At 41.5% G+C, this 213,261-nt stretch overlaps 2 protein-coding genes across 5 annotated transcripts; one reads left to right on the top strand and one right to left on the bottom strand.

Moving 5' to 3' along the window:
- The first annotated feature begins 64,512 nt into the window (after positions 1–64,512).
- On the top strand, positions 64,513–127,655 carry SLC44A3 (solute carrier family 44 member 3). 3 transcript variants are annotated; one of them, XM_067538432.1, is made up of 16 exons: positions 64,513–64,677; positions 65,397–65,504; positions 67,791–67,933; positions 68,432–68,568; positions 77,316–77,409; positions 79,058–79,227; positions 81,981–82,070; positions 82,761–82,885; positions 84,411–84,597; positions 99,201–99,366; positions 108,778–108,934; positions 110,596–110,679; positions 122,820–122,957; positions 123,704–123,940; positions 125,732–125,830; positions 125,969–127,655. In XM_067538432.1, the coding sequence occupies exons 1-16, from the start codon at positions 64,651–64,653 to the stop codon at positions 125,978–125,980; spliced, it is 1,974 nt and encodes a 657-aa protein (XP_067394533.1). In that variant the 5' UTR covers positions 64,513–64,650; the 3' UTR covers positions 125,981–127,655. The 3 variants fall into 3 exon arrangements, with proteins under 3 accessions (XP_067394533.1, XP_067394532.1, XP_067394534.1); XM_067538431.1 differs by having other exon boundaries at positions 125,732–127,655; XM_067538433.1 differs by lacking the exons at positions 125,732–125,830; positions 125,969–127,655 and adding an exon at positions 124,252–125,055.
- An 8,303-nt stretch (positions 127,656–135,958) lies between these two features.
- Positions 135,959–176,206, bottom strand: CNN3 (calponin 3). Of its 2 annotated transcripts, none has more exons than XM_067538430.1 (7): positions 176,075–176,206; positions 142,629–142,750; positions 142,110–142,176; positions 140,695–140,832; positions 139,385–139,501; positions 137,844–137,990; positions 135,959–137,062 (listed from the first exon to the last, which is right to left on the bottom strand). In XM_067538430.1, exons 1-7 carry the CDS (start codon positions 176,129–176,131, stop codon positions 136,715–136,717), a joined length of 996 nt encoding a protein of 331 aa, XP_067394531.1. In that variant the 5' UTR covers positions 176,132–176,206; the 3' UTR covers positions 135,959–136,714. The 2 variants fall into 2 exon arrangements, with proteins under 2 accessions (XP_067394531.1, XP_067394530.1); XM_067538429.1 differs by lacking the exon at positions 176,075–176,206 and adding an exon at positions 174,548–174,850.
- Between the last annotated feature and the right edge of the window lie 37,055 nt (positions 176,207–213,261).

Here is a 213,261-nt window from a genome sequence, read left to right as displayed (position 1 = left end):
TCACCAGTGCAAACTCACTAAAGATAATGGCACTGCACACATGTAACTGAGGGCCTAATTTGGTCTGCAGAATCTTTATTACTGGTGCAAAAGGAGGAAAGAGTGCAATGCGACTGTCAGAGATCAGACTTAGCTAACTTTTTCTACTTGTAAAATAAGCACATTTGATATGGAAATAATTGACACAATAAAAGTCATTCATACAGAGACATTTTTCAGAGGAGAACTGCACTTTAAGGCTGAGATTTTCAAAGCCTTATAAGGATTTTAACAACCCAACCCCAATAATTTTAATGGGAATTGGGCATCCAGGTTCTTTAAGGAATCTTTGAAAACCCAAGGCTGAATTTTCTCTGAAGATTTTTTTCTTGTTGCTGTGCAGAATGTTTTGTTGCAATGTTATACTGCATATGGATCAACATGCCCGAGATCTGGAGTGTAGTTAATGGTAATACTGTTTTAGTGATAGAAATGCATCACTGTGTTTATAGACAGGTTATTTTCTATGCTCATGCTAATGACATCAGAGAGAATTTTTCAAATTATAGTGTTATTCTGCTTTCTTATTTTATGGTATTTATTAACTGATTTTAGATCCAAAAGAGTTACAGTGAAATAGCTGAAATTCCTTCCCCCTAAACACGAAAGGAATACTTAAACATGCTCATTATGCTCGTTATGCTTTTCTAATTAAACAAATTAGTTCACATGTGGCATAGAAAAAAAAAGTAGTAGTCCTACCGCTCTCTTGGCAACACAGAAGTCACCTTTTGGATTCCCTGGCAAGATCTTTGCCTCTAACTTTCTTCCTTTAATACCTCATACCTTGCTCTAAGCCCTTCTTTCTGTACTGGAATTCCCCATTCCCACTTCCTCCCAAACTTACCACATCACTGAAAACACTGCTGGAGCTTAATTAGAGAAAAGGACAAAAGTTTATTAATAATGAAAGTATTTTCTTCATGTTTTTGAGTTAGCTATGGGATGGAGTAGATCTGCAGATCCTCTAAATATGTGGTGGAGGAGAAGTTGGACTGTGACACACAGGACCTGTGTAATATCATTGACTTCAGTGGAGTTACCCTTTATTTATATTGGTGTAAGTGAAGAGAGACTTAGACTCTATATCTTTTGTTTGTGGCTAATATGATGGGTACAAATATATGGATATACTGAGATTATAGTTACTTTCATGTCCCCAAGTACAACCCTTCTTTTAATTCCAGTCCTATTCCTCCCTCCGCCCACCTCCCGGTTCCAGTTTCCTTGCCAGCCAGTCCAAATATCCCCCTCTACACCACCTCCCAATTTCTCTCTCTATACCCCCTCCAGCCTTCAGTCCAACTCTCCCTCCTCCTCCGTTGGTCTCCTTGTCCTAATCTACTACCCCTGTTCTTTCAGCAGATCTGGTTCTTGTCCTCACAACATTTGAATCAGTCAGCTTCCTTCTCCACACTGCCTGGGTGTCAGGAGGGGGTTGTTGGGAACAGAGGAAAGACAGGCTCACTGCTCTGATTTCAGGTGTCCAGACTTGGCAAGGCCTGCAGAATCCCAGAGCTGCAATTGCAGGGAAGTCCTGTTCAGCCCCAGGCTGGAGCAGGCCCAGAGCAGATGGAATCTTCAGGGGAATTTACCTGCTAAATTTTAGGAAGTGTCTACTGAGCATGAGCTTTTCAATGGCTCAAAACTTGGCAGATTTTCACAGGGACAGCAAAAGGCACATTCCTGACACACTCCTGCCAAATGTCAAGTCCTTGCTTCGAAAAGGATGGGGGTGCTAGAGCTTTTCAAAGAAAAAAGGTCTCCAGAATTTTTTAAGCTGGACAATATAATATCGTTTCCCAAGCCCTGTTCTCAGAAATGCATGTACAGTTGACTGAAATTAAAAATAATAATAATCATAATTCACTGGCAGACACCAGGCTGGTAAAATTTCAGCCCAAATGGTTAAAGTTTTGCAAAGTTATAAGCAACTGAAAACTGGATCTTATAATGGGAAGTGCCAAGGAGCCCTAATAATATGCAATACTAACATTCTCACTTGTAATTAAAGCCCCCCCAGAGAATCGGAGATGTACTAGTACACAAAGTTTAAACCAAACTTTAAAGCTAAACTGGGGCCAGCCCAGGTTCAACAAGCTCAAAACTGAGCAGTGAAAAGCAACCCACAAGATAGAGATTGCAACATAAGGGGTCTTTATCGATGGAAAGAAAGAGAGAAATCAAAGCCATAATTAAAATCATAACTATCAAAAATTGGTTGGGACTCTCCAATTGTTGAGGCATCATTAGAAAATGATTAAACAATATTGGAATAGAGTGAATCATGTTTGGTTAGCTGATGTCAATTTGGCAGTACCTCTTCATCATTTGACTAGTTCACCTGAGAAATGGATAGGTTTAATCCCTGGTATAAAATCTGAATAGAGTTAGATTACTTTACCTTCATAATGCTTTCAAAAGCTTACTTCAGGTTATACAGATAAGTCATAAAATAGAAATAGACAGTGGCATATGTAACCAGAGTATAGAAAAAAACCAAATCTTTTTTTGCTGAAGTCTAAGTCTATGTAATATTTAATATTAAGAAATGGCAAATTGAAAAAAATATTTCTAAATAAATACATTTCTAAATAAAAATAAACTTAGTCTATTTATTAACTATTTATTAAAAAGTAAACACCAGAAATGTATCCACCTCTGTTTCCAAGACAATAGCCTCTTTTTTAATAACTGAAAAAACCAAAGCATTGCAATGGTACAGCCAGAATTAGGTCTGGGTTTAAATTCTATGACAATATTAGACTAACTTCAGTTATTAAAAAAGAGGATATTGTCTAGTAAACAGAGGTGGATAAATTTCTGGTCTTTACTTTTTACAGTTCATCCAAGGAAATAAGGATGAAACTTCCTGTTAATTTTGAAGTAAATGGGAATTCTGCCTCAGTACCAACTGAGTAAGACCCAAATTCTGCTGTCCTATTTCCGGATATTTGAAACACATTCATCTTTTTCCAGGCAAACTTTCACAGTTCTCGCAGATATATATTGGTTGTGTTGGTAATCTTAACCTGAGCTTTATGATAAGGGAGTATTATTGTTACTTTATTTGAATAAGATGATAAAATGATCAGGAATCCAACACTAAAATATGGTCACCAATTTTGTGTAAGGTAAAAGCATATTTATTACTGGAATGGATTTGCAGTTCCAAACTCTCCCCATGGAAATACCAAACCACATTTTAGAAATATATGAATAATAAAACTTGTTATATGAAAACAGAATACATTTTTCGACTTGCCATTCTTAATATTAAATATTACCAAGCCTATGGTACCCTTACTACTATATTTGGTGAATACTTGCCTTGAAAAAATTCCCTTACCAAAAAAATTTAAATAGTGCAAAGTAGTTTGAAATTTGGTTAATAACTATCCAGCAGTAATGACACAGTTATGTTCATTTTTTGTTTTGTAATTCATTATTGTTGTATCTTAAATTTAAATAAATAATGATGGATAGCAACTGTGGGCCATACTCAGGTGTGTAACACTGGTGTAAATAGGGAATTACTGCTCTGAAGTCAGTGGAATTACACTTGATTCATATAGGTGTAACTGAGATCAGAAACTGGCAGTATGTTTTTACGGTATTTCCTTCTTTTTGTATTGGTTTCCAATTATATTCATAGGAAAATCCCAGTAAATAAATGTTTTTCTAACCTCTGTATACTGGTTTAGGATGTTTTATTTGGCTCTGATTCATTCATATATTTCATTTGTATGGAACAGTGCCACATTTCAGATCCAGATTTCCTTTTCTCTTCTATGTTGGGTCATGATGTTGGGTCACTTTTTATTTTTGTGAATTACTAGCATGGCAAGTGCTGAACTATTAAAACACAATTACAGAAAAAGTTTACCCACATTTAAAGAAATTACTGTCACATCAAGAATCGTTTCCTGCTTTTCTAATTCCCGTTCAAGTTCTGTCTCACTTGTTGGTATGTCTGCCAGTTGGTGACCAGACCTAGCGGATTTAGTCATTTAGGAGAGATCCTAGATTTTTCTATGTATGCAATAGGCACACATAACTTCATTCAGGATTCATACCGGCATCCTTGTAGTCCTTGGGAAACAGCTACACCATGTGAGCTAAAGGAAATCTTTACAGCCACTATACTTTTCTGGTTATCATATTTGGACACACAACACCAAGTAACCTTTGAGAATACCAGCATATGTAATGGGAGTTCAAGAGGAAAGTTCTGCTGCCATTAGACTTTTGCGTATGCAGTACATTGTGCTCGTTAACTACGTTCATTGGGTTTCCTCTTCAGTGTGGCCCAAGGTGTGCCTGAGTGTTCTTGTAAATATCGTACAGAACAAATACTTTTGTAACCTCACTAACTGTCTTGTTAACCTCAAAAACACAACCAGTCAGAAATATATTTTAATTTTTAGACCTTCATTGTCTATATAGGTTTGATAATGGTTGATCATTTTAACTTCCACCCCTATATGTAATTATTTTATTATTTCTACAAAATAAAAATGTTGAATACAAAAACCCCAGCCAACCAAATTGTTTATAATGTTATTTCACTCGATTTTATAAACAAATGAAATAAAAAGGCCCCCAAATCAGATATTATTGTTATTATTTATGTCTATTATCATAGTGCTTAGGAGCCTTAGTCATGGTTAGCAATAGTTACAACAATATCCCATGCCCAGAACAATATGATTGGCATAAAGTGACTTCATAATATTAGATCCCAAGAAAGGGAAAGTGTTTGTGTTATTTGGCATGTGGTATCTGTAGTTGCCAATGCACATAGCTCAGGTCTATAAGGAAATACATCCTTGTCTCTGTGGATGTGGATGGCGCCTTCAAAATGTAAAGGCCTGATTCTGCCACTTTTAATCACATTGAGCAGTGTTTCCCTCTGTGACTAGTCCTGAATGAGTTTAGTGGGACTGTTCATAGAATAAGACAATAATTGACATGAGTGAAGAGAGGCAGAATCAAAACTTTACTTTCTTGGGAAGCGAAAAGGTACATTTCCGAACGCTTATCAGCACATTTACAGTTCTGGAAAAGACTCCACCTCTGGATGTAACTGTGGATTCCATTAAATGCTTTAGTTGTTTATATTATTGTCAAAAAATAAAGACCCAAAAGGATCTCTTATAATGAGAGCTGACTCATTTTACAAGAAACTGCAGCTAGTTTTTCCTGCTCAGTACATCTGCTTTCAAACTCCAAATCATTTAGCATGTAATTCCCTTCTCCATCGTAAATCTGCAGGTTTTGGAAATAATATTTAGCTGTTCTTTTTTTAAATTAAGTCCCAACAGACTACCATTTGTTCAAAGCAAACCCAATATAGTTGCCTTATAAGGAATTTCGTCATGGTTCAAATGTGTGTCATAGATGAAAATGGGAGCACTAGTGATTTTCATCAATCGTACCATAGTAGTATGAGTCAGATCTGTGATGTCTGAGGACAGAAGTCCTACTGAGTTATTTTTTTAAATAGTGTGAAATAAAAATAGATTCAGAAAATCCATCTTTTCACAAGATGGAATTATTTCCTCTTGCCTTTATACCATAACACTGTCTAATATCCTAACATATTATTTCATTCATAGTAAAGAGTAATGAAGGAATCAAAATTCCGACTGAGATTTTACTTCCCCAGAATTTGTGTAAGTGTTTGGTTATGGATACAGCTGGTCATGCAATGTCTTTTTCCCCTCTAAAACATGTTAAAAGAAACAAAATGTTTGTGGAAAATTTTAAATAAAAAAACATTTTCAGGTTTTTGTTTAAAACAAATGATTTTCAATTTTATAATGAAAAAAGTCAGTTTTTGGCAATTTTTATGTGAACTTGTGTATTTTGGTTGTACATAAATTTTACGAGTATGAAAAATTTGGATTTTTGACCAAACCCAATTTTTTCAATGACAATTTTTTTACTAAGTCTTGTCATGGGGTTTCATCATGGGCCATTATACAAGTAAGGAACAGGAATGGATAGACCTACCGATACAAACTTCCTCAGCATTTGGCTCCTTGGTTTTGGTTCAGCCTTCGTAGATACAAGGGCAGCTGCAAAGTTTAGAGCTTGATGTGAACAGACTTTAAGTATGTGGAGTGTTTGGAACTGGAATTTTGGTTTGATCTCATGGTCTAATACAGAGATTTTCAGAGAAGAGGGAGTCATGTAATTCAGAGGGGAAAAATGACTACTTCTCTCTTAGGGCGTGTTCTAAAGCTCATGGAAATCAGATGGAGTCTTTTTCCATTCACGTCATTAAGCCTTAAAATCATACATAGTCTCTGTTGTTTTCTAGCTAAGTCTATAGGCCACAGTGTAACAAAAGTTTCAGATAATTGTATGTCATGCCAAGAATAATGAAACAAACAGAGATATTGATCCTAATAGGAACAATAGAAAACATCTTGTATAAGAAATACCCCCAACAAGCCATGGGAAACTTACATCATTAGAAGTTTGTTCTCCACAGGACTGAATCATTACAGTAGTCAGATTTTTTCAATAAAGAATCAGTAAGTACATTCTGTGAAATTTTGTGAACTGGAGGTTCATGGCCAGAAGGCAGACCATACAAAGCAATGACTTGGATTTATATAATTATTACTGGCATCCTCAGCCTTCCTGCACTCCACCCACACAGAGTTACATGGGAATTTGGGGGAATGAATTTCATCCTCAGTGAGAAATAATTCCAAATATCTGCAGAGGATAGCACCTTTCAATATATTTAAATTATTTCTGCCACTGAATTACATTCAGACTGTTTTCTCACAACTCAAACTTACACAACTAACCACATGTCCAAGCTATTCATTTCCATAGGACACAGTGATTTTCCTGAGGATGAGCTGTTAAATAGTTGTTGAAATATTTTTAATAGGAATTGGTTTATTTATGACTCCAGTGACTAAGCACATAGATTATGATACTCACAAGAAAAGCCTGTTGGTGTGGGGAGTCATGGTATTCTGTGTGGGAGTGACTAACAGCAGTTTTTTTGGTGCACAGCTGTAAGACATCATATCTTATCTCAGCCAAAAAAGTACTTCGTTTATAATAGCCAGATGTTACCTCACACAGAATGAAACTTGCTTATGAGAATCTCATTCACACAGGCCTCCTACATAGAAATCTAAGAAAGTGACTATAACCACTTTCTTGAAAAGGAGTTTTAAGATTGAGGGAACTTGCAAATATATTAGATTTAAAGCATAAACAAATGGGGCTAGTTTAATCCCTTATGCAACGTCTTTGAAATCAGTAGACTTGTTTCACAATTAATTTAGTCTGACCCATCATTTTAGAATACATTTACTCTTAGAGATCAAGGACCTGAATAAAATCACAAATATCACATCAACTTCCTGGGGGAAGACACAGAAGGCAAAATTAACATTTAGATTTGAATGTGCCCTTAGTTTTGTTTCCACATTGGAACCACAACCAGAACGGGCCTATTTTCTGGAACTGGTTTAGATGTAGCCCAAGATGGTGGAAATCTTGCGAGAACAGTTGATCAGCCATTTGAGGATATAATCTCAAAAGAGATGCTGATGAAGACCCAAACCCCAGCCCTGATTCATTCTCAAACCCAAATGCAAACCCCAGCCTAAATGTAATCTATGTCCTAACACTGCTTCCCTCTCATATTTCTACTAATTATTAAAAAATGGGGTAAGCGAGATGGTCTTCTCCTTGATCAATAACTGGTTAAAAGATAGGAAACAAAGGGTAGGAATAAATTATCAGGTTTCAAAATGGAGAGAGGTAAATAGTGGTGTCTCCCAAGGGTCTGCACTCGGACCAGTATTGTTCAACATGTTCATAAATGAACTGGAAAAAGGGGTAAACAGTGAGGTGGCAAAATTTGCAGATGATACAAAACTACTCAAGATAGTTAAGTCTAAAGCAGACTGAGTTACAAAGGGATCTCACAAAACTGGGTGACTGGGCACAAAACGGCAGGTGAAATTCAGTGTTGATAAATGCAACGTGATGCACATTGGAAAACATAATCCCAACTATGCATATAAAATGAGGGGGTCTAAATTAGCTGTTACCACTCAAGAAAGAGATCTAGGAGTCATTGTGGATCGTTCTCTGAAAACATCCACTCAATGTGCAAGCAGCAGTCAAAAAAGCTAACAGAATGTTGGAAATCATTAGGAAAGAGAGAGATAATAAGTCAGCAAATATCGTATTGCGTCTTTATAAATTCATGGTACACCCACATCTTGAATACTCTGTGCAGGTACATTGGATACATTGGAATTGGAAAAAGTACAGAAAAGGGCAACTAAAATGATTAGGGGTATGGAAAAGCTTCCATATAAGGAGTGATTAATAAGACTGGGACTTTTCAGCTTGGAAAAGAGACAACTAAGGGGGATATGATAGAGCTCTATAAAGTCATGACTGGTGTGGAGAAAGTAAATAAGGAAATGTTATTTACTCCTTCTCTTAACACAAAAGCTAGGGGTCACCAAATGAAATTAATAGGCAGCAGGTTTAAAACAAAGAAAAGGATGTATTTCTTCATACAACACATAGTCAATCTGTGGAACTCTTTGCCAGAGGATGTTGTGAGGGCCAACGCTATAATGAGGTTAAAAAAAGAACTAGATAAGTTCATGGAGGATAGGTCTATCAATGGCTATTAGTCAGGATAAGCAGGGATTGCTGTTTGCAAGAGGCTGAGAATGGCTGAGAGGATGGATCACTTGATGATTACCTGTTCTATTCTTTCCCTCTGAAGCACCTGACATTGACCACTGTCAGAAAACAGGATACTGGGCTAGATGGGACTATTGGTCTGACCCAGTATGGCCATTATTATGTTCCTATGTAAATTATTTGTATTTATACAAAAATGTCCTCCTCCTCCAGTGCATCTTCTCTCCCATTTCATCTTGCAGTGAAGACATATTGCTGAATTTTAGGATGTTCATACCTTTGCAATATTTTTGTGATGTCATACAGACATGATCACAGCTTCATGTAAAATCAGGCTGGAGAAGCTGAGCCCTGAACCAGTAATATCTTATCCAATGCAAATATATGAAATAATAGCAAAAGGAGTGCGATGATAGGTCAGGTAATATTTTATATGAAAAGTGATTCATTTCTCAGCATTCCAGGTTTTTCCAATATGAAAATCTTCCTTTAGCAGGCTGCACAGGAATGTCTGTGACAACATCAAATTAGGGTTGGTGGGTAATGTATAAAGTATTCTTTACAGAGAAACATAAGCCTAGCTTAGCATTCTTCTTCGAGTGCTTGCTCATGTCTATTCCATTATAGGTGTGTGTACGCCTCTGTGCACGGTTACCGGAACATTTTTCCCCTTAGCAGACCCCGTAGGGCTGGCTTCGATGCCCCCTGGAGATCCACGCACATGCTGCGGTATATGAGGCACTGCTGGCCTTACACCCCCTCAGTTCCTTCTTTCCGCCGTGACGGTTGCTGGAACTGCCTTTATTTTCATCGCAAGTGTTTCATTCCCCATTATTTGAACTCTTATTGTTGTTTGTGTTAATTAGGTAGTTAGATTAAGTAACTGTTAATAGTGGTAGTTAGATACTTAGGATAGTCCTGGCTGGGACTTTGCCGAGACTGGGGTATGCCCCAGTCATCGGGCTTCAAACTGTGTGCCTTCTCCGTGAAGGTTTCCCACTCAGTGACCCCCATGACAGCTGCCTGAAGTGCTTGGGGGAAGCCCATCATAAGGAGAAGTGCAAGATCTGCAAGGCTTTCAAACCCAGGACTCAGAAAGACAGAGAAGTCCATTTGAAAGCCTTGCTCATGGAGGCAGCGCTCCATCCAGCCTCCAAGCCAACCCACTCTGTCTCGTTACTGAGTGTGGGGTCAGTACAGAGTGCACCATTGGCACTTGGCTCAGTACCACGCCTCATTTCCGATGCCAAAGAAGAAGCGGAAGCAGCACTTGGAATGCGGTCACTCCCCCGCACCATCCAAGCAGGTGGGGTGAGCACTGAACTGCACTGGGGCTGGGCCATGGAGACCCGCTCGACGGAGCCAGCGTCTCCAATCAGGGAGCCACCCCCGACTCCTGGAAGGAGAGGAGTCCCTCTGCATCTGCCGGCACCGTCGACACCGGAGGCCTTTCAGGTGGCAAGAGCCTTGTTGGCCTTGCCTATGCTGCCTCCGCCCTGACCTCCACCAAGGGAGAAGGGACCAGTGTCGCAGGGAAAACTTGCGCTGGGACCCCTTGAATGGCTCAGGAGATCCCCAGTGCAGGGAGGAAGATCTCTGGCTTGCCAGTCATCTAGGGTGGAGCAGCGCTGCTCTCCTAGAAGTTGTTCCAGGTCACAGCTGTCGGGCTGACTTCCATTGAAGCGGGCAACGGAGTCGGCCTCCCGATATTGGTATCAGTCCCCGGCACCGGGAGAAGTCCACCACAGGAGGTGGCACCGGTCGCGGTCGCCAGCGGGGCACCGCTCCGTAGATGGAACCCGCTGTTCCCGCTTTCCGGCACTGAAGAGCTCTCCCCCACCGAGGTGGCACAGAACCCGGTCGCCGGAGACAGACTTGTCACTGAGGACTTTGCCCGCACCGAGGCGGCGCTGAACACAGTCGCCAAAGTCTGACTCGGCATCGAGAGGCAAGAGGCACTGCAAGTCCTTGGTACCGAGACGACGCTCTGGAACATCCAGCTCCTCGGAGCACGGTTCTGTGCACTGGCACCGGCTGCGGCGTCAACGTCGGACCTCGTCGTTGTCGAAGTTGTCATCGAGAGGACGCTCTCCGGAGTGATGGAGCACCCGTGGATCGGGGCACCGCTCCCTCCAGGCTTGGTACCACACAGCAGGTGCTTCTGAGACAGCCCCACCGTGGTCTTCTGATGGTGCCTCAGTGCACAGAGCAAGAGTCACAGAGCAAGTCACCGTCTACAAAAGGTGCAAGTGCCCCTGGTAGCCCCCAGATTGCCTCAAGGGCAGTGGTCACCCCAATGGCCGTATTGGGGCCCCTTGGGTTTCCCGGTGGGAACGGGACCGCAGTCCATCAAGTCCTCAGGTGTACAGTCAGTGCCACCAGTACCGGGGAAGGGCCACCACTCGCCCTCAGACAACAATTCAGACTCACAGGAAGGAACTTCTATGGGGACAGCTTGTCAGTGGGAAGGGATGCAGCCTCCCGCTATGCCCCTCCAATCCTCCTCCTCCTCACCGGATGAAGCAGTCTCCCAGGGTCACTCAGCACCCCTGGATGATTTCAGAGCGCACCAGGAGCTGCTCAAGAGGTTGGCCTCCAACTTGGGACTGGAGGTGGAGGAGCTAAAGGAGGCGTCGGACAGCCTCTTTAATGTCCTAGCAGCGCTCTGACCCAGCTTGGGTAGCCCTCCCGGTCCATGAAGGGGTGCTCAAAATAGTGAAGGCCTTGTGGCAAACTCTTTCTGCTGTAGCCCCGACATCTAGAGGGGCCAAAAAGAAATATTACGTCTCGGTTTTAATACCTGTTCGCCCACCCCTCCCCTGGGACCCTGGTGGTGGACGCTGCCAACCAGAGGGATAGGCAGGGGCAGCCAGGATCTACTCCAGAAAACAAGGACAATAAAAAGCTGGACTCGTTTGGGAGAAAGATTTATTCCATGGCAAGCCTACAGTTTAGGATTGCCAATCAGCAGACTGTCCTGGGCAGGTATAATTTTAACCTTTGGGACTCACTGAGACACTTCACTGATGCTCTACCCCAGAACCAGGCACTGGATTTTAATACCATTGTGGAAGAGGGTACCACGGTGGCTAGAGCAGCGCTCCAAGTGTCCTCGGATGTGGCTGACTCGGCGGGCAGAGCGATAGCCTCCGCCATCTGCAAGCGCAGATACTTGTGGCTTCAATCCTCTGGGCTGTCCCAAGAGGTCCAGCAGTCCATCCAGGACCTTCTCTTTGATGGGTCAACCTTGTTCTCAGACCAAACAGATGTAAAGTTGCATGGTCTGAAGGCCTGAGGGCCATGCTTCGCTCCCTGGGCATTTACACGCTGCAGCCCTCTAGGCGTCAGTCAGGTCCCCAGGCACAGCAGCAGAAGAGGTATCAGCCTCGGCCATTCATGAACTATAGACAACGGGATAGAAATAGGGGGTCTAGGAGATGTCATCCACCCCCAAGTTCTTCCTCAGCCCCTCAGCAAGGGTCACCTATGCAGTCGGGCAATTAAAGGAGGCCCTTTTGAGGGTGCGCCCAAGAGTGGCACTCCAGCCTGTTTCCTAGATCGCTCCCGCCCCTTTTTAAACTAACGAGCTCCCTTTCGAGCCAAGTGGGCCAAAATTACTTTGGACCGCTGGGTCCTTGGCATAATTTTGGTGGGCTACGCCCTCCAGTTTGTTTCTTCCCCTTCCAACAGCCGTTCCCCTCCGTCTCTTTTCAGGGACCCCTCTCATTAGCAACTCCTCATTCAAGAGGTGGAGACCCTCCTCAGCCTGGGAGCAGTGGAAAAGGTCCCTCAGGGCATGGCGGGAAGAAGATTCTACTCTATTCCCAAAGCAAAAGCGGGTCTAAGGCCCATTAGACCTGCGTCGTCTCAACAAATATCTCAAGAGACTCAAGTTTCGCATGGTCTCCCTAGCCTCCATAACCCCTTCCTTGGATCCAGGAGAGTGATACACCACCCATATATCTATTCTCCCCAGCCACAGGTGCTTCCTTCGCTTCATGGTGGCAGGCTCCCACTACCAATTTACAGCTTTACCTTTTGGCCTGTCCTCGGCCCCAATGGTGTTTACTAAATGGATGGTGGTGGTGGCTGTGCAACTGAGGCGAAAGGGGGTACAAATTTTCCCCTATCTGGATGATTGGCTAATCAGAGACAGGTCCAGTCCCAAGTTCAGAATAGTGTGAGCCTGGCACGCGCTGCTTGCTGCTGGCTGGGCCTGCTGATAAACAAGCAAAAGTCCACTTTAACACCTGTGCAGCGCATAGAATTCGTCGGTGCAATCGTGAACACATCCCAGGCCAGATCCTTCCTGCCCCAGCCATGCTTCGAGGCAATGTCCTCCATTATTGCCCGCCTGCACCAATGCTCTACGACAACAGCCAGGCATTGCCTATAGCTGTTAGGACACATGGTGGCCTGCACCTATGTGGTGAGGCTGGCTTGCCTGAAGCTCAGACCACTTCAAGCATGGCTGGCCTCGGTGTACATTCCGAGCAGGCACCTTCTGGATTGGGTGGTCACAGTCCCCCCACATGTTCTAGCCTCCCTAGACTGGTGGAGGACCCCACAGGCAGTGTTAAGGGGCGTTCCATTTGAGGAGCTAGTTCCTTCAGTTACCCTGATATCGGACTCCTCGGACATAGGGTGGAGTGTCCATATCAGTGCTGACCTCGGCACACAGGTGGTCTGGCCAAGGGAAGAGAGGCGCCTGCACATTAATGTGAAAGAACTGCGGGCCATTCGCCTGGCGTGCAGAGTGTTCCTCCATTTCATTGCGGGCAGGGTGGTACAGGTGCTGACAGACAACACAGCGGCCATATACTACTTCAGCAGGCAGGGGGGAGCCCATTCCTCAGCCCTTTGCAGGGAAGCTATTCATCTGTGGGACTTTGCGGTGAAACATGATTTTCACATGATAGCCTCTCACTTCCCCGGTGTCAGGAACAATGAGGTGGACCGTCTCAGCAGGTTGTTCTTACCCCACCATGATTGGTCGTTACACCCAGAGGTGGCATCTATGATCTTCTGGAGGTGGGGCTTTCCCAGGTGGATCTGTTCGCGTCAGCATGGAACAAGAAGTGCCCACAGTTCTGCTCTCTCCGTGGCCGAGAGGCCGAGTCGATCTCCGACGCTTTCCTCCTGCAGTGGTCAGGGAGCTTCATGTATATGTTCCCACCCATTCCCCTCCTGCTGCGAGTCCTGCTGAAGATAAAGAGGGACAAAGAGGACATTATATTGATCGATCCAGCCTGGCCAACCAGCATTGGTTCAGCATGCTGCTGGACCTCTCGATCGCCCCTCCTCTGGAGCTTCTGAGACGGCACGATCTCCTGTCCCAGGATCATGTTGCACCCGGACCTGGACTCCCTGCACCTCATGGCATGGAGGCTTTATGGCTCAGCAAGGATGAGCGAGCCTGTTTGGCGCAGGTCCAGCAAATCTTGCTGGGTAGCCGGAAGCCTTCCATGCAGGTCATGTATTGGGCTAAGTGGAGACGGTTTACCTGCTGGGTGGAGTCCCGAGGTATCTTGCCTAGTCTCTCGCCAATACAGGCGATCCTGGAGTATTTGCTATAGCTAAAGCTCCAGGGGCTGACGGTGGCCTCCCTGAAGGTTCACCTAGCGGCTTTATCGGCCTTCCATCAGCCACTAGAGGGGAGATCGCAGTTCTCCCACCTGATGATGATTAGATTCCTGAAAGGGGTGGAGAGGCTCTATCCGCAGGTCCGTGACCCAGTGCCTCCCTGGGATCTCAACCTGATCCTTTCACGCCTCACAGGGTCCCCCTTTGAACCCATGGCTTCATGCCCTCTGCTCCTGCTTTCCTGGAAGGTGGCCTTCCTTGTGACCATCATCTCAGAAAGGAGGGTCTCTGAGATTAGGGTGCTGACCTTGGAAACCCCCTATACTGTATTCTATAAAGATAAGGTCCAGTTGAAGCTGCACGCGGCCTTCCTGCCCAACATGGTTTCCCAGTTTTATTATAACCAAGATATTTTTCTCCCCGTGTTTTTTCCCAAACCACACAGTTCGGAGGAGGAGAGAAAGTGGCACATGCTAGACGTAAGACAGGCCCTGGCCTTCTACATCAAGCGCACGAGACTGTTCCGGAGATCAACACAGTTTTTCGTCACGGTGACCGACTGGATGAAAGGTTCACCTGTCTCCACCCAGCACATCTCCTCGTGGATAACTTCCTGCATGAAGTTCTGCTATGAGCAGGCAAAGGTGCTGCTTCTGGGAACCATCACAGCACACTCAACCAGAGCTCAAGCTTCGTCTAAGGCCTTCCTAGCGAGAGTGCCCGTGCAGGACATCTGCAGAGCTTCTACTTGGTCATCAGTACATACCTTCACATCCCACTATGCCATTGTTGAGCAGGCGCAGGAAGATGCAGGCTTCGGCAGAGCGGTGCTGCGGGCAGCTCATCAGTAACTCCGACCCACCTCCAAGGTATTGTTTGTTACTCACCTATAATGGAATGGACATGAGCAAGCACTCAAAGAAGAAAAGAGGGTTACTTATCAGTAACTGCTGTTCTTTGAGATGTGTTGCTCATGTCCATTCCATGACCCACCCCCCGTCCTCGCTGCCAGAGTTGGTGGAAAGAAGGGACTGAGGGAGCATAGGGGCGGCAGTGCCTCATATACTGTGGCATGTGCGCGGAGCTCCAGGGGGCGCCGAAGCCGGCCCTACAGGGTCTGGTAAGGGGAAAAATGTTCTGGTAACCGTGCACGGCGGCGTGCCCACACCTATAATGGAATGGACATGAGCGAGACATCTCAAAGAACAGCAGTTACTGGTAAGTAACCCTCTTTTTCTGTGTATTGGAAGTTCCTAATGAAGCTATTTCCAAAGTTTTTGCTTGATAGCTTTATGCTTTTGGTATCTGTGTAATAGTTGATGGAGCATGGAGGGTGTTGAAGTTGCTGGACCTGTAAATCATGGTGTTTATCTTTGTCAGTTTAAGAAGAGCATTTTAAGGTCAATTTGGACCCCAGATTTAGCTCTTCAGGATAGGGATTATATCTTTCTGTTTGTACAGCACCTGGCAAATGGGGGCCTCAATCATACAGGAAATAAATAATGTAATGTAATTTAGAGCTTATTGTAAATATAAGGTTCTTACAAAATCTATGCACAGTTTTGTTTTCAATTATATGGAAGAGTTCACACTTGATACTTGGTTGGTGAAATATAATTATAGAATTCATAACCAGTTTGGGGTTTGTGCTCTGCTTCTTAACAGTCTGCCCTGAAGTTGATACTCATGCTCCTGAGCCACTCCAGATAGCTTGACAGCACCACTGACTTCCCTGTCTATTGATAATATGGACATCATCTGGACAGAGAAAAAAGGGTGATTAGGGAAACATTAGATAGAACAATAGAAAGAAGCCAAATCAGTCAGCATGATACTCAGAAGCCTGAGCAGATCAACACAATAGGGAAGTAAGTGGTATAAACTGTTGAATGCCCTATGTATCTAAGTGTGGAAGGATGAAGAAAGGATATACTGACAATGTAATGCTCTCTGCCATGGAAGTGGAGAGCTAGCAAAGGACTAACTAGGAAGGGCAAGCAGGGAGGAGGGGGGCAGATCTATGTTTCTTCTTCCAGACTGTTTTGTATGCCACGCTATCTCAGAAGTAAGAGCTGTACCCAGAGGAGCGTCTGGAGTAGATGCCATAGTGCATAAGATTGGGCCAGCCACTGGAGAATAAGTTTGACTCGCTGGCCCAACTGGATCCTACCTTCCAGCCACCAGGAGCCAGCCTGAGGAGCACACAAACCACTGACTGGGGGGGGAGGCAGACGAGATAGGGCATGGTGGCAGGAGGCACCCAGGCTCCAGCCACTTGGGTGAGTGCATAAGTGCACAGTGTGCCAGCTGCCAAGGTGGAGGGGCACGGGTGCCTGGCACCAGCCACTGTGGAATTGCAGTAGGATCAGCATTAGGAACTACCGTTCCCCACAGTCCCTCTCAGTTGCTCCCATAACTCCCCCTCTTATCCCTCTGCCCCACCCCACCCCATTCACAGAGAGCTTCTGACCCTCTGCATGTAACTTATATCAAGAATTTCAGTGCTTGATCCTGCAAACAATACTGAGTATAGGGCTTATTACTGTCAACAGGATTATTTACAGACCATACCCTTGTTTATTCCCCCTCTTGACTCTTCAGATCAGACACCACTCCAGATAAAGGGTCTTTTTCCACCACTCTTATTTCCGTTGAGTAGTAATTTTATGAATATTTCCATTGACTCCAGAGGGACTTCTTGTGGAGTAAGGTATTACTCAAAATAAGTAAGAATTGCCTAAAAAATTATAAAGGGCCTAATTCTCCTGACACTAAGGCCCCTCACAGTATTCCAGTAGGGTAAAGGGGCCTTAAAAGGCATGTAAAGTTATTTTCATTATCTTTAAAACCCCTTTACACTGTCAGAGTGATGTAAAGGGGCCTTAGTGTGAGCAAGGATAAGGCCACATGAATTTGGCTGTGAGCATATAGATTTGTGATGAATGGAAATTATTTTGAAAGATCTATCAAAAGGTGTCTCACTCATTTCACTTTCCTCTGAAAATGTAAGCATAATTTCATGACCCTCCCCCCACACATACTCTACAACTATTTCTGCCTATTTAGGATTATGTTGATCATAAAGATTACTTCAACTGGAAAGACTGGTGGTTTGTTTTGAATTATATGAAAGAGGTGACAGGAAAAAGCTAGACTTACTTACTTTTTTTATTTAATTTTAATTCTGAAATTGGAAGTAAAAGACAATTTACTCTACACTTCATTTCTATTCTTTTTTCCTGAATTCTGGTCACTGTTATTGTTGTTCAGTCATGGAATTAGTCACAAACTTCACTAACTGGTTACCTCAGTAATTTGTTTTCAAATAGGGATTAAGCAATTCTTGATTAAACTTCAGAACAGCTGCTGATTTTTTCAGAATTAATGATATCCAGTCATGTTCGTTTCAGTGTTTTAACTATAATCTTACTCAAACAAAACATTTGTTCTGTATCATGCATGTAATATTTGTCAACAAGACAAGACACGTTTTTTATTCCAGATCTGTTAAATAATCCAGTTTGGATAATCAGATATTTTGGGTCGTAGGTGCTAAGTTTATGAGATTTCCTCTGATCGTAGTGTTTTGTATCTGTAGAAAGGCTCATTTAGTATTAAAAATCAGGAAACAGACACTCAGAGATTATAGTCTGACAATGTTATAACAAAAGGATGACTGCATTTTTGGCTTAGCACACACAAAGCCATCACACAATCAAAGAATTTTAGACACAGTTATGTATACATGTCAGTCAGACATTAGATAAAGCTAGTACCACTTCTTTGTGGGATATTGTGCCTATATTACTCCTGGGGGAATTCTGCACCAAAAAATTAAAAATTCTGCACACAATATTTTTAATTGTGCAAAATTCTGCATATTTTGTTAAAATAACACAATATAATCAAACCAGTTTCAATTATTTTGGTAATTTATTTCAGAATAACTGTCAGCAAGTATGTCTCTAACAATATAGACAATAAAAAAGATTTCCCCAGGAGTAGAGCTAAAGAAACCCGTATGACAACCCAGTTCTTGTTTCTCAGTTATGCTTCTGTTGGGCACCTAAATCTGGGTGCATCACACATGCTAGCTGGGCACATCTTGGGGGAAAATACTGCTCCTCCAGTCTCAGGAATTACACCCCAGAAAATCCACCGAAGGCGGTGGGTTTCATTATATCAGTAAAGGGCAAAATGAGAATGACTATATTATAATGTAATTGAGCCAACTTCAGCCCTGCTGTAACTCCTCCTGTTTAAACAATGTTCAAGTTGTAAACACAGGCTGATCAACTATCAAACTGACAGTTGAAGTCTATGCATTTTCTTCAATTTATGTGTGGTTTTTTTGTTGCTTTTGTTTTGTTTTGTTTTTTTAAGCAGCACAACAGCATTATCTAAGGAGACAGTGCCAGCCAAGACATTGAACTTTCTGGCTTTGTAGCAATGTCTCACCCTTATTCATTTTAACTTTTTAATGTTCAAACTCTAAAATGTGTTTTAATCAATCCAGAAATTCATGTTAACATATTTATATATACATATCTTTATAAAGGGGGATTTAGTTGGGGTGGTCCTGCCTTGAGCTGGGGGTTGGACTAGATGACCTCCTGAGGTCCTTTCCAACCCTAATCTTCTATGATTCTATTCTTATCTGAAATTAGTTGTCAAGCAGTTGCATACTGAATGCTCTCTGGTTATTTATTCTGTCATGTACTGAATTAACAGGAGTTCCATGAGCTGAATGAGCACAGGATATGGCCCCAAAATGTGGTCCTTTGTTATCCCTGTTTTATAGCTAAGTTGAGTTGATTCTGATTCTAGTCTCACCAGTGGTATGATTCTTTTCCCTGTTCTCGTAACAGGATCATTAAAATATGGTAGCTTTTAGGGACAAGAAGGCCTTTGATGAATTGTGGAGAGACTGAATTTCCTGGTGTTGTAATAAAGAGGACAAGAATAGAAAAGATGAGTAAGTGAGCGCACTCCTTGGGAGGATGGAATTTTACTGAAGTGTGACTTGTGATAAACTGTATTCTTAAGGATTATCAGCCCATTTCATGAGCCCATTGAACTCTCTGTACAAGTTTAGTCAGATTTTATGAGGGGTTGTGTTTCAAAACTTACATTTAGGCTTCTATCCTGCTTTCACGTAAGCAATATCAGGGCTATGTATTCCAGGAAGAGCATTAGAAGAAACAGCTAGATTCCTACTTTGAACTTTTAGTAACTGTCCATTCCAAACCTAATAATTACTGAATAATTGAGGCTGAATTATTTTCCTGTATCTAAATCCAGTCATAAAACTAACATTGATCTGAATACCCAACCACAGATTTGGTGACTAGATGTGTTCCTTCATTAAGACTGATTCTTTGCAATTCTCCAACACTGAGAGCTCTTCCAGTCTCTGTGCTTTTTCCCAGGCCATCATCCATTACACAGTGACAATGAGGCCACTCAGTACATATGGAAATTCCAGTAATTACCACAGATTGAGCAGAAAGACCATGGTTAGAGCATACATAGGTCTCTGAGTGACCACAGTAAGAGGAAAAAGAATTAAGGGAGAGTCAGCCCACTATCTGGAAACAGTTCAAATACTTTGGAACATTGGGGTTACCCACAGACCATTGGTATGCTGCAGATATTTTAATACCAAAATCAGCCTACTAATCCCAGAAGTAAAGATTCAGTTAATCATTGAGTCATTCAGTGGGGCTGGTTATACTGCTGAAAGAAAGATTTTACTAGAAATGTTTAGTTTACACCAGTGACCATCACACACATTGGACTAATGACTGAATATTACTGAGATCTGGATGGGAATTATTTCAACAGTCCTGTAGCTTTGCATGTCCAGAGCAGGCTAAACACAAGGGGGCAATTTCTCCCTGTTGTATGGACTTCAGTGGTACCAAAAACTAGCCCAAATGTATATTATCCTCATATTAGAGAATGATTTTTAATGTCATATTTAAAATCATCTATACATTTCCATAGTCAATGAATATTATGCTCATTATCTAATTTAGTACCAACTGTAGCTATCCCTTCTATAGAATGAAAAAATACTGTTATTGACTTTCTAATCACCAAGCCAGATCAGTGTGCAAGCAGCACACCCAACACAAAATATTTAGATCTCTAAACAAATTTACCAAGTTCAATGTACAATTATTGTTCAGGCACAGCAGCTGCTTTTAAAAACAAATTACAGATAATGGTCCTGATTCTCCTCACACTTTCATAGGCATAAGTCAGGACGAATGCCACTGAAGTCAATGGAATTACACAATATTTTTCATCAAGAAGCTGAAAATGAATAGGACACTTTACCAAAAATGAGTATTTATTTAAAATATATAATTACAAAAACATGGTAGGGTTTACTTATAGAAAATAAATCCTATGTATATCTTTGAAGGGTGCAGTACAAGTTTTAGATCCATGGTTTATAATGACCACATTACCCACACATGGCAAAGTAGTGAGTAAGTAAAGCAGTCAGTGTAATGAGTAACACTTGTAGCCTCTCTTCCTGCCTGTCTGCATATGTGTGTGACCCAAGTAATGCAGACTCTGGTACATTTTTTTTTTATAGTAAGAGTGCCTTTCTTGCTCTTTTTTACTGTTTCACTGGAACAGGGAGGAAAAAAGAGACAAGGAATAAAAGCGGATTTGAGGAAATTATAATACTTCCATGCATAAAAAAGAAAATATATGAAAAAATTGCCTTAAAAAGTACTCTTAGATTTGTTCACAGCTATTTTACTAAGTCCTTTGTACTTAGATACTACTGTGATGGACAATATAGATATTCTCACTACATTCTGTCCCACAGCTGAGCCCTGCATTATTATATATTCTCTCACCATCAAAAGGAAGTTAGAAGAATCCTACCTTTACCAAATTCAAGTCATGTTGTAAAACACATCTCTTTACCATAGCACTCCTCCAAAGAACGAAAGCAAAAGAAAATGCAACAATCCATTCAGGAATAAGTTTATCACTGCAAGTAGGACAGGAAACTGATATCATGCTCAAAATTAGCAACCCTCCAACTGCATTTAAAGATGGAGAATTGACTTCCCTCTCAGGTAACTTTGGCCATATCTCATTATTCTTACAGGTATATGCTATGATGATAGGGGCTTTAGTAAGACTACCACTTATAATGCATAATATATATTCCTATACAGAAGAGATATCCATATAAATAATGCATTTATCATGCACCTTTGGTGGTTTTAACCACCCTCTGTTCCCTAATCTGCCTCCAATGGTATGATACTTACCTTCCCTTTGTACAGCAATTGAGATCTGTGGCAGAAAAGCCATGTATAAGAACTATATATTTTTAATTGTTATTATGTTAAAATCCCAAATCCCTGAGCTGCTTCAGACACTGTTAAAGAAAAGAAATCAAACCTGCCACAAAGATTTCCTTCTTTTCCCCCTTTTCTCATTAAATGTGGAATAACTCCGCCTCCAGATCTACACTTTATATCACCCCAGTCCATTAGTTACTCATTTTTATACACACACATATGCAACACAGTGGCTGCTCTTAAAAAGTTGGCATTTGCTAATGAATTCCTCGAAATTACACTTCCTCAATTATTTCATTTTCCAAATGGAGAGAAGAAACTGTCATCTCACTGTGGTGACAGTTGGTAAACTTGTTAGGTGAGATCACAGTATAAACACACACCTGTTAAGGCTATATGAAATATTAGCATATAAAATTAAACAATCTAGTAATATCTAGTAATATGATTATGGATAAAAAGTTAAATAAAATCTAGTAATAAGATCATGGATTTAACATGAATTGATAAATGGCCTGATTTCACAAAACAAAAAGCAAAATATGGGAAGGAGAAAAACCTTTCTCCCCTCCATGAGAGGACCAATTTGAGTGAAATTGAATACTTTTGAATTTTTAAATTTGAAGTTCTCCTTTGTTCCAGTGTTCTCTGTTTATATTAAAAAATAAGTATTTGCTTGCAACTTTGACAAGTTGTTAAGTTGTGTAATTGCATAATTTTATAGGATATTCTGTGAAATGTGCTGTATTTGGTAACATATACAAGACTTTTTGTATTTTTTTAATTATTTGTTTCTTAATAGAAATAAAAGTATCAATCACAAAAAAGATACAAATATTTGAATGAACCACAAAATGGTCTGTTTTGTAAAATTTTCATTTAAAGCAACTTTTCTGGGTTACAAAATGACTTGCCTGAACAAAATTGCAAAATTTTAGATCAATTTAATTAAATATACTGTTATTTATGTTTGGAAATTCCTCGGTACACTGATGGTATGTGCATGTGAAGTGAAATGCACATAGAACACGCAAACTCATATGTGTATAACATTTTTCTTGTTGTCCACAATTTTTTCTCTCCTCCCTCCTGCCCCCAGGCATTCTTACCTCATTCTTGCTGAGTTGGTGGGTAGCATTTCTAATTACATGAGTCAGATGCTGCTGTTATTCCCCCACAATCCTCCCACTGTATATTAATCTTTTCCAGATTCATGGAATACAGAAATATACAGCACATGAGAACTCAGAGGTGGTGTCATGAAATAAGCCAAATTTTAAAGCTAGTAATTAAAATCTTTAATTTGTCTTGCAACCAAGACCTGGATAATCTACTAATATAAATTATATATTTTATATTGGTGTGTGTTAGCTACTCAATGTGCCAAATTATGGAGTCCAAGAGTAAGGTATAAAGTTAAAAAGAGCAAAAGAGAGGGAGTATATTCTAAAAATTCCCATTTCTCACACAGTACGAATGGCAAAACAGTATCAAAGAGAAATACTGCAGCTAGCATAATTAGAAATTCTTGTAAATCATATTAGCCCAGGTATTCTGAAACTTAAAAACAGACTGTGACACATAATGAAAAAAAGAACATTCTGCATAAGCACTGAACTAGAAAAACTTCCAACATTTCTCCCATTTTTATTGTGTTTTTTGCACAGAAACCTCAGTTAGGAAAAATGTGTGGTTTTAAAAACACCATGGGATTTTTAAAATAATCTTAATTTAAGAAATCTATCCATTTTCTTGGGCATAATTATATTAAAGCTTAATCCACAGATGAAACATGTAATTCATTTATGATAATCTTTAGTACACATAACTCTAGTTTGGGGAAAAAATAGCATATGTTAATCCCTCCTAGAACCACGTGGTCAGTCATGAGTATTCTGCAGCCACTTGTGAAGTCAGATGAACGTATTACTCCATTCCCATGCTGGTAAAGGGAAAGAATCTGTGACAGACAAATTATTGATGAAGAATAATTTGTACCAGTATGCACAGAGAACCTGATTAAAAATAGCTGGATGGGTCAGTGCCATTTTTGTTTCTAATAAATATAGGAGCCACTATTTTGGCATATTATTTCCTTGACAGCCCAACTTTAATGAATGTTCTCAAATGCATTATTCATTCCACCATAAGTGGTATGTTATGGATATAAGTCTGGTCAGTCCTGGCCATGTGCTGATGCAAGATTTGCTGAATACAAACGAGATAAAGCTCTGTTGAACAAACACAAGGCTGTAGGAAACATAGAACAGTGCCATCAAATCCAAGCACTGCAACTGCATAGGATGTGCCATACAAAGCTTTAATACAGAGTTCTGAAGTAGGTAGGAAGTTCACAAAACTCCCTTTTGGACACAGCAGGCTGGATTCTGATCTGTTATACTGGTATCTATTCCCAAGCCTCTTCATCAGGGTAGTTGACAGCAAGCTTTGGCCCCATAGGGCCAGATTATACCTGGCTCTTTCATGGGTACAAGTACTTCTACTCCCTCTTGCCCCTGTTCTCCCTCTGCCCCATACCCTCTGTGACTTGAAAAAGCACAAAAACTGCTTCCTTGGAGTATACCAAAGGCCACACATCATCCCAAAGGGACCAGGCACCAAGGAGAGAAGCCTGCCCTATCCCTATGCAGCCTCCACTCTCCCCCTGTGGACCAGGGAACATGGAAGGAATCACACCTCCCTCATTATAGTTGAGGATTTGCACCTTAAAGAGCCTAAAAGAAAAAGTTAAGCAGGGCTGTGTGGTTCCATGATTGGGGCGGGTAGGGACATGGCAGTGAAGCAGACTGGCCATCTGGATAAATGCTGAGCCTGTACAAAGTAAAGGATGTAATTTGTGCGTTGGTGGAATTCCAAAAAACATTTTCTCCCAGAAATTGGAGGGGCCAGAAGCAACATTGGGAAGAAAGACAGTGACTCAAGAAATATATCCTGACACAGTAGGCCAGCAGGGATCATTTCGCCAAAGTAATCAAACATGCTGATAACAAGCAGATGTTTTGTAAAAATTACAGCCATGCTGAAATCTTTCTAAATTCAAAAGAAGCTTCACCTTAAGGGCCAAATCCTGCTTTCCTTGTGTACCCCAAATTCCCTCAGAGATGGAGGAACCTCAGGCTCATTCTGTGTGCATGTTCAGCTCCACTAGCGTTAGCAAGGCATACCTGGCATACATGGGTCCTTGGCTGCCACAGGTATTTTAAACTTGTTGTTGATTAGACCTGCGTTGAGCAGGATTAAGATGGCATGCTTGGAAGGGGTGAGGAAATATCATGACTATAAGCTTTCTGCTGCTCTGACTGGCCCTACAAGCAGCTCACCCCTTTCTGCTTCATCCCAAACCAGACTATACCACATGTGTGGTACATTTGTTTGAGACACCTACATAAAGACTTAGATACAGAGGTTCTTCATCCTGCTGAAGTAATTAGAAATAAAAATCTATTGAAAATCTTAAAGTTTTCCACATGTATGGATCTATCACCTCACTCTATTTATGTATTGAGAAAGATATATAATGCACCCATGAGATAATCTCTAGCCAGAGTGTAAAAAATAATACACAACATGTTGACAAATATGACCATCAAACAGACTCACCCAAATAAAGCTGAATATAATTCTCACAAACAAACCCTCTTGCAAGAAGCCCATGAAAACAGATGAACCAAATAGGATACCATTCTATCAAGTCCAACAAGCTGGGGCTGTGTCAGACCGTCAGGTGAACTGAACTTCAGAGATGTGGCCACTCCAGTCAGAATGCATTGACTCTGTTCTCCAGATATTAGTCTTAGCAAAAGCATTCCAGCTGATATCAAATGTCACAACTATGTGTAAAAGTGATCCTTAGTAGTCAAGACACAAACCATGCAGATCTCAACGACCACCTGAAATTGTGCTCAGAAGTGATCTAAGAGAGCAAATATAATGCGCTTCTTGTGTCTAGCACCCCTAGTAATCAGACAGGCACATTGAGCCTCAATTTGTAGCCGTTCTGGATTTACACTGGTATAATTGAAACCAGGATTTGGCCTTCATGCTGTACTCCATGTAGTTCATGTTGCAGTCTTTCATTACAGAGATCACAAAGGCAGGGCCGGCCCTAGAACAAATGGCACTCCAGATGAAGAGTGTCTTTGATGCTACCCCATTTGTTAAACTTTTGAATACCTTATTTTTTATTGCACTTAAAGCCCATTTCATGACTTTTGATGCACGATGTGCATGTATGATTTGTCTCTGTCATATAAGATAATACATTTGCACGCTAGGATCTGTAAATCTGCATTTATTCATGATATATATAAGCAAATAAAAAATTACTTAATCTAAGCTTATAGAAACTTTTTAATTTTAAGAATAACTGAAATGGACTAACATCAAGAAATTGGACTATGCACCAATATTGGACCAATATTAAATAGTGTTACAATAGGTGACAGCCTTAGATTGTTAACCCTAATCCTTTAGTTCAAATAGTCACTTTTCTTGCTTTTGCCCTCGCAAACTAAAGCACAGCATCAGAGAGATCCAAAGACTTGCCAATGGCATTTTCAAGCAGTAAAATAGCAAGCAATGTCAGTCTCTCATTGGCCATCATCGATCGAAGATATGTTTTAATGAGCCTGAGCTTCAAAAAAGCTGTGCTCATCATTCACAACTGTGACCGGCAGCATGAGCAGAATCCTCAAAGCTATTCACACATTAGGAAAAACGTCCTTCAGCTCTGCATCATGAATTGGAGAACTTGGAGTGGAGAATGCTTCCTGTGTGGCAAAATGTGATGGAAGTTGTTCTATTTGACATAGAGGTCTTTATCACTAATGTCTGAACATTCCTCATGTATCAGCATCTAGTGAAGGTCTGTACAATTGTTCAAGAGCATTTTCCTGTCTGCTGGTAGCTTACTAAGATCATACAAAAACCCTCAGGTCTTTTCGTGGTGCTTCATTTGTCCAAACCTTTCCTCAATGGATACTCGAGCAGTGTCAACGAATGAGCAAAAAAACTGCCTCTTGAATTTTTCTTCCGAGCTTCCCATCACCTCATCTCTACCCTTGGAACCAAACTTCCAATGAATACGAGTTTCCTTGAAGACAGGTTCAGCTCTGCCATCTTCAGATCAGTTGTCTCTATAGGCCTCAATAAAATCAAGGCAGCTTCTCATCGAAATATTAGCAATTGCGATGTCCATCGACTGTAATGTCTTGCTTACAACATTTTACTTGGAACAGGCTTCTTCGAGGGCATCTTTTATTTTCTATAAGAGAGAAACAGACAGTATTAGGGGAGCAAAAGTCTATATTCCGCAGTCTTAGAATGTCATCAAACATTACATATTAAGCATGGCAAAAGAAGTAACACTATTTCTTTTATATGGTTGCATAAAGATAGGGGTTCGATAGATATCTCTGACATCTCATTAAATATGTCCTTTATTAGTTGCTACTTACACAAATCTTAAAACACAAATGCACATTCACAATTACACAATAAAACAAGGTTCTCAATATCGCAGCTGGACTCTCACTTCACTTCACTCTTATATTTTACTGACTGGCTGGTGATGCCCCACCTCTTATATACCTACAAGGACTGACAACATTCTAAGAGGTTCAAGAAAAAATGTAGTTCTCAGAAAGTGTGGAAGGTTTCATGATATTCTACAAAGGTGCAGAGCATTCTAGGAGGTTAGTGAAAAATGAATCCACATATGGAATACCTGAAACATTTTACTTCAAACATTCTATTTTCCCTTTTGTCACTAACAACAAAAACAGCACCCTGGAGCCAGCCCGCCCTCAAGTCCAGCATCCCAGGTTGTCGCCTGGATCGCCTGCCCCTAAATCTAGCCCTGTACAAAGACATAGCTAATTGTTACAAGATCTGCATCTGAGGGAAATGCTTGCAATAGGGTAAGCAAATACAAGTGGAGAAAAGCAACTCCCAGCACTACATAGGACATTGGAAGCACTCAAGGAATCATATTGCAGACTCCTATATAAACCCTAATGATTGCTAGTGCAGCTTCTTATAAACTTAACATAACATGAACTGCTTAGGTCTTAACTGCTTAGAACACCAAATTAAAGAGTGCTTTGTTATAAAAAGGATAAAAGTGATTTGGTAATATCTGCAGAAACTTGTGTTTGTGCTTAAGTTTCAATTGCTCCTTTTATTAGAAATGATTTCCTGTCGTCTGAAATTTTTGCACAATCATTGTAAACCCACATGATTTTTCAAAAATGTTGTCTATAGGCTAGAAGAAATATTGAGAAGAGAACTTGCCCAGAGAAAGGTCACTTTAAGATGAATTGCCTGTTACTGTTACTATTTCCTGTTTTTCAAACAGGCAGTAAAGATGCTTTAGTGTTGGAAAATTAAATAAAGTAAAATTCCTCCTCAGACCTTGCTTTTCCTTAGTCAAACTCCACTCTCCTTGTTGCTTCCGCCAACACAGAACTTTTCAACAGTCTTTAGTAGCAAACAGCTGCAACTGCAGCACTATAGCAGGCCATCTAGCATGAACAACACCAAGCTGCCTGGCATAGTCCAGCCAATGTACTTCAATTCTGACCCAATACCCTCCCTGTTCCAGTCCTAGGAGTCACCAGAGAAAAGACTGTCCATTACACCATCTCTGCTAAGTTTTATGATGTGAAAAAGTGTTCATCCTGGACTAAATTGAAACCATCAAACTGATTTTGCATGTGATCCAAGCCAGATTTCAGTCAGTTCCCAGAGGTTAAATGCTATTTCATTGAATTACCCCACCAAAATGTAGAATATATTTTTTAAAAAGCAATTAAACCTCAGGTTTGTGGGTTCTGGCCAGAATCAGGACAGAAACGGAAAATTTACATTGAGAGAGAATGTGCTCATGTTGTTTCCAACATTACTATAAGCAAAAGAAGTACTAGAAATGGCTTGGAGGCAAAAACAAACAAAAAAACCCCACTTCTTCTCATGAGCTCTCCATCCTAGAAATCTTAGTAGGTTCAAAAAGTTCAGATAAACATCTAAGCTTGGGGTTGTTTATCAGAATCAAGCCAAAATTCTAACCCATTTGAGATTTTCCCATCATTGGGTCTGATGCCAAGTGCCTCCTGTAATGTGCTAAGAACTTCCAACTCTCAGTGGGCCTACTTCTCCCTATCTCTTACATGAGTTAATCCTGAATTACAGCAGTGAGAAAGAAGGACCAGGTCCATTGACATCAGAGGATCTGCAGGTGCTCAGTACCTTGCAAGACAGAGCTCACTAACAGGGGATGTCATTCATGATTTTTTGTTACATTGCAGGAAGGGCATATTAGACATTTTGGAAAAGGCAAACCAAGGACATAATAGTAACAATAATTTGCATTTTTTCATTTAAGGGTCTTAAAGCATTTTACAAAAGGGAAGTGTCTCCCTTTTACAGATGAAGAAATAGAGGCATAGAGAGGTTAAATGACTTGGCCAAAGTCATGCTGTGAATCAGTCACAGTCAGGAACAGAACCTAGGAGCCGTGGCTCTCAGTTATCAGTTATCTATTGTGACTACTAGACTGGTCTGTCATCACAAGTTTATCTTAACATCATTTGATTAAATCCTTAAACTAACAGTAGTTTGGCTAATAGAAATTTTAAAAACAATAGCCTCTATCTAGAATTTCTGTCTAAAATCTGTATCTAGAGTTTATATAGACGTGGTACATTTATCTACAGTATGTATTGCTCTAGGTACAGTATAAGTATTTTTCAATAAATATTTCATACAAATGTTTGCTCAACTCAAAAGTGGTGGTAAGTGACCTAATCTCTTCTCACATTACCTGTATGGTAATATAAATAACTATATTTCCCAAGGAAGAGAAATAGTTTTTGACTGGAAACAGCCAAGAAAACAAATATTTAAGAAAGGAACCCACAAAAGGAGCAGTATATTACCTTTACTAAGCATTAACTAATGTGCACACAGAAAAGAACTTTTATGGAGAATGGAAAAAGCCTTAGGTAAACAGACTGAAACCAGCAAATATGGACTGATCTGGAGACTGCATAAAGCATCATTCTTCGGTTAAACAATCAAAGAAAATTCATTCAATTTAAACATATCAGCAGTGCCAAACATTCAAATAAACCATTATGTAGGGAAGAATGATTTAATTAACAGAATGATCCATACCATTGCCAGGCAAACTGCACCTCTAACACTTCCTGATATCTCCAACTGCACCCCCTTTAGGCTTTAGATCTCAGGCCTTGAGCCATCACTTCTTTCTTGGGATGGAAGCAAGCCTTTCTTCACTATCAGACCAGGTGCTGGGTGACAGTTCCCCGTGTATCAGTTATGATCACTTTAGAAAGCCTGACTTAGGCCCAGACTCTGCAGTTCTGCTCCCTCCAGGACCTAACAGTGGCAATATATGAACCACTTCCTTAAGGCCAGTGGCTGCTCTAGGCATAAGCAACCTAGCCAGCTGCCTAAAGTGACAGATTTTGGGATCTTTTCCTGGTTCCCTTCATAGACGGCAGTGGGGGGTGGGCTGGCCTAGGAGAGGGGGCATGTGCCAGCTGGGTCTCCTAGAAGCAGGAAGCAACCCGCAAGGAGCTCTGAGGAAGCGCGTCTGCCCTCTCTGCAGCTGCTCCACACCCCCAGTCATTCAACTTGTGGCCACAGCTCAGACGCTGAGCTGCTCAGGGCTGCTTCTAGTGGCATTATGAGCACTGCTGGGCTTCGGCCACAAGCAGAACGACTGGTGTGGCTCCATGTCAGTGGCCAAACTGCACCTGCCATGTCACACCCTGCCCCCACAGACTCTGCTGCCCAAGCAGACACAAGCAGGCCCTGGCCCCTGCTGCTGCCTCCATCTTAGATAGTGGCCACCCCATGCTCTGGGCATGACAGTGAGGAGTTCATCCAGATAGGGGTGTGTGTGATCTGGGGTAGAGGGTGCAGGCTGGGATGGACTGGCGGGGCACGAGGGGAGAGTGCAGGGGGTCAGGCAGGAGTATGGGCTTGGGTTCAGGGTGCCTGGTTCCTGTTGTGGTTGAGCTGAGCAGTTGCATGGGGAGCAGTGGGGCAAGTCCCTGCAAGGATAGGATAGGGGTTGCACACTGAAGTTTTGCCCAGGGCGGTAGATTGACTTGAGTGGCCTCTGCTTAATGCCAAGTATTATTTAAGAGAAAACATACCTTAAAAACAATAAAGCATACTGCACACATATCTAGCTCTTCCCTAAGACTTACTATTACCTGCATCTGCGAGGCCCAGTTCCTTCAGCCTCCTCCACTGAACCTGTCTGCCCGGATAGCTGTTCATAAGTGAATCCACAACAGCAGAGAAGACATGGCAACATGAGCTTCACATCTTCATTTGTTGTGTGGTGCTATTTTGATCTCCAGTTGCAGCCTGATATAACAAGATTTACCGCATATTGGAGACAAGATACAGGACCTCTGAAGCTAATAGCTAGCCTCCGTTGACTTTCTTGTATGTACCTAGGTATTCTTGTCTGGGAAGCCATTTTATTGCCTTCTGGTACAGTTCCCATTGAATTCAATCTTTGTAGGTGTATAATAAACTAACCCCAATACAAATTAGATCAATGTATTCATATGGGAAACTCTTTACCTAATAAAGAATAACTTACCCTCACTGATCTGATCACGTACAGTGTTCAGATCATTATTGTATGTCAGTACTAATAGATTAATACATAGAAATTTCTTCAGCATTCATATAATGTTATTACATATCCACTCCACTTCTGTCATACCATTACTAGCAATTTCTGACACAGTACTTACTATAAACATATAGTGATGCAGCTTTGTCTGGAGCAAATCAAATAAACTGGAAAATGTGTAATCTTAGAAACTGAAAGAACTGATAGAAAATACCACTGCCACTGATGTTACATGAGAAGATTCATCAAGATTTTTGACGTGGAGAGGATGTGGTCTGAATGAACAACAAGCAGTTTCCAAGAGTATGGACAGCATTGTTATTTTTATGGGGCTAACATTATTCAGCAAGTCATATACACATGGTCAAAATTATAGTATTACAAGCTATTTTTGGTCCTGTGGGTTTTTTTGTTGTTGGGTTTTTTTTAGTTTTGCCTTTTAGTTCCTCCTTTAAGAACACTGGCAGTAGCAGCACTCATTACAATTAATGAAAAGCCCTCTACCAAGATACTTCTTATACCAGATTTAAGTCAGGTACAATTTCTGCCAAATTTCTACCATATAATTATATTTAAGTAATCTACTGAATTGGGCCCTGGGGGTAATAACCAGAGAAATGGAAAAAAATAGATAGTTACTTAGCAGTGCTTATGTTTGGAATACTGTTTTACAAATGTGTTAGGGATCAACCACAGAGAATTTTTTTTAAGGATAACTTCAATTTTTACAGTTTAAAAAGAGAGAGAAACACTTAGAAAGTGAGGTATGTAGGGATTTTCTGCATCTGTTGAGAAGAGAAAAAAAATCACACCCAGCAACTTGGATAGAATACTTGGAAAAGTAACAGGTGGAAACCATGGACGTTTTAACCTAACGGTTACAAAACGGGACTACCTGGGTCAGGAGATTGGTAATTGGCTAAGAAATCTTTCATAAGTAAGAATCCATCCCAGATGGATAGTGACTGAAAATTACTACCAACTGAGAGTTTTGTTGGCTTACGTGAAATAAGAAAAGTACTACTGTATAAACTACATTCAACTACTGTTGAATTTTAACAATATTTTTGATTATCCATACCACCCTAGATGTAGGTGATCAAATCTTATGCTGCAGGGCATAAAATGATCTCAAGAGGCTTCAAACAAGAATTCCTTTCATCCACCTCATCTACAGCTTTGCACAACTGTTTAGTGTCTTGTGAACAGGTTCACCTCCCTCTGAAGCACTGTGCATCAGCTATTGCTAGGGGTAGGATATTGAATTTGATGGGCTGATGGCCTAATCTTGTATGATAAACTCTTCGCTTCTTATTCTACTGTCATGGTTAAAAAAACCCACAGATACACAAATGCTATAATGTTTTGGTCAATTACTGTAGATTTTTAAATTATGAAAATGGAAGAAAAATATATAGCCACGAGTCACACATATGTAGATTAAGCACGACGTGGGAAACTGGTCTCAGGTTTGCAGTTGTTAAGAGACCTATTCTAACTGCATTGACATGGGAGCAGGAGCAGGCCCTAATTTCTCAGGGCACAACTTTTAATGGGAGATGCAGTTGTTCAGCACACCTTTCAGGATCATGCCCTAAAATTGTCAGCATTGAGCTCATCATGGTGGCTATGATTGTGATTATGAAAGCACAGAAATTTGCATGGGGAGATGTACTGCTGATACTGCCTTTAAACAGTTTTTAAAAACAGCTAGATTTCAAATTGATGGTGTCCCTTCAACACCATTAGTTAAATGCAGCTCAGATATAAGTGGTGGTGACGCCACTGAAGCTAATAGACATATCAGAGCATATTTTTGTCACTGCTCTTAAAAGAGACATTGTTAAATTAAAAGTCATACACTTAAAAACAATGATGTTATCAGTGAAAGGCAAAGGGAAGAGGTATGGTCTAGAACATAAACTACCATAAGTCACTTTGCCTGTCACTTTTCTTTTTGTTGCCTGTTTTCCCATCTGTGAAACTGGGATAATACTTACCCACCTTTGTAATGCACTTTAAAGAAAAGTGGTAAGTTATCTGCTAATATTTTAGGGCCTGATCCTACTCCCATATTACTTTATTATGTAAAGTTCAAATCCACTAAGAAATTTCAGAAAATTCAGTGGGAAATTGTGGGATTTCGAGTCACTTGTGGAAATATCAGAGAGAAAGTATTTAAAGAAATTGTTTTTTTTTTTAAAACACAAAAGATATAAATTATACTAAACTAAATTATATAAATTATATATGAAATTATATGAATCTCAACAACTAGTTTACTTTTTCCCATTTATGCTGAAGTCAATGGAGTTGATTCCACAGGTACCCTTGTTTTAAAATCAGAAACCTTTGTTTCTCTCTCTTCTCCTGGTTATTATTGATTTTAATAACACTGCTGTGGGTGTTCCTAGTTTATTTTTCTTCTTCCTCTGTCATCTTAAATAAATGAATGCTTAAAGGCCATTTTACACCATAAAGCAAAAAGTATTAAAGCGTAAGCTGAGCATGTACATTTTGGATCATAGGAAGGAAAAGAAAAAACATGAATTTGGCAGTGGTATCCTCGATCTTGACATATGTCAGGAAAACAAACATTCCTTCTCTCTAAATTACATTCCCAACCTCAAGCATGGCATGTCCTAATGTTACCTTGAATCAGCATTACAGATGGGGCTGAAGTCAAAGGTGGGAGCAGAATCCAGCTTCCGCTGTTGTTTGCATCCAGTCCAATAAAAAGAGAGGTTTTGAGTCTAAAGTTTCATTTGCAGATCCAAACTTCCTCCAAATTCTGGAGAGTTAAGATCCAAGAGAGAGAATATGAAGAACAACTGCTATTCCGTACTAGTAGAATACTAGATTAAATTTTTAACTCTTAAGATACAGGATTCAGATAGATATTATTCAAGCTGATGTTTATACAGAATGAATCCGTATCAGCTAACTAGAGCTGAGCAAAAATCAGAATTCCTGTTGTGTGGTAAATGCCAGCATTTCAACTTTTGTTTTCCCCAAACTGGAATATCAACATTTTTCACAGACGGAAAAGTTGTGAAAAATTTTGATTCAGAAATGGTGAACCATTGCATTTTCAATCAAAACAAAACATTCTGATGTTCCTGAATCAAAACATTTCATTTTGGCTCGTTGAACTGATCTGAAACATTGGTTTCTTAACAACGCTTCTTAAAAAACTCCTAAAATTCATTCATATTTTTCTGGCTACATTTTTCCTCTCAGTCAATTTCACTCATAATTTTCCTCAGCTTTGGTAAATTAGCCATTTTGAAGCACCAAATATTTTATATATATATATATAACTAGTTGGGATTAGCCTCTGTTTGCCCGTTTTGAATGTAATCAGGTCATAATCACTGGTCCCTAGACAACCACCAACTTTCAGTCAAGTAATTAATTCATCTTTCTTCATTGTAATGAGGTCCCAAATAGAATTACCTCATGGGTACAATACCTTTTGTGTTAGAAAATCATCTCTAATTTTTGGAAATTCTAGTGATGTTTTACTACTGGGCTGCCTGAGATCACTGGCATGTGTCTCCCAAATTGAAGGCCCCACAACAACACAATTTCTCTTTCTGCACATTACAGACAGTTGTTTAAGCAGTAACTTATTCCGTTTTTTAATTTGAGTTGATATTCTGTTACCCCTCTCCTGGGCTTTGTTAGTTAGCACATTGATCCATATGCATTCAAGATCCTGCTGGCCTGAGTTATCAACAACGCTGAAATAGGTAATGGCATCTTTAATGCAGAGTGTCTCCCCTGCACACATCTTTTACTTTGTCCTTCCTAAACAGATTTTAACATTCCAGTCACACAAGTTGTGCAGTAGGTTTCAGTAATGCCAATGATTTCAAAGTTTCTCTCAATAAGAATTTCCAGTTCCTCTTGTTTGTTATGCAGACTCCTAGCGTAGGTAAGTAAGCAAGTGAAAAATATCTTCTCTTCCCATTTACTGCCACCTTGTTTCAATTTGTTTATGACATACCAAGTTTGAGTTTGTACCACATCTGCCTCCTAAACACCCTCCCTTTGCTGCTCCAGCTAGTCTCCAGCTGAGAAGATTAGTTCCTCTACCTGAAGAGGCAGGCCATCCTGTTCAAACAGCCCCCCTCTCCCACTGGAATGTGACCCTTTGTAAGTCCTTAGAGATCAGTTCCAATCTTTGTGCAACGCTATTGACTTTAATCGAGCCATACCAGAGATGATTTTGGCACAAACATTTCAGTTTGGAAACATACGCTGGTTCCCTCATGAAGTAAAAGAACTAATTAGTGGCTAAGAGCATCACTTCTCTCCTTCAAGTCCTTCCTTCCACACACTCATCTACAACCTGATAAAGGCTAGGTAAATAACGGCTGTGATCATTACTATTGTAGGTCTGAGAACAGTCCGTATTTTCTTATATTTATTTATACTCTTGTATCAGCTGCCTCTCCTGCACCTGCTTGTTTATCTCATCTAGTTTATTATGTCTTGTCTTTCAGAATGTAAGTTCTTAGGGGCAGAGACTGTTCATTATGTCTGTATAGCCCTTAACACAAATAATTAATAATAATAATTTAATTAATTAAAATGTTATTCACTGGTAAAATTCCAGGTTGGGTTAATTTTCATTGTTTTTTTTCAGTGGGCCTATAGTTTTACAAGCAACAAGTTTTACACACATGCAAAGAAACAACAACAAGCCAAACAAACAAGGTTGACTTCTGTATGCAGGAGTAACTTAAGCCAAGGGAGTGTCTTCTTGTTTGTTTATCTCGGCTGTTTGGCTTTTTTTATTAAAATACAAGCAGGAACACCACAGTCAAAACTGGCTAGCTATGTGAACATCAAGAGTGATTGTTCCCAAAATTAACTCAGTAAGGATTATTATTAACTAGATATTGTGAAATGATGTTTAAAACACTTGAAAAGATTGCATGGCTTCTTACCACATTATTTACAGTCTTATGAATAAGTCCTAGATTTCGTCATCCTCTGGTAGGTCAGCCAGCAAACTCATCAAGACTATAGTTGAGGCTATGCCTACCTTATACACCACTGGCAGTGACATGTAAGGTACGTGTCACCGAAGTGAACAACAGGCTGCATCTGCTCTGCAGTGTGTAGCTACATATCAGAGAAAGGCAATGGGGGAAAGGCTTCAGCAGCTCCCTGCTGCTTAAGCCCTTCACTACAGCGAGGAAAGGCTCTGGCAGGGGGGAGTCAGCCTCTCCGAGACCAGAACCTTTCCCTGTGGCGAGAGTCTTCCTGTTGTGGGGAAAGACTCCAGCAATTGGGAGGTGTCAGAGCCTTTCCACACTGCCTCCTCGCTGTCAGAGCCTTTCTCCACTGCCTCCTCGCTGCCAGAGCCTTTCCTCAGGAGGGAAGGGGCTCAGCCATAGCAGGACACTAAACTGCTAAAAATAGCAGTATAGATGAAGAGGGAAACCTTAGGAGAATAGAGAGCTGTATAGATATGTACTTGGGTACACACCCTTCAGGTGTGTCTGTACTCTACTTGTTTAAGCCATGCCTCACTGTCTACACTGCTATTTGTACCAGTGCTAGAGGGGCTATCCGTGTATGTACTCCACACGCCACCAAAAGAAGCGTGCTGTCTAGAAGTACCCAGAGAGAGAGAAATGATAGGAATTTTGATCAGAGGATCAATGAATTCAATTAATATTTAAATTAAATACTAAATATTTAAGTTAAAATTCAATGAATATTTTTATTTAGCATTTTTCAGAGGACGTTGAGTTTGGAATAGAAGCTGTGAGAACATTTACTTGTTGCTGTTTCTCAGTTCATCTGAGTGCTCTCCCCACTGAACTGGAGAGACTAGGTTGTGAGCTCAGATCATTGTAGTGACTGGGGACATGTATGAAATTAACTACTTGTGAAGTTGGTATTGCTCAATATAAGAAAGGATGGGCCCTGGGAAAACTGGGTGGGGAACAGGAAGTGAGTGATTTGCTGAGGGTACACAAGAAAGGTAGAAAGCAAGAGGCCAGCTAACAGTGGAAGTTAAATAGCAACCAAGTGAATCCAGTCAATGAGAGAGCTTGATCTGAGTGGAAGGTGGGGGTTAATACTAAACTGAGGAAGCAACTAACAAAGACAGGAGCTAGTGAATGTAAACTGTAAAGAAAAGGGAATGGGAGACTTGTAAACATGGGACCTCTGAGCATCCTAAAGACAACCTAAAGAAAGAAACAACAACTGCTACAAGGAATGGAGATTGACAGAGCCAGTCCATTTTGGTGTGGATTGTATGCTCAGATTCATGGATGAAGATCACAAGGATTATTGAAGTATGTACTTTTTAATTGCTTCTGGCCTAGAGGAAAATGGAGCTAGATTGGTGGTTGAAGTCACTGGCCCAGATACTACAGTAAATTGATGTCACTTCATTGAAGTCAACGAAGCCATCGCTGTTTACACCAGCTGAAGATTTGATCCTCTGAAAAAGACAAAAATAGCCTAACAAATATTCAGTGAGCAGAGAAACTTAGAATGTAGTAATGCTGACAGAGACTTTGGAATGATAGCGGACAGAAAATTGCATGAGTTTGCAAGGGTATAGTCAACAAAATTGGCCAGTGTAGTTTTTGCCTGCATGCAGAATCATCACGTCATGGAGCAATGATCTAAAGGTCCTTCTCCATACTGCTCTGGTGAGTACTACATTCAGTCCTGGACGCCTCATTATAAAGTATAGGGAAATTTGAGAAGGAAAACAGTGGAGTGGGCTACAGGGATTGGTTCACGGGGAAAGATTAAAAAGTGAAAAAATTTATAGCAGGCCAAATTCTTCTTTTAGCTAAACCTGTGTAAACCCAGCATAACTCTACAGAACCCAATGGAATTACTATTGATCGACACTGAAGTAAGTGAGGTCATATTTTTAGCTCTTTGTCTTATTACTATGGGGATGGGGTGGGATCATAACAGCCATAATTTAAAAGTATTAAGGAGCAAGAGGCATTATTTTCGGTGGTGGCAGGAGTAATGTGCAGGAATATTCAGGATAAATATCAAGAAAAAGTTGGTAGGGAGATCTGTTGGCTGTGGAATATTCACCCAAGGAAAGTGATGAAAGTTCCATTACCTGACCTATTTCCAAACTGGCCTGGATAAAGCCCTAGAAGATGTACTGTAGGTAGCATTCTGTGTTTATTGGTGGAGGTGGGAGTGGACCTGATGACCAAATAAGTCTTTTTCCCCCTAGCTTCTATGGGCTGGGTGCATTGGTGTTTGCCCAAGGAGCGAAGGAGGCGTTGTATTTGTTCTGCTTTTGAGACAAACGACTCACTTATTCCTCCTGCCTTGTGACCACACAGAAAGTGGGGGATGGGATGAAAGGCATAAGATTTCTTTTCACTCTATACAAGCAGCAGGACAGGTTCACTCCATACAAAGCACTTGAGAGCAAGGAGGTTTGGTTAAAGAATCATGGGAGTCTTTCCATCAACTTCAGCAGGCTTTGAATCTGGCCCTGTATTCTCAAGGGGCTGTGGTCTGAGCTAAAGAGCACATGCAACCCCATTATGCTAGTTAGCAGACTTGCAGATGGGGAATGGGCACATTGCAGCAAAGTTGACCTCATATCAGAGTCCCATCGCATGCCCTGTGTAATCCTGCCCTGGGCCAGAAGAATCCCAGTAGCCAAGGACACACTGGTCTGTGGACTGCTCCCTATCACTGCACTGGCTAGAACAGTGTTTGATCTATAGCAGCATTTCTCAAATGCGGCCTCCAGTGGTTTTTCCTGTGGCCACAACAGCCTCCTGGGCAGAGATGGGGGAGGGGCAAAGCAGCGGCCCCTCCCTGCAGTGCCCAAGGGCTCCAGTGGAAGACTTCAGACCCTCCTCCCTCCCCCATCTTCAGCTGCAGGACTCCAGGGGCAGGCTTTAACCCCCCCTTGCCTGATTCAGCCAGAGGCTCTGAGGGCAGGCTTCAGCCCAGGCTTATGGGGCTTCAGCAGGGCTGGCTTTACCAGACACCGTGCTCCAGAGGCAAGGAGCAGGATGAGCCTGCGATGCGAAGCTGCGGAAGAATGCTCAGGGCAGTGGCAGGGAGGTGAGGGGCAGGGGGTCGGTAGGGAGCCAGGGGAGGCAGCGGGGGCCAGAGGCACCAAAATACAACAGTACATTATTTTTATTATTGAGACTGCAAAAAAACACTCTTACATAAATAAATTACAATGATTTTGACATGTGTATGTCCATATTTATTTGTTTTTCCTAATGTTAATTAAGTATTTTAGGAAAATTTGTCAGAGCAGTCAGTGAGAGTTGGTGGCTGCACTCTGAGGCCACCAAAAATATTTTTCTGAGCACTCCTGGCCTAGAGTACCGCAAATACTAGGGACATGATCTGCCCAGCTCTATTTATTTTTAATTAGCATTTTCCTAGGGGTTTTTTCACTTTATCCTTTAATTTTTTGTTTTAGTGAATTTACAGTAGCTCTTGTGAAAAGGACCAGAAAAGAGTTATCTGTTTATCCACAGGACAGTATCAGCATGAGCAATAGCAGTAAGCTGCCCCACACTATCCCACCAGTATGCTTCAAGCCTGATGGAACCCTGGCTAAGGATGAATCATTCTCTACCACCCATTCACCTTTGGGCCCCCTGTGCTTTTTTTGGAGTGTGTGTGAAAAGATCAAGGAAAACACAAGAGTGAAGAATGAAGTTATTAGCAAAGGAAACTTGAGAGCCCATGGGCGGGTCTGTTCTATCATCTCTCCTCCTGATGTTTTTCCCCTTTGAGAGCATAAAACAGAAAAATAATTCTTCACTTCCCTGAATGCAACTGGTGCAGTCATATGAGTCAAGGGTAGGAGGATACGTTTCCTTGTCTAACTGTCTGTTTGATTTCCAGGCTTGCTGTGATTCTGCTGTGAGTGTGAACTCCTCTAACACTGAGTGCATGCACTATTGTACCCAATAATCTCATGTACAATGCCCTTTGCAATATTAGGCACAACGCTGAGTGAACACAGCCCACACACTACATACTTAGGCTTGGCAAAACTTGATTTTTTTAAAAAATGGGGTTTGATAATATTGTGACTCATATTTAAGTATTTTTTAATGATCAAGTTAAATTTTCACAGTTGCAGAAAGTTATGGGGAGAGTCAGACAACAATTATTTAATGACAGTAGATGCTGAGATTCAAGAGCTTTATGACAATTAAAACACAAAGTATCAACATTACATGCAAAATATACGAAGTAAATATCCTTTCATCAAAATAAAGTTCTCAAGCAGCATTTTTCTTTCTTTGCCTATCTGTAAATTGATCATCATCAATGGAAATATTTTCTCATCTGTTTGTGTGTGAATGGTGAAATCAACATTTACTGACCTTTGCCAATAAAAATCTCATGCTTCCAAGCCTATAGATACGATAAGTATAGTTTTAGTTAAGAGAGTCCTTTGTCTTTTCTCTACCCTTTAAAATTACAGCCAACTTTATCCAATCATTCTCAATATTAACAAAGACTATATAATAATTTGTTAGGTCATAAGAGGAGATGGGTGAATGAAGCAAGATATTTTTCATGAATGTTCAGTTAAATTTGTGAATATATTCACTTTGATCATGTTTGCATCCCTCTTGAGTTGGTGTTCCAGGAACACACGAGAAATTCAGTTTGTTGGCACCAAATCCTTCTGGAGCATGAATTTTGAAGCAATTGTCAGTATTCGTGCAAGTGAAGGGCAACACTCATTAGCAGTGCTGCCCAATGTTCAGGCCAGGATGTGGCAAGTTGTCTTCCTGCCAGGCATTCTCTTTTCTCATTATAATACCACTGTGTGTGAGTCTGTACTTTTAGGGACTCAGCTCTCTGGCCAGGTCAAACATTCCAGTCCATCCCTTTTGGGGTACACATAAAGAGTTGTGCTCCGCAGAGGCGGAGGGTTCTTATTTTTAGATCTCAGTGGTGAAGAGACAGGCGTACAGGAAGTGCCCATTCAGCAGTTTATTCAAGGCAGCACTTAAGTTACGAGAGTTACAAATTTTAAGCTATTGCAAGCTGTTAACAGTTGGGAATCAGGCGCTTACCAGCACGAGGGTGGGGAGGCCCATTCTCCACCCTATAAGCGAGTTGCAACCAGGAAGCCGACCCACCCGGGGCATCCGCTAGTACCTCCACGGATCCACGGAGAGCCTCAGGGCAGGGCGCACCTGGAGGTCCTAAAATACCCCCTTCCCCATTTCTAGCAATAAGCTTATTGGATACATTTCAATCCTCTTGGGGATTGGGTCTTAACACTTGTTTCCTGTTATTTTATTGGCAGTTAGTTAGGGCCCAATCCGCAATAAGGTGACGTTAGTTGTTTATTACTAGAGTTGCTGATTTGACTGCTAATGCTGCTAATTTTTTGCTGACCCTATGGTCAGCTGGCTTCTATATTAATTTTAAGGATATTTTCAGACCTGGAGACAGTTCCTCTTATTCCTTACAAGTCTGGTTCTTGAGAGGCCTAACTTTTGTTCATAAGCCTGCTGCCACTTTCAGGGCCTAGCTCTTGCCATACTAAGCTGACCTCGCATTACAAAGTCTTGCGCACCCTGACAAGAGTCCAATGATGTAAAAATCTTCAGATGTCAGTAAGGTCTTCCCCCTTGGGTTGGGGTCTTAAGCTCTGGCCCCTTGCACCTCCAAGATTTTCCCCAATTAGATTCCCCCCCAAGGGATAGACATTTGTCATAGTTCCCTCCTTAGGGATTGGTTAAAGAGCCCAGGCCCACCCTTTACACTGGGCTCTGACAGATCCAGGGCCCCAGGGTAGGAAGCTAAGACCTGCACTTTGGCTGCTATGTACATGCCTCCCTGGATCACTTCCCATCACTGTCTCCTCTTTCCACAGGAAAAATATAGAATCAAACACCAAATTAAAGTTTCTGACCTTCAGAAGTCACCAGCCCCTCCTTTGCAGGCTTGGTCAGATCAATATCTGCAAGCCTCAGGCAACAAGAGCTCCTGGAGTATTCCTTCCCAAGAGCTCAGAGCATAGGTCAGGTCAGGTCAGGTCAGGTCTGCTCTGCTTTGCTCCCTTCCACTCTCTTTAGGCTCCTGCTTGTGCAGGCTTTTTAGGTGCAGCAGGGTGAGGCCAGCTGGACCCACAACTGCTCCTTAATGCTTTCTTCTCCAGGGTTGGTTTGTACACTTCATCACAATGCCATAAAAGCTTGCGCATTCATATAATTAGAGAACAAACAATAGTACATGATTTATCTGGCCAACCACAACTGCACAACTCAAATTCAGAATATTCATGATCAATCCACAGAATAAAAAATTCAAAAAGTAATTAATTTGAATAATGTAAACAAAAAAGTTTGAGGAAATCTTCACATGAAAAGTCAATGAGCAGAAAAAGAGGTTCAGTTCAAATAAATTGTTCACAGTAAATTATTTAGTTAACTCCAGCTGTAGTTCAAAATATTTGACTCTACCTTTTTTAAAATATCTTTTTACAGACTGTCAATGCCCCTGTAACCATTATTTTTCTTCAAGTGCTTGCTCTTGTCCATTTCACTATAGGAATGTGCACGCCTCCGTGCACGGTTACCTGGAACTTTTTCCCCTTAGCAGATCCCATAGGGCTGGCTCCAGCACCCTCTGGAGCCCCGCGCACATGCCGCGGTATATGAGGCGCTACCGGCCCTACTCCCCCTCAGTTCCTTCTTTCCACCCATGACGGTTGCTGGAACTAGCCTTGCTCTCAGCAAGTCCTATTCCCCTTGTTTGGACTTGTTGGATACAGTTTACAGCTACCTCCCCCCAACAACCCTTCCCCTCCGTGCCCCTTCAGGGACCCCTCTCATGAGCAACTCCTCTTGCAGGAGGTTGACACCCTCCTCAACCTGGGAGCGGTGGAAATGGTCCCTCAGGACAGAAGGGGGAGGGGTTCTATTCGAGGTACTTCCTCATCCCCAAGGCAAAGGGGGGTCTGAGATCCATCTTAGACCTGCGTCGTCTAAAGAAATATGTCAAACGACTCAGGTTTCTCCCTAGTCTCCATAATCCCTTCCCTGGGTCCAGGAGACTGGTATGCTGCCCTCGACCTCAAGGACGCATACTTTCATGTGTCTTATCTTCCCCAGCCACAGGCGTTTTCTCCGTTTCACGGTGGCTGGCTCCCAGTACCAGTTTACAGCCCTAACCTTTGGCCTATCTTTGGCTCCAAGAGTGTTCACCAAGTGCTTGGCGGTAGTGGCTGCCCACCTGAGATGAAAGGGTGTGCAAATTTTTTCTTACCTGGACGATTGGCTGATCAGGGGCAGGTCCAGGTCTCAAGTGCAGGAAAGTATGACTCTCACTTGCTCCATGTGCAGCAGACTGGATGTGATCCGTCCATGCCTAGGGTAGCCACCTGAAAATGCCAAGGTCAGGACAGGCTGCAAAAGGAGAACAGATTTCTCCCAGCACTGGTGGGTGATACTGAAGTCAGACATCCCACTCAGCCACGAACAGTGCTTCTGGTTCCCCACACTAGTTATCAAGAAGCCAAAATAAAGATATACACAGCCCCCTTTACTGAATTTCAGTCTCCGGCTCCCAATCAGCCACTAGGTCCAGTAAAGAGACCAGTTATTTAAACTCTATGCTCTTTAGCAAAAAAGTTTCTCCTGACCCCAGAGGGTCAGCCACAATACCAGATCAATATAAGCTTAGATCTTACTCAAAATACCACGCTGCCAGCCAATCCTTTAGTAAATAAAACTAAAGGTTTATTATAAAAAGAAAGAAAGAAACTATAAGAGAAATGTTAAAGGATTAAATGAATCAGATACATACAAATGATTTGAAAGTCCATATATATCAGGTTTCTAGATGAATTGTGGAGTTTGCAGGCTTGTATAGTCCCTCTGGTATACATCCAGTACCTGGATGGGTCTCAGTCCTTTGTTTCACAGCTTAAGTTCAGTTCAGTTGTAGATGAGTTGATCCAGAGGTAGACTGGAGACTAAAGACAGAGTAAAGACTGGTGACTGAAGACAAAATGAATCTTAGGCAGATGCCTTTTATGTCCTCTGGTCTATACCATGCTGCTTGTGGAATTTTACAGGAACCAAAATGGAGTCCAGAGTCACATGAGTAAGTCCTGGTGACTCATCAGGTATATCCCTGGCTTCTCTCCCTGGGCCCCTTGTACTTGTGAATTTCTTAATGGGTCATTAAGCAGGCTATTGTTCTGCAGCCATCCTGTCTGGGGTGTGGCCCAGACACAGCACAATTTGAAATACAGATATATCAGCCATATCCATAACTTCCATTACATATATAACGCATGAACATAAACATTATCATCTTACTTAGCACATTACAGCCTTTCTAACCGTACCTGACATGGCATATCTCACATGAATTACTATGATTTTGACATACTGATGTTAAATAATATAATAAATGCCTCCTCCCCTCCCCCCAATCCAGCCAGCATGACACCCCCAATGAGAGATTGGTGTAGAAGGGAGTAATCAGAGCTCCTAAGTACACCTCAAGGGCCCCCCTAATCCAGCCAGCGTCACACTAGGACTACTCGTAAACAAACAGAAGTCCACACTAACCTCAGTGCAACGAATAGAATTCATTGCAGCTACCATGGACACTTCCAGGCCAGTGCCTTCCTGCCTCAGCCACGTTTCAAGGCGATGGTCTCTATCTTCTCCCAGCTGCACCGATGTCCCACGACAACAGCCAGGCACCGCCTACAGCTGTTAGGCCACATGGCGGCCTGCATGTACATAGTGAGACTAGCTCACCTAAGGCTCAGACTGCTTCAGGCATGGTTGGCCCTGGTATATGTGCCAAGCAGACACCCACTAGCCTGTCTTAGACTCCCTAAACTGGTGGCGGACTCCCAGGGCAGTGATGAAGGGCATTCCGTTCAGGGAACTGGTGCTGTCGGTCACCCTAATTTTTGACGCCTCAGACGTAGGATGGGGAGCCCTCATCACCACCAACGTAGGCACTCAGGGGCTGTGGTTGGGGAAAGAGAGGCACGTGCACATCAACGTGAAGGAACTGAGGGCCATTTGCCTAACGTGCAAGGTGTTCCTCCGATTCCTGACAGGTAGAGTGGTGCAGGTGCTGACGGACAACACCACAGCCATGTTTTACATAAACAGGCAGGGGGCGAGCGCGCTCCTCGGCTCTCTGCGAGGAAGCTACCTGTCTGTGGGACTGTTGCACCCGGACCTGGACTCCCTGCACCTCACAGCCTGGAGGCCCTGTGACTGACGGAGGGAGAGAGAGCCTGCTCGGTGCAGATCCAGCAAGTCCTGCTTGGCATCAGTAAGCCTTCTACACAGGTCGTGTATCGGGTTAAGTGGAGGCGGTTTACCTGTTGGGCAGAGTCCCGGGGTATTCCGCCCAGCCTCTCACCTATACTGTCTGGTGCTGGCCTTGTTGAAGGTTCACCTGGCGGCCATTTCAGCCTTCCATCAGCTGCTAGAGGGGAGATTGCTGTTCTCCCATCCCATGCCAGTCAGGTTCCTCAAGGGGGCAGAGAGGCTTTATCCACAGGTCCGTGACCCAGTGTCTCCCTGGGATCTCAACCTGGTCCACTCAAGACTCACGGGGTCCCTCTTTGAACCCATGGCTTCATGCCCTCTGCTCATCCTTTCATGAAAGGTAGCCTACCGGTGGCCATTACCTCAGCCAGGAGGGTTTCTGAGATTAGGGCCTTGACCTCGGAGCCTGCTTATACAGTATTCTATAAGGACAAGATCCAGCTGAGGCCGCATCTGGACTTCCTACCAAAGGTGGTTTCCCAATTTCATTGTAATCAAGACATTTTTCTCCCTGTGTTTTTTCCCAAACCTCGTGATTCAGAGGAGGAGAGGAGATGGCATTTGCTGGACGTGAGATGAGCCCTGGCCTTCTACATCGAGCGTACAAAGCCGTTCTGGAAATCAACGCAGCTCTTCTTCACAGTGGCCAACCGGATGAAAGGCTCAGCTGTCTGCACCCAGCACATCTCCTCGTAGAGCATACCATGCATCAAGTTCTGCTATGAGTAGGAGAAGGTGCTGCTTCTGAGAACCATCACAGAGCACTCAACCAGAGCTCAAGCCTCATCTACAGCCTTCCTGGAGAGAGTGCCCCTGCAGGACAACTGCAAAGCTGCCACCTGGTCATCAGTGCATACCTTCATGTCCCATTATGCTATCGTCCAGCAGACGAGAGAGGACATGGGATTCGGCAGCGCAGTGCTGAGGGCAGCTCACCGGTAACTCCAACCCACCCTCAAAAGTATTGCTTGTTAGTCACCTATAGTGGAATGGACATGAGCAAGCACTCGAAGAAGAAAACAAGGTTACTTACCAGTAACTGCTGTTCTTTGAGATGTGTTGCTCATGTCCATTCCACAACCCACACCCCCATCCCCACTGCCGGAGTTGGCAGAAAGAAAGGACTGAGGGGGCATAGGGACGGCAGCGCCTCATATACCGCGGTATGTGCGCGGGGCTTCAGGGGGCGCCAGAGCCGGCCCTACGGGATCTGCTAAGGGGAAAAAAGTTCCGGGTAATGGTGCACGGAGGTGTGCACACACCTATAGTGGAATGGACATGAGCAACGTATCTCGATGAACATCAGTTACTGGTAAGTAACCTTGTTTTATAGAGCCTCCAGTGTGACTCCCTAAAAAACTGGATGATACCATTTAATAGAGATGGGACTAGATCCAAAACCACAAATCCAAATACCCACAAACTTTGCAAAGGTTCTAATTTGGATCTGAATTAGATGTCCTTTATCTCAATGAGCTGAACCAAACATCCCTGAATTTAGAACTTTGATTTTAGGATGGGGTCCCCATCGAGTATGGGTTGTAGTTGTTTGATGATACTCCGTACGGGTTCCACTGTGGGGTGGTAGGTGATGACTAGAGGTGTGCGGTTGGAGGGGAGCTTATTTCTGTATTGAAGCAAGTCCACTCAGGGTATTTGGGTGGCCCATTCCATGATGAGATCTACTTCTCTGGTGGAGTGTTCTTATTTGGTGAAGGTGGTTTTAAATGTGTTAAGGTATATATCCTGGACTTTCTCCTTGGAGCATATTCTGTGGTATCTGAGTGCCTGGTTGTAAATAATAGATTTCTTGGTGTGTGGAAGTGTTTACTGGCTCTATGGAGGTAAGTGTGGTGATCCATGCATTTCTTGTATATAGTTGTCTGTTATCTTTGTTAAATTTATTTATACTTTTAAAACAGACAGTGGGAGTTCAGAAAGATGATCACTTATTTTTTTGGTCACTATTCCCATGGTAAAAGAAACACATTAAACTTTCTTTGTAATCAGACCTAATCAGAAACATCTTAGCAACAGTAAAACTTAAAACAAAAGATGCATTAGGATAATTTATTTTTTAAAAAAATGGGCATATAATATTCTTTTCCTCTGGTCATTTCATGTAGAGTTGTAGTAGCAGTAATTTACTGTTTAATTCTTCAGTTGTTGGGGGAGGGAAACAACACAAAGATCTCAAAGATGCTAAATATAGAAATATATAGTAAGCTAAATATAGTGTCCCAAGGAAATGATGACACAAACCAAAGAAAAGTGTATATGGATATGGAAAACACACTCTCTAGGTGGAAAGTCATTGAACTTTGAGAACCAGGGAACATAAGAGAGTTTAACAGACTTTTCCTGCCTTTCCTGCTACTAATAAATCTCTGTACAGTGGAAAAGTTTAATACCTTTCTCTTCTCATTTTGGAGCTTGTCACTGCCATGGAAAGAACATATTAAACACTGATTTTTTACATTCAGAAGCTTTAGATTTCTAGACCAATGAAATAGGGAACTATAGTTTAGTTATGGTTTACTGCAGAGATGGTCTAGAACTGCAAAGTTCAGATGCAGATGAAATCTTTCCTGACCCCCTCTTCTGGCTTGAAACAATCTCTCAACCTCTCCAAGCTCATCATCAGAAGCAAGCTCTCCACAGACGAGGACACACCAACTCAAAGCGGCACCAGACCCTGCCAAAACAACAGACACAAAACCTGCAGATGTATCTCCATTGCTACAATGATATGCACCCCCCAACACACCTTTCAAGATCTGTGTGTCCTACAAATGCCCATCACAACATGTGGTGTACCTCCTCCAGAGCTCTAAATACCCCCAATAACAACTATGTGGGTGAAACCAGACAGTCACTGCACTCTCGAATGAACTCACACAGGAAAATGATAAAAGACAAACACACACTATCACCTGTGGGTGAACACTTTTCACAAAGCGATCACTCTATATCTGACCTATCAGTCCTCAACCCCAAAGGAAACCTTCACAACATTTTCAAAAGATGAGCCTGCAAGCTTAATTTCAGAACTTTGCAAGTCACTAAAAATCATGGACTAAATAGAGACACCGGATTTATGGCTTATTAAAACAATCTATAACCCTCTAACAACTGCTCCCCAGCTGCTTTTCCCCCTTATGACTGGAGGGGTGTTAACGGGCCACTTCACTTTGAATGGCCTCTTGAAATATGTGTTAACTACTTATGCTAAACAATCTGTTCCACTTTCTATTTAGCAGTGATACTGTACCTTTCCCAGACCTGAGGAAGAGCTCTGTGTAATTCAAAAGCTTCTCACCAACAGAATTTTGTCCAATAAAAGATATTACCTCACCCACTTAGTCTCTGTAAAGATAACAGGAAACTATTTCTGAGACTTATCAGATGACTCCACCTGTCCTTCAAAATTCTGTTTCCTGTTTGATGATTTCAAGCTTTAGGATCTAGGTCGTGTTCTGAGGCAAGGAAGGCACATTATTTCTACAGTGTTCACTTTTGGACCAGCTACAACAGGGTTCTCACAACAAATTTTTTGGTGGCCTCAGAGTGCAGATACCAACTCTTGCTGATGACTGCTATGACAAATTTTCCTAAAATACCTAATTAACTTTAGGGAAAACAAATAAATATGCATATGTACATGTCCAGACTATTGTAATTTATTTATATAGGGTCTTTTTGCAGACTCAATAATAAAAATAATGTACAGTTGTATTTTGGTGCCTTTGATTCCGCTGCCTCCCCCAGCCCTTCACCCATTGCCTCTGGCCCCGACTGCCTCCTCCTGCCCCTCTCATGGGTCCCCACTGGTCCCTGCTGCCTCCCTTGGTCCCCCACCACCCTCAGGCTCCCAATCGCCACTCCCTGGGCCCCATTGCTTCTCCCCCCAATTGCTCGAGCTGCCTTCCACTGCCTCGCACCAAGGTTCACCCTGCTATTTTCCTCTTGATCATGTGGTCGAGGGGGCCTGAAGCCAGCTCCCAGAGCCTCTGGCTGAGCCAGGGAAGTGGAGTTGAAGCCTGCCACTGTAGTCCATGGGCACTGCAAGGAGGTGCTGCTGCTTTTCCCCCTCCACCATCTCTGCCCAGAAGGCTGTTGTGGCCATGGGAACAGCCCCTGGTGACTGCATGTGGCCATGACCACATTTGAGAAATGCCGAGCTAGGATGAGCTTTATTATTGCAAACCTCCTCATGTGCCTCTAAGGGATAAGAAGAAAGATCTTCTCATGGATCAGTAAATGGTTAAAGACAGGAAACAAAGAGTAGGAATAAAGTATCGGTTTTCCAAATGGAGAGAGGTAAATACTGGTATCCCCCTGATGTTTGTACTGGCACCATTACTGTTCAACATATTCATTAATGATCTGGAAAAACAGGTAAACAGTAAGGTGGCAAAATTTGCAGACTATACAAACTTGCTCAAGATAGTTAAGTCCAAAGCAGACTGCAAAGAGTTACAAAGGGATCTCACAAAACTAGGTGACTGGGCAACAAAATGTCAGATGAAATTCAGTGTTGATAAATGCAAAATAACGCACACTGCCAAAACATAATCCTAACTATACATACAAAATGATGGCAGCTATATTAGCTGTTACCACGCAAGAAAGAGATCATGGAATCATTATGGATAGTTCTCTGAAAACATCCACTCAATGTGCAGTGGCGGTCAAAAAAGCTAACAGATGTTAGGAATCATTAAGAAAGGGATAGATAATAAAACAGAAAATATCATTATGCCACTATATAAATCTATGGTACACCCACACCTGGAATATTGCATGCAGATCTGTTCGCTTCATCTCAAAAAAGATATATTAGAATTGGAAATGGTACAGAGAAAGGCTACAAATGATTAAGGTATGGAACAGCTTCTGTATGAGGAAGGATTAAAAAAACTGGGAGGTTTCAGCTTGGAAAAGAGACGACTGAGAGGAGATAAGATAGATGTCTATAAAATTGTGATTGGTGTGGAGAAGGTGAATAAGGAAGTGTTATTTACTCCTTCACATAACACAAGAACCAGGGGTCACCCAATGAAATTAACAGGCAGAAGGTTTAAAACAAAGGAAGTACTACTTCATACAATACACAGTCAACCTGTGGAACTTGTTGCCAAAGGATGCAGTGAAGGTCAAAATTGTAATGGGGTTCAAAAAAGAATTAGATAAATTCATCAAATGTTAGCCAAGATGATCAGGGAGGCAACCCCATGCTCTGGGTGTCCCTGGCCTCTGACTGCCAGAAGCTGGGAGTGGATGACAGGGAAGGGATCCCTCAATGGTTGCTTGTTCTGTTCATTCCCTCTGGAGCATCTGGCATTGGCCACTGTCGGAAGACAGGATACTGGGCTAGATGGACCATTGGTCTGACCCAGTATGGCTGTTCTTATGTTCTAACTTGGAGCTTTAGCTTCTGAGACTTTAGTTGTTCTAGTCCCTAAATTCCATCTAAAATTCCAGTTGGAATCATTTCTTCTGATTTATGCCTCCACAGTAGGATAATGTTTGTGCCTTTGTACATTAATCAAATCTTAACTTGGGGTGTGTTGCAGACCAAGAAAAGAAAAAGCTTTGAAGTGGGTCAGAATTAAAAAAGCTATGACCTTGCTTGCTGAAAAAGAGTAAGGCAATGGCAGACCCAACACTTCCTTCAGACTGCCTTAAACACTGAGAATACCTCTGGAACACTAGAGCATGTAGGTTCTGCCATCTTAGAGTGAAAAACATGCAGCAACAGGACAGACTGGTAATATATCAATGTGCAAAATATATTAATATACCTTACAAACTGTAGCATAAAGAAACATAGATTGTTTGTTCAGACTGTCAGTTTATTTGGAGAGTAAATATGCTCATGCTTTTTATTACTTTAACCAGAGGTTCTGGGGCATGCCACAATAAGAAGAGCTGAAGCATAAAGCAGAGTGTCAACACAGATAAAAATATGTGAAGCCACATTCCACAAACCTGAATTTCTGCCAGTTAACATCCTACACATTATACACATGGTTAAACAGCTGCTGAATTAATATTTACTTTGGAACCTGCCATCACTGTAGTCCACGCACAATTGTATAACTTCAGTCAAAAGTAATGCAGGTTGTGAGTGTTAGTGCTTCCTTGGGGACTGCAACCATGTCTGCTACATAGCATCAAATGAAAATACACTGCTTGCTTCCCTGAGACTGAGCAGTGAGAATGGAAATTGCATTATTCTGAGAAAAACTCATGCATCACTATGGGGTTTTTCTACTGTTGGACAAAAAAAATCAAACAAAACAGGAAACTGTCATCTTTCACACTTCATTTATGGGCACCAGTACGTGAACCTGGAGATTCTCTGGTTTATAGCAGATTCCTAGAGGAAAATATATTAATAGTTAAATGTATTTAGATTAAATTTTAAATAAAAATCCTTTTGAGAAGGATGCATATTCTTCTGGCACAAAAAATAATTTAAATTAACTTCATTCTAAATCTGGTAGAAAGATAAAATAATATGCACACATACCGGTTGGTAACTTAAGAACTTTTACAGCATTGGTTCAAGATATACCTAGGATATAACTTACTTATGGGTTTGTTCTTTCTACATATTGTTTGCTATAATTATCTGACTCCATGATAGATCCTGCACAAATTAACATAATAAAAACAATTCTCAGCATAACTTGATATAGCATTTTTCATCCAAAGATCTCAATGAAGTTTACAAGTGTGGATGAGCTCTTACCACCATTTTGCAGAAGGAGATATGGAGTTCAGAATGGTAAAGGGACTTGTCTGGGACCACTAGCTAGCAAGTCAATGACAGAACTGAGATAGAATACAAGGGTCAGATCCTCAGGGCCCCCATACACAGCCCTACCACTTTATGCAAATTATTTCTGCAATAATAGGATGAGCAAAGGAGAATTTATGGGACTGCAGAGAGATCAGCGTGTATATGCATTGAAAGATGCAAATTACCAGTATGCTACAGGACTGCAAGAGTCTGCTTTGGAATGACAGCCCTGCAAGCCAAAGCCACTAATGACCTGCAGAGTGACATGTCTATGGATTCAGAGGGAAGCCAGAAATGGAGTAGAACTGTTGTCTGCTCCTGACTGACTGGCCTTTCCAATATTGCTATATTCATACACCAAAAGCTGAATTTCAACTCACAGTTTGCTGAGGTATGTTATCAGCCAAACTTGAGAGAAGGCTGGATTACTATTGGCTATACAGCATGCTATGTTACTGTAACAGTCTGTAGAGTAATGTGTTTGATGGGTTCACTGGATGAGAAAAGACTAAATCACAAGGTTTGCATAATTAGGTCCGTGGTTGCTAATTCCTTCCCTTGGATCTAAGAATTCCATTTCTGATAGTGACCAAGAAGGATCAAGGGAATTCCCACAGTCGTATGCATATCCTTTGGGTTTTATAAGCTTTCCTAAGCAGTTCGTGTTAGCAATAGTGTAATGTTGTGCAAAATGTATTACGTGAACAGGAACTGAATTTTATTATACTGTAAAAATTGCCTTGCAAAACGGTCACTGCACACCACGCTTAGGCTTTTAGTCATTAAAAAGAAAAGCAACATCCTGTTTTTTAAGAATACATCTTTCCCTTATGAAATATGCAGTGATTGCTACAGACCGGTGTTTCCTCAGCAGCCACACACTAGAAAGATATAGATATTTTTACACTCCATCAAATGTTTTTGTATCATATATTATATAATAGTGTCATTCTTAAAACACAACTAATAAGAGAAATTGAGTAATTTTGTGTAAAAACGTTTTGTAGAAAAAAGAGAACATTTTCTTTTATCTAGTAAAATTATATTTTCCTTTGTTGCATGAACATTAACATAGTCCAGTAGCTAGCTAGTAACTTCAGTGATACTGTAATAATGTAAGCAGCCCTGTTCCATTGTTTAAACATAATAGTAATGAATCGATATACAAAACACATGAAAATTTGTGCAGCTGATAAATAATAACCAAATAGTAATAATATTTACCACTTATATACATATTTTTTCTTCTGTAGATTTTTAAATTGCATTTCAAAGGGAAAAAGCATAATTATTCTCATTTTTCATAACACCACAAAAGTGCTAAATAAAATTACTTATAAATACAAAAAAATCAATATGAATGAATATGAAGCTTTCAATTTTTTCAGATAAGCCAATAATAAGCATAATGACCACAATATTAATGAGTGAATTATTATCATAGTAGCAGTTACCACTTAAAAACTTGCCTCAGAGGAATAAAGTTCCTAAATCTAAGATTTAAAATAAAACAAGTTTAGTGATAGTACCATAAAAATAGTAAATTTTAATCTTACTGCTTTATAGGAAATCTGATTTTTCTTTCACTTTTAAACTGTTCTGTATTCATGTTTCAACCGATTTTTAACAGACATTTAAATCTATGTAAAAGTTATATTTGAAATTATATGAGTGATATTCTTACAAATACTTTATTAGCCTATGGAATACACTGGACAACTGAACAGAGCCATCAAGTCAGAACTCATGTGGCCACCAAAGTGAAACTATACGTCTCCACTTCTACCACCCAGCAACAATAACCATATGAATCTGATACATATAACCGAGGATACGCAACTTTCACCTTCAAAGTGCCTGACTTTTAAATGTAGCAATGCTGACAATATTATTTGACAATAGGGATCATATTAGTTAAGATACAAAAAGACATTATCTCCTCTTTCGTTTTAAATTGTGAGAAATTATGGGAAGTCATGACTATTTTATGAAAACCACTTCTATAGAAAGGTTTTGCAAGGTAAATCCACAGTAGATTAAGCAACAGGTCAGATAAATAAATGCTCCATTGGCCGTGAAGCAGTTCATTCTGACTAGCCACTTTGCAAATGTTGATCAAACATCTTGATTCACCAGTATTTTAAAAGCAGCTTGCCACTCTTTGTAAAGGAAGTATATTATCACTGAACAAATATGTCACATTTCCTTCAGCTAATAAGATAGTGATCCAACAGGATGTCATATATGATGTTCTGTTTTCAAGCACTAAAAATGTGATGCCTGTGACTTGCTCTAACCTCCACTGCAATGAAATTTTGGATGCAATTCTTGTCTTTTACATTCATTTGCAGAAGTGATACGGAAAAACAAAAACTACAAACTAAAAGCTTTATCCTGCATTGAGGTACTGCTCTCATAAGTAGTAATTATTCACATTAGTAACTGTTGTTGGCTCAGGCCCACACTGTAGTTTGATTTGCGATGTTAATACAATAAGATCTATAAAACATAAATGGAACATCTTGCACAAGGTTTTACTATGTCCATTTATTTGAGAGGATGGGATTTTGGAATATGAGGAAAACAATTTGGGTTTCATTCGGCTGTCACTTACCCAGAGTAAACCCGGAGTAACTTCATCAAAGTCAATGGAGTTACACTAGTATAAAACCAGCATAAATGAGAGCAGACACAGGCCCATTATGATCTAAGCTATACTTTCACTTTCTTAAATAAGATTTTGTTAGCACCATAAACCACAGTACTTTAAAGAACATGCAAAAAGGCCAGGTTCCTACACCTAGAGAACTTACATTCTCATTCTCAATATGCTACCCAGCGTAACAGTTCTATCTACCTAAGCACTTACGGGTTGCTCATCAACACATTGTCCCAGAACCAGTTCAAGTATGAAACAATGCAAAGACATAGGGCCAAATTCACTTTTGCCAGGGAATGATGTTCACCAACAAAGAACTACATCCCTGCTCCTAGTCAATAAGAATGTGTTATTGTACCAATTCCAAACTGAGAGCCTGAGGCTGCAAGCTCTAATGTAAGTAGTGCCATAGACTTCAACAGGATAATTTGTGTAAGGACTCCTCACGTCACTAAGGGTTTGCAAGATCAGGCCCTAATTTATTTTACATAAGTCTTTGGCAGAAGTCAGAGATAAAATTAGAAGAGTTCAATGTTTTTCTATACTTTATAAATAAACATCTGTAGTAGCAAAGCTATGAGAAAGCTTTGAAAAAGCTGGCAGATAGTGTGCATCACATTTACATAATTGCCCAATCCTGCAAGATGCTAAATACCTCCTTTAGAGACCGGTCCAAAGCCCATTGAAGTCCAGTGGAAAGACTCCTATTGACTCCTGTGGGTTTTGGATTAGGCTCTTAAGGGGCTGAATACCCACATCTCTTATTGGCTTTGCCACATAAGAGGTGTTCAGCGCCTGGCAGGATTGGACACACACTCAGATACATTTATTTTGTGTGTCTGAATGTGCATAGTTTCTTCTTCCAAAAGAGAAAAGGGATTGGAATCTGTGATGTTTTGTAGTTATCATATTATTTGAAATTGCACCTCACTGGGAAATCAGGAGAGAAAGTTATTGGATTTTAACTTTGAGCACAGTCTTTGAACTTTATATTTTCTTAAGATAGCACTATTTGTGCAGTTGAGCCAATAGAAAGATAAACTGGAACAAATTCATAATAAAAGTTAGTGGAAAAATCCAAATATTATTGATGTTTATTCCAACAGGGATGGTAGCACAAAACATCTTCACAGATTCCTACAATTCTGCCAATCAAATAAAAGTCAAGCATTTTTAAGGAAAAGTCAATACACGAGATTATTTACCATCCAGTTTTCTACCTCAGAAGGATACCAGTTAGGTATTTTAATATATTTATACAATATAATACCTAACTGGAATCCTTCTGGAGTAGAACAGGTAGCACATATATTTTCTTAGTTGATCTGATAAATATAGTATCTGTTATTAGGTTAATAACTAATATAATCCCTAGGCTGAGAATCTGTGCTGTGCTGGCTGGAGGTGATTAGGTCTGTGGTTTAAACTTTCTCCCCATCTATGTCCACAAGAGAGCCAAAATAGGGCTTGGGGTGGGGAGGGAAGGGAGATGGGAAGAACTGTACTGAGCCAGCTAACTGATAAGTGTGCCTTCCCCACACAAAATAAATTGATTCTGTGCTTCAACCATACAAGATCCCCTCTGCTTCCCACCTCTGTTTTCTCCTCCCAAGGTGCCCTCTGTTCCAGCCCATCCAAATATCCTCTTCTCCCTCAAAGCTGTGCCTTTATACTCCTGCATTGGGGGACGGCTGGTGTGTGGCTTCTCTTCCTCCCTCACTTGTGTCCAATCACTTCCTCCTGCCCAAGTGCAGCCCAAAAAGAATTGAGGGAGTGCCCAGTGTTGTTGCAGCAACACAGCTCTCCTGAGACTGCCCTCCTATTTCCTTTCTTGATTCTATTGCATGCCCCACACAGAGAGGGGCTGCCCATCCACAGCCACCTGAGTTTCTGGACAACCTCCCTGGGGCCATTGTGACCGATAGGCTGGGGAATCCTGAATGGATTAGATGATCTAATTCAACAGGTCTTCATAATTTATCAATTTGAATATTCATAGTAAGAAAGGAAAGAAAAAAGATAAGCTGCCACCCAAACGTCACTATATGTTGCCAATGCTTTTATTTTTTTAAACAAATACATTGTGAAAGTGTAATTCTACATGCTACCAAAGCCCCACATGGAGGAACCAAAGTCTAGATGCATTCCTCCATGCTATGGGATGTGATAACTGGGAAAACTCATAAATAGCCACCAAAGGAATCAGCAAAAATCATTTGCCTGGTTGGCCTATAACTAAAAATCAAGCAAAACTACTAAAAACCACTTGGCGATATTTTAGCAACCACTTTGAAGGGCCTGCCTGTTTGAGTTCATAGTCCTTAGTGCTGATAGCACAGTAGTTACATAATACATCTGATTAATCTGCCTTATGCTGACACCTTCTGGGGGAAATCTGTAACCACAATAATTATTTCAGGCAGAGAGTTTTAGTGCTTCTACTAATGCACCAGCTTAAAGCCTGAACTCCAACCTAACTCTTTGGATTCAACATAGTTACTCTTCATAGCTAAACAAGTTAGTTACCCACTTGATCAAAGTGAATTGCTCTTAAGAGAAGGAAATTACTTACGAAAGATCTTACGCTTGCCCAAAGGGCTTCCTCTATCTTTGATAAAATTAATGTGTTCTGTTACTCAGTAATCACCTGCCAGTTGTTTTGTTTAAAGCTTGCCCAGTTCAGGCAGAGTCCTTTGAAATGAACACAGTATTGGTACAAATGCAGGTTGCTATGGTTTCCGTCCAGTGGCCAACCGGATGAAAGGCTCACCTGTCTCCACCCAGCACATCTTGTGGATTACGTCATGCATCAAATTCTGCTACGAGCAGGCGAGGGTGCCGCTCCCGGGAACCATCACAGTGCACTCAACCAGAGCTTAGGCCTCATCTACAGCCTTCCCTGGAGAGAGTGCCTGTACGGGACATCTGCAAAACCGCCACCTGGTTGTCAGTGCGTACCTTCATGTCCCACTACTCCATCATCCCAGCAGGCGAGAGAGGACGCAGTATTTGGCAGAACGGTGCTGAGGGCAGCTCACTGGTAACTCCGACCTACCTCCAAAGGTATTGCTTGTTAGTCACCTATAGTGGAATGGACATGAGCAAGCACTCGAAGAAGAAAACAAGATTACTTACCAGTAACTGATGTTCTTCGAAATGTGTTGCTCATGTCCATTCCACAATCTACCCCCCATCCCTGCTGCCAGAGTTGGCAGAAAGAAGGGACTAAGGGGGCATGGGGCCAGCAGTGCCTCATATACCGTGGCATGTGTGCGGGGCTCCAGGGGGTGCTGGAGCCAGCCCTATGGGATGTGCTAGGGGGAAAAAAGTTCCGGGTAATGGTGCACGGAGGTGTGCACACACCTATAGTGGAATGGACATGAGCAACACATCTCAAAGAACAGCAGTTACTGGTAACTAACCTTGTTTTGCTCATTGCTCGCTGCCTCCCTGATCTGGTTTTGTCTCAACTCACTTTCCGTATCGCCCTTTTTCTAAAGGGCTCCTTCCATCCCTCCCTCCTGTCATGTAATTTACAGAACAAAGTGGCCTGGAGGACTTAGTGAAATTCCCAATCTTCACTGTATTTGTGGGGTGGTTTCTTTGGAGCTGTGAACAGTTCACTTTCATCTCCTTTGGCATGGCAAGGCACAAATAGCAAACAGAGCATCAGCTTATTTCTCTGGACTTGAAATGGACATTGATACTCTTAACATTCCAAAAGCTTAAAATCAAAGCCCTTTCCTTGGTGCCAGCAGTGTAATTTATTATTGAAGACGTTTCATATACTCTAAATCTGACATTTTGCAAAGCTACAGGATAACCCTAATTCCCTTGTTTGGGGTTGTAATTAACATGGCATGTAAGGCAGAGAGCATTAACCCTGAGACACTAACTTCCTTAGCATATTATGAAAGGCTTGAAGCGAGTCAGTTATAAAGCTAACTATCACTTTCAATAAAATGGATGCATTCTAACAATATCTTACGTCCAAATGGTGCCCCAATGGTTTGCATGGTAGAGAGGGCTCCCCCATGAGTGAATCTACCTTTGTTTATGTGGAAACAGGAAAGAAAGAAAAAAATCTCTGCAGCACAGCACTGCCCACTGCTTTCCTGAGTGATTCATGAGATCAGGAATCTGCAAGTGGGAAGATGCAAGCAATCTCTCTATTAAGTGGTATCATCCAGTTTTTTAGGAAGTCACACTGGAGGCTCTATAAAATGAGGTTAGTTACCAGTAACTGATGTTCTTTGAGATGTGTTGCTCATGTCCATTCCACTATAGGTGTGTACATGCCTCCATGCATGGTTATGTATATAAATATCATGAAGAGTACACTACATTATACCGTGCATGGTTACCCAGAACGTTTTTCCCCTTAGCAGTTGTGGCTGGGCTGTAGGTAAGACATATTGTAATCCCTTCAGCCCCTTAGGGAACCTGCTCAGAAGTTAATACATCCTGAAAATGGAGGCTCTTTGTGCTGTGGAAATCCACATTAAGGAAGATGGGATGCTGTTGCAGAGGCAGCTGGTAGCAGTGGAAGGTATGGGGTTATTAACTGAAAATTGTTACATATTGACTGTTACCTGTATACAGAAAGTCAACTTGTAAAGACTAGCAAATAGTAAAGCATGTATTCATTACAATAGTGTTATAAGGCAGATATATAAAATGAAGTGACATTATTATACATGAGTTGGTATAAGGTACTGTACTCTTCATGATTCACCCCCATGTCAGGACACTGCATTGCAAGAAGTCCTCTTTGACACCTCCAGTAGCCACTTACTTGGCCCTTCTTAGCTTCTTGTCTTCTCTCAAATCTCCCTTAGGATGGTCTGTGGCCTGGCCCTGCAGTTAAATTACATAAAAGTTCCTTCCCTTTCTAGTGTAGTGTAAGGTCCAACTGAAAGTCCAAATAAATATATAAACTAATAAGTCTTCCACTCTTCCTGGGCTCCACTGAAGTTCTCTAATTGGCCCTACCTCAGGGCTTTCCCCACAGGAGCCTGACTTACTCCTGGAGAGTTCCCCTTCTGCTGCTTCTTGTCCTGTTGTAATATAAATAGTCTCTAAATTTCTTACACACATAAAAACTACATGAAAAGAACATTATTAAGGTTGCAAAGTCAAACACTCAAAAGTTAAGCACATGTGAGAATGAACGTTGCCTTAATTCAGGATCCTTGTGTGTATGCATTATGATACAATCTTTAATTACATGATTACGGGGAAAAATAAATTGAATGCTTGACTTGGCAAACTTGATAATGTTATTTTAATATAGTTTTTTGTGTCTCATTTCCTACATTTTTTTAAAAACAAACCGAAAAAACAGAAATTCCATCATGTGGCATCATATTGACACCCACATGGTTCATTAGCAAAGTTGGAACCTTTAGAACCAGTGCACAGCACTCTGCCAGTTAAGCTAATAATAGCAGTAGTGGCATATCATCCTCTGTGTCAGTGGTTTTCAACCTTTTTTCATTTGCGGACCCCTAAAATTTTTTGAATGGAGGTGTGGACCCCTTTGGAAATCTTAGACATTGTCTACAGACTCCCAGTGGTCCACGGACTACAGGTTGAAAACCACTGTTCTACGATAATGACAAACTTTCACGGATCCCTTAGACATAGTCTGTGGATCCCTGGGGTCCATGGACCACAGGTTGAAAACCACTGCTCAGTGTGGACCAGCAGTAGAGCGGGATGAGACACAACTTTGCTGGTGGAGTCGGGTCAAATCCATGCTGTTCAGATTCAAATTTCCTCAAAATCCAAAATGTTTAGATCTGGGGATTTGGTTCAGGCCCATCTCTAAAAATAAGTACTGCTGTTATAATTTGGCAAGGGACTCTAGACACTAACTTCCTGGACATTCTCCTCAAATCAGAATACTGAGATCCCCAAGATATATCCACTCTGCAAGATGTGTCTGGAGCAGTCTTTAACCCATGCTCAAATTTTGGAATGTAGTATTGTAAGGAAAACAATGCTCTTCAGATTTGACACATTGGATCAAGTCCTTACAAAGGACCCTGTAAGAGTCACTGAATTCATTCTTGAACTTCATGGCCTGACATGATTATTGTGAGACAAGACAGCAAGAATAACATACTGAGATCCTGAAATGTAACAATTTTCTAATTGATAATCCACACCTCATTACCTTATAATTCAGCATGATGAAAAATGGTTATATTTCTAAGCAGTGTATTAGAGCATCACTGTGTGGCATAGAATAAAAGTATGCATCGTGTTACTAAATTGATAACATGATTAATGATTTCTCTGATCGTGTTTAAAATTCTGGGAAATACTGTAGTTAAAATTTTTCATTTAGTTTCCTGCAATTACAAATGTAAGGTCTCATTCTGTAAGTACTTACTACCAAGCATAGTATTTGCTACCATGATTGAAGTCAAGTAAGCATTATGTTCTGTAGTGTTTACCAGAGCAGGCCTAAATTACTGATTTGTGAGCCTTTCCATTGACTTCACGTAGCTCTGAATTAAGTTCTTATTGAAAAAATCATTGTTTCATTGCTATTCTCCTTTCTTTACCTAAAAAATGTAACATAACACTTCAGGAAAATTGCTCAAAAAAAGGTCATGCCTAATATGAAATCTAAAATTGGAACCTGGTGAAGAAAGGCGAAATAAAACATACATGGCTATACCAGATACAGGATATTTGTAACCTTTGTGTCAACATAAGTCACAAATGTATTAACATTTTCTCTGATAATTTTCCATGAGGAGATACATTTTCAAAATATTAGCATCCTCTTAAATGCACACTTGTTAGTATCATCTTGTGAACTTTCATAGAAATGTATTATTCAAAGGGAAGCTAACTTTTTTTCTAGTTTTTACTGCTTATTTTGAAAGTAGGAGAATGCAAGACTATAGACAAGTTATTGTATTTCCACTAGTCATATTTCATTTATCCATCTAGAAAAAATACATTAAAGACAAAATTCCTTTTGCAAAATCCCTTAGCCCAGAAGATACAAATATAAAGCTTTTTATAAATTATGAAAATAGCATACAATAAATGGACAACATATATATGGAAAACTATAAATTGATTAAAATCATAATTATACGTGAATGATAACTACATTATTTAGCACATCCTTTGTAAGGCATTTTAGCTAAAATTATTTCCATTGAGCAGGAGTTATTGTTAGAGATAACACACCTTTTACTCAAGATTGTAGCACCAGGTAGCAAAAGCTATAGCCTATGGTCAAGCTTTCATTAGATCAGTCTTAAAAATTATTTAAAAAACCCCTACGTTTTGGGCTGTTCTTAGACCAAAGTCGGTTTTCCCTAGAAAAGAGTCTGGACAATGAAGTTTCAATCCATATTTCAAACATCATATGTTTTGGGGGTGTCTGTGTCCAGGGCTTTAGTTTAGCTTATTGCATAGATAGGGGCCAATTTAAAAATTCAGATATGGACCTGTGTTTGGATTCCAAACCACCTGAATGTTTCCCCAGAGTTAGATCAGGATTTTAGCTTTGGCTCCTCCTCTTCCTAAACCATTCAGAATAATCCTGGGAAAATACAACTTCTATTAATTTAATTGGAAACTAATCAGTCTCACAAAGCATGAATCAGATCAAATGCTGTGTGACACACAAATAACTAAATAAAAACGGACCTCCAATCAGAGGTGACATATAGTGGGCGCACACAGGATCACATACTCCCCCGCCCCCGATTTCTGTCTTCTATTTGGCCCTACTCCCTAAAGTGCTGCTATACCAGGGCAGAGCAGTGGTGTGTCTCCTTGGCTCACTGCTTCCTGCTCATGGAGTCAATGGCCGTGAGTAACCCCATCTAAAGGCCGGGAGAGATTCTCTTCTGCAGTGATGCTGCAATTTTTGGTTGCATCCTCCTTCCTCAACTGGGTGGCTTGCTGAAGTGACTCAGGGGGTGGAGGTGGTGTGCCCTCCCTGAGCCCCACTGTGTGGGGCTGGAGCTGGTACCCAAGCCCAAAAGCCTGAGCTCCGCTGCCCGGGGCAGAAGCCCAAAACTCAAGCTCAAGCCTTCCCACCTGGGACTGAAGCCCAATCCTTGGCGGACCCCCTGAAACCTGCTCACAGACCCCCCAGGAGGCTATGGTTCTCTAGTCAAGAACCAGTGGTCTAGATGGCAGGACTTCCTACCAAGGGACATGGGTCGGACTTAATGGAGGAACAAGTCATGGACAGCAACAAATGGTAATGCTGTACTGCTCCCCATGTCTGCAAAAATGCTGTGAGAGGAAAAGAAAAATTCTTAAATGATTTTTTTAATTTAAAATGTAATGGATTTTAAGAAATCTTTTACACCTGACCGGGGCATATCACCATTTCAGGTCAGACAAAGGGAGACTTAAGAAAATTAAAAAATCAACTTCATATGCATTTTAAACAAACAAGCATGCACCTGAAAATAGTCATGCCCCTGCGAACCCAGAACTGATGTCACACTAATGCATCTAGAGTATCAGGCTCTTGTCCACACACATGAACTTTTACCTATTAAAACTATTTATGCAAAGTCCTGTATGGACACTCTTATTTCAGTTTAAGGGTGGCTTATTTTGGTTTAGCTTTGCTTGTAAATTTACTAATGCAAACTAAACTAATATAAGACTGGTTTAAACTAGGCTTGTCTAAACACAATTTTTAGAAACCAATATCCTTAAAGTGAACTGATATAGTTAAACCAGTATAGCCCCCTAGTGCAGATGCAGGTATTCAGATACAGAAGTATTTATACTGGTAGGCTTGTTTTGGTCCTTTTATAGCAATATAACTCTGTCCACACTAGGGAGTTGCACTGATTTAACTATACCGGTTTCTAAATGGATACAAAAACTGTGTGTAGACAAGACCTAGGAGGCCTTTTGCGCCAATTTAAGTACATGGATATAACATCAGTCACATTTTAAAGGGGTGCAGCTCTGAATGCAGATAAGCCTGGAGAGGGGGAGGAGCGCGTCTGTTCTGGGGGTATGCCCTGATTTCAGCCAGCCCCGATGTAGCTGGCTGCACCTGTGCAATGCAAAGGCTTAGCCACGGAAAGCGGCTATGTGCGAGTGTGAAGCTCGTAGCCGCCGGCAGGAAGAGTAAGCTCTGCCCGCACATGGCAGCTTTCCCACTCAGGCTTGGCCGCCTGCAAGGGAGACAAGCTCCCAGCCTTGGCTGCCCAGAGTGAGGCACAGGGGCGCGCGGAAGACTCGCAGTCCGCGGTGCCGTTTGCCCGAGGGCTGAAACAGAACACCGGCCTTGGCAGGGGGCGGGGCGAGAAGGCGGGAGGGGGGGTGGTGGTGAGGGGGGTTTGGAAGGTGGAGGTGGAGCCCAGGCAGCCTTGCGCCGCAGCTGGACGCTACTGAGCTCGGTAGCAGCGCGCGCCACGCGGCCCTGCACTTTATCCTGTTATCCTGCGCCGCTCCGGGCGGGCAGGGGACGGCGTCGGGGGAACTAGCGCGTGCGGAGCATGGCTTGCTGCGGGGGCGAGTACCAGGTAGGGGCCTGCTGCGCGCGCGGCCGCGGTCTCCGTCTCCCAGCTCCTCAGTGGGACGCCCCAAGGGCCTGAGCTGCACCGACCAGTTCCAGCTGCAAGCACCGTGGAGGAGCGGTAGGCTGCGTGGCCCCGCAGTGAGAAATTGCTGCTGCCCCGCCCCTCCTGGGAGGTAAAGTCTCCCGCTCTTGCAAGAGAGAGGAGAGTCTGTGGCAGAGGCAAAGAGGCTACAGGGCGAGCCAGGAGTATGCACCCTCTGTCCCCTGCGGGGGGAGAGCACGGGAATCCTCTACAAATCTCTACAAGAGTACTTAGGAAAAAGGAGGAGGGGAGGTGTTGGCTTAAATTTGTTCGGCAATTCTTTGCTCAGTATAGTCACATACACAGAAGCTCCTCAGGGTTACTCAGCGGGCCAGGTCTTGCGCAGGAGTATCTAGTCTCTAGTCTCTGGATGCTGGTGTCAGTGGCTAGCTATCATTTGCCTGGATGTGTCCCAGTTTCCCTGCACTGCAAAGTACTCGCTGTTATTTGGAGGGAGTTAGATGATTTGGTATAGTAATGTTGTGCACTGTATGTAAAAAAAAAAAAAAAAATCACTATTTTTAAGAATACAAAAATTACCAAATGTTTGCCATTGTGTGCACACCAAGAGTTACTTTTTCAGATGTTTGAAACTGAGTACTATACATTTAATTGCACTTAAATTTTATTTTTAATTTTAGGTTTCTGTAGATGGGATTTCTGGACAAAGAGAGTGGAGACCACTAATTTATAGAAAATGCACAGATGTACTCTGGTTGATTTTATTCTTTCTTTTCTGGGCTGGTTTGGTAAGCATACTATCTGTTGAAAGAGAAGTCTGATTTAGAACTACTGTGGAGATGAAAGTGATTCTGAATAAAAATTCAGGTGACCTCACTGCAGAAATTATAGGGCCTTGATCTTGCAGTCAGATAAGATGGACCTTTGTGCCTGCACAAAGCCTGGTTGAAGTCAGTTTAGCTCCACACACTGGTCAAAGGGTCTCCTGGCCCAATGGAAAAATCATCTTATGCTTAGAACAAGCTCTTTGGGGCACTCTGTCTTTTTGTTATGTTTATGTACAGTGTCTAGCACGATGGGACCATACTGCAATACAAACGAATAATCATAGTCTTGTATTCAATTTTCGAACATCTTTTTAAAAAAAAAAATTAATGCAAAAGAACTCTTCAGAAGTCTCTTGCACACTTCATAAACAAAACTGACTTGGGATGCAGGATACGTTTTGTATGCCTCCTCATGTTTAATGCCCAGGTAGATATGGCATGTCAGCAGTTTAAACATGTTAAACCATGGTGGTTTCCATCAAATTTTTTCTTTCGTCGTTCTTATTGCTTACTCTCTGAGATTTTATTATTCACATTTGAATTATAATTTCCTTTTGTTTGAAACAAATTTGTGGTGACATCCAGTGTTTTGTTCACATAGTGAAACAACCTGCAACAAAGCCAGTGCTTATCTGGAAGTGCACCTTCTTGGCACACCGTCTTGTAATGATTTAATGTTTACAGCCAACCATTTACTAGCAGTAGTTGTAGATAAGATTCAGCGTGCTGAGCTTTTCTCTTAGTTTACAAATAAAGTTCTGTTGGACTTAAAATTTCCATCTGTCAAAATTTTTCTTTTAAGTTGTATTTAGAATTAGGGTTAAAAAGGCACTGCTTCTGAGGTGGCCATCTGGTTGCTAAAAGTATATTTACTATATAAATAAACTGGATCTAAAAATATTTTGTTATTGTAACAGTTGAGATGTACATATACATAGCAACCTTAAGGATAGAATCACTACTATTGCCATATTAAGACAAATTACTATATACGAATTCAGTCATAACAATAGTCATGTGATATAAATCACTAGACTGGAAAAATACCTAAGTACAAATTGCCTATTCATATGATTAAAGTAATGAGTACTTAATTTATCTTAACTTAAAGTACTTAATTCCTTGCAGGATGAGGCTCAATTCTGCACAGACTAATTACATTTAAAAAAAAAAAACTTTAAAAGAATATTTAAGTTGAAAGTCAAGCACTTAAAAGTTAGGAAATGCAGAATTAAGATTGCCTGGGCCTTAATTTGGTGCTCTTATGCATATGCATTATGCTACAGTCTTTAATTATGATCACAGGCTGCTTTTTTTACTGGCCCTCAGCCTCCTTCAGTGAATGACTAGTTAATCAATATTTCTTTTTATCCTTCTCATTCAGTATGGGTCCCCAAGTCCTATTTAACACACATACCATCCAACCCCTGCGCTAAACATACAATTATTAAATTCCTCATGGGCATTGCTGCTGTGCTTTGAATTCTATGGTGAGTGCTTTGCAAATATTGATAAATTCATCTTCACAACACCCTCTGATATTCAGTGCTTTTATTCCCATTTTATGAGAGAGGGACTGAGACAGAGATCAAGGCCAAAATTGTCAAGTGTCCACTAATTTTGTGTGTCCAACTTGAAACATTTAGGGCCTGATTGTTTTTTTTTGAATACTTTCATTTTTACAACACTTTATATATTCTGTCACAGCTTCAATTAACTTCAGTTGCTGCTGTGAGTGCTCAGAGCTTCTGGAAATCTGGTCACAGGTGTCTCATGTTGGGCATCCAGAAAATGAGGAATACACAATTACTGTGCACCTGTGAAAAGTCTGGTGTAAGTGACTTGTGCAGCATTATACAGGAGCTCTATGGCATTGGCAGAGTTAGAATGCAGTTCTTCAGGGTGTTCAGCTTCTTTAAGCACAAGACCATCCTTTTCCTGTAATCCCCTGCCTCATTAACTACACACCTTCCAACTTCTGGAACAAATGATGGAAGGGTCCTAAAGACAACAGATTATAGGGCCTGAGTGGTCCAAAGGCCTTGTTCTCACCTACCATGCAGAGGTGAATTTCATTCTGAAATATTCATTACAGTGTAAATAGCATCTTAAAATTTTATACCTTGTTTCAAGCACCAGACAAAAATTATGTAGATTAAACAAGGAATGTTTATTGAATGGTGGAGGAATAAAGTATAGTATTGTGTATCATGAATTCGGAAGAAAAAATGTGTGTATTTTTAATAGATGTTTATAACTGGCTATGCTGTAACAGCTGGAGCTGCAGAAAGACTTGTATTTGGGTATGACAGCTATGGAAATATATGTGGTAGGAAGAACATTCATGTTGAAGGTGCACCTCTTTCTGGACAGGATATGACAAATAAAAAGTAAGTAGCAGATTTTTAAATGAATCAAACACTTGAGATTTGGTCACTATAGATGTGATAAATGATCTGTAGGAAATAAAACTTAGGTCTGTTAAAGTCTCATCTTGCATATAGGCACTTTATAAAAAGATACACGTAAGAGAGTACAAGAATACTATATAGTAGCAATTGCAAATAATTAAGGTCATGATCCTACCATTGGATTCATGTGTACCATGGAATTCCATCATAACGTAATGGTCTGCCCATGTGGGTTAGTTGCAGGTTTAGAGCCTGTAATCTGATTTAAGATTAAGTTAAAATACAGTGTAAAATGAAGAATGTGCTAGAATCACTTTTTAACTTTTAGCTTCAAAATCCAGATGTTCCAATTTTGTGTGGAAACACACATTACCAAACATCATGTTTTGTACAGCTTTTAAAGATAGTAAATAGATTCTAAGTGATATGAAAAATAGAAATTTTGCCTTAAAAGAGAATTCTCTTCCTCCTTCCTAGACATGTGTTTTTTTTGAATTCGTGCAGTCTGGAAATGAAAAACCTTAAAATCAATTCAATCGCCTTGTGTGTATCTAGCTGTCCTCAAGAGCAACTGAACTCTCTGGAGGACATCCAGCTTTTTGCAAAGAACAATGGTATGTAGTAAAGAGTATGGATTCCTTAATCTATGGAAGAGTTAAGCAGTTTTTGATCCTATAAAATGGACTCCTGTTTGAAATATGTTGCTGTGGATGTTTATTTCCTTATCCTTAATTTATTTGAGATGCCATTGTCAATGGGAAGCATGTTCTAGTAACTAGTTCATAGGCTATTTAAAAGTTATATTTATCAGATTTTTTTTGGACCTCTTCTGTTTATAAAACTGTTAGATGTATTTCTGCACAGAACTGGATTATTCAGCAGAAAGATGGCTGTTGAGGACAAACTAGTTCAGGTTGGAGGAGGTATTAGTGAACAGATGCAGTTCATATGCCATGTGAGAAATCTGCATTGACTTTGAATTGGATCCTTCAAATCCAATTATAACTATAGTGACGTACTATTATTCCATTCACATATCAGATCTGTGATCCCTTTACATGTAATGAGTTTTGTTTTCAGAGCCAAAGTAGAATTATTTTGATTTTATTCTCATAATCTAAACAAATGTTATGACAAGTAGCTATTGTGCAAACGTAATTACTCCTTTTGCATTGCTTTTCAATATTTAAATATAGTAAGCTGTAATTGATCCCTACCTCAGTGGTGCATTACACAGCTAAGACTCCTTATTCAAGATACCAGGGAATCGATACACAAAAAACAACTTGTCCTCTACCCAAAGCTGAATGTGGAAGTCTGAAATGCTCCTTGGAGAAGCCCACTAGGCACAAATAAGAAACCATTTATATGCTAGTCCAGAGCATTTTGTAAAAAAGTCCAGGATTTGAGTTCTGTGGGTACAAGGCAGGATAGTTCTGAATCTGGGGTTTTGGGGTGGGGTTTTTTTTGGTTAAACTATAAATCAGCTACATAAACCTGGCCAACACTGTTCTCTGAATACACTGTTAGATATTTGGCAGGCAATGACTAGTGCTCTGGGAATTGTTCTGTTTGGTTTTCTGAGCTTGGATGGTAAGAATAGCTATTTACAATGAGGGTTTTTTAAACCTAATTTTGAGACATTTGATTATTATTCTATGCTTTTTTATGTGTGTAAAGAGCTGTGTACCCCAGTGACGCTCCTTAAATAATCTCAGCATAACTGCATTAGGTTACATGAAACTCCATCCACATTGAAAGTATTTGCATACCTCTCACTTTAGAGAGCTGACAATATTGCATTTCAATTGCTTTCAGGACATCCAAGCGTTGCTTTTTCACAAGCATTGTGGCAATGTAGTGTTTTACCAGCAAAAGGCCTAAAGTTCTTAGGTCTGAGGCTGGAAGAAATTTTATTCTATTCTAAATCATTAAGGGCTCAATTCTGCTTCAGTTTACATTAGTAAGGTTTTTGCTATTGTCTTAATGGAAGTAAATGAGATTCTAAATACTTAAACATGGGGGTATTTGTGTGCCTCCAGTCTGGAGGATTAATGATAGTAGTGAAATGCAGAAGATAGGGTGGAAATAAAGCTGTGCTCATTTCCCTTAATAAATTTGCCTAGCTGTGGAATCTAAATTTGAAAGGTTCACTGTTAATGAAAATGAGAATTGGGGCCAAATTCTGAGGTGAGTCTAGAGGGAGCTGAAGTTGGTGTAATTCCGCCATTTTCCTAATCCTCCAACATGTATATTGCTCCAATTTAAATTCTCCATAGGCTTCCTTAGACTTACCCACTTAATTTACATTTACATTAAATTATAATTTACATTCCCACTTAGATGTCGTCTGTGAATGTGACCCATTGGTTCTGAGGAAGTGTAGTTTGATGTAACTTGTACACCAACGGGTTAAAAAGAGAGGTGTGTAGCAAGGAAAAAAGCCTTCTCTCCTGCTTGAACATACACATCGGTACACCTTCTTCTGTCTCCGTAGTATTTAATTTACACCAGTGTAGCCTCCATTACATTGTTTTACACATCAGCAAATGAGTGGTGATGATGCTAATCACCGTGATATTGAGGATGACTTTGAAATCCCAGATTTTACTAATGCATGTTTGCGTGACTCCATATACCAATTTGGGAAGAACAACATTTACCACATTGGCCATGGAGCCTATTTGCCTGCTTGTGTTGATTGAGCTGTACATTGTTTCTGTGCCTCGGGCTGTGCTTTCAGTTGCTCAGCATGATTCTTCTCAAAGTCATGGACACCCTGCCTTTATCGTGTGGCTCAATATAATATGATCCATCACCAGTTGCTCAAAAGTTGAGTCAGAATGTTCATTTTGTGCGGATTTTATTTTGGGGTGTCTTTTGAAGCATTTCATCTGCCCTCTACATTTAAGATTGCTGGAGTTTAATTCAGAATATATGACTTGTTTTGATAGATGGGTCTCAGTCATATGAATTACATGGCCAGTCCATCTCAATTGGGCACTGATCAAATGAGCCTCAATGCCAGCTAAAGCAGCTTTCACCAGGACTTCGGTGTTGGAAACCTGGTCCTGCCATTTGAGGCCCAGAAATCATTGTATGTGTCACAAATGGAAATGGTCAAGCTTTTTAATGTACCATTATTAACTGGTCCATGTTAGGCACCTGTAAAACAATGTCATGAGGACAACAGCATTATAGACTTCGATTTTTGTTGTTGTTGTTGTCTGTAGACATATTCCATGTTGCTTCCAAATTCAGCGATTAAAGGTGATCATATACATTGCCAGCTTTCTTAATTTGCCCATCCATGTTGTGGTCGATTTGCACTTTGTTGTTCAACATGCTGCCGAGATAAATAAATTGTTTGATGACTTGGAGTGTGGTACCTTCCAAGCTCATTGATGCGTCTTGGTAAGGTTGTTGAGGAGCTGGCTGGTACATAACCTTGGTTTTTGATGGGCTGATGGTGAGGCCAAAATTATGAGCTGCCACAGCAAAGCAGTTTGTGAGGTCTTTTAGTGCAGCTTCAGCCTGTACTATCAAGGACCAGTCTTTGTCATAGAGCAATTCCTGGATCAGCGCTTCTGTCAATTTGGTGTTTTCATGTAGATGAGAAAGATTGAAGAGTTTATCAGTGCAGAAGTGTGTAAAGATGCCACTTAAAAAGCCACAAAGGGCTTCCTCTAGCATTGCAGCAAATAATAGACCAAAAAGTATGGGACCTTCATTCCGTACCAATTAGAAATGAGTCTTATATCACCACCAATGCTAACTCTTCCAGCTGTGTCTTCGTGGAATTGCCGAGCAATGTTAATACATTTCCTGGACATCCAAATTTATCAAAGAATTTCCCGTGGGCAGTGCAGTTGCCTGAGTTGGATGCCTTGGTTAGATTGAGAAACATGGTGTACAGAGGATTGTGTGGCTCATGACATTTTGTCGAATGATGTCGAATAATGAAAATCATCTCAACAGCGTTCTGTCAAGCACAGAAGCCGCACTGTGACTCAGAACATTGTCCATGATTTGGGTCAGGAGTTGGTTCAGGAGGACCCATCCAAGAATCTTGCCAGCCACAGAGAGCAAAGAGATACTGTGGGTAGTTACCACAGTCGCTCTTTGATGCTTCATGCTTATAGATGGTGACGATGTTGGCATTTTTTGGTTGTTACTGTTTGATTTCTCGATAGCAGACATAAGAACAATTCAAAAAGCCTGTCAATGAGAAGATTTGCTCCATCAAGACTAGGAAATTAATTGTTTTTCGTTACTTGAACAGCATTCAGTGCCTGGGCTCGTGTGAGTGGTTCGGCACATACATTAGATGTGGGCTATTTGTGGCCATTGTTCAGTGACTCATCAGAGATAGAAGATAAGTAATTAACTAAAATGCTTATGCCACAGTTGATGAATTGCAATGTGATGAGAGATTTACCATCAGCACTTGTTAGTAGCGTGAAGGCAGATTGACTAGGGCTCTACATAGCTTTGCCCACATCATAAAAACCTTTGGAGTCATGTTTATCAGCAGGGCTCTTAGTTAATTCGCTTTACAGTCAAACCACATATTTTGCATTTGGCAGAGTTTACGTTGAACGTGCTGCAAGCTGCCCTATATCTGACTTTTTTTGACTCAGGAAGCAGGTCGACTAAGAGCACGACATGTGCTTGTCGCTTGACAGCAAGAATATTCAATATTCAGGAGCATTATCGTCGAACCAATCTGTGAGATGTCGTTTCATATGCCCAGTACAATCCACAACAGGTTATGAATCGTGTCACACAGGGATACCCATTTAGCAGATATGTCATTGCTGATCATTGGAAGTTTCTAAAACAGTAATTAGTTGTGTTGAGTATTGTTTGGTAATTGAAATTTCTTTCAGCCTGGCAATATTTACATGCTTAATTGATGTTTTTATAGATTTTCTCTCGAATAGAGAGGGAAAGCTTTGACTGAACAAGATGGTAGTCAGTACAATGAACAGCTCCACATAATATTTGAGTTATGTATGCATCTTGTATGTTGTGCTGTCACATAGTCGATAAAATGCCAGTGACATGAACGAGTGTACATTCAGGTCGTTTTATATTTGTCCAGGAGTCAGAAGATAGTGTTTTGTAATAATTAGATGGTCTTGACATGTCATCAGCAGAAGTTAACCATTGTTCATCTTGCTTATGCCATGTTTGCCAAGTACATCATGCCATGTAAAATCATCACATCCAACACAAGCACTGAAGTCACTTAAAAACAAACAACTTGTTTTTATAGGCAGTCAATTGGATCAAGTCATTGAGTTCAGAATAAAATTGCTCCTTATCATCTGAGACACAGAGGTCCATTAGTGGTTCACTACGCTGTGTCAGCAACTCCTTATTTGGTCTGACATACTAGCTACACCTAACACACGGTTGTCATGATGTACTCCCCAAAAGTGGCATGTAATATCTTAATTAATATTCTTGTGTGACTTATGCACAGTGTGTGTACAAAGAGCTATAAATATACACTAGAAATATGTTCTTAAAATGTGCTTGGTGAGCAGTGCATAAACACAGTCTGCCTTAGACAAAGGAATGTGTAATTTGCTTATCTGACCAGCCTGGTTGTCAGGCAGATATAGTAAAGGTACATTTACGTGCAAGGTAAAAAGCCATCAAGTTAGCGAGCATGGGAGATAGTCTCTTAATTATAAAGATGGGGTTCTGCACCTCAAATGATAAGCAGATGAGTCAACTGAGTGTGTCTTCTAAAATAGTATAGAGTAAGGTCTTTTGTGAAAGCTGGTGACACACTGGTGGTGATTGATGTCATTGTGAAATGTATGCATTATCACTATATGAGGAATTACGGATACTCACTGATATTATGTTTTAAAGTCTGTGACCAAACACAGGGAGAAACAGGTTTTCTCCCAGACAGGAGGAAAGGCTCTATCTGCCTGTCTCTATCATAAATTAAACTTTGTGGAATCAAAACAATGGAAGCTCCATTTAAATAGAAGTCATCAAGAGGCTGGGAAGTCCACAGGAAGGGAAGAACAGAAGGAAGCCTTCTAGATTCTTGAAACAGAGATACTTAACTGTGTGGTGATACAAGGAGGGCAGAAAGATATGAGTTTTCCACCAGGTGGGGGATTCAAAGGGCTAGAGCCCTTGAAATCACTGACCACTGGATTCTTTAACCAAGGGGGTTGAAGTTTCTGGGAACTGAGTTCAGTGAGAAACCTGCTTAGGCAAAGATTGTAACTTGCTGAAATTGTTTTAGTCCTAGAAGCATATTTTTACTTTTGTTTGCATGTAACCCTTTTTCCTTTATTCCTTATACTTGGTATCATTTAATCTCTGTACTTTTAAAAAATAAACTCGTTTTACTATAAATCAATTCAGAGCTGTGACTGAAATCAGAGTGTTTCCAAACCCCAGTTAAATTAATGAGTTGCAGGGTATTTTCTCTTTAAAGGAGCAAAAAAATTAAGTTCTGTGAATGTTCCAGGAGACGGTTGTAGGGAGACATCTCTGGGGAGCTCAGGAGTTAGGATTCACTCTTTGTTACTTGTAGGGCAAAGTTTGGATTGGCAGAGTCCCGAAGAGTTTGCTGGCAAAGCAGACAAGCTGGTGTGTCAGGGAGTTGTCACGCATCTTAGCAGTAGCAAAGCTCCCACTTGCTGAGTCAGAAGCAGGTAACACAGCAGATTGCCACATTGGCAGATGATTTTGGGGAAATTTAGGACTGAAAAGGTACTGGTCATTCTGCAAAAAGTAATTGGGTGGTGAAAGCCAGGATGTGGCCTGCATGCTTGTGTGTGGGGTGTTGGTGTCAGGACTGTGAGCCGCAGCAGCATAGCATTTAAGGCAGGTGCAGGGCAGATGGTGACATAACCCCTTACTGGTCTGGGTTGAACTCCAGTGTCACCCTCATCAGAGTTAGTCCTTGTCAGGGTGTAAGCACTGATGAGTGAAGCGTAACATCCACCTCTCAGGGTAGTCAGATTTCCCAGTCTGTCATTATACCTAGGGATAGGCGCTGTCCAACCAAGAGACAAAATTCCTTCTGATTACAAAGCCAGCTCCCGTGTCACGGGGCTAATTTTGTGTGTGTCCCTTCCAGAAGAAAGTGTACCTGGCATGCTCCTCAGTCAGTTTGACCCTCTTCAGCAAGTCACATTTTCTCAGCACTGCAGCATTGATACAATATTCTTCAAGCTCTTGAGCAACCAGAGCAGTCCACCTGGCAGGATGATTAGTTGGATTTGGACAGTCAGGTGTACAAACATTCCACCTTGCAACATTGAAACAAAAGGAAACTTTCAAGGCTTGTTTGAATTTTGACTGCCTGGTTGGATGCCCTCCAGCTTCGGTGAGCTTGTCAGGGCTGTTCAGGCTGAGCAGTTTTTAGAAGAGCTTTTCTAGCCCCTTCTTTGGATTGAGGTTACCTGTGCTATCCCTGAACAGAGCAGCTGAGATAATCAAGATGCTGCTGGACTATGATGTCATCCCATGTCAATGCACAGTCTTGACCTGCACACACATGGGTTCATGACTGACTCCCAGCAATGTCCTTCAGCTGTCACTTTTGCCATTTCCCCCATTTCTCTGGGATTTATTAGATTGTCAAAGGCTGTGCCAGAAACTGTTTAAGGTAGAGGAGTGCTTGCACGCCAACTTGCATACTCTCTTGGTCAACAAGACCATTTCCAGTGCCAAGGTAACTGAGACAACTGAAGGACTCGTTGGATGCATGTTTATTTTCAGAGTGACCTTCTCTTAGATCAGTTGCCCAATTGCCTAATAAGCTTGATCTGCCCAGCAAATGGGTATAAGTAGTTCTAATTTATACCATGTTAGACATCACCTCTAAATTTTGGCCCCAAGGGGAGGCTTCTGGACATATAAGAAATGAGAGAAAAGAAAATATAATAATCTGAGTTTAGTGAAATTTTGATTTTCCAGTGTTTCAGTTGGTTGTACATACATCTCTTAAAACAAGTTACAACAATTTACTGATTGTGGAGGATGTGGCCCATCCTCCCTGTCTGTCTTGGAGGGAGGCCACAGCCCCTTGCTGTCACACCTGTGTAGACAAACTTTCTGTAGGGGATTAGCTCTTCTCGGTCTGTGGCCCTGGCCCTCAGGCAAGTGGGGCAGGCAAAGCAGTCTCTAGCCTGAGTCTGGGCGAGCAGTCTATGGGCCCCCGGCCCTCAGGCAGGGTAGGACCAGCACAGCAGTCTCTGGCCCAAGTCTGGTCAAGCAACCCATCTAAGGCCCAGGTGGCTGCACCAGCCGAGGGGTGATCACCCCATGGTTGGGGTGGAAAGGGGGGAGGGGCATGCAGGCCCACCCAACTCCACTGCGTCCCAGCCCAGGGCCCTAGCAGTGGCAGGGTGTCCTGCCACTGAGTCAGCAGAGCTGCAGCCAAAACTTGCTGGCTCATCTGTAGGCCACAACACAGCCAGACTCATCTGGCTTCCCTGGGCTCCTTCCTTCCCCCCTTTCCCTGGAGTATCTGGCTCTCATAGTCACTCTCTGTCTCTTCAGGGTAATCAGATAGGGGTAGGCTCCACAGCCCCTCAACATCATCGACCGGCAGCAGGTCCAACAACTCCTTGGGGTCGCCGGCAGATGGCAACTCCTCTAGGTCACAGGGCCCATGTAGTTCCTCGGGTTTGCAGGACTCAGCCAGTTCCTCCGCAGGGTAGGGGCCCGGTAGCTCCAATAGCTCCCAGGGCCCAGGTTGCTCAGGCAGGGCCTCCAAGCCCCAGTCTGTCAGCAGCCTGGGCAGCTTTTCCATAGGGCAGCAATCAGGTTTGGGTCCCAGCATCAGGGGGTGAGACATCCTTCTCCTTTGGCTTCTCTTCCCCAACTGGGTAGCCTGGGAGTCCCGCCCTTTATACTTCCTATTCCTGTCTGAGCCCCGCCCCTCTGCTTCCTGCAGGGCAGGCGTGGCTTCACTGGTTCTGCTTTCCCCAGGCTGAAGGGCCATCCCTCCCTGTCTGTCTCGGAGGGAGGCCATGCCCCCTTGCTACACCGATAAAAGCGGGAAAAACTAAAAATATTATTCCCTCTGCAGAGAATGGATAGGGGTTTGATCTTGATCCAAAAAATTATCTGGGCTGTTTAAGATTTTAAACTGTCTCCTAAACAGCACAGTGTTTAGCATTACGGATTTTTTAAACTTTAAATACAAAATTATTGAGGAAAAATTAATACACTGCAGTTTTGTTAACTAAAATTTATGATGCCACACAAGTGCTATTTATATAGATTTTTAGTACTTTTTAAAAGTATGTTTTCTGTCCAGAAATGGATGTTGACCAATAACAAGTTAACATTTGTGGGGTTTTTATTGTCTTAGGTTCTTGGCTTTGTGTTTATAACTTAAACGTTTCCAGTTACATGCTAAATCCAGAGGCAGCTGAGCTGTGTCCCACTCTGCCAGTTCCAGCAAGGTAAGAATTATGATCTGCTTTACTGCACTGTCTATTCAAGACAGCTTTTCAAAGATTGTCCTTTTCACATTTTGTGTTTTTACTTTGTTTAATATCTTTGATTTTATTATTTTTGAATTCCCACGTGCACATGCGCACACTGTTCTTCATTCCATTTCTTGGGCTGTGTTCAGACTCTTGTTCAGCAGAGTACTCGAGTACATGCTTAACTAAAAGCCCCATTTCTTCCTGAAGACATAGCAGAGAATAGGGCTCTTTATGCTGCCCTACTCCTCTGCACAAAGAAAAGAGAATGAGAGACACTTCAGAGATGAAATATAAAATGAATAGAAAAGAGGGCACCTCACACTTACTTCTTTGACAATCTGTATTTTCTCTCTGCAGCTTGAAATCCTTGAGAGAAGTCTCTGTTATGTATGTGATCCTTCCTCATAAAAGCAAAACTGGTCGAAGCATTTTCCCTAGTAATAGTCACCATTTACTTATTAATTAGGGAGGTGTATTATGCTGATTGACTGCTCTCTCCTTTCAGACAAATACCCAAGTTTGTCTGAGATCTAAAACCCTTCTTGCTATCTTAGTGTAGCAGTGCCAAGACTAGAGGGACAATACATTTAAGACACTTGGCTAACAGTGCCATATGAGGTTATTTTTATATGTAAATATTTGACTGGACTAACTGTACTCTCAAGCTGGTCGGTCATAGCTCAACACACCCTTAAGAATGTTTGAATATCTTAAACACCATGGTGGGTGGGTGGGTGTGTGTGTGTGTGTGTGTGTGTGTGTGTGTGTGTGAGAGAGAGAGAAATACCTACAATGAATAATATTGGTATAGCCCACAGCTGTACCAACTTGGGCTTTGATCCTATCCTCTCTCACAAATTAAGCCAAGCAAGCCCAGTTCATATTTGAATATGCCCCACAAAGGAGCAGAAAATGCTATTGGTGTTCAGTAGATGGCACTTTTCCTGAGTCAGTACTGCACCAATAGCCCCACATGGTATTAAGAGGCACTATGTGGCTAGAAGTGCTGTCTTTCAGATGAAATATAGCTGACATGCTGACTATTTGTGGCCATGAAAGATCTTGTGGGTCTTTCCCTAAGAGTAGGGGTATTAATCACAATAACCTGGGCAAATTCCAATTTGCCTAAATATGTTCAACCTTCCTAAATCTCTCCTGCACTTTTATTCAAATAAAAATACTCATTTTCAGTTATAAACTGTTACACAGTGTTGCTGTGCATTGTTAAACTGCTGCACTATTTTACCCCAGAAGTGACTACAGTTTAGTGGGTAGAGTGAAATGATCTCTGTGTATATTGGCTTAAGTTCTGAAAAGTGTTTTGGGACAATCTGAAATAGTTCGGGTAACTCTAAATTTCAGTCTAAATATTCCAAATTTAGCATAAACTGCTTACCTTAATTTAGAACTGTTTCTTTATTTTGGTGACAGTGATAACATTTTATTATATTTAATTTTTACTAAAAAGCAAACAAACAGTAGTACTGCATCTAAACCAAACACAGAAGCTTGAGTGGGAGTTACTCTTGTGTTGGGACTGTGGGATTGATCCCTGAATGGATCTGAGTTCTTAATCTCCATTAATCAGCCTTTTCCCTGACCTTTGTTTTTAACTTTCCAGCAAATCCTTCCCTTTGTTTAATCGATGTGTCCCACAAAACCCTGAGTGCTATTCCCAGTTTGCATCCGTCTTGATAAATGTGGTTAACAAAAGGGATGTTTTTCATCGTATTCTGAGTGGAATAATGGCAGGAAGAGATGCTGTACTAGGACTGAGTGGCCTTGCACTAGGTAATGTTATGAATAGAAGATGGATTTTAAAAAATAGTTAAAATAAAATCTCATGTTTCAAACCTTTGTGGAGAGAATGTGATTTAAAAAAAAAAAGTTGAATCCTGATATTTGCTGCATACACAAGTTTGTTTAAGAGAGAGAACTGCAATTTGCTTTCACAAGACATTGAGTAGACTAGTGAAATTCAGATTTATAAAAACCAGACTGCAAACTTATTCTGCATCACTTGTTTGTTTTTGTTTGGCTCCATTAGAAACTTGAGGTAAAAAAGTTATAAAATCAGAATTTATCCTAGCATGAGGTATGTTTTAATGATATATATATATATACTATTTCCCCTCTTGTCATTCTGAGGGGGCCATTGAGGTCTTAGAAACTAGTTTCTTCTTCGAGTAATTGCAGATATATATTCCCCTTGAGTGTGCATGTGCTGAACACATCAAAGCCAGAGAACTTTACCTAGCATTACCTGTAGGGATGGCGCTGGTGCCTTCTGTCCCTTAGCCCCTGCCCAGACTGTTTAAGGGCAGCACCATTCTGATCCATCTCCGTTCCTTACCCCAAACATTAAGAATTGAGACTCCGATGCAGAGGGAATGGAAGTTGGGTCATGGAATACGCTTCTGCACCTACATCTCGAAGAACATTATAGTACAGGTAAAGTAACCATCCTTTCTTTGAGTGATTGTAGACGTGTGCTCCACTCAGATGACTTACAAGTAGTATCAGAAGGAAGTGGGGCTCAGAATCTGCTCAAGACTGCCTTCCCAAAATGTGCATCTGATCTGGACTCAGTTGTAATGTTTGGTTAAAGTACATATGGAAAATCAGTCAGAAGCCATGCAAATTTTGCAATCTCGAAACACCACTGAGAAATGAAAACAATGCCATTGGAACCTTGTCAAGTAGCTCTTAACCTGTGCAGAGGCTGTTTTAATAAAGGATATTATCCACCTAGAAATCATCTGCATGGAGACCACTGGATCCTTCATGCAATCTGCAAGGGAAACAAACAGATGAGATGGTGAATGGAATGGTTTAGTTCTCTTCAAGTAAAATGCCAAGCATGGTTTCACATCAAAGGAATGAAGATGCTGTTTGTCAGTACTTGAATGAGGTTTGAGGGGAAAAAAATACAGGTGAATAAATTGTTTGATTAAGATGAAATTGTGACACCACCTTAGACAAAAGCTTAAGATGGGGCATCAAAGCGACCTTGTCTTTAAAAAAACTGGTTATACTAAGTATAGGCCATTAGGGCCTGCAACTCACTAAGGGCTGGTCTACACTTACCTGGTGATTCGGCGGCAGTCGACAGGAGTTACGCAAACTACACAGAGTAGTTTGCATAACTCACGTCGACTGCTCTGCTTCCCTTTTGCGCGCTGTCCCTTCTGTACACTGTCTACGCTTCTTGAGGGGGTGGATTTACTCAATCAACTTCCTGATCGATTGAGCAGGTCTACATTAACCACTCAATTGATCCAGAAAGATTGATCTGGCGGCGGCGAATTTGCCGCCATCCGTATATAGACATGGCCTAACTCAACTTGCAGAAGATATGGCCACAAGAAACTTTCTTTTGGCATAGTAGAGACCGAGAACAAGTTGCAAAGGTCTGAAAGGGTAGGCCCATGAGGACAGCCAGTGCTGTCCTGCTCAGTGCTACGGTCCCATTGATGAATCACTTCCTTCAGGGGTGGGAAGAGATGAGTGACCCTTTTCAGAAATCTGACTACCATGGAGTTCGAGAAGACTGATTTCCTTGGATGGAGGATGAAATGCCAGAATCACTGCCCAAGTGGACCTTCTGCAAACAGAGACAAACCAAAAGACTGGAGGTGCAACAATTACTCCAGAATGCTGGATTGCATTGGTAGACTCCCCCAGACTAGCGACCAGACTGAAAAATGTTTCCATTTAGCCAGATAGGTATCCCTTAGTAGAACCTGACGAACAGCTTCAGAGCAGTGCTCTTCTTCCTTGTCTAGCCATGCAGCATCCATGCTGTGAGGTGCAGGCTGTGCAGTGCTGGATGTGAAATTTTACTGTGATACTGAATCAGTAGATTGGGATAAGAAGGGTGAACAGAGAGACTGAGGAGATTACCCCAAGCTAGCATCACCCCTATAGGTGTACTGCTAGGCAAAGTTCTCTGGCTTTGGTGTGCTCAGCACACATGTCTGAGTGGAATACACATCTGCGCTCACACCTTGAAGAGCAATAGCTGCAGTACAGCTAGGTAACCGTCTTATTGATAGAAACTGAAAATTTTTGATAACTCATGATTCCAAATCTTAAATATTTACGTAACTAAGCTAGTATTAATAAGTATAGATAATTGTACATTTTCAATGTTTTAAAAAAAAAAGCCTTTTGTTAGCTTTGATTTCATGTTTCATGAACAAGTTGAAATTGACAAGAACTAGCTTCAGAAGTAGAAAACAGAAGACAAATACACCATAGAGAGAATGGGCTTCCGAAGGCAAGGGTTACAGCAGTAATGAAGTTCTACATAATTGCTAATTCTGGTCATTTGAGGGTCTGAATTTTGAACATTCTTGGTCAAAACAGAATCTCTTCAGTTTTAAATGCTGTTGGTCTCTGCTTTTGAGATCTATGTTTATACATAGAAATCCAGATTGTAGAAAAATCCTAATTTTCCATGTAAAAAAATTAGTTTGATTAAATGGATCATAAGTCATCTGAAGTTAACTCTTTCTATATATATTTTTTTTTTAATTTTCCAGCCTTCTCTTTAATAATGGTTTTAACCTTCAGATTCATCACCACACTTCTGGTCCATATTTTCATTACACTAGTTGTGTTTGGATTGTTAAGTAAGTATATTTATCTATAATGGATGTTTAATTAACATATTGTTTCACTGAATTGAAGGAAAAACATAAAGGCAAAACAGCAAACCCGTTTCTCCTCAGGTAACCTTTTGTAATCTAAATTGGGTCACAATTTTGCAATCAGATCAATGCTAGATCCTTACTTCTCTGTGGATGAAAAGGTCTGACTATGCAGGTCTAGCTGTAGGATCAGGGTGCTGGGAGGTTTTTTGTTTGTTTTTAATTATATATAGATGTCTGTAGATTGACTTTCTTTTGACAAATGATTTGAGTATGAGCAGTGTTAATGTTTCCAACAAAGTTAAATAAAGAATTTAACAATGCACACTTTATAAAGGGAGAACTACTAAGAATGATTCAAGCCTGAAATGTGATCTACCTTATAAATTCATGTTTAGCTCTTGCAGTGAGGCTTGTAACTTCAAAGCTGTAAGAAAACCAAACTTAATGTTGACTTTGACCTTAAAATAGCAAACTAGCTGCACAATTTTTCTTTGTGGTCACGGATATGTACATGTACACCTAACGTTTCTCGCTCTGTGCTGCACTAGTCCATTCTTCAGTTTATCTGGCATTTGAGAGGAAAGGGCAACAGAGCCATAGACATGTACACATTAGCTTGCCGGTCACTTGTGAAGCACTGTCTGCATCTTCATGTTATGTTTGTTCTAGTTGTTTCAGGTGTTCTCTGGTGGCTGTACTATGACTACACCAACGACCCAAGCATAGAACTGGAAACTGAAAAGGAAAATGTAAAATTTTTACTTGGATTTGCTATTGTATCTACAGTGATTACGGTGAGAAATTTTACAGAATAATTGTTAGAAATCTTAGTGTTAGGGATTGTAATCTGAAATCTTGAAATAAAACTATATTACAACAAAGTAAGAGCATATGCTCCCTCATTTATTTAAACTTTTGAATAATTGAAAAGTGGAAACTTCATTGTAGAATAACTGAGGCTGTGTCGTCATGATTCAACCTTTGTCAGTTTATCCCTTTGTGGATTGCGCTCTAGTGCATTCTGTTTTCTATTTGCAGCCAAATAAGATCTGTTTATAATTATTTGCCTTTTCTTACATTTTTATGGTGAAATTCAGCTGTGTTATGTAGGGTCCGTGCAAGGCTCTCCACAAACTTAAATCCTGTGCTAGGACTATAGGACACGTGCCAGCAGAGCAGCAGCTGTCCTGGTGGACTGATGCCCTGTGCACACTATTGCAGTGTGGGTCTATAGGCCATTCTCAGTTAAGTTGATGATGAGTTGACTGTATCCATTTCAGTGTAAATCCTGTGGACTCAACGTATATTGTAAGTGGCACAAAAGGGCAGCAGCCTACAGTGGGCTGGAAGCTTGGTGCTGCAGGTCAGTGTTTTGACCACAAGCTGTGGTGCTGAATTTTTGCCTTCCTGACATCCATTTCCTGTGCGCACACAGCCTGACTACTATGGCTTTATGCTGTTAAAGTGAATGTTTCACCTTATTTAGCTATGAGAAGATGCTCGCAGCCCTGTATCAGTGTGTGAACACTTCATACTTTTTGGGAAGTGAGTCAGTTACATTAATGTTTCTTTAAAATAAAATGTGCTTACACACCATGTACAGTCTGTATTGTGTTAAAGTGACCTAATATAATCGTGATACACACTAGATTGCTTGCATAATCTCTACATTATCAGACAGCAGGCTCTGCACTTCTTCTCTATTAAATAAAAGAATAAGAAAATGTTTCTTTGAATCCAGATTTGTTCTAGTGTAGTGCTTTTGCCATTTGTAAAACTCTGAATACATCCACTGCTCCTGGTTACATCTTTGTAGAACAAGCTAGAAAAGTGGTGAAGCAACTTCTATTATGAATGTTTATTACTTGATAATTTCTAGTGTACTGTGTCATTTAGCATTGTTTACAGTTCAGTGTTAAAGATCAAGGACACAAGTTTTTTGGAAGAAAGTTATTTCTTCAAACAGGGTGCAACTTTGCATGCACGTTTCTCCAAATGCAACAGACAGATCAATTTCTTTTAAGTCCAGTGCTCTCCCATATAAAAGGTCTTATCATGCTATCAATGGTAAAACTATTGATTGACCTATATGGAAATAAGATTGTCTTCCGTGGTCTTAGAAATCTGTTCAGCTTGTATAGTGTTTCAAAGAGTGTTTTTAGTGCTTCATAGTTTTATGAAAAGAGATGTTCTGCTGCAGTCTCTTTGTGAAATCTGCACCACGCTCCCCCTACAAAATCTGACAATTTCTGATAATTTGTTAAGAAAGAAATTTTTAGTTTACTCTTTTTCTGATTGGTTTTTCATCTCTTTTAATAGATTGTTCTCCTTTCCCTCATATTTGTACTAAGGGACAGGATTCAGCTGACTGTACAGCTCTTTCAGGTTGCTAATAAAACAATTAGCAGCATCCCTTCACTACTGTTCCAGCCACTGTGGACCTTTTTGATTCTCATTTTCTTCTGGGTGTTCTGGGTTGCTGTGCTACTTAGCTTAGGAACTGCAGGTATGTAATTGTATTTTCCATGGTCATGGGTGTACATTATCTGGTTTTTAAATTTGGTCTTTAAACACGGGACCTATGGTGTTAATGTACAAGGTGTAAGATATGTTGTGATATACCTGTGTTATGATCTTGTTTTCTGTTTACTTCACCATTCCATTTGTAGGAGTACTGCAAAAGTGGCTACTGTTTTGTGAGGCATAGGTAATATAGCATGTTAGAGGAGAGAGACACTTATGCACCCACACAGAGACTTTTCTTTTGTTCTTTATTGTTCTCATAATCTAAAGTGTCATTCTGGATTCAAAGTATGTGGTTGCTTTTTGTAAGTGGGGAGCATAACAGAAAGGGGGAGTGTTTTGATTTAGTACAGCTGTTGTGAAATTAATGTGTTTCTACTACGGGAACAACAAAAAAGGGCCTCTCCTCCTGTGAAAGATGTAAAATTACTCTGAAGAATATTGCTGTAAGAAATTACAAAATGGCATTCCAGCAGAGGACTCAGAAAGAATGACTATATAGATAAGATAGGAGAAGGAGGAGGAGGGATGAGACTGGGAGAGATGGAGCTCATATTTTAAACCTGTGCTCTGTCAGGCATTTGTTCCAGTTCTAGGGAAAAAAAATTAGAAGGGACTTGATAACTCTTGGGCTGAAAAGGGCCAGAATACCAAACCAAAACAAAAACCTTTCATGTATGAATTGCAGCCCAAATTTGGCTTAGGTAAGGTTGGTAGTGATCAAAAGGCATTACTATCAAATGAGGGTGCATGTGAAACAAGAATGGTGGTCTCTGTTTAATATGTAGTGGACAGGTAACTATATCACAGTTGGCATACTTGAGAGCAGTCTCAGTAGAGAGGCCAGGAACTGAGTAATCTTTTCAGAAGAGGCGTGAGGTACAATTGATGTTGTAGTGGGGAAGCTTGTACTGTTACTGTGGATGTTGTACTTCTTCCGTGGGTAAAGAACTTGGAGTTCTTGCGCTATAGGCTTTGTCTACACTGGCAGCGGCACGTACATGTAGCTACATGCCATAGTGAAAAGCAGGCTGCGTCCACACTCCTTATGGAGTGTAGCTGCACACCACAGTGAAAAGGCTGCAGCAGCGGGAAGCTGCTGGAGTCTTTCTCCGCTGCCTCCTGTCTGCCAAAGCCTTTCCACTCTGCTTCTCTTTCCCCCACCCCGGCGCCAAAGCCTTTCCATGCTGCTGGAGCCTTTCCCTGCAGTGGGGAAAGGTTCTGGTAGCAGGATACTACTATTTTTAGCAGTGTAGATAGGGGAGAGGCACTGCTTTGGCATATAGAGAGCCATAGGGTATGTGTAGGTTCAGGGATATCTTTATTCACCTAAGCAGTGCCCCACCATCTACACTGCTACTTATATCCAGGCTAGGGGGGCATGTAGTATATGTACTCCACATTCTGCTGTAAGTGTGGACATAGCCTGAGATTCAATGCCTTCTATGACCGCAGCATTCAGACAAAAAGTACTTCCACATACCACAGTCAAACTAGATAACATGCATTTTATTGAAAGCACTTACAGTTCTCATTCAAGGCAGGTGAGTGAATAATGAATACTGAGTAAAGAAGGGTAGCCAGTGTCCAGAGCACTTCTTAATAACATCTTAATAAATAGCAAAAATAACTGCAGACTTTCTGGCTTGTGTTTAGATTAGTAATGAAGGAGGGAAATACAATCAGAAAAGTTATCCTTGAGTTGTGAATCCACTGGCATACACAGTAGAGAGTGAGAAGGTTAACAAAAGAGGGCTGTGAAAGGAAAGATGAATGCAGTTAAACCAGGAAATGGGGATTTTAAGTCTGCTATAGGGACAGGCCAAAGAAACAGGTGGGGAGATGATAGTGATGTGTGTGAGGGGTGACACACAGGCCTGATGGCATGAGAAGCTATAATTATTTTGGCTGGTATAACAGAAGCAGTTTGAGCTAGTTGAGTGATTCCTCTGTGCTGCTTCAAGCTTCCCAGAGAAGTCAGAGAAAGTACCATAGAGATTTTTTTTTAAAAGTATATGTAATCTTAAAATAAAAGGCCTGTAAGAAGACCAGGAGTTTGAACATGAAAAGATTACTTAGGGCCTTGTCATTATGAGGTGTTCTCCCCTTCTGAAGTGGATAGAATGTGGAAGGTTCTGACCCTTGACTTTGCAGCAGGCTGCCCTTGTGAGGTTGGCTTCATGTGCGTCCCCATAGAAGGAAAGTGAGCTTAATGGGAGGTGTCTGTTCTCTGGGGGAAACACCTCATGCAAACGGCTGGGTATGTAGTTATGCTTTTGTTTTCTGTTTGTTTTAAACTTACAGTATCTGCTTTCTAGAGAGGTAGCTAGTCTTTTGTGGAATGGAGTTGATGCAGAATGTTACAGAGGAGAGATGCATTATGATTTTGTCATGAAAATTTTACTTTTGTTCATTCATATGTTATTTGAGAGTAAGGAAAATAAGTCATTCGGGCTGTGAGCAACCATATTTGCTGTCTGTGTATGGAAAAACAGAACATAAGCAGGCTCTGTTACATCTTATTAAGGATATGTTGTTGTCTTCATCTCTTCCCTGTCCTCCTTCCCTATAACTTCCCTGTGCAGACCTGAGAGGAAATGGACAGGTCTAGGACAATCTTTTGTTTTTAGTATAGAGCATTTGGGGATGTCTGTCCTCTCATAATCACTAATAAAGTGTGGTTGAAGGGGCCCTCTCTTCCCAGCTATTGATGGAAAACTCTGCAGGTTTGTGGAGAGATTCGCTCTTTCTCCCCTTCTTCCTGCTCCATCCCCAACTGTTGAGGTATTTCAGAAACACTTGCTTGAAGCATTTGTCTGGTGGGTGACTTGCTGCTTCTTCAAAGTTGTTCGGCACAGAGGCACCAAATTTTTAGCCCCAGTAGCCTTTTCATGAATCTTTCCTGGCTAACTGAACATCAGTTCTCCTGGGACAGATTTGCTTTGCTTTGAGATGTCATGGATGCTGCTTCAGTGCACTCCTCTTAGTCTGTAATTTTTGCCCCTTATTGGTGATGTTCACATGTGGCCTGGGAATGCCAGACACTGCATTATGTGGTTGTTACTGAAAGAGAAGCATGGCTTTCAGAATCAGGAACGGTCTGTGCATTGGTGTATCTCAGGAGGCCATCGGAGCTTTAGTGGTCAGTTTGATTCAGGTTAAGGCCTTTTATTAATTTGGATAAAGGTTGTGCATTAAAGCTGTAAGGGTGTAACTGCTCATTGTTAGGTAGTATAGGATTGCTTTTCATGCCGTTTGTTGAACAGCTCTACTTGGTCAGAGGTTAGATCTAAGTACAGGGTATTAGTCACATAAACCACAGTAACTCTAATAAAGCTGGTAGCAGTAAGGTAGAATGAATCAGAATGAACTAAATTTGAAATATTAATGGCCAGGAATGCTAGAGGAAACAACACAAACATTCTTCATTTAAGCAGAGCTGATTATGAGAGAATGCACAAAACCCAAAGGAATCTTCGCTGTGATTCTCTATTATGCAACAAAAGACTGAGTGGGAAGTTTGTTCTTGTTAAATCTAAATTTGGAAAATGCCGAGTGAGTCCAACATGTTCAAAAAGTTTTAGTCTCTTAGGGATACAAAAGAGAGTTGGAGGCTATAAATATTATAGCTAGTGTAACAGAATCAACTTGATGAGAAGTGAAAAATGATACAGTTGGGTGTTTCCTAAGTGTTGCTGCAGGCTTCGTTATATTTCAATCTATGTCTGGGTTGTTTTTAAAAGATGTGTCAATAGTTGTAATTTTCAGCCATTTAGTCAGTTAAAGAATTAATATTTACAGTGAGACTGTGCCTGTTACTTAGAACAAACTGAAGTGACAGTGCAAGTGTTTGAAGTAGGTGCTAGAATAAGTCAGTGGTCCCCAGACGTTTTTGGTCCATGCCTCCACCTTTACCTGGTCTGTGCTACCCCCACCCAGGAGCCAGGGGCTAGCACCGGAAACGGGACCGGGAGCCAACACCAGGGCCCAGCTGGGAGCAGAGCGGGCTGGGTGGTGCTCCTTTCCCGCCCCATCTGGGGGCTGCCTGGGCCCTTCTGGGCCCCCCTGAACATTCTTCTGCATTTCCTGAGGGGAGTGCGCCCCACAGTTTGGGGACCACTGGATTAGGTACAGAAATATCAACCAATGTGTTCAGTTGTTTTTCCTAATTGCAAATGAGCTTTTATCAACTTTAATTCTGCTTCTATTCAGGTTATAACATTACAGTATATCACAGTGACTATTGTTAATTCAAATGATATTTGTCTGTTACTACCAGTTCCATTTTCTTTTTTACATTTACTACTATAAATACCTGATCACTGTAGTAACACCCATAATCCACTAGATGCCATTAATGTAGTTTGAAAAACATTCTTATGAGTAACGCATTTTCATTCCTCTTCCATTAGTGCTTGAACTGTTACAATTCTCATATACTTTATTCAGATTAATATTATTTTGCACTTATGTACTGACTTTCATCAGAGGAGTTCAAAGTGCAAAGGAGTTCAAATACAGAGAACAACTGAGCCTCCGAAAATCCTTTTTACACAGGAGGGCAGTAAGAGCAAAGAATATAATAGTCATTCTGACTCCCAGTGCCATGTTCTAACCATTAGGTAACAGTTCAGGTGTTCATATTTCAAAATCATTAAATCCTGAGTGTTTAATCCATATGCTGCTCTGTAAGAGCCAGTTCCTGACACCCTTACTCGTGTTGGCCCTAATCCAAAAAAGCACTTAAACATGTGCTAAAATCATTTGCTGGGTCAGGGCCATGTGATAGTTCTTCACAGGATGTATTGATTTAAATCAAAGTAATTTTAAATCCGCAATTTAAATAATAATTTAAATCCCCAAGAGAAAAGTCTTGATTGAAATCATTGATTTTAATCAACTTTTCCATTTGTATTTCAGCTGTTTTCTAAGGTGCATTCTCATTGGTTGATATCACCATTACAACTTGTTGATTTGCAACTAACTGGAGCCTTTATACTAGATTTGATGCATTTTTTGCTACCTAGGAGCGTATGCTATAACTTGATATATTTATTTAAGCAGTTCTATAGCTTAATATTTTCAGATTCTTATTAATTTTACATTTTTAGTATGTTAGAAAATGGCAAATAATATATTGCTTATTGACTAAATAACTTTTTGCTCATGATTTGTGTCAAGCTGCATTAGGATGGTAACTAGAATTTAATTAAACACATAATAGCATATACCATTTATTTTTATTAGATAATACTGAACCAATTAGCACAGCCTGTGGGTCCCCCCCAATCTCAAGCCCTTCATATGGTACATGACCTGTTGTGCCATATTTATAATGCTTGTCCTCAAAAATTAGATGGTTCCCCCCTCATTCTTTCTATATAGAAAAGCAACCTTTAACTCTGGGTTTTTGGTAAAGGCTCATGGATGCAGCATATTTATTTTTTATTTAACTTTTTAAGAGACTATAATAAGGTTGGGTCTTCACATGTTTTGGATTAAATTCAGATTTCATTTTAAACAGCTTTATTTTAAAAAGTAAAGCTAAATAATATCAACATTTGATTTAAATTTTTTTTTCCAAAAAATTCATTTGATTTTTATCCATCCTTGCTGTGCAAATAGCCCCACTGATATCAGTAAGACTACGTGGTGTGTAGTAAATTTCTTCATTACATGACTACGGGTGTGAAAATCTGTCCTAAATGGAATTAGGGTTGGCAGAAGTATAATATGATGCTGTGCTCTATTTATCCTAATGTGTTTCATAACTTTTAAAGCTTATTTGATAAATATCTGCATAGTCAATTTGAGAATACTGCTGGGGGATTGACTTGCTTGCTCCTCCTTTAATGTTATAATAGGTTAAAGGCACAATGTTAATTTTAAAGATACGTTTTTGTCTGGATGATTTCTTTACCTCTTACTCTGTTTCAAATAACACTTAAGATTATTGTAACTGAAAAAGATTAGAGTAAAATCAGTTTATTTTGTGCAATGGACAGCAAATTTTGTGTAAATCAGTTTAACAATTTTCCTGATTAATTCTGTATATTTCTTGCATGTGAGGGAGAGAAACTTTTTTTTTTTTTTTTTTTTTTGTGTAAATGTAAAATGGCCAAAAGTTAGCAGGAGATTAAGGGTGTAGAACCTGACTACTCCATACAGCGGAGGGCAGGGGGAGATCTTTCTACTCTAAAATAAATAGTACTTTGACAGTCTGCAAATATATATATAGTTTGTTTGTTTTTCAATACACTTTTTACCATAAACTGTCATCTAGGTTTTACAACATTCATGTTCCATAGTATATTAGCCAAACAGCTTTGTATTTCCACTCTCCAGAATCAGCTGATGTGGAGATGGAAGAAAACTTTTTCCTGCCCTTTGATTTTTCTGGGTTTTTTGAGGGAGATCAGAATACTTCTGTGAACCTCCAGGTGCTGATCATTTGAGAACTCTGGCCTTCTGTGTTTTTTTCAGATTGGGCTCAGTTGGTAAAATTTTTACCTTTCTGTTATAGCAGTTTATAATTTTCAGATAAATACTCACTTACTTTTACATGAGGCTTATCATTTTGAGAATGATGAAAATATGTATGATAACATCAGTTAGTTATTTTTAGTTATGTGCAGCTTGACAAGATGGGCTAGTGAAACTGGATTGCTACTGTACTGCACCTGTTCTTAATGTTTCCCTTGTGCTGCTTGTAGTTCTGTAATATTTACAGTCTCTGATCCATTTTTCACCTGTGATCTTTGTGCATCCATACAGATCACCTTGTTTATGTCATTCTTAATATCTACTGTTATATTGAGAAGAGGCTAACTCCTTGGGATAATCGCCCCAGTTGAGCAAGGTACTTAAGCACATGCCTAACTTGGAATACATGAGTAGTAGTCTCACGGAAGTAAGGTTGCTCATGTATTTCAAGTTAGGCACTTGCATAAGTACCTTGCTAAATCAGGGGCTATAAGAGCAGCAGAAGCCAAGTGAATTGCAAACCCATATGACTGGGACAAATGCCAGATGTTAGTCAGGAGAGATGCCAATAGACTGGAGTTAGCACAAAAATTAAGTGGCACCGAGAGTAACTATATATTCTAATGGGAATGGAGCTCAATGGAGATTTGGAAAAGACGATAGGGATTATGGTATAGCATCACATTGATTGATGCTACTTCATCAGGCTTGTGCTGTGTTTTATTGTAGAATTAGAAGTGGCCTTGTGATATTCCAGTAGTGGTACTGCAATATATGTTCTTATGTTTAAATCTGATGTAAACCATGAAATCCACATCAGGAATAGGATACTGAGCATAAGTATAAGATAAGAGTGCTAGATGAGATTTTCACATAATGAAAATGTATCTCTGAGTATAATGGGGAGTAAAACTATCACAGTAAAGATGTGCTACAGATAAACCAGTTGTAAAAGCAAATTTCTTGAATGGTCTACAACATTCCAACTAAATCCAGCTAACTTTAATTGTAAATTCTGTCATGTGGAAAAGGTGCAGCTACAAAGTACATTCAGTTGGGAGGAAGCACAAACTTTATATAGAACAATAGTGAAACCTTTCCCGACTTTGCAGCAGGAAGCATTAAAGTGGAAAATACTTTCATAGTAGCAACAACTGGGAAATTGGTTCTGAGTTACTACTTTCTGGCCAATTGTTCTTTGTTGCCAACAATGGAATTGATAAATTGAGGAAAATATTATTCCCAGTTCCGTAGGCGTTCCAACCATTTAAAACTTCCTTCTGCTCTAGACCTCAGCAAAAGCTCCAACAACCCCCGTAGAATATCTGACACAAATCACAAAATATATTGTATGTTCTTCAAGTGATGGTCCCTATATGGATTCCAAAAGTGTGGGTGCACATGTGTGCCATGCGTCGGAGCCGGAACAGTTTTGTAGTAGAGTCCATTGACCAGCACGTGCATTGTCTGCATGCACTCATCTGAGGCTATAAAAGACTGTGCGGGTCAATGCCACACCAGTTCCCTCCTTCTGGCTACAGTTGGAATCCCTATTCCTCTGTGCTTTTAGCTTGCTAAGAGAGCTGACTGTCCATTTTTCCTTATATATAGTTATTTATAATCGTATGTAGTATCTGATTGACTCGTCGTTAATTAGGCTCTTTCTTGTACTTCTTTCCCCATCAGGGAGATCCCCCCCCCTTGCAGGGGATTATGCCCCAGCAAGTTGGTTTAAAAAATTGTGCTTTGTGGCCACGCTCCTTCTTTGTGAGCAATGTGCACCAACAGTGCCTTTACTGCCTCGGCAAACCCCACATTGTCACCCGTTGCACTAGCTGCCGATTGTTCCCGCTCAGGACGTGAGAAGCTAGAGAACTTCATTTCTGCAAGTTCCTAATGGAAGAGGCTATGCGTCTATGTGCACAGTTGGATCTGGGACCAGTGGATCCGCTGGAACTGTGTCCCTCACCACTGGTGAGTGCCCCTCCATCTTTCTGCTGGACACCAGAGCTATTGGTGCTGCCACAGCCTGTGAAGACCCACCATGAGCATAAGAAGCCTGGACATGAGCGTAAGTGCAGCTCCCTAATGGGGTCTGTCCCAAAACACAGCACTGCCTCCCTGAGCCAGGTCGGGTGAGAAGTCGCATGACAACCAGCAGCTCCAGCTCCCAAGAAGCCTTGAATGGAGCACAAAGCGAAGCACTGACATGATTCACCAGTGCAGCCTTCAGCCATTGTCACCAGTCTAGCACCATCGTCACCGTCAATGCCACCAGGCCCCTCCAGACTACCACATGTGGTTCCCCACATGCCCGGATGTCTGGAACCGCTGATGCTGCTGATCCCATAGCCAGGTTCCCCACTGCTCTCCAGTCCCCCGAGCACCTTGGTCCTGCCTTCTCTGGAGGATGACCCTCTCCTGCCCCTCTCTGAGCAGAATGCTTCTTCCACTCGCTTTGCACCACTGGCACCGTTGGCTCCGCCCCTACTGGACCCATGCACCGAGTCCAAGTGCTTCTCAGAGCCAGATCCCTCCTGTTCTCCTGCCCAATCTTGCAGCCCGGTCCCAGGTGCCAACCACCCTATCCTCCGGTCTATGACCCTAACCCAAGCCGTGCTTCAAATATCCCCAGGGACCATTGATGCCCGGAGACCCATATGCTTGGCCCTATTGGCCTCCCTGGCACCCGTATCAGGACTGTGGGGTTCCACCGGTGGCATCTTACTGACCATCCCCTGCTTGTACTGAGCCTTCCTTCATTTACAATGAACCCGAGGAAGACGTGCAGCTAGTACCGTTGGTACTGCTGATCCCTACTGGAGCCTCATCATCGCTGGATGACATGCTGATTCCACTCTCCTTTTCCCCTCGTGGTGACCATAAATAATACCACTACCTGCTTCAGCGAGTGGCTACAGCTCTCTGCCTCATGGTGGAAGTGGTCCAGGACCCATAAAACCAGCTCCTTGATATTCTGCAACCACCAGCGTCCTCCTGGACTGCCCTCCCCATTCATGAGGCCATCCTGCAACTGGTGCAGTCAGTCTGGCCTACACCAGCCTTCTATGCTCCTAAGCGCACAGAGGGATGATACTTTGTCCCATCTAAGGTCATGGACTTCCTTTTCAGCCACCCAACCCTCAACCTGCTGGTAGCTTAAACTACATGACGACTGAACGCGCTCACCAACAACACCTCAAATCTACATCTCTGGCCAGAGCGGCAAAAGAACTGGACATTTGGATAGAAAAGTCTACTCTTCTGAGGGACTCCAGTTCTGTATCGGCAACTACCAGGCCCTGTTGGTGAAATACGACTTTCTCACCTACTCCAAGCTCTCAGAGTTTCAGGCTCTTCTACCTCCAGTTAAGCAACAAAACTTCCAGATGCTGCTGGAAGCTGGTCACCAAGATGAGCAGTGGATGCCACCGACACTACATCACGGTTGCTGGCAAACAGCCTCATACTCCAATCAGACTCCTGGCTTCAATCGTCTGGGTTCCCTAAGGAGGTCCAGACCACACTTGAGGATCTCCCCTTTGCTAACCAAAAACTTTTCAGTGACCAGACAGATGAATCCTTACATTCACTCAAGGATTCTTGTTCCACTCTGCAGTCTCTTGACATTTATACCCTAGTCCTGACCTGGAGGCAGCAGAGGTCGTCCTTTCGCCCACACGCCCTACCCACTCTACTTTCAAAGACAACAGGGGCCATCCTGATGTCACCACCATGCTCAGTGGCTCCACTACTCTGCTCCATTGACCCTTCTGCAACGTCAATCTAAGCAGCAGTTTTGATGCATTCATTGAGAACCACAAACCTCCTCCTATCCTTCCACGGTGCCCCGGGTCATCTTGCTGTTCTCCCACAATTGGGGTAAGATCACCACAGACCGGTGGGTGCTGATCATCGTTCACCAGGGGTACTTGGTTCCAACTTTGTCGCCTGCCCGACGATGGCCGTGGAGATTCCTCCCATCAAGATCTGTGAAAGGAAGCAGATGCCTTCTCCAGAAGGGTGCCATAGAGTGAGTCACCCTGTATTACCAAGCCTGTGGATTTTATTCCCCGTATTTCTTTATTTTGAGATAGGGAGATGGCTACTGACGTTTTCTTGACCTCCAGTTACTCAACAGGTTCATATGAAAATTCACGTTCTGGATGGTCACATTCCCCCTCATTATCCCTTCCCTATCTCAGGGAGCCTGGTTCACAGCTCTCAATATGAAAGATGCATATTTTCACATCGACATTCACCTGGTTCTCTGGAAATTTCTGTTTTATGGTTGGTCACTCCCATTATCAGTTCCCTGTCCTCCCCTTCAGTATCACCACCACTCCCTGGGTATTCACAAAAGTCTTTGCCATTGTTGCAGCCCACATGCTAGGCCTCGGCCACTCCGTTTCCCTACCTGGATGACTGGTTCCTCATTGCAATGTCACATAACCACCTCCTCTCAGCTGTCCAGACACTTTATGATTTGCTTCCCGATCTGTGCATTTGTATCACCGAAGAAAAATCAGTCTTCGTACCTACCCAACAATCATCTTTATTGGGGTGAGGCCATAGGGGCATATGCACCCGCCCTTTGGGTGGGCTTGCCCCCTCCGCATCCACCTAGATCTCTTCACATAGGCGCAGGGATGACTCCAGCCTGAGCCTGCTCCACCTCATGGTTTGGTATTTGGATGGAGCTCGCATGTAGACAGGGTATGCTCCATCTTGCTACATGATGTCCTCGTGCGCAGCAGGAGGCCATCCACCAGAGCCTTCTCTCAGGCAGAATTGATGTACCTCACCACCTGGGAACACTGCCACCATTATCTGCTGGATTTCATCTCCATTCCTATCCTCCTAGATTATCTTCTCCAACTCAAATTGTCGGGTCTCACCCACTCCTCCACACAGGTCCACCTGGTGTTGCTCAGTGCCTTCCTCCCCACAGTGAACAGTTCCTTCATCTTCATTCACCCAACCTGTTCGTTTCCTCATGGCTTTGCTCAATGCCTTTCCACCAGTGCTAAAACCTACCCCTTCTTGGGACCTGAATATCGCGCTCTGTGCTCTCACTGAATCACCCAAATAGGGACCACACATCTCGAAGAACCTCCAGTTACAGGCAGGTAACCTCCTCATATTGCACATCTCTTTTGCTTTGACTGATACAAGGCTGTAGTATTGTGCTACTGAATCAGATGGAGGAACTTTTCAAAGTCCTTCTGAAAAATGTTATGGCAGCATCTTGGTATTTGACCAATGCTTTTCTGAAGTATTTGCATCAGAGCAACAAATCTAAGAAAAGTATATATACATTGGGCAGCTTTCTGCAATGTCATGGCTCAACAATGGGGATTTTAGTCACTTATTAACCACTTGGAATTGTCAAATGGCTGCACTGGCAAGATTGATTTTCAGTGAATGACCTCTGTTGTTGTTCTACTGCTGGAAGAAAAATGTTCTGCAGACAAAGTAGAACCATTCTGAGGTTTTGTTCTGTTTTTTGTGCCTTCATGACCAGATCACACTGGAACAACGAGAAGAGGAAATGTAATTTTTAATAGGATGTCGGAAAGATCCGTGCTGTTTGAGCTATGCTACCAATATATTCTCTTTACATATGAAAAATAATATAGTTCACGATTCGGTCATCAGATTTGTACATGCTTGGTAACTATAGACACAAAGGGTATCAGTCAGTCACAAACATGCACCAAGAGGGAATACAGCACATTATCTTTGGCTCCTCTTGCTCAGCAAATAAAGTGATCACTGACACATGATGACATCCAGCAGAGGGCAGTGATACACATCCACCCAATACTAGCCTGTGGCAAAATCTGTAAAGCCAAGGCTGTTGTTGTTAGTCATTATTTTAAATGGCAGTGGCTTGGTAAGAGCAATGGAATTACAGTTTACGATGCAGACATTTATTAATCAGTGTAAGTAATCTATTGATGCAGAGGTAAAATATGCTAACAATTTGCATGATAGGTAAGTTCATAAGTAAAGGTTGCACACCAGAAAAAAATCCTCAGTTCTGCTATTGAAGGAAATGACCTCTCCAAATGAAATTGAAGACTGAAGAGATTTCTGTTTATCTTATCTACTGCATCGTTTGCACAGTTGCCACTGGTAATGATTACTATTGATGTCTGAGCATGTTTGGCTCGTTGTACATGTAAGAACATAGGACCCTAAAAGTGTAGAAAAAGTTAAAGGAGTTGAGAAATGCTCAGAAGTGAGAATGAGACTCAAATGTACAGTGTAGCTGATGAAATTTACTTTGATGGCTTGTGGAAATGTGCTCCACTTCAAAATTGTCTGAGAAAGAAAAATAACTCTTGGATCTGTACTTAAAATTAAAAAAACAAAAACAAAAACCACAAGAGATAGTACCAGAGGTTTTTCCACTTGTAAAGTAACTTGAATTTTCACAGATCTAAAAAGCATTGGAACCAAATTTCAACAGCAATATTCCAGTGAATGAATATTCTTACAGCGGTGCACAATACGTAAGTTTTCCAAGGTCAGCAGAGGCCTAACCTCTCTAAAATGCCTGTACCTCATAGTAGTGCTTTCCTGTTTAGCTAAAACTGAATACATCTTTCTGGACATGAAACAACCAGAGCATGTGTCAATGTCTTCACTTCAACAATTGCCTCACAGCAACAATTAACTAGTCAGTGTGAACTTTTTTTAGTAGTCTCATCCAGCTGCATCGTGTTGCAGGGTGTGACTCTTAATTCAGGAAACAATGAGAACAAGATCTACATGAATTTGGTAGAACCCATTTGTTTTGACTCCCAGTTCTCTGCCCTAACCATTAGACCATAAACTAAAACATGAAATCTATGGCCATGGGAAAAATCTCTAAAACAAAGAAACACAGACACACCATACTGTCTATCACTTTATATCAATATTGTTTATAAATATGGACCCATTGCACAGGCCTCTGGGCAATCTTACAGGAATAAAGCACAATGCCACACTAGGTAGCATCAGTAGACAATTCCTTATATTGCCCTCCACTCATAGTTGACATTGACAATAGCAGTACTGTACTGGAAGTTAGTACCAAAGAATCCACAGCTCACCCTTAGAGAATTCCTCCCTTGGGTGAACAGATGCATCCTTAAGGTCAGCAAATTTGAGCCTTGGCAAATCAATAGAGAGTAAGTTCCAGATCCAGTGACCCTCCACCAAAAATGTTCTGTCTCTAATCCATTCTGCTCCTAAACAAAAGTTCAAATTCAGGTGTTATAAATGGGAATGCCCAGCTTGATCTCAGCGTTGGGACTATACATCACTAATTTTGTTTGTAGCTACTTTTAGGCTTTTGTGTAAGGTCATCATTTGTTTAACAAATATGCTCACCTTTTATCAACAAAAGTGGAGAAAAAATTTGCAGGCATAATTAGATGTGAAAGTGAGTTAGTGTTCTTCAAGTGTACGCAACTGATGCAAATAACCTTAGAGTTCTTATTACCTAAAAGATGTCTACATTCTGTTTTTAAAAATAAAGCAATATAATTCACTTTTGGATTGGTTTTTGTTTATTTTGTCTGTTATTTTGTCTGTCTAAAACCTAGTTTTGTCACAGCTATAACACATACTTTATTCTATTTTATTTCAATAGTACATATGTATCCTTAATCTTTTCCTGCAATCTTTATCTTCCTGCTCTTTTAGTATAATGTTGTCTGCATAAATGAAATCTTAATTTTTAGACACTTTTGTAATTGATCTTTAATCTCATTTCAGATTTTGATCGTGAAGAATTTTTGTTTATTTCTTAAGTATTAATTTAGAGTACATCCTGAAATTCTTACCTGGTTACTCCTAAATCATTACTCAGACACAGTTCCTGTTGACTTAATGGCAGCTTTAAAAATGACCTGATTTAAAACTGAGGCATTTGGTCCTATTAGAATATTTTTCTCAAAATGATTTGTGTGCTTTAGTAAAGATTGCTAGAATTAAATAACAGCTGGATTCTATTTATAACTTAACTGAAGAAAAGTGAATATGGGGCATATGGGACATGTTTAAGTTTGCTGAGTTATAATTAATATTGTGATATCTTTGGCTTTTCAGGTAGTGCACGAGTCATTTCAGGAGGGCAAGTAGAATATACAGTTCTGTCTGGCATTCGCTACATGTGGTGGTACCATTTAGTTGGCCTTATCTGGACTAGTGAATTCATCCTGGCTTGTCAGCAAATGACTATTGCTGGAGCAGTGGTTACTTGCTATTTTAACCGGTATGTGCAGAATTGACCTTCTTGTGTAGTTTGTGTTTTCTTAGCATTTACTTTCAGTCTGTTTTTAAGAAAACCACTATAAAATGTCTTGAATTTATTTTTAGGGTAATATCTTGGGAGCTAAGTTATTCTAAGAATGTGAGACTAGAAAGTCAAGCAGCTCATTGCAATGTCTCGAATGAGATCTTATGTGACATTAATATGGGTCACCACTTTAAGTTCTAGAAAATACTGGGCCAAGTTAAGCCCTGGTGCAAGCCAATGCAACTCAACTGACAAAACCCAGGTTAATTTTAACTTTTTCTCAGTAAACTTCAGTAGTTCTAAGTAAAAATGTAACACACAGCCCCAGAGTAATTCACAAGTAGTGTGACTTGATTTCTTTTCCGTCCCTCCCGACAGGCTTTTCATCTGTGTGGCTAAATAAGCCTCTAAAGTTTGTTCTTGAAAACAAATGAAAATGTTTTGTCATGCTGTGCAAATATTTTTACTTGAAGTGTTGTTAAAGGTTCACTACTAAGATTTTAAAAAAGTATTCAGAACCAGTTTCCTTGGTTTTTTGTGTTACCAAGACACCACCTTAGCTAGATGTGCAGGAATGTAAAAATTTCATTTATTCCTCACCATTTATCCTGTTTTATTTTTTGCATTTGATTCATATTGGATCACGAAACAAGACAGATTTCATTCGGTAACTCAGTGCAGTTTTTGTTCCGATTTCCGACACTGCAGTGGAATGTTTTTGATCTTCTAACCACATTGCATTGTTTCCTCTACTCCATTCCACACAAATGTGGTAACACATTTTCTGTTCTGTGAAAGTCAGGCTTTTTGAAAAAATTCTTGTTCCATAGTGGAACATGCGCGCACAAAAAAATCTTGGAATTTTTTTTGCAGAATTGCTGTATGGCCAGCGGGAGTGTCCTTGGGAGCTGCGGGGTCTGTAGCAGCCACGTGAGGAACCCATGGAGCCCACCTGGCAGGCTGTCTCAGATCTGGGGACTTGAGCTGTTTGGGACCTGTGGCTCTCAGGGCATCCAGGCTTTTAGTTCCCTGTCCACCTACTAGGCAAGCTGTCAGGAAACCAGCCTGATTTCCGTTGGAATTTCATCCAAATCGAAACAATCCCACGGAACATTTTGGTTTCGACAAATCAGCGTTTTTGGATAGAAAAGTGTTCTTTTGGAAAACTGATGAGTTCTACTCCCTCCCTTCCCACAGGAAAACCTGCTTAGACTTTGTCCACAACAGGGATTTTTTTTCCAAAATTTTTCTACTGTTGCTAACACTGGTTCCACTCTGCTGGTGTTAGCAATGATGGGAGCCCTAGAGGAGACAGGCTGCCAGCTTCCACCACCATTCTGAGCACTGGGTTTTTTGTCCCTACTTAAAGTAAGTCTAATCAACACAGCATTTTAAACACTGTCAGAAGCACATCGACTCTAGGGCTGTCAGTAGAGGTGAGGCTGAACTGGTGTTAGCAACGGTGGAGATTTTAAAAAAATGTTTCTAGACAGAATCTAAAATGCCCATTATAAAGGGTTTGGGGAGGGGATCAGTGTGCTGATATAATCTGTTACCGTTTCACCCACTGTGTCAGGACTAGAGGTTCACACTTCGTACTTAATCTCCTTTCCCTGACTGTAGGATCAGCCCAGGTAACTAGTGTCCCTACAGAGCTGTATGAAGTTCAGTGGCCCTTTGCGCCTGAAGGTACAGCACGGCATGCAGTCCTGTCAAAGAAGGGCTCTGCTATTGAAATCTGAATTTTTCAACCTTCAACAATGAATAGTTACACTGGAGGGCCAAACCCTGAGGTTTTTACTCCATTAATTTTGGTTAGCGATAATCATTGGAAATTAGCACTGAATGCCAGCAGCCCCAAGGACTATTCTGGAAGCTGGGGATCCCCAGAATGAGGAGACGACCAGGTCATACCTCCTACATCCAGGGCTATAAAGGTGGCATTGAAGCTGCTGTGCTGGCTTCCCACTCCCAGAGGATTCCTTCACACAAGGTAATCCTCAAAAGACTAGACCCACCAGCTTTCCTGCTACTTTCCACCACCAGAGTGAGGTCCAGGTCTACTCCAAGGATTGGACTCTTGGAGTAGACATGCTCTGTGCTCCAAATTCCATTGAAATCTCTCTCCTTACAAGTACTCCTTTTGCATGGCAGCTGACACACATCGTGTTGAATGTTGTGCAAGGGAAGGAAAATCCTTTTATTTATTTGTTTGTTTGTTTGTTTAATGGTGGTGATCCCTCTTCCTCTCCCTCGATCTGCCAGCACAGATAAGTATATAAACTGAGGCAGTCAAGTAATGGAGATAGAAAGGTGAGTGGCAATATTAATGAAATCAGACAGGGCATTGAGCTATCTTAGTTCTTACTGACAACGAAGAATTTGCCACCAGGAATCTGCAGTGTGATTTTTAATGTAGTCTGTGGTGCAGCCTCATAAAAGCTTGTCACAAGAGCTTTGTTTATGATACCCCATGAAGAGGCTTTCCTTCTAGTTAGTGAGTGGCCATAGGAAATGGAACAGCCTTTCCTTGAGGAAACCTGCTTCCTCAGCACACACAAAAATCCATTAGACACGTCACAGCCACTGTCCATAAGCAGAGTTAAAAAGGGGGAGGGCAGAGAGTTGTTTCAGCTGGATTAACTTTGCAGGTGACATCTGTTTGACCTAAAACAACAATACTGAAACTATACTTTGTTTGCTTTTATCTCAGATAAAACGGCTACTCTTTTATCACTTGCAAAAAGAGCTTACTCTCCTGAAAACCCATTTTTATGGAAAAAGCCCTTTGTGGAAATCATTAGTTTGTTTTGTTTTGTATAAAGATTTATTTTCAGTTTGCTGTGTGGAGGGGTTAAGTGTAGTTGTTGCCTCCTCACTGTGATCAAACTTCCCCCCATCACTGATTTAAAGAACGTGGTTTTATGAATTTGACTAGTTACCCAAAATTACTTACTGAAGACCCAACTCTACAAATGCTCAAGCATGTTGAGTAACTGTATTCACACAAGCAGTCCCATATGCCTCTTGTAAATAACTTTACTCACATGCTTAAGCGTTTCTAGGATGAGAGCCTGCAAACACTTACATGCTTAAAATTAAGAGTGTGCAAAAATGTTTGTAGGAGCAGGGCTTTAGGAACTGATTCTAAGGGCATGTCTACACAGCAGCTATACACCCATAGCTGGCCTATGCCAGCCAACTTGGACTATGAGGCTGTTTCATTCCTGTGTAGACTTCTGGGCTCAGGACCCTTCCACCTCACAGGGTCCTAGAGCCCAGGCTCCCGCCCGAGCCCAGAAGTCTGCACAGCAATGAAACAGCCCCACAGCCCAAGCCCTGTGAGCCTGTCAGCTGGCATGGGCCAGCTGTGGGTGTCCCATTGCTGTGTAGACATACCCTGACAGGTGCTGTTGAGCACCACAACTCCTCTTGACTTCAATAGCAGTTGAGAGCATCTCTCAGGATCAGGCACTTGGGGCTTGTGAACATGGAGAATTAGTGCATGGCTAGCCAGGGCATGAGTCTGAAGTGCCCTAGCTTGCTGTGCACTAAGTGGCTGCATGGATCCCACTACAAAACTTTCAGTGTTTGGTAGCAGGGTCGGTCTGCATGGCTAGTTAGTGTGCAGTAAGCTAGTGCGCAGCAGAGTCACACCCTGGTTAGCCACACACTAACCCTCTGGGTAGACAAGCCCTTGGTTACTAAGGAGGTCATACATGAAGATCAATGAGGACTTCGTCTATTTAAAGTAATATCTGTAGTATCTGTGAGCATGTTTGTTCCCATGATCATAAACTTGCCCCTGTACATGTAAAAGGTCAATTCAGTGTACAGTTACTCAAATTAGTGTATTTGAGCAGATAAGCAAACGGTCCTGTAAATATTGATAGTAGGTTTTTAATAGTTGAAATTTGCTGTTCAATATAGTGTTTACGGATAACATGAAAAATATATATTCTGGGAGCTTTTCAGCACTGAGAAGCAACTACACGTGTTACTCAGATCTGTCTGTCCAAAGACTGTTGTTTACCCTACTACAAATGTTATATTTTATTGCACTGGTCTTTTTCAAAATGAGATTCGTACGTTTCACTAAGTTATTAGTGATTCCTTAATAGCTTTTAAAACTTATGTTTACATTCCCACTCTCAAACTCTTTTATAAAATGCTTCATGAGCTGAATGCAACATAGAGGTGTATTGCAACTGCAAGCATTCAAAAATCATGAGTCTGGCTTAAAAATCATGAGGTTTAAAAAAAAAAAAAAAAAAAAACATTTTGGGTTCTTATTTCCTTTCTTGTTTCTGAGCCTTTAGGATGCACTGAGGTCACATTTTCAAACTTTGTTCTATAACCAAAAGAGCTAGAACTTTTTTTTTTTCTTTCTTTTTTTTAATGGAAGCTCTGGCTATCCTGTAATCATTTAACTTCAGGAGCTATGGCTTTAAGAAATACACCAAATATCAAAAGACTTGCTGTAAAATCATGAGAATTGGCAAGACTAGAGAGCTGCACTTGTGCGTTTTATATCTGGTGTGGTATTAAATACAGCTTCACAGAAATTTGGTGCAGTGTGTTCTGTATACATCAAGAAATGCATAGGCAATGAAACAAAAATGTCAAAGGAGAATTCAAACTAAGGCCTCAGTCACACAGTGAGGTCTGTGCAGGCCTACCGACAGCAATTCCAGGCCCCAGGGCAGAACAGTCAATAGCCCCTGCCCTGCTACAAAGGGATGGCTGAGGTTTATGACCATGGGTGGCGGGTGAAGCTTCCCCTGCAGGAGGCTAGCACCCCGTATCACCTCTCCCACCTGCAGCCCTGCCCACACCCCTCCCCCCATTCTGCCCCAGGCCCTGCTCCCACTCCACCTCAGGTCCCACCTGCTCACTACCGTGTCCCTCCTCCCCCTCCTCGACTCCCTCCTCTCTTGCACACACCCTCTTCCCCTAGGTTGCCTGCGACAGCAGGAGGGGCTGAGTGGGGGAGGAGGAGGGATGCTGCAAACAGTGGGGGAGGAGAGAAGGAATGCATGCAGCAAGCTACGGCCAGGGAGGAGGGGGGGCTGAGTGTGGAGGGGTGGGGGCGGAGCAGGGGTGGAGTGTGGGTGGGGCCGTGGGTGGAAGAGGTGGGATAGGGCCTCTGGGCCTTTGCTGCCCTCTGCCCTCATTGGCAGACCTGTTTTTGTGCAGGCAGACTCCTGTGACCACTTGGAGCCCTACTGACTTCAGTGAGGCTCCATGTGGGTATGAGAGCCACCTGCATAGAGCTCATTGCAGGGTCTGGGGCTATGGCTAGAAACACTGATGCTTATGTATAACTTTATGCACATGAATAAGTGTTTGTTTGCAGAACTGGGTTCTTCAATAATAAAAATGTGTGAAATTTTAACCTAAGTGGGTGAAGGAACAGAATGTGATATCAGGAATGTGTAGACCTTGGAAATGGATATGTCTGAATCCATAAAGATAAAATAACTGATTCAAGGCAAAACAAATTTTGAGGCACAAATATCACTATCATGGTGGTGGACCTTTTTTTTTTTATTTTAATTTGGTCATTTCCTTACACTTGGCACTTCCTGCTTTGAGCTGGGATTAAAAAGAAAATATTTGTTCAGTTTCCGACATGTCTGGAACCCTAAGAACATTGCACTAGAACAGCGGTTCTCAACCAGTGGTACGCGTACTACCGGTGGTACTTCAAAGAAGGCTGGGTGGTATGCGAGCCGTACCAGGCCGCTGAATGTGTCGTTCCGCGCCCCCCTCCTCCCCCCCGGGCTGCGAGACCCCGCCGCCGCCGAAAGTCCGTGTCGTCCCGTGTCGTCGTCCCCCCCGTGAAACCCTGCCGCCGAAAAGGGGCAAACGGCCACGAAACCCTGCTGCCGCCGAAAGTCGTCCCCCCCCCCCCCTTTTTTTTCCTTTTTTTTTTTTGTTTTTGAGAGCCGCTGCACTAGAACATGAGAATTCTCAGCTAGACTAAGAAGGTTTGCAACAGGCTTATGCAAACCCAACTTAACTTGTTAATCAGTACTGTTAAAAGTACAGTACTGTTAAAGTATAATTTCCCGTCTCCATTTTATCTTCAGCAGCAAATGAATTATTAACACAGCTGTAAACTTTGCCCTTCCTTTATTTTCTAAACTTGGTTAATATTTTAACTTGCTGTGCTTTAATCTTTTATTTTCCTAGGTCTGATTCTAAGCTATCGTGAATAGGAAAGAATAGTAGTACAGGGGTGAAATTGTTAGTTTATCAATACATATGTATTTCTGACACATAAAAAAATGACTTTAAGAAAATATGTTTTGCTCTACATAAAATATATCCGCATCCCTCAAGCTGCTCCCCGGCCATAAAATCAAAACTATTACATACTAGCAACTGCTTTGCTGGTATTTCCTGTTTAAAAGAATGTGGTGCATAGGCATATAAAAATATAACTTTATAGCTGCAAAGTAGTTATTGCTATGAAAGGACTGTAGTGATATACTCAGGATTATTGCAGCACTGTAGTACCTATCTTGACTAAGCTGTGTAAGGTTTAAATCCCTGCTGTGGTGAAGATTTAATAAAAATGTGTTTGCAGACTTTCCTTTTCTCACCCCACCCAGTTGCACGCACTCTCTTTCTTTCGTGTGCAGACACATGCTTTTTATGCTCTTATTTTTTCTGTAACTATTCATTTTAAAGTTGATGCTTTTGAAGGATTCATTTATGAAGAGGGAACATTTTAGTTATGATTTAGGATCTGATCCTTACTTAATTTCTTACTCAATGTAGTTTCCCTTAAGTAAATATTTCAGGATTGAGCCTATTATTTAGGGTTTGCTCATAAATGGGTTTCATTGCCTTTTTATGCTAGCAGAACTACATTGAATAGTAATCAGTGTATCTGAGTCCCCAAAATGGTTTTGGGGGAATTTATTGTGCTGAGAAGATTGATTTCAGTCATTCATTTAATTTTTTTTAGTTCATTTCCCTGTTTTGGAGCGTTAATTAGTATAAATTCTTGAGCTGTGTCATGCCATTTCTTGTGAATGATTCTTGTTAAACTGATCTTTAAAATGCAAACCAAAAAAACAGTGTATGTGAGATTCTGACATCAGTTTTATAAGACAAAACATGAGGTTAATTTTCATGTGTATATTTAGATTTTAGAATATTTGTTATTACCTCAAAACATGCGAGCTAAAATGTAGTAGAATTATGCATTTTTAGTTATGAGTAGACCAGATATTTTAAACGTGTTAGGCTAAATTTTGTATCTCATACTTTCTTGTGCATCTGAAATAATCCTGTTGAATGCAATATAATTTCTGTGGAGTTACATCAGAAAAATTGGAAACAAAATTTGGCCCAATCACTACAGTGACACTGGAGAGTAAATCTCAATTTTGCATGTAAGATCTTGCCAGACTACTTATTTATTTTAGTTTGGCCACTAACTGAGAACGACTGGACCCAGTCCTGCAGATTGAATTCCTCTTGTAACAATGTGAGGAGTGCAGTGGGGCTAGAAAAATGACAAGCAGGACAAAGGCATTTAAAGGAAGTATAATTTTCATACATTTTGTTTGTTTACCTTTAACATTCCTTTCCCCTCCCCCACCCCCAATGGTTCGTTTTCCTGTTATGATGTCTGTTACTGAGTCTACCAAAATAGTCATTGCCTATGTATTTAATTAATCAAATAGAATCATAGAGTTGGAAGAGACCTCAGGAGGTCATCTAGTCCAACTCCCTGCTCAAAGCAGGACTAACCTCAGCTAAATAATCCCAGCGAGGGTTTTGTCGAGCCGCAGCTTAAAATCCTCTAAAGATGGAGATTCCACCACCTCTCTAGGTAACCCATTCCAGTGCTTCACCACCCTCCTAGTGAAAAACTTTTTCCTAATGTCCAACCTAGATCTCCCCCACTGCAATTTGAGACCATTGCTCCTTGTTCTGTCATCTGCCACCACTGAGAACAGCCTAGCTCCATCCTCCCTGGAACCCTCTTTCAGGTAGTTAAAGGCTGTATCAAATCTCCTCATTCTTCTCTTCTGCAGACTAAACAAGCCTAGTTCCCTCAGCCTCTCCTCATAAGTCTTGTGCTCCAGCCCCCTAATCATTTTTGTTGCCCTCCGCTGGACTCTCTCCAACTTGTCCACATCCTTTTGGTAGTGGGAGGCCCAAAACTGGACACACTATTCCAAATGCGGCCTCACCAATGCCGAATAGAGGGAAATAATCACTTCTCGCGATCTGCTGGCAATAAAAGGTGTAAACTTGTTTTCCTTCATGTGGACTAAGGGTTTGATCCAACTCCCAACTGAAGTCAATAGAAGTCTGGAGTTCTAAAAGAGACACCAGATTAATCATAGAGATATAGGCTGGAGAGGACCGCTAGAGGTCATCAAGTCCAGTCCCCTATGCTGAGTCAGGACCAAGAAACCTAGACCATCCTTGACAGGTGATTGTCCAACCTGTTCTTAAAAACCACCACTGATGGGGATTCCACAACCTGCCTCGGAAGCCTATTCCAGATCTCAACTAACCTTATTATTAGAAAATTTTTCCTAATATCTAACCAAAATCTCCCTTGATGCAGATTAAGCCCTTTATTTCTTGTCCTACCTTCAGTGGACATGGAGAACAATTGATTCCCATCCTCTTTATAACAGCCCTTAACTTATCTGAAGACTGTTATCAGGTCTCCCCCCTCAGTCTTCTTTTCTTAAGACTAAACATGCCCAGATTTAGTCATGTTTTCTAAACCTTTTGTAACTTTTGTTACTCACCTCTGGACTCTCTCTAATTTGTCCCCATCTTTTCTGAAGTGCCTGTGGCACCCAGAATTGAACGCAGTACTCCAGGTGAGGCCTCACCAGTGCTGAGGAGAGCAAGACAATTATCTCACGTGTCTTACATGTGACCCCAGAATATTAGCCTTTTCTGCATTACACTGTTGACGACTCATATTCAGGTAGTGATCCATGATAATCCCCAGATCCTTTTCAGCTGTGTAACCAGTTATTCCCCATTTTATATTTGTGCATTTGATTTTTCCTTCCTAAGGGTAGTACTTTCCACTTATCTTTACTGAATTTCATCTTATTGATTTCAGACCAATTCTCCAATTTGTCTAGGTTGTTTATGAATTCTAAACCTGTCCTCCAAACATGCTTGCAGTCCCTCCCACCGTGGTGTCATCTGCAAACTTCATAAGCACCGGACTCCGCACTGACCTCTGTGGAACTCCATGAGAGATGCCCTCCCAGTAATACTTGTCATTATGAGAAACTGAACCAATTAAAGATATTACTTGTTAAACAACAGTAGAATTAGCTGTATTTTCTGTTTTTTATAACATTTTTAAGTGCTGTTTTATTTTCTTCCTAGAAATAAGAGTAGCCCACCAAGACACCTGGTCCTGTCTTCCATATCAGTTCTTTTTTGCTATCATCAAGGAACAGTTGTAAAAGGGTCATTTTTAATCACAATAGTGAGAATTCCAAGAATTATTCTGATGCACCTTTATGATGCACTAAAAGAAAAGGTAGGTACAAACTTGTGTAACACCATAGTACAGTAGTGAAGGGGGGAAGTCCAAAAGAGAAATTTACTGAAAAAATGTCTGTGCAAGAAATAGAAATGTGATCTGTAGTGTGTTTTATTTTGGTTTCTTCATGAAACAGTGTCTTGTCTGTATGACCTCCTTTTTGTTTCAGCTCAGATTTTTTTAACTTCAAATAAGAAAATCAAAGGTGATTTTGATGATTGATTATTTTTATTTTTTTAGTGGAGTAAGGAACAATTTACAGTTGGCAGAAAGATTTTTTTTTTTAACTCACATCATAATCATTTAAAAAAAAAAAATCCAGCTTACCAAGAATGGCACTTATTTTCAACTTGAAAAGGACTCCTTTCTAGGTGATTTCACCTGCCTTGTGATATGAGGCACTAGACTAGAGTATATAAAAAGAATAGATAAAATAAGAACTAGCTCACATTTTTGTCCAGAATCCCGACCATATCTTTTAAAGCATATAGAGATGTGATTAAGTGTTCTTGTTGTTTGCTTGTCTTTTTAATTTTCATGCACCTCTGTATTTCCTTGCTTCCACTGTAAACAGAAGTACCATAGTAACACATGAATACTAGTTGTAGTTATGTCTCGAAAGCTCATGGGAGAAGCTGACTCTCGTGAGATGTCCAGCTCTATTTCTAGATCAGAGGTTTGAAATAAATATTTAGATAAAAAATTTTCAAATTGTAGATCCCTGAAACTGGGTACCTAAATCCAAAGTTGAGTCCCATGCACTTTAATGCATGTAGGTGCAGCAGTGTGTCTGCATAAAGCTCCACTGACATCATTGGGGCTCTATGTGAGTGCAGGAATCCACTGCAGGCCCCTATAAGTACTTACATGAAAGGCACTTGATGTTAAGATGTGCTGAGCATCCATAACACATTCTGAAGTCAATAGGACCTCTGGATCCTCAGCATCTCTGAAAATCGTCACTCTTATTTAGGCGCTCAAGACAAAAATAGCACGGGACTGTGGTCTCATGAGCGGTGGCTCAGGCTAGCCACTTGAGTACCTACCCAGGGGGATGGTCAGGTTTGTACTTGTGCAGTTAGGCCACGCTACTATTTTTAGCACACTAATTTAAGCAGAGCTAGCACGTCTGTCTACCCATGCTAGGAAGCATGCTCCCAGCTGCTGTGTAGATATATCCTGTGGCACACATGCACTTTGATATAAATCTCTCCTTTTTTTTTCTGTCAGACGGGATTCCAGTTATTTCAAAAACTTGAAAAATAGCTCCAAAGTAAAACTAACATTTGTATGAATTACAAAAAAAATACTTTATTTTTAAATATACTCTCTCTTGGTCAGTGATCAGTACCCTAAGGGTTACTAATTTGCCTGCATGTTTTATGTATATGCAGCTGTTAGCAAACCAAAGCTGCTTACGGCAGTTATTTTCTTTCCAGAGAAGAATCTTCCATCCAAAGGAAAAAAAATTTCAGCTCATCAATCATTAATACTGTAGGATCTGAATTAAAAACAATTCCCAAAAGCAGGAAGGAAATCTGTTTTTGAAGTGAGTGGTTTGTGAGAAGAACTACGGTGTCCTGTTAAGCAAGTTCATGTAAAATGTCAGTTTTATATAAACTCTGTCCATACTAACTAGTTACTTCATTTCCTTGCAGGAGAGCGCATGTGCAAGATGCATGTTCAAATGCTGTTTCTGCTGCTTTTGGTGCCTAGGAAGGTGCCTAAGATACTTTAACCAGGTACAATAAATTATATGAAGTGCATTCTTAAAGTATCCTGCAAATAAAGGTAGATTCAATATAGCAAAGACTGTATATAAATGAATTATACGCTGTGTCCTAGAGTTCATTTCAGACTGAATCTTTGTCTGCATTGTATTTAGCTATATTAGTTCAAATGATATTGAATATCCCCTACAGTATGGGAAAACCCTGTGATATACATGCACAATCGTGGTGTGTAAAATCAGGAAAATAAATGTAGATATTCCAGATGAGTGATAAGACTGATTTAGCTTAAACTAATTGTTTGCTGGTTAACTTCAGTTAGCTAGCACATTTGTCCATGCGAGTCTGGATGCTCCACAAACATTTGTGAGGTGTCCAGACTAGTATGTACAAGTGGGGTAGCTAACCCCAGTCACTTGGCACTCAGTTAACTTGAGTTGTAACAAATAAAATAAAATTGAGGGTAGACAAACTGAAGATGGGTGTTGGCAACATTTCTCCAACTAGATTTGAAGACTTGTGCGGGTTGTTTGTTTCACTAGCTTATCCAGAGGTGCCTGTGGCAAAGCAACTGGGAGATTACAAACAACTACAAGTAGCTGTGTGTAAGGGATGGTGTAGCAGATCCGATACTGAGGAATTTATAAAGATCTTATAAGAAAAACTGCAGTGGGCCTTTTCCCCCCTTCTTCGTCTTCAAGGGTTAGAAAACCAGGTGCTTCTGAGAGTCAGCTGACACAGGCTATTGAGATGCAGGGTGTCCAAGTGCGAGGATCTAGACCAGTGGTTCTCAACCAGGGATGCATGTACTCCCGGGGAGTAGGGTGGTAGGGTATGCAGAGGTCTTCCAGGGGGTACATCAGCTCATCTAGATATTTGCCCAGTTTTAAAACAGCACTAATGAAGTCAGTACAAACTAAAATTTCATACAGACGTGACTTGTTTATACTACTATATATACTATACACTGAAATGTAAGTACAATATTTATATTCCAAAGGATTTATTTTATAATTATATGGTAAAAATGAGAAAGTAAGCAGTGTTTCAGTAATAGTGTGCTGTGACATTTCTTTTGTGTTTTTATGTCTGATTTTGTAAGCAAGTAGTTTTCAAATGAGGTGAAACTTGAGGTATGCAAGACAAGTCAGACTCCTGAAACGGGTACAGTAGTCAGTAAAGGTTGAGAGCCACTGATCTAGAGGAAGCAAGAAGCCTAACTGAAGATGATGTCCAGCTTCCTGCTGGCTCGTGGACACTGTGGTTTATTATTTATTATTGTGTTTATATGACAAATAGTACTTAGAGGCCATACTCACTCAGTACAGGAGACCCATTGTGCTAGGTACTATACAAACTATAGCAAAATACATGATACCTGCCCTGAAGAGTTTATAATACAATCCAGGTGGATAAATAAGTGTCCAACCTGGGAGCTGCTACTACAAGAAAAAACTCTCACTGGCCTTTTCTGATTTTCAGTATGACTATATCTGGAATGTAAACCAAAATGGGGCATCCACAAAATACAACATCCCCTTTCCTAGAAAGACAACTTTTTAAAACTGTTATTTTCCAAGGTGTTTTTATTGGAAATAACTGATCTCCTACATACGACCAGTTTTCAGATACTTGACTTCTTCTCTTTCCTTCCTGATCCTTTCTTCCACATTTTTCCCGACTCCATCTCCATTCTCGTCTTTACTTATTTCTTGTGTTTTTAAAATACCCCATCATCATCTAGGGTGGTGTGACAATCTGAGCCATTAGAGTGGAAACATAAAAAGATCTTGTTCATCCTAAAGACTGCATATGGTGTTCTTCAGGGTTCTAGTTTCACTCCAGTTTCCTCTTATACTTTGTATGCTACAGTTTTGGAGATGCCATTAGGCAGTACAAGTTGAGCTTTGATAATTCTTAAATCAGATTCTGATAGAGCTTTGCTGTTTTAGAGTAGCTGCAAGAGTGAAACTGAACACTGCATGGCTTGAAAGAAATAGTATTTGCCTTAAGTCCAGTCCAGACTAAATTCTTGTTCAACAAAATCATTAGTTCCATGGGATGAACTTTCCAGGTTTATATTCTGGGGGTAGATCTCATGGTCACTGACTTGGCTAAGAACCTTGGAGTTAGTTTGAACTCCAAGCATGTTATAGTTACCCCTCACCTTGGCTTTCTGCCCTTCAAAGAAGATAGCCAGCATGAAAATGTTTGCTTTCTCCAGCTGCTGTTGTATGTTATTTATGTGTTTGTTACAAGAATACTTAGATATTGTGATGATGCTATTTGCTTGGGTCAGAGGCTCGTGTTTTAGTTCTTACTCTGTTAAACGATTTCCTGTTATTTGCCTCGGCTATTGTAATAAAAAATGGATCTAAAAAAATAAAAAATGGAGGTTTTTTTTAAAATTCAAAATCATAATACTGTGCCCGTTGTTAAATAATTGTTTGTTTGGGTATGTTTTTTGCATAGATGACCATGGCTCCAACTTTGCAAACCAGGGCAACATAGCATATGGGAGAAAGTTAGGGAAGATAACCATAAACCTTTTGTAAGGTAATCTATAGAAGTTATAGCTCTATGAAAGAGTAAGAGTGAGCACGGATTAGTGCATTATACAGGATAATTAATTTGTCTTACCTCCCTTTCCCCCAAAACACATACAAACAATAAGGTGTATGCAGGTTTTGGAGTTTTTAGGTAAATAAATATGAACCAGGCTTCAAGTTTGCAAAATCTGTGACCAAGATTTTCAAAAATACAAGCCTGATTTTAGGCACCTAAATAAGTGACCTGATGTTCAAGAGTGCTGAACACTCAGCAGCTCTCATTGAAATCAGTGGAAGTTGCTGAGTGCTCAGCACTTCTGAAAATGAGACCACCTATCTAGGGGCTGGTTCACACTTACCGCGCAATTGGGCGGCAGTTGATGGGAGTTACGCAAACTACGCAGAGTAGTTTGCGTAACTGACATCGACTGCTCTGCTTCCCTTCTGCGCGCTGTTCTCACCGAGTTCCCGTCAGCTCAGCGCTACGCTAGTTGAGGGGGTGGACTTACTCAGTCGACTTCCTGATCGATTGAGCAGGTCTCACTGACCGCTCAATTGATCAAGAAAGATTGATCTGGCAGCGGCAAGTCAGTCTGAACATAGCCTAGTTCCTGACTACGGACCTAGGTTTCAACCTAACTTTAGGCTCTCTTTTTTAAAAATTTGGCCTGCATGTATATTTCTGATATTTTAAAATCTTTTTATATTTTTCAGATTTTTGTTTTCAGAGGGGCTTGAGTTACTCAAAGGTAGAACAGTTATTGTTAACGTTGATCCTAGAGTTATTGTGTGTAGTAATGATTTCTATTCTGTTTGTCCTTTGTCCCAGTCTTGTTCATCCGTGATAACTTTCTCTTAGCAAATGCATCATTACCTGGGAATTCTTTTAAAAAAAAAAAAAAAAATCAGAATTCTAAATGATTTTTTAAGTAGGAAGAGATCACATTTTTAAAAAATGATTACAAATGTCCCCCATCATTCTAACAGTGTTTTCTTCTCCTACCTCTCTCTGTGTCATTCAGATTATTTAATTCCTCCTCAAGTTCTGATCTCGCAAGCTAAGCAGGGTGGAATAGGTCAGTACTTGGATGGGAAACTTTCTGAGGAACAACAAGTGCCACAGGAAGCAATGGTGATTCAGACTATAACACTCTTACCTGTGAGATAGTATCAACCCAGTGGCACATCATGTTGTGAGAGGGCACTGTGCAGCTGGAGATGCCATCTTTCAGATGAGATTTAAAACTCGGGACCCTGATTGTCAAGTGCATCTCCTACAAGCCCATTGCCAGCAATGGGGTATTTTACTATGTTATTTTACCTATCCAGTGCTGAGTGGATTTGGTGATCCTCCTTAATCATCTTATTTTGCTTTTTTCTCCTTTTATCTATATGTTGCAGTCCAAAAGATACAAGTTTCATATGCAATATGTTAAAACGTGCATACGCTGCATGTACAACAGAAACAGTATCTTGGATGTGCAGAACATGACACTAATATTAAATATACCAATACGTGACCAGAATGCTATAATTCTAAATAATGATAAGAGATAATAACTGTCCTTCCGCTCTTACACAGATTTCAAAAGAGGCTCAGGTAATAAGGACCTCTTACTGATTACCTTCTCCCTAGATCTTTCCTCAAGGTCTGTTCACTGAATAAATGTTCCCTGTCTGCAGATTCCCAGGATTATCTGTGCTGCTATATTTCCATCTTCTGCCTGTAGTTCACTAACTCAGAGCATCAGGTCCTAGACACAGCCTAGACACAGCAATGTGCTGGATGTTTTCTAGCCTTTGTTCTTCTTCTCCCCATCCTCCCGCTCAGTTTAAACACGGCCTCGTTTAGGTGAATCATAATCCCAAAGCACTCAGCTTGCTCAAGAGATGCCCAAGGGGTTGTCTACACTGCAATTAAAAATCTGCTGCTGGCCTGTGCCAGCTGACTCAGGCACACAGGGTTTGGGTTAAGGGCTTATTTAATTGTGGTGTGGATGTTTGGGCTAAAGCTGCAGCCTGAGCTCTGAGACCCTCCCACATCACAGGGTCCTAGAGCCCAGGCTCCAGCCCTACCATGAACATACCAAACATACCGTAAAAGACATCCTGCTGTTACCTGGGTTGCTCCGTAGTCACTAACAGTTATAACGTGTGCGGACTATAGAGTTCTGTTGCACTGGCTGTTTATTGTCCTTAAAGATCCAATGGCACTTTCTGCGTGAGCAGGAGTGTTAACCTAGTGTCCTGTTTGGACTACTATTTGGGTTATTACATTCTGCCTGCCTAAATTCCCTCTGTACTTGCAATTGGTTCCTGTCCAGTGGCATAATGTTATGATGTTAAACGGTTCATCCGCTAAGCTGCTGTATTTCATTCATGTGTGTATAATCCATTAGTAAAACCCTCTGGGAGCTGTCTGTATGAAAGGTGCATTATGAATACAAAATCTTTATCCTTCTGTTTGCCAACATTTGTTAGAATTACCACAAATTTTTCATCATCTTGCAGTCATGGTTTCAGTAAGGCCCAGATAAACCTATCCAAATCATCTTAAGTAAAAACTGGTGGATTGGAATTTCTCTTCCATAAAAATAATCCACTTTTTTGAGTTCAGTAGTCACAATTTCTGTCTCCTCTCTTAAATTGTGGTAGTGCCTTAACTTTGGGTATTTCAAAGACCTCTCTCCTTCCTTAGTCTTGTTGGAATAAATTTATGTTATAGTACATCACCAGACATATAATTTTGCTTTTCTGTGTCCGGCTTGGGTTCTTCTGCAGCCAGCAGGCAAGCACCCATTCCAAAGTGCAGCACACACATTTCTGAAGGAATTGCTGAGAAGTGTGTGGTTTCTTTATTCCGATCAGCACTATGACTTTGAGGCTGCAGTGGCATGTAGAACCTTGTGATGACCATTAGTGATAATAGCCAGTGTTATGGTCCAGCATCTATTTGTACTGAAATTCAGCAAAATTATGAAATTATTTTAACTGCCTTAGTATATAAATATAAAAGAAATCGTAACCCTGGTTAGCCATCACATTCATGCCTATTGGTGGGCTTTCATCTGTAATTTAAACCTTTGGGTGGCAGTTTGGTAAGAGCTTGTGGTCATGGGATTAAAATACCTTATGCAAAAGTGATGTGGATGCAAACAAAATCCAGAAACTCTAATATAAATACAGTTTCTTCTGCAGACTGCCAAACATTTTTACTCTCTTATCCTATCAAATACCTTCCCCACCCTACAAAATACTGTGTTTCAATGTTACTGGTGGACTTGCTGCTAGATGGTAGGCTAGATTTTTCAGGCATCTTGAAAACAGTCAACTCAAAAAATGAATAATTTCAGTTAAATCTTTTTTTTAAAGCATGGTTGTTTTCCCTAAGGGCCTTCACATATGCTACAACAGGAAATAAAAACTCCTTTAGTCTTTATGTATTCTATTGTATTATTTACCATGCGGGAAGCAGAGAACAATTATACGGGCCTATGTTTCCATTGATGCAGGTTGAACTTAACTTTTGACCCCATAATAAACTTCCATTTAATAGCAAGTGTAGTTCATAGACTTGACCCTGTGTTCGATTGTGATCTGTGAATGTGTTTTAGTGTCTGCCAAATGGAACTTCCTTTTTAAAACCAGGAAGCAGGTGACAAGGAATTCAGAAACAGTGCTTTTGAGAAGGGTAACTTCTAAACTACTCTGGGGCTCAGCATAGCTTTATTTGATTTTCATTTGGACGTTTCTCAGTGCAGCACTAACTACAGAGAACATTTTTAGTAATTAATAGAGAAAGAATTATGGCTACAGGGGTCAGTAAAGGCAGAATTCTTAGGATCTAGGCCCCATGGTTGAAAGGAAACCCAGATGCAGGAGAGAGTTGCTAAGGGAGAGGGATGGGATGTTTTTCTAGCTCCTCCGTAAACAGAGAATGTGCTGCCAGTACCAGTCTGTCTTTGATAGCCAGAGAGAGACTAGATTACATGCCTGGGAAAGAACAAGAAACAGTGGAGCGTTATGAGTAGTCCCTTGAAGCGGGCAAGGATTTGAGGATGGAAAGGTTTGAAGATCAAGGAATTCTGAAAGTGGCCTTGTGAGAGTGTGTGGAGCACATCAGGAAAGTTGTTGAATGGCTGCAATATTGGTGGCCAGGTTTTCTTTTAATGCAGCCCTTTGTATGAGTAGCCCCTTTAATTTATTTTTTAAAACTGCCTAACACCTCAAATGATGCCATTTTCAGGGCACCAAAGGAGTCCTGCATTTCCTCCCTGTTGCAGCTCTCATAGACCATGTGTTGCTCTGTTTCCTGCATCTATTCAATGGTGGCATGACATGGCTTCCTTCAGAGTTGGCTAATACTGCTCTGTACACTAGCCAAAGTAACATCATAGTCTTGTATTTTGTCCAGCTTTTATTCTCTGAGCATGTCTCTGACACTCAAGATTCAGACTCACATCCATCACATTGCAGGCCAGCCCTCAAGAATCTGCAGCTCTATTGCAGCAGGGAGAAAATCAAGTCAGGTTGAAAATATCAGTGGGGCAGAAGGAGCTGAAGTCAGATATCTGACCATCTTGTTTTTGGCTTCTTTTAAGACGACTCTGTTGCTATGGCAAGTCTTTTTCACTGAGCTCATTTTGTTATAGCCAGTCGTTCAATGGAGGACTGAATTCAGCTGTTATACAAAGCAACAATTATTCTCCGCAAATAGGGAATTTACAGTCTGGATCTCTGCCACAGTGTCTTTCTCATGAAGCTAGCAGGTCAGTTTTTCCAAGACCCCTGACATTTTGTGTTGTGAAATAGAGAAGGATGTTTTTTCTAAATAGTTTTCTTGCATACTGTGGTATTTGAAAATATGTAAACATTCACATTCCTTATTTATCTGTCCTGATACTGAGAAATATGTCTGGTTCCCAGGCTTCAAAGCATAGCGGGTGGTGGTACATTTCACAAAGATGGTAGTGGTACATTACCTCTTTCTAATGCAGGAGTGAAGTTGTGTCTTATCTACTGCATTCCAGGCCCTCTGATTTATGGTGCGGCTCTGATGTCATAGCTACTTGCCTTTGAGAAGGACTGTACTAATAGAAAATCTCTAGTGTATTAAATAGAAGCTAGTGACTAAGGGAAAAGTTTAAAGTCTGTTGAAAAATATATTTATATTGCCTGTTTCCAAATGAAAGCAAGTTCTGAATTGACTTTGGTATACCATCTCTTCCTCAGCAAATATAGCTTTCCCTGAAAGGAGATGAGTTCATGAATACACACAATAACTAGAAAACAATGAAAACAACGAGAGTTCTGTGGCACTTTAAAGACTAACATTTAATTTTAGCAGGCTTAAGCTTTCATGAGGCTCAGCTCACTTTGTCAGATGCAGAGGTAGAAATGAGAAACATAGGATCATCATCATACATATATACACACACACACACACACACATGTATACATTATATACACACACATGTATACATTATATATACACATTATATGTATATGATGATCCTATGTTTCTCATTTCTACCTCTGCATCTGACGAAGTGAGCTGAGCCTCACGAAAGCTTATGCCTGCTAAAATTAAATTTGTTAGTCTTTAAAGTGCCACAGAACTCTCGTTGGTTTTGCTGTATACAGACTAACACGGCTACCCCTCTGGAACTAGAAAACAATGGAACATTTAAGATTTCGGAGCATGTTAGAAAGGCTCCTTGTGATTTAGGATCTGGGCTGCTCTCTCCAAATAGGTGTTAGGTTAAGCATAATGTAAATGTTAAGGTCCAGAAAGAAAAAGAGCTCTTCTGATTTGCAACTATTGTGACTGCTCAGTTTGGGGACTCTGACTTAGCTATTGTCTGTCTGTCTATGTTGATTGCTGGTGATTTGTCACAGATCCTAGCAAGTGCCTCTTTTCAGCCATTCACTAGTACTGTTGTGAGGGAAATCCAAGCCTCTTTTGCTTTAGATTCCTGAGTGTTTTAAGCCCCTGGAGTGTGAATGGATCCAGCCATTCTGCAATTCTGGGTCACCAGACGCATTCTCAAGGCTCAGACCTTCTATCTGGCACCCCCTTCTGATCTGGAACCTGCTGTCCAGCTGCCTAGCCCCCCTGGGTGCAGTGGTCACCCCTCAAGCTACCTTGTACTTAAACACACCCTCCTCAAGAACTCCACCCCAAAGGTGTTAAGCTTCTGGTTTATAGTTTAACTCTTTCTAAGGTGCATGCAGCAGTTGTGAAGTAGTTAACGCACGCGCACACACACACGCGCACGCACACACAGAGTTTGCCCAGTCTAACACATGTATGTTCTTAATCATGTAAAACACCAGAGTGCCGCTCACACAAAACAATACACACTAAATTCATGTCCTTGTCTCAGTTTCCTCATCACTCCAGGTCATTTTCTTGGGTTGGGGTCAGAGTCCAATGGGTTTTCAGAGGCCTTGGGGCCATCTGGGCTCAGGAAAGTGGACAGGACCCCTTGCTACATGAGGCTGCTACATGCTGAGTGACCCTGATCTCTCCTCCCCCTTATTTCTTCCTCCTACCTGACTCTCTCTATTCCTATGTGGCTTTCTCTTTAAACCCTGCTGGCTTCCTTTGTTCTATCTTTTGGGTAACTTTCCACTGCTCCTTCCTCCTGCCTCTCTTCAGGGGATTGAGGCAAAACTGTTTTTCTAAAGATGCCGTTCACCCATTGTACCCAGGAGTTTGTACCTGACTTGGATTACTGAGTCCTAAGCAACCCCATTGTATCAATCTGGTGTGTACCTGCTACAGGATCTGTCCGCAGTGGTTGATCCACATCCATATAGACACACTTGTGATACAGCAGTTTTTCCTAAATCAACTTCACAATACCAACCAAAACTCTTAAGTTGTACAGACCCTGTTCCTCACAGTGACTAAGACCACCATCCAACAAAACAATCCAGCAATGTGCTTAATTTCAAGCATGCAAGTAGTCCTGTTTATTTCAGTGGGCCTGTTCATGTGCTTAATGCTAGGCAGGTACGTAAGTGGTTTTAATGGATTTGGACCATAGAGACCTGAAATGTGAGACTGAGGCTTTATATGTGGTGGACCAATGTGTTATTTCATCGTTTTGTATAATAAACTAGTAAAATGTGATCAAAGTGCACGGAATTGCTCTCTGAGCCATACATTTTATCTTGTAACTGTAAGTTGTTCAAAGCATGGAGATCGCTTGGTTTAGGAGATTTAGCCTGCACTGTGAGAGCCAGGAACTTCTGAGTTGTAATTCTGCCTCTATCACTGACTGTTTTTGTGACCTTGGACAACTCACTCAATCTCTTTGTGCCTCTTTTTACTCCTCCTGTTATACTGCCTTACTACTGACCTGTCTGCCTTGCTGGGTGTTGTGGTCATTTAGTTAATTTTTAATGATTTTTTTGAAATGATAAATTGCTGAATAAAAGCTGCTGCTGCTGTTTCTGATTTATTTGCTTGTAGTACCACAAATCCTCATGCAGGTGATATTCGCAACCCCAGATAGCTGACAAGTGCTTTTTTGTCTTTTGCAGATTGGCAATAGTGTTTGTACAATGAAAAGTGCACAGTATTCTTTTAATGTTCTAGAGAAGAGACTGTGCCAATTATATAAACAGGGTCCAGTCCTGATTACATTGAAGTTAATGACACAACTCTCATCCACCTCAGTGGAGCAGGAGCAGCTACATAGCCTTTACTCTTAGGACACTGAAGGCAAATAGTGTCAGAGTGTTAGACAAGTCCATCAAAGTTTGTAAGGTGATTGAGGATCTTCAGATGGAAGACATGCTCTGTCCACAGTATTATTAATTATTACCATTAACAGATATTTTAGCTAATATTTTTATACCCTGCACAAGCATTGTCAGGATACTGGAAAGGGAAAGGAGCAGCTTGTGTAGAAATTAAGCTGTCTAGTACAGAGTCTGTTTTTTTAACTTGCTTATTTAAATAATATGAACAAGCAGATATTCATGCAAACATTATACATAGTGGTCTGCGTCCATTCTGCTGTCTTATGTATGTGTTGCCCAGTGCAGTAGAAATCAGTCTTGAGACTAATTATTTTAAATTCCATGGAAGCATTCGGAACACATTTGGTGCTAGGTAAGTAATTTCCCAATGAAAGTGCATCATTGCTTGTATGTCCCCACTATTTGGTTTCACTGATTTAGGAACTGAAATGATTTGCCTTGTCACATATAAAATGAATATTCTGCTACTACACTTAAACCAAAAGTCTTCGTTTGCTTTTATGAATTTCCTTTTTAAAATATTTTAAGATACGGTCATATCTTATATTATAGCAGGTCTTGGTGCCTCCATGTTAGTGATCAAATTGTGGGACATAAGTGGGCATCTCAGGAATATGTAGGGTAGATAAAAGCTATGTTGGGCAGTTTTGTATTTCGATTTATAAAAAGAAAAAGTGGAAAGTTGGACCTGAAATCTTGTGCAATTTATATAATATATTTTCCTTCAGCAGATGCTGAGAATTTTTTTCACTCACACGCAAAGCCGAAGGTATTCTAATCCCTAAATAAGCGGGGGGCTTACAAATTCCTTTTGCACAAAAACTCTTGCATACTGTTAGTGAGCATGCCAAGCTTAACTGTTCTGATACAATCTGACTTTTAGTTTTTTTGAGAAAAGTATAGCATAACTATGTTTTATACATCTAGAGTGATGGTTTTCCCTACTCCTTATTCAGATACTAATTCAAATTCTCATTGAGTTCTATCCAATATATTGATATAAGTGATTTTGAAGCTATTTTGAAAAGATGCTAGAAGTATCCTGTAGAAGTAGATCATAAGTCTATTCTCCCGTCTGCCTTTGCAAAACTCCACCTGAAAACAATGAAGACTAATCTTGCAAAATTCTCAGTACCTACTTGAAAATCTTGAGTGCCCACAATTTCCACTGAAATCAACATAAATTTTCCCCACATAAGACCAACTGATCTAATCCAGACATTCCCTGCCACTCTTTCATTATTATTTTATCTTTCCATGAACCGTTTTTTTATGGTTATGGGTCCATGAAAATTCAAAGGCTCAATAATAAGTGAAAGGGTCACATATAAAACATGTTTAATGATTAATTTTTTAATGTGCAAAGGTTAATAACAAGTGTTACTTTTTGTTTCATTTATGAAGATTACCAAATCTGACACTCTAGCTGGAATATACATAGAAAAAGCTGCCAGCATGGCATATGTCCAGATACAAATGTTGTAATTTACGTGACATATTAATTACTCATTATCAAAGGACTAGGGTGTGGCTCTTCAACATTTCAAAAGAAATTGAGAGGGGTAGTTTCAGAAATACAGATTTTACTTTTGTCCTTGTTTAGCCATGGTAGAAGTTATGGGAAAAGTCAGTTTGAAATTAGAGGCATGGTTATTCTACTTGCTTGAAATTAAACTGCAAGACTATGCAAAATAACTCTTCTATGTGCAAGCACAACATCAGTATTTCCAAATATATTTTAAGGCTTTCCTTTTCCCATAGTAAATTCTAGATTAAAAGAGTTCTACCTTTTATTCCCAGTCACATTACCTTTTTATTTTCTCATTTCAGCATGCATACATGACAACGGTCATAAATGGGACACATTTTTGTACCTCAGCAAAGGATGCTCTCTTTATTTTAGCAAAGAATTCTGCTAATATAGCATTTATTAATTGCTTTGGAGACTTCATCATTTTTCTAGGAAAGGTAAGAGACTGTAATTTACAAAGTCTGTGGATAATCTCCTAATTATAGACTAATGGCCTAGTCCTGTAATAATGAAGAGAAAGATTAGGAACTGATTCTCTTTTCACATACACTGAAGAAATCAGGAGCATGACTCTGTTGAAGTCATGGAGTTACACTGGTGTAAAATGGGCTTGGTGAGAGAAGAATCAGGTCCTTACATTTTGGTTGGCGGAACTTAGTTCACCGCTTTTTATTATATTTACTCCATTATTATTATTATTATTATTATTTGTATTACAAAAGCTGGTTTACACTTACTGCGCGATTCGGTGGAGTCGACTGGAGTTATGCAAACTACGCAGAGTAGTTTGCGTAACTGACGTTGACTGCTTAGCTTCCCTTCTGCGCGCTTTCTCACTGCGCTGAGCCGATGGTGTTCCCGTCAGCTCAGCGCTACGCTAGTTGAGGGGGTGGACTTACTCAGTCGACTTCCTGATCGATTGAGCAGGTCTCACTGACCGCTCAATCAATCAAGAAAGATCGATCTGGTGGCAGCGATTTTGCTGCCGTCAGTCTGAACATAGCCAATGATAGTAAATCTGTGTAACTACATGTGTCCTGTGTGAACAGTTTCAAGTTAATTGATCTCAAGCCATCTCTTCCTTCCTAAAAAAATTTTCTTTAAAACGTTAGCCAATAAAATATTTGCTTTATCTTTGGTTCATATGGTAATATAGTTGCTTCTTTTTTCCCCCTTTATACAGGTGTTTGTTGTATGTTTTACAGTTTTTGGAGGATTAATGGCATTTAACTACCATCGTGAGTTCCATGTCTGGGTCGTTCCTCTGTTGCTAGTTGCACTTTTTGCCTACCTGGTAGCCCACAGCTTTTTATCGGTATTCGAAGTGGTCATGGATGCCCTGTTTTTTTGTTTTGCTATTGATATGGAAACAAATGATGGATCTCCAGAGAAGCCATACTTCATGGATCAAGAATTACTGGTAAACACTTGTGAAAGTAACATAGACACATTAGCAGGCAGATAAACTTAGTAATATATTTTGATTGTGTACTGATCAAATGATGTCCTAGTGTCTAAGATTCACTCTTCCCTCCCCCTCAGCCTCCCAAGTCCAGTTATAGTAACCCACAATAAATGCCCTCTCCAGCACCTTAGACGAGATGGACTACTAAAGGATACAAATTATATAATAAAGTTAACACCTCCCACTGGGTCTCCCAGTGCATCTGCTTCAGTCTTTTAGACCCAGCCCCTCTGGGTAATGACTGTCTTCGTTTGTGTTTTGTATAGGCTGAATACATTGTTGGTGCATAACAAATTAATAGATGACCATGATCCAATATGCGGAGTCACCATCTACATCATGAAGACCTAAAACTAGAAATTTAGATTTTTACTGTACCTTAACTTGCATCAAGAAATGTTCATTCTAGTTTTCAGCAGTTGTTCAGGTTGCTATGGTGAGCTGTGAAGACACTACAATTTTGAACAAGCTTTATCCATGCCTGACAAACTTAATCAGTCTCTTTCTTACACACTCAAAATAGGATTTTTGTACCAAAATAGTATCCTAGCTGTCTTGATCAAAACTTTCAACCTCTCCACTTGATTGTTTATCTGTACCATGATAATTCTTGTGCTAGACTTCTGATGTAACCTGGAGAATCATTAGAAGGATTATGAAGACAGCTTTCATTTAAACGTATGTTCAGTTGTTAGTGATGGTAAAGGATACTTTAGTTACAAAGGCACGCGGGATGTTGAAATGTGTGTATACCTTCCCTTTCATATGGAGAGGAAGGTTGAAGAGAAAGAGATGTTCTTTCCTTTCACTGCTTTCTGGCCAAGTCTACATTTTTCCTCACATGCCATGTGACACAGAAATTTAGCAGCCAGACTAACCTATGCGATCTGGATATTCTGGATTGATTTCTTCTTGAAAAAATGCCATTATATCTGATTTGAAATAGTAGTTGTTACTTTCCCTGTATTGTTCACAGAATTCAGTTTTGTTTTCGTTTTTAACATCCTGTTGTTTAACATCCTGCCTTCCCTCTGTGGCTAAGGGACAGGAACTACTTCAGGGCATTCCAATAAAACAGATTTTAAAGTTTAAAAAAAAAAAAAATCCAAACTCCCTATGAATGAATTTGGACAAAAGACAGTTATATGGTGTTTAGCCCTGATTCAGGACAGCACTTAAGGTTAAGCATCTGCTTAAATGCTATCCTGAATAGTGATACATTCCTGAGTGCAGAACCTTTGAAGCCTTGCCCTCCAAACTTTTCCTTCCTCAAGTGAGAGACTTCTCCTTCTGTCAGCCACAAACTATTTGCCAAAGGCCAGAATAGGTTTAACCTTAATTTTTGCCTTAAGAAGGCAATTTATAGCCACTCCCTGTCAACACTGCAGGACTGCTGTCCACTCCCTTTCCTAAACCCTATTGCCAGACTTTATGGTAGCTCTTTCCCAACTCTGACCTTAGCTCCCTGTGCAACTTGCCATGCCCTTGGGGCCAGAGTGAAATTAAGATTTCCAGTAGAGAGACTCCTGGTTTGTCCTCTCCTCAATAGCTGTAATTATCCCACTAGCCGTTGTAAAGTGCATGCTAGATATCAGCCAGTTTCCAGTATCCTCCGCCTGGGAACCAGCTAGTTTAAAGCTTTAGAGCTCCGTGCTAGTTGTCCTCCTTTTCATTGTGTCACCAGATGGTTGATTTATAGAACACTGACATTTCTGGATGACCTGGTACTTTATTTCTGCTTTGCAGAGTTTTGTGACTCACAGCACCAAGCTAGCAGAAGGGGGGAAAAACAGAAACCAAAAGACCCCTCAAAACAATGAAGATGGCACAGAACTGCAGCCTATGGTGAGACAGGAACAAAGACGATGTGTTGAGAACATCAAATAACATGTTGTCTCCCAGGAATACTACAAGAATGGGCATAGACTGTAAATATTTTTCTACTGTGTGATTTTTTTTTTTTTTTATTTTTTTTTTTTGCAGCCGCCAAATTGAGCCTCAGGCCCTTTCACCCCTTCATGCTAATCATTGTTACTGACACTGGAAGCTCAGGGCCAGATTCTGACCATGAACGACCAGCAGTGAATTCTGCTGGTATAAAGCAGGCAGAGCTGGCTTCTGTGCCAACCACCCTTCCCACCCCAGCACAGAGGGCATATCCAGTAAAGAGAGAAAGATGAAGAGGTGCAGGGAGACATGTGGCAGGGCTCCACACAGCTACATTGATCTTCCATTGGCACAAAGGCCCAAAAGGTCTTGCATGTAAGTTAGGCCTTGTCTACAGTAACACTTGTGTCGACAAAACTTTTGTCGCACAGGGTGTGGAAAAAAAACAATGCCCGAGCAACATACGTTTTGCCAGCATAACCACTTGTGTGGACAGCGCGATGACACCGGGGGATGCCTACATAGCTACCGCCACTGTTGAGGTGGTTTTATCATGCCAGCGGGAGAGCTTTCTCCCATCGACATAGCACAGCTACACAAGCGCTCTGACAGCAGCACAGCTGTGCTGATACAGCTGTGCCGCTGTTAATCTAGTTCCTCTCTACTGCTAATCAAATCACTCTGTGGAACTCCATGTGCCAAGACAGCTGTGCCACTGTAAATTTTAAGTGTAGATTAGCCCTTAGTGTAATGCTAGATTGCTCTAATTCACACCGGGACTGGTACAGATTTCCAGTTTCCCTGCACTGAGCAGCACTCAGATGCGGGGGGAGAATCTGGCACATTTTTAAACAGATGTTTTTCTTTGGTTTTGCTTTACAATGCTTAAAAATTACGAGGTGTAAGAAGGGAGACGTGCCCCCCTCATCATGTAGTTTCAGACTTAAAGACTAAGGGTGTGTCTTCACAGCACAACTAGACTCCCATCCACACACACAAATCTCTAGCTTGAGTTAAATGGTACTTTTATGCTCGAGCTAGCTAGCCAGTTTGGGCGAGGGTGGAATGGGATAGTTTGAGATTCAAGTAATGCTGAAAGGAGTAATATTGTGGGGATGTAACAGCTTGAGTTACAAGTCATTAGCAGCTAGTCCAATCACTCTGTTAACCCAATTCCTCTGTACTGCTAATCAAATCGTTCTGTGGAACTCCATGTTGTTTTGCATTGTGGTCGCTCTCACTTGAGGTAGGTTAGCTCGAATGCAGTTTCTGGAGTGTGCTAACTGCTGCTGCGAAGACAAGCTCCCAGAGGAAGACATTGCCAGTTGGCTTTAATGGAGCTATGACAATTTACATCAGTTGAGGATCTGAGCCCAGTGTGTTTAGAACTCAGCATGATTGTCCCTAGGCCCAAAATACAATTCTCAGTGAAGCCAGGGTTGGCTGATAGATGTTCTATAGCAGCAGCCATTCCACATCCTGCTAAGTTGTGTCATGCACAAAAATAAAGTCTGTATTGTTGCCCCTTTTTGACCCAATTGGCTGGTCAAAGTTTGGAGCCTGGCGAGTGTTCCAGTTGGGAGTACAAATTGGTGATAGTCAGGTATTTCTTTGTTGTAGCTTTGGTTATTTACAGCTAATGTACTTTCTGAACACACAGGCAATCAGATAGCAGGAAACAGCTTTTCAGTCTGCACCCTGACCCAAAAACCTCTCCTCAGGGTTCTTCCAGGGTCAGCCACCCACTTTCATCTGCTTCTTCTGCCTGTCATTGTCACTCACTTAGATGGCTCTCTAGAGAGCCATAGCCTAACAGGAGAAAGCTCTCACGTAGACTTAACTAATCTACCCCCCAATGAGCAGCGGCAGCTGTGTCAGCGGGAGTAGCTCTCCCCCTTCGACTTAGAGCGGCTCCACTAGAGAGCTTACAGCAGCACAGCTGCACCAGGTGGATGGAGCAGCGCAGCTGTAAGCTCTCTGGAGTAGCCATAACCTGAGACACTCTCCCATCGACACAGCGCTGTCCACATTAGCGCTTTGGTCGGTGCCACTCATGAGGCTTGGGGTGGCTTATTCACACCCCTGAGCAACCTAAGTAATACCGATATAAGTGGTAGTATAGACATAGCCTCAGTCTGTTCTGTGTGTGTGTGCGTGCGTGTGCGCGTGCGCTCGTTCGTTCGTTCGTTCGTGTTCTGTCCCTTTCTCACATATCCCTGGTCATAACACCGAGGCAAACCCTCCATCCACCTGGTGCTAGTTTCTGGGAAGACTTTATTAGGCTTTGTTTTAGGTATGGCCTGAACTGTTTCTTACAACTGAATTAAATGGGGGACTCATTCACACACCAGTTTAAAGAAGTTTTAACTCAACCAATAGCAATATATTTTGGTGACTTTATTTCTTGATTTATTTTCCAGAGGTCACACGTTCAGGGAATGTGTGTGCTACAAGTGCTACAGCAGGTACAGCTGCAGTGCTGCAACTACATTGATGTAGCACTTGTAGCATGGACACTGCAGTGACAGAAAGGGGTTTTCTGTCACTCGTAGTGAATCGACCCTCTCAAGAGGCGGTAGCTAGGTTGATGGGAGAGTTCATCCTTTGACCTAGCTATATCTACAGTGGGGGTTAGATTGTCTTAACTGACACACAGTGTGTGAAATTTCACAGCCCTGAGCAATGTAGCTAAGTTGATCTAAGTTTTAGGTGTCGACAAGGTCTCAGGCACATACACTTTTTTCATAGCATTATAGAATAGAGAAATAACCTAAGCTCTTGGGTTGGAATCCATGGTTTTAAATTTATTATTTTGGTTATGAATGGCTGTGCTTAGTTTCTTCATTACTTGTATCTATCAGTGAATCTGGTCAAAAAATTATTGAAAAGCACAAAAATGGAATACAGAATAGGGTTCTTTGTACTCTTACTTTCCCCCCACAAAGAGAATCTTGGATGCTCAGATGCAAGAGCGCACAATCTTCCTTTATTTTCTTGGAAGATCACATTTTACAAATATTTTGATACAGATGGTAGGACCAGTGCTACATATTTGACTTTTTTTTTTCCTGGTATGTTGACTTGAATTTGAGATTGACCTCGAAAACATGCAGGCTAAGCAGTAATAGCAGAAAGTCAGACAAAAGAAAGTAAAGATCATGGATACGTTGGGATAAAATAATTTTTAGATCTGTAAATCCTGGTTTGTTCCTGTTGCACTGAAGAAATAATTAAACAATAATTAAATCTCTATGTACAGTAATGGATTTTTCCAGCATATCTGATTTTATTAAAAAATGTAAAAGTATTTAAGAGGTTTTATAAAAGTTGAATTAATAAACAAATCTCTTTTAAGATTTGCGGTGCTGCTTGAACACAGTAAGTTGACAAAGTCGAAGAGCTATCCTTTTGGTATCACACCCTCTTGATAGTTCAGATGACGTGACCCCACAGAATTCTAAATGCACCTATATGGAAAATATTGGGCACTAGTCCCTGGGTCAGCTGACGCACAGAATTGTAGAGGAGGTGCTCTGAGATCATTCCCATTTGGACTATTTAATATCCCTTAATATTCCTTTAATATTCCATTGCATCCAATTAAGGAGCAACACTGAAGCCATCGGAAGGAAATTAACTCCTCAGCCAAGACAAAGCTATGAGGTACATGGAGTTTGTGGCCTGTTTTTTTGGTTTGGGGAAGGTTTTTCTGGGTGGGTGGTTGGTCTTGGCGAGGAGTTATTTTAAATAGAGGAAAAATTATGAATAGCCCTTTTCTCCTCTCTGCAGGGCAGATGAGAGAGAAACCTGCTAGATATACTAACGTTGGTAAATAAAAATGAACAACTGTTTTATATGTGACATAGACAGAAGGGAAAATAGGCTGGGCTCTTGCTGTCAATCAGAGACCCTAGGATAAAATGTCAGAGAGGCAGACGTGATTGGACAGAGCTTGAGATACTGGGGTGAAGAAGTAGATGTGGAAGTTACTGGCATAGAAATGGTAGTTGAAACATGGGACTGAACGAAATTACCTCACTGGGGTAGAGTGAAGAGATGACAAAGGATAGAATCCGAAGTAGACTCAGGGAGAGAGGAGGAGCCTCCAGAAGAGACCCTGAAGGAGTAGATAAAAAGTTTTAATAATAAAACCCTAGAAGAGCATCAGGAAATGTCTTTTTATGCACAATTGAAATTTCGTTGCGCTCTGGGGTTGGATCCTGGATGTCATGCATTTTCATGAGGTCAGAATTGTTCTTGTTCTGTGAGATCCCTGGGTCCATCTCTCTCCATCGTTTTGCAGGAAATTGGAAAAAATTTCAAAAGATGAGGCTGTTATAGTGAATCTTCTGAATTCATTTACATCCAATGATAGATTTTTTTTTTTTTTTACTCAGTGCTACAGAATCCTATTTTTTTCCAGAGCTACTTTAACTTCCTGTTTGAAGGCAGGATTGAGTGGAAGGCCAGAGAGATACAGAGAGATACAGGCAGTACAGGTAGTTTCAGTCTAGGATCTGGAAAATTTCTGCAGGTAAGTGAATGTTCCTCTCTTTCCTGCCCTAAAGAACAAACTGAGAGGTTGAGGAGGACAGAGTCCAGAACCTGACTGGATATGTCTCAGAAGTGAAGAATGACCTGCTGGGAAGCTCATTGAAAAGAAAAATGCTAAAGATTAGATACTTTGCACCTAATCCTCTGCTATGAAGGACAAGGGAGAGACTTTTTATCTGCTAAAGTGCTAAGAAAGGAGCTGATTCCTTATTCTGGTGAAATTATATCCTACCTCTGGTTCCTTTCATTTGCTCAGGTTGCCATCAGCCATTAGAGGAGAGAAGCTGCTATGGGGAGAAGCTGCTGAGAGTAGAGGAAGAGGAGGAAAAAGTAAGGAGGTGGCTTTTGCCATTTTGCTTTGCAAGAGAAGTTAGAGTTAATAGTGACTGGTGCCTTAGGGTAATTTCCCATCGTCCTTTCAAATATCAGGACTCCCAAGACTTTATTTAATAATAATTCAAGGTTTCTACTTTGTTTAGTAACTGAGGAAATTTCAGAGGCAGCAGAAGCAATTGGTGGCAATTCTTTTGTCTTCTAAAAAAAATTGTCCAGGCTATTCAATTGAGATCCAGAGATCCTCCTCCCCACACCATGTGAAAAGGAGTCTTAGCCTCTTCTGTGTCAGCATTTCCTCATGCCCCACCTTTTCAGCCAGACACTAATGCTCTGCAGGTCTGGGGATCCATGCAGCGGCAGGGAGCAAGCAAGCAGTGGGTGGGATCATCCCTGGAGGCTGTATATAAGGGATTGCAAGGACAGCCACTGCTGTGAAAGCCCTACTGCTGCTGGGGTGGCCAGAGGCACATGGCTTCTATGAGGATGGATCCAGTTTCCTGCTTGTCCCAGGAGACCTGCAGGGTTTGGGGCAGGCCCTGTACCATTTTCCATGTGTGCAGGCAGGGCTTGCTGCCCACCCCCGGACTGGGGAAAAAACTCCACAAGGAAAACATTTATGGAGATTTTTTTTCCTTTAGCCCTTGTCTGAGGTTTTCCCATAGGACAGAGCAGTTGGGTCCAGTGTTGAGAGAATTTAAAGAGGAAGGACCAGTTGCCTGACCCAAGTGGCACAGCCAGGCACTGTGAAAGCTTCTTCAGTCATGTCTACACCTGTATTCGACAGAAGTATAGCAAAGTATGGTGGTATTTTGTGAGGGGAACTAAAATTAGTTAATTCACTTCTCTTCTGGCTCCCAGAAGTGAGTTCGTACTATGTGAGAGCCTGCGCCTCCAAACAACTGCTCTACCCAATTGGCAAGGACAGAGGAAAGAATATCTTTTAGTGTATCGTTGATAAGATATCACTAATGATTCATTTATATTCCATCTTTGCCTCTTTGGGTACCTAGCCTACATTTAGACAGTGTCAGGACATCTTATATGGGGACAGTGTCCTCATTTTTAGAACAGCAGCCTTCAGTTCAAACTAAGGACAGCATGTATTGTACTTTGCCCACTCAAATATCCAGAGTCATTCCTGCTTTAAACAAACAGTACAGACTTATTTTAAAGGCACGTAGTCCTCTTGAAAACAGTCCTCGACTGAAAATTTTGTGCACAATAGATACAAGCAAACCCCCAGGCTGACTATAATGTAAAGAACTTTATTTTAAAAGAATATTAAAAATAGAAATAAACTTATGACCTCCCACTTAAAAGATGCTACGTCAGAAACTGGAATATAGTTTAGAATGGTAAATGTAAAGCAGTGCAGGGACCCTAAGCCAAAGAAAAGAAGACTTGATATTTAAGTACAATAGCTTCCACAGTTGTTGTAGTTGTATTAGTTCTAGGATATGAGAGAGACAAGGTAGGTGAAGTAATATTTTATTGGACTAACTTCTGCTGGTACAAGCTTTCAAGCAACACAGAGGTCATCTTCAGGTTCTAAAGAAAAGCTCTGTGTAGCTTGAAAGCTTGTACCAGCAGAAGTTAATCCAATAAAAGGTACCTCCTTACCCATTTTGTGCCCATTGCTATTTTTAAAAATGCAGTGCCCTAACCCCTACCTAAATTACAGAAAAATCTTAGACTACAGACACCTGACAAGTATCTATGGCCATTTACTACCTACCTAACAACATTTTTTCCTCAGAAGAAAGTCCTAGATGTTCAGTTCTTATTTTAAAATAATGTGTATGGTCCTTTAAACTTGTACAGTGTTTTATCAGTACAGAGGAAGGATTTTTCCTTGCCCTGAAGAACGTGAGTATGTTAAAAAAAAATTTTTTGTAGCTTACTGACTAGCCACCTTCTCTCACTTCAGTGTGTTGGGGACAGTTAAGCTATGCTGCACTTAATTCCCAGACCACATTACTATTAATCTTCTGTCATTGTTTCATCTTCTGCCACATATATCTGTTAATGGTTTGCTATTGTTTGAGTTTATTTATTTTACACCTCATGTGTCGTCATCTTTCCAGCAGTTACGTTTTTAAATAGGAAAATGATTCTTGAGCTTGTCCGTGAAATAGATGCTTCCAAAATATGTTGAACTACATCTTTCAAAGAATGCCTAATTGATAATATTTTTAAAGGTATTTTAGAGCACTTGGGTATCAAATGTTGTCCAGAACAACTGCCAATTTCATGCCTTCAGTCTTTCAATGTCCTATATTCAGTTGCCTCCACTTACTTTTCACCATTTATATGTTGCTATGAAATGAGTTTGGTCAGTTTCACTTTTTGCAGGCTCTTACAAGTAAAATCTGATCCTGATAGTCTTCAGTGGATTGTTTTCACTACACTCCTTGTAGGTGCAGCAGCACTGATGGATCAGGTCTGGTGAAGACATGTTCAGTCGATTGCCAAGTGTTCTCCTGTTCACTCTGGTACTTCACCGGAATGAGAAGCTAAGCTATGTCGACAGGAGAGCTACTCAATGTAAGATATGTCGATGTAATTGTAATGTAATTTGCATATCTTACATTGACCTGGCTGTATAGTGGACAACAAGACCTAAGCTCTCCATTCCTCTGATCTGCAACCTTAAAAGGCAAGACCAAACCCTTTGCTCACTGTTTGAGTGGGGTTGAGCTTCCCTTCTAGAGAACTCCTCTGTGCAACTATTTCCAAAATGACTATCTTAAGACCAGTGATAAACAAGTTATAGTAACTAATAAACATCCCCTAAATCTACAGAGCATAATGGACTCAAATTATGAATTAATGAATTTTATCACAAAGTTAGGAGGGTGTGAATTACTGCTGAAGAGTACCGTTCTCCTCAGGACAAGGTCCATGCTGCTAAATGGCTTTTCCATGAGTCTGAGTCAAGGCCCTTACTTATCCAATCTTTCCAGAATGGTAGAGGGAAGAAAGGTCAGTTTTGAAAAACATACCTTCTCACCTAAAACCAGCTTTAAGACGGGTGAAGGCTTCAGTGCCCCTGCTCTTACTGCACCTTTTCTGTGGATAAAGGTTTTTCAAATTCTGTTACTGTAAAATTAGGCAGTTGACAGGCACTTGGACATCTTAGGGAGGAACTTGAAAATCAGAAGGGATGTTGCATCAGTAGTTGGATATGTTTCATAGGTAGAATACTATTCTGGTCCGTACAGGTCTTTGCCTTATGGAAGTCAGGGGCATGACAATATTGTGTTAAGTGACTCCATGTGTGACATCAGAATTAGTATATTAATCAATTTTATAATATTTGAGTACATGAATTTGAAATAGTTAATTATACACAAAGTATGGTCTTAAGACGACAGAGTGGGTACCAACCAGCTACTTGGCATGAAATTTACAGAAGTGTGTGTTTTAGTAGTATGTGGGTATTCCCTAGTGTCTACTTTGTGGACTATCCACTCAATTCAGTCATGATGCCTTAAGCCAGCCAGTTTCAGGGCAGAATATTCAGAACCCCAACATGCTGTGGGCCAGAAGCCCAGAGCCCCTCTGTGGAGCTAAAAGGAAGTAGTTTAAACTAATCAGTACAGCATAACTGACAGAGTGTAGAGTCAGAATACTACTTTTAAACATTGTGTTTAACACGAGAGGTGGGTACTGAGACTAATTACCTTCATAGGGATTTAACACCTATGCTATCCTATACAGGAATAACTGCAGTAAAATATACTTTGTAAGTGACAAATGTGATGGATAGTTCCTTCCCCCTTAGCATGTGAAATGATTATTTTAATTCTGTTGACTCAGGCAGCTATGTCAGGATGATTTGTTAGACATAAATAGCTAAGCTTGAGACAATAGACCAGCTGAAAATGTTGGCTTTTGATATCATTTGACATCAAACAGCAGGAACTCATTGAGTAAAAAACAGGCAAGTTAGTTACCTTCCTGAAGGAAGGGCTCTTCCCAAGCACAGGATGCCTTGCTATTAGTATGAATGCTTAAGTAGTCACATCAAAGACCATATCTACAGTTGTTTTTAAATGTCCCTTACCATTGCTAATGCTGGGGCAAGCCTTGTTAACATCTCTTTGAGCTCTAGTGTTAGGCTGTTGTTAAAGTGGTTAAGAGAAGGTGAATAAGATAGGCCTGGTCTACAATAAAAAGTTAGGTCGACCCAGCTACTGCTGCTCAGGTATGTGAAAAATCTATAGCCCTGAGCTATGTAGTTTGGCCACTCTACACAGCAGTTTAGACAGTGCTGGATTGAAGCAGAGGATTACCTACACCAACCGGAGAAGCCCTCCTGTCAGTAGAGGTAGTGTCTACACTGACACACTACCCCTGTAGTATTTCAAGTGTTGACAAACCCTTAGTTTTGCTTGTCAGCAGAGGGAGACAATCTATTCTGTTTGCAAGGAATGCCTTATTTTTTGTTGTTTGCTGGCAGCTCCCTAAAACTTGTATGTGGGCAGTTTTTAAATGCTACACTTGCGGCTCTGGCAACTTAAGTGGTAGTTGAAGTGCCACCTCTGCATAGTAAGTATACTGTGAATGCACATGCTTTGGCCTACAACCTGGACATGGCCAGCAGAGCCTCTGTAGTAATTCTGCAACTCCTCATTGTGTTGGAGGAATTAGTCTGTCTGTTCAGCTTTTGCATCTTGGACAATGCTGGAGCCTGTAATCGTATGTTAGTCTATGACTAGAGTATAAGCCTCTAGTCTCCCCTCCACAAGTTTATTCTCACAGGGTTGGTACAAACTCTGTTTCAAATAGGAGTCTGCTTCTTACCTGTCAGTGTCTAAGGGAAGAGATGGGGTAAGCAGAGCATGTTCCTGCAGAGTCTGTAGACAAACAATATTGTGTTCCAAAGTTGAGGAGGAGGATCTAGTGAAACCCCCCAGATAGCTGATGGGAATGGAGGGAGTATCCCCTTCTTCAGTACACTGCCTGCAGATCCCAACTGGGAGCAAAGGAGATCCTCTCCAGTGCTAGAACTTTGATACTGAAAAGAACATTTCAAACTCTGGTTTGGCACATGTACACTAGAATTTTTTCAAAACCACTTACATTTTTCCTGTGGTGAGTGGGTTCTGGATTACCGTGACTCAGTCAAGAATATGATTTGTGATAACTAATGCTCTAAGAATGGCAGTGTAACAAAGGAATGCAACAGTCATGTACCTTCAAGAAAAAAATATTTATAAAAATACAATGGGATCAGTTTGAGAAATGTGGCAATAAATACAGTTCAAGGAAGAAAAAGCATTTCTACATGGATACATTATGGCACATACAATAAAAATAAATGCACCATCAAAACATGGGACGTCTGTGGGCTCAAGACTTTGTACAAGCTCCCTTTTAGTAAGAACTATTTCTAGGAGTTTGGTCAGTTTAGATAATGGAATGGATACACAATCACAATGCACATTTATCATGTCTACCATCTGAGTTTAAACTAGCAAAAATACTGCAGAAAAAGTAATTTACTGATATACCGCAGCTTAGCTTCAGTTGGCAAAGACCACATTCAGCTTAAGCTTAGAGGTTCTTTCAGCATTCCATACAGAAATCAGGTAAATAAGTAAAATGGGGCGTGGATGTGGTATGTAAATACCTATTTAAGTAGGAGATTGTGAAGATGCATAGATCTTTATTAAAAGAATTGGCTGTACAAGAGTACTCCCCTTTCACAGTATTCCTTTTTACTTCATATGCAATTATTGGTTATGCTGTAAACTACAAAGGTTACAGCACTAAAGGCAACTAGAAGAGGGACGGGCAGAGAAAGGAAAAAGGAATGTATGTATGTAAGGCAATATTTCTTTAGGAACATTAAGCATAGTGTGTAGGAAGACAGGTAACAATTCCACAAGGCTAGTTTCGTTTTTACTGAATAAAATAATGGACTAATATTGAGCTTCTGATGCAAATTTAATAATCAATGCCCTGGTCACTGTACTGCCCATGGTAATCTCTTTGATAGTCATCCTGGTACTCGCCATGATAGTCATCTGGATATTCTGCCTGATAATCGCTATCGCTGATTTCTGACCCATTAGTTCCTGTTCCTTGGCTTCCATTATGAATTACAGGTTCTGTTGGAGCAGCACAATATTTGGGGTCATACACTTGTCGTCCAAGCCCGTACACGCTCATTCCCTTCTGGGAAGCTACTTTGTTGGTACCCATTTGTAGTGAAATAGTAGAGTTGTCCACTGGTTGTAATGTCAGCTTCTGATCATAAATATCTCTTCTGGTGCCTGGGGCCAGCATCCCAGCCTAATGAAACAGGATTGCAATAGTTTTAATAAAGCAAGCATTATGATAAAATTACCCTAATTTCAGTTAAAAATTCTGACAGTGAATTTCAGTGAGTTCTATGCATACAGCATCAACTAGTACAAGCTGAACAGAAAAAAAAAGCGACTTAAAATACAACAGTGTTACACGAAAAGCGGTGAACACCTACCAGCGAAAAAGGTAAGGTGTATCTCTGCAACCCCTAGTGGGAAGGCCCTGGTGAGAAGCCCAGCATGCCCCCTCCCCTCTTTTGGATGTTGCAAAAGGGATGGTGGACATTCAACCAGGATACTGCCCATGGAGCCTGTCTTCCATTTTGGTTTTGGCTAGGAAGTATGTGAAATGAAGCTTCCTCTTACATTTGTGACCAAATACAGCCAGAGAAAGGGGCTCACTGTTTTTTTTCCCCTTCTAGTTCAGTGGTTCTCAACCTCTTTACCATTGTGGGCCACATCCAATATTACCTATGTGGCCCTTAGGATGTCTCATGGGCCACAGCTCTATGCTGACTGGACCGCAGATTGAGAACCACTGCTCTATTCTTTTCAGCAGGAAGCAGATCAGATGCCAAAAGAGACTCAGCTCTTGAGTCACTGCAAGAAAGCTTCATTGGCACTGTGCCCTCCTAAGATTTCAACAGAAGACTCCTTTAACAAGGTGCAGATCCACCACTTCAGTCTGTTACCTGGCTGCTCACTGGAGTGTTGTATTTCATGACAATTGCTGATTTTGAAACACTATCACATGTAACCTTGCTTACCTGACTAGCTCCTTTGTTTGTACCCATCTGTAGGCTAATTGTTGTCTGGTCAAATGGTTTATCAGTTTGCATTTTTGGATCATAGAGATGCCTTCTGGTCCCATAAGCAGTCATACCTGCCTGGCTGGCACACTTGTTGGTTCCCATCTTTAAAAAAACAAAAAAAAAGTGGGGGAAGTGAGGGGAGAAGTGATTTCATAGCAGCTCAAGGAGACCTAGTCCAAGAACAGAGATACAATTGCATTGGTTGGACCTTAGCACAAAGAAAGCAGTTACAGTTTAGCCACTGACCTTAATGTTCACTTCTAAACAGATACTGAGCTTCTCTGGAGCAAAGAATGACAAATAATCCAATGCTACATTTCAGTAGCTGTGCGAGGTGTGTGTCCAACAGGGTGTTGGTTAGAAAGAGAACTAATTTCGTTTTGTGCACTAAGGCATATTTGAACCATTATGATTGATGGTGGAAAGGCTAATTCATATCACATTACCTGCAGTTGCGTGGTACAATAGATTAACATTTGGTACCATTGTTTTATTCTGGTTGATTAGTGCAGAAAATGGAGAACAAAGCCCTCGAAGTTCAAAGTAGCACTGCATCATCCAGCAAGCTTCCAGCTTGCTTCTAAACCACTATTTCTAGGGCAACAATCCTTAAGCCCACTTCTCTATCACTATTTCTACTACATTTAGGCCTGGCAGAATTCTATTTTTTGACAGATAATCAGTGTTTATTTTTAAACATTATTTTAGTTAGGTTTTAAATATTCAGTTGTGTAAAACTGCAGGTTAAGCTTTTTTATTTTTGTCAATTTAAACTTCCACTGTTGCAGGAACTTATGGGGACAGGGCGGAGAGGGGTCAGTGAATAATTATTTAATGACGGTAGATGTTAAGATTCAGAAAGTTACAGCTACCTAAATGACACTCCTGTTCCAGGGCTGCTAATGCTGGCAATAACATTAAGGTGGTCCTCAGGCAGCATTTTCTCACTTTGCCTGTCTGTACATTTTGATAAATATCAATGGAAATATTTTTTGTTGACTTGTGTGCACAGTGAAATCAACATTTATTGATAAATATCTATTCTTTTCTAATCAACTCTTCGAGATTATAGTAGAGGAAGAATCTCCTTTCACAAACTGTCAGTTGTTTACAAGGACAGGAAAAAACCCACGTTTAACAACACAAGCAGAACTTGTTCTCGCTGAGAAATCAGTGACCCATTAAGGCTTGTCTATATAAACAGCACAGAGCACTAGCTGGGGTATAGATCTACCTCACATAAGCCTGCTGCTGAGTTCTACAAAGTGCATTAGGGACCTGATAGCATGCACCAGCAAGGTTGTCCACATGGATAGTTGTGCGCGGCAAATGTAAATCTACCTCACACTAGTCTGCTGTGCATTAAATATTCACATAAAGCCCTCGGTGAACAGCATTTCAATCAATTGCTTTTCAAACTGCAAATTATCCGTTACATTTGAGGAGGCACTCTCAAATCTGATTCATCATACACGAAACTTTAATTTCGTACTTACCTGCAGGCCAATTACACTTTGGCCAGCTTTTAGTTTTCCTGCATCAAAACTCCTTGCTTGCTTTTCTGCATATTTGACACCAAGATCAATCGTGGTATGGAATCCTTTGGTTTTTGCCTAAATAGAAACACGTCATTTAAAAAGGGAACACTCATTTTTCAAATCATACTTTTTGCCACTGGAATTTCTTGAAGAAATTACACTCCATCCCGAGACTGTAGATTAAGAACATAAGAACGGCCATACTGGGTCAGACCAAAGGTCAATCTAGCACAGTATCCTGTCTTGACAATGGCTAACGCCAGGTGTTTCAAAGCAAATGAATAGAACAGGTAATCATCAAGTCATCCATCCCGTCACACATTTGAATAATTGACTAGTAGTAACTGAATGCCTCAACTTTTGGGTCCAAACTTGAGATGCCCTATGTGGACCTAATTTTCAGAAAGTGCAGCATATCTGTGCTCTGAAAATCAGGTATCTTTAAGATGTTAATATGGGAACTCAAACCACCACCCAAAATCATTAGTCACGTCTTAAAAATATTGGCCAGCAAGTTTTAGATTTGCTTGAAAAGAGAGAAAGTGTATTAACCTGACTAAGTCTTACATTTAGTACGCACATCTTTTACTGCTAGAAACATTTTCTAATACTCAACTACACTCATCCTGTACAATTAAGTATTCTTTGGCAGGATTCTTTCTACCAGTTAGGTAGCTGACTGCACTAGTAATTACTCACATAGCCTTCTGAAATTCAAAAGAAGCACAGATTTATGATTCATTGATCATATTCTCCCTGAGGAATCAATAGGTGGGGAGCTAAAAATATTAAGGATTCTAAGGTTAATCTCCACACTCTGACTTCATCTCCTCTAATGAATGGGGTTTGGCTGCTATGTGTGTTCAGAGGACAAGGCCTTCCTACCTCACAGACTTATGACATTCCCAATCTGCAGAGAAAACATAAGTCCCTGTACTGACAGCTAACCCTCTATTGGCCTCTGTTCCCTGGAAGCATAGCTTTAGTGTACCAGGTTACTATTAGTAGAATCACAGTGTGGCTGCTCAATAGCTGTTGTGGTGGAGGAGATTCAGCATGAGTTATACTGTGTCATTAACTCTTTCCCGGGGTGTTACATGACTGCTGCAGGACGCCTGGGAGAGAGAGGAGCCTACCAGAAGCACCAGTGCCTTCCTGCCTGTCTGTTAAGTTTTCTACACTTATGAGTGGAAGGGGTGATCCTGGCCAATGAATGATTTCTACCAGTTCAGTGTGGTACAGTATATTCTTTGTATACAAATACTTACCAGACCTGCTAGTGCCACCAGTGAAGTTTGAACTTGGGTCATGTTTCCATTTTCAAAAAGATCATTTGCTTCAAAAATATCATGTGGTTTCATACCATAGGCTTGGATGGCTTTGATAAAATTCCCAATATTCTCCAACTGAAAACCAAAACACATTGAGACACATTCAAAATTAGGGTAGGAACTTTGACAAGCTCCCTGCCTCAAAAAACTTAGCCAAGACATAATACAGATGGGTCACAACACAGAGCAAAGTAAATGAGTGGTGCTTCGCCTACCTCTCATTAGTTCTGCTTTTGGATTTTTTGTTTTGTACATAGAACTGCTATGCCAGATCAGACTTGTGGTCTGTCTGCTTTCCCCAGATGTTCTAGTTTAAATAATACCCTCAAACAATGCAAATTTTTGTAACATTAGTCTAGTTCCACTGAATTATTTTGTTAAATTCTTTGAAGAAAACTACAATTTGTAGAAGTTATGGAATAAGGGGTGTGTTTCACAAGGCACTTAATATCCAACTTGAGTTTGTCCATTAAGAACCTGTCAAATGTGAAATACATGTTTTTATTGTGCACTTTACTCATTGGGACATTCAGCCCAACTTCAGGTATTATTTATTAGTAGGTTTTGAGTAGTGCCTATAGGTCCCAGTCAGCATGAGAAGGTTGCATAGAGTATAAATAGAGACCGAATTTGGCCTTTTCTTTCAGGGATGTGACACAAACTGTTAAAGCAGTTTTTGTTATGCCAGTCCTAGCCCTTTTACAAGGGACTATCAAGAATAACATGTCTATTATACTAGATAGACCAATCCTTATATACAAAAACAAGTTTGTAGTTTAATTTAGATTTTAACCTGGATATCCAGAGATCAAATGCACATGCAGTAATTGTCCCATTTTAATCTTTTGTGGAGTTGTTATACCAATATTTCATCCAACACTGCTTTAAAAAAGCTTAACGACAGGATCTCGATGGAATTTATTCCTGTTTTGCAGGATGACACTTTATGCAACAACCTTGAATGGTATGGCATGCAGGGCTGTTAACTTCATATGGCATAGACTGTGATATCTCGTGGCTTGGGCTGGTTGGAAAGTTCCAGCTAAAGTTTAACTAAAAGAGATATTTTAAAAGCTTTTACTCTAAGGAAGAAGTCGTCTTGCTATACGGTCCATTTATGCACTACCTGAAATTTCTGCTACTAATTAAAGCTGCTATTAAACATTTGTATTGTAGTAGCATTTAGGTTAGAGGATAATCCAGTTGGGGCTCTATTGTGTAAGTGCTGTTTAGACTAACGCAAATAGGTAAATACATACATAGTTAATCAACCATTGGAAAGATTTAAGCAAAGAGGCAATAGTTTCCTATTCACATCAATTCTGGAAACAAAGGAGGTGGGATTTTTTTACCTGATGCCAATTTAGTTCTGATTGATTAATTTTCTTCACTGATCCTGGCTGCAGTTTGTTTATAAGTCTGGGGGAAAATGAATGAAATGTGTAAATAGTAAATCTCATTTTCACACTATTTGTACAGGCATTATATAAAAATTTTTATTCATGCTACTGTAGATGTAATGACTTGATGCAGAACAATTTAAATTATTTAGATTTATGCAAAGGGCCTCCAAGAGGTCTAACAAGTCTCTTAATACACACATCATACATGAATCTGTAAAAATATGCTAGTTAAATACTGTAGTGTCATATCTCATTAATTGTGCTGAAATGTGGGAGATCTGGGTTGAATTCTCAATCTTTCATGAGCCTAGGGAAGAAGAAGCAGACATGGAAGCAGTCTCCTCTTTGGTAAAAACTGTTTTCTGATTATTAAGAACAGTGATACATTCAAAAGGGAGTCTCCAGCTAGTGCTCTCTAGACCCTGGAAAGAGCAAAACTACTTAACAAAAAGAAAATGTGCTTCTTACTCGCATAGGATTATGCCATCTTTTAAGCCCAACTGAAAGTTTGCACCCACGCTCAGCCCCGTAACCTCTTCTATCCAGTTGCGTAGATCTTCTTCTGCCTGTGGATCATATTTCAGGGCAATCTGTAATACAAATTAGTTACTTAATGAGATACATCAATGTCTTGTCTCCTGCTATATTTTAGCCCAAATGATTATAACATTTCAGCCATACCAGTGTTCTGATAATTTCCCAATACAGTAGAAATCTGAGTCACTCTTAAGCCATAAGTTTAATGTTTCACAGCTAAATCTTTGCTAAAGATATTTCAAAAGTCTTGTTTATAGAATACGTTAACACCTAATTAAGAATATTTATTTTCACTTAGTCAGGTGAAAAGAAAGTATCCCTTACTTTACAAAAGTGCTACAGTAGCAGCAAGTGAAACAGCAGCATATGAGTAAATGTTCTCATGAGAAGGAGGATTTTTGGATCCTGCACCATGACTGAGATATTGCTCGGATAATGAATTAGACACATCTCTGTTCATTACAAAGTGTTCTACAGGGAACCAAGAAAGGATTAAGTTGGTTTATGCCCTTTTCTGTTTCTTTGTGATTTGTTGCCAACTCCTCTCTACCACATCAAAAAAGTTCTCTTGCTTGTCTTTTACTTTAAACATCAGGAATACCAAGCCTGGTTTGCTTCAAGATTGTCTGAATGTGTAAGAAGGTACTGCCGCTGCCAGACACCCTGGGCCGTGGTGGCCCTGCTTCTTTGCTCCCTGCTGGGCTCCCCCTTCTCTGCAGCTGAGGAGGCAGGATCTGCTAGTCAGTTTCACGGGTCCCTCCCTTGGACGCCCCAGGGAGATTATTGATGAACCAGGAGGTTGAATAGTAGATAACCGCCTCCTCAGCCAGCAGGGAACCTGCATATGCACCCCCACACTCGACCCCCTCCCCCAATGCTCCCCTCTGGATGAGCAGCACAACACAACTACCAATAACCTGGGGCCAGCTCCCTGCAGCCAGGTGTGTCCCCTGAATCAGCTGAGCCTGTGGGCAGCTCCCCAGCTCTGGAGCCCTCCTCAAGCCCCCCAGCCTCCTGCCAGCCTTGCACCCAGACCCAGTGGCTTCAAAGCCATGGGGCACCCTGGGCAGCACTGGCCAAACCCCTGGCCATGGGGGCTGTACTTGGGTGCAGGGCTTGGCATGGGTGCTCTGTGACGATGCACCCCAGTGTGGTCCCCAGACCAAGAGCAGCGGGTCTGGGAACCAGGGCAAGGACCTAGCGGCAGCCTAGGGACCCCAGCTCGCCTGGCAGCAGTGCCCACCCCTGCTGGTCCTGAGTGGTCTGGCAGCAATGAATGGAACACACTCCCCAGCTTGGCCAGCTGTACGATGAGCCTGGTCACCCTCCCCTCGGTGGGGCCGAGTCCAAGCAGAGCCCAGAGAAGCTGCCCACAGTGAGGGGTCAGGCTGGGGGAGACATTGCAACCCAGCTACTACTCTTGGCCTGGGGGCTGCTCCAGGGCGTGTCACTGTGGGCTCAGGGCCCAGCCCAGGTGCTCCATGTGTGGCCCCGCAGTCAGGGGGCTTGGTGAGTTAGAACCAAGGCTCCCCACAGATCTGGAACTGCTGGGCCCAGGTGTGAGGCCAGCAGGAGGCTGAGCAAGGAAGGAGGGGTGCGGAAGAGAAGAAAGGGGCCAAGCAGGGAGGGGAGAGCGACAAACACGGTGTGAGTGGGCCGAGGGGCTGAGGCAGAGTAGGGGCAGGGCTGTGGGTGGAAGAGGTGGGGCAGGGAGTTAGCGTCCCCAAGGGGAAGCTTCACCTGCTGCCCATGGGCTTAAGTGTGACAGCTTCCATGAACAAACATTGAGTGAACTACCTTGACAAACCTGACCGTCAAGTGTAGAAAGTAAGCCCACAATACTGCTGTTTAATGGAAAGACAATTCAGCTGAAGAATATAACCGAAACACCACTTAACAAGGAAGGCACGCGAAACAGGTAATTTATGTTTATACTTAAGACTTATCACAGTCACTCCTAGACTGCAGCCCCAAAAAAAAAAAAAAAAAAAAACAACTTGTAGTCAGAGACCAGTGACCATTTGAGAAGACATGGCACCGATCAAATCGATAGACCAGCAAGACTACAAATGAAAGTTTAGCAATCCACAAACGTGAATTGACTCAAACCAAACCAAACAATTAATTACTATCTTGCTATCTAGGGGAATAGAAAATGATTATACCTTTGGCTTTGCTTAGGGAATTTGCCTAAGAATTGTTATATTTCTCAAAGTATTAGTTTTTAACAGGGTTGATTGATTTAAATCAAGGCACCTTGATTTAAAATCATTTAAATCAATTATTTTCTCTTGTTGATTTAAAGCAAGTTTCCCACTGATACTTCTTCACATTTCTTAAACAATGGTGCAAATCTGATCCCTAAAACTTGTTAATTTACAGCTCAGTACAGCATTTTATAACATCTAGGAGGGATTACTTTGTGTAATTTTTTAGATAACTTGATTGTTATTAATTTAGGAAAAAGTACATAATGCTCATTATCTGTGTTAAGCTGCTCATGCCGCAGCAGTACATTAAGAACGGTAAGAACTAAATCTCACACAAACACAATAGCACGTATATTTTATTAAACTAAATCTTAAATGTTACATAAATGATGTTTCACATTTGCAGTTGCAGCAGTCTCCTAAGTTGCCGGCTGACGGCTGTCAAACTTTTTTTTTAGTTTTCAAATGTTATCAACTCTAACAGACAAGTCATCACAACACTAAATGTACGCTGTCCTTAAAACTTCTACAACTAGCTCTCATCTTTCCCACTGTCATTTTTATTCACAGACAAAGAGAAATACGAGTTTTCCTGCTTTTTCAACTCCCAGTCAATTTCTTAGTTGTGAGTGAATAATACCAAATGATGAAAGTATTCTCTCTCTGGCTGCAGAGGAAGCTACTGCGGTGAAAAGTTGGCTTATCAACTGAAGGAACTTTGTTTCAAGGTGCCTGGCTAATGATTCCCACCAATTCCGGGAAGTAACTTTGTTCAAATCATCATCAGTAAACATGTACTGTTTAAAATGGTTTCACTCCATTTTAAATTTATTACGACTGGCATAACTGAGGAATGACTTTGAGATGCCCATGCTATGCCACGGTAGCATCATAATCTTCAGAAGTTAGGCATCTACCTTTATATCTGGGGTCGAGAATGTTTGCAAGAAAATGAGGTGGAGTTAGCGCTTGATCCATTCGCTTCTCTATTGCCTGCAGTTTAACTTTCTGGTGAGATACTTCTTTCTTCAATGTCTCTTGAAGTGCCTTCCAAATTTCGACAGCATCAGCAATGCAGCTACAATTTCTCCGAAGTTTGTTTAAGGCTATGGGTATAGGCTTCAGTATACTGAACATATCCTCTACATTCCTCTTTAATCCAATGTTAGATACTTTGGATGAGATACTTCCATCTATTGTATTACCATTTTCTTCACAAAGTTTTATGAGAATAGGCCAGCTCTTAATAAATTGTTCAAAACAATCACAGAATTCCATCGAACATCTTGAGGGAGACTTAGTTTGGATCATCCCGCTCTCTTCAGTGAAGCTGAAGCAAAATGGCTGTTACGGAAGTATTTTGCGACTTCATTCTCTTTTATTCCTGGAGAAGACGTACTAAGTCTTTGGCTAAAAGATACATTAAATGGGCACTGTAGCCATATGTTATTAAGGAGCATCCTTCCATTTCTTCTTCTAAATATCTTCTCATCTTTCAAGCGCTGAGTGAATACCAAACGATGAAAATATTCTCTCTGTGCCTTTAAGACAGTGCCTTAACTAACTCCTCTGCCTTGCTTGGCCAAGCTCCACTGCCATATAAGCACAGAACAACAACAATCCAATCCAGCCTGTGTCTTTCTTTGCACATGTGACTTTAGTCTGCTGAGAAACAGAAACTGAAAGCCCAGAACTCTCAAGAAGCAAGAGCTGGTAGTTACGCTGGACAGACTAGAGCCATTAATTCATTTTTATGAGACTAAGTGTAGGTTTAGCATGTTTGTGATGAGATTTAATTGTAAGTTATTTTTTAAAGGAGAGAAAAATTTAGTATTTTATTGATTTAAAAAAAAATTAAATTGGGTTTAAATAAAAAAAATCTGATTTAAATTTTAAAAAATCCAATGTTTGATTTTTTTTAAATCATTGATTTTTATCCACCCTAGTTTTCAATTGTATTGCAGTCATGAACCAGGATTGCAGATTTCACCTTCCTCTCATCTAGAGTTAGTATAAACTATCATTTCACTCGTCTCATTTTCAGCACAAAATGAAAACTATGCCAGTACACTGAACTACACTAAAGAATAAGTGCTATTCTGGCAAAAATCCTGTCTTCCACCTTCTCTGTCACTTAAGAGTGAGACTAACAGGAGGGAAACTGACTGAGGTGATATTCTTTCACTGGGCAGTGTCACAAGTCTGCTACTCTGTTAGTTTACCATACTCACTGGACATTAGGATAGAGGTAAGTAGGAAGATGGTCAAGGATTGTCAGATTATCCCAAGCAAAACGGTCACACCACGAGCCATAGGTGGCAGTGGCTGCAACTGGCAAATGGAAGCAAGTTGAGTTATTCTTCAGTGAGTCACACATCAGGATGTGGCAACTGCACAGACAAGTTTAGGAGACTGTTGCAAGACTTAAGCCAAGAGATACATAAATTAGAACAGCAGAAGAGGAGTGGTGTTTCTGCAAGAGATGTATTGATTTGAGAAGCTGAGATGCTATGTGGATGCACTGGGTACCTTGGCGCCAGTTACCAACAAATGGAGAAATCAACAGAGAATGGCAGGCAAGTCTGCTAAATGTAGGGGAAGTCTGTTGTGAGATGAGTGGGGCGATTTATGACACCTGGATGTCCAGAATAAAGGGACAACTATACAAAATCAGGTGAGCCCAGCTCTTCTGTCTGGATCAGACATGTAGGCAATCAAAGAGAGGCACTTAAGACCTGAGGGCACTAAAATGAGATGTGTGATGACACTGAGAAAGGTGACATTGCTGGACCACATGCAGAACGATGTCATCAAGAGTGAGACCATGGTCTGCAATACCAGAAAAGCTGCAACAGAGGAGGCTGAGATACGGGCATGGACGAAGCATTTGAGACTAAAGTTCACAGGTGGAGAAGAAAACGGGTAGACTGTTTAATTGAGGATAGAGTAGCTATGGAATGCGTATTGGAGCGGCAAGTCTGGCAAAGGAATGACCCAGCAACCCAACCCCAGCTCATTGGGAAAAGAGGAAGAAGAAATGAGTAGAGTAGGGATTATGGAGAGTTAGCTAGAGTCCATGGTTCCACTAGTCTTACATCCTGCAGTAGTCTTGACAAAGTTATAGGGAACACTGCTAGAGTTAGTGATCACAGGCACAACACCACAATGCCCTTCAGCTCCAATGCAAAGCAAGTGGATTCAAAACTTATTCTTCAATAAAAACTGTTAGCTCACGCTTGAGATTTCTGTTGCAGCTTAAAGTCTCAGCAAATGTTCACCATGATCATACAGCTCTGCATAGGATTAGCCTAAGGATTAGCAAGATCATTCTTTAGCATTTATCCCAGGAGCAACCGATTCATTTTACAGTGTCTGGGGAAACTACTGGACCACCCTACCTCCACCCACACCAAGTCTCGTGCTGATTTCAGCCCTAGTGAACAGTTTACACTTTACATTTTCAAGGCAAATTGTTTTCTCATCATTGGGCCCCATTAACAAATACAAGCCCCCTCCAGCTGTTTATTATATAGATCCAACCTTTAATGTATTGTGTATTGTCAGATTGTAGACTTTTTTTTTTTTTTTTTTTTTTTTGAAAAGTACAAACAAATGTTAAAAATAAATATTGGGTATGGGGCCTCAGCCTCCACAACACTCTGCAGCCTAAAATATTCATCCCAATAGAGGATGCTGGGCCAGCAGAACAGTCAGCATACATGCTGATTCCCCTTTAATCCCACTTTGATTTGGGCTGACTCATGGCACTTTGGCTTTTTTATACTCCAAAATCTAAACTTTTTTTTTTTTTTTAATCTAGTCGATTTCTCAACCATTTTCCCCCCCACACTTATTGGAAAACACATTCCTCTCTTTGTATTAAGTACATTCCAAATCTGATGTTTTAAAATGAAGTCGTGAGCTGAGCACAAAACATCATGAAATATTTTTTCCTCCTACCCTGATGCTTGCATAACTCTGAAATATCCAGATGGAATTTTACTAAACTCTACCGAAAAAATATTTACTTTGGATTGAAGGCATAGATAAAGAGTACAGGCCCAACCTGCAATTTTTAAAGGATCTTAAGATATTTTAAGGGGATAAAATGAAAGTGCTTTCTCGACTAACTGCTTAAAGATGCAAGTGAATAATGGATCAGATATGTTGTGGAAAGTCTTATTTTATCAGCACTAAAAGTCTGATTCAATGTCAGCTCCAGTGATTACATAATAATACACGATTACCAAGATTTTTATTGCTCTGGGATTAGATGACTCACTCATGGCACATAACAGAAAATTCTTTGGATTAGTGAAAACCTGGATTGTCAAGAGTCCAAGAGAAGAACTGGTGGCAGTTTCTTCAAGAATTTGTTGTTTACAGAATCCAAAAAGCCTGCACAGCCAGGAAATGACATCTCTCCTGGATAGTTTACAGTCCAACTTCAAACATGTGACAAGGCATTAAGCAATAGGGAAAATATAGGGTGAGGAGATAAGGGGATCAAAAATATGAAAGCGCGTAATACTAGATAATAATTCTGGGTCTTAATGACAGGACCCAAAGTTACATAATATACTAAATTAGGGAATATTTCAAATTTTCCATATGCAATCTGCCAGACCTGTTCTAATTTTCTTTTGATGGCTATTTGGAGGGAAAATTGGAAGTTTCCATATACTAAAGAGTACTAAAACAGATTATTTTTTCCATTACTACTACCTTATGTGCCAAGTGACAATTTGAATGGCAAGATCGGATCCTTTTTAAGTGCTGTAGTTGCATCAGAAGACTTTTTAAGAGCCTTTACAATTACATCTCTGGCGAAAGAAAGCATGTTCCAGTTAAGATGGAAAAACTATTTAACCAGCTTCATTTACAGTATTTGTCATAAATGCTGCTATAAATGGTTTCCAGAAACCTTTTCAGACAAATGACCCTGTTATAGAAAGTTCATAATTAAATGAAAAATAATGCAGTTAACATCGTACAATTATGTACTCAGATCAACCACATTTTTTCTCTTGAGCCTCTGCATTATGATATAGTCCTTAACTGAACATTCTGTTTCTTAAATACTGCAAACACTTTCTCCAATGTTAGATATACATGTAGAATTTTGTAACTTTTCATTCTTTCATTTTTATAACGCTGGGTGCGAATGACAAACAGGAACGGTCAGCAGATTCAGAATGAAACACTGTCCACCTTTGTCTCATATCTGAAATGCTAATTATTTTTTGAAAGACTAAAAGTTTAAATCTTGCCCTTCCCCAACTCACTTTCCTTGAAAACTTCCCTACTAGTCAACAAGTGGGTTTTGATGCCATGCTAAATGTGCACCTAAGGGTGCAGAAATACATTCTCTATGCTATTTTATTGTAGTATTTGAGAAAAAGTGTGATGTTGTGAGAATGCTTCATAATACTGAAGGAAGTAGAGTTCAGGTTGCATATGCAGACTTAACTTTGGCCTTTGCTCACTTTTGTGCATATGCATACAATTTCAGTATTGCTTTAAAGAACACCAACTTGCATTCATTAGATTCCAATACAAGAGCTAAAAGTTTGAGGCTTTTTTCCCCGTTGCACAGTATTTACTCTATCCTTGATGCTCCATAGAAGACCTATATAACCAAAAGGAGAAACTCTGTCGCAATACAAAGGAAGCAGTGAAACTACATACTCAAATTCATAAATGACACTAAAAAACCCTCCACAATTTCATTATAGTATTCTCCTGTAAAAACATTTTTACTTGATATGTAAAGTGGGTGTCCTTTTGGTTTTTGCATTTGTTTTGTTTATAGAAAGGGAGGAGTGGGAGGACACAGGGGAATGAACACCAGGACTGGCAAAAAAATTGCAAATAGTTCCGTAGTACAAACACATAACCTGACCAGTGCTATTCTGAACCAGGCCTTCTGGGTACAGAGGAAATACATGTTTTCAGTTCTAAATCGTAACAGAGAATTTTACACTTGATTAATGACCTAGTCGGGAGAGCCTCGGAATAGAGCTGCTACTCCTCCCGATCGAGCAGAGTCAGCTGAGGTGGTTTGGGCACCTGATAAGGATGCCCCCTGGTAGGCTTCCTTTGGAACTATACCTGGCACCTCCCACTGGGAGGAGGTCCTGAGGCTGACCCAGGACACCCTGCCAGGATTATCTCCCAGCTGGCCTGGGAATCCCCCAGGAGAAGCTAGGGCCTGTTGCGGAAGAAAGGGAGGTCTGGTCCTCCCTACTCTCCATGCTGCTGCCATGACTCACCAGGAAAAGCAGCATTTGAAGGGAAAGAAGTTAATGACCATTAGACCACTTGGCACTAGCTGAATTTATACCAATAAGTTGAGTGCAATAAAATTACGATGAGGCTAAAATTGATTTCTTTGGCAAAATACCAACAGACTGTGTACAATGAAATATTCTATTATAATTTACATTATAGAGGTAGCACCTTTCATCCCAGGATTTTTGATATCACACACAGCTAATTTTCAAATGACTAAGCCATCAATCTGTAGAAATGGCATGATGAGTTCAAGATCCTTCAACTCCCAGCCTGATACTCCTATACTATTCTATTCAGGTAAGTAGGGTTGTATTTTGTTTTTTTAATTATACAAAAAACTGTGCTCATCACCATGGTTTGAGCAACTAGGAAATTTTAGTGACAGAGGCAGCAAGCAATGGCATGATTATTCCAAGTACATGGAGTCCTAGAAACATCTGTAAGATTATCCTGACTATTCAGGGGACCAGAACAAATATTACAAAGTTAAACAAGATGCCTCGCACGCTCAGGGCAAACAGCTCAACATACTTAGCAGCATTTCATATTGTGGTGATCTCATGTGGACTTCCAACTTCCTTTTCCACAATTACAAAGCACATACTGCACATTAAGGACTGGACTACATGTATGCCAAATTTTAAAGTTCAAGAGTTTAGCACTTTGCCTGTTATTTCTCTGGAAAAAATATTTCAGCTACTTTTAAAGAACCATATTTTTAAAAACCTAAACAGCAGTTTTGCTCAAGCTTTCACAAAAATTCACTTTAGGGTATACAAGCATGGAAATTTAAATTGCAAAGGTGAAAGTTCACAGAGTTTTAAGTGAATAGAAGTAAGATGATAATAAAGATTGCTTTGATGGTCTTCCTGTGATGCCATAATACTTAATATTAACTGATTAGGTCTCAAAACTCCCCGTAAGATATGCAGAAAGGAACAATTACATTAAAATAATTTGCTCAAGATTCAGACAGCAAGCCTCAAAGTCAGGATTTGAACTTGTAATTCCAAATTCTCACCTCTGTACTCTCAACCACTAGACCATGCTATTCTTAAATGAAGAGCAGCTTAGCATCAGCAGTGTCTGCAACTGATTTTCAGTCTAGTGTACTTTGATTCTCTTTTAAAAAGGCATTTAACATGTATCAATAAGTAATTTTCACCTGAAGAATCTGCTCTGTGGGCAGGTGTTTTGTCAACTATAATATATGTCAGACTGAATTCAAACATCCTGATCCAGGAATCTAACAGTCACTGTATTCATAAATCTATCTTATATTAAATATACAAGTATTCCACTTCAAATGTAAAAGGAGTATGTTCTCCTTTCACTACATTTTCACTTTTTCCCTTGAAAGGAAACTAACTGCATACCAACTCAGAACTGGAGACATGTCCAGGATTTTTCTCTGGGGGAAAAGGATACGTTTGAGGTTATGCACACACCTCAATACATACTTTTGGTGAAAAACAAGAATTTATTTAATAAGGTCTTCAATTTTAGATGTGAATGTTCCTTACAGGGAAAATTTGCCAAGGTCCATATCTCTCCTTAAAATGATGCATAAGTAACAGTTTTTCTGTCAAAAAAAATTCAGAGGCACAAGGTTGCTGGGACTCAAAGTGTGGAAACATATTAACCTCATACTGAATTTCATCCAGGTCCAGCTAAGATTTTTATACTAATATTCTACTCACACATTTAGCCTCAAAACTATAACAAATATAAAGGTTAAAAAAATCAACCTCAACACCGATAATTGTACAGTTAAGTTTTAAACAGAGTTTGTTAGCGTAACAGCTTTTCGCTTGGACAGCTGGAAATGCATTCTCTCATTCTGATTTATGGCACTGGAGTTGAGTTTGCTGGTTTCCAGTGGATGTTTGCCCATAAACATGCAATTTGCCATGAAAAACACTGGGCTGAGGAGAGGCATTCTTGGCCTCTTCAAGTCAAGAAAGACATGGATACTTACACATCATTCGTTTTGTTCTAGGCTATGCCGGGAGCCTCTTTTCTCATTCTCCCTGTGACAGATATGGGAGTTTTCTGCAATATCCTGGGCAAACCTTACTGAATTAAGTTTCAGTATCTTGGGCGTATTATATTAAAAATGCAGCTGTGTATGTATTATTGTGGGATTGTATGAAATATCTATCAGGAGAAGACATGGCTAATGTAAATCCTGAGAAGTGTTAGGAGCATGAAAGGACTCTGAAACAATGTGCTAGAGCAGACACTGTTAAGTGGGACTCCTAGGAAATACTTGGGAGGAGGAGAAGGCAACTTCTCACCTCCAGACTCAACCTTCTGAAGCTGCGTCCTGAGGAGGAGACTTATCTGCTGATCAACTGTTACAGAAGAACAAGACCAGAGGCTCAAACTGGATAGAACAGTGACTCATAGGTACATGGAGCTGCTTGTGCTGGACAAAAGCTGTTATTAATTTGTGACCAGAGAAAAGTCCCTTTGGTGGGTTTGACGGACATGCCCGAGGCCCTTGTTGGAGTTGGGGTGGTCTCTGACAAGCTAACTAATGTGCATGTAAGTTCTTTTGTTGTTTGTAATAGGTTTACTCTGTAATGCTTTCACCTTAAACATAAGTGTGCTTGCTTACAAAGAGGTGTGTGGTAACTTATCTGTGGGTAATGACACTTTACAGTCTCTGAGGAGAAAAGTAAAGCAGGCCTGCTTAGACAGTCTGACTTTGCTGAGGAATTCACTATGTAGGCAGGGATCTGTGCTGCCCAGAAATACCTTGGGATCAAGAGGAAGGGAGATTTGTGTCTTCACCCAAGTGACAGCTAAGGAGTTGGAAACTTAAGAGTGGGTGCCTGCCCTTGCTGGACCATAAGGGGGAAATACCAATGCTGTTGCCCTGAACTGTGACACACCCTCTGTCAAGTTTTGACAGTGGAATGAAGGGGAGAGGCACAAGTTCAAGAAATGCCTTGCCTAATATGTAAGTTTTAAACAGCAATCACAAAAGGCTCTGCCCAGTTTCTCAGAGGAACCTGAAATAGAGGGTCTGAGACAAGATACAAGCTTCAAAAGGTTCTCCCAGTCAAGTCATGAGCAATGTTACATGTAACAAAGCTAGGAGCTGGGGATAAATAAGATAGCCAGCCTCAAACCATTCTCCAAAGACTGTGAAAACTGACAGCAAATGTATTCAGAAATCAAACCCAATTATCTGCAACAGAATGTGACATTCAGAATCTAAACTTCATAAACAAAAGAAATAGTATTTTTCAGTTCACCTCATACAAGTTCACTCAGTCCTACTTGTTCAGCCAATCGCTAAGACAAACAAGTTTGTTTACATTTATGGGAGTTAATGCTTCCCGCTTCTTATTTACAATGTCACCTAAAAGTGAAAACAGGCATTCGTATGGCACTGTTGTAGCCAGTGATGCAAGGTTTTACATGCCAGATATGCTAAATATTCATATGCCCCTTCATGCTTTGGCTTATAGGCTCTGAAGTGTTACATTTTGTTTTTGAGCGCAGTTATGTTAAAAAAATAATTCTACATTTGTAAGTTGCACTTTCAGAATAAAGATTGTACTATAGTACTCATCTGAGGTGAATTGAAAAATACTATTTCTTTTGGGGTTTTTTTTGTTTTTGTTTTTGTTTTTTTTACAGTGCAAGTATTTGTAAAAATATATAAAGTAAGCAGTGTACACTTTGTATTCTGTGTTGTAATTGAAATCAATATACTAAAAAATGTAGAAAACATGCAAAATATTTATAAAAATGTAATTGGTAGTCTATTAACAGTGCAACTAAAACTGCATTTGTGACTTTTTTAATCTCAATTAATTACAATTATTTTTCCGTCTTTGATGGCCCTAGTTAATACTATCACAGAAATTAACACACGTTGGCCATGCCAATAAGCTCTTCACTTAATCTTTATTGTATCTGCTGCTTTGCCCTCTAATCATCAGACGTGCTTTTCTGCTTTTAAAACACAATTTTCTGTTTTAAACATCATGGTGGAAATCCTACATTATAGAAAAGCATGTAGATCAAAGCTCTCACAGGAGGAAGAGGCAAGGGACGATTGAATATTTCCCTGTACAACATTTCTCTTGTCAGAACAAAAGAAATCTTGAAGTGTAGTCTTTAGTTATACTACCAGAAATCATGCTGTCTATACAGCTCAAAGCTTCCAGTGTCTTAGGTTCTTTTTCTCAAACCACAAGGATTTTATTTTATTTTACCAGTTGGGAGTTAGAAAAAGAAGTGAGATGATACCAAAATTACCAGGTATCAGTGGTTATTTTAATAGATTCCTTTCAGCTACCCAAGCAGTGAATTTCAGACAGCTGCAAGAAAGTCAAACATACATTTTATCCTAAACATAACACTAATTTCCCATTCTAGTCTCGTTTGGTCTCCTAGGTTTTCTGGTTCCACCTTTGCTATTACCCGCTAACCAAGTAGCAGCAGTTGCTTATAGTTTTAGTGAGTTTCATACTACAGATTGCCTAAGAATCTATCACATGCTGAAGCAATGCTGTCCTCAAGGTGAGAAACCAAGGGTGAGAAGGGAATGAAAATTCAGAGAAAATCTGTACTCCTCCATTCTACACCAACAGCAGCAAAAGACTATATCTATGCCTCTACTTTGCCTGTGTATGTATCAGGGCACATTTAACACAGCAACAGAATGATTCTGAGAGCAACAGCAGCATAATCCTCTCCCAGTCCACAAGGGAATTTCATCATAGAGAGCAGGGAGAAGGAAAAAAGGAAGATTTGTCATGTCTTTTATCTGTAATGCCCTCTCATACAAAGACTGGCTTCTTTAAGAGGGGGCAAGAACAAGTGAACCTATGATTAATCAGCTGCCTCCCAATTGGACTTAAGAGATGGTACCTGGGCCACAAAAAAGAGACAGAGACTTGGTGGGAAGAATGAGTGCTGTCTAAGAACAGAGAGTAGAGACAGAAGAGTAGACTAGAATTGCCAGAGTGTAAAAGCTATAGGAGACCTCTGTCAGTGCAAGCTGGGCTCAGAAGCAAGGGAGCACAGATAGACTCTTCCTTAGCTGTAAATCCTTTCGAACACTGCAGGGAGACCTCTCACAAGAGATCTGACTTGAGGCTATAGGAGAAAATGCTGGAGAGAGAGAGAACCATGTCTTGGACCTCTCAGTTAGATAGGCTAGAGAGTGGGGCCCTGGAAAGGGAGCAAAAGGAAACGGGATAAAGTGTTTAATGACTCTCAGGTGGCTGACCTGGGAGTGGTGATTTCTTAGTGGGATTGAAGAGCTGCTGTATTGTAACCTTATTTTACTTTGGGATTTGGAAGGAACTGCTTTTACCTTGAGGCATTTGTAGACTTTATACAAGAGAAAGGGCTTGAATTTTCTGCTGAGACTGTATTTCCATTCATAGGCAGATGGAGAGAAAATTGTGATGGGTCATATCTGTGCTACTGAGGGTGGCTGCAGAAGGGCACTCATGTCAGGGTCACCTTATAACAACCCCCTTTGACCTCTGATTAAAACCAACAAGGGAAAATAGGTACTTTACAAAAATAATAGCAACCATAAAGTGAAGCAAATTCCGGTTCAAGGACACTTTTAATGGAAAGAATAGAAATGCTTCAATATGTTGCATACTAAATCATTCTAATGCCAAAACCCCCTTTCACAGAGGGCTGGTTTACGTTAGGAGATCAGCTGAATTTACCTAAACCTAAGCAGCATAGTTAAGCCAACTTAAATCCCCGTGTAGACAGCGCTAAATTGATGGCAGAATTCTTAGGAGGTGAGTTACCTAAACCAAAGGAGAACCCCTCCCTCAGCATAAGCAATGTCTACACTGAAGTGCCACTGCAGTGTCAAGTGTAAACAAGCCCTTACATAATATAAAATGGTGCAAGACAGCAGCTACTTTGAGTCTGTGTGCTTTACATTAGTAAAGCCCTGCACAGATACAAAAATTTGGATCTGCATCCATAATAACTAACTTGTATCCAACCCACAATCGGCACTCCACCTTTTATATGTATCCACAACAGCACCCTGCCCTGCACGGATACAAAATATGGATCCGCATTTGATCCACAAAGATGGTAAGCAATACAACAGCCTCTATGGATTCAGATATCCACAGATTTGTAGGGCTCTCTATACATTAGCAGTACAATTCTATTACTTGTATAAAAATAACAGAAGTCAGGAGAGCAGGATTTATAAAACTGCTCCAAGTCTATCAACTTGTCACCCATGGTAATCCCCACCCCACCCCAACCATTTCCCCATTTAACTACTGATTTGAGTTGCAAATTCATCATAGCTCATATCTGCTTTTTTCTGAACACCCTCCTTCCCTCCCTCCCCCCATGGGAGGGAATGCATCCAAGGCCTTCCCTATCAGTAAGGGAGACAGATACTGAACTCTGTCCTGAGTGGCTACTCTATTTAATTCACAGCTCATCTCAAAAGCATTGATAAACATATCTATGTCACCTTGTTCCTATATAAAAAAGTAACAATTTAGAATCTGTGCCTCCTAAGGAACCAGATACACAGGATCTGTCCCCACTTACCAGCTCAGTGTGCCCCTGGCTTAGTCTTTCCAATTCAAGTTAGTTGTTGCTGTTTCCCTCTCTTCCTGTCCATCTTGTCATTCCTTTTCCCAGTTAGCCAGCCAGCTTTAGCCATTTTTCCTCCACGACCAGCTTCCTCTTCCAGATGCAGCTTCTTCCACTTCTGGTCATGCTGCTCTGGATTTCTCATCCTTCATGCAGTCCACTGGACTGTCTGTGGAACCATTTCCTTGATCACCTATGTGCCCTTTAGGAGACGTGGCACCTTTCTGTAGGTCCTAATTTGGAACTGGGTCTCCATTCTCCTTCACATCCATCTCAGTGCAACATGGACACTTGGAGCGACTTTTACTGGGCAGCTGTTGGCAGACATCTCTGTGCACAAACTCAAACTGATCTTTTTTAGGCATTCATAATTCCAGCTTGCTACCTGTCTCTTCCTGACCAGACTAAAAGATTTACTCTTTGCTTTCAGTCTAAAAATAGGTTTTGTTCTTTGCAAAAGCCTCTCAACAAGCTTTACAATTTGTCACATTTATCTTGCATGGTGCCACCATATGTTACAGCTCTTTCTGAGTTCTGCCTTGTGGTCAGACACTAGGCTGCTGTATTGGATCCAGCCTTTTGATTCTGCGTGTTTCCAAGTCTACTGGACCTAAGCAGCAGCCAGACACAGTTTCTAAGTCCAGCCTCTCAGATTCTCACCTTATTTAGTACCTCTTGAATGTGGGGCCAGATGGACCACCTGCCTTACTTCCCAAGACCAGTGCTGACCCTACCTCACCCCTAAGTTTCTTGAATATCTTAAAAGCATGCCCTCTCAAGAGCTCTACCTTCATGGGTACCAGTTTTACCATTTAACTCTCCAGGGACTCTGTGACAGTTAATGCAAGGAACATCTAGATGCTACAAAGGAACTTCTTGACCATACAAACTTTACTCATAGAAAAAAAACCCACAAGAGTTATAAAATTAGGGGAAAAAACAAACATGCAAAACTCTCCCTCCATTTCTTGACCTCCAAGAGCTCTTTGGGTCTTGTCAGTACCTTTCAGGGAGTCTAGAATCCTCTGCACCATACTCCCCCTGCTCAGTTTCCCTTCTTACTTAGCAGAGATCAGCTTTTTAAACGGTTCCAAGAGCCCTTTGCTTCAGCTTTCCCACCTGAAGGCCCCCTCTCTAGTGTCAATGCAGGGGATGAGCCCCAGCATGATCAGAGGCAGACTTCTAAGGGCTATTATTCCCCTTAATCCCAATCACTGGTACATATCTAAAGTCATATTTGACCTTTCCTGGGGATGTGTAAAATGAGCTTCCTGTAGAAGTTAACCCTTTTGCAAACAGCATGATAGTAATCAAATAAACATAAGTATGCATTCATAAAATACAGACATCTCCTATGAGCTTCACAGTGTGACATAATGGTAACCTGTGACACAAAATCATTAGCATGATTTTTTTTTTTTTTTTAAAGATATGAAAAAGTGCCAAAGAGTAGGCAGGGGAGGTCTTTATATGGTTTTGGAATCATGTTAATAGACATATTATATTAAAACATTTCACAGAGCAGCCTTTCTATAATAGCTCATTAATTATCAGTTTGAAATTCTTGTCATTTTCCATAAGCCCCAGAAAAGTTGCAAAAATGTGACTATATTCTAAAGAGTAGATGCTGCTTGTTTCCCCAACCAAAAAAATGTAAATGCTATTAGCTTGATCTCTAACATGGTAGCCAGGTCTGTCCAGGATATGACATTACTAATGATTTGAGACTGGCTTTAACAAAAGAAAGCTAACTACAGCTCAATGGAACAAAGATGTGTATTGAGACCGTGTGTTCTCCCCCCCACCGAGCCGCAGGGGGTCAGGGTGGGCGGAGCCAGATCTACCCCTCAAACTGGAAGTTCAGAGGCGGGACAGGAAGTATAAAAGGCAGGATGGGCCTCCAGCTCAGTTGACCCAGAGTCAGGGAAGGAGAGAGATGTGTCTTGTTTGCTGTAGCACCCTGACCCTGGAGAAAACAGAATCCGGAGACTAGCTGCTGAGACTGCCGTTGGCTGAATACACTGATAAGGCAGAGGACCCCTGGATGATGGAGCACCGCCCCGAACTATGGTAGGAAGTAGTCCAGGGAAACCAGTTTAGTCTGGTTCTTGCCGTCAGTGCTTGTATCAGCATGTTTTGGTGGAATCCTCACTGACCCAGTGGCACAGCCCTCTGCCACTGTTAGGGCCCAGGGTTGGAACCCGGTGGAGTAAGGTGGGCCTGGGTTCTGCTACCCCCTCCTGCCAACCCCACTCCCAGGATGACAACCTTCCCACCTGCAGCTGAACAGCCTGAGTTTGCTAGCCCTGCCCTGCCTAAGGGCCAGAGCCTCACAGACTGCACACTGCCCTGTCTTGCCTCAGTGCCACAGCTCCCCTAAGACTGCTTAGTGCTCAGCCCTGCCAAAAGGGTTGAGGCCCTAACACTTCATTGGTTAATTCCCCTGCTAATAGATTGTGATCAGAGTGATGTAGTGAGGCGGTGGGGCCTCCCTCCGAGCCACAGAGGGAGGAACAACCTCCAACACACTATGAAATGACAACATTCTTTTAAAAAATATTGTACTGATGAAACAGCAGACAGAGCCACAATTTTTCATGACTCCCAATCACTCTCCTCCCTCTCTGGCTCTCTTGTGTGTAAGATAAACAAATGCTAAATATATATATATATATATATATATATATATATATATATATACATATAAATATATATATATATATATATATATAATATATATATATATATATAATACATACCTTATACCCAGACCGATTAAAAAAAGGTAAATGGTCAAAGTTCAAGTCGTTTTCAATCAAGTGCTGACAACAGCACAGAATGCCATTTTATCAGTAATGCTTCACACAGTTGGATAATACCATGGTTATCCCTGGGGAAATTTCCAACTTTAATTCTCAAGCATGACAGACAAAATCTAGATTCAACATAAGACCAAAAAGATACAATAATGTTACCTGTAAGTATGACATCAAAAAACAATACTCCAAGCCAAGGCTATTCCCATTTTACAGGGAATACATATTTTTTTGGAGTGTGGGTATTACCTCTTCTCAGCTACACTTTAAGCAACTTGTCACTGTTACACTGGACAAGTTGCACTTCAGTCCTTTCAGAGTACCCTTTTGGGGACAGGTTTTTTCACCCCTTTTTAGGTGGAACCCTGCATTCCTACCATGTGTAGATTGGGTCTCTGGGTTGCAGCCCTGTTTACCAACCATGACAACACAAGCTCAATGGTGTTTGGCACCTGTAAGCCCTTTTCCTCCAGGACCCAGTGATAATAGCTGATTAAAGTGACTCAAACATACCTTCAATAAACAAAGATTTATTCACCTAAAGGGTACATAATGTGCAGAGCAAAGGAATAAAATTCTCACTGGCAGTACCTTATCTCTGTCACTGTTTAATTTCTGTTTGTTTCCTCCTGACATCCTCCTTTGATTTTACTCCATGCAGTCACACAGAATACAATCAAGCAGGCAAACTGAGGTGCACAGGATAGCCATAAAAAATAGGTATCTCCCTCATTCTCTACACAACTTAGAAACTTCTCACAGTAGTCCCCAACTCCGGATACTTAAAATTTGATTTCCTGTCTTGAAACCACGCTCCTGCAATCTGCTTGAAAGAATGTCAGCCTAGATGATGACTGCACATAAATGACAGATTAAAGCAGCTCTCAGGCAGCTGGCAGACCTCTGCTGTGACACCGTCTGTGTCAAGAACAATCCCTCTTCTAGAATTCAAAAGATGGGAGGAAGAAAACAGTCCACCAAATATAGAAACATGCAGCTTGACTGCTGGGGCCACAGCAATTCTCCATAGGTCAGGACTTCAAGGAAGCTAGAAGAGAGTGTGTAACACAGCAAGGAAATGTTGTGTATTAGGAAACTTCTCCCCCCATGCAGGTTCTGGGAGAAAGAATCTCCACCCTCAACTCCACTCACAGAAATTCCCTGGAGCCAAGCCTCTTTTTCACTCTTCAGCCAGTTTTCTGGTGGGAGTGCAGTTGCCCATTCAAGCCCAAGATATGCAGACTCCTTTCTCCAGGGAGTAAGAAGAGCTTATCAATGATCTGCTTCAGACAATTATGATCCATCTTGCTCCACAGTCTGCTCCCCCAGCACCCGAAAGATTTGGGAGGCTGGGTTCACTAGCAACCCCAAGAATCTTCTTTTGACTCCCACAGTGAATTCTTATAGAGTTTAAGAACTGGAAAAGGAAAAGAAGTGTATTCTTAATAGTGGTGTCCCTGAAGACATTGTCCAGTACCTGAAAACATTCTGGATCTGCCCATTACAGTACGTCATTAGGTCTGCAATCAGGAAAGCTGTCTCTTAACCAAAGATGAGGTCATAAGAAGATCTAAAATTAAATTACTTTTAAAAATAGCTACCAGCAGGGTCTCTTACCAGTAAGATAAAATTAATTATTATTCATCACTTGATGTTTGGGACAACAACCCATTTTACAGAATGGATTACCAATCATCTGGTTGATTTTGATTAATCAACATCTGCTTTACAGGACAGATTTCCTGAAAAGAGTTGAAGTAAAATTGGGTACTTGTATTTTAAACTGTTTTCCTTTACTGATACTCTGCCTTGCTTATATAATAGATTCCATTTAACAGCAACCTGTTAACTTTCCATCAATAGAAACATTTAGCCTGGAACTAATATCATCCAGCTGACTAGAATGTTAATTGTTCCAGTTATTGGCAACATGCTTGCTGTTTATTTGCAATTTTATTTTATTCTGTGCCATGCAGCCTTGTGGGCCCCAGAACTTTACTCCATGTAGAAAGCACGGCCACAGGCAGATCTGCGGCATTAACACCAGGCATGGAAGCGCTGGGACGTGCCAAGCCAAGCCCCAAAGTAAGCTGTGGCAGGACAGCAGCTGAGAGGGGAGTCTGCTGCTCTGATTCCAGGGCTGTCTAAGAGGAGTGGGGTCACTGGACACGCACAGGACTGCATGGTACCTCTCTCCCTGGACTGTCCAGGCTGAGTCCTCTCTTGTCACCAGGAGCCGGGGCTTCCATACATCTTAGCACTTCCATCCCTGGCTGTAACCCTCAGTTCTCTTGGAAAGCAGGTTTGTGGGGCTGCAGCCAGGGAAGGAAGCACTGGGACCTGCCAGTGGCAGAGCTCTGGCTCTGACCCTAGAAGAAAGCCCTGGGAAATGCTGAGCAACAGCTGCAAGCAGGTTTGCAGTGCTGCGCCAGGGACGGCATGTCCCAGTGCTTCATACCTTGGACACAAACTGGCAAACCTGCCTTTTACTTATTAGCAACTACCTATTACTGACAACTTTCAGCCATCCACTAAGGGGGTGCTAATAAGTGGAATCTACTGTATTTATCTCCTAGATGGATTTATATAAAGCATTAGGAATTCTAAAGCAGATACTGATTTTGTTTCAAGCTAAAAAATGAGAAGCCAGTAGTCACTGTCACCTCACCATATACTGTAATTGTTTTTCATATTACAATGATCTCTGGGGTCTGACACTTTATTTGTAGATGGTTTACATTAAACCATCTACATTAATCCTGCGGGGTTGGGCATGGCTAGCCACGCTAAGAAAAACCCAGATGCCACAGGCAGTGGCATTCTTCAACCCAACTTAGTTCTTAAACAATACAGTAGACAGCATGACACTCATGGTGGTGCCGTATTTCAGATGTAGTGTAAAATAAAAGCCCTAGCCATTTGTTCTCTAAAGGTCCATGACCCCTTTTATAGGGTTAAATGTGTGCTGGTATCTTGATCAAACTCCAAGTTGGTTCGTTACATTTAGCCGCCCATATTTTCCCATCTTTCAAGAGATCAGCTCTTTACTTCATGCTAACCTGATGTTCACTGGTTGCTGTGTTGTTAAAGTGCATTCTATTTCAGGAGTTGCATTTCACTGTTAGTTTTTATATTTAACCTGCTTTGGGAATTTTTTTTTATTTTAAAAAGGGCACTATTAGAAACAGCGTATCATAAGTCTTTTTCCTAACTTTATTAAAATAAGAATGGCCATACTGGGTCAGACCAATGGCCCATCCAGCCCAGTATCCTGTCTTCTGACAGTGATCAATGCCAGGTGCTTCAGAGGAATGAACAGTACAGGCAATAATCAAGTGGTCCATCCGTCATCCACTCTCTGCTTCTGGCAATCAAAGGCTAGGGATACTCAGAGCATGTGGTTGTGTCCCTAAGCATCCTGGCTAATAACCATTGATGGACCCATCCTCCATGAACTTATTTAATTCTTTTTTGAAACCCATTATAGTTTTGGCCTTTACAAGGTCCCCTAGCCACAACTTCCACAGGTTGACTGTGCGTTGTGTGAAGTACTTCTTCCTTTGGTTTGTTTTAAACTGCTTCCTATTAATTTCATCGCATGACCCCTGATTCTAATGTTATGTGAAGAAGTAAATAACACTTCCTTATTCACTTTCTCCACGCCATTCACGTTTTATAGACCTCTATCATATCCCCTCTTTTCCAAGCTGAAAAGACCCAGTCTTTTTAAACTCATCTCATATGGAAGCCATTCCACACCCTTAATCATTTTTGTTGCCTTTCTCTGTACCTTTTCCCATTCTAATATCTTTTTTGAGATAGGATAACCAGAACAGCAAGGAGTATTCAAGTTTTGGGTGTACTAGGGATTTATATAGGTTGAGACACGATATCATCATGCTACTATCTACTTTTTTGAAGACAGTCACCACTATTCACTAACTGTAGTTAGACTAGACCACTGCTGCAATAAAAAGTTTCCTAAAACACAATCTCCACAATGTGGGGAGAAGAGCCAGTTAGTCAGGTATGCTCAGACTACATCTTCTGTTTGGAATTAAAATCTGTATACAGTACTTGAAGTTTAATTTACTGAAGTTTAATTTTCAACATAATGCTCTTTTGGAAACTCTTTACTGCCAAGTTCTTTCACCATGACTAAAACCTTTATGTATTGGTATCTATTATGAAATGTTAAATCCAGAGTCATGTCTCCTAGAGATAAAATGAGCTTTTATAGAAACAAAAGGGTTATTGGTTTTTAGTGTCTGCTATACAGGAAGCTTCTGCGTTGATTTCATAAATTGCAACAAACTAGAGTACAGCTTTAAATATCTACAGTATTTCAATTTTTTAAATTTTTTTGCAGAATAACTACATCAGATTAATTGGCCAGTGAACATATCACACAAACTTAAACTATTCAGAGATCATGCTGTTTAAAAAAAAAAAAAAACTTGCCAAACAAGGATTTATATTTTCAGATGTTACACAAGGAGAATTGGGTTGATGCAGAACACTGTGTAGTGTTTAGAATGAACTACTTGTAAAGTATTTTTAGCAAAAAGGTCTTAAAGGAAAGAAAGTGATTTTTCACATGATCTCACTTAGAAAAAATCTGTTTCAAATTGCCCTACGTGTCCTGGCCTCCAGCCTGTTTTATTGGAGGCCTTTCCTGTACAGTTCCATAGGGGATAGAATCTCTAAAAATTTTTCCTTAAAAGGATGTGTTAGATGCACACTGTACATGGCATTATGTAGCTACAGAAGCTAATAGTTTTGAATATAGAAAAGATTCTATCTTTCCTTTATATTCATAGGCAGGTTATTGCAAAAAATTAAAAGCTGTTTTTTGAATCAAGATGCTCACAGATAAAGATGAGAGAAAATCCAATTTACTGAAACATCATTGACAACAAACAATGATGAATCAATCATCCCCTTGCAGTACTGATCTGGTATTAATAACGTAGCAGCATTTTCTCTAAAACGTCAAAATAAAGTCAGACTGTCACTTCAGAAAACTTCAGCTGTACATTTTAACAAGCAACCATTACTGAAATGCAAGTTAAATTTGTTTGTTTCAGAGACTACCAATCCTACTTTATCAGCTTGGCTCAACTGAGACTCAAGAAAACTGTCTTTCCCACATTCTGAATTCAAAGTAGGAGTGTTTTGTCTTTTATGACACACACAATAAGCTTAAGACATGCAGTTAATCTTTCTGTACATGTTACTAGACTCTTGGATGTTGACTTCAGCAAGCTTCATCTTCTTCCATTACTAACAGAAGTTTCAGTAAAGATTTTGAAGGACTAGTCAAATGAAAAGTTAAATTATTGCAATAAATATTAAATTCATCTTATTGGAAAAATTATTTTGTTAAAACTTAAGTACATATTGGCCTTCCATAGGAGTGAGAACTTCAGTATTTCAAATCTAAGTCCATATATGTTCTGGCACTTTCAAAATAAGGTCAGTATTTTAAGTGACTATTTATTTATTTATTCATTTTAAGAAACCTCGTGACATGAAAACTGTGGTTTATTCAATGACTGGTTAACGCTTTCTGGGAAAAAATCAAATGGTTTAGAAACTTTCAATAATTTCCACCCCACCATCAACCTCAGCCTGGATCAGTCCACACAAGAAATCTACTTCCTGGACACTACAATACAAATAAAAGATGGCCACATTAATACCACCCTATACTGAAAACCAACTGACCGCAATACATATCTTCATGCCTCCAGCTTCCACCCTGGTCACATTACACGATCCATTGTTTACAGCCAAGCCCTAAGATACAACCGGATTTGCTCCAATCCCTCAGACAGAGACAAACACCTATAGGATCTCCATAAAACATTCTTAAAACTACAATACTTACCTGGAGAGGTGAAGAAACTAATTGATAGAGCCAGACGAATACCCAGAAGTCACCTACTACAGGACAAACCCAACAAAGAAAACAACAGAACACCACTGGCTATCACCTACAGCTCCCAGCTAAAATCTCTCCAACACATCATTAAAGATATACAACAACCTATCCTAGCAGATGATCCTTCACTCACTCAAGCCATGGGACGCAGACTATCCTTGCTTACAGACAGCCCCTCAACCTGAAGCAAATACTCACCAGCAACCATACAACAAGAACACTAACACAGGAACCTATCCCTGCAACAAACCCCGTTGCCAGCTCTGCCCACACATCGATTCTAGTGACACCATCACAGGTCCTAACCACATCAGCCACACCATAAGGAGCTAATTCACCTGCACATCTACTAATGTAATATATGCCATCATGTGCCAGCAATGCCCCTCTGCCATGTACATTGGCCAAACCGGACTGTCACTACGCAAAAGAATAAATGGACACAAATCAGACATAAAAAATGGTAACATCCATAAAACCAGTAGGAGAGCACTTCAATCTCCCAGGACACTCTGTAGCTGACTTGAAAGTTGCCATACTTCTACAAAAAAAAACTTCAGAAACAGACTTCAGCGAGAAACTGCAGAGCTGGAACTCTCATGCAAACTTGACACAATCAAACTGGGTCTGAACAGGGACTTGGAATGGTTCTCTCATTACAAGAAGTAATTGTCACTGTTCACACATTCTCACCTTCTAATCAATAGTTGTGAATAGGCCTCATCTACTCTAACTGAATGGACTTTGCTAACACCTACCCTCCCCATTGTTGTTCCTTACCTTTGGATGTATATATATACACCCCCTATCTGATTTCTATTTCTTGCATCTGACGAAGTGGGTTGCAGCCCATGAAAGCTTATGCCTGCAGAAATTAAATTTGTTAGTCTTTAAAGTGCTACAGGACTCTCATTGTTTTTGCTGTATACAGACTAACACGGCTACCCCTCTGAAACTTAATTCTGATTGCCTATCTGTCCTACACTGGCTACCTCAAGAACTTTAATAGTCACCATTTTTACTGGTTTACTCCAACTCAAGTGCCCCTTGGTAATTTCATGAGTTGTCTAATATGGGAAGGATGAAGTGAAATGGCATGGCAGAACCAGGAGAGTTAGTAATAGTTGATTGGTGCAGGGAGGGGGGAAGGCAGCAGAGAAGGATGGTCATTTCTCATCACCTGCCAAGTCAAGGTCAGCAGGAAGATTTCTGCAAGCATGGTGGACAGAAGATTTTTAAGGAAGTATTTGAAAGGGAGTAAGGTAATGCCTGCATCATTCCCCCCTCCCAGGGATTTCTGATACATTAGGGGCAGCCTGAGAGAAAGCACAAAGGTGTACGAAGGATAAGCTGACTCATGGGCAGTAAAGGCTGGAAACACTGGTGGACTGGCTAAAAGGATGACATCATAATTAAAACTCTCCTTTGATGTGCTGCCTATGCAAAACTTGACAATGGTTAGGCAACTGATATCACTGCCTATCATGCTGACCAATACTATCTCATCTGTTTCCTTATACTTTTCCAGCTATCTGTCTGTATCCATCTGTTCTCTCTTGTTTAATAGTTGTAAGCTTTTTGGAGTAGGGACCATCTGTTTGTACAGTGTCCATTAATAAGGGCTGCTAGGCACTATGTTTTATAAAAAAATTAAAGTTACTAGAGCACTCTGAAAGATGGGACTTACTTAGGAAGACCTTAAAAGCAAGGATAAGCCCCAATTTCCAATAACGCTTTTTACTCTATGTTTAACACATTCAGTTATTACGACTGCAGTTCAATGAGCTAGTGTTTTCTGAAAACATCTGACATTCTGAACAGAGCTCTAGCTCCCAAGATGGGCAGTAAAATGGGCTTTTCAGAGTTCATCAAGATAACGGAGATCTACAGAATTAATCTACACATACCAACTCTTAAATTAGCACCCACAGTGCTGAAATTTTAAACATACTTTACATAAAATAAATTTTAAAAAACTTAAGGCTACACTACAAAGCTTAGAGGTGCAACTGCACCAATGCAGCTGCCCCACGGTAGAGCTGCTAGTGCAGATGCTCTAAGCCGACATGAGAGAGCTCTCCTATCGACTTAGCTACCGCTGCTCACAGGGTTGACAGGAGTTCTCCCGCTGACGTAGCGCTGTCCACTGGTGCTTAGGTCAGCGTAATTTATGTTGCTCAGGGGGTAGCTACACCCCAGAGCAACATAACTTATACCGACCTAAGCTCTAGTGTGTACATAGCCTAAGTACAGAAAGAGTGGAAGTGACTAATTAGAATATTCTATGTAAGCTGCATTACTCTGACAGTTCATTTGTTAGCTATATATATATATAATATACAATTAGTGCACAGTGTCAGCTAAATGCATTAATAGAATGCAAACTTAACTATGGAGTCACTATATCACCACATCTACATTTTGTAAATTGTTTCTCATTGAATCATTCTCTGCAAGATTATGCTTATAATTATGCATGGCCTCTTTCTGTGCTGTGTCTACTGCACTCAAATATTGCATATTGCTAAGCTTCCACTAAAGTGAATAAAAATGCTCTGTTCTATATTCCATAATCCTTATATATCAGTTAATGCAGAGAATGCTTAGGAGCAACTGTTAATAAGGGACAGGATAGAGACACGATTAATATATACAAATATTAGATTTAGAGACATCACCTAACAAACCACCAAGACTCTTTACAAAGCACAGAATTATTTTCACTGTATCCCCTATTACCAATGTCTGGAGTTTAAGTATTTCAATTCCTTTCACACATGGATCCAGAAGGAGAGTTTTATAGTTTCTTGGGACAGAAACTAACTACAGAATTGAGACAAGGAGTAATTTTTAGTGTTACTCATGATCAAACTGATGTTTAGTTAGCAAATGTTTATCCAAGTATAGAGCTACAGTCAGATAGGATGCAATTCCATTAATGTATGAAAGAATCAGACTTTACAGTCTTGTTATTTGATCATAAGAACATCACTACATGCTTGGAAATATCTTCAGGTTTTACAAAAGAATGTTGCACTTAATTTGTAGTAGCTTTTACAAAAAGTTCTACCATGATGCCAGATTTTATTTATTCTCCGCAGAGAAAACAAAGATTTAGGGACTATAATTCAAAAGAAAAATGTCTGAATTTTAACACAGTGTAATTAAGATCTCTTGCCTGGGTTGTAGGTGTAAATATACACATTTACCTCATACAATGAGGAAGAAAGGAGACTGCAGAAATCCCATGCAGAGGTGATCAAAAACAAAATCTCCTATGCCCTTACACACAATGCAACACGAGCATAGTGAGACATACACACCTCATTTTCATTACACTTTTCTAGGTGATGCTACTAGAGATGCACTGTGCACAACAGCACATGGGCAATCCTTTGTTGCTGTAAGATTTTAAAGATGTCTAGAAAATTAAGCAAGGCAACGGAACAGAGCATGGAAACAGAAGTATATAAACTGTGTGGGAGAAGGAAAAGATATACAGAAGTGAATAGTTTATTTTTGAAACAGGTAAATATTTCTGATTTGTGTGGGAGGGGAAGAAACAGGGACAACCAGTCCAGTTGGAGGCACCCAAGACTCTAGCCTGTTCCTAAAGCACTAACCTTAAAGCTTTTAAAACTAACTCCAAGTAGGCAAAAGAACAAAACATGTTAAGTTTAAATATTCAGACAACAGTCATTTGTGGACAAAACTGAATTCAGGATTTTGTGTTTGCCCTATATAATAATTGAAGACAATCACAACCTAAAAAATTCTCTCCCTGCTGTTGCAGGAGAAATATATAGCCAAACACAGGACTTGCTGGCATTATTCAACCCAAATTTTCAGTTGAACTCAAAGTTTTTTCCTTGTGGAGAGAGGCAGGGGACGATATTCCACTCTTGCAAACTTTCAAACTGGGGAAGTTGTTTTATTTCCAAGCTTCTTTTAGCTACCAATCTCCAGCCTAAAATTAAAACAATTCACTTCCCTCCCCCTCATGCATCCTTGTACTTGCCCTTTCAAGGTCACAGCTGCAGAGAGAGGATAAGGGAAACTTAGTAACTTTCACATGGGTCAAAAAGACTATTTATTCTTGTGTCAATTTCCTGCTGGAGCTGATGGTTTTTGCCAAGCACAGTATAGAAGGTGGAGGTAAGATATAGGGAACACAATACTATGCCACATTTACAGACGTACACTCCCCCCTCATTAAGTTCAACATTTTCTCTTTAGGTCTATTTTTCCTTTCCCAGTTGTGGGAAAAATTAGACAAAATATTAAAAACAACCCACAACCCCTAACAGAAAGGAGTGAGAGATATAGCATTTGGACAATGGCATTTGCTGGGGCCTGTCAATGCATCCTGAAAAGGTTAGATTAGTAAATACCCTACCCACCCACAGATGTCATGCCTTTAGCGTAACATGGATGGGGAAGAGGCTTGCTTTTTGTTGGGAGGGGCAGAAGGAAGGAAAGATTGGAAGGAGATGGGTACATGGCCCTGGTCCAGCAAGAAAATAAGATTCCTCCATTCCCCCCATACTGTCTGGCACCTTATGTTCTCAACAAGGCAGAAGCATATATTCTTTCAAACTGCAAACCATTTAATTTGTAATACTAGACTGAGGAGGAAGTGGAATGTCAGGCAAAGCCCCTATCTTGATTGAGGATAGTTGTATTTGGCACCCATTTTGTTTATTTGGCCCTCACTTTATTACTGATACCACAGAAACACTCTGTCCTGTCTTTTGAAGGAAAGACAAAATATGAAAATCAATCTTTAGTCTGAGGCCTTGACTACATAAGAAAGTTGTAAACCAATTTAAATTGGTACAAAGTGATTTTAACTAGATCAGCACAACTCCCCTATGTGTACATTCATTTTGGTTTGAGCACTTTCCATCAGTTTAACTTAAGTTAGTTTTAGGAACAAAATAAGGGAAATGACAAGTTCTCTGAAAGTAAACATGGAGTCAGAACTTAGTAATACAAAGAGGAGATCATGCTTCTGAAGCTGCAAATTACTCTTAAGAGCATGGTTTTGCATCCCTGCCCATCCTGGCTAATAGCCATTGACGGACCTATCCTCCATAAACTTATCTAGTTCTTTTTTTAACCCTGTTATAGTCTTGGCCTTCACAACATCCTCTGATAAAGAGTTCCACAGAGTGACTGTGCGTTGTGTGAAGAAATACTTACTTTTGTTTGTTTTAAACCTGCTGCGTATTAATTATATTTGCCGGTCCCTAGTTCTTGCGTTATAAGGAGGAGTAAATACCCCTTATTTACTTTCTCCACACCAGTCCTTATTTTACAGACCTCTATCATATCCCCCGGAGTAGTCTCTTTTCCAAGTTGAAAAGTCCCATTTTATTAATCTCTCCTCATATGGAAGCTGTTTCATATCCCTAATCATTTTGTTGCCCTTTTCTGTACCTATTCCAATACACCTTTTTTGAGACGGGGTGACCAAGATGTGGGCGTACCATGGATTTATATAGAGGCAATACGATATTTTCTGTCTTATTATCTATCCCTTTCCTAATGATTCCCAATGTTCTGTTAGCTTTTTTGACTACCGCTGCACACTGAGTGGATGTTATCAGAGAACTATCCATAATGACTCCAAGATCTCTTTCTTGAGTGGTAACAGCTAATTTAGACCCTCATCATTTTATATGTATAGTTGGGATTATGTTTTCTAATGTGCATTACTTTGCATTTATCAACATTGAATTTCATCTGCCATTTTGTTCCTCTGTCACCCAGTTTTGTGAGATCTCTTTGAACTCTTCTCAGTCTGCTTTGGACTTAACTATCTTGATTAGTTTTGTATCATCTGCAAATTTTGCCACCTCACTTGTTTATTCCTTTTTCCAGATCATTTATGAATATGTTAAACAGTACGGGTCCCCATACAGACCCGTGGAAGACACTACTATTTACCTTTCTCCATTCTGAAAACTGACCTTTATTTCCTATCTTTTAACCATGAGAGGAATTTCCCTCTTATCCCATGACATCTTATTTTGCTTAAGTGTCTCTGGTGAGGGATCTTGTCAAAAGCTTTCTAAAAATCTAAGTACACTTTATCAACTGAATCACCCTTGTCCACATATTTGTTGACCCCCTCAAATAATTCTAGTAGAATTCTTAAAAAAAATAAATAAATAAAAATCAAATAATTCTTTTGGAGCACCAAGATTATTTGTTCAATTCTTTTTACTAACAACAGAATAGTAACAAATATCTTTGAAAACTGTTACAATGCCAAATGAGATAAAACCAAAACAAGAGACTTCTCTACCCACCTCAGTTGGGGCTTATCAAGGCATAGCAGCAGCACCACTACTTCATGCGGAAAATTTTTGCGTTTGAGTATTTCAATCTGATAAAGACCACTTGCCTCAGCAGAGGACACATAGTGCCGAGCATCAAAACAAGACTGGTAGCAAAATTTAAGAAAAAACAGAACATTTGCTATTTGCATGAATATTTTTAGAAAGCATGACTGAAAGGAGTGACAAAACTGGGTCACTAAAGTCAGAAAGATGAATCAAGCAACTGAAGATCAAAGCCCATCCTCAAAACACAAGTAGTTTTGTGAAAGGACCATCTGGAACTTTCTAGAGCCATTTCTTCCTAGCATTCCAGAACTTTATGTGAATTAAAGACCTACTTCACACACAGATACTTATAAGATTCCTATTGGGAAAGAATCTATAAGTCTCATTGCACTGTAATGTCTTGCGCTTGATCTCTGCATTAAGGACAAAATTCTGAGAACAGATGCTCAAAAGCCTTATAAAGAAAGTTATATTTTTTTCTGGAATGGAGTCCAATGCTATGAAAGAAGATAAATTAATTCCATTCTAAAATCCTTTATGTTGGTGTTGAGTTGTCAGATGTTACTGGGTGTTGAAGCCACAAGCCAGAATAGAAATAAACTGTAAATTGCATATGGAGGGAAACATTTTGGAAAGACAATCCTATTGAAGAAAGTGGAGAAATCAGTTCATTAATCAGATAAGAATTTAGCAAGGTAAAACACTGAGTTTCTATGGAAATGGGTTCCACAGTTTTATTTACTATGTTAGCATTATGAACTGCTGTCAGACACTCAGGGGACCCAGTAGTTTAAAGGAAGTTGATGACAACAAGTGTAAGAAAGAACACAAAGCTTCTTTACCACTCCTCATACATAACTCAACTTCTAAAATTATTTTTAACAACCAAGAACCTTCAGCAGGCAGAAAGGCATTACTTCTTCTAATTCACATGCTCAAATATTCTATACATTTTTACCACAACCTTACTAGATAATCACCTCTGGAAATCTAAAAGAAACTCCTTGAAAAAGTCATATACTCTTAGGCAGACTCCCTAGGTTTGTAGCAAAACATAACCATGTTAGAATTCAGTAAAGCAAGAAAATATTTTGGATGTTTTGTAAAATCCTCTACATATTTTTGGGCTAGTCTTAAGTTTAAAATAAATATGTATCTGATGATTCCACTAGATTATGAACCAGTATCAAACAGCATATGTTAAGTTTGAAGCAGGATTTAGTACATTATAAACAATTGCAACAACCTGTTATGAAGTAAGCAACCTAGTTGTATTAGTACTGTACTTTGTGTTGAAAAGATTGAAAAGATTTTGCCAAAACAATTGCTCAGGTCTGAATACTGTCATTTAAGATGTGCTTTAATGGAATACTACTAAAAGCATCTTTCACAGAAAGGAATAATGGAAGAGTGAGAACAACTAAACCAAACACAACAGAAGCAAACCAGCAAAAGTATGCTCAAAGGTCTAAGGATGTATAGAAGCAGCCGTGCTACTAATATTAGAACTGTTTTAAGACCAAAACATAGGTATATTAGGAGGTATTTTCACATACACATTTTGTAAGCACATTAACATCAATAGCAAAAGGAGAAACAATTGTTGAATTAGTATCCGTACCATGTGTTTCAGCCATGAGTGTATTACTGCAGGAACATATTGGACTGTGGCTGAGGTGCCACTGAACCAGGCCTTCTTGCATGAGGCAATGAGATGAATGTGATGATGGTGGCAATCCTGAAATGCTTCATTTCCCCAAGAGGCTAACGGCAACAAACCCCAGCAGCAGTAGTTGCCGCGTCTCAGCCTCCTTTGTGCGTCTCGCTCTTCCCCCCACCCCCTTTTGGCTGGAGCAGCAGAGGAGACAATGAGCATTCTGTGCACAGCGCCCACGCCGATTGGCTGGTCTCTCCTCAGTACCCCATGATGTAATATGGTTGGAATGCGTCGGAGCTCTGGGCTGGAATTATTGGGGGGCGAGGGGGGGAAGCATTTCTCATCTGTTTCCCGGACCAAAGGGTTCACTCACTAATTAACATCATGAAGACACGTACCGCCCCGCTCCTCCGCCACCTTCCACACGTCTGTGGCACGCAAACCTAATGCAGGGAGTTAAGAGTCTACCAGCTCCAAAGATGAAGCAGGAATTTCATCCCCTCAGCAAGTCGCTGTTGCAGACTGGAAAGAAAGGGGATGGCCTGGAGAGTGCGTGCGAGAGCGGAAAGGACGAAGGGCGGGAGGGCAGTAAATGTTGGGATGGCTGCGGTGGGGCACGAGCAGTGGCAAAGGAAGGAGGACGGGTAGCAATGATGGGGGAGAAGGAAGATGTGGCGGAAGGCGCCGGCGTGTCACACACGGCTACCTACACACACACACACACACACACCAGAACGAAGTCCGCTACTCCGGGGGGAGGAGGGGTAACTTGGAAAAGGCTGTGTCCGGTCCCAGCGGCGTGACAGCGGCCTTTAGTGACCAGACCCGGAGGCCCTGCGCGGTCGGTCAGGCATTCACCCCTCTGCACGCAGGGGGCAGCGGGCGGGTGGCGAGGCTAGGCGCACCTCAGCCCCTCCACGAACACCAGCAAAGAGCCGGACTCCAGCCACGTAGCATCCCTCCCTGTCCTACCGCGGACACCATCTCCAGCGCGGGGTGGCTGGGCGGGTCACAGCCCCGGGGAGACGCGAGGGACGGCGACAGCAGCCTGCTCCACCCCGCCCCACCCTACCCGAGCGCGGGCCAGGGGCGGGCGCACCCCAGCCTGTGGCTGCCTGGGCAGAAAGGGAGCGTCCCCCCCGCCTTTGTCTGGCGCGCCCCACACGCGGAGGAGCCGAGCCCCCCTGCTGCAGACTGCGGGCGGGCAGGCGAGGGCCGGACCGTGAGGGGGCGGCCATCGCTGCCCCCCCCCCCCCAAGCCTGGCGGAGGGAGCGATGGGCGATCACCGCCCCGGCCACCCGCGGGCCGGCCAGGCGCAACGACGGATGAAGCCGCCCGGGCCGATGATGGACCCTGCCCCCGGGTGGGAACGGGCCGCCGGGGACCGAGGAATCCTGCCCCGCGAGCAGGGGGCGCCCTGCCCCATGGTCCCAGAGCAAGCGGGGCAGCCCCGCGCGGACAAAGCCCGGGCGCGCTCCCCCGCCGCCTACCTTGTTCTTGACCTCGGCGGAGAGCCCGTACGAGGGGCCCTTGTTGAAGTGAGTCATGGCGGCGGCGGAGGGTCCGTGTCCCCGGCGGGTGGCGGCCACTCCTGACTGGCGCTGGGAGGGAGGGAAAGTCCGGCCCCGGCCCGGCAGCGGAAAGTTCTAGTCCCTCCCCCGGCCGGCCCTGCAGCCGCCATTGGAGCAGCCCGCGGTCCAATCCGGAGGCCGGACGGGGGGCTTGGGGAGAGGGAAAGGAGAGGGGTAGGTGTGAGAGCGCGGGAGGGGGGCAGTGGGGAGACGCTGGTGGAGGTGGGTCGGGGACAGGCTGCAACTGGGGGAGGTGCAGCGTGGGCGCCGGGTGGAGAGAGGGTTCCTGGGAGCAGGGGGAATGGGTGCGAGGGTCACTGGGTGGCAGGTTGGGGGCTGGTAACAGGAGAGCCGCCTGCTCGGCAGCTTTGCCAAGCCTGGGGGGGAAACGTCAACAGTCAAGAATCTGCAGCCGTTCAAACCTTACAGCAGCAGCACTATGGAAAAATCATTTCAATGCCCTGGAACCTTGCTGTGGAATCTGAGGCGGCCACTAATTTTTAACACATGCTACATCCATCTACACACGCACACAGAGACTTACTAATCGAATAGGAAATCATAGTCTGCTGTCTGAGATCACTCGCTTTGATGAGACCGCAGTAAGACTTCAACAGATGCAAAGCTACAAGGGAGGAGTAATAGGAGCCTTCATTTCTATTATTTTATGCCAAACTCTTTGTACCTCTCATCACCATGACAAATCTTGGCTACTTCAAAAGACTTATCAAATGTCTTGCTATCCTAAGCACCCATTTCATCTCTGGAATTGTGATGATTGCTATATGTCACTACCTGTAGTTTGCCAGTTCTACTCTGCTGAGTAGTTTCATGGCTACGTATGCGACTGACACTGTTGGCAGCCCACCAACCGTATGCAAAAGGAATAGGAATAGTGACTAAGGACCTAACCAGTAACAGTTCAACATCTCTATATTCATGGATTTGTGAAGAGGTCAGTGTGCAGTGCTGCAATCATATGGGATTCATGAGTATTGCAAACCCCATCCTCTAAGGAGCAACCTGATCAGGTCCCTATCTCTGACAAGTAACTTGACTCCCCAATTTGCCAACCTTTCTACAACCTCTCCAACAAACAATCTCAATCTGACCTTTCCTGTTGCTGAACCATGATAGTTCTCTTAAACAGACATTTCCCCACCCCAGTTGCTAATACATTGAAAAGCCCCATCACAATGAGGTGAGTATGTCCAAAAAAAAAAAAAAAAAAAGCTGGGAAAAGTTGAAAAGGAAGAGAGTGATATTTCGCAGTTTGGATGACATCATGACCAAGGTAAACCCTTACTCCTGACTATGAAAACCTGGGCTTCTTCTAACCACGAAGGTAAAAGAGTAACTCCACTGGCTTGGCCAGTGGAGGAGATCCTAGTAGGTCTGATAAGCCATCCAAGATAGGATAATGGTACCAGATTAAGAGGACATAAACCATTACACAATCACTACTAGAAGATTGTCTTTCAGTCACTCACAAAAACAAATATTTTACATTCTATAACTATAGCACCTTGAAATGTCAATAAGTCAATTCACAATCAAGTAAAACTTCAGAAGCAAGTGAGACAGAGGAGAAGAGAAAGAACAATTGAAAGGAGATTAAGAAAGAATAAGAATTCTGGGAGTTTCAGAGGTGATCATGCCCCTGCTCTGACTGCTGTGCTTATGGTATTGCACAATACAGTACACATAACAATCACGGGTATCACTCCTCGTGCTGCTTAATGCAATGCGGTAAACATTCAGCTGTTGACCCTACAATGTTAACATGAATTGGTCATATGGCTAAATTCAGTCCACTGCAGAATATTTACCTCAGTAATAGGCTTCCATTTCTTCTTCTTATGTAGCATCTCCATTATTGGACGTTTGCAACCACAGGAGCTCATTCTGTACAATCCTCTGCTAATCTCTTTGTGGATGAAGAGTCTTTTTGATCCACCCAGGATCCCACATCAGCCATTCAAAATCTTTTTCTGCCTCGTGTTCTTCTGCCATCTTCTTTACAGCTCTTAAAATCTAAAGTATAAATATCAAATTAAACACATTTCAGATTTAACAAATTAGAAAATGTCAGTCAAAAGGTGAATACTTGATGGTACTCCTTGGTGCATAAAGATTTGCAGGACTGGGCTCAGAAGTGGTAGCCCAGGCTGGGACTTTTTTATTTTTGATTTCTGGCAATACCGACTGGTATGTTTTGTATCTTCTGTTGTAAATATGGCACTAAAACAAAAATAAAGGGCTGATTCAAGTCCTATAGAAGTCAGTTGGAATCTTTCCATTAACTTTCAGCTGTAACTGGATCAGGCCATAAGAGTCTTGAGAGAGACAACAGGTAGCCAGAAAGATTTTTTTGTTGTGATGTCATGAACCAGCTGAACCTAAACCACTGCACCACTCTATATAGTCTCTATGGAAAACAGCCAGAACTGTTCATAATTAAAGGAAAGCAGAACTCATCTGTACTACTCATCAGCCATCTTAGAGAGATTGTACTGTAGATGAGAAGGAAGGAGAACTGAAGAATGAGGTGAGGGAAATGATGGCTTAAATCAAGGATTAGTTAGGCCAGTTAATTTTTTGGACATTGATTTTGGGATGACTAGACTTTTCAAGTTCCTCAAGGAACTAATTATCAAGGGCTTATTCAACACACATTTAGGTCAATGGAAATGTTTCCATTCACTTCAACTAAAGTTGAATTAGAACCTTCTGTAACAATCTGTCTAGACTTCAGCGTGGTTGCGGGAATCTATGTCATTTAAAATGTGTACACTTTTCTCATGAGCTGCTATGCAAATTTTGCCTTTAATGAGTAAAAAGACAAACATTTTCATGCTGGACAATCAATTTGTAGATTCAAATTGTCCTTGATTTTGTGATCAGTAGCATACTTATGCCTCATGGGAAACTTTGGAAAACACTGTATTAAGAAATATTTGAGCTAGGTTCATCGAAGTGCTCTGGTTGCTTTCCACCATTCTGGCATCATATAGCAGCTATAAATCTAGCTGGAATGGTACAAATCAGCTGATACAAACCTCCATATCTTGTGGAGGCAAGAGCAGAACCTGGTTATGTTTCTGTCCCCGTGTGCATGTGTTGGGATGTGAAAGCTAAAGCAGATCCCCAAGGAAGGGCAGGAGTGGCTTCTGCGGCATATGAGAGTGAACCGGCTGCTGGGGAACAGGAAGAGCTTTCCTCTCCCAGTTTTCTTTCACTCGGCCTGTTGCAATGGCTGAATGAGCCAGGGCTGGTGTGCAGGGATTGCACTGGGATGACACAGTGTATGCCCCCAGCTGACTGGGAGAGGTGGCCACTTATGTGACTCCCTGACCTAGCTCAGTCTGACCTTCCAGCCACTGCAGGTCCTGGTGGAGACACTCGGCCCAGGAAAGGGACAGGAGCATATGTGATGGGGGACAGGGCACTGGCACCTGAGTGAGGGACAGGAGACTGCTGGCACACAGGATGCCAACCACTGAAGGGAAGGTGAAGCACCAGGCACCAGGTGCTGAGGAACTGCCATAGGATCGGTAGTAGCAACTGCTAGGATGTCCTTTCCCAGCCTAGAGCTGGCTCCCCCACCAGCCCCCAAGTTTCAGTAGCCCTCTTCTCTCTGCCTCCCCATTCACAGTAAGCTTCTGCTCCCCCATGCTTTGTGCTGAACTATTACAGATTGCTGTAGGCCCCTTGTCAGAAGGGAGGCTGAATGCTGCCTTCCATTAGTTAGCTTGTTTTCTTTTCTTTGCCATTTTCAGGAGCTCTGACTACCCTGGAAGGGGTACACGCCTCTGTGCCTCCTCTGGACGGCTGAGTCTCCCAGGCCCTAGACCTGTGCTGATGACTGCCTGGGTATGGAAGACGAGAGGCTAGGTGTAATATCCTCTCTTGAGTAGGAGCCTGGCTGGGAATGCAGCCTGGTCATATGGCTTCAGATGGACTAAGTCCTCTGACAGGAAGGTGGGCTAGACCCCCAATGATTGCCTCAAGACACTTTCTGGTGGCTAACCATGGACATAGGCCAGACTTAATCTCACAGAGGCAGAGGGAAGGGAATTCTGTCGCATGTTTGGGTCTCTTCATTCATTTTTCCTTTCCTTGTTTTCTTTTCTCTTGAATCTCAGAAGAGAGCAACTCCAGCAGAATCCAGCCAGAGGGCTGAGTTCCCATCCCAGACCTGTATGGTGGACCACCTGGATGATGAGAGGAGGAATACAGGATGCTGTGCCACCCCAAAGTGTAATTCAAATAACAAATATCACAGGATCTTTTTCAGGGGATAAGGCAACAAGCCATGTTTATTGTGAATACAAAAATTTGGTAAATAGTATCAATAATGCAAATACCAGGGAAACAGTATCAACGTTGTAACAATATCAATATTGTACTTTATCTATTGATTACAAATACAGAGATTCTTGTTAATAAAGTATACTTTATTGACACGTTTCAATTGGTACTTTCATTCACACTCATACACACAGACCGGCATATACAGACAGGGAGACAGACATAGGAGTCTCACAGATGTTATAGTTACCAGCCTCTTGGTGCTCATGGTAGTCACTGGCTAGGTGAGTGTAGCACGAGGGTGAAGAGCAAGGTTCTGCCGATGCGCATCGGTTCTCCTGGATGGTGTGGTGATGTAGACCCAGCCTTCATCGTTCTGTCCCATTTTATAGGAAAAAGATCTCATGTAAGTCTATGGGTTTTTGCTCTGCCATGCTGCATCTGCATTTGGTGTGATCCTTAATCACCCACATTGTTGCAAGCCTGAACAGATTTTGTCCTTTGAAGTGGGCTGACTCCAAAGTTATCAGGGTGGACTCCTCTTTGGCCAGTTGAGTGGTAAAAGTTATTAGCTTCGCTCCTTTCTTCCTCCCTCAAACATTTGAGGTGAGGCTGGTTTTCATCATCGTGTTTGGACATCCCTTACTGAGACCAATTGTTCAATCATTCTCCCTGTCTACACCCACCTCAATTGCTCAGCCATTCACACTCCAAGCACTCAGTGCCAACTCCTAGCTGAAGAACTCACATATCTTTTAAAGCAAACAGTATTTCATTTTTGCCAGTGTCTTTCACAATTAGATAGGTATATTACATTTCACAGTGTGGCTTCTCATACTTAAAATAGGATTTTTACAAATATTCTGAAAGTGGGTAAAATCAACAGATAAAATTGTCAGTGGAGTGGTTTTACAAATAATCTTAAAACAAATAGAATTATACAAAGTAAAGACAGATTTGAATTATTATTCAGTAAATAGATATTTTAAAAAGACTGAAGTGAACATTTCAAAGGGTAGAATAATAAAAGTCAGTTGAGGTTTTAGCTTTTGATTAAAGTTACAATGTATCAGCTGAAGTGCCTCTTGGTAGGAAGGCGGGTGGGTTGTTTGTGGCTCTGTTCTTTCATGTATTTCATAAAAACAGGATTGGGCCAACAAAAGGATGTGCTGAAGAGGGAGCAAGACTATGACAAACTCCATTGAGTGCAGTAACCTTTCTTCAGGGATGAACCTACCTCATGGTTCTGGGAGAATCCCAGCTATAGAATATGTTTCACAGGGTACTAATGTTGTTATTTTAGGACCAAGTCCTGCAAAGACTTAGGCACATGCTTAATTTTAAACATATGAATAAACCCATTTAACTCAATGCAGGATTGGGTCCTTAAAGAATTATGATGAACGTGGTTCTGTCCCCAAAAAATTTTGGGATTACTTGTCAGTCCACCACATCCCACAAGAGTTTCTCTTGCCTTGTAGAACAATTATTAATGCTATAAGGTTTTTGTATCACACTCATCTTTCCTCCTAGCAGATTGTAGAAGTCAGATTTTCTTAGCAGTCATGAATACCTTGCAAAATGGACATCATGATATTTACTAATATTTCAGAAGTATCAGCAGGAAAACCTAAGCAAAAAAGACACCATAAACTAAAATACACACGGCCAAATTCAGCCTCAAATTCAGCCTGACTTCATGGCTGCCTTCAATGGCATTGTATTTTTGAGTGAATTCCTGCACATAAGGCCTTTTTTGTGCTCTATTGAAGACAATGGAAAAACTCACATGGACTTTGCCGTTGGACCAGGCTCATGATATGACAATAGACTAATAAAATACAAATTAAGGTCCCTATTCAGGAAGGATGCTTAAACATGGGCTTCACTATTTTTTCGAAATTGGGGCATAAGGCCATGATCCTGCAAAGACTTACCTGTGTACACGAGTAAATCAATTGATTCAATGGAATTATTCTTGTGTGTAAGTCTTGGCAGGAATGAGGCCTAAGTTAAAATAAAATTACATTTACCCCAAACTTGAAAGACTTATTTACAACAGCATTCACAGTTCAGTGCTTTGTTTGTTTGTTTGCCCCTGCTATTGATTCCAGTACATAAGGTGTTTATTTATCCTGATTTCTCTTACTTCCTATAGGGTTGATGGAAAATGGTAGCTTTCATAGATAAATGAGTCATAACTCTTTTTAACTGTTTTTATTATTTAAAAAGACAATTTATGGCACAAGTCTAGTTTATTCTTAAATTATGAGAAAACAATTGTCTTCCTTTAAAAGTTGATACTGTAGCTACATATCCATTAGGAGCAATGTAACAAGAGCTGGAATGGGGGGGGCCAGAGTGGTTTCAAAAAGGAAAAAAAAACAAAAAAACAAATGCAGCAACATATATGCACACACAATCTGACTTAAAAATGGGGAACTGTTAAGACTGATTGTGTTAAGAATACATGTAACTGACAAAGTGAGTGCCTTTCTTCTGATTTTTTTAACTAGATAAAACCATTAAACAAGAACAAATAGTAATAGCTTAGATATTATCATTTGTAACATCATAAAAACTTATCTAAAAAGTTTCTTTAAAAAAACAAAACAAAAAACCAACCAAACAAAACAAAACAAAAACAAAAACAAACCCAAGCTCCCTTCCCCCCCATACATAATCACAGTAAGCAAGTTAATGAGTTTCATAGAATCATAGAATATTAGGGTTGAAAGGGAGCTCAGGAGTTCAACCCCCTACTCAAAGCAGGACCAACCACAACTAAATCATCCCAGCCAGGGCTTTGTCAAGCTGGGTCTTAACAACCTCTAAGGATGGAGATTCCACCACCTCCCTAGGTACCCCATTCTAGTGCTTCACCACCGTCCTAGTAAAAAAGATTTTTCCTAATATCCAATCTAGGCCTCACCCACTTCAACTTGAGACCATTGCTCCTTGTTCTATCATCTGCCACCACTAAGAACAGCCTAGCTCCATCCTCCCTGGAACTCTCCTTCAGATAGTTGAAGGCTGCTATCAAATCCCCCCTCACTCTTCTCATCCTCAGACTAAATACGCCTTGTTCCCTCAGCCTCTTTTCATAAGTCAGGTGCTCCAGCCCCCTAATCATTTTCATTGCCCTCCACTGGACTCTCTTCAATCTGTTCACATCCTTTCTGTAGTGGGGGGGCCCAAAACTGGACACAATACTCCAAATGTGGCCTCACCAATGCCAAATAGAGGGGAATAATCACTTCCCTCGATCTGATGGCAATGCTTCTACTAATGCAGCCCAATATGCTATTAGCCTTCTTGGCAGTAAGGGCACACTTGACTCATATCCAGCTTCTTGACACTGTAATCCGCAGGTCCTCTTCTTCAGAACTGCTGCCTAGCCAGTCAGTCCCCAGTCTGTAGCAGTGCATGGGATTCTTCCGTCCTAAGTGCAGGACTCTGCACTTGTCCTTGTTGAACTTCAACAGATTTCTTTTGGCCCAATCCTCCAATTTGTCTAGGTCACTCTGTACCCTATCCCTATCTTCCAGTGTATCATCTACCACTCCCCCAGAAGTTGGACCCAGAAGGATAGGTCTCCAAAGGTCAGTGGGCAGCAGAGACCATCACATTATAAACTTAGGAACAACAAACTGAAAGGAAGAGAAGCTACTTAAAAGTCCACAGGAGTTAGTTTTGCTCTCTTCAGAAAAAGATAAACTTTTAAGGGTCTAGATGTGCTTCATAGCATACTTCCCTTCCAGTTGAGCTAACTCCTTTTCCGGAAGATTGAAGAAGCTATAAATAATGACTTTGAATCCCTTTAGAAGAGAGAGGGAAAAATATTTTTCCAGTGACCACAGACACTCAACATATTCAAAATAGTTCTGAAAGGACTATAATGTCATCCATTGGTGAAGTTTTGTCATTGGGAAGGGCTAAAAACTCCACATCCTTTTGGATTAGTCTAATTCTTTTTATTTGGCTGGAGGGTCTACTCTAAAGAGTGGAGGCAGTTTAGGTTCCATGGCTTCTATAGTCACTGGCTTCTTACATTTGCTGAGAAAAAGGTTTATTTGCTGCCAAATACAGTGGTAGTTTTGTCATATCAATAGCTCTTCAATAGGAAATGGACTGGGGCTATTACATGGCCCCTCACAGTCAAGACTGAAAAGAAGTTGGACGCCATTAAGCTGAAGCATCTCCAAATGATTGAAGACATCAAAAGGTACAAATTAAAGTCAAAGGAAGAGATCCATGTTCTAACTAAACAAGTTCTGCAATCTCAACAGTCGCCCAAAGCTCTCTATGCTGATATAGTCGTCTGCTCCAAATGCCTACCACTTTCCCTGTGAGAATCATCTTTGAACCCTTGAAAGCAGGATGGAAAAGAGCCCTGCCCTCCCCTGCCACACCAGAAAAGCTAAAACACAACTGGATGGCATCAACAGGTATCTGTCTCTCACAGGCATTCTACCCCATAAAGTGCCAGATTTGATGCGGGGTAGAACATCATAGAGGCACATAACAGGTTTGGTGGTCCCTATGTTGTCCAACTAACAGCAAGAGAGAACTAACCTAACCTATCACATAAGCTATCTAAGGGCTATCAGATGGTAACAACTTATAGTCACCACCAAGCTGGGCTTGATTTGAACAGGTAATTTAGGCCCTGATCAGGAAAGCATTTAAGCATATGCTTAAGTCCCACTGAATTCACTGAAACTTAGGCCCAGGCTTAAAGTTAAGCATATGCATCACTCTGTGACTGGCCCCTTTAAGATGGAGTGAGGTCCAGTGCATCTGTGACTGATCAGTTGCCTCCCAATTGGGCTTAAGAGAAGGCACCTGGGCTATATAAAGGGGCTGCTTGTGCACAGAGTGGGAGAAAGAAAGAAAAGTAAGGATGGCTGAGCTGTTTGAGAACAGAAGTCAGAAAGAAGGAGCTACAGCAAAGAATTGCCTGATGGAAAGAGCTGCAGGAGACTGGAAGGACAGCAATAACTGTGAGCCGCTTGTGATATTCTGAGGAAAATTGTTGGGAGGACAGGGTAGAGTTGGGGAATGCTGCTGTGTTGCAGGAAGGCTTGTGTAGAGGCCTCTGAGAATGAGGGGAAGAATCTGTATGGTCAGTGTAAACTTGGCCTAGTAAATGGGGGTTGAGTCTGGAGGGAGCATCCCCAGAGTGGGTGTAGGACTTTACAAGAAGGCTGGGCAGGTGAAAAGGGATGCTGTGGAGAGCTCTCTTGTGAGAGGTCTGACTTGGGGCTTCAGGACACAGCTCATGGGAGAGAAGTGAGTCTGAGAACTGTCAGGTTAGATGACTTGGAGAGTTTGGCCCTGGGACAAAATGATCAATAACTCTTGAGTGGGTGACCTGGGAATTATTCCCTTTGAATGGGGTTGAAGAGCTGCTGCATTGTATTTTTGTTTTACTTTACTGTTTTGGAAGGAACTGGTTTTACTGTAAGGGATTTGTGGACTGTGGCCCTCTAGGCCAATAATGTTTGAATTTGCTGCTGAGATATGTGGTATTCCTTTGTACAGGCAGATGAAGGGGAAACTGAGGCAGGTCATGCTTGTGCTGCTGAGGTTGGCTGCAGGAGAAAGCCTATGTTGGCTTCCCTGTAACAATGTGCATAAGTGCTGTTCTGGATCAGGGCTGTAGAAGGAAGGTTCTTGTATCCCATCACAAATTCCTCAAGCAATACAGTCTTTGACCCCACCCCCATAACAGGTAATTCAATATCAGAGATTTAAGTTTAATAACTGATGTTTTGTAGTCAGATGCAAAATTTGATCCCATCTGAATAGTTGTCATGTACCGGTAGTTAATTCTCTCATCGTTAAATTGGATCTCAAGTGTAGAATAATTCTATAAAGAAACCATAATTCCTTATAGCTGCCACTTAAAATCAGTAGATCACTTCCGTGATGGTCTAAATTACAGGAGTTGAAAGATGCTGAGAAAAGGGATATTCTCTGATCATATTTAAACCTTCTCTGCACCTGTTTACTGAAAGCACATTACTTTTGGCTAAGGTATTTAAAATGGGTGTCCAGTTACCTTGCATTGTAAATGGGATTAAAAAAAGTTGTAATGGTAGTGAAAAGGGAGCCACCTGTGAAAAATACTATTAGGATTAGAAAACCCCCCCACACTTTTCTTTCTTCCTGGCTTGCCAGTAAAAATTAGCTGGTTTGTACTGATTTAAAAGGGACTTGCCTCCCCTAAAGGTGGCATTCCAAAAACTGAGGGAAAACTTTCTAGTGAATGTTTTGAATTCTTCTTCCCTTTTTCCTGTGAACTCATAGTTGGGCTTGAGGAGATGAAGATATTTCAGTTATAAAGGAATGAATGCACAAGGGGTGAAATTAACATTACTTTGTGGATTTATGTGAGATTGAACTGGTGTATAGGACAAAAGGCTGAGTTTCACCTATGATCAGTGAATGGCTGTAAGAAACAGTGGCATTTGCCTCTGAGGTCAGGTTTGCTACAGTCCTGATGGAAATCCTATTCAGTACAAACTCAGCTATTCAAATCCCAAGATTTTCAGAAAATCAACAGGGATTGCCAGGGTGTTGGAGGAGAGGCTACACCTATTAGTTGAACCTCGGATTCAGGAAGATGGAAATCTTCATAGCTAATCTCAAAATTGCTGCCAAAGAAGGATTCTGTTATTGGTGACAAGTGCATTTTGCACCCCAAATTAATCATAAGGATACTTATCCGTGTCTTCTACTGGTTCACTCTGGGGCTTAGGTTTGAGAGGTGTCTGGATGCCTAGAGCTAAGCAGCACTGTGCATCTGCAGAGGCAATAATGTGGGCACTGAGGGAACTTTTACCTTGGAAAAACTCAAGCACCAAAAGTTTAGGCACCTACAGGGTTTGGCAGGAGTTCTGTGATTCACAATTCAGCCAAAACAGACTTTGGTGCCTAAGTACTTTTATAGATCCCACCCATAGGCACTCTTGAAAATGGCATGATCTGTAACTTTAGGTGCCGAAATACCTTTTTTGAAATGTGGTTCTGAGTACACTTTCTCAGCCAGATTCTCAAAGATTATGCCAAAACTTCTAAAAATAGATTGCACCACAATTAACATTTTGACTAATCTTGCTGTATAGCAACTGCATAATTTAAAAACTTTGTATGAATACATTATGTATTACATAACAAAGCTGGTTTCCAGGGATGTTGCAAGGCCAAAAGTATAACTGGGTTCAAAAAAGAATTGGATATGTTTGTGGAGGATAGGTCCTCAATGGCTATTGGCCAAGATGGTCAGGGAGGCAATCCCATGCTTTGGGTGTCTCTAAACCTCTGACTGCCAGAAGCTGGGGCTAGAGAACAGGGGCTGGATCACCTGATAAAATGCCCTGTTCTCTTTAATCTGTCTGAAGCATCTGGCATTGTCCACTGTTGGAAGACAGGATACTAGGGTATATGGACCATTGGTCTGGCCCAGTATGGGTATTTGTATATTCTTAACTAACGGAATATATTGGCTAAGATCCCCAAACCTGCAGCTACTTACACATGTACTTATCATCTTTCACCTCTTTAAAGGGTTGCAAGTGTGTTTGAAGAATCTAGGTCTTAATGTTTATATTGATCCCACTTGCATTAACTTACTTGTGGTCTCATTTCTGGACTTCCTTATCCACAGCAGTGAACCTTAGGAAAAATATCATGTAAGAAGCTTAAATGATCAGCCCTAAATTCTAAAAATGGGCCACCTTCCCTCATGTAATTCAACTGAAGTTAATGGAGATGAAGACTGTAAATGCTTTCATCTGACTCTGCTTTGTGTCAAACTTGGTGAATAAGTTCCTCCTGGCTAGCCCCCTCATGAATAATTTAGCAGCATCCATGGAATTTGAGATTAGGACACTTGCTCAATTTTCACTGTCAGTTAGTATCCCAAACTAGGGAATAAATTCAAGGCAACAATGTGGTTGGACAGTGTAATAATAAAGCAGGAAGTATTAATCACTAAACCACTGTGAGCAATACTAGATTTATAATGGTGACAGGCTTGCACTCAGAAGGGACCCATTATGATTTCCAGGTGACCTGGAAACCATAAAGGGCCCCTTCTGAGTGTGGGTCTGGTGTGGACACACTGGGGGAGGTATGCAGGGGTCAAGTTCCCCCATATATCTGCTTGGCTTTCTGTGGGGGGAGGTAGAGAGCCTCTGTCCTTCTCACTGCCCCTGTCACCCACCACTCTTGGCCTCTATGCCTGGCTGCTGGGCACAGAAGGGATGGGATCAAACACTTCTCATGCCAGTCCCTCCAGGTCACTGCTCTGGGCAGCGTGCTGGCTGCCTGCAAGAGCCTGGATGGGGAGGTTGCAGCAGCCTGCCTCCTCCACTCCCTGTCCAGGCCCAGCTGACAGGAACTGAGTGAGCCACCCTGGCACACCAGTGCCACCCTGGGGGGATCCTGTCCCCTGCCTGTTATGCTCTTGTATCCGGCTCCTGCCTCACTCAGGAACAGACCCTGTACTGTGCTCTTGCTTCCGGCCCCTGTACTGTAACTCTAGGAAAATTAATGTTTCCAAGTGTAGATGTTTGTATGAGTCAGCAAAGTTAGTACTGAGTTGAGGACACTGTCTATGCCCAAGAGAACTGACATTCACGGCTTAATAAAGGCCTGTCCTGCATTACCCTCCATTCCCCCCTCCCCCCATCTTCTGGCAGATTATAATGTAAATGGGCCAATGAGTCTATGAAAACATAACTTTGTGCTTGCACAGTTATTTATGTAACTCAGATTGCAAGAAATAGGTTGTGTTCATTTTTATTCTTAAAGGTAAAACTGCTGCAGTTTTAGCTAGTATTAGCTGAACATTTTTTAACTTTTGCCAGCTGCCTTAAACACCTAATTTTCCCTCTTACTGAACTGGGTCTCCATTTGATCCAAATACAGATTGAAATTGCCACAGTGAATTCATAAAGGAACTCTGTCTCAGTCATTCTATTTTTGTATTTTAAAAGGTTCCTTTTATGTAGCTAGCATAATATGCAGTTTGGTATAACGCTGAGGTATTCTGACTTCTCTCAATATTTTCAGAATTAGCAGATCCCAAAGTAGAAATTAAGGAGCAGTGATAGATGAAGGCAAAAAAAAACCAAACAACAACCCAAAAAAAAAAAAAAAACCTCCACACCCTCTTCAGTGCAGTGAGAAAAGCATTAGACATCACTTTTCTATTGTTATGGAAGCTGTGCATTTAATCCTCTGTGCAGATATTGAAATCTCAAAGATTTAAATTCTATTCCTGCTCTGGTAGATATATTATGTATAGCTTTGTTTTATAACTCTACATAATAGTAGAATTATATCATTTCTTTGGATGCTAAAGAAATTAAACACTACTCTTATTTATCAGATTAAGACATTATTTAGTAATAAGTGTAATTAAGGTCTGGCTTTAGAAAGTACCATGCACTGAATGCCCCAAAATAATATAGGTTATGAAGAACCAAACTAGGCTCACTTATAGGGAAAAATTTTGTGTATGTTTATGCCTGCATTTCTTGGAAGTAGATAGTTGGTCCATATGATTAAGTGTTTTTGTTCTTCAAAAAGGAAGAAAATGGACACCATAAAGGCAAAGAAAACAGCGATTTCAGTCACTTTGCTTAAACCCTGGAGTTGGGAGCAAAGGAGGTGGAGAGGATCAAGTGATGGGAGGGGGAGGAGGGAGAGCGGCAGGGCCAGGGAGGGGCAAGAAGTGGGGTGGGGTCTTCTATGTCCCACTGGGGCCCACAAATGTTTGGTGCCAGGCCCACAAAAGGTTCATACAGCCCTGACTGTGAGCAGAAAATTAGAATATTAAAATATTCATTAAACCTGTTTGCAATGATGTACTGAACAAGCAGAAATCCATCCTCTTTTTCTGATAATATGGAATACCATGTAAATTTACTGAAGTCAGGTGCAACATGATTTGCAAATGGTAGGACAGCTGTATGCTTCCCTTCACAAGGGTGGTGTTCATTATGTCCACTGGAAGTTAATGTATAAATGGAACACAGGCATCTGAGACTGATGGTAGCTCCATCTCTACCCTTTCCTTTCCTTTCTGTCTTCATGGAGTGATTCTTTAAAATGCTCTTTTTAGTCTCTCTCATGTTTTTAAGATGTATTTTCATCTGCAGGCTGAAATAAAGCATCTGGGCAACAAAAGGATTATAATCCTGAATGACTCCTCAATATTGTGCAGTTGATCAAACATTACAACACAAACTAAGTAATTTCACATATCCCTATGTGATAGGGTTTGCAGGAACAATCTGGAAGTGGGGTATCCCTCTGCCCTCTTAACTCTCAAACTGGGCTGTGTCTATCAATGCTTTGCTAGTGACAAGCAGCAAACCCCTCTAGGAGCTATTATCACCTAGCCAAACAGCATATGGAGCCCCACACCCAGCTACATTGCATAAATGCTCCCACAGTCATTCATGAATCACACAGAGAAAGGCACCAGCCAGTTTTCCCCCAGTTCCCTGCCTTGCACCCCAGAACTGTACAGTCCTGCCCTGGTCAGAAGTCTGACCAGAGTAAGTTTATTACCCAGTCCACCCCTCCCTCAATGTGGAGAGGATACACCCAAGACTTTATAAACTGAGCTGAGATTTCCCAAGCACTTCAAGCAAAAAACAAGGTTACTTACCAGTAACTGTTGTTCTTCGAGATGTGTTGCTCATATCCATTCCAATATAGGTGTGCGCGCGCCCCGTGCACAGATTCCTGGAACTTTTTCCCTAGCAAGCCCTGCAGGGCCAGCCCAGGAGCCCCCTGGAGTGCTGCACTCATATCACAGTATAAAGGGCGCTGCTGGCCCCGTGGGCCCCCAGTTCCTTCTTTCCACCTGTGACGATTGCTGGAACTGCTGCCTCTTGCTGTCTGCAAGTAGCATTTGTTACCCTAGCTTGTTTGTTCGACTGTTCTTTGAAGTTCTAGTGTTAGAGTGTTAAGTAGTTGTTAATAGTCAGTTAAGTAGTTAGAGTAAGTACCCTTAGGGGTTCCTGCTGAGCAATGCCTGGCTCTACGGGCTTTAAAAGCTGTGATCTCTGCGCTAAAGCCTTTCCCGTGAGTGATCCTCACGACCGCTGCCTCCAATGTCTCGAGGAGCAGCATAGGAGAGAAGTGCTGGATCTGTAAGGCCTTTAAGCCCCAGATGCAAAAAGAGAGGGACGCCAGGCTAAAGGCCATCTTGATGGAGTCCGCACTCCGGCCAGCATCTGAACCATTGCGGTCCCCAATGGCACCGAGCGTGTCATCGGTGCGGAGTGCTCCTCCAGCACCGGCACCGAGGCTGAAGGTGCCCAAGAAGAAAACGCGGCCCAAGGCCGCACCTATGGACTCCTTCCCGCGACCGGGACAGCAGGGAGAGATCAAGGAGATGCCCCAGCCACGTGCCATGGAGGTTACTTCGGCACTGGCGTCTCCACGCAGGGAGCCTCCCCCGACTCCTGGGGGAGCGCCCCTGCAAGGGCCATCGACGCCGGAGGCATTCACTGCGGCACGCACCCTCATGGCCATGCCCACACCTCCATCCCCCCCTCAGCCGAGGGCTCAGAGACCTGCGTCTTGGGGCAAACCTACGCTGGGTGGCCCCGGTGGGTGGAGACATCCACAATCTAAGTCTCCTCCCAGATGGTCACGGAGAGTGGAAAGTGTCGGCTCCCCTCCGAGCTCCGACTCTAGGTCGTCGAGCGCCTCGGCACCGCAGCACCGTGGGCGGTTGCGAGGCTGGCACTGGGGTCGTCAGAGATCCAGCTCCGACTCCGGCAGGGACCACAGTTCAGGCTCGCAAACTCCGGTGCGGAGTCCGTCGCGGCGCTGTTCCAGATCCCTGTCCTGCAGCCGCAGCCGATCCAGGGACAGCAGTCCACTGTTGCCGGTCCGGGCATCACCACCGGCACCGAGAGTCCAGGTACCGGCCCCCACACTGGTCCCAGACTTTATGGCCCCACCATCCTTCGTGCCCCGGCACCGACAGCCCCGCGGTCCAGATCTGCTCCATGCAGCCATCACCAACGCCGGTCCCGATCTCAAGGGGGCAAACAGCGTCACAAGACATCTTGGCACAGGGGCAGGTCCTCGACCTCTTCTTCTTCGGCTTCATCCTCCTGCCGGCACCGAAGGCGTCAGCGCCAGTCGACATGTTTGTCTTCGCAGAGCCATTCACCGTACTGTGGTGGCAAGTGACACTCTACAGCACACCAGCCACACCCCATACCAGTACCGGAATGGGGCCAAGGGCCGTGGCAATGGCCTTACTGGGGCCTATGGAGCGCAGAAGTGGCCCAGGGCACCATGTCACTGCACTCCTTGACGGCCCCGCCAGCACCCCTGCCGATTAAGCCAACCCAGGGGCATGATACGGAGGAAGACTCAGACCCTGAGGACGGCCCCTCTGCAGGGCCCCTTCCTCAATCCTCCTCCTCGTCTCCGGATGATGTAGCAGCCAGGGATCACAGGGCTCCCCTGTTTGACTTCCGGGCCCATCAGGATCTTCTAAAAAGGGCCGCTGAGAACTTGGGCATGGAGTTAAAAATCATGTCCGAGGAAGAGGACCCCCTCTTTGGGCCATCAGGGTCGGCAGGCCCTTCGAGAGCAGCCCTCCCTGTACACGACAGGGTTATGAAAATTGCCAAAAACCTCTGGCAAACCCCATCCTCTCTACCTCCTACATCCAAGGGGGCAGAAAGGAAATATTATGTCCCTAAGGAGCCCTTTGAGTTCCTCTATAATCACCCGAGGCCCGGGTCTCTAATGGTTGACGCAGCCAATCAGAGACCGCCAGGGGAAACCAAGGGAATACCCCGAAGGATAAGGATGGGAGGAAACTAGACCTCTTTGGGAGAAAGGTCTACTCCACTGCAGCGTTGCAGTTCAGAGTAGCGAATCACCAGGCTCTGTTGGGAAAATATAATCTCAACCTCTGGTCATCGCTACAGAGATTTGCATCGGCATTACCACCTGACCAAGCGGCTGATTTTGCCACGGTGACCGAAGAGGGAGAAGCTGTGGCGAATGCGGCCCTGCAGTCTGCCAGTGATGTGGCGGACACAGCTAGCAGGGCCATGACATTGGCTGTCGTCATGCGTCATTGCTCCTGGCTCCAAGCATCAGGCCTGCCACAAGAGGTCCAGCAGGCCAAACAGGACCTCCCTTTTGATGGCACTGGGCTATTCTCCGAAAAGACCGATGAGAAATTACACCCCTTAAAAGATTCTCAGGCTACCCTGAAGTCCCTAGGGCTGTATATGCCCCAGGCCTCAAGATGTCAGTCCCAGCCTCAGGCCCAGAGGCAACCGTGCCCCCCCCCCGCCAAGACCGGCTCCCTGGCCCACCCAGCCAAGAAGAGGTCGGGATTGCTACCGGGGGCCAAACAGAGGAGGCCGGCAGGGGTCCTCTGCTGGGGCCTGGCAGGGGCCTCCTAAAGGGGGTAATCTGAATAAATGGTTTTGATAGTGTGCATGAGGGTGGCACTCTTCCTTTTCCCCTGGATCTTTACCTGACCATTTGCGGAAAGACTTCTCCCATTCTATGCAGAGTGGGAAGCCATTACTATGGACCGTTGGGTCCTGGAGGTGGTTCTCAAGGGCTATGCCCTTCAACTCACAGCCTTACTCCCAGACTCCCCCCTTCCCCCGGTTATTCTCCCTCGGGGTCCCTGCCCATGAGCAACTCCTCATACAGGAGGTTAATTCCTTCCTAGTGCTCGGGGTGGTGGAAGAAGTCCCAGTGACTCAGAGGGGGAGGGGATTCTATTCCAAGTATTTCCTGATGCCCAAGGCCAAGGGGGAACTTAGACCCATCTTAGACCTACGCCGTCTGAACAAGTATATCAGACGCATCAGGTTCCGCATGGTCTCCCTTGCCTCTATCATCCCTGTCCTAGATCCAGGGGACTGGTACGCCGCCCTCAATCTAAAAGATGTGTATTTTCATATCTCTTTTACCTGCCCATAGGAGGTTCCTAAGGTTCGTGGTAGCAGGGCGCCACTACCAGTTTGGGGCCCTGCCCTTTGGTCTTTCCTCAGCACCCAGGGTCTTTACAAAATGCATGGCGGTGGTGGCGGCCCACCTGCGCCGCAGAGGGGTACAAATTTTCTCCTACCTAGACAACTGGCTGATCCGGAGCAAGTCCAGGGCCCATATGAGGAACAGCCTGGGGCTTACTTGTGCAATATGCACCAGACGGGGGCTGCTCATCGACAAGCAGAAGTCCACGCTTACCCCAGTGCAGCGTATAGATTTTATTGGGGCCACACTGGACGCTATACAGGCCAGAGCCTTCCTCCCACAGCCTCGATTCAAGGCAATGGCGGCCATAATAGCCGATCTCCACAGGTCCCCCATGACTATAGCCAGACACTGTCTGCAGTTGTTGGGACATATGGCAGCCTCCACGAATGTGGTGAGGCTGGCTCGCCTCAGGCTTAGGCCTCTCCAGGCATGGTTGGCCTCAGTGTATGTGCCAAACAGACATTCACTGACTAGAGTGGTCATGGTTCCCTCACAGGTGCTGTCATCCCTCAATTGATGGAGGGACCCAAGGGAAGTGATGAAGGGAGTCCCGTTCAGAGACTTGGCCCCATCAGTGACTCTCATCACAGATGCATCCGATGTGGGATGGGGAGCCCACATCAGTCATGACCTGGGCACCCAAGGGCTATGGTCACCCGAGGAGAGAGCTCTGCACATCAACGTACACGAGCTCAGAGCAGTCCGGTTGGCCTTCAAGGCCTTCCTCAGATTCCTGAGGGGCAGGGTGATCCAGGTCCTCACGGACAATACGGCAGCCATGTTTTATGTGAACAGGCAGAGGGGAACGCACTTCTCGGCTCTTTGCCAGGAGGCTATTTGACTCTGGGACTTTGTAGTGAGGCACGATTTTCATTTATCGGCCTCTCACCTCCCCGGGGTCAGGAACGACAAGGCGGACAGCCTCAGCAGGTTGTTCTCACCCCGCCACGACTGGTCACTGCACCAGGATAGTGACTTCAATTTTCCAAGAGTGGGGTATTCCCCAACTAGACCTTCGCATCGGCCTGGAACAGGAAATGCTCAAGGTTTTGCTCGCTCCGGGGTCATGAGCCAGGCTCCCTGTCCGACGCGTTCCTTATAGACTGGATGGGCGGGGCTGATGTATGCATTTCCCCCCATCCCGCTCCTGCCCCAAGTCCTTCTCAAAATCAAGAAGGACAGAGCAGACATCATTCTGATCACCCCAGCGTGGCCGAGGCAGCATTGGTACAGCATGCTGCTCAACCTCTCCATCACCACGCTGATCCTGCCGCACCTGGACCCCCTCCATCTGACAGCATGGAGACTCTGTGGCTGATGGAGGGAGAGAGAGCCTGCTCCTTACAGGTCCAACAGGTTCTGCTGGGTAGTAGGAAATCATCCACACAGGTTACATACAGGGCCAAGGGGAGGCGGTTTTCCTGTTGGGTGGAGTCTAGGGGTATACCGCCAAGTTTCTCGCCTATACAGGCGATCTTGGAATACCTGTTGCACCTTAAGCTTCAGGGCCTAGCTCTGGCTTCTCTGAAGGTGCACCTGGTGGCCATCTCTGCCTTCCACCAGCTGATGGAGGGGCGGTCCCTGTTTTCCCACCCCATGTCAGTTAGGTTCCTTAAGGGGGTGGAGAGGACCTTCCCTCAGGTCTGGGACCCGGTGCCACCCTGGGATCTCAACCTGGTCCTTACCATGTTGATGAGACCCCACCTTCGAGCCCATGGCCACATGCTCCCTACTCCTCCTGTCTTGGAAGGTAGCCTTCCTGGTGGCCATTACATCAGCTAGGAGGGTCTCCGAGACAAGGGCTTTGACCTCAAAGCCCCCCTACATGGTTTTCTATAAGGATAAGGTCCGGCTGAGGCCCCACCCAGCTTTCCTGCCTAAGGTGGTGTCTCAGTTCCACTGTAACCAAGATATCTTCCTCCCCGTGTTTTTTCCCTAAACCACACGGTTTGGAGGAGGAGTGAAGGTGGCATTCGCTGGATGTCAGATGAACCTTGGCCTACTACATCGAGCGGACCAGGCCCTTCTGGAAGTCATCACAGCTGTTTGTGGCAGTAGCTGACCGGATGAAAGGCTCACCTGTCTCCACCCAGACAATCTCCAACTGGATTACCGCCTGCATCAGAGCCTGCTACGAGCAGGAGAGGGTACCCCTTCCGGGTGCTGTGAAGGCGCACTCAACCAGAGCCCAGGCCTCATCTGCAGCCTTCCTGGAGTGAGTGCCCCTGCAGGACATCTGCAGAGCAGCGACCTGGTTGTCAGTCCACACCTTCATGTTGCACTACGCCATCGTGGAGCAGGCGAGAGAAGATGCGGGTTTCGGCAGAGCTGTGCTGACAAGAGCAGGTCACCGATAACTCCTACCCACCTCCAAGGTATGGCTAATTAATCACCTATTTTGGAATGCATATGAGCAATCACTTGAAGATAGAAAACAGGGTTACTTACCAGTAACTGTTGTTCTTCAAGATGTGTTGCTCATATCCATTCCAAACCCACCCTCCGTCCCCACTGTCGGAGTCGGCAGAAAGAAGGGACTGAGGGCCTGCGGGGCCAGTAGCGCCCTTTATACAGCGATACGAGTGTGGCACTCCAGGGGGCTCCTCGGCTGGCCCTGCGGGGCTTGCTAGGGAAAAAAGTTCCGGGAATCTGTGCACGGGGCACGCGCACACCTATATTGGAATGCATATGAGCAATCACTTGAAGATAGAACACACTTTGAGATAAAATATAAAAAGGTATCTTAACTACAGTAAGATGTTAAATGATTGTAAGTTGTAACCATAAGGTCAGATACCAAAGAAAATAAATAACAAGTGGACAATCTAAATCTTAAACCTTATTACACTAAGTAGTATTTAGATCAAGCAGTTCTCACCCCACTAGATGTTACTATTCTTAATACACAGGCTTCTCCCTTTAAGCCTGGGACCAGTCTCCTCAGTTGAAGTCTGTCTTTCCAGTGTTCTTGTTTCCAGCATAGGGGAGAGAGGCCAAAGTATGATGTCATTGTGCCCTATTTTATATCCTTAGCTCATGTGCCTGGAAGACATTAGCCCAGACATGACTCAGCCAAGTCTACCAGGTCAGAGTTGAGCCATCCCCCTAGTGTGGTCTTGTGCAACTGTGCCTGGAAGATATTAGCCCAGACATGTCCAAGTTGAGCAGTGCCCATTGTATGGTGCTTGCACAACTGTCATTGAAATGTAAATCCCTTGTTGATTAAAGCCTCCTGTGAGTAGATTACCACCAAGCAGTAGAGACTCAAATTTACAACATATTTCAGTAACAACCATACAGCAAAAATCTCATAACTTCATACACACTAACAATATACATATTTGGTTTGAACAATGGGTTTCAGCAGATCATGACCTTTCATAAGATAACTTACATGGCATGCTTTATATGAAATATAACCATATACAAGTGAACAAGGGGTACAGGGTGCTACTTTGAGGTACAGTATGTCATACCCTACAATTAAGAGATTCTAAACCAAGTCTTGATCCAGCTGTCTACTCATTTTATACAACCGACCTAGTGATATTTTATGTGAGAGAAACACCTTCAACACTTGATTTCCAACTTTTATGCCTTCCTATGAAATGCTATGGATGAATTGTATCATCTACCACAAGCTTGGAACAAGGACATGGATACTGAAATCAGAGGCTGCCTGGCTAGAGCCTTTGAAATCATTCATTAAACATCAATTTGCAATAAATTCACTCAAATGCATATTACATTACCCATGGGGATTGTATTATGATTCCCATGAAATGCCCAACAAAATATGGCCAGGTCTACCAACTGACTGTCCAAAATATTACTAATCGAAATAACACTTTATTCAGAATGCCTCAAAAAATATCACTTCTAGCTCCAAGTTCCAAATTAATTTAAAGAAATGATGGGTACCTCAGATACTCAAGAAGCTGGAATGAAAGTATGAGCAAAGATGATAAAGGTAGGTGTGAAACTAATGATATCCCATGTTTGCTCTGAGAACAAAAAAAACCTTATCCTATATCTGTCTATTTGACATTGTGATGTTGGCCTCCAGGGGAGCCATACCGAGATTGCAGTTTTTGCCCTAATTAAGCAAAGAATGGGGCAAGCAAACCCCCAAATACTTATTTCTGAAAATTAGTCACCAAACCAGCAAACAGCTTCTAATTACCTCACTAGTTATCCAGAAACCAAAACCACAATTCCGTAAAGCTATCCAGCCCTCAGGCTTCCACCCAGATTCCGCCAAGTCAAATATAGAGATTACTAAAAAATCTTTGTCCATCATATGTTAAAAAAAATTCTACCAATCCCAAAGGATTGGGCACATTACCAACCAGGTTGATGAATATTTCAGATCTTACCCAAAAACATTCTTATAGCCAATACTTATTAACTAAACTAACGTTTTTCTTTTCTTATCTGTATAATCTTTTTTTTTTTTTTTTTTTTAAAGAGCATTGGTTAAAGTCCTTAGATCAGTTTCATAGTAGAGATGTTAAGATGAGTTGCAAAAATTTTCAGGATCAGTTTGGTAGCAATGGTGAAAGAAACTGCTAATTTGCAAAGTCTCTCTGGAAATTATCCAAACATCTTGAGTCATCAATCTTTGTTTAGCGCTTCCTTGTTAGCAGTCCGGTCCAGAGAAATGAAGCAGGAAATTAAGACAGTATATAAAGCCCTAGAATTTCTCCATTTTTTTTTTCTGCCATGTGGTTGGATGCTCTTTGTTTTTAGCTTGTGAAAATTTATAGGCACAAGAAGAAGTCCAAGGTCATATAAGCAAGTTAAATGCCCATGCATGCTTTGAGTCATAGGAGCAGCCGTTACCCATATTCTGGCTAAAATATCCATAGCAAGGTTCACTGGAGGGGATAAACTCCTTCTCTGGCCCATTGTGAGAGCTAAGTGTCCTTTGATGGGCCATCAACTGGGATTGTTCATTAACAATGTAGCTAGACTTGATACAAACTGTTATTCAGGAGCAAACACATTTGAAATCCAGATGATGTCATATTTATAACTTCACATACCAAGATGATAGATACATGCACATAAACCAGATACAATCAAATAGGATTAACTTTTCCATTGGTACCTTACACGACACACCTTGTATAAGATTTGTTGCAATTATATAACAGTGGTAGTAATGATATGCATGGTCATATTTTAATCATACGTCACTCATCAGTAAGAGTACAAAATATAGGTGAATATATAAAGAGAAAGTGAGGTGTGTTTGTCTATAATTTAGCTTTCTCAGATTTTTGCTATTCCTTCTAGAACAAATAAGATTGATTTTCAGTGTAATCTTATTTGCACTAATAAAGATTATGGAATTTATTCAGTATAAAATGTTTAAATTGGCTGAGTTGGAAAAGGGGGGTTGTTTTGGGGGATTTTTTTAATTCACAACAGCTATTAGCTTAGATTAATCTATGCTGTACCTTGGCTGCTCTTGGCCCTTCAATACTCACTGCAGTGGGTAAACTGGTGTGGGAGATGAATACTAGCTACTATACTATCCATACAATTAATTGTAATAAATCATGGATTTGGCTCACAAGAGACTGTACATTGCCAAGAATCCATGATGAGGGTGTACTGAATCTAAATTCATTTTAGAGAAAGCAAACTCCGTGTCAGTACTTCAACACTTCTCTTCAGCGGATTATCGTTATTATTGTGATGAAGGAAAGCAAACTGCTGAAGAGCAGAATTGATCTGGGGTCAAATCCTGATTCTGACAGCAAATTGATGTGAATTTGATTATCTTTTACCCATCTTCCAACACCACTCTATTGTTAACACAATAGACAGTCTCAACCCAGAACAGGGCCAGAACTGGGATATCCAGGATCGTGAATGAGAAACAGCCAGAGAGCTGCATTAGGAAAGCTTGCACAGTTTGTGTTGTTCTTTAACCAGTGCTAGATTTTAATTTCCATGAGTGCCAAATCCGTCAAAGAATAAAACTTAGTTTTATTTGAACATACTTTTTAAAACCCTTTTGTTTTCCATAGAGAAGTTTCTAAATTGGGCTTTTTCATGTAACACAATGTGCGGATCCAGTTCCATTAATCACTTAACATGAGGGATTCCACTGTATTCATTATATACAAAACATCCTGGATGTCACACAACTTTTCTACAATTTAAATACTATATTCTCTGAATTGTAATCCTAATGAAAAATGTTTACCCGAAGAATGAATGGTTTACACAACTCTAAATTGGGTGGGGGGGAGAATGGCGGCACAGCCTTTTACCTCTAGTCTTCAAGTCAAATCCCGTCCAAGACAGTAGTGACTAAAGATCATTATCAATTGATATTACTGTTTGGTGGCATAGGAAAATGGTCTCTAACTAATTTCTAGTGGACTCTGCTGTCTTGGATCTGCATCCCAAAATTCATAACAGGCATCCTGAGTGGCATTTTAGCAGAGAGATTAAATGGGCATTAAAACAGAGGAAACCTGCCTGATTGTAAAGAGGAGGAGGGACTGGATGTGAAAATCCTATGTCTGGATTAGTTACCACTTGCCTGTACTCACCCATTTGTCCAGACTAATAGCACATCACTGAAATAATACTAACATAATCCATGCTATAGAACCATCATAATGCTGATGATGATCCAGAATACATTTTAAAAATGTATGAAATGTTTACTATATATGTCCACTATTCTGTTTTAAACATGCAACAGCTCTCCAAAGGAATAATTGGATATTCCAATTTCATTTTTATTGGATAGCTACAACATGTAACCAACACAATTTTGACTGTTAATACCGAGACATTAAAATGAGGTTACATTTCATATCAGGCACTTACTCTGTACACCACTGCAAGTTAAAAGAGGCTAAGTGAATGCTTGTTCATTATTACTCCATATTCATTTAACTTCTTTCTCTGATGCCTACATTTTGACCTTCTGGCCTACCTCAGGATACAAATCTAGGCACCTGCAAAAAATTAAAAATTAAACATGCAATAATCTCTGGAATATGTGCATATTTCAGCAAAATTCCCACTGGCTTCTATCTGAGTCTTGCCTGAGACTGCAGGTTGGTCTCTCAGTTTGAGCAAACCTCTGAAACTCAGGCAAAACTCCCACCAAAAAATGGAATTGAGGAGCAAAGATAGTAGGATCAAGCCTTCAGTTCTGGTTGAATTTTGCAAATAAACATCATTCCTCAGTCAAGTCCCTTGTGCCAACTTCAGTACAGAACACTCTCTTCCCCTGCTTCCAGTGGAGCTATACACTCTTAAATGGAGTTTATGGTGGAAAAGTGACACCCATTTTACAAATAAATCAAACTTACTGTTGAAATTCCTGTCCTTGAGCTTACTGTAGGTATAATTAGAATCTGAAATAGACTTTTTCCAGTTTGGTTAAATGTTGTTGTTGTAAAAGTTTTGCTTTCTCACTCCTTTTTATTGTTTCATGCCAAAATCCGCTATTCATATTATTAACTTTGATTTATTGTACATACCAGTTTCAGCCACTAAGCATATGTCATTACCCTCACTTAATTTATAACAGAATGTAAATTGTGCTGTGTCTGCTTCTCTGCAACCCATTAGCTAACAGAATATAGTAATTTTATTGTTCCTTGCCATCCATAAGAGAGGATGAAGAAGTCTTACATGGATGGTTTCTAACCAGCAAGCATGTAAGTAGATAAGTGATTTAAAGAGACCAACTATTTCAGAGAGTTATTGAAAAGAACACATTTTTCTAGAAAGATGAGATAAAATAGGTCACACTTTCCTCTGTTACATTCATTCAATTCCATTGAAGTCATGGGGCCGTACAAGTGGAAGTGGGAGGATAACTGATCTAAGCTCTTTATCTTTCCTCAAGTTGAGAGGGAGACATGACAGGTAAAACAATGGGCAACACAGAAATAGTCTAAGGAAGTGCTGCATCGAACAATGGTGTAGCCAGACTGTCTGCACCACTGCAGGCAGCCCTAGGGTTTTTGGGTGTGTGGGTTTATTTATTTTTTTTGAGCCTCGTTGCCCAAGCTGCCTTTCTACTCCACCTTCCTAACCAATACTCTGTCCGCAATGCGCATACGAACTGTTAATATTACACTGAGAATAATTTCATTTTTCATTACACTAAGAATAAAAACATATCTGGGAAACGAACCACCACACAAGTCTGCTTTTCACGACATGACTTAAATCAGCATTCCCTACAGTAACATGAAGTTTAGAAAATACTGCAAGGAATAAACTCTAAAATTGATTAGTTGATTGTACAAAATCAAGCAGCCAATATGATCCTCTTAAATGCCACAAAATGTTGCTACTTAACCAATTGGCTTCTAGAAGAGAAGTAAAAAGCAAGCAGTGGCCCCCTATATAATACCATCACAGGGACTCATCTAAGAAAGGCACATTCTCCTAAAATGATTTTCTTAAAAAAAGCAAGCTCCAGAAATGTTGGGAGAGAGCAATAAAGGTTTTCAAACTAACTATGAATGTGCCAATTACAGTAGAAAAAAAGGAACAGGAAGGGAGAGGACAATGAATAAGTGGTTTTTTTTTTTCTCTTGTATTTGCTAGGCATCTGGATGTCAGTGATCTTAATCAGTACTGTCAAGATTTGAAATGTTTGCACATCCTCTTCCATAAAGAAGCAACTATATCATTCTGACCTCTTACCATCATTCTTAGTGGTACATTCTCACTAACCTTTAGGTTAGAAACATTTTTCAAATCAAAGCAATGTCTGGTTCTTTAAAGAACAAACAATTGCATATAGTTTGTGCATGTAAAATATATACAAAAAACTTAAGACTGTCACCGCTGGCTTCAGTTAATGGTTTGAGTAACTAACACTGGCTCTGCCAGTGACTCTTGTGAGATGTTACCACTCAAAACAGGCAGCTTCATATAGCATCAGGGTTAGAAAAAGTACTCTCCGATATTATAAATTTCCTGGCTATAACCTTGTCAGGAGCACTCCATAGTCTAGCTTTGCTGGGCACCAGAAGCTCTCATTCACATCTGTCATTCCCAAGGGCATAATACAGAATTTGTTAATCACACAGTAGAGGACAAGAAAACCATTAGTATTTCTGCTTTTCTGTGCAACCTTCCTCTCTGTGCAATTAAATGAAGAGAGGCAAAGAATATTCTGTTTCTTTCCAAAAGTCACTGTAAGAAAGTCGCTGTATTTTTCTATTTTAAACAGTTGAGTGCAGATTTGAAAACTCCAGTTGTATGTTTTTCCTGAATATTTACTATAACATTATTAATATACTGAGTCTCCTTCTCCTGTAGTTGCATAAAGATACTCTTTGAAATGAGATCTAACACCTCAACTAGTATGTTCTGGTTTAAGACTCAATTCTACCCTTGGATGCATAAGAATGGTGCCAAATTCTTGCTTGTGAAACGCCACTGGTTTCCAATGGAATTACACCAGCAAAGAATGTGTCCTATAGTTTCCATTGACTTCAATAAAAACTAAATTTGTGCATAGGGACAATCCTTCTTTACATAAAGGACACTGTTTGATTTTTTTTAAAAATCTGAGTGTCTGATCACTCATTAGTGTTTTACAATTGTGGCTCATTCATCTTCCAGATATGCAATGTCATGACCAGTCAGAAGTTCAGTGCAAAACAGAAAATCCTAGGGTTTTTTGTATCATGATGGGTCTCAAATACTTGTTAGTTAGATCAGCATCTCAAAAAATCATTCTAGAGAAGAAAGATCTGATTTTGTTGTTGCATTTGGCTGCATGCCACACCATCACTTGATACTTACACTGGGGGGGGGGGGGGGGAAGAAGAGTCACAACTTTTCAAGATCAATTATTCTGTGAAACATCTTTTCTCAAAGGGTCTCTGGATATGATGGTGCTTGATGCTAAATGTACTAGCACATCTGAATTTGCCATTAAAGAGACAAAAGCAGTACAAAGTCAGCAATTCCTGTCTGCTACACTACTAAACTTCTTTCTGTGCCCATGAAGCTGCCTGGTGGTGTAACAAACTGTTAATACATGGGAGTGTACCTTTAGAACGAAGAATAAAAGGAAAATCCAGGAACTGTGTAGTCAATGCACTTGAGCCAATTGTGAAGGCATTTAGTAAGCTGCTGTTGAAACACTACAGCATCATGATGAACAAAAAGGAGAGGCAGTCTCTAGAGGAAAACAGTGGTAAAGCAAACATTTAACGCTATTATCAAAGGACTAAAAAACCCAGGGCAAAATATATTTAATGAGATGGTGCCTTTAGCAAGAGTTTGTGCATGAGTATCCCTGAAAGTACTTCAGACATCCTTTTGAGACAAAATTCTCTTGCTTGGAAAGACTAGTAATTGCTCCTGGTTTATATTAAGCAAATTGACACCCATAACACTGGGTCGGCCGTACTGACCAGCTCACTTGAAGGGCTGACCCTGTTTTGTTAGGACTAAGCAGGTGCTATGCAAACTTTGGGTGCCCACGCAGAGGTACATGAAAAGCTTTTACTTCCCAGGGCAGGCAGGTAGCCAAAGTCACAATCTAGTTTTTTACACTAACTTTCAAATGTGAGCTCAAAAATTGCACATACAAAATGGTTCATGTACCTATTTGTATGTACTAACCCCACAGTAATAGGATAGTGTAGAAGAAAAGTCTTCACTTCTGTTTCGGTGGCCAAGGAAAAGACTTTTATTACAAGGTAATTACCTAGGGCAACAGCTTTAGTTAAACTGCACTCCCGATCTGTGTCACGTGAGGATTTTTATACAGACTTATTACCAAGTCATTGTTACACAGCAAAATGCATTAAGCACGTGTAATACAAAGAACAAACAGTGTCACGCATACAGCTGCACAAGGAACTTCCCATATTTGGTTACAGTCCTGTATTTGGTTACAAAAGAAGGCATGCGCATAGCTTATTGCAAAATTGGAAAAATACAACTTCAGTCAAAAGAAAGAGACAGTTTGCTATCTTATTTAGCTTCAGAGAAAACTTTGCCCCCTGCTTAGCTGACCACGCTATCGATTAGCACATTCCTAACTTCCTCTTGGCCTTCAGCTAGATGCTCAAACTGTCTTTGACAAACTTCATGTTTCCACAGTAGTTACACATTGAACTCTGACTGCATCCAAAATTATGGGTGTTAGTGCATGCAAATAGGTACATGAACAATTTGTAGGTATAATTTTAGCAGTCACTTTCAAAACTGGGAGTTATACCCCAAAAAGTCATTAGCGGTTTGGGAAATGGTGCAATATAAACCAACCTTATCTCAGAATGTTTACACAGGAGTTGTAACTAGTTGGGTTCACTGGCTGAATGCAAAGATTTTGTTTGGGTTTTTTGGCATGTCTTAAAGAGTTTGAAAGATTACTTCTATCAACTCTTCATCCTCTTATCATTCTTATTACAATATAACTGGCACCTAGCTTTTGCAGTTGGGGGGGGTGGGGAGGGGAAGTAGGGGGAGAACAAGAATTTTTAGAAAGTCCGCTGCCTTTTGGAATGAGTTGTGCATTCTAACTGCTCCTGGCATATGCTCCTGCAGAATGACAACCAAGTGAAAACAGAAATCATTCTAAACATCTATCATACTCATGGGATTATAATCCTCTGGGCAATCCAACATGAAAACTAAGGCCTGGTCTACACAAGAGACTTTTGTTGACCAAAATCCGCTTTTTGCGCCAAAACAGTGGTGGTATACATACTACAATCACCGCCCTGCTGACCCAACTTCCCTGTGGTTTTTTTGCAACAAAATAAAACCATCTCAGCAAGACGTGTGCCAAACTTTTAGCAACAAAGCGTCAGTGTAAACACTACACTTGGTTCTGTCACAGTAAATGGCCTCCAGGAAGTGTCCCACAATGCCCATCCTGACTGCTCTGGCCATCAGTTTGAACTCCGCTGCCTTGCAGTCATCTGCCCCTCCCTCTTAAAATCCTGGGAATTTTTGAAATTCCACTTCCTGCTTGGTTGCTCACATTGAATCTTCACAGCTGACCACAACGGCTCCACCCACCAAACACTCTCCTGCCTGGAGCACATTGGAGCTTCTGGATCTGATTGGCATTTGTGGAGAGGAGGCTGTGCAGTCTCAGATCCATTCCATATGGAACTTCAATATGTACAGTCAAATTTCTCCTTTAATGGCGGAGGAGGGCTATGAAAAGGACCTGTTGCAGTATTGTGCAAAAATCCAGGAGCTGCAGCAGAGATACCAAAAGGCTAGGGAGTCAAACCGTCGCTCTGGTGCAGAGCCAGACCTGCCGCTTCTATGAGGAGCTGGTAGCCATCCTCAATGGCGACCCCACCACCACCGCCATGAGACCTGCTGATACCTCCACAGGCCTGGAGGCAATGGACACTGGACTCAACCCCGATGATAAAGTTGTGGATGAGGTCAAGTTGGAGGATGATGTGGAGCAGCGGACCAGGTCGTTCACTGACATGGGGAGCCAGGACCTCTTCTCAACCCTCGAGAATTCTAGCCAGTTCCAGCCCTCCAGCTCTGGGTGTCTGAGATGCAGGATGCAGGAGAGGGGAGCTCAGGTAAGCGGTTTTGGGTTTTTTTTAAGCTGATGCTGCTAAGTTACATGAGGTACAGCTGTCCTTGGCTTCGTTGCATTATACAGCTAGTTGAAGGAATAGAAATGCACAAGAGTGGCTGTGTTTGCATGTGCTTCCCATTTCCTTGTTCAGGTAGGCAGTGCGGTGAAGTGTATTAATGCACACTGAGATTTCATGGGAATCCTCCAGAGAGACCTTTAAGGAACTTTCCTGGAGGTACTCGCCCAACCCTCTGCCAGAGATTCCTCAGCAGAGCTGCTTTGTTTCTTCCACTGTTGTAGGAAACTTTCCTGTGCCAAACAAAAATCACTTGTGCAGGGACCAAAGTGGCACGCAGGCGAGCAGCATAGGGACCCTGTTTGAAGCTGCTCACATGGAGACGCACCCTAGCATCCCTGCTTACTCTCAGGAGTAAGACATCGGCTTCTATGGCTGCCTTTTGTGGAAAATGGTGGCACAATTTGGGATATTGATTCAGGTAGACAGGGACAAAATTTCAAACAACCACCCAGAACCTTTTCCTCAGCCTGAGTGCTCCCTTCCCCTGGGCACAACTCACCATGCCCTGGCTGATGGTTGAGCTGTGCACTTGCCAGGGGACAGTGAAAGAGATGTATTTTGCAGTAATGCAATAATGCTGTTAGTGCACTCACAATAATGCTTCTCTTCGTTTGTTGTGCTTCTACAGATGTGCCCTCGACAGGAAAACCCTCTACACCTGCTGAGTGCGTGCCTGTGGCTGATAAGAAAATGACCACAGAGAAGCAAAGAGGGGATGTTCTAAGAATTCCTTCAGTCCTCTGAGGAGGAAAAAAAGAAAAAGGGCATGGAGACACATTGTGTCTGAAAATCAGAAAACTGATAGGCAGGAGAGGAGGGAAAACCAGGAACAACTGATTCCAGGTCACAAGCACATGATACAAGCCATGGAGGAGCAAATAGAGCTACTACAGTCACTCATAACACACCAGACTGAATTCATGCGTGCTCATCCCCCCTCCTTACAGCCAATACAGAACCTGCTTTCCATGCCCTCCCCAAACTCCACCCACACATTACTACCAAATTCACAGCCTGTCTTCATACCCTGTTCACTCCACCCCTTCAGACAGCTTCCAGATTGACAGCTGTACTTACAACCAGCTGTCATAGCTCACACTGCCCCTCACTGGTTTCTCCCCTCCAGCCCAGCTTTTTGAGTGTTCTGAATAATTGTTTAATAAAGACATACTCTGTGAAGAATAAGCAATCTTTATTTGTCTCTTGCACACAGTGGTTGCACTTCACAATAATACACAGTACAAGCTGAATAGCAGTCATAGTATGGCACAGTGCTGTTTACAAAGACACCTTATTGGTGCTCATTGTCAAAATATTTCCTCAAGGCCTCCCTGATTTGAATGGACCCCCATAGTGACCCTCTAACAGCCCTGACAGCTGGTTATTCATATTCAGCCATAAGGCGATCTGCCTCTGCACGCCACCTGGGGGAAAACTTTTCACCCTTGGCTTCACAAATATTCTGGAGCACCCAGCAGGCAGCTATAACCATGGGAATATTTTCCTCATTTAGGTCTAACCAGCCATAAAAGCAACACAAGCACATTCAACTGCCAAATGCACATTGAATGGTCATCTGGCACCTGCTCAACCTGTTATTGAAGCACTCCTTACTGCTACTCAGGTTGCCCCTATAAGGCTTCATGAGCAATGGCAGTAAGGGGTAGGCTATGGGCATTTCAACATCCTCAATTGGAATCATTTGGTCTGGAAAGTCCCTGCTTGCAGCTTTTGGAATAGGCCCATGTTCCCGACGATGCATCGTGCTTCATACACCTTCTCGGACCAACCTTGCATTGCTATCAGTGAAATGCCCATGGTGATCCACAAGCACATACAATACCATAGAGAAGTACCCCTTTCTATTGATATACTCTGTCGCAAGATGGCCCCTGGTCAAAATTGGGATATGGGTGCAATCTATCACCCCACCACAGTAAAGGTTGCAAATCATTGCAAAGTCATCTGCTACTTCATGAACACTTCTAAGACTCCTAGTCCTTCATAGCAGAATGCAATTAATGGCCCCACACACTTGCAATAATACAGCTACAACAGTGGACTTCCTGACTCCAAACTGATTAGTGACCAATAGGTAGCAGTCTGGGATTGCCAGCTTTCACACTGCAATCACCACACGCTTTTCCATCAAGAGGGCAGCTCTCATTCTGGTGTCCTTGCACCACAGGGCAGGTGCGAGCTCTTCAAAGGGTTCCAGGAAGGTGGCTTTGTGCATTTGAAAGTTCCGCAGCCAGTGCTTGTCATCCTAGACCTGCAAAATGATGCAATTCCGCCACCCAATGCTTGTTTCACATGCCCAAAAATGGCAGTGCACTGTATGCAGATGCTCCATGAATGCAAACAGTAATCCTGTGTTTGTTTGCATGGCACACAGCAGGTCAGGTGCTTGAGATTCCAGTTCCAATTGGGAGCTCCTGATATACTGTGCGACCAGCTGTGGTGTGTTCAGAATGCTGACAGCAACAGTGGAGAGCAGTGCAGGATCCATCCTTTCTGCTAGAGATGGTGGGTGCTCAGGAAACTGGGGCTGTTGAAAAATGCTGCAAAACGCAGTCGGAAACCCATGGAATGACGAGACGGAAATCACTGCATCTTGGGACATTTAGCCTGCACCCATGATGCACTGCGATTCCCTCCGCCTTCCCACCACCCCCTAGCAGCACAAAGTGACAAGCTGCACAGTGGGATAGCTGCCCAGAGTGCACTGCTCTCACCTGTCGATGCTAGAGCATCAAGTGTGGATGGACTTTGGTGACACAAGGAGTGCTGTGTGGACAGGCACAAGCGTTGTAATTACAGTGCTTCCTGATCATCGCAATAACGTGTGTTGACAAAACATGCTAGTGTAGATGAGGCCTAAGCCTCCTTTCAAAGTTGCCTCCCAGGCTTGAGCCGAATGAAGGAATCTTTTGGATGCTTTTCATTCCTTTCTGAAAAAAAATTCCTTTTGCCAACTCAGGAATGATATTTCTAAAGAGTAAAATTTTTTTCTTTAAAAATTTACTTCCTACTCCATTTTGTTTCAAATCTGCATTTATCATATGTTCTCATTTTTGGAGAGAAGGAAGCAACCCTAAATTCAAGCTTCCCTAACTGCTGTATTGTGGTTTCCCTATGATCTGCTTCCCACACTCAGGTACTATAAGGTACAGTAGCACTGTCATAAAAAAATGCAGATTTTGGTGCCTAAATTGAGGTAGAGAGCAGGGAGGGATAAAAAAATAATTTTGTTTTCATTAACTACTGACATTTTTCCTTCCCTTCTCACCTCATGTTGGAATCAGGAACAGCTAATTTGGGTTCAGTGTTTACTGACAATTTCATCATGCTCAGTCATGTATATGACACAAAGTTGTCAGTCTGACTGTCAAGGTTTATTTAAGGGAAAATAGGAAATGTAGCAAAAGAAAATCAAGTAAAATCACTGGAATCATTCACTTAATTTTAAGTCTTTGGAGTGGAGCATTAGAACAATGGTTTCTGTGTCAGTACTGAAAGCAGAGGGAATGTAATTTTATTTTGAAACAATGATAGTTTGGTTGTACCTACCTATTATAAACAAAAGATAAGAGCTATTCAAAGAGAATGCTAATTTACTTCAGCTCTGCAGGGTTTTTTGAGTGAACTAGAACAGTAATTTGAGATTTGGCTTTTCCTTGAAAAGATTTAATTGATTACAAAACTTCCTTTAATTCAGTTAAAGCCAGGAACACTTCCTTTGTTCTAGCTGGTATAATTACTAAAGCAATTTTTGTTGAAGACTTCAGTCAAAGTCAGGCTGGGATCTTTCCCCTGCTGGCTGTGGTATCTTGATGCAGTTTTAGCTACTTTAACCTTACAGGCTTCTGGGACATGTCTGGTAGGGAGCAAACAGGCTCCCACTAAATGCCTAGTTGTTCTTTTTCAAGATAGCTTGAACTCCCCTGAAACCTGGGCAGCTGAACTAGAAGCAAAGAATTTTCTTAAGCAGTTGGAGAAGGTAATGGTGATGTTCCTCCAGATCTGACCCACAGACTGAAGTAATTCATTTTTCATGAATCCCCTCTTTTGAGTAAATCTGTTATACACCACAGCATTTACATGGGACTTTAAGTCTAGAAAAGCTAGTGACTTTCTTTAATTCTAAAACCTCTCATTCAGCGTGCAGATGGTATACAGTACCCTTGCTTGAAACTATGGTATTGTTTAAAGGAGGGCTCTCAGACTGCATCCACAGAGTTTGATCATCCATGTAACAGGGCAAAATCCTGTCCTGGGCCGTGCTGCGAGTGGGAGCAAGGCTGCCCACAACACACTCACCAGAGGATTACATGGGGTGAGCTTGCAGGATGTGTGGTGAGATACTTTGCTGCTGCTCTAAATAGGAACAGAATGTGACCCTAGCGGTGCATGTTCCTGATTGTGGTATATGAACTAGCCAGCTTGGGAACTGGACAAACCCTCTAGTCATCAGACCCTGCTGCCATGGGGGCATGGTGCATAAGAGGGAATATTCATTGACTCTCTCTTCATGGGCTTTTAAGCTCTAGGGCAGTGGTTCTTAACCTTTCCAAACTACTGTACCCCTGAAGCCTGAGTCCCACCCCCACGGGGCTGAGGCATGTAACTTAGTTTCATGGTGCCCCTGTGGCTCCAGGCAATTGCCTTTCTTGCCATCCCCAATACCAGCTCTGCACTTGCGACCCCTCTAAACCCCCAGGTTAAGAAACACTGCTCTAGGGTGAGATCCTGCACTGCTGCTTTTACAGGGAGCAGGGGAAGCAGGTCCCAATGTCCTCTTTCCCCCCCCTTGACTTTAGTGCATTAGTGCAGTGGAAGGCAGCATCCAGCTCACAGAATGTTAGGTTACACTTATAAAATAAAGTGGGTTTAGCCATAATAAAGCAGTGTCTCCCTTCTTACCAAACAATCTACAACTATGCAAAAAGTCTTGATAACATGGTCCTCATTGCAGTTAGCAAGGGAAAAAACACACGTGCATCAGCATAACTCACATCAGGTCATTTTCAAGGATCTAAGTGGTGATCCACACATATAGCACAAAGATGCCTTCCTACAAATCTCTAATCCATTAGCACCCCATGAGTGTTAGCCATTGTCCATGGTAAGACCCTGTGAAATATATCAGGTTCTGAAATACGAGTGACCAAATTAATGGAATCTTTCCAATTATGCCCCTCCCTCAACTAAGAATTATTAAACCTGCCCGACAGGATGCAATACCTGGCCCTCATACAGGATTTGTAGTATCAAGATACCATTTTTCCAGGGAACAGGTTGAATGTTCCTTATTTCCAAAATGCAGGCACCACTATTTCTGTGGAAATAAACCCCTCTCTGCTCCAGCTACCAAAATAACTTCCATGACTCTGGCATACTGGAAAAGAACTTTATCCCCATGTGGTTGCTTGAGGAGCTGCTGCTTGGCCTCCTCCTAGTCAGTTCATGCATTCTATAAAGCATTTCCTCTTTTCTATGAGCTTTCTTCTCTGAAGTGTTTCTCTAGCCAGAAACGTATGTGTGTGTGTGTGTATACAGATGTGTTTATATTGCTTTATGCATGGAACATTGTATAGGACTACATTTTGGCAGATGAACTTGAAAGACTAAAGTACACTTACACATACTTCTTTCTCTCACAAAATAAATTTTTAAATTTGTCTGATATGAAGTGCCATTTTCCATGAAAAAAACCCTTCTTTAGTAAATGTACATTGTATGACTGAAATAAAAATATTTTTTTCTTCTGTTCAGACAAAACAAAATATACAGAAATCAAATTCACCAAGAGAGGTATTTCTGTTGGCATTGTTAATACTCATTTTAGTCTTTACACATGTGGCAGCAAACTGGGCCAAAACACCTCAGTACTTCAGAGTGACAGTAAATGTCTATGATGTAAAGCTGTGAAGGAGTTTTGATACTGAAGTATGTATCTTTTGACTGTACAAATACTGCATCTGTTTCATGACATGTCACATTCTTATTTATCTTAATTAAACAAGAGGTTTTAGAAGGTGTGTTTTCGATAGCAGGGAAAGCTTTGACAAATCAAAAAATGAGGCTGGTTTA

Source organism: Emydura macquarii, unplaced genomic scaffold, assembly GCF_026122565.2.
Source record: "Emydura macquarii macquarii isolate MOO-44397 ecotype Brisbane River unplaced genomic scaffold, CSIRO-AGI_Emac_v2 contig_480, whole genome shotgun sequence".
Lineage (NCBI taxonomy): Eukaryota > Metazoa > Chordata > Testudines > Chelidae > Emydura > Emydura macquarii.
The sequence above is the reverse complement of the archived record's forward strand: the minus strand, read 5'-3'. Positions and strand labels throughout refer to the sequence as shown.

What these genes read in the sequence shown, in the direction of transcription:
- SLC44A3 (XM_067538431.1), top strand. Translation starts at nt 64,651, where the DNA reads ATGGCTTGCTGCGGGGGCGAGTACCAG. An exon ending in GCTTTTTGCAAAGAACAATG is followed by an intron (nt 68,569 to 77,315) that starts GTATGTAGTAAA and finishes TTATTGTCTTAG; the next exon opens with GTTCTTGGCTTTGTGTTTAT. An exon ending in TTGTATCTACAGTGATTACG is followed by an intron (nt 82,886 to 84,410) that starts GTGAGAAATTTT and finishes CTCTTTTAATAG; the next exon opens with ATTGTTCTCCTTTCCCTCAT.
- CNN3 (XM_067538429.1), bottom strand. Translation starts at nt 174,802, where the DNA reads ATGCTCATTGTCTCCTCTGCTGCTCCAGCCAAAAGGGGGTGGGGGGAA. An exon ending in AAAGTGTAATTGGCCTGCAG is followed by an intron (nt 137,991 to 139,384) that starts GTAAGTACGAAA and finishes GTTTTTTTAAAG; the next exon opens with ATGGGAACCAACAAGTGTGC. An exon ending in CAAACAAAGGAGCTAGTCAG is followed by an intron (nt 137,063 to 137,843) that starts GTAAGCAAGGTT and finishes CTGTTTCATTAG; the next exon opens with GCTGGGATGCTGGCCCCAGG.